Source organism: Sceloporus occidentalis, unplaced genomic scaffold, assembly GCF_023333645.1.
Source record: "Sceloporus occidentalis isolate IW3139 unplaced genomic scaffold, rSceOcc1.0.p SCAF_3, whole genome shotgun sequence".
Lineage (NCBI taxonomy): Eukaryota > Metazoa > Chordata > Lepidosauria > Squamata > Phrynosomatidae > Sceloporus > Sceloporus occidentalis.
The window spans coordinates 4,397,412-4,684,563 of record NW_028316983.1 but is presented as its reverse complement, the minus strand read 5'-3'; the positions used below and the strand labels follow the sequence as shown (position 1 = coordinate 4,684,563).

General features: G+C 44.4%; 9 protein-coding genes and 2 pseudogenes across 18 annotated transcripts; 7 read left to right on the top strand and 4 right to left on the bottom strand.

Moving 5' to 3' along the window:
* Positions 1-4,322: 4,322 nt before the first annotated feature.
* Positions 4,323-5,540, bottom strand: LOC149315473 (uncharacterized protein F54H12.2-like). Its single transcript, XM_089513316.1, has one exon. It carries the CDS (start codon positions 5,538-5,540, stop codon positions 4,323-4,325), a length of 1,218 nt encoding a protein of 405 aa, XP_089369442.1.
* A 22,237-nt stretch (positions 5,541-27,777) lies between these two features.
* Positions 27,778-43,653, top strand: PSMF1 (proteasome inhibitor subunit 1). Its single transcript, XM_089513512.1, has 7 exons — positions 27,778-28,092; positions 29,279-29,431; positions 31,381-31,463; positions 34,602-34,796; positions 35,885-35,938; positions 38,459-38,617; positions 40,686-43,653. Exons 1-7 carry the CDS (start codon positions 27,964-27,966, stop codon positions 40,735-40,737), a joined length of 825 nt encoding a protein of 274 aa, XP_089369638.1. The 5' UTR covers positions 27,778-27,963; the 3' UTR covers positions 40,738-43,653.
* Positions 43,654-56,339: 12,686 nt separating this feature from the next.
* Positions 56,340-64,390, bottom strand: TMEM74B (transmembrane protein 74B). The gene is made up of 2 exons (XM_089518443.1): positions 64,263-64,390; positions 56,340-59,190 (listed from the first exon to the last, which is right to left on the bottom strand). The coding sequence occupies exon 2, from the start codon at positions 59,148-59,150 to the stop codon at positions 58,461-58,463; it is 690 nt and encodes a 229-aa protein (XP_089374569.1). The 5' UTR covers positions 59,151-59,190; positions 64,263-64,390; the 3' UTR covers positions 56,340-58,460.
* Positions 64,391-71,933: 7,543 nt separating this feature from the next.
* CUNH20orf202 (chromosome unknown C20orf202 homolog) lies at positions 71,934-79,427 on the top strand. Its single transcript, XM_089513511.1, has 2 exons — positions 71,934-72,218; positions 79,111-79,427. Exons 1-2 carry the CDS (start codon positions 72,153-72,155, stop codon positions 79,330-79,332), a joined length of 288 nt encoding a protein of 95 aa, XP_089369637.1. The 5' UTR covers positions 71,934-72,152; the 3' UTR covers positions 79,333-79,427.
* A 6,918-nt stretch (positions 79,428-86,345) lies between these two features.
* Positions 86,346-125,833, top strand: RAD21L1 (RAD21 cohesin complex component like 1). 5 transcript variants are annotated; one of them, XM_089513506.1, is made up of 16 exons: positions 86,346-86,500; positions 87,033-87,117; positions 94,289-94,360; positions 96,183-96,358; positions 99,040-99,169; positions 100,675-100,774; positions 103,237-103,342; positions 105,899-106,079; positions 108,886-108,978; positions 111,207-111,311; positions 112,760-112,989; positions 115,723-115,810; positions 117,509-117,624; positions 118,077-118,172; positions 123,337-123,414; positions 123,993-125,833. In XM_089513506.1, exons 4-16 carry the CDS (start codon positions 96,215-96,217, stop codon positions 124,179-124,181), a joined length of 1,656 nt encoding a protein of 551 aa, XP_089369632.1. In that variant the 5' UTR covers positions 86,346-86,500; positions 87,033-87,117; positions 94,289-94,360; positions 96,183-96,214; the 3' UTR covers positions 124,182-125,833. The 5 variants fall into 5 exon arrangements, with proteins under 5 accessions (XP_089369632.1, XP_089369633.1, XP_089369634.1 ...); XM_089513507.1 differs by lacking the exon at positions 86,346-86,500 and adding an exon at positions 86,568-86,723; XM_089513508.1 differs by lacking the exon at positions 86,346-86,500 and adding an exon at positions 93,892-94,008 and having other exon boundaries at positions 86,568-87,117.
* LOC149315469 (U2 spliceosomal RNA) lies at positions 103,599-103,747 on the top strand (annotated as a pseudogene).
* A 3,379-nt stretch (positions 125,834-129,212) lies between the features above and the next one.
* On the top strand, positions 129,213-192,811 carry SNPH (syntaphilin). 4 transcript variants are annotated; one of them, XM_089513504.1, is made up of 6 exons: positions 129,213-129,301; positions 136,272-136,418; positions 177,268-177,358; positions 181,228-181,335; positions 187,706-187,855; positions 188,984-192,811. In XM_089513504.1, exons 3-6 carry the CDS (start codon positions 177,315-177,317, stop codon positions 190,224-190,226), a joined length of 1,545 nt encoding a protein of 514 aa, XP_089369630.1. In that variant the 5' UTR covers positions 129,213-129,301; positions 136,272-136,418; positions 177,268-177,314; the 3' UTR covers positions 190,227-192,811. The 4 variants fall into 4 exon arrangements, with proteins under 4 accessions (XP_089369630.1, XP_089369628.1, XP_089369631.1 ...); XM_089513502.1 differs by having other exon boundaries at positions 181,129-181,335; XM_089513503.1 differs by lacking the exon at positions 129,213-129,301 and adding an exon at positions 135,986-136,032 and having other exon boundaries at positions 136,278-136,418; positions 181,129-181,335.
* Positions 192,812-199,081: 6,270 nt separating this feature from the next.
* On the bottom strand, positions 199,082-229,813 carry SDCBP2 (syndecan binding protein 2). Of its 2 annotated transcripts, XM_089518442.1 has the most exons (10): positions 229,750-229,813; positions 228,051-228,175; positions 215,194-215,272; positions 213,348-213,447; positions 210,469-210,578; positions 209,145-209,306; positions 206,931-207,106; positions 205,391-205,562; positions 202,193-202,284; positions 199,082-200,567 (listed from the first exon to the last, which is right to left on the bottom strand). In XM_089518442.1, the coding sequence occupies exons 3-10, from the start codon at positions 215,245-215,247 to the stop codon at positions 200,513-200,515; spliced, it is 921 nt and encodes a 306-aa protein (XP_089374568.1). In that variant the 5' UTR covers positions 215,248-215,272; positions 228,051-228,175; positions 229,750-229,813; the 3' UTR covers positions 199,082-200,512. The 2 variants fall into 2 exon arrangements, with proteins under 2 accessions (XP_089374568.1, XP_089374567.1); XM_089518441.1 differs by lacking the exons at positions 228,051-228,175; positions 229,750-229,813 and adding an exon at positions 219,164-219,267.
* Positions 229,814-240,659: 10,846 nt separating this feature from the next.
* Positions 240,660-275,157, bottom strand: FKBP1A (FKBP prolyl isomerase 1A). 2 transcript variants are annotated; one of them, XM_089513501.1, is made up of 5 exons: positions 275,120-275,157; positions 274,154-274,201; positions 243,646-243,758; positions 242,213-242,377; positions 240,660-241,751 (listed from the first exon to the last, which is right to left on the bottom strand). In XM_089513501.1, the coding sequence occupies exons 3-4, from the start codon at positions 243,754-243,756 to the stop codon at positions 242,249-242,251; spliced, it is 240 nt and encodes a 79-aa protein (XP_089369627.1). In that variant the 5' UTR covers positions 243,757-243,758; positions 274,154-274,201; positions 275,120-275,157; the 3' UTR covers positions 240,660-241,751; positions 242,213-242,248. The 2 variants fall into 2 exon arrangements, with proteins under 2 accessions (XP_089369627.1, XP_089369626.1); XM_089513500.1 differs by lacking the exon at positions 275,120-275,157 and adding an exon at positions 274,327-274,477.
* Positions 275,158-278,845: 3,688 nt separating this feature from the next.
* On the top strand, positions 278,846-279,202 carry LOC149315464 (ceramide-1-phosphate transfer protein pseudogene; annotated as a pseudogene).
* Positions 279,203-284,054: 4,852 nt separating this feature from the next.
* LOC149315463 (mediator of RNA polymerase II transcription subunit 11-like) lies at positions 284,055-286,966 on the top strand. The gene is made up of 3 exons (XM_089518440.1): positions 284,055-284,199; positions 284,279-284,409; positions 286,785-286,966. Exons 1-3 carry the CDS (start codon positions 284,055-284,057, stop codon positions 286,920-286,922), a joined length of 414 nt encoding a protein of 137 aa, XP_089374566.1. The 3' UTR covers positions 286,923-286,966.
* The last annotated feature ends 186 nt before the right edge of the window (positions 286,967-287,152 follow it).

Below are 287,152 nucleotides of genomic sequence, written 5' to 3'. Positions count from 1 at the left end.
CTGGGGAGATCAGGGTTTGTTTGTTTTTTTGGAACTAGAGTCACCCTAGAAAAATTACCAAATATCTCACCCCAAAGCAGTCAGCAGGAGTGCCCTTATCTCTTGCAATATAGAGACAAGCTGGAGAAAAGACAGCTCCCCATGCACACATTTGTTCAAGGCCCCTATAAGTGGAAATGAACCATTCTAAATGTATGTATCCCAGCCTGCCTGTGGCCTGCTGAAATACATGTTATTTCTTCAAGAGCATAAATTTGTTAAAATGCCCAAGGTCTAAATATTCTCACAAAACGAGCCGTTTTCACAATTGGCAAAAGACTTCCGTGTGCAGAAAAGCAAGACTCTCTGTGTGTCATTAGGCTTCTTTCTTATCTCACCAGCCAGAAGGCAGTTGCAGAAGCAAGCAACAGGCTAATATCTGATCAAGCAGGACGTACCAGGTGGAAATTTACAAGTTCTCTCTCTCTCTGAAACAGCCATCTATCTTAAGTCTTAAAAATGAGACAGGGAAAATTAAGTGTGTGTATATGTATATATATATATACACACACATATACATATATATATACACATACATACACACACACACACACACACACACACACACACACACCCCTTCATATATAGGGTCCAACCTTGCAGAATTCTTTTCCCATAGAAAATCCAACAACCCACAGGTGTTTTAGGAGGGTATTGAAGGAACATAATAATAATAGAAGTGTTTGCCAAACAAACTCTCCAAGGGATGTTTTTACAAAGCTGGGGGTATGAAACATGAGGGAAATAAAAGGTTGACGGGATTTTAAAGCAAGAATTGCATAAAGGGTCTTTGAAAGCTGATCAAGGCATTTAGCCTGCTTTTTTCCTCAACAACTAGAGGGCGTCGAAACAAAGATTGCTTCAGCAAGGGTCCCAAGAATCATCTATCCCAGCTCAGAGCTGCCATTCAGGAACTCTCTTTTTAATGAACACAAAAATATGAAATTTAATTTTCTGGGCATGTAAAAGAGCAGGTGTTGGGTGGGGGTAGAGGGTGTGGAGAGGGAGACACCCCTGAAGATAAAAAATAACGTTATCAGTCCACAGCATATTCGGACTTCATACCCAAAACAGGGGTGTAAAAGAGCAGGTGTTGGGTGGGGATAGAGGATGTGGAGAGGGAGAGGGGGTCCATGCTGTTCCCCTGCAGGCCCCCCCTAAAATAGGAGACAGAGGGTGGGGGGAATACGTGGCAGTGGGTCCAAAAAGCTACGCCTACCGCTTTTCGGATAACTCCGCGTGTATAAAGGTTAAAGGGATCACTCTGAATTCTGCCAACAGCGAGAAGATCACCTTTAACAGTCTGAAAGATTTGATTTTTTCCTACATCTCAGACAGGGACGGACAGACCCCCCGAGAGTTTTCTGATAGAAACCAGGCCCCTCAGGAAAACGCAAAGAGTCGTTTATGATAAAAGGGTCATTGTGGACGATTTCAAATCTGTACCCTACAGCTATTGAAAATATGGATACCTGCTTGCAGCATCCTTTCTCGATGATTTTGGCAGGCCCTAGCAATTGTGGGAAAAGTTACTTTATAAAAAATGTATTGCAATATGCTGATCATGTGCTTTCTGTCAAACCCGATAACGTGGTATGGTTTTATCGTGTTGGCAACCTCTGTATAAGGAACTGATGTCTAAATATTCTTTTATTCGGTTTGTGGAGGGTTTGCCTTCCACTCTGGATGATGATGTTTTACTTCCACCCAGTAAAGTTAATCTGGTGATATTGGATGACTTAATGGAAAAAGCTTGTGAAAATGAATCTGTTCAGGTGGCTTTTACAAAGCTGTGTCATCATAAAAATCTGAGCATCATATACGTCATTCAGAATTTGTTTTGCTCCGGGAAGCAGGGGCGAACAATCAGCCTTAATGCTAAATATATAGTTCTCTTTAAGAATCCTCGAGACAAACTGCAGATATTGGTTCTAGCCCGACAAATGTATGCTAAAAACACAGCCTTCTTTTTAGACGCTTTCAACGATGCCACCCTAAAGCCGTATCGCTACTTACTGATAGACCTCCAAGCAGCAACTCCCGAAACATACAGATTACGCTCAGGGCTTTTTCCGCCCGATCTTCCGGCGGTCTATGTTCCAAAAAAGCCTTCAGGGCCTTATAAAAGACACTGATTCCTACGTACTGAACTTTTAAGTCCCCACTGGCAGCCGCATCAGCATGTCCGCCAATATAAAGAAAAACATGGCCCTCTTGAAAATCCTTATTAAAGCGGTGCCCAAGCAAAGAAGAGCTATTTTTGCGGTGCCTCTGAGAGTCTTATAGCGGCTATTGCTGAGATAGCCCTTGATACTTTGAGAGGTAACGTCCCCTTAAAACCTGAGCAGTTTAAGGCCCTAAAAAAGAAGAAGACTTTCATCAGGCAGCTGAGCAATAAAAAGCTGTCGTTAAAAAAGAAGAAGCACCTCATTGAACAGAGCGGAGGATTCATCGGCCCCTTGCTCAGTTTTGCTATCCCTCTCCTGACCAGCCTCCTCACAAAGTAAAGATGGAATATGCCGAGAAAATGTATCTGGTTCCCAGTAAAAATTTGGAAGATCTGCGAGGAGAGCCGGAAAATATCAGAAATGCTACGATGAGACGCCTGGACTCGGACATGAGAGGAATTCTCTTAAGGACAGACTTGTCTGAATATGAAAAGGCTAAGCTCTACACCAGTGTTCTGCAGTGCTTTCTAACCCTAAACAGGATGGGTGAAATGGAGAAAACTCCTACTCTCCCCGACCTTCTACCACCACCGCCTCCATCACCATCAGGGTCCCAGGGGCTAGACTAACCTCCACAACGAGGAGGTCATATTCCATCGTCGCCCCGGCCCTCTGGAATACGCTGCCCATGGAGCTCCGCTCGGCCACCTCCCTGGCCCAGTTTAAGAAGGAACTAAAAACCTTCTTATTTCAATCTGCCTTCCCCGAATGAAGTTCCAGCTGGTCTTCCCCCCCCGATGACAATGGTGATCGGCTGATGGTGTTTTAATTTTGTTTTTAATATGACTGTATTGTATTTTTATGTTGTTTCTGTATTGTTATTGTGTTGTTCACCGCCCTGATCGATGGAAGGGCGGTATACAAATAAAATTTTTATTTTATTTATTTTATTAATACCCCCGCCTCCTCCTGAAAAGGATGCTTCCATTCGAGAGATTTTGGAAGGTGTCCACGCTCGCTACAGGAAAAATGCCGAGCTTCTGCTAAACAAATTAAGTCAGCATAAAGATGTCTCTTCGTGGGATGATCGAGGATCCTTTCTGTATAGAGGGAAAGCCCTGCCTGGCTCCAACATCCTCGATTTGATCAGAGGCATCACCCATTCTAACGCCATCCCTGATAAGAGAAAACCTCAAGGATGGGATATTTTTCTGAAAGCTCTGGCGGAGGTAAATATGCCCACTTCTCTCGTAGGAAATATGGACGTTAGACAGACGGTGGAGAACCTGAAAATCCCCTCCTTACCACCAAAGACTCCTCGTTCCCGACCCAAAAGACCATTCAAGAGACCTCCCTGGTTAAAGCTGGAACCCATCCCTGAGACCCCTTCGAGAGACCTCGATAAGAAACCCGAATGGCTAACTTTCTAACCTGTGTAAATAAATAAACGCAACAAGTTTGAATCGTAAATCGGTTTCTCTTTCTTTTATTGTATTAGGCTTACAATTGGTTTTTACAGAGTGGGCAGCATGTCTGAACATGTTGAAATAAGTCGTAAGGCTTCCGGCACAATTGAGCTTTTCTGTTTCTGACAAACCTTATGACCATCCGATCGTTTTTCAAAACATCATCGGAATACAGTTTTAAAATCCGGTCGAAAGATAATCCCCCGGCTCTGCTTTGTAAAAAGAATACACAATGGTGCCCGCAGGTCACAGCCCGGGGGTGCTGCAGCTGCTTCTATCTCTTCAGCCTGGTGTTCTAAAAACTTGGTGATGGTCTTAGGAAGACGGGGATCATCAGGGGCCATGCCGTAGGAATCAAAAAACTCCCCCGGCCCCTCTGGTGGCAGGTAGATAGCGATCCAGTGTTCTCCCGGTAAATGGTGAGGATGGGTGTTCACTACTAATCCCGCGGGTCTTTTGGCGAGGTATCTCTTTGGAAGCAAATCGCAGGGGTATACGTCTAGAAAGGACTTGTTCCGATATAATAACCGCAATATCTGACTCGTGTTCATCTTCACATGTAATCAAAGAGGATGTTTCTGGTGTGGTTGATTTCGATCACATTGTCGAACACTCCGTACAGGATCACATTAATAGTATTTGGCAGGGGTTAAGCAAACCGGATCTCGGCTCTGAGGTTTCCCGTTTTTATGAGAGAATAGCGGTCGGCGCAAGTCTGTCCCTGAGACAGGTCGAAGCCGTACAAGGTATACCCTTTCAAAAACTCATTACGATTAATTAGAAGGGCCTGGTCTTTCATTTCTTTCCCCGTCACTTGTACCAGCTGCATGAACTCCCTCACGCACTGACCCAGGGGATAATTGGGTTGGAGGGGCTTTGATGGTACTTGAACCCCATCGACGTATAGGGCCACGAAATTAACGTTGAAGTGTTTGAAATTGAAGGGATTTCGGGCATAGTCTCCGCTAAAAGTGGCGCTGTCGACAAAACCTACGACGATCTGCTTAGGCAGCTGTCCCAAGAAGAGGTTTTCCTGGTTGCATACGAGGCTTCCTCCGGGTATACTGAACACCTTCATCCCCACACGCTCGATGGGGTACTTGGCGTTAGCAGTAAGCAGAGCTTCTGCATGGCCCAAGCGGACAGCTGGTGAAATTTTCACCCGCTTCACAAACAGGGCGGCGTTCAAAATATGCACTTTGTAACGATCAGCTAAAAGGCCGCTCATCAGACAAAATGTGTCCTTGCTGCGTGTGAGTTTAATTTTCACATCCACGCCATTCAGCAACATTTTATCCTGAAAGAACAAATCGCCGTGCAGAGGGCCCATCAGATCCCATTTGCAGCTGCCGGCTGTTTGAGCCGCCCTAGCTCTAAACCCTCTGTTTCCGGCATCTGTGAGGAGAGTTTGCTCCATCAGTCTGGCGGTATCTTTATGGAAGCCCGCGGCCGTGAACTGGGTTCTCAGGGTGTCGCCGCTGTAATTCAGAATCAGTTCCATCATTGCGCGGTATGGATAACAATTATTGCTCTGAGTGATCAACTGGTCTCCCAGGACGACATCGAGTTGAGAAAAAAGAGAGGCTATGGGGTAATTGATTAAGGCCACTTGGGTGTCGTCGTTGATATCGGAGTCGTCCTCTTTTGTTATTTTACAACAGATGTATAAAAGAGTGTTGTTTAGATTGATGTAGTCTTCGCTGTTTCCTGTGATACAAAAATCCAGAGGCGCGTTGGGGGAAAGGGCAGCCAAAGGCGGAACCTCGATATACGTACTGCTCTCGATGCTGGTTTGGGTTGGGGATAATTGAAAGAGATCCAATTCGGACTTGGCGCATTCTTCAGAGGTTCCGTGAATGAATGCCATCTTAAAATATCTCTCTTCTATTCTTTTTCACCTCACCCTTTTTCTTCAGCGCAGCCTTCTTCTTCTCCGCCGTCCGCCGCTTCTGAACCTTTGTTTGCCACACCACCATCCTTTTTAAAGGCACCGGTGGTCCCCACCGCTGTTGAGACGTCTTTCGCTTCACCCCGCTCCTTCTTTTCAAGTAAGCCACACCCGAGCCCTCTTGGGGTTGCATTTTGTCTATAACTCTTCCCACAACGTCCCCCGCAATGTTGTTCACCGCCGTCTTAACATGAGGTTTGATCAATTCCAGACCCTGCCTCAGAAAAGGAACAGCTTTTCGAAAAAGCCCGCGAAATATTCCTCCCAACCCCGCTCCGTACATCATAGGCGCCCCTACGGAGCCAGGCAATCCTTGTCCGGCCTGAGCCCTGTAGTAGGACCTGTAAGCATCGATGTCCCCGTAGTCTTTTAACACAACCATTTTTTAAATTTAAAGATAATCTTTTCGGGGTCGAAAGTGCAACCTCACTATCACCTTCCCAACACGAAATGGCATGTGTCTGTTTAAATCTGTCTTTATTTCAACGGTAATCGTGTGAATGTGGCTCTTACTGACGGGGATATAATACGGCCTATCATAGACCATGGTGATACACTCGTGACTTTTTCCTCTGACCGGTACGCAGCACAGCAGCGGCACCGAGAAATCTCCAACAATCTGGTGCTCTATAATATCCGTGTATAGGTACAAAGAGGTGAATCCTCCGGTAATGTCTGCTGTGCGGTGTGGTTTCACTGGGCTTCTATGGGTATTGTATATACCCATTAAGCGGGATAGTTCCTCAGATGCTGAAAACTCATAAACTTCAGGCCCTCTAAAGTGCACTTTGCCCGTCACCGAATCGTAATAGAGAAACACGTCGGGAGGGTTTGTTTTGCGCGTCTATATATTATAATTCATGGCTTTCACAATATCGGGGATGTCCTTGTAATACCCTTTCTTCAGCTGGAACTCCCAGTCCTTTGAGTCTTTGGACAGCCGAAACGTCATATGCTCTGTAACCGTGAACCAGCTGTTGGGATACTGTATCTCTGCTAGCCCCACTTCCCATTCTCCTTGCAAATCTAAAAGTTGAGCCAGCTGTATCGTGAAATTGGAATTCGTATTATGGGGATAGGCGTCTAGACTGGCGTTACTGGGAAGAGTAATATAAAACCCGCCACTCATTTCTCTCGCTCCTTTGATTTCTGTTCAGGATCCATGAGCTCCAAATCGGCTACCCAGCTGTTAAATTTATCAGGCCACCCTAACCACTTCACCAAGTGGTATTTTTTCTTTTTTCTGATCCTTGTGGATATAAATTTTTCAACTTGGTAGCTCCTATTCTGCGGATCATTCACTTTTTGTAATTCCTCAGGGTAGAAACCTCCCAACACCGCTTCACTGTCATAATCTTTTAGCCGGTAAACGGGCCTCTTTCCTCTTCTGTGAACCTCGTCAACTATGAAAATTTCCTGAGAATACGTCCCTTCATAACTTTTTTCAAACCGGCCCCTACATTTGGATACCCTCACGCAATCTCCTTTTCTGAAAGCCGCTTTTTGATCCTTCATTTGAAAATAGGGCCCGTAAACTCTTTTCCAGACCCTTAGAGAGTTAGAAGAATTCACATCCCGAGGCCTCTCTTGTATGGTTCTATGAAAGCTGCTGTTATAACTCTTTATGAGTTCCGGCAGTATGTCGATATACTTGTAGGTGTTATTGGCTTTAAAGTATCTCCACATTCGTGACTTTAAAGTTCTGTTGAACCTTTCCACTACTTTGACTTCACTGTGTGTTGAAAAATGGTGCACCCCGTGCTCCTTTAGCAGCTGTTTCACCTTTTTATTTAGAAATTCACTGCCGCCATCTGTTTGCAAATGGCGGGGGGTCTTCCTTTCCGCAAATATAATTTTGAAACCTCTGTACACCTCCGATCCCGTCTTATCTTTCAAGGGTACCGCCCAAGCATATTTTGAAAAAATGTCCACCACCGTTAAAATATACTTATAACCCCGATTGTATTTTTGGAGGTTTTGCATGTCCACCAGATCCGCCTGCCATTGGGCGTCCACATCGGAAACAACCTATTTCTCGGGAAATGTTTTCTGACCTGTTTATGAAGGATATATGCATCCTGATCCCTTAACCACCCTTTCACACGATTTCTAGTTACACCGCTGTGCTGGGAAGCTTCTCGAAAGAGAGCTTCCACTCCTCCAAAGCTACCAGCTCCCCCTGGGTTATAATATATCTTTTTTAATAAATCATTCTGAGACACCATATTTTCCGGCGCCTGTACTCCAATAAAAGGCACAGAGTCAAAACATACTATTTTATTTATTTATTTAATCAAACAATTCTTGGACTTTTTTACAACACAGTCGTCGCAGAATTTCAGGAAATAATCGTAGTATACACCAGATACAAGCTTTTCAGCGTAGCCTAGATAGATCTTATCGCTCGGCTTAATTAAGAGAGAGACCGTGCTTGAAGGAAAATTCGAACTTAAAATGCGCTGTTGTATTTGAGAACCCAGGACCAAATGTCGGGTATTCAAAGAGAGGCAGTCAAGGGCAATAGCCAAAGTGATTACATGATGTAAATATTTCTTCATATCCAACTTCCTACACATCTTTTTTAAAACAGAATCTCTAAATCCTCCCTCCCAGCTCACGCAGCTGTGCGCTTCTTGACTTTCTAAGTCGCATAAACACCCGAAACAACATTCTTTTAATCTTTCACACTCTCTATGTCAGAATCCTCACTCTCCACACAGTTAGAATTTTGGGGTGCCTCTTCTGTTTCACAGGGCGTCGAAAACAGCTGTTTGACCACCTCACAGGATTCCATGTTGTCGCGCTTCCTCGTAACACCACTTTTTTGTCCGGGGGAGCCTCTGTAAGCTCCGATGTCACGGGCGTCATCTCTGTGAAATTCTCCATTTTGCAGGCAGGTTGTTCCCAAAAGCGATCGCGCGCTCGACAGCGGGCGGCAGCGGGCGTAGCCGATGTCGCGGAGGGTCCCCTTCATATACCCTGTGCCGCAAGGGCGTTGTTCCCTTCGCCTCAACCCCATTGGCTTCTGTGGAGGCGCGGGGGATTTAGGCCAATCCGGGATGGGGGCGCGGTCCTTTGGGCCAATCGGCGATGCTCAAAAGCGTGCCGTTTTTTGAAAACACCCTGGGGCGGAGCGTGAGGACGCCATCCACGCGTCGCGCTTTTGCAAAGCTCAGAGCGGACTAGGTCTCCGAACCATTCGTTTCGGGAGGCCGAGACGAGTTAGGAGACACCTCACACCCACCCCGAAAACTTTCGGTGACGCCGATAAAATGGCCGCCACTTGTCATTTTCGAACGCCGCTACGCCGTTGGTCTGACGGGGATGGGACCAGGTCCTCGTGGTCAGCGGTCCTGAGATGAGTTTATAGAGCACCCCGAAAACCTCTTTGGTAAAAAAAACCCAAAATGGCCGACCTTTGGGGGTTCTTGGAACCCCAAAATCTAGAACCCCAGGTTCCCTGTTGACACCTAGAACCCCATATCCGTGACCTAGAACCCTGATATCCAGGACCTAGAGCCCCGATATCCAGGATCAGAACCCCCATATCCAAGACCTAGAACCCACATATCCAGGAGGCGGGGCTAAGACTCAAAAGGGGCGGAGCACCTGTCACTTTTGAGTTTGACAAGAGCTGAGGGTTTTATACTACTGTCATGGCAGCCCCTACGGGAATATGGATGTTGTGAAACTCCTCAGTTAAATTTTGAGCATACATAACACCATTTCTGGAGATGTAAGTCCCAAGCAGAATGCCAGCCATAGCATTTTATTATAGCTTGAAACTCTTTTAAATCTGTTTCTGACTTATGGTGAACATATCACAAGGTTTTCTTGGCATTATTTGTTCAGAGGCACTTTGCCATGCCGTCCTCTTATGCTGAGAGTGTATGACTGCCCAAGGTCATCTAACAGATTTCCATGGCTGAGCAGGGATTCAAACCCTGGTCTCAAGAGTTGTAGTACCATGCCCAAGCTACTACACCCTGATGTCTCAGTTTTCTAAGTATTCTGCCCTAAACTGCAAATCCAAGGATTCCATAGCATTTGGGTATGGCAATTCAAGCGGAATCATACTGCTGTAATTGTGTAGTGAGAAACAATGTCAGATCCTTGTCCTGAGTTTGCTTAGCCACGCTGAGTCCCAGTCTGGAAGAAAGGCATGATATCAGTAAAGTAATGGATGACTGACAGATGTCTATGCAAGACAGAAATCAATAGCTAATCAAGGGTAGACAAACATATCTAGGCAGACTGTGCATGGATGAGAGTATAAAAAATGCATGCAGTGATATATGTGGCCAATGACTCTGCCCACTTTGGAATTACATGGATTTGTAATTGGTTGACCGGCCGAACCCAAAGGGTTCTCAACAATGTCTCCTTTTCATCCTGGAGAGGAGTGACCAGTGGGGTCCCACAGGGCTCTGTCCTGGGCCCAGTGTTATTCAACATCTTTATCAATGACTTGAATGACAGAATTGGGGGCATACTTATCAAATTTGCAGATGACACCAAATTAGGAGGAATAGCTAATACTCCAGATGACAGGCTCACAATTCAAGATGACCTGAATAGACTAGAAAGATGGGCAAAAGCTAACAAAATGAAATTCAACACGGAGAAATGTAAGCTACTGCACTTAGAGATGAAAAATGAAATGCACAGATATAGGATGGGGGACACCTGGCTGAATGGAACTACATGTGAAAGGGATCCAGGAGTCCAAGTAGTCCATAAGTTGAACATGAATCAACAGTGCGATGCGGCAGCTAACAAGGCCAATGCAATTTTAGGCTGCATCAATAGAAGTATAGTGTCTAGATCAAGGGAAGTCATAGTGCCACTATATTCTGCTCTGGTCAGGCCCCACCTGGAATATTGTGTCCAGTTCTGGGCACCACAATTCAGAAAGGACATTGAGAAACTGGAGCGTGTCCAAAGGAGGGCGACAAAAATGGTGAAGGGTCTGGAAACCATGGCCTATGAGGAATGATTTAGGGAGCTGGGGATGTTTAGCCTGGAGAAGAGAAGGTTAAGAGGTGATATGATAGCCCTGTTTAAATATTTGAAGGGATGTCATATTGAGAAGGGAGCAAGCTTGTTTTCTGCTGCTCCAGAGAACAGGATCCAGAACAATGGATGCGAGCTACAGGAAAAGAGATTCCACCTCAATGTTAGGAGGAAAACCCTTCTGTTTGACAGTGAAACACATTCCTTCCTCAGTGTGTAGTGGAGCCTCCTTCCCTGGAGGTCTTTAAACAGAGGCTGGATGGCTATCTGTCTGGGATGCTTTGATTGTGATTTCCTGCAGGGACATAGCCAAGGGGGGGTTCTTGGGGTACGGACCCCCACTTCCGTTAGAAAAATGAATGGTGCGTGCTGCTGCACCACCGCACCCAAGCCCCAATATAATGGTGGCACTTAGTCTGGACCCCCCCTTCCTAAAATCCTGGCTACGTCCCTGCTTCCTGCATGGCAGAATGGAGTTGGACTGGATGGCCCTTGGGGTCTCTTCCAACTCTATGAGTTGCCAAGGCAACACAGTTGACAAGAGGGCTGGGCAAGGTTAATTCTGTCCCTTCACCAACAGCTCCTCAGAGCCAACAGCAGCGTGGAAGCAGCAAGCTGGGGCGAGGTTCCTCCCCCCCCCCCCCTTCTTCCATCTGTTTGGTTGCCAAGGCTTCAGATTATTCAGAGGAATATAAATTGCTGAATGGAAGAACTTGAGACAAATGAGGACATATGTCCATCAATTGATCTCTAAGGGGAGGGGTTCGAGATTTTTAAAGGAGCGGCAATTCAAGCAGTGTGTGGCAATGGAATATATGGCGTTAGCAGGGCGAGAGTCGTTACAGAGAAAGGCGTGATAGATGTTTGATATCTATTCCACCTTCCACTCACCCTGCTATCCCACAAGATCTGGAGAGCATGCCTAACCAGCCGCTGAACTTTTCTATGCTCTTATGTAATGCCAGGTCAGTGAAGAATAAGTCTCAAATTATCTATGACTTACTGACACCATAATGCTGACCTGACATGTATCACAGAGACCTAGCTTGGAGCAGGTAGCTCTGTAACCTGGGCTCAGGTCTTTCCAGCTGTGTACTCCGTCAATGAGCAGGTTAGGGGAAGCGGGCGGGGAGGGGGCGTGCCATGGTCCACAAAAACAACCTCACCTTAACCAGGATATCTATCCGCGCATTAGACCACACTGAGTGCATCTCCCCTAGCTTGAAGACCAGGGTGAGTCTGGGGATTCTGTTGGTCTACCGTCCACCCCATAACTTAATAGACTCCCTAACTGAGGTGACACAACTGTTCCCGGAGCTGGTGTTGGAGTCGCCTAGGTTGTTAGTCCTGGGTGACCTCAACATCCCCCTCGAGGCTGGTTTGACTAATCTTACTGGTGCGGCTCGGGAGTTCATGGGTTTCATGACAAACATGGGCCTCTCCCAGATAGTCTCCGAGCCCACGCATTGCGCAGGTCATGCCCTCTATGTGGTCTTCTGCATGGAACAGGCATATCCATGGGCAAAAATAACTAGTATCTCTGCATTGTCATGGACGAATCATTTCCTGGTTAAGGTTGGACTGAAGGCCACTATTTCTCTATGGAACTTACCACACAGGGGCTTTTTGAGCGTCAGTTCACATTGGCCAATGCGTATTCGCTTTATATAGCATTGGAGTTCCACACCTGTGAGCTCTGAATACGCATTGACCAATGCGATATAACGTGAATACGCTTTGGCCAATGCATATTCACGGCTGGGTTCCGAACTGAAGGCAGCCGGCTCCTCCGTTTTCCGAGTACGCTAAATTAGGGGATCGGCTGGATCCGCACTGATGGCCAGTGCGGAACCCCTGCTGCTTTGGCTGGTGTGTACATCCAATCCGCTGGTTCTCTTGAAGACCACCGGTTACAAATCTCCCATGATGCTGAGCTGGAATTTCCCCCTTCTCCTTCCGGTGGCCCTTTTCCCTTTTAGCACAACTGCTGGGGCTGGGAGCGTTATTTCCACTGAACGGGATAAAGCAGAAACCTTTTGTGTCCAGGGAGGGGGGAATGTATATGTATATGTGTGTGTGTGTGCAAGCATATACATGCAGCATTACACTTTCAGCTGCTCCACAGTTTGTGTGTGTGTGTGTGTGTATATATATATATATATATATATATGCGTGTGTGTATATGTATATGTATGTGTATAGATATATATACATACATACACACACACAAAGATGTGTGTGTAAGCATATACATGCAGCATTACACTTTCAGCTGCTCCACAGTATATATATATATACACACACACACACACATATATATATAAAAACACTCAAGCAGACAGATGTGTGTGTACACATATAAATAAGGCATCACACTTTTGGCTGTGGCACAGTGTGTTTTTGTATATATATGTGTGTGTTTGTGTGTGTATATATTATTATTATTATTATTATTATTATTATTATTATTATTATTAACCTTTATTTATAAAGCGCTGTAAATTTACACAGCACTGTACATACAATCTTTTTAATTGGACGGTTCCCTGCCCTCAGGCTTACAATCTAAAAAGACACATACATACATATATATATATATATATATATATACTCTCATCCCAATCCCAAGGGAAAGGTAGGTACATTGCCATGGGTGGGTGATCCAGTATTCCTGAATGGCAATGTGCCGACCGCATGATTTCATTGAGTGGATCCTTGGCAATTGCAATCCAGGGAAATTTCCTTGTAAAAGGGAATTCCTGCATGGCAAAGTAACATCAAGAAGCACACCCTAGGGAACGGTAGGTACATTGCCATGGGTGGGTGATCCAGTATTCCTGAATGGCAATGTGCCGACCGCATGATTTCATTGAGTGGATCCTTGGCAATTGCAATCCAGGGAAATTTCCTTGTAAAAGGGAATTCCTGCATATATATATATGCGTGTGTGTATATGTATATGTATGTGTATATATATATATACACACAAACACAAAGATGTGTGTGCAAGCATATACATGCAGCATTACACTTTCAGCTGCTCCAGTTTGTGTGTGTGTATATATATATGTGTGTGTGTGTGTGTGTGTGTGTGTGTGTATATGTATATGTATGTGTGTGTATATACACACACACACACACAAAGATGTGTGTGCAAGCATATACATGCAGCATTACACTTTTGGCTGCTCCACAGTGTGTGTGTGTGTGTGTGTGTGTGTGTGTGTATAAACTCTCATACAGACAAATGTGTGTTTACACATAGAAAAGGCATCACACTTTTGGCTATACCACTATGTGTATATATATATATATATATATGTATATATTTATGTGTGTGCATATATATATATATATGTGTGTGTGTGTGTGTGTGTGTGTATATGTATATGTATGTGTGTGTATATATATATATATATATATATATATATATATATATGCATACACACACACACACACACACAGATGAGCATACCCCTTTCGTAAGTGGCTAAAGGCAGCAATTCTCGCGATATTCCGCGCTAAACAGTGACCTCATTCTTCACCTCCGGAAGTTAAAAATGTTGCGCCCCGTTCAGAGCCCCACAGAGCATGCGCAAAGCTGCCGATGCGCATCGGCGAACACACATTATTCGGCTGGTGTGGTTCTCCAATCCGCACTGGCCTCGCTTTGCGTCAGTACACATTGGCCGATGCACATTGGCCGATCCAGAAGGCCGCCCAGGTGTGGATGCCCAATGCGATATGACGTGAAATCGCATTGGCCAATGCGAATTGACGTTCAAGAAGCCCCCGTGTGGTAAGGTCCTATGTCTCTGACTGATTCAGTGACTAAGGATGGCACCTCTCCTCTGAATGCCTGTCTTGGGGTGGTAATGGACTGGATGAGGGAAAACCAACTTAAGCTGAATACAGATTAGACGGAGGTACTTGTTATTGGGAACCCGAAACCGGGAATGGAGTTATGTCAGCCAGTTCTGAATGGGGTCACACTTACCCTGAAGGACTCTGTCTGCAGCTTGGGGGTGCTCCTCGACTGGTTACTCCAGCTGTCAGCTCAGGTGGATGCGACAGTCAGAAGCACTTAGCTTTGGCTGATATGCCAGTTGTGCCCCTTCCTAGAGCCAGGGGACCTTGAAACAGTAGTACATGCACTAGTAACCTCTCCCTTGGACTTCTGTAATGCACTCTACTTGGAGCTACCTCTGTGCCAAGTTCGGATACTCCAGATGGTCCAAAACATGGCAGCAAGACTAATCACAGGTACTTCCCGGAACAATCATATAAAACCTGTTCTGAAGTCCCTTCATTGGCTACCAATCAGTTTCCGGGCAAAGTACAAAGTGTTGGTGATTATCTTTAAAGCTCTACATGGCTTGGGTCCAGAATACTTAAGGGAATGCCTTCCTCCATACTGTCCATCCTGCACGTTGAGTTCCTCAAAGAAGAAACTACTTCAGCCAAAAAAAAAAACCAAGGCTAACCACAGTCACCCAAAGAGCCTTCTCTACTGCTGTTCTGAAGTTGATGAATGACCTGCCAGAAGAGATCCACCACATTTCTACTCTTGCAGCCTTCAAAAAGGCTCTGAAGACAGATCTCTTCCGGAAGGCTTTCCCAACCTAGTTAACAAACCCTAGCTTCCTCTCCCCATTTATGAGTATGATTTCAACTGTGATTTATGTCTCTCCGCCTGCCAAATTTTTCCTCTAACTTTAAGCTAATTATATATTATATTTTATTGTTTTTAACTCTGATTATTTAACTGTAGTTTTACCACCGGGATGGGAGGTTGGGTAGGGATTAATTTTGTATTTTATTGTATTTTTAAATGTATTTTTACTGTTGTAACCCACCCAGATTCTTCATGATTGGGTGGGCTATAAATAATTATAATTATAATTATATTTATAATTATAATTATAATTATTTGATTCTGTCAATGGTATAGGAAAATAGCTGGATCAATCCTCACTTATCACCCTGCTCTCTAACAACACAGAAATGAAGATGCCAGACACAGATGCTGGCGAAACGTCGGGAACAAGCTCTTCTAGAACATGGCCAAATAACCCCAAAAAACCACAAAAACCAACACAGAAATGGCTGTGCTAGGGGTATTGAGCTGCTTACAAGGGCCCCATTCCCACTGGTGAGTTTGGGAGATAGTATCAGAAGCTATGGAGATACAGCAACGTGATACAAGATCTGGTACAGGATCTTGACCAGCATTTCTAAGATGGCATATAGATCAGAAAAGCAAGGATTCATATTTTTTTTAGCTTCCTAGCCACAAGGACCACAAACTACAATGTGTCAGGAAGTGAAGTAGACTTGAGTTGATTGACTTGGACTTAAGTCAGACTCAGATTTACACTCGGCTCAGCAATAAATGACTTATATATTTTTAGTAACTGACTTGCTAACATAATTCACTTAAAGCATCAGGCATGGCCAGAGCATGGGACGCATTTCTTGGAACAGAACATCAAATGTGTTAAGCAATGGGCTTGAGTTGGAAGGATCCTCCTTAAGCTTTTGAGAAGCTTTCAAAGGCTCTTCCGATGTGCAGCAAGGACAGGCTGCTGAGTAGACCTCAACCCCCACCTAGAGCCCATTGCCCAATGTGTTTGCTGTTCTCCTCTGAGAAACACACCCCACCTCCTTTTTTTCTGTTAAAATTGGCTCCCGGACTTGAAACTTGACTTGAAAGTATCTTGCAAGGACTTTAGATTCAACTTGTGACTTGAAAGCAGAGACGTGAGACTTGACTTGAGACTTGGAGCAAAAGACTTGAATACATTATTGGTATCGGGTTTTCCATGTCAGGTTTTTGGCAAGAACAGGAGGCCCAAAGGAATCCTAGGCAGAAGGTTTGTCTTCCTTTCTCAGCCACTCCCAGCTGTCTCTCCAGAAGTCATCTTGCTGCGCTCTTTTCTCAGAAAAAGGTAAAGGAGGAAGAAAGCAACAACAATCTTGCTCAGGAAAAGTCCAACCCAGAGACTGATAGGGGAGGAGGACAGCTGTTGACCTGTTAGGAAAAACAGTGGATCAGCTAGTGAGCTTCATATATTTGAATTATTTACCAAGTTAACTTGCTCCATGCTCAGCATTGACGGTCAACAACAACATGTTTAAACCCCAAGCTGGTATTGTATCAAGGTGCCGCTAGTTCTACCTTGTCTCTGATAGATGTGAAGCATAGCTATATCTTTGCACTATGTTTGATGCATATCTTTGTCTTTGCACAAGCAAGGAAAGAGGTTCCAACCCACACGCAAGCACACCCTTTACAGAGCATGCATATCCAGACACTGAAGCAAACCTCTTCTAGCATGGTATTCTATATTTTCCAGAGACAAGGTGTAGGAAACATGCAGTTTCCAGATGTCATTGAACTAGAATTCCCATCAGCCACAAACCACCATAGCCAATGGTGAGGGATGATGGGTACCGTAGTCCAAGAACATATTCAGGGACACACATCTCATAATCTTACCTGCAAGCTTTGGTTATTTGAACAGGACATCCCCATTGGGCCTCCTCTAGTGTGGCATCCCACTTACAGAATACTCTCCCCTCAGTTTTCATTCTGTTTTGTATATTCACTGTGTACAGCACTTTACAAATTTACAGCATTTTATAAATAATTATTATTATTTGACCAACTGGTACCAGTGCTGAGGTCATTTCAGTGCCAAGTAAAATTAGGCCCTAGTTGATTTTATTCAATTTTGTAGATTAAAGTTGCACTGAAATACAAATCAGCTTCAGAAGAGTCAGAATATTAGCAGAGAATGTGCAAGTGGGGTCTCCTGGAGCCTTGTGATCCTCATCCTGGGTTGCTCCCCCTGAGGAGGCCTTGTTCCTTGTTGCTGTCATATTTGTTGGAAGAGGGAACACATAAAAGGGCATCTCCTGATCAGAACTGGTGGACAGGCTCCTTTGTCCATTTAGCTCCACAACATAAAACCAACCTACTGTAACTCTCTGAGGGAGCATTTTCCACTGTAGTTTGAATCCATTGTTCCACATTCTAGTCTCTGGAGCAGCAGAAAACCCCATGATAGGGTTGCCTTCAGGTCACCATAAGTTGGAAACAACAAGTTTTTAACCACTTTGGTTCATGTCATTTCCGACTTATGATGACCCTAAGGTGAACCTATCATAGGGATTCCTTGGCAAAGTCTGTTCAAAGAGGCCTTGCCATGGTCTTCCTCTGAGGCTGAGAAAATCATTTGCCCAAGGTCACCCAGTGGTTTCTATAGCTGAGAAGCGATTCAAACCTGGTCTCCATAGTCCAATGCTCAAACCACTAGGCCACACTGGCTCACATGTGCTCTGGTGGTGCTGTATAACTAAATGACAACAACAGCACATATGTAAGTTTCCTTACACACGTGATTCTTCAGTTTTTTGCCAACGCATTAACATCTGTATTCAGTTGAAGGTTACAAAAGTGAAGTCACACATGTGGTGTCACTGTGCATTGTTTTACATTGTGCCTTGATCACATGCTTGCACATGGCTGTATAATGTGACAATTCTATAATGACGTGGAGTAGCACAACTGAGGCATAACCCCATTAATATATAGAGAGAATATATATATATATGTCTTGTAGGACCTTTGAGACTAACTGAAAGAAAGAAGTTGGGAGCATGAGCTTTCGTAGACTTAAGTCTACTTCCTCAGATGATCTGGTGGAGTAGAAAGCCAGGGACAGACATCTATATGCCATTAGTTTGTGAGAATGTCAATTCAAATTCAAAATCCTTTGTTTATGGAAACTAAGTGGCATTTCTGTACACATTTAAATTCTACTATTAATGTATAGTTGAGCTACACTTAAGCAATGCAAGACCTCTGGGTCTATTGCCTTTCATGTGTGTATTTGCCTGTTTTAATCTATATTTGTCTTACTTGTTCCTTTTAACCTATGGTGTGTGTTTTTCACTGATGTTGTACGTTGTGTATTAATCTGTTGTTGTTCCTCACCTCGATCCATGAGGGGGGAGGCAAATAAGGAATAAAAAGAATAAGAACAACACACACACACACCTTTTTCTTCCCCAGTGTTGAAACTGCAGATTCGCTATGACCAAGTCTGTTGCATGTATTCTCCTATGTGCAAACACAAGTTCAAGAGTGGGGGGTTTCCACTACAGAATCAGCCAGAAGGGAAAGGTTTACATTTTATACAATTACAGAATCATACAGTTGGAAGAGACCACAAGAGCCATCCATTCCAACCCACTGCTTTGCAGGAATACACATTCAAAGCAATGACCCACAATGCTGCTGTTCTGAAACAAATCCACCCCCCTGGAACAAAAATGAGCTATGCTGGCTCTGTGAGAATTGGACAAAGCATGCCGTTCATTTGGAAACTTCCTTAGGAAGCCACACTTAGGACATGAAGCTTCAAATCTTCATCCTTTGCAGAAGCACAGCTGCTTTTAAGTTATAGCCATGTTGGAAAAATAAAGATTCACCTCCTGTCATTCAATGGTCAGAAGATCTTACTGCCTTAGCTAAACATGAATGTGTATTTTCTAAATGTCAGATTCAAGAAAATCTATTATATGGAAATATGTTAACATATAGGCCCAGCCCATGCCCATGCCTTACGTATTTCCCCTTCTGCTTTTTCTCTCCCCCCGCCCTTCCTTTTTTTTCTTTCTCTATCCATACTTAATATCCCTGCAGGAGAAGAAAGGGCTGGTTTTCTGGATGAGAGAGAGACAGTGGGGTGTAGTGGTATGCGCTGGATTACAACTCTGGAAACCAGGATTTGAATCCTCATTGGTCCTTGCAAAGGCACTGATGCCTTTGGGCAAATCACTCTCTCAATCTCAGAGGAAAGCATAGACAAACCCCCTCTGAACAAATCTTGCCAAGAAAACCCCATGATAGGGTTGCCTTAGGGTCACTGTGCATTGCTGGCATTGGTACACCAGCTTTAAAGGTTGTGTAGTACTTAGAAATTGTACTGTCTTAGAGCTTAAGACAGAGACAGAGGCTGTCAATGCTGGTTTTGATTCATAGTTGAGTGGGGAGGGTCCTCAGGCTAAGGGGCTTGTGATTTTGGGGGCTCATAAATTTCCAGTCCCTCTGGCTCTCCAATAGTGCTTGAGCTTGGTGTCTCCTCCACTGCCCTCATTCTTTCATCATCCTCTGTGCTTGTATTGGGTCAAATGGATCATGTTAGATCATTTCTTCTGTTTTCACGTGAGATTTTTTTCCTCCATGTACTTACCAATCACAGAAACCACGGTGCCTTTTCCAGCAGTTTCTTCTGTCTCTGGGCTCCCTGATCTTTGTCTGTATTTCACACAGTAATAGGTTCCTGCATCCTCAGGTTGAACATTTTTGATGGTGATGGAGAAGTCATCGAGGGATCCAGGAACAACCCTTGCCACTCGGGGGGAAGACTCTCCTTTTAGACTATAAACGGCTGGCTGGTTTCTGTCTAGGCCTCTGTGCCACTTGACTCCTCCTGGTAGACCGATCCCACTCAGTGTACAACTCAGTGTGAGCTCCTCTCCTGCTGACACCGACAAGGATTCTGGGCTCTGTATTATCTCCAGCTGTTGACCTCTGACACCTGCAACAAAGTGAATGCTATTTTTTTTCTTTTCTCTAGAACATTGTTTCTCAACCTGATGTCCCCAGACATTTCATGGATCCACTTTGTGGAGTCCCTTTATCACCATTAGTCATGCTGTCTGGGGATCCTGCAAACTGCTATATCTTTAGAACCAAGTCGGAGAGGATGACAGCTTCAGACATTGTGAGTTTCTGGGATCTGGGGCAGGAAAGTGGGAAAGCTGTAGCAGATTCGATGGCTGAAGCAAACATGGCCCTGATCTCCCTCCTCACAGGTATTTACTGTATATACTCATGTATAAGTCTAGAAATTTTAGTCAAAAAAATGGCGAAGAAAACCTGAGTCGCTTATTCACAGATCAAGGTAAATACTGTACTTTAACTCTTATTAAAAAAAAACAGGAACCACAGAATCATAGAATCATAGATTTGGAAGAGACCCCAAGAAGGGCCATCCAGTCCAACCCCATTCTGCCATGCAGGAACTCTCAATCAAATCATCCCCAATGACAGATGGCCATCCAGCCTCTGTTTAAAGGCCTCCAGGGAAGGAGACTCCACCAAAATCTCCAAGGGATTGTGTTTCACTGTCAAAGAGTTCTAACGGTCAAGTAGTACCTCCTAATGTTGTGGTGGAATCTCTTTTCCTGGAGCTTGCATCCATTGTTCCAGGTCCTGTTCTCTGGAGCAGCAGAAAACAAGCTTGCCCCGTCTTCAGCATGACACCCCTTCAAATACTTAAACAGGGCTATCATATCACCTCTTAACTGTCTCTTCTCCATGCTAAACATCCCCAGTTCCCTACGTCTTTCTTCATAAGGCATGGTTTCCAGACCCTTCACCATTTTGGTTTTCCTCCTCTGGACACACTCCAATTTGTCAACATCCCTTTTGAATTGTAGTGCCGAGAACTGGACACAATATTCCAGGTGAGGTCTGACGAAAGCAAAATAGAGCGACCTGGTGAAATGTAGGTGCAATCTGTCCTGGAAGCACTGACTCCCCTTTACTTTCTCATCCATCCAGCCTTTAGCGTGAGCACAAACAGTTGTGCCGTTTGGAATGTTATAAGTTCTTTGGCATTGTTTTCCTTCCTTTCATCTTTTAGATCTTTTGCTACATGCCCCTAAGTTTTACCCTTGACTTATCCATGGGCTATATCAAAATCCATAATTTTAGCATCAAAATCTGCCCTCGACTTATGCATGAATGCGACTTATATAGTTGAGTATATACAGTAAGTGAGGAGATGGGGGAGCATTTGCTAATGTAAGAACCCTGACTCCAGTACTTGGGACTAACATCATCATCTTCTTCACTGCTATTATTGGTTCCTTGTAAATTATGTATTTGTTCTTTTCAATTGCCTGTCATGTACTGGCTGACTTCAGCTCAGAAATCCAAACTTCAGCAAGTTGGAAGAGACCCCAAGGGCCATCCAGTCCAGCACAAACAAAAGCCAGTGCAGCTGTTGTAAGCAAAGAAGCTGTATATATAACTTTAAGCTTGTGCTAGATTTTTTCACAGGTGGAGATAGATACCAAACACAATAGAAAATTATACAATAGAAAACATACAGAGCAAGTTGCACTTTTAAAATCTTAAAACATAATAAACTATAAAAGATGACACAAAACATCAGATACTGTTAATGGGCCTAAATGAGTTTTTTACAAATCTTGGCAGCAGAGAGAAGAAACTTTGCAACCATTTCTGTTAAACATTTATTAGCATCTGCTAATAAATAAATCCAAGTACCAGTCAAAAGATCCTTCACAGAACTGATTTAAGACAGACGTAATATGTCTTATACATTTATCTCTATGAGAGAAAAGCACATGAGATAAGGACTCGACTAATCCATCTCCACCTGTACAAATACAATTTTTGCAAGGAATTCCCTAAAAGCACAGCCAGCAGAATAGCATTAAATCAAGCATTGGTAAAATTATGCACTATTTGGGGATTGTCAGGTTTGCAAAATAGTTTGCAACCCTATTAATATTAAATGACAAGCCTTGATATTTTGAGATGCAGGTGGCAAATCTGATTTTTACATTATAACACTTACCAAGAAGTTGAGAGAAGGATCAGCAGCTGAAATGGACACAGTAGTCCAGACAAGAGCCTCAAGACAGCCATTGAAATGACAGGCAGGAATACAGCTTTGCACTCTCTTTTGCTTTATCGCATTTTCTCCCTCCGATAATTTCCTCTTGCAGAAGAAAGAGGAAACTGTTGCTTCCTCCTTCTCAACTACAGCATTCTTCTGATTGTCTGAGAGTGTGGTGCTACAGCACCTAAAGTGGTATAAGTTTCTAGTCCTCAAGGAGCATTGTAATGGAGCAATCTGGTATCTCCTCTGGGGCCTCCATGGGTTGAGTTGGCCCTTCAGTGTGGAGTTTGAGTACTTCTAGTTCTGCATTTGTAGACTGACTTGCTAGATGCAGACACAAGTCCTGCACTGAACTTCAGCCACCAAAGGTGCATCTACACTAGCTTTTCAGGCTATGTGGTCGTGTTCTAGAAGAGTTTATTCCTGACGTTTCACCAGCATCTGTGGCTGGCATCTTCAGAGATGCCATCCACAGCTGCCAGCCTTCTGAAGATGCCAGCCACAGATGCAGGCGAAACATCAGGAATAAACTCTTCTAGAACATGGCCACAAAGCTCAAAAAACCCACAAAAAACTTGTCCCTCCACATTTGCGGCTTTGACTTTTGTGGATTTGATTATTCACAGATTTTGTTAATATAATAATAATAAATAAAAATTTTATTTGTATTTTCCCGCCAGTATCAAAGAAATGATACATCATAATTACAATAATTTAAAAAGAGCTTCATAAAATAACATATCTAAAAAACACACTATTTACAAATACAATTTAAAAAACGTCCTGAGGTAGGTATGTGTTTGGGGTGATTTCCCTTATAAAGGGTCAGAAGGGTATGCTTTCTGGAAGAGATGGGTTTTCAGCGCCTTTTTGAAGGCGTCTAGTGTGGGAATGAGTCGTATCTCTTCTGGGAGATTGTTCCAAAGCATTGGGGCCATAGCTGTAAATGCTCTTTGGTGAGTAGCTATTAATCTCACTTTAGGATGTTCGAGTAGGAGCTTCCCAGTTGTTCTGAGAGTGCGGGGCGGATTGTGTAGGGAGAGGCATTCCCTCAAGTAACTCGGGCCCAAGCGATGTAGGACTTTAAAGGTAATAACCAACACTTTGTATTGGGCTCGGAAGCTAATTGGCAACCAGTGTAAAGATTTTAATACTGGTGTAATATGGTCGGATCTAGGTGTCCCCGTGATCAATCTGGCTGCCGCATTTTGAACTTACTGCAGCTTCCGAACTTGGTACAAAGGTAGCCCCATGTAGAGCGCATTACAGAAATCTAAACGAGAGGTTACCAATGCATGTACTACAGTTTCAAGGTCCTTTCGGTCCAGACAGGGGCGCAATTGGCGTATCAGCCGAAGCTGGTACCAAGCACTTCTGGTCATCGTATCCACCTGGGATGATAACTGTAAGGATGAGTCCAGGAGTACTCCCAAACTGCGAACTTTGTCCTTTAGGGGAAGTGTGACCCCGTCCAGGACTGGATGGCAAGTCTCCCTGCCTGGACCTGGGGTACCTATCGCAAGTACCTCTGTTTTCTCTGGATTCAGCTTGAGTTTGTTTTCCCTCATCCAGCCCGTTATTGACCGCAGAAAGGCATCTAGGGGAGAGATGCCCTCCTTAGTCACTGTCTCAGTCGGAGACACGGAGAGATAGATCTGGGTGTCATCAACATACTGATAACACCGAGCTCCATGCTTCCGGATGGTCTATCCCAGCGGCTTCATGTAAATGTTAAATAGCGTGGGGGACAGAATGGCGCCCTGAGGGACGCCAGATGTCAGCTCTTTTTTACGAGAGCAACTGTTCCCCAGCTTCACCATCTGGAACCTTCCCGAGAGGTAGGACCGGAGCCACTGGAGCGCAGTGCCCCCAATACCTAATTCCCTCAAGCGTTCCAGAAGGATACCATGGTCGATGGTATCGAAGGCCGCTGAGATGTCCAAGAGCAACAACAGGGTCACGCTTCCCCTGTCGATGCCCAGACAGAGATCATCGATTAAGGCAACCATGGCAGTCTCAACGCCGAACCCTGATCTGAAGCCAGTTTGAAATGGGTCCAGGTAATCGGTTTCATCCAAGACATCTTGGAGTTGGAGGGCCACTGCCCTCTCAATCACCTTGCCCAAGAATGGTAATAAGGAGACCGGCCTATAGTTATTTCTCAGCAGGGGATCTAGGGAGGGTTTCTTTAGAATTGGTTTCACAATTGCCTGCTTCAAGGTGGATGGAAATGAGCCCTCCTGTAGAGATGCATTAATTATAAGTTGTAATGATGTCTTTATTGCATCTCCTCCCTGAACGGTCAGCCAAGAAGGACAAGGGTCAAGAGGGCAAGTTGTCCTCCTAACAGTTCCAAGGAGCTTGTCCACGTCCTCGGTATTTACAAACTCAAAGCGATCCAGAATAACCTTGCTTCCAGAGTCATTGGATACCTCTCGTATTGATTCTGACGAAAAGCCAGCGTCCAGATCAGCTCTTATCTCAGGGATTTTATCGGCGAAAAAGTCATTGAAAGCGTCACAGCAGGCTACAGTTGGTTCTAGTAAAGGGTTCACGGTGGTCGGCAATTGAGTTAATTCCCTAACCACCTTGAACAGCTCTGCTGGGCGAGACTATATCTAGGAATATCTAGGTCCTCCGGCACAACTTGATGGTCAACTTTAACCAAAAGTCTCACTGAAAGCCCTAGAAATTCCTACAGAGAACAGTCCACTAGGCATTTGTAGCTCCTCCAGCGCTATTTTATGGCCAATCTCTGGTAGATGTTGACCACACAGATTCCTAGAGAGGTGTTCTCTCAGGTAAAAACATGGTGTTTTTGTTATTGGCGGGTTTTCCACATTCACGGGGGTCCTCTGCTCCCAACAAATGTAGAGGGACAAGTATACATCTCCAAAAGAGAAAAAAGGGACTCGTTTAGGCTTTGGGTGTCTCTCTCTTAGCAGAAGCCACCAAGATGGAATGCAGAACCTAGTAGGCTCCATTGCCTGGCAACCAGGAAGGCTGCCCAGCCAGGCAGCCGCACGGAACGGAGGCCAATGTTATCCTCCCAACATCTGCCCCTTCATCCTCATCCTCCTCTTTGCATCATGTGGGGCAAGTCTCAATAGCCATGGCAGAGCGTCCCCGGAAAGTACATGGTCAGTGGCTCTTGGAAGTGGGGAAGAACCAAAGGCCTTCAGAAGAAAGTAACCCTTAGTCTCCATCTGTCCCAATTTTGCAGGGACAGCCCTAAATTCTCGAATCCTCTCTCGTCCCAATTTTCCGGCTGCTTTTAAAACAGTTTGTCTCTTCCCTCCTAGTGTCCACCTTCGTCCTCAGCTGACTTCACTTGTGGCAAGCTGTGTTCAAAGTCAGTTCACTTAGCTGGATGGAGAGGAGGTGACGGCATGAAATCTTGCTCTTCCCTGTAGACTTGGGCAAAAGCAAACCGCTGCACCCTTTTCTAGCTTGTGTATTTTTCCTCATTAATAACTATTCCCACCTTGACCGCACATTGCTGTTGCCTGGCCCCATGCATCTTGATGTTATAAAGTGCGGGAGTTAATATTATACATGGTAACCTCTGCCAGATTACTGTTAGCGAAATATTGGAAAACAACAAAAGTCCCTCTGATAGACTGAATGGTTATTCAAACTAGTAGATATGTGTGAACAGCCAGACTATATAACAAAAATGTGAATATTACAGAAGAAAGAGTGGGCTTCAGCTATAAAATTTTGTAAGAAGAGGTGGGAAGTCTTAAAAGTAAATAGATTTAACCATTGTGCTTCTTAAGAATACTACTGCTTGAGACTCTCAACAAAGGTATGATAAATCAGAAGTCTGGAATAATGAGCTATACGAGCTTTTTGGGAAATCAGATTAATTATGGAAGTGCATATTGATTTTTGTTTCTTATTTGTGTTTGTTATTGTTGATAAAATTTTAATTAAACAAAAAGAAGAAAGTCCAGGAGCCAAAGAGTCAATAGGTGGCCTTTGGCCCGCATGAAGCCCCCAGAGCTGTTTCTGCAGCCCAGGACCCACTAGGTTTCTAAATTACCCTTTTTTGGCCAAAAATAAGGGTGAATTTCTATTCCTGGAAGCCTCCAGCAACCGCAATTCAACTTTTAAGTGACTTATAAGGCCACTTTTCAAACCCAGACAAGTCCTTCTAACCACTTCCCATTTTTGTGGGCATTTTTGGCAATTCACTCAGCACCCAGAGGGTCCCAAAGACAGAAATCTGGCTTCCAAAGACTGTCTACGGTTCCCATCTCTGCACTTTCTCTGATCGTACAGTTATTGAGACATAAAAAGGATCACCTTCCCCCATGGGAACCAGCTAGCCTAGATTTCAGGCTAGAACTGCTAGGGCAAAATTGCTTCTTTTTGGACTGGAAGAATGTTTAGAATCCTCTTGGCAACGTGTGCAAAGGATTTTAAGGACTACAGTCCAACAAAAAGTAACTTTCCCCCAAGATTTGAGATAGAGTCATAAAAGTTGGATGGAATCTTGAAAGTCATTGAGTTCAACCTCTGCTTTTTATGGGCTCCGCAATGTAAACTGCAGCATCCCTGACTAACTGCATGCCCTCCAAGATTTCACACATGAAAACTGGGACAAGTGTGGCCAAGCAACATCAGAGTTGGGTCAGGATGGCAAATGTTATTAATGAGGGAGACCAGACAAGGTAGGAAAGGCTGCAGCAGTTTGCTGTTGCCTCAGCCCAGTGGCATCACTAAGGGGGCGCAGAGGGTGCGGATGGCACCAGGTGACACCTTAAGCAAGGGGAAGAGACCCTACTGGCCTAGGGGCGAAGTTGGGGAGCGGCATCCATACGACACATGCCCAGGCCAGCATAATGCCGCACGCCGCACCACATGGAGGGCGCCATCACGGTGCTCCTCTGGCGCTGCATCTACCCGGCATTTCCAAGGATTCTGTATGGTGTGAAATGACAGGAGATCAAAGGGTGGGTGACACCATGAGTGACCCCATTGGGTGACCCTGGCCCTAAGGATGCCACTGCCTGAGCCTCCTGGGAAAGGCAAGACACTTCCTCCTCCTGTCCTCTCCCCTCTGCAGAATAAACTGAGTGCAAACTACATTTGTACTTTGAACTGCATCCACAATGGGTTCCAAGCCTGCATCCACACTGGAGAAATAACCCGGTTTGGCACCGTTTTAACTCTTTATCTGGCTGCTTGCTATGGAATTCTGGGCGTTGGAGTTTGTTGTGGGGCCCAGAGCGGAGCTCTGCTCCGCTCTGGGCCCACAACAAACTCCAACTCCCAGAATTCCATAGCAAGGAGCCAGACAACAAGTAAAAGCGGTGCCAAACCGGGTTTATTTCTGCAGTGTGGATGCAGGCTTGGAAGAAAAGCCCCGGAACCAAAGTGCTGGGCTCCTTGTTTCCAGCCGGACCTATTTATGGGGACGGACAGCCCTTTTTCCTATTGGCACGCAGCTGTTTTGTCCCTCTCCTGGTTCCCTTTCACTTTGGGGCCTCAGTTCCATCCCTCTTTGTTGCTCTTGCTGCTGCTGGTGGTGGTGTTTTTTTCTGCTCCTGACACGTGTCTGCCCCTTCCCACGTTCTTCAGGGGGCAAAGGAGGCGCCATGGCTGGCTTGGAGCTGCTCTTCCACTCGGTGGCTCCTGGGATCTCCTGCCCTCAAGATGCCCTCCTCTGCTACCTCCACTGGAAGCTCATCACCCACGACTACCGTTGCCTGGGGCCTGGGGACCAGGTGAGGATCCAGGAAGAGGGGTTGCCAATTTCACTCCCCTGGCAGGGCTCCTCTGCCCCTTGGAAGCAGGATCCAGGAAGAGAGGTTGCCAACTTCATTCCCCTGCCAGGGCTCCTCTGCCCCCTTATAAGGCAGAGTCCAGGAAGAGAGGTTGCCAGTTTTACCCCCCTACCAAGGATCCTCTGCCCCCTTGGAAGGCAGGGTCCAAGAACACAGTGGCCCCCTTCACTCTCCTGGCAGAGCTCCTTTGCCCCTTGGAAAATAGGGTCCAGGAAGAGGGTGGCCATCTTCACTCCCCTGGCAAGGCTCCTCTGCCCCATGGCAAGAAGGATCCAAGAAGAGGGTGGCCAATTTCATTCCCCTGGAAGGCAGGGTCCAGGAAGAGAGGTTGCCAACTCCACTCCACTGGCAAAGCTCCTCTGCCCCCCTTGGGAGGCAGGGTCCAGGAAGAGAGTGGACAGTTTCACTCCCCTGGCAAGGCTCCTCTGCTCCCTCAGCAGACAGGGTCCAGGAATGGGTTGCCAATTTCACTCCCTTGGCAGGGCTCCTCCTCACCTTAGCAGACAGAGACAAGGTGACCAGAGGCTCTCCTTTTCCTAGACATGTCCTCCATTTCAGCCTTCTGTCCAGGAAGAATTCCAAAAGGTCCTCCATTTTGAACATGACTAAGGCTGCATTCGCATGGCCAAAACAATCTGGTTTGACATCACTTTAACTTGCGATGGAGAATGAGTGAGTGAGAGAAGGGCTCAAAACAATAATGATCCATAAATTGTGACAAGAATCAGACTCTTCTATCCTACACTTCATCCTCACAACAACCTTGTGAGGTAGGCCGGACCAGAATTTGTGTGACTGGCTCCAAAGGGGTTTATTGTTCCAATGGAGACTTGAAGCTAGATCTCCCATGCCCCATCCTGATGCTCCAACCACTGCACTGCCCTAGCTCTTAGATAAAATTAATATCTAGTGTAGCTACGTCCAATGTTATGAGAAAGTGACTTTTTTGGACCATAGCTCCCAGACTTCACCCAGCAAGCATGGCCACTGGCTGGGGGATTCTGGGAACTGTAGTCCAAAAAAGTCCCTGGGTATGTCCTGAGCCCTTCCTCAACTGCTTGAAATGGTGGAACTGAGCCAAAACATCACCTCTCTCTCTTCTTTGGGGGGAATGACTGTTGCCCAGCCAGGTGCCAACGAGAGGAAGTCGGAGATGCTCCCCACCGGGTGGAATGCAGACAAGGAGCTCTACACCCTGCGCTACCGGCTGAAGGACGACTCCCGCGACCTCCTCCTGAAGGCGATCATGATGGATGGCAGTATCATCCTCAACGTCATGGTGAGGTGGCTTCCTTCCCGAAGAGTGCAGTGTGCCTCTGGCAATGGAGGAGGATGTGGCGATGGCCATGCAATTCCCCTCCTTCATTTCCAGAATTTCTGCCTTGAAGAATGGCGAGGAAAGGGAGTTATGATCTGTGGTCTATGGAGTATAAAGCTAACCACACCATGGGTCTAGCCACCTTCCATAACTCCTGCAACCTCTGGCTTTCCACATCCCTGGCATTGTTCCCTCTAACCTTCTGGTGTTGTTCCCTCTGAACTTCCACCATCCCGGCATTGTTCCATCTGACCCTGGCTTTGTTCTTTCTGATGTTCTCTAACCCTGATATTCTGCAATCCTGGTGTTGTTCGCTCTGAACGTATGTGATCCTGGTGTTATTCCTTCTAGCCTTACCCTTCCCTGACATTGTTCCCTCTGGCCTTCTGCACCTCTGGCGTTGTTCCTTCTGGCCTTGCACACCCCTGGCATTGTTTCCTCTGACTTTCTGCCACCTTGTGCCCTCCAAAGATGTTGAGCTACAATTCCCCAGCCTGCATGCCCAATGCATGCTTCCTTCTGGCCTTCCACGACCCAGTGATGTTCCATCTAGCATTCCACAACCCTAACATCAGGCTATTTGAAGGTGCTGGACAACAACTCCCCAGTTCACTTGTTCCCTCCAGGCCTTCCACAACAGAGATGTGGGGCATGTCTTGCAGAAAGCCAGAAGAAACACTACCAGGTTGCAGAGGGATGTAGAGAACAATACTGTAGTTGGAAAAGGTCACAGGGAAAAACAACCCTATACACACAGGCGCCGCCATTATTACGTGTCGGACACATAGCGTCTGCACGTCGCACGGCGCTTATGATGTCACGAGTGCACCATTGGCGCCTCGCAGCATCATAACCACGCCACGGGAAGAAGTGCCATTTTGGGGCCTGTTACAGACCGCCCAAAAGGGGCAGTCTCGGGCCGCTGCCGGTTGCAGCGCGGAGGAGTCGCAGCAGCCAAGCCGTGTGACTCCTCTGCGCTGCAAAGAAGGAGCACAAAAATCGCACTCCTTCCAGCAACCCGGAAGAGACGCCGCAAGTGCCAAAGTGCGCACTCACAGCGTCACTTCTGGGCTGCGACGTGCGGACGCAGAGCGTCCACTACGTCAAAATGGCGGCGGCCATGTGGAACAGCCGCCGCCATTGGTTACGGACTCTGTCCGTAATAGGGTAAGGGGAGTCTGGAAGAGACGCCCCTTTTTCAAAATGGGACATCCTAAGGATGTCCCTTATGGCGGTGTGTAACGCGCCACGGGCTTCTTTTTTGCTCTGCGCGGGAGCCGCGCAGTTTGGCTGCTACAGCTCCCTCGCGGAGCAACCAGCAGCGCCGTCAGACTGCCGCTTTTAGGCGGTCTGTAACGCACCTCAGTTAGTCTAAAAGGTGCTACAAGATCCTTTTGCATACTAATCTCAGCCAGTTCTAATGGGAGCTGCCAGCGATTGAACCTGCTCTCTTCTGCAGCTGTGTCACAGACTCTGTAGGCTTGGCCCACAGCAAGAAATTAACAGCTCTGGGTAGCAACACTCTATGGTTGTGGTTGTTTTTGATGTTAGTAGAAAGCAGGCCAAATGAAGGAGAGGCTAAATCAATGAAAAGGAGTAGGAATTTGCACAGAGAAGAGGATAGAAAGAACCATCTCCCACCAACCTGCCTCTAGCTGTGTATCTAGGGGACAGTAAGGCTTCACACATCTATTTGTCATGGCTGCAAGGGTGCCCTTTCCCTGGGATGTACATGGAAGGAGCAGTGTGGTGGAGGGCAGTGCCAAGCATTCTTGCACCTGTCTCCCCTTAAATAAGGCATTCCTCATTCTCTACTAGTGTCCCACCTCACTCTCCTGCAAATGTGGACTGCCCCCTATATTTTATGGCAGTCCCAAACTCAGTGCTGTCTTCTTTCCTTCCCCCTCCAGGAGCCCAAATCCCAGAAAGTGGCAGATTTGACCTTGAAGGTGACTGACTACGTCAACCCGGAACACCTGGCTGATTTTGACAAGTAACTGTTGCTCTTTTTCAACTTTGTAGGTCCAGGGTGAAAATCACATGGCCTTTGGGATGTTGTTGGGCTGCTAGTCTCATCAGCCCTGGCCAGCATACCCAGTGATGGGGCCAGAAAAGGCAATGAGGGTTAGACTCCAGCAGCCCCTTAGGGCCACATGATTCCATCAGTTTGGGAAGGAGGTCTTGGAGTGCCATCTCACGTACCAGTAGCAAATTAAACCAAGAAGAATCCTGTTTGGTTAGATTGTAGAACCCGCACAGTACAACACAGAGAGAGGCTGGAATCCTACCAGGTAGTCCCATATAGAAGACACCCACTGAATCAATTGTTGAATAGTGAGTTAACACCTAGGTAAAAACCAGTTCATTCAATATATACTCTACACAGTGCTACAAAACTACTTTGTAGCTTTGGGCCACAATGATCTACCATATATACTCAACTATAAGTCGATCTCATATAGAAGTCAAGGACATGTTTTAGGACCAAAATTATGGATTTTGATATGACTCATGGATAAGTCGAGGGTAAAACTTAGGGGCATGTTACATAGGATATAAAGGATGACGTTTAATGTCTTCATACAGAAATGTCTTATTCAGATCCTTCTAAGCCCAGTTCCTCTTGGCACTCCTTTGAGGGGAAGCACCAAAGGGGTGCCACCACTGCCATTTTCCCATCCAAGTATTCAAAAAGGCCAGAAGCAGCATCGTGGTGGAAAGAGTAGATGGGGTTGGTGCTTCTTTTGGGTGAGCCCCAGAATGAACTAAGCTCTTACCTTTTGCCACTCTACTCAGAGAAGGGAAAGAGTTCAATGTAAAATACAGTACTTACATTGACCTGTGGCTAAGTCAACCCAGCTTTTGGGGATCAGTTTTTGCACAAACATTTCTAGACTTGTACATTATATACAGTATTTTGTTTTCTCTTATGGCTGGTGAAATATTTCCAGGAAGTGATGGAGGTCAACATAAATGGGATCCTGGCAATTGAACTGAAAAAAACTATTTTTCTACCATTAAGCTTCTGCTGAACTTGCAAGCCACTGGCCAGGCCCAGGTATGCTTAGTCAAGTGTCAGACCGAGGGTGCATCTGCACTATGGAAATGATGCAGTTTGACACCACTTTAACTGGCATGGCTCAGTGCTATGGAATTCTGAGGTTTGTAGTTTTGTGAGATATTTAGCCTTCTCTGTCAGAGAGCTCTTGATGCACGACAAACTACAAATCCCAGAATTTTATAGTACTGAGCCATGACAGTTAAAGTGGTATCAAACTTCATTATTTCTGAAGTGCAGATGCAGCCTGAGATATATATAGTGCCTTCAGACTGCAATGGAGCTGTTTTCTATAAGCAGAAAAATCCATAAAGAATTTTATTTGTAGAGAGGCACACATAGAAATGTCTCTCTGTGTGTATACATGTACACACAGTGGGCTCTTCAGCTGTGCAGATGCATGCAAATCAGGGTTGCATATGGTCATCCCACCTCAGTGCAACGAGATGTAGCCAAAGGTCTTTGCCAACTGTCAGATTAATAATCTGCAAATCACTCTGCGAGTCTTTGTGGGTGAAGAGTGGGGTATAAATACTCAGAATACAATTAATAAAATAAAACATTTTTGCTCCCTACATGAGGTAGGCAATTTGCACAGCGTCTGTTGCATGATTTTGAATTTTGCTAATTGTGAGGCGGAGCAAGGTGTTATATTAAAGCCCTATGCCCTGACTATCTTCTTCACATTTTCACTGGGTGTGGAGATTTGGCCAAGCGTGAACTGCACCCTGGTAAGCTTATTTTTGGTTTCACCATGAGGACTAGAAACTTGCCTTTCGTTTTAAATGTAAACTGTAATGGGAATAGAGGAGCATTTTTGTGGTTGAGTCAAGCTTCTGTAAACAATATCATAGTTGTGTTAACATTCAAAAAAATGTATGTGGCATGAGGTAGACTAAAAATAAATCTACTAGAACAACCTCTCTTGTCTGAGCATGAGTCGAATTTAAAAGTGGTCAGACTTGTTCATGGACTCAGTATTGGAGAAATGACTCTTTTTCCTACTAATAAAGCAGGTGTTGACCATGCCTTCTGCCACACCTTACCACACCTCAGCTTGAGACTATGATTGTCACTATTATTATATTTATTTATAGCATTCTTTTTCTCCAAGTCCTAATTTTGGACATGCCCAAAGGGGGTGTCGGGGGGCGAGGTAAGAGAACACACACACACCTAACAATATTAATATTTGGGCACATTTGTACAGTGAAATATAATCCAGTTCAAGTGAAGTAATAGTAGCACTCCATTCTGCTTTGGTCAGGCCTCGCCTGGAATATTGTGCACAGTTCTGGGCACCACAACTCAAAAAGGATGTTGAGAAACTGGAACATGACTAAAGGCAGGTGACCAAAATGGTGAAAGGTCTGGAAACCGCCAACCTTTATGAGGTCTTGCTTAGGGAGCTGAGGATGTTCAGCCATGGGGAAGAAAATGTGACATGATAGTCTTGTTTAAGTACCGTATTTTCCGGCATACAAGACGACTTTTTGACCCTCTAAAATGGGGTCAAAAGTCGGGGGCCGTCTTATACACCAGGTGCATGTGCTCGGCCGCCGGCTTCTCAGGCCTCCGAAGACCTGGGGAGCCGGCAGCCCCACGCCAGCTTCTAAGGGGCCTCCGGAGGCCCCTTAGAAGCCGGATCGCGCGCTCTCTGGGCCGCCAGCTTCTCTACCGCTTATCAGTGAACTCAGCACTCCCTAAGCTGTTTACTGTCTGTAAGCCAATTACCCCCAAGCTGGGTACTCATTTTACTGACCTGGAAGGCTGAGTCAACCTTGGAGCCTTTGGAGCTTTGATGGTGTCTTCTTGCACGGCAGAATGAGGTTGGACTGGATGCCGCTTGTGGTCTCTTCCAGCTGTATAATTCTATGAAATACTCTTGATCCAAGCCATCAGTCATGCTGGGAATTGCATTTTAGCACATCTGGAAGGCACTGGCTTAGAAGAGCCTGGTTTGCCCCATGAAGCTAGGCTAGACATGATTTCTTGGGCCTCTACACTTTGCCTTTGACGAAAATTAGACTGGCCCAGACTTTAACCGCCTCTCTGACTTTCCTGCCCCAACAGGGTCTACCAGAACACAGAGGAACTGCAGACACGAATCGTCCACCACATTGTCTCTCCCTTTGAGGACACCAAAGAACACATCCGCACCAGGGAGGAGCCCAAGCATGAGAGGAACCCCTCTCCTCCCAACCCGCCTGACCACGACCCACTGTGGATCCCACCTCGACATCCTCATGGCAGCCGGCAACCCAACTGGTGAGTTCCTTTGCAAAGCAGGAGAGGACAAAGAGTGGGCACCTCTTGGACCTCACAAGGCAGCATATTGGAAGTTAGTCATGATGGCGAGAATAATATCTATTGCCTGCTTAGGGATGCTCCTACTGTATTTTGGTGTCACTTCATACCTGGAGGCTGGCATTAAATGAGGAGTAGGGAAAGTCTTGGCCATGTGTGGGTTACAAACTCGTATGTAGCCCAACAAAATCCCCAGAATTCTAAGTTTTTGAAAATAAAACCTGACATTAGAGTTTGCTGTTGAAATTCACAGATGTCCCACTTTAGCGTAATCCCATAACAGTCAATGGAAATGGAAGGGGAAAAGAAACTAAATGTGTTATAGTCAGCATCATAGTTGATAAAATTCCATTTAGCTGCTGTTATTGTTGTGTGCCTCATGCTGACTGGGGAATTTGGGAAGTTGTAGTCTAATAAAGTGATGTCTCCAAGATAGAGGGTGGTGGTTGTTGTCGTTGTGTACCTTCAAGTCATTTATGACTTATGGCAACTCTAGGGCAATCCTACCATGGGGTTTTCTCGGCAAGATTTGTTTAGGGGGGTGCCTTTGCCTTCTTCTGAGGTTGAGAAAGCGTGACTTGCTCAGGGTCACTTAGTGAGTTTCAAAGCAGATATTTGAACCCTGGTTTCCAAGTCTCCCAGTGCAGCACTCAAACACTACACTATGCCGGCTTTAAATATACATGTACATAGTTTTAAATTGTTACAGCCTTTAAAACTGTTTTAACTTCTTTAACTAATATTCTTTTATCCTGTTTAAATTATTGTACCATTTTAGTTGGGAATTGTTTCAAACTGTTTATATAGTCCTGTTTCTAAATTTCCCCAAGGTCTCACAATAAAAGCATAGAATTTAAGTCTTTTAAGAAATAAGTACATAATGTAGCTATGTATTTTTAATTTTTAAAAACCCTTTAAAGAAATCAAGGAGCAAGCAGTTGGCCAACCTGGTTGTAAAGGCTGCTACAGGTGTTTGCCTCTCTATTAAATGAAGGACTAGGACTGTTCAAACTTGTCCAAAATCTGAGTGAATCTGCCCTCCTTTTTAGGCAAGACCCCATGGGACCCTTTGCTGTTGGTGGAGAAGATTTGGACCCCTTTGGGTAAGTTTCTCTCTTTATCTAAAGGGCCTTTTTTAAAAGTCCCTTTCCCAGAGCGACGGGAACAGCATACAGAATCACTGCCAATATGCTGCTTGTCTGGGGCTATGGAGTTGGTACAACAAACCTTCAACTCCTCTACTTTTATGCCACCCAACTCTGATTCCTTCATAAATGGTAAATGTATCTTAATCAGTAATAACAGATTTACTATAGTACAGACTCATTGGGAATTCTAAGATCCAAAACGTTCCAAAAAAACCCAAAACTTGTTTCATGGGTGACTAGGATAGTGACACCTTTGTTTTCTGGTGGTTCGGTGTACACCATCTTTGTTTCATGCACAAATTTATTTTCAAAATAATGAATTAAATTACCTTCAGCCTATATGTATAAGATGTATATGAAACATGCATGAATTTTGTGTTTAAACTTAGGTCCCATCTCTAAGGCTGCATCAGCACTACAGAAATAATCCAGTTTAACACCACTCTAACTGTCATGGCTGGATGCTATGGAATTCTGGGAACTGAAGTTTGTTGTAGTTCCAGAGCTCTCTGACTCAGAAAGGAAAGCTGATTATCTCACAAAACTTCAATTCCCAGAATTCCATAGCCATCCAGCCGTGGCAGTTAAAGTGGTGTCAAACTGGACTAATTCCTCAATGTGGATGTAGCCTAAGATATCTCATGTACATATATGCAAATTCAAAAAGCAGCACTCTCATCTTGTCTACCCCCCAATAGCTACAACCTGATACCACCACAGCTGTCTTCCCAAATGTTTATTTGTGAACCTGGAATGCATTTAATCATTGGCTGAAATTAGCTTTGAGAAGACCTGCTCACAGTAGTGCATAATTTCAAATACAGATGCCACATCCTGCATAAAGTGCACTGTCCAAAACTGGACATACAATATGATTCCTGTATCTCCAGGACTGGTACCCATGGTTTCACTAACCCACATCTGAAAAAAATATGTTCGCTCTAGGCATTTTCTAGGTCCTCCGACACAATTCTGTGGTATGCTTGTGGCAAAAGTTGTTCATAGAATTGGGCTGGAGGACCTAGAAATGCCTAGAGAGGTGTTCTCTCTAGGAAACTCTCTAGGTCCTGCAGCACAGCTCTATGGTCAACTTCTGCCAGAAGTCATTCATTTCAATAGGTTCATTATTATCTGCAGTTTTGCAGTGTCACAGTACATCTATGACCAAAGGGGTGCTACAGGGGATCTGCCCTTGGCCTAGTGCTATTCAGTGTCTTTACGGATGAAACAATGGAGGGCATGCTTATCAAATTTGCAGATGACATCAAATTAGGAGGAGTAGCCAATAGCCCAGAGGACAAGATCAGAATTCAAAATGACCTGAATAGATTAGAAAGCTGGGCCAACTAACAAAACTAACACAATGAATTTCAGCACAGAGAAATGTAAGGTTCTGGACTTAGGCAGAAAAAATGAAATGCATAGATATAGTATAGGGGACACTTGGCTTAACAAGACTACATGTACTAGGAGTCCTAGTAGACCACAGGGTCAACAGGGTGATGCAGTAACTAAAAAGATGAGTGTGATTCTAGGCTGCATCAATAGAAGTATAGTGTCTAGATCAAGGGAGGTAATAGTGCCACTCTATTCTGCTTTGGTCAGGCCTCACCTGGAAGACTGTGTCCAGTTCTGGGCACCACAATTCAAAAAGGATGTTGAGAAACTGGAGCATGTCCAGAGAAGGGCAACCAAAATGGTGAAGGGTCTGGAAGCCATGCCTTATGAGGAGAGACTTAGGGTGATGGGTATGTTTAGCCTGGAAAAGAGAAGGTTGAGAGGTGATATGATAGCCCGATTTAAGTAAGTATTTGAAGGGATGTCATATTGAGGAGGAAGCAAGCTTGTTGTCTGCTGCTCCAGAGAGTAGGGCCTGGAATAGTGGATGCAAGCTATAGGAAAAGAGATTCCACCTAAACATTAGGAGAAACTTTCTGGCAGTAAGAGCTGTTTGACAGTGCAACACAATCCCTTGGATAATGGTGGAGTCTCCTTCTTTGGAGGTCTTTAAACAGAGGCTGGATGGTCATCTGTCAGGGGTGCTTTGGTTGTGCCTTCCTGCATGGCAGGGGTTGGAATAGATAGCCCTTGTGGTCTCTTCCAACTCTATCATTCTATCTGGAAACATATCCCCCACAAATATTTTAATGCTCCAAGTAAGAGCAGACTAGAACTAAATAAATTGGAACTACTCAGAAGAGGCTTTACTGGGCTAGAGTGCATCAGGGATCTGGTTTGATATATGATGAGTTCATGGATTCTGAGATCAGACATGACATGCCCACCATAAAATCTTACTACATTGTCCGGAAGCCCATTGTGCTAAAATATGAATTGGCTGTAAGTCCGGTCTTAAAGCTGAGGAAGCACTAATCCCAAAAGTAAACTGGAGCTGGGGATCGAATGGAAGTGTGTGCCTAGGAACCAGCCTCAGTCTGTCTAGCATTAACCTCTATTTTTATTGCTCTTGCTCAGGGGCCGAAGAGGGGGAATGATCTCAGACCCGCTTCGATCAGGATATCGGAATCCTATGATTGATCCATCTTCAGGACTTCCGAGTAGACTTCCTCCTGGATCAGTTCCTCCTGGTGCAAGATTTGACCCCTTTGGTCCCCCAGGGGCAAACCGGAGTGGGTGAGTGTCGGGAACTGGCAAAGAGAAATCAATTAGTTTAGTACCTGAGGCAGAAAATCAAAATGTCCTCCTCAGTTTTATTAATTTACTAAAGAGTACAGGCATCCAGCAGGTCTGCCAACATCAATAATTTACTTCCTTTTCTTTTTAAAAATTTCCCACTTGATTTTTTAAATCTTATCCAAGTAGCCCTAAAAGGCTTGTCACAAATTTTTGTTCTACAAGTTGCTATTGAAACTTAATTGACAGTGTCGAGTAGTAAAGTGACTAAAATGATAAGCCAAAACAATATGACAAAATTATAGGCCTAGGCACAATTTTATAAAATACTTGGGAGGGGGTGACATGCTGCGGCTCAAATCTAGGTGCAGCAGTAACAAAATTATTGCACGCATGTGTTTGTTTCTTGATCTCTTTGGCCTGAGTGTCCATGAAAAATGTTTATTTTTGAACCTAAAAACAAACAAATGAAATTTACCATGTTATTGTGAAATGTGCTTATTTTTTGCTGCACAAATACTCAATTCTTGGTTGAATTTGAGAAAAACACACAGAGATTTCATTTTCAACTGAAATGAGATTATTTCTGTTCTTTCTCTTCATGCTTGTTAAACTAACCCAGGGAGTACACCCCATAACCTAGAGGCCACAAGTAGGAATCCGCCATCCCCATAGCCTCACACCGCACTTCTGTGAGGTCAAGCGGACTGGGGCTTCCATAATCTTAACACAATCAGGGTGAGGATGGAGCAAACTTGTTTTCTGCTGCTCCAGAGACTAGGACACAGAGCAATGGATTCAAACAGAAAAAGAGATTCCACCTAAACATTAGGAAGAACTTGCTGATGGTAAGAGCTATTTGACAGTGAAAGATGCTCCCTTGGAGTCTGGTGCAGTCTCCTTCTTTGGAAATTTTTAAACAAAGACTGGATGGTCATCTGACAGGAGTGCTTTGATTGTTTGTTGCTGCTTGGCAGAAGGGGATTAGACTGGGTGTCCCTTGGGGGTCTCTTCCAACTCTATGATTTATAAAGGAGCAAGGAGTCCTAAAATATTATGGGGTTCAGTTGGTTGTAGACTCAAAAGGCAAGAACCAGCCTTTTAAATGGTACAGCAAAATGAACTGGTAGCCAGTGACTTTCTTAGAGGTCTTTAAACAGAGTCTGGATGGCCATCTGTCAAGGTGCTTTGATTGAGATTTCCTGCATGGTAGAATGGGGTTGGACTGGATGGCCCTTGCGATATCTTCCAACTCTATGATTCTATGATTTAACAGCTGGCAAGATCTGATCTCTTGTAGCGAGACTTCAGTTAGCAGCACACCTACTGTTTTCAACCAATTCTAGGCTCTGGAAGACTGAACAGTAAAAAGCAGCAGAGATGAGAAGGAGTGCAGAGACTTGTCCCTTAGTGCTGGGTGAGAAATGACTGCAGTAAAGACATGAAGAAGGATTGTGTCTTGGATGTTAGCAATTTCTTGTTGCTGGCACACACCAGAGTCCTCATCCTCCTTCCCTCTCTCCCTTACTTCTCCTCTCCTTCGGGGATGTGAGGCAAGAAGGGAACAGCCTGAAATCTATTGGTCATGATGGTGTTACTCCCCATCTCAGTACAAGTTTCATGGTTGCTGTTCCCCTTCCTCAGCATGGAAGTAGAGCTGAACCGAAAGAAATAACGAAACCAGCACACCACTACTAGCTGCAAATCTCCAGCTGTTCCCATTTTGCCTCCCACTCTACCCCAACAAGATATTTGTAGAATCATATTGTTGGAAGAGATACAAGGTCCATCCACATTCTGCCATGCAAGAAGAGACAAAGCACTCCCGTTGAGGGGTGGCCATCCATCCTGTTTAAAAGTCTCCAAAGATGGATACTACAGCACACTTGGAAGCAGTGTATTCCTTTCCCCCAATATGGGACCCATGGCAGCTCATTTCTACTATTTTCAGGAATTCTGGGTGGGGGAGTCATTGGGATCAATGAATGCTCTGTGTGTGTGTGTGTGTTTAATTTTAGGCTTACTTAATATAGAAAGTGATGCTTCATGTTCTCTATTGCACTTTCAGGCCTGATCCTGACCATCTTCCACCTCCAAACTACGACGACATGTTCATGTGACAGATGCCAAACATCACCCTGGCACCACCTCCTGTTGGGGGATATATAGTCATCTCATCCCCCCAAATAATTTGGGGTACCAGTTCTGATGGACTTCAGCCTTCTGAGCAGCAATTCCTTTTCCTAGCTGTGGCTGACTATCTAGCTTTGATTTCTCAGCACATAAACCAGAAGAGGAGGCAGGGTGCAGATAAATTTTGATTTTGATTCATTCTTTTTCTTCCCCTTGCGCTGCCTACCACTAACTTGCTCCACAACACCTCATTTCTGTGTGTTTTGAGACTACTAACACTTGCTAAAGATTACAGCTGTGCTGTGAGCATAACTGGTGTGGTCTGAGGGTGTGTTATTTTTCAAGGGATGTGACTGTGTGAAAACAGAATCATTCCTTTTCTTGAAATGTGGTGTGTACAGCCATGTCTGGGAAACCAAGTAGTCTATTTGGCCCAGCTTGGAAGCCAGATTTGGCGATGTGGGGGGTGGGACTCTTGCAAGCACTGCCCACAAACAGTCCCACCTCCCTGACTTGTCACTCAAACCAGACACATCTACTGTTAACGCCAAGGGTCATCTCAGTTTCTAATTTTGCTGGCTTGCTATAGAAGCTGTACTAAGAATACATGTGGCCACCTGGCAACAATACTTACAGTTTCTTCTTTTGCCAGCCTCCCTGAGTTTAGAAGAATTCTTTGCGGCAACTACAGCTCCCAGAATCCCTCAACAGGAAGTGACCCAGAAGTCAATTTTGATTCAGTTTGTGTTTTTTAAAGGGGGGCAGAAGGGGCAGGTCTTAGTGCCCACATAAAATGGCTCATTGATGATGGACCTGCTGGCAGTTTGTCCAGTACTGTCTTAGAGCATCCTAAGCCCAACAGTACACTAGCTGTCTAGTGAATTATGTGCATTGTAGTTACCATTGTGAGCTGTGCAGATGCCACATTCATGATAGCATGGAGCTGGCTGTGCAGAAACTGGAACTATGACACCAGGAGCAAAGGCAGATAGAATTGGGAGAAGTGCAAGAGCTGCCTTAGTCTACAGCCCAACTAGTGACCATTTAGGGACGGCATTTGTGACCCTCTGGCTTGCCACCTGCTGTTGTTTTATACCTGTTGGGTGTTGTGGCCTTTGCTTTTGAGGGCTGGCTGACATCGCAACAGTGCTGTGGAAAAGACAAAACTCCAAGTGTTTCCTGGTGCCATGCATCATTTCCGTATCCACAGCAGACATGCCCCCAATGGACTGATGATTTTGCCACTGTTGCAAGCAAGTTTGCAGCCTGTCCTGCTGAAATCCAACTGGTAGGGTTCCCCTGCATTATCCCCCCGCCCACTAAATATCCTCTAAACATTAACAGATGCCTAGGGAAAGAGGCTATATGTAAGACCACTTTGCACATACCTGCTGTGCTTTCCATCTCCCTTGAAGCCACATTGCTCCCACTCCCAACCACCAATTTCCCTTAATCGCAAACGATCTTTTATTCCTCCTTCCTCGCAACCATTTTGGCTTCTCTAGAGGGGAAAAAGTCAATTTTCCCCTATTGTTGCTAAGCAACAGGAAGAAAGGTTGCCAACCACTTCCTAGTTAATTGAGAAGTTAATTGGTCTCCCCAGAGGATGCTCCAAGCCAGCTCTGAGAGGTGTTTCATTCTCTGCAGTAAAGGGGAGGGAATGCTTAGCAACTGAAATGGTGGCATGGCTTGCAGGCTTGCCCAGGTGTCTGGACTGAGTGGCCCTCTGTTGAGCCAAAGGTGTGGCTTTTTCAGAACCAGTTTCCCATAATCCCTTACCCAAGTGTTGATGGCCTCCAAGATTGCTAAAGTCCTCATCCTAGGGGAATCTGCTACTGCACTGCAGAATTAATGCAGTTGGACACTGCCATGGCTCCATCCTATGGGGTCCTGGGATTTGTAGCTCGTTGCAGTCCTAGAGCTCTTTTGATAGAGAAGGCTACATATCTCTAAATTATAAATCCCAGGCTTCCCTAGCACTGAGCCACAGCAGTTAAAGCAGTGTCAAACCACATTAATTCTGCATTGTAGATGCAGCTGGGATGTGTCTGTTGTTCAGGAGTGGTTGGTAGATGCCTCTCAGTGGGGTGTGGAGTTCCAACGGGGAGATGTAACATTGCATTTGGAAGATCTTTCTACTGCCCCATATTAGACCTCCATGAGCGGCAGGGCAAGGATCAATGGTACATGCAGCGTCAGAGTAGGGAAGGGTTTTTTATTTTGTAGGGTCACAAAGTAATCACACACATCCCCACAATCCCAGAAGTTGGTTTTGCCATTTTAGCTGTTCCTTGGTTCTGAGGAAGTTACTCCTGTGCGAGCTACCTATGCTGTTTTGTAGGGGCTGGCAGCTTTATTTTGATTTTGTTGGCTGTTTTTGCTGCCATGGGAAGACAATTTTACACACACGTGTGTGTGTATTATGTGTGTTGCAGGGTTCCTTTATTTCTTTCAAGTGTGACATGTTCTTAGCTACATATCTCTGGTTCATACATCAGCTGGAGTCAAAAACAGGGCAAAAGAGCTTTGAAAGATCAACCGTTAAGCAGAGAAGGAAAGTTGTATGAATCAGCTGGACAGGTTTCTAGAATTCATGTCAGCCCATAAGTGCAGGAAGCAAACTGGACGTTGTCTTTGCATTCAGTCCAGTTCATTTTAATTTAGATATTTCAGTAGCTTTCTTTCCAACTGCTTGAAAACAAAATAACAGACCTTGAACATACAGGGGACAGAGGACATCCCTTGGATTAATCAAGTGTTGAAAGGACTGGAATTTATAATAGGGGTGACTTCAAATTTATCCTTTGTTTTTTGTAAACCTGCCAATCTTTCAGGTGGCTGCTGTTGGTTGTTTAGCCAAGTGACACAAAAGGCAAAGTCATTAAAAAGTCTCTTTCTCTCTCGTTTTTGTTGCATTTTTCTCCTTGAATTGTTTTCCCAGGTTTTTAAACAGTAAGCATCTCATTGTTCTGGTGCATATACTATTTCTCCAGGTGATAAAAGAAAACCGGTAGTCAGGATTGCTCAGAAACTCACCATGGAGTCACATCCAGGCCTTACAGTAATGTGAAAAATGGCTTTCTCTGACTCAGCACCCTCCAGATGTCAGTGGCTGTCATGATGGGAGTTGTAGTCCAACACACTTGGAACATGCCAGGTTGGGAAATGTTGGAGGTATTATGTTTTGAGAGGGACCATGCTTCCAGAACCGAATGAAGCTCATGTGCCTTCACCTGAACTGTAGGGGAGGCATTCAGTTAATCAAAAATCTTCTAGCAGCTGTTTCAAAAACAGACTTTTTTTTCAGAGACATAGCTGTGTTAGTCTAGAATATCAGTATGAAAAGGGGTCTTGTAGCACTTTTGATCTGAGTTAGTAGACTGACGTCTACGAAAGCTCATTCTTTTGCACAGTCCCAAGGGTGCTGTAAGACACTGTATGACAGACTGGACTACCTGGTAACTATGGGATGTGTAAAACAAAGGCAGACTCTCAAAAGCAATTTGGTAGATCTGTTTTACCAGTCCGTTTTGCTTACAAATCATTGTCACAAGGGTGTCTTCGAACTGAATCTAGCTGCCTCCTATAATACTTAAAATTCATTATTGCTAATTAGGGCTGGCAGGTGATGATCTGTTAAACTTTTCCCTGGCTACTGGTGGGCTTAATTGGTTAATCAATTAAAGTAAATGAGCATATTACTGAAGTCATGATGGAGATGCCCTTTACTGAACAAAATGTGACCATTAGTAAGGTGGTTGTGGTTGCTGGCAGGAGTGGCCATCTTTAACAATCGTTTTTCTCACCAATACCCCAGACCCAAAGCAGTTTCAAACAGTGGCTGCTAGTCATGATGGCAGCATGCTGCCTCCAGGTGGATGGGCTATTTATCTTGCAGTATCAGTTCTAAAGGAACAGACGAGGGATAGTGGTTGCAATCCTGTTCTGTTCGTGGGTTTTCCAGAGGTGTCTTCTTGGCCACTGCAGGAACAAAATGGCAAACTAAGGCCCCATTCCCACTAGCCCATTTGCTCTGGGTAGACCTGGGTAGATCCAGTTGCCCCCATACCGAATCAGTCCAGTTACAAGTTCCCACTACCCTTTACCTTGATCAATGCAGTTTGCCCCTCTGAAGTTCACATTTGCAGTACCGCTTTAAAATGGAGCCTCCTTTGTTGTCAGTCAAATTCACTTCTGCTTTCGTCAACCGAATGGGTTCTTTCCCCCCTCCTTTTTTTTAAAAAAAACCTGGCGGCTGTGTGCGCATATTCTGTCAACTTTTCAAATTTAAAAACCTCCAGGTGTGTGTGTGTTGTGTGTATTTGAGTCATTGCAGATTATGGCAACCCTAAAACAACCCCATCCTGGGGTTTTCTTGCCAAGATTGGTTCCGAGGAAATTTGCCATTGCCTTTCCCCTGAGGCTGAGAGAGTGTGACTCCCCCAAAGTCATGGATTTCCAGAGCCTTCCCTCTGAATGCCAGCCTCTAGCTTCTCCTTCGCTTCCAGCCCAGCATTTCCTCCTCTTTGGGACCTCTTCCCTTCCAGGCCAAAGCATGCACATAATCCGTCATAATAATAATAATATAATAATAATACCTCACTTCAGAATGCCATCTCTGCATCCTCTTTCTTTGCTTTCCCTCCAATTGCCACCCCAGAATGCCTTACATACACATATGTAGCAAAAGCATTCACACATTGTATCCATTTGCCAAATTTGAAAGGAAACACAAGCATTCACATATTCTGTCACACACACACAAAATAATTTTTAAAAATGCCACTTGCAAAGTGAGTTGCCGTGCCGGCAGCAAGCAAACGAAAGGGAAATGTAGCACAAGCAGACACGTCCTATCAATATGTATCAACCTGTAGAACAAGCATTCGCATAATGTGTCAAAAATATAATTACAAAAAAGAGAGAGAGAGAGAAAGCTGCCTGCGAGAAGGAGGCATGTTCCTTCCTCTGCCCTCCTCTGACCTCAATCCCTCCCCTGAACTCGACCCGATCATGACCGGGGCCAAGTTCACATTTGCCGGCAGCAGGGAAGAAATGGGTTTTCCTAAAAGACACAGGAAATAATCCACTTTCAGAAAACCGCTCTAAAGGGGATTTGCCCCAGATTGGGTGTGCAAAACCCTAATTCTGATGTGTTTAAACTGGTGCCAGTGGGAACTTCCGATTTTTAATCCGGGTTACAATTTGGTACAAAAGGTAGTCTGAATGGCCCCTCTGAAAGACATTTGGTCTGATCTGGCACATCTCTTCCTATGTTGTTAATGACCAAAGCTGGTGTCCTGTTGGTGTCATATACACTGGTGTAAGCCGGGAACTTATTGATGTAGAGTCATAAGTCTATTATCCCCTCTGTTGTAAACCACTCGGATTCCCAGTGATTGGGCGGTATATAAATAAATCCTATTATTATTATTATTATTATTATTATTATTATTATTATTATTATTATTGGAGGGGGACCCATCAAGTGCAACCCCCCTGGCTACTCAATGCAAGATTTCCAGCCATAGACACAGTGGTTCCCAACCCCTAGTCCTCCAAATGTTTTGGACTTCAGCTCCCAGAATTCCTAACTGCTGGCCAAACTGCCTGAGGCTTCTGGGAACTGAAGTTCAAAACACCTGGGGGACCCATATTTGGGAACCACTGAGCTATAGGATCCCCCAGCAGATAGATGTTCAGCTTCTTTTTGAAGACATCCACAGTATGTCCATTTGAAGACATCCAGCTAGGCAACTGGAATGGCAAAAGAATTATCAGGACTGTTCCTGCCAAATTGGAACAGTTGGAGGATGTGTTCTATGTCTGTGGCGGTGGTGGAAATCATGTGGCCTTCCAGATAATGGTTGGACTAAATGGTTGGATAAATCCCAACATCACTCATGGTGATGGATGTTGGAAGCTGTAGCATGGGTTATGTGGTTCTGCACCCCTGATCTCCATCTTCAGCAGTAAGACTTTCAAGTGGAGCAATGCAGTGGACATTTGGTTTGGATGAGCTACTTGTTTCACACATCCCCCCCTCCATACCTACATTTTGTTTTGATCTGTTCAGAAATATGGCATGAACTATGAACAAAGGCAACTGAACCAAACGTGTTATCACAGGATCAACTTTTAATTCAGTGGAGGAACACAGTGTGTCAGGGGAGCAGGGGACAAATTACTGACAAATACACCAGGTCAGAAATGATTTGCTAACACATCCCCCTTCCCTGAACCGGGCGACTGTACATTGGAAAGATCTGCACATGATCATGACATGGAAAGCTACTCTGTGGTTTTGTTTGCTTGCTTGCTTGGAGTTTGCTTGATTTTTTTTTTTTTTGAATCTGGGTATGTTGGTAGTATTGGTGGTTATTGTACAAATCAGAAATGGACAAGTATTGAAAACCTCTGTCCCTTAAAATAGGGCTATAGCAGTTGATTCTCCCCTTCTTGAGGAGCAGATATGCATTTGTAAGGCAGAGGGGGGTGACAATCCCTTTGGTTAACCTCTCATCCCAAGTACAAGGAATCAGCATCTCCTCAGACAATGCTTGCCTCCAAACCCCATCATCCCAAATTACAAGTGATGGAGGCTGTAGCCCAGAGTCATCTGTAGGGCCACTGGTTGACCACTCAGAATGTCTAAGAAGAGTCATCTGGATTTCAGTGGAGACCCGGAACTCAGTCAAGTTGATAGAACATTTTTTCTGGCACGCACAAAGATTCAATTCCTGGCCTCCCAATGATCTCTTGAAGGAACTCTAGAGAGTCTCTGGAGGATACAGTCCTGGAAGGGGGGAAAGGAGGTGTCTTTCAGGGGTACAGCAGCACCTGGCTGGCACAGAGAAGGTCCCAGGATCAACCCCTGGCAGTGTCTCCAGGTTGGTCTAGAACAGAGACCCAAACTGGTTCTCCAGATGGTTTGGACTTCAGCTCACAGAATTCTAGACTGTTGGTCAAGCTATTTGGGGCTTCTGGGAGTTGAAGCTAAAGCACCTGGATGATCAAAGTTTGGGAAGCACTGGTCTAGAAGAAGCCCTTGCCTGAAGTCTTGGAGAACCACTCTTGGTTAGTCAACTAGATGGACCAAGGAGGTTGCTTTGAAGTAAGTAAATCTGATATAAGTCAGCTTGGAAAAGTTCCCTTTTATTGGACTATACTTCCCGAATCTTCCAGCCTGGCATTCTGAAAGATGTAGTCCAAAAAAACTTTCGCAAGCTGTGTCTGATTCTAACACAGACTCCAGTTTCCTCTCGGAGGAAGCAACTCTTACCCCAAGTATGCAAAGGGCATCTTCAAGATGTTGTTGGACTGCTTTAAGGTCTGTGGTAGAGAGCTTTCTCTTGGCCCACTACCATCCCAGGCACTTTTGGTGAGGACATAGAGAGCCTTCTTGGTGGTTGCTCCTAGACTGTGGAATCCCTTCCACAGGAGGTCCAATTAGCCCCTTCTCCCTGCTCCCTTTCCACTGGCAAGCAAAGCACTTCTTATTTCGTTTTTGGTTTTTAATTTGTTGCAGCAAATGGAGCTCTTAATGGGTTGTGTTCCTATTTTAAATGGGCACTTTGTATCTGCTGGGGTTTGGTTCCAAGACCTTCCATTGATACCAAAATCTGGATAGTCAAGTCCCATTAAATACAGTGGCATTGGAAAATGGTGTCCCTTATATAAAATGGCATGCAAGGTTTGCTATTTTGAATGTATACTCTTAAAAAACATTTCTAAGCCTTGAATGTTTGAATCCGTGGATAAAGAATCCATGGATACAGAGGGCTGATTGTATTACAATTTAAAAGTGTTTTGTTTAAAATTAATTTAAACTTGTGGTTTGAATTTGAGGGTGTGTTTTTCTAAAAAAAAAAAACCATCAACAGTGATTTAATTCGGTTTTAACTTTCTATTAATAGTTTTTTGGTTCTGTGTGTATAAGAGCCTGAGACTTCAAATCTCCTGTCTTTTTAAACGGTTGTGAGCCACCTTGAATCCTGTGTTGGGAGAAAGGCAGGATGCTAACTAATTAATTCTTAATAAATTAATATTAATTGATATTCCTAGCAGGTGTAGCCAATGTTAAGAGCGCTGGGAGTTGCAATCCAACAACTTCTTGAGGGCAGTCTCTACTTCTGTCATTGCCTTTACTCTCGTGAGAGTAGTCTCTTCTTACAGTGGATACTCCGTGCCAATTGGCTTGCTTGCCAGTCTAAAACAGTGCTCCGTTCGGGTCTCTCTGCTTTGCTGCTGCCCATGTTCTACCCAGGTAGACTTCATAGCCTATGCCAGACTTTGCCCCAGGCAGTCAAGCTGTTTTCTGATCCACCACGCTTCACACCCTTAGCCCCACTCCTCCTATCATCTCCTGAGCTTCAGGAGACCCCATGCCCTAGGTAAATGACCCCCCAGAGAGATAGAGAGCAAGAAAAGGAGAATCACCAGTCCACTCCTTGAGATACAGTTCCACAATCTAGCTAGATTCATGCTCGTGTGTGTTTGCTGTGTGTCTTGCAGTTGTTTCCAACTTCTGGTGACTGCAAGGCAACCCTAGCATGGCAAGTATCTTCAGAGGGGGTTTGCCTTTGCCTTCTCTGAGGCTGAGAGAGTGTGACTTGCCCAAGGTCACCCAGTGGGGTTTTGTGGACCAGCGGAGATTTGAACTCTGGTCTCCAGAGTCCTAGGCTGTGCAGACCACACCTAAGGGACAGCCTGCAGCCGCCTTCAGGTGCGCCAGAGCGGAGTGGCCTCCACTCACACCTTCTGGCTCCACTTCACTGTTTTGGTTCATCTTCATACTCTCTTCCTCTTCCATCTCCACATGTTTCAGAACAGGGGTGGCAATTGAATGGCCACTAGATGTTCTTAGATTGCAGCTCCCAGCACCCCTCATTCTTGTCCTACTGCAGTGGTTTCCAAACTTTAGTCCTCTAGATGTTCTGGACTTCAGCTCCCAGAATTCCTGAATGCTGGCCAAGCTTGCTAGCACTTCTGGAAGTCCCAAACACCTGAAGGGCCGAAGTTTGGCTAGGAGGCTGCTGGGACTTGCCATCCCACAACATCTGTGGGCCCCCATGATTTCCACCTTGCCTTAAAGCCACTGGATCCTGTAGCCACATCATGAGATTGCCAGTGCCACCAGTGAATTGCTTGACTCTTCTTTTTCCTGACTCTCTTACCAATCAGTTGCACTTGGTGGGCCTGAGTGTGTTACATGTATAGACATATACACACAAAGACACACACACACCCTTAACACCTACTTTCTTCTCTCTTCCCTGATTTGCACATGGATGCGCTCATATTCTGTCATCTTTTCATGAGGGTTTTCAACTTTCAGCGGTTGCGGAGCAGAAGAAAAAACACTGTCAAGTCTACCTTATCAGAAAACAAACACAGAAATGCCCCACAAAAAGGGGGGCGGGCGGAAAAAGAGTGATTTCATGCAAATACTAGAAAGAAATTAATATTAATTAGCATTTTGGGGATGTAAGCTTGCTAGTATTTCTGATTCATTGTTTGTAGAAGCCTTGCATCCACAGTTATTTCTATGTGCTTATCAAGATGGAGTTCATTATCTGTATATTTACTACCAGTATTTATATTTATCCCATGTGCAATCCTTCTTCTTTCTGGGTTTTTAGCACTTCTGAAGTTTGTGTTTTTCTATAATGCTTTTTAAAAAAAATATTTTTGTTTCATTTTGCTTAAGTGCAGCTTATCACCTTAGAATGCCACCAAAAAGAGGAAAGGAAGGAGGAAGGGGAAAGAGAAGGAAGGAAGGAAGGAAGGAAGGAAGGAAGGAAGGAAGGAATCCCCATTTCCCCACTGCACTTGTTCTCCCTGTCCTGGGTTTCCACCTTCCCCATGCAATGACTTCTTGTAACCTTCCCTGACTACTCTACTCTATAATGTCACATTCTCATGCTGTCTTATATTGCCCCTTCCCACATTTTCTCATGCTCTACTTCTCACCTATCTAATGTTTTCTAATTCTACAATCATCTAAGCTGCAGCATCCTTAGGGATCATCAGACCCACTTTGACATATTTGGGGAAATGTAAGTCGGACTCCTGTTGGAGTCTTAGCAGTGCCCACATTCCCCCATAGAAGCACAAGACCCGCATCCAAAAGTCCAAGGCACCATGCAGCACCCACATTCTGCCCAAGGAGGGCCATTTCTCAGGGGTACTTTAATGGCAGATTCTTGCTCTGGCAGGAGGTTGGACCTGCTGGCCCTCAGGGTCCCTTCACATTCTGTGGAGTTTATCACACAAAGGAGATCAGGAATTTATCCAGTGACTATCCCAGAAAAATCGTGTAATTACTTGAAACGATTTCACACGCCATCGCACAAAACCCACCATTAAAGTGGTTGCAAAGAAGCATTAACGTGCATGTTTTACTTTTGGGATTTCAGCAACAATACATTTCCGATATCACTTTATTTGCTCAATTGCATGTGATAATCATTCGCGCAATTACTGGCTATTTTTGCTTTATTTGTGAGATGCTTTAAATGTGCTTTAATCTCTCTTTATTGCTGAAATTAGCCCCAGTATGATAAACTCCTGTGTGTCTGTAAATGGAAGAATGGAAACCTGAGGCAAATTCTGTAGGTACAGGCTTGCTAGAAAACCTAGTACAAAAACCATTTTCTAAAAAAAAAGATAGTGAAGGTAGTGATCCTATTGGAAGTTGGCAGAGTATAAAATCCTGCATGCCTTCAAATCATTTCCCACTTATGGCAACTCTAAGGTGAACCTGTCTTTGCCTTTCTCCCAGGTTCAGAGAGAATGCCTTGCTCAAGCTCATCCAGTGGCTTTCTACAGCTGAGCAGGGATTTGAACTCTGATCTCTCAGTGCCCTTGGGGCTAAAGGCATGGGCCAAAAGGCTTGTGTTCCCCATGGCCTGGCATCATCCTGTTTGGATGATGCAAGCCAACAACCTAGGGCCAAGATCGATCAAACCGGACACTAATACAAGGCTTCAGACTGACCTCAGCCCAAAGTACCATTACTTTTATAACTTGCTGTTTGTGGCAACGTTTCTTAGAAACTCTGCTGTGACTGTGAGGCTACACAGCCCCTTACTTGCCACAACCATCACGTTCCCTTGGAAGGCACCAGTCATGGCCTGTGATGGGGGGGGGGGGGGCTGGCCATTTGTGCGAAACCAGGCACCCTACTCCTACCCTTACAGTCCACAGCAATGGCCACCACTGCTGCACCTCCACTGCTGCTCTGGGGTAGCAGTAGTGGCTCCATGGCAAGGCAGCAGGCAGGGATGTGAGCACCCACCTGTTGCAGTGCTGTCTTGGGGCAGAAACAGGTTGGAACCATGGATGGGATATCATGATATCCAGTCTGTGTGGATGGACCTCTAGTCCAACTCTCAACCACTACACCAGTGTTTGCCAAACTTTGTTTCTCCAGATGTTTTGGACTTCAGTTCTCAGAATTCCTGACTGCTAACCAAGCTGGCAGGGGCTTCTGGGAGTTGAAGTTCAAAACACCTGGAAGACCAAAGTATGGGAACCACTGCACTACACCATAATGGCTCTCCAGTAGTAGACTTGCCATTGGTCCTGGAAAACTATGATTCTATCATTCTAAAACTGGGAAAATCCCAGATCAAAGGATCTGAAACATGTCTGTGCAAATAGCTAAAATCAGGGCATGTTAGTTCTGATCCAGTTGTTGTTGCTTTTCCCTAATAGAACAGCTTCTGTCTCATGGATGAAGTATGTGCCTTACTTGTTGCTAGATGTTACACCTAAACATACCAAATTCCAGGGCTTGGAAGGGGGGGGGTGGAGGTTTAAAAAACAAAATCTTTTAATCCAGGTAAATTGCTGTCCCCAACGCAGTCATTTACTATTCTGTAAGCCTACCCCCAAGCCCCCATTTTCAATACAAAAATGTAATTTAAAAAAACCCAAGGGGTGCATTTTCAGGGAGCAGGAAAATGCTCCACTTGGTGTGGTTTTTTTTTACATTTTTTACATTTTTGCATTGTAAATGGGAGTTTGGGGGGTAGCCTTACAGAAGCCTTGTGGGTGCAGAAATAAAGTCTCTGGCAGCTACATCAGTGGCAGTTAGCAACAAGCCTATCCTAGGAGAAAGGTCGGATATAAATAAAATAAATAAATGAACAAATAAATAATGAACCAACTGAATTTTCACTGAAGCAGACACAGTCCCCAGTAGAGAGACATACCAGAAGCCAGTGTAGCCATGAGGCCACTGCCTCACAGGATAATATAGAAAGACGCCATCAATGTAATACCAGCTGATTCCATTAAATCCTCATGCCAAAGAGCCTTCCCATTACAATGCAAAGCTCATCTTGTCTCCCTTGCCAATACACCGCAGCCTTCTGCAGATCTAATCTCTTTAACAGGTTGATCTCTTTTTCAAGGGCATTTAATCTTATTGAGAGTGAAAGCAATTGATGTTCACTCAGCAGGTTCCCCTTTCTGCCGTGACCTGATGGATGGGTGCCTGGCAGACATGCCAAGGGCTGTGCGTGTGTAGAAGGAGGGGGAAATATCTTCTGATTCATCTTGGATTATGATCACAAAGCAACGCCTTCGAAAATTTACAGCCTCTATCAGAGCCGGCTCATGCCGCCATGGCAGTTATATCCGTATCTTTAGCGTGTGGCATCCATTAGCACAGTTTCACCTCTACTCCAGGGTCTCATTCCCACTACCTTTCAAACCGGATCGCAGTTTGGTTTCAACTGGTTCAAATGACCCTAGTTCCCACTTAAATCAAATTGCTGAAGTGAAGTGAGGGGGGCCATGCTGATTTTTTCCGCGTCTTTTTTGATAAACCAATTCCATGCAAGTGTGAACTGGATGTAGATCAGAATCGATTCCCCCCCACACACATACACACACTTAAGAGATCTGCCCTCTCCATAAAATGTTATTCAATCCTCAAATTGTCTAGCATCACAGGAACTTAAAACTGCAGTTGCACATTTTAAAATATTGTTTAGGCATCCAAAGAAAAGGGCCAGGCAACACTGTCTTTCGCTGTCTTACTCTGCAGTGCTGGAAATTTAGAGGCTGAAGGAAAAGGGGGGGGGGGGAGTTCCTATTTGGAGGGGTAATTCCTTCATTTTGGAGGAGCAATGCCCACACCTTTATGAGAGTACCTTCCATCAAGTGCCTCCCTAACTACTTGCTTCCTGACTTATAATCTGCTCATGGAGTTACACTCACACTCCTCCAGTGGAAAGACTCAAGTATGATAGCAAGCCAAGTGAACTGGCATCAGAACCTATGTTGGCATTTAGGAAGATGTGAAATGTTCATAGCTTGCCCCCTTGAGTCTGTGAAATGGAGGAGGGAAGGAGACAGAACCAGAATTCGGTGATTCCTCACCTATGTTGGCTTCACCTTCTTTTTGCTGCTCTGCCCCACCTGACAAGGGGAGCGCTTGGTTGCAGGAAACAATCCTGTGCTCCTCTTAGGCACAGTTACACCAATGGGACTCCAAGGAGTGCAAGAGAACCATGATCCACTGTTGCCACTGGGTGTCCTTTCTTACTACCCCAAAGTAGGAGATCCCAAGCTCCACACTCTGGTCAATGGGGCTTGCTCTCAAGTCAGCACATTTGGGATCATAGCCTTCATTAAAAGTATTTGCAGGCAGCTGTAACATACCCTCCAACATTTCATAGATAACAGGGACATAGAGGAATAAGAGACAAGCTAGGAGAGGCTGCAGCAGTTTGCTCTTACCTGAATCTACAGGGAAGGGCAAGATTATGCCCCTTCTGTCCTCTTCTCTCCGCTGTGTTAACTGAATACAAAATATTTTAGCAGTTTGAACTCAGTTTGTAGCAACTGAAGTAAGCTGTATCTACCAGTTTACCACCACTTCCTACCAGCCACCACCAGTATCTACCCTCCACAAGCATCTGTCCACCTGACCTCCACCAGTCCAGATCCCACTTGAAAAAGAATTGGTTCACCTGGTCCCAGACCTGCAGAAGCTCCTTAGACAGCCATACAAACCTGCCCATGCTTTGAGGTCTGGAGGGAAGGCCTTCTCTTTGTCCCACCAAACTACCAGGTATTTCTGGTGGGAGCATGAGAGACAGGGCCTTTTCAGTGGCTGCCCCCAAGCTCTGGAACTCCCTTCCCAAAGACACTAGACTGGCTCCCTCCTTGCTATCTTTCCACAAAGACAGAAAAACCTTATAATTCCAATAGCCCTTTGAGAGGCCTTGAATAATGTGCTGGATTTCTTGTTGTTGTTGTTGTTTAATGGTTTATGTTTTTAACTGATTTCAATTTTGGGATGGTTAAGTGCTTTTTAAGTTTCCTATGCTGTAAACATTTTACTGTGTTAACTGTTAGAAGTCACCTTGAGACTTAGGAACTCATTGGAGTGCACCACAGTAGTGGTCTTCCAGCTTTGCTCCTCCAAAGGTTTCTGACTTCAGCTTCCAGCATCCCTGACCATTGGCCATCCTGGCTGGGGCTACTGGGAGCTGAAATCCCATTATGTGAGAGCTTTCACACTTAGGCCTCTCTCATAGACTGTATCTGCCCTACAAAGATAGTCCAGCTTCAAATCACTTTAACTGGCATGGCTCAATGCTATAAAATTCTGGGATATTATAGTTTGTTCTGGCACCAGGCTAAGTGTCTCACAAAACTATAGTTCCCAGAATTCCATACCTGAGCCCCAGCAGTTAAAGTGGTGCAAAACTGTATTACTTCTGCAGTACAGATGCAGCCACAGAAAATTCTAAGAACCTCATCAAACTACAAATCCCAGGACTCCATAAGATGGCAGCATGACAGTCAAAGAGGCATCAAACTATGATAATTGGGCAATACCCAACCCTCCTTTTCCAATGGAACTAGCATTCATTTGGACAGCAACCAGGAGGGTAGGAAAATGACATTTAGACCTTCCTTTTTGGTGTGCAAGTTACTGTCCTTATCTTCCAAGCATTCAGACATGGCCAGTGATGGAGACATTACTACAGGGCTAGAAGCAGATCCGAAGCGTGACTCTGTACGCATTTTAAATGGTCACTTCTATATACAATGTTCAATTTAAAACATTCCCATTTTAATTTTAAAATTCAGTGGACACTGAAGCTACTAAATCAAAGTTGGCATGAAGAAATCCACACAGGAGACTGGGATTCAGAACAAATGGCAGGAGAGCCTTGTAAATCTTCCTTTTTGCAAGTGAATGGGTTAGAAGAATTTTTCTGGAGATCCTTTCTCCTCTCTCCTGCCCACCCCTATCCCTTGGAGGGAAAAATGTGTTTTTTATGTGTATTTTATTTATTGGATTCATATCCTGCCTTTCTCCCAAAGTGGGATTCATTTTACATCCCTAGGAACTGGTCGGATCCTGAGAGAGTAGACTGCACCATTTTAAACCGCAGGTGAGGGGCCACATTTCCAAACCCACTTCACTTATGAAACGTGCATCTTTCCTTTCAGCCAAGAGTAAAATGGCAGTCAAGGGAGTACACAGAAGTACAAAAAGTGGAAGACTGGGCTAGAATCCTTCTGCTATGAAAAACCCACACCAATAGTCTGGAATGGCACAGTCCAGTCTACCTCCAGTTTTGGTTCATGTGAAGATCCATTTATCACATAGGCTGCATCCACATTGCAGAAATAATCCAGGTTGATAGCACTTTAACTGTCATGGCTCAATGCTATGGAATCCTGGGGGTTGTAGTTTTGTGAGACATTGATCCTTCTCTATCAGAGAGCTCTGGTACAACAATAAACTAAAACAGCACTGAGCCATGATAGTTAAAATAGTCTCAACCTGGAATATTTCTGCAGTGTGGATGCAGCCTTAGATTGGCTATTGCTCAGATGTTTTTCTCATGCTCGCAATTCCCCATCTCATCCCCAATGATGGCTGGTGGTTTCCTTATCCATGGGATGCAGAATCCACTCTGGGTTTTTAGTATGAACTTTTAAAAAGCCATCATTCAAGGAGGGGGACAGGCTTCAGCACTTTGGATGGCAACATTAAATCTACCATTAAAATCCAGAGCAAATGCACCACCCCATTGACATGAAGGCACCAGCAACCTTTGCAAAAAATATTCATTCCTCCCACTCCTAATTATAGGCAATTAAAAAAATTACAGGAATCCTTGGGAAGCGGGATGGCAGAGGAATTGGGGTTCAAAGCTGAAAGACAAGCCGACCTTTTTACGATCAAATAGTAGAGCTGGTTTCCCATGTGCCTCTCCCCTCGTCCCCTTTGACAAGACGGATATCAGGTGATTAAAAATTACCTGGTCTATAGCTGCACCTTGGTTTAACAGAAATGTGTGGCTCATGGCAGCATCCTGATTTGTTTCAAATATTATTTTTACATTTTTACTGGCAGCCATACCTTTTAGAGGTCACCCTCGTGTCTGAGTCATTTCCATTTTTAAATTTCCTGCTGACACATTTTCCCTTTTTCCTCAGCCGCACGCTGGCCTTCATTAATGTTTCATACTTCCGCATGCAAGATGTAATTCTGTCCCTGCAAGGCGGCCGAGGCTTTCAACTTCAAAAGGCAGGCGATTTGGCTGGTTGAACAAGCTGCTCATTGATAAAGGAACTAAATAACAGGATGGCTCTCCAAAATGTCTTTTCACTCAGATATGTTCAAGTCAACCACGTGAGACCAGGGAATGAGGTTTGCTGGTGCAGGTTGGATGCTTGTTGTGATTCCTTTCCACAGAGTGTGCTACAAATACAAATGGTGTGAAAGATGTGACAAGAAGACCTTGAAGGCCCAGGGAGCAGGTACAAAACTGGGTGACCTCCAAATGTCTTCCTATTTTTTCCAAGGAAGACTCAGAGCTGATGTTCCAGTCTGTGCATCTTCCGGATGGAACTATTGCTAAGAGGTTGTTGGCTGCAGAAAAAGAAAAATCAGAGTCACCTCACTCAAAAGTCCAGGCCTCCAGCCAGGCTCAGTTGTACAGAACTATAGTCCACAAAGACCTCGGAGAAGGGACTTTGGCTCTGCTTCATCAGCATAGGCAAATTGGTTGTGCAACAGTCAAAAAGCTACCAGGGGGTCTGTGGGCATCATCCTGGTACTGTACATAGCACAGAAAACATTTTTGCAAGGAGGGGAACTCACATCTTTTTGAGTCTCAGTGTATGTCCAAAAGAAGTTTCTACTTCCCCCATCAAATATAAAGTAATATTTGGTTTTCCCAAGTTTCTTTTTTTTTATGTTGTTCATAAGAGAGGCATTGTCAGTGTAGTTTTGCCTGAGATGTGATTTAAACAGCTTCCCAGCATGTTGTTGTGTGCCTTCAAGTCATTTCTGACTTATGGCAACCCTAAGGCAAACCTATCATGGAGTTTTCTTGGCAAGATTTGTTCAGAGGAGATTTGGCATGGCCTTCCCCTGAGGGTTTCATCCAGTAGGTTTCATGGCTGAGCGGTGAATCGAACCCTGGTCTCCAGAGTCATAGGCCCACAAACTACCCCCATAGAGGTGATGAAATTCTAATAATTGCTTTCTCTCTCTCTCCCTCCCTCTCTCTTTCATTTCTTCATGGTACAAAGTTATCCTTAAATATGAATGCTGAACCTTTTTTTTCCAACCTCAAGAGAGAGAAAACCCCACAGTTGTTTCAGTTAACCTTTTAAGCAGAAAGGGCTCTTTGAGACCCACCATTTCCAAAAAACCCCAAAAAGATTAGCAGCTTTGACTGACGTTGGTAGCATCTGTCATCTGGATGACCTCATTCTCAACCAAGTTTTGTCCCCCTTCTCCATTAAGTTGCCTCATCCTCAAGTTTATAGATCCGTAAGTCTTTCGAGGAGCTCTGGAGGCTGGGAACGTTCTTCTCCGATAAAGCTCCCCTTTGTAGATGGACACCATCAGGAGAACAGAAAGAAGCATCCCACCCAAAGTCAACAGACCCAGGCCTGCTATGATGCACTTGTCCAAACGGGAGCCTAGGCGGGCGTAATACATCTCCAGCTTCTCCATCTCCCTGGCGGAGACAGTGTCTGGGTTGACCCGTACCTCCCGGGGGATGCTGTAGGCCACAATCACCAGCAAAATCCCACCAACCAAGAACACGAGAGCTAAAATGAAGCCATAGTCTGCCGAGTTCCCAGCTGAGTCTGACAAAGCGGCATCCTCTGACCTTGGAGACAAGTCCCCCCTCGAAGGCGCTGTGTTCCTGCTTGCTGTGCCTTGGCTGCTCCGGAAGGACGTTTCTGCCTCTTCCTCTTCCTCCTCTTCCCCTTGGTAAGAGGCATTCTCAATTCCCAACCTGGGAACTGTCCTTGATGAGGAAGCTTCCCCTTCTGGGGCTCCCTGGCTGGGCCCTGGGCCATTCCCCAAGACTGTCAGTTCCAGGGGCTGTGAGGACGCCATTGGGATACAGTCCCCTGGCTCATCCCTGTCAGTGCCTCATCTGCTGGGACAGAACAACAAACAACAAGAACAGACTGAAGAGAATAGCATGAACCCAGGAATCATCCACTTGGCTCATCTACTACAACTTTCAGGTGATTTGGGAAGGGATGGGATCCCTGACATGCACCCAAAATGCAAGGGATCTTGTAGCATCTTTGAGACTAACTGAAAGAATGAAGTTGGGAGCATGAGCTTTTGCAGACTTCAGGCCAGTTCCTCAAAGGCATGCATGCATGCATACGCAGAAGTAGGTTCAAGTCTAGGAAAGCTCATGCTGCCAACTTCTTTCTTACAGTTAGTCTCAAAGGCGCTACAAGATTGTTTAACATACTGATTTTCCAGACTAATGCGGCTATACCTTTGAATTGACCTTTAAAACATTTCAAAACATTTCAAGAACAAATTCTTCAAAATGTGCTGCTACTGTGCAAGAAATATATTTATTTCCTGTAGCTATGACTCTGTTAAAACAAGCATAGTTTTAACTATGCCATCCATAGTTTTTTGGGTGTTTTGGGCTATGTGGCCATGTTCTAGAAGAGTTTATTCCTGACGTTTCGCCTGCATCTGTGGCTGGCATAGAAGAGAGCTGGATATATATATACTGTGTGACCCTGGGTACAGAGGAAATTCCATGTTAATCTATGTATTGTTCAGGGTGGGAGGATATGGATCGGTAGCCAGCTGATATGGATTGTTCACTTTAAGAGTTTCTTCTTTCCGGTTGAAATTATCCAGATGTTTGTGGATGTCAATGGCTTCCCTGTGCATTCTGACCTGATAGTTGTTGGCATGGTCCAGGATTCCAGTGATATCAAACCATATTTTATGCCCAGGGTGGTTTATAACATGTTCTTAAAGTGAAAAAAGTTTGGCTACCAGTCCAGAAGAACAGCAAAATGAGGACTAAGCAAATGGAAATGAGAAACCAGCCAGGGTTAGGGGCTTTCCCAGCAGATAATGATCACCTGTTAGCAGACACTAATCCTCCTTTGCAACTCTTCTAGAACATGGCCATATAGCCCAAAAAACCAGCAAAAAAACTAAAGAAGTATTTACCTATGAAGCAGGTTATCTACAGGATTGCCTCCTCCCATATAATGGGTCCTGTACACTCAGGTCATTTACTTCAACTAGCCAGGAACAGACTGGCAACTGTCAGCCAGAGGACCTTTTCATCAGCCATCCCTAGACTGTGGAATGACCTGCCAGGAGAGATTGGACAGCTAAACATGCTGTCTGGATTTAAAAGAGTATTAAAGACTTATCTCTTCCTGCAGATGCACCCATTCCATTTTAAACTATGAATTTTAAACTGGGATATTTTAATTTTATGCTGGATGATTTTAATGTGTCCTATGATTAATTGTGTTTTCACATTTTGTATTAACAGTTTTTAACTGTGTATTGTGCTTTTAAAATGCCATATGCTACCTAGGTTTCTGTGCTGGGAGAAAGATGGGATATAAATTGAATGAATAAATAAATGTTCCATATTATTATCCACATGAAGGTAGAGTCTCTCTCATCCAAAATGCTTGGGATCAGAAATGTTTTGGATCTCAGAGTTTGTTTGTTTTTTCAGATGTTGGAATATTTACATATACATAACAGGATATCTTGGAGACGAGACCCAATTCTAAATACAAAATTCATTTATGTTTCATAAACGCTTTAAAAACATAGCCTGGATGTGATTTGTATTTGTGCATGAAACAAAAAGTTGTTCTAATAATTTTGTGCATGAAACAAAATAAATTGAACCATCAGAAAGCAAAGTTGTCACTATCTCAGCCACCCATGTGGACAATTTTGGATTTCAGAATTGGGGATAAGGGAGACTCAACCTGTAGTTCTTGTTGCCTTCACACTGACTCCAACATATGGAGAGAGATCTTGTAGCACCTTTGAGACTAACTGAAGGAAAGAAATTGGAAGCAATAGCCTTCATAAACTTCAGTCCACTTCAGATGCATCTGAGGAAGTAAACTGAAGTCAACAAAAGCGCATGCTGCCCATTTCTTTCTTTCTTTCATTTAGTCTCAAAGGTGCTACAAGATCTCTCTACATACTGATTCTACAGACTAACATGGCTATATCTTTGAATACTACCAATATGGCAACCAAATCATAGAGTTATCTCCATATAAAGTGCCTTGAGTCCCTATTTCGGGAGAAAGGCGGGAGACAGACAGACAGACAGGCAGGCAGGCAGGCAGATTTCTTGGCAAGATTTACTCAGAGGTTTGCCACTGACTCCCTCTGAGTCTGAGCGAATTTAACATGCCGAAGACCATTCCTAACCAAAGTTTTGAACATGGATTGGACTGAGCCAAGTCCAAAAAGGTATGCTCTAGGCTAGATTGGCTTTCCTGAGGTAGATCTGGGAACTCTGAGATAACAGAGGGAAGGCCCAACAGATGGTCCCCAATTGTGCCCTTGGACATCTCATGCTTTTCTTACCCTTGCATTACCCTTGCTGCTACTCTACCATTGCCCAGGTCTCTTGGTAGAGCAAGACAGCAGCTTGGAGATACCACCTCCTGGAAGAGGTTAAACAAAATTGTTGTGCAGAAAAGCAGCTGGGTAAACACCTCTTGCAAATGGAGCTGTAATGTAAAGGTCATGAGAAAGCAAGGTGCAAAGAAACACTGCATAAGGAGAAGAGAACAATCAATTTAGCCACAGAGGCTGCAAACCAGCAAATATCAGGGCTGGAGTGTGGCATTAACAATCTATATATGCACACAGGTTGCATGCACACACAGAGAAGATGGAGAGGGAGTGTGGAAAGTAACCCATGGGTTAGACTGAGTCAAAGCCCGGCCTCTTGTGCACAGACATGGACTCACAAGGCATGGTGCTCCAAAAATGGATCGCTACCAAGGCTGCGATGCTGGGGAAGGTGGTAGGAAAAGAGGGAAGACTGAATGATGGAAGGATCAACTCTGTCAAGGAAGCCATGACTCTCCCTTGAGTTTGCAAGGCTGTTGGTGAGCATTTGGCAGTCTCTCATTCAGAGGTTTGCCATATGTCGAAGCGGACTGGAAGCATGGAAAAAGAACAAAGGCTGAAATCTTATGCACACTTCTGTTGTTACTGCGTGCCTTCAAGTCATTTCCAGGTTTTCTTGTTAAGATTTGTTCAGAGGAGGTTTGCCGTTGCCTTCCCCTGAGGCTGAGAGTGTGTGACTTGCCAAAGGTGGCTTTCTACAGCTGAGCTGGGAATTGATCCCTGGTCTCTAGAGTTGTAGTCTAATAGCCAAACCACAATGCCAATGGGTATACTCCATGGGACGCATGTTCTGAATAAAGATGGCTAGGCTTGGGCTCTCAGTACCTATTGAAAGCAACAGAATGGGACACAGGAATTGCCTGACCATATTTTGATGGATCAGGTGCACTGTTTCACTCTACTAACCACCTCCTCCTCTCCTCTCCTTGTTCATACACAAGGCCTACACAATTACTACTACTACTACAACCTAGGGGTTGCTCCTCAGCCTGAGACACACCATTGCTATGTCTCATAAAATTAGACTCCTTGTCTCTGTGGACTAGGGAGCCCTTCAGGAGAATAGCTGGGCTGATTCAAACCCCTCTGGGAGGTTGCAGGGACCCAGGGCAGCTCCCCCAAAAAGAAGCAGATGGGGAAATAGATTTCATAGAGGATTTCATAGCATCTTAGAGTTGGAAGAGACCCCAATGGCCACCCAGTCCAACCCCATTCTGCCATGCATGAAGACACAGTCAAAGCACCCCCGACAGCTGGATGGCCCTTGGGGTCTCTTCCAAGTCTAGGATTCTGCCCCAGGTCAGAGGCAACTGGAAGGGGCTAATGCTTGCAAGGGTTACCTGAAGGATTTGTGTAGCAGCCGTGGGGGAAAGGGCATACCCTGCTCCATTGTACTGGCAAGGTTGGGTAGATGGATGAGTGACAGATGGCCATCCAGCCTCTGTTTAAAAACCTCCAAAGCAGGAGACTCCACCACACTCCAAGGAATGCTGTACTAGCTCTCTCTCTCTCTCTCTCTTGCCCACACCCAGCCACTGTTTTTTGTTGTTGCATGCCTCCAAGTCATTTTGACATAGTGGCCTGAAGGTCATAGGGTTTTCTTGGGAAATTTCTTCAGGGGTGGGGGGAGGTTTGCCATTGCCATCCTCTGAGGCTGAGAGAGTGTGACTCGCCCAAGGTCACCTAGTGGCCTTTTACGCTCAACAGGGGGATTGAACCACAATCATAGTCCAACACCTTAGACTGCAAGCCTGAGGGCAGGGAACTAATTACCAGTTTGTATGCCACTCTGACTGCATTTCCAAAGAGCAGGGTATAAATCACATTCTCTCAGCCTATGAAGAAACTTGCCAAGAAAACCCTACAATAGGGTCGCCTTAAAGTCACCAAAGGTCAGATATGACTTGAAGGCACACACTACACACGCAGAGTAAAAATACAATAAATAAATACAAATAAAACAGGAGACCTATAGCCAAGGATTTGCTTGGTTCTTGTGTGTGTGTTGTGTGCCTTCAAGTCATTTCCAATGTATGATGACCCAAGGCTTCCTTATCAGGGGGTTTTCTTGGCATGTGTCTTCAGAGGGGATTTGCCATGGCCGTCCTCTGAGGCTGAGAGAGCATGACTTGCCCAATATCACCTAGTGGCCAAGCTGGGAATTGAATCCTGGTCTCTATAGTCATAGTCCAACACTGAAACCACTAAGCCACCCTGGCTCTCTGTTGAAAAACCTCTCAAGGAAGAGAGGCCACCACAAGCCGCTGGGAAGGCAACGTGTTTCACTCCCCATCACCCCCAGCTGGTGGACTGGGGGCAATGAGGGTTGTAGTCTTATCAATCGGGGTTTACACACCCCCTAACGCCCCACAGGGAGTGGAGTAGTGGCTCGAAAGGGAAGGGAGCCCCTCTGTTCTGGCACAGCAATCCTGCCTGGAGGGATGACTTCATCGCCATGGCTGCCCCTCCTCCCTTCTGCCCACCCAGCACCCCCACCATGGCAGCCCAGAGATGTGGATGATGGGCTTTCTCCTCCCTTCCCAGCCTCCTACCTACCTCGCCTGGCCTGGCCCACCTGCAGCAGGGCTGCCTCGGGGCGCATGCTGCCTGCCCAGGGGCATCCAGAGAGGGATCTCCCTCCTCCTTGGCACCACCAACATTCACCAAGGAAGCTCTTCTTGGGATCCAGGAAGGTGGCAGAGTGTGGGCCAAGCTGGAGATGGATGGAGGGATGCAGGAAAGGATGGAAGGATGGAGGAGGAGGAGGAGGAGAGCATCCGCCGCGCCCTCTGGCGGCGGGTCGCGGCATAGCGCCTGCAAGGCGTGGCTGCGGAGCTGTCCTTTCAGCACCAGCTTTGCAGCCGCTGCGCCTTTAAGGGCCCTTGGACTACAACTCCCATGCTCCCCAGCTCAGAGGCTAAGGATGATGGGGCTTCAGCGATGGGGAGTGGCCTCGCCTTTCCCCTCCCTCCCTCTCTCTTTCTCTGCCTCCCTTTTTTAAAATATTCCTGATGGCAAGCAAAAGTATGCAAGAAATAACCTTCTTGGATTCAAAGATATATTCCTCTGTAGAATCAGTACCTAGAGAGCTCTTGTAGCACCTATCTTAGATTGTAAGCCTGAGGGCAGGGAACCGTCTAATTAAAAGATTGTATGTACAGTGCTGTGTAAATTTACAGCGCTATATAAATAAAGCTTAATAATAATATTAATAATTGAAGGAAAGAAATGGGCAGCATGAGCTTTCCTAGGCTACTTCCTCAGATGCATTATATATGCCATAGGTATGTGAGGATGTCAATTCAAATTCAAAATCCTTTGGGGATGAAAGGTTGCTACTTCATTTCTGTACCCAAAGGATTTTGAATTTGAACTGACATCCTCACATCCCAATGGCATACATATGTCTGTCACTGGTTTCCACTCCACCAAATGCATCTGAGGAAGTAGGCTGAAGTCTGCAAAAGCTCGTGCTGCCAACTTCTTTCTTTCAGTTAGTCTCAAAGGTGCTGTAATATCTCTGTACATACTTTTTGGACTGCTGATGGAATTCAGATTTTTAGCTCTGAAGGATTCTATCACAGAATCTTAGAATCATAGTTGGAAGAGGCCACAAGGGTCATCCACTCTAACCCCTTTCTGCCATGCAGGAAATCACAATCAAAGCATCCCTGACAGATGGCCATCCAGCCCCTGCTTAAAGACTTCTTATTAACATAGAATTGTGTTGGGAGGACCTACAAATGCATAGAGAAGTTTTTCTCTAGGAACCTCTGAGTTCTCCAGCTCAACTCCATGGTCAACTTCTGATAGAGGTACACTGGAGGACCTAGTGATTCCTAGACAGAACATATTAATCAAAACCACAAATCAAATCTGCAAAAGGCAAAGCCACATATGTGGAGATCTCTCTCTGGTCTGCTTTTGCAAAACAAATTCCCTGAAAAGTGGGTGGAGGGAGGGAGTCCTTTATGCAAAACCATCCCCCCTCTCCTCTGCCAATTCTGTTCCCATTTTGGGGTTTAAGTGCAATTAAATAAATGAATACAACAACATCCATCCCATGTACCCATAGAAGAGGAATGGAGGGAAGAGGGGAGGAAAAGACCCACACACACACACATTGCAGCCCCAGTACAGCTAAAGCACCAGCTGTTTGACATTAAGCACACACACTCCATCCACCCAATGGAGGGAAGGAATAAAAGGAGGGACAGAAGGAATGGAGCAAGGGAGAGGGATTGTTTCTTGCTGAGCAGGAAATCTTGCTGGATTTCCTGCTCAAAGCTCCCTAGGAGGGTGGGGATGATTTCTTGCCTCTGCCAGGGAGGGATGGCTACAGCAAAGGGAAGGAATGGTTCATTGGTGGGCACTTCCCCCATGAAACTTGTGTTGTCCTCCCCCTCTGCCACCCCCACAATAGAAGGAAGGCCCTGACTGATCATTCCCCTGCCATCCCTCCACATTTGCATGCCCAGTGCCAAGAAAAAAGGAAGACGTGGGCAGCGCCAACTGGGCACTTGTTATTGTTATTAACTGCCCTTCGGTTGACTCTGACTCAAGTGGATGAGCATCTCCAAGATCCCCTATATTTCACTGCTCTGCTCAGGTCCTGCAGGTTCAGACCTATCTCCTTCATTGAGTCTATTCATCTGGCAGGCCGTCTTCTTCTTTTTCTCCTGCTCAGTGGCATCACTGGGAGGGTGAGAGGGGTGCAGACCACACTGTGTGACACCCAGAATATAGGTGACACCTGGTTGGGCCTCCTAGTAGACCACAGGTTGAACATGAGACAACAGTTTGATATGCCAGCTAAAAAGACCAATGTGATTCTAGGCTGCATCAATAGAAGTATAGTGTTTAGATCAAGGGAAGTAATGGTGCCACTCTATTCACAGAATCATACAACCATAGAGTTGGAATAGATGCCAAGGACCATCCAGTCCCACCCTATTCTGTCATGCAGGAACTCCCAATCAAAGCATCCCCAGCAGATGGCCATCCAGACTTTAAAGACCTCCAAGGAGGGAGACTCCACCACTTACTGTCAGCGCTTACTGTCAGGAAGTTCTTCCTAATCTCTTTTCCTGTAGTTTGCATTCATTGCTTCATGTTTTAGTCTCTGGAACAGCATAAAACAAGCTTGTTGCATCCTCATTATGACATCTCTTCAAATATTTAAACAAGGCATGATTTCCAGGCCCTTCACCATTTTAGTCACCCTCCTTTGGACATGCTCCAATTTGTCAACATCCTTTTTGAATTGTGGTGCCCAGCACTGGACAAAGTACAACAGCCTCAGTTTAACCTTCTTGGCTCCCATAGGGAAGGATCAAGGTGGACAGCAACAATTAACTAACAAAATCAGTTAAACACACATCAGTTAAAAACCTTTAAAACAATTTAAAGAGACAAACAAGATATACACATATTAAAATGATCCACATTGTTTTAATCTGTCCTAGGACCCATTTGTTTGTCTTTTTGGCTGTCCATTATATCCTCATTCCTCTTCTCCAGTGCCACATTTAGTACTAGAAAAACCCAAGGGTGAAAGTCCTTGAAGCTTTAGAGTGTGGGACCCAAGGAAGGGGAGGAGTGGGGCAATGGAAGAGTAATTCAAGCAAGCCTGGAGGGAATGGGCAGAATCATACCATCCAACAGCATTGTGAGCACACTTGAGCTGATACTGGACTCTAAGCAGGCAGGCAGTGCGGTGATGCAGTCTCTTTCTTTGGGGGTTCTAAACAGAGGCTGGATGGCCATCTGTCAAAAGTATTTTCATTGAGTTTTCCCGCATGGCAGAATGGGGTTGGACTGGATAACCCCTGGGGTCTCTTCCATGTCTAGGATTCTGATTCTAGGGCAAGATGGTCAATAGTTCAGGGGTGCTGTTGCTCCAGGCCCTTCCCAGGTGAGGGGCCCAGAGTTGAGGGGGGAAAGGTGCCTATCCCTTGTTTCCTCTTTTCTCCTAGGAATCTATCACACGAAGGAGACTGGAGGTTTATCCAGTGAATATCTGGGGAAAATTACGTGAAATAATTTCACATGACATCACACACAACTGACCATTAAAGAAGTCACCAAGAAGCATTAGCATGTATCTTTTTATTTTGGGGATTTCAGCGACAGTGCATTTCTAATGTCACTTTATTTGGGCAATTGAGTGTCATAATCATTTGCGCAGTTACTCATAATTTTGCTTTATTTGCAGGATGCTTTAAATGTGCTTTAATCTTTCTTTAATGCCAAAATTAGCTGCAGTGTGGATAAACTCCCTAGTCTTGCATCCCAGCATCCCCTGATGTAACACATTTTGAGCCTTAGATGGTAATTGAACTAACTGAATACATGAGGCCAGGCTACTAGTCTCACTGAAGTTGCAAGACTAGAAAGAGGTTCACTTATGAAGATCTAGTAAAGAAGATTTCAGGGGGTGGGGGGATCAGGCCAGGACACATTACTTAGTTGTTCTCATGTGCCTTAACGTTGTTTCTGACCTATGGGACCCCTAAGGGGTTTTCTTGGCAGGATTTGTTCAGTGGAGGTTTGCCATTGCCTTCTTCTGAGGCTGAGAGAGTGTGATTTGCCCAAAGTCACCTGGTGAGTTTTCATGGCCAAGTGGGAATTCAAACCCTGATCTCCAGAGTCATAGTCCAATGCTCAAACCACTACATCACACTGGCTCCCTCCTTAGAGGTCTTTAAACAGAGGCTGGATGGCCATCTGTCGGGGATGCTTTGACTGAGAGTTCCTGCATGGCAGAATGGGGTTGGACTGGATGGCCCTTGGAGTCTCTTCCAACTCTATGATTCTATGACTACTTTGCTGTTGTTGTGTGCCTTCAAGTCATTTCCAACTTATGGCAACCCTAAGGCAGTGAACCTATCCTGGTGTTTTCTTTCCAAGTTTCTTCAGAGATGGTTTACCAGTGCCATCCTCTGAGGCTGAGAAGGTGTGACTTGCCCAAGGTCACATGATGGGCTTCCATGTCTGAGCCAGGGTTCAAACCCTGGTCCCCAGAGTCATAGTCCAATGCTCAAACCAAAGCATCATGTATACTTCTGCGGGCAATGAAGAATTCTGGTGATAAAGAACAACAATTCTTCTTCAAGGGAATAAACTAGAGAGTTCTAGATACTTCACCAAACCATACATCCCAGGATACTGTATTATCAAGCCATGATCATTCAATTAGTATCAAAGCCTTGTAACTTTGGAGTGTGAATATACTGTAAATCAGATCTAAATAAGATGGGAGGTCTCCCATCATGGCAAAATTTCACCAAGACTTGATGTCAATTTTCTCATTGTCTGCAGAAGATGGTGACAAAATGCTGGAGGCTGGCCTCTCCTTCTGTTCCATCCCAGGACATGTTTTCCCAAGGACATCTATTATTCCTCAGCATTTGTTTCCTCCAAATGCATTCATTCAAAGACATTTTGTGCTAGCTAATGAAAAGGGGAAAAATAAATTAAGAGCAGGGGTTTGAAAAGGCGCTGTTGCGTGCAAGCGAGTGAGAAGGCATCGTGGCATCATGACAACCGTGTGTGGCAAGGTTTCCTTAGCAACGCACAACAAGGCATTGGAGCCGGTTGGAAACTGCACAGGATTGTTTCTCCCCAATACTGTGATAATGAGAGTTGTAGGTGGGAATATAAAGACTCTAGCTTATACTACTAAGTCAAGCTCTTTCTCCATCCAGCCAAGGACAGGCAAAGGGCAACACTGGGGCTGCTTCTGGCCCCTATGTTGGCAGCCCTCAACTTTGTTTTTGTTCCTAAATTTATGGAGAATTCATCATTGGAATATATAGCCATGTTAGTCTGTAGAACCGATATGTAGAGCTATCGTGTAGCACCTTTGAGACTAACTGAAAGAAAGACGTTAGCAGCATGAGCTTTCCTAGGCTTAATGACGTTAGCTCATGCTGCTGACATCTTTCTTTCAGTTAGTCTCAAAGGTGCTACAAGATTTCTCATCATCTGATTTTCATGACAAGATTTGTTCAGAGGGGGTTATTACCTAAAGGAAGATTGGGGCACTGGGGGTCCTCACCAACTCTCAGTGTTATTTTAAATGTTGGGGAAAACAGCTTTGCAAGAGGCTGGGTAACGTTTAGGACTGTTTGCACTTGTATATACCGGTAATAACTCCAAGTTTGAACAGACAGGCTGGAATAGCACAGGCTGAGCCTCTGCTATTCTGGCCCTGGTGCGCACCCAGGTCAGTCACTGAGCTGGCGCAGGGACAGACAGGTGTTTACACATCTGTCCCTGTGCTGAACTGGGACCCACTACTGGCAGATGCTCTTTACCTTGCTGTGCCATCACTGGTACTGAGAAGCCCCCTGTCGCTGTGTCTGATACCAAAACAGGGTGCCTGGCTGCACTCATGTGGCCACACACCTCTTTTCTGCATCATACGTGTAACAGGGGACTCTTCAGTACCAATGATAGCACAACAAGGTAAGACGCATGAGGGGGGCATGTAAACATTTTTCAGGAAACTCCATGGTAAACCAGGGGTCAAACTGACCCAGGGTAAAGGCTGTTTACCCTGGGATCAAGCTGTATCCACCAGATCTGTGTCCACTCTACAAGGATCAGGACCAAGCCTGGCCCCAGGGTCATCTGAACTGCACAATGCAAATCTGGGGGACAGACCTTTAGGAGGGTTTTATTTAGAAAAATGCAGAGTCCAATCACACACACACAATAACAATTCACACAGACAGTATTCAGGGCTAATTGAAAATAAGGGCTGAAAAGGGGATAGCAGAGTTTTTAAAGGTATAAGGAGGGCTATACTGACTTATCCAAAGAGCAGGCCATGGAAAACAGCAATAGAGCATATGAAGCACAGAACAGGAACCAACTGTGTGCAAAGAGGCTAGATTTGGGTATCAATATTTATAGTTGAAAACTAGCCTTTGGGTAAGGGCTATATTGCCAGGTAACAAAAGTTTTGATGCTTCTCTCAAAAATTTACAATGAGATTCTGGACTAACTGATGGCTTCAACTTTAGTGTGACAAAATCAGTAATTCGATCAGGATAACTGATCAATGGATGGATGGACGGGGAAGTCTGGCAGAGAACATGACAGGGGCATGCAAAAGAGTTGGCTGATTTCTTTGGTATGTTGAGACCTCCTTTGTCTCTTGGTGCAAGCAGAAATGCAAAGGAGCAAGTAGTACACCATTGAAATTTGACTGTCTTATTACCTGGATTGTCCACATGACTCAAGTCTTTCCTTTTCTCATCGAAACCTGACCTAGTGGTCCTAAATCATCATGCTTTGATTGTGATTTCCTGCATGGCAGAAAGGGGTTAGAGTGGATGACCCTTGTGGCCTCTTCCAACTATGATTCTAAGATTCTGTGATAGAATCCTTCAGAGCTAAAAATCTGAATTCCATCAGCAATCCAAAAAGTGCGTAGAGAGATATTACAGCACTTTTGAGACTAACTGAAAGAAAGAAGTTGGCAGCATGAGCTTTGCCAGACTTAAGTCTACTTCCTCGGATGCATTTAGTGGAGTGGAGTAGAGGAAGTAGACTTAAGTCTAGGAAAGTTCACACTGCCAACTTCTTTCTTTCAGATAGAGCTGTACAGACCAATAAAATTCACTGGTGTGAGGACAGACTGGGGGCATGGTGACCACATACCCTGTGCCCCCATGCCAAGCGTCATGCCGGCGTCACGCCACCCAACCAACCACACATCAGGCGGAGTCACACCACATGTTTGGTGTAGAGTGTAGACATGCTGCACCAAAGAGCTGCAGAAAAGCTGCAGCGGCAGCAGCTAGTGCACCCTTTCCGCAATTGTGGGGCATGCAGTTGCCATGTCCTCAACCCGGGGCTTCCAGGGGCAGCTTGCAGCCACCTCTTAGTGGTGGTCTGCCAAGCCCCTTAGTCTCAAAGGTGCTACAAGATCTCCCTACATGTTTATTCTACAGACAAACACTGCTATATCTTTGAATTCTACAAAAACAAACAACTATTCTAATTAATTAATTGATTGACTGATCAATTGTCACTGTGCTTATTGGGGGGACTAGCAGTTGGACTAGCTCCTTTAAAATCAAAAGTAAACCCTGGAGTTCATTCACTTGTTTCAATGACATGGGAGCCACCAACTGACACTGGCTGTAAACCTGCAGGAGAAAAATCACATGTTCCCACACAAGCAGCTCTCCCATTCAAAGTCAAGGCGTCATCACCAGTTGCTTCTGTTCTGCCGGCTGCACAGTGCGACTGCATGGCAGAGAGATTGCGTAGCTTTTTGCAAAAGCTTCAGAGCTGCTGAAGGAGGAGGTAGCAGGAATGAAAGAGAGGGGCTGGCCTGTAAATCTCAAAGGCTCATGCCCTCCTCTCCATTCCTCATTCCCTGCCCAGCAAGCACGACTTGGTGGCATCGCTTGAAAGCACTCTGTTTTCAGCATGCCATTGGAAAGTGAGCAGAAAGTGCAGATGGAACAAGCCCTGGCTTGGCTGAGAAGAGAACTGGTAAGTCAAGGCATGGGAGAGGATTTTATTTCCATTGCTTTTCGACCCAGAATTGTCCAAAGTTCACAAATGTCTCCAAATTCATGGGTGAAAAAGACTGGAGGGTGGTTGTTGGTTTTTTTAAAGTCAAATGAGAGATTAAGCAAACATGACAGATTCCTCCATCAGATCCAAACCCTGTGTGCTTGACTCTTAAAAGCCTGGGTTTGAATCCCTGTATGGGTTGGAGAAAATCAAAGTAGTCAAAGAGTTCCCATACCTTAGATCAGTGGTTTTCAACCTGTAGGCCATAACCCCTTTGGGGGTCGAACAATGCTTTCATGGGGGTTGCCTAAAACCCAGGGTGGGCACCATAATCTATAACACACTAGTGTAGCAGTTCTCAACCTGTGGGTCATGACCCCTTTGCGGTTCTCAACCTGTGGGTTGCAGCATTAGGAAAGTTGAGAATCAGGGAGGTCAATGGCCTGAACCTGGTAGGACCTGAGCAGGGTAGTCAAGGACAGGGACTCTTGGAGATGTCTCATCTACAGGGTCGCCATGAGTCAAAATCTACTCAAATGCAGCTAACAACAACATGGGTTAGATAAGGGTTGCCACCATTTTTTCCTGAGAGACTCCTCATCTTTAACACCTGTAGGGAGAGCCAGGTAAACTTGGTCCACCTATGTATCAGTTGACCAACAATTCAGTTTGGGCAGTGAAAATGGGAACCTCTCTTCCTTTTTGAAGAATTAATGAAAATTTCGTGCTTTCTCTTTGGTCATTAACTGAAATAAAGATTCATCAACAACAATTTCTCCATAACCAGGAAGAAAAAAAATCTTGAGGTTTAAGCAACTGGGATGTGAGTAAATGTGAAACGAACAGATTTTCCCTATGTCTAAACCAAAACAGTGGCATCATTTGGGTTGGCATGTGGTTTCATGTGGTGTGGTAACTCATGGTGTCATCCCACTTTTGCTGTTATGCCTCCATCCTACAGGATAGGGACATGTAGATCGGTGAAGTACTTAGGATTCTCTGTTGCAGAACTCTAGTCTACTCCCCTGAACTACAGTTTCCAAGGTACTCTGAGACGAGAGGGACTGAGGAGTAGACCAGTTTAATTCTGTAGTGCAGACAGCCATTTAGGGTACCTGAACTGTAGCACCAGAGAGGAGACTAAGGCCTGTTACAGACTGCCAAAATAAAGCTGCTTTAAGTCTCTTTGGAGGTATGCTATTTAAATGATGCATGGGTCCTAAGAGTCCAGAGGTCGCGCCAAAGCCACACTCCATTCCTAAGCACCGGAGTGCAGCTTTGGTGCAGCTTCCGGATTCTTCGGATGCATGCATCATTTAAATAGCATACCTCCAAAGAGACCTGAAGCAGCTTTATTTTGGCAGTCTGTAACAGGCCTAAAGCTCCTTAGCAGAGTATTTGACCAAATAACAAGTCCTAGGATTTTGTACAACAAACACAGCCATGGCAGTTAAAGTGGTATCAAGCTGCAGTAACTGAGTTGTGCAGGTATGCTCCTGGATTCAATCCATTCTTTAACAGTGAATGTCAACCTTGATGCATTCAAACTTTCTCAGCCTAGTCTAATTGATTTTAATAAGGATAAAGATAAACTCAGAAAGTTCACTCCAATAACATCACTAGCATTTTAAATTCTTGGAGGAAGGCTGGGATACAACTTTAAATAAGGTTCTTTTGGATGAATGTTTGGAATGCATTCCATCCAGGACTTTAATTACAGTTCTTTCCATAAAGCAGCCACTCTTTCTTCCAGCTTGACAATAAAATAAAATAAAATAAAATAAAATAAAATAAAATAAAATAAAATAAAATAAAATAAAATAGCAGCTTTATGCAGTAGCACAATGCAACACCTCATTTAAAACAAATTGGGTTCCAGTAATGGAAGATGAGAAGCCAGAAGGACCAGTTGTGTGATGAAGACTCTAGCTGTTTCAACCTGTAGACTCTGAAGATGTTTTATGGGCTAGGAAGTGGACATCCAACTTCTTGGAGAGACTGTCTCCTTTTCCTCCCTCTAATTGCGAATAATTGGATAAGATGGAGTGGGCAAAAAGGAAACCTCATGTTGTTTTCCAAGGCTGTTTTTGTGACTCCTAACCCTCTCCCTGGATCTCCTATTTTCTGGCAGAGAGAGACAGAGAGGCATAGGCAAAGAGAGAAGGTGAATTGCTTCTCCCAGAAAGCTCAGAAACCAGCAACTCATCTTTGGAATAGGTTGCAGCTCTCATTGCAATGTTTGGCATTTCAGAATACCACTTTTTCAAAATCAGAAGTGGAGTTCAAGCCACAAAGTGTTCTTAGCATTTTTGTCTAAAGGGTTCCAGGGGTGTAAAATTGCTCCCCTGGATCTGCTGCAGTTGTCTGCCTGTGAGATAAAGCTAAAGGTAGATGGTCCCAGGACTTGCATGACCTTCAGTGACAGATGTGTAGACATACCAGTCTGTCCCAAATGGCACCTGTGAGGAAGGAAGGAAGGAAGGAAGGAAGGAAGGAAGGAAGGAAGATTGGTTAATATGTATACGTATTTGGAGGACTTCTTTTTGAATCTATATTTTTGTGGAGTGTGATTTATACTTTCCCCCCATTTGCATTTGAATTAGCCCATTCTTTCCCCATAGTCTTTTTTCTCTATATGTAAAAAGTAATTGTGTATCTTGTCAGGATTGTTTTATTATTTTATTTTTGTGTTTTGCTATGTACATAAATGGCCCTATATATAACCCATGAGCCAACATGGCGTAGTGGTTTCAGTGTTTAACTATGACTCTGGAGACAAGGATTTTATTCCTGCTTGGCCATGAAACCCATTGGGTGACCTTGGGCCAGTCACACTCTCTCAACTTCAGGGAAAGGCAATGGCAACCCTCCTCTGAACAAGAAAACACCATGATAGGGTTGCCTTAAGTTTGCTGTATGTCGGAAACGACTTGAAGGCACACAACACACACATAACCCATATGAACCTGCCAGAACCCTAAGATCTTCAGGGACAGGCTTCGTCTCCGTCCCACCACCATCCCAGGCTCACTTGGTCTTCTCAGTGGCTACTCCTGACCTCCGGAACGCTCTTCCTCAAGAGGCTAGGCTTGCCCCCTCCTTATTCTCCTTTCTCTGGCAGGCAAAAACTTTTAATACATAATTAGCAATAGCAGCTTCATTTATATACCACTTCATACCGCACAAGCAGTCTCTAAGCAATTTGCAACTGTAAGCAAATTGCCCCCATTACAAGCCTGAGCCCCAGGCTGGGACTGAACTCACAACCTTGTGGTTTCTGAGTGAGTGGCTGCAGTACTGGCATTTAACCACTGCACCACCAGGGTACATAATTGCGCCAGGGAGGCTTCTTATTGGGGTGTTTGGGGTGTTTTCAATACATTTTTTACTTTTTAGATTAACAGGATGTTTTCATTGTATTTTAAAACTGAACTGATTTGTTGTTGTTTTTAAGCCTCTTTTGTGAGCTGCCCTGGGTCCAATTTGAGAGAAAAGTGGCATATAAAATAAATAAAAACATAAATAATCAACATAATGACAATATTAACAGCAATAACAGGAAGGAAGGAAAGGGAAGAACAGGATGAATGCCAATGAAAGGAGAAATGGAAGGAGAACACGTTTGAATACAGCTATCTTTGGGCACTGTACCATCCAGGGGTCTTGTTTTCCAAGCTGCAGACAGAGCAAAGTCTCTGTCTGAGCCAGGGACAGGGTAATGTTTTACACTCCTCCCTCTTTAGTATTCATTGCTTTTCAGGATGGATTTGAAATGATGCTCAAGGTGACTCAAAGGTTGAGGCTGGTTAATAAGATGGCGACACAGAAAGGCATGGATCGGGGAGAATGGTCCAACCGAGTGTTGCTACTGGCAGCTGGGAAGAACTCACCGATAAAACACTGTTTCATTTCTGAAAGGGGCAGTGCCCAGTTTGGGCCGGGCACCACATCTCTGATCATTCAGCTGCTGGTCACTCAGCAACAGAGAAGAAAAGCCACTCTGTGCATCCTCCATGGTCCAAAACACACGGCAGCAATAATCCATTTTGAGGCTGCTTTAACTGCCCTGGTCCAGTGCTAGGGAATCCTGGGTATTGCAGTTTATTGTGGCACCAGAACTCTCTGTCAGAGAAGGCTAAATGTCTCACAAAACTACAGTTTCCAGGATTCACCAGTATTGAGCCAGGGCAGTTCAAGCGGTATCAAACTAGATATTTCTATAGTGTGTTTTGGACCCAAGATACCTAAAATTCCAGTTACTGAACAAGTCCCAGAACATAGCAAATATGCAAAGATGGGAACAAACAGGTTGAAATAGTTAAAGTTAAAATTTGTAAAAAAAAAAAAATCTAACACATTGGGCTACTTTTTATTGTTATTTATTATCCTAAATTTTAAAAAAACAATAAAATAAAATAAAAAATAACAGAACTCCATTCTGTTAAAGCTTTTATTGCAGGCAGTTCCTTTAAATACCATTTAACATTATGTTAATAGTTGATTCCCCCTCCCCCTTGTAACATAAATGTAATTGAATGGGATTTTTTTTAAGCCGATTAACTATTAATTGGATGCATCTTTTCAAACAGCTTACTTATCTCTGCAAATATGTAATGTAAGTATGAAAAGGGGACGACTGTCCAGGGGAGTACAGGGGGTGCGGGCTACACTGAGTGACATCTTGGGAGGCTGTCACCCAATGCACTAGCGAGAAGGGGCTGCCTCCTGAATCTGGTGAGTCTGCTGGCTGGGTGGGAAAGTGCCCTGCCTCCCTTTCCTACCTGGCCAGCAAACCCACTAGACCTGGGAAAGTCTGCTGAAAAGGGAAGGGGGGTATTTTAAAAATAATCTGCACCTGGTATCAAATGTACTAGGTATGCCACTGTGACTTTGCAAATAGGGCATGGGGGTAACAGGAGGGAGGAGAGAACTGGCACTTTCAGGAGAGTGATTTGTTCAGCCCAAACACAGCAATGAAGAAAGATCTTTCTTTCACGCAAACCACATTAATCCACAGAAGAAAACCTTTGTGGGTTAGAACTTTTCAGACTGAAGGTAGGCTTGTGTGGGAAAAGATGTTAATTGAGATAAACAGAGACATACTTATTATTATTATTATTATTATTATTAACCTTTATTTATGAAGCACTGTAAATTTACACAGCGCTGTACATACAATCTTTTTAATTAGACGGTTTCCTGCCCTCAGGCTTACAATCTAAAAAGACATGACATAAAAGGAGAAGGGAAAGGTGGTGGGGCTAGTAGGCTAATACATATAAAGTATTCTTCTCCTCTAGCATCTTTTTGTTCTCAGCCAGCTTTGGAAACTTACCTTTTTTTTTACTGGAACTCCCAGAATCCCCTTACCTCTTTTCAGGGATCCAGATAAATCATTTCTACATCCCTGTAATGTAGACCACCATTATAATCTCCACATTTGAGAGGAGAGATAGAGGCCAGGAAACTGTGGCTTCCTTTGGACTGAGGTGATCAGGGTCAATTTTCACTCCTATAGTGGGCCACACTAGTGTATTTTCCCCAGAATTAGCCAAAATGCAACCCAGAAGTGACCAGATGTCTCCTTCCAGTTTGTACAGCCATATTTTCTACCAATTTTCAGTATGTTGGAGGGTTGGTGATATTTTTTTGGGGGGGAGTGTGTTACAGTGATAGGAGCCAGCCGATATACCCTCCAACTGTCCCAATTTGCCAGAGACAGCCCTGATTATCATTCTGTCATCCCACTTTTTCATTTAAAAATGGCTCAGTTTCTCTTTCCTCCTGCCATTTCCACCCTTTGGGCTCAGCTTACCTCCCTAGCTGCATAATAGGTTCATCATTAACTAAGCAAGGGAGACTGGAGAGGCAGAATTTTGCCCTCCCTAGCCAGCTCAGACAAAAGCAAACTGCTGCAGCTTCTCCTAGCTTGTGTGTTCTTTCTCAATAAAACTTTTGCCGTGTTGACCACACTCTGATCTGGTTTGGCCACATGTGCCCCTGGTTTTCACCTGTGAAATTTGCAGAGTATATAGGGACAACTTCCACGGTTGATATTTTTACCTTTTTTTTACTGCAGTGCTCAGAGTCCTTTAGCCAGAGAGACTGTGGGCATTGCAGTCCAAAAAAGTTAAATTTGGGAGCAACTTGAACAGCCTTGGGTCATCCACCCTACCTCACAATTTAATAAAGGAACCCATCCATTGTTTTGGTGGAGGTGTACCTTCAAATCATTTCCAGCCAATGACCTTAATGCAACCAAAGGATGTGGTGGCTTAGTGGTTAAGATGCCAATTCTGACAACTGGAAAATCAGAAGGTTGGCAGTTCAAGGACCAAGTACAGTATTGCATGATGGGGTGAGCTCATGTCACTAGTTACAGCTTCTGTCAACCTAGCAGTTCGAAAGCATGCAAATCCAAGTAGATAAATGCAAGGTATCACTTTGCTGACCACATGACCACCAGAGCAGTCCTCAGACAACGCTTGCCCTTCAGTTTAGTAATGGAGATGAGCTCCACCTGCAACTGTCAGTTACAACTAGACATTCATGTCAAGGGACTACCTTTACCTTTACATTTAAGGCAACCCTATAATGAGGTTTTCCTGTCAAGATTTATCCAGAGGAGATTTGTCATTGTTTTCCACTGAGGCTGAGAGAATGGGATTTGCCCAGTCACCCAGTGTATTCCCATGGTCAAGCAAGGATCCAGACCCTGTCACATGGAGTTCTAGTCCATCTCTCAGAGCACTACATCACACTGGCTCCAAGTGACTCAGTCTAACCCCACCACACATTCAGCATAATCTGGCCGATTTCTGACTAGCAGGTACTGAAATCCTTCTCTCATCTTTGTTTCCTTGTCCAGGCTGAAATGCAACTGCAGGACCAGCAGTTGCTGGAGAAGCTGTTGCAACTACACACTGCTTTGCGAGAGCTGAAAGTGGAGAGCGCAGACTGGGAGAGCTCTGACCCAAGCAGAGATGGGTTTGGATCCAGGGCCCGCTCCAGTTCAGAAGATATGGGCACCCCTGTCCCACCAAGAAGGTCCTACAAAGTCAGAAGGGACAGGAGAAATTCTCTACCATGACAGAGCTACCAAGTTGCTGAGAATCAGATGTCCATTTAAAAAGCATGTGTCTTTTGTCCAAGGAAATTTAACAAGTCCACCCCGTGTCCTTTGTGTTTTGTCCATTTGAAAAGGAATCCAAATCTGTAGTTAGGAAGTAGAATACATTACGCAAAGCATAGTTAATATATGTATGCATAATATAGTCTGCATTCATGATTCATATTCTTTTCAAATATTTGGGATTTTCTTTTTCACACAAACTAGGATGGGAGTTTGGAGATGTCAGCATAAAGTCCCAGAGGGTTGTATTATCATCTTCAATAACAGCAGTGGCATATTTTATTTTTTTAAATATTTAACATTTCTAGGCAAAAGACACCTTTCCTAAAAAGAACAATCCTCAGCTTTCAGACTCACAAATCTAAAATTGACTGATAATACAGTTGGTCCTCCTTATCTATGATTTTTTCCCCCCACAGATCCAAGCATCCACGGCTTGAAAATATTTTAAAAAAAGTTTAAATTCCAAATAGCAAACTTTGTATTCCATTTTATATAAGGGACACCATTTTACTCTGCCATTGTCTATAATGGGACTTGTGCATCTACAGATTTTGTTATCCACGGGGGTTCCTGGAACCAAACCTCAGCAGATAACAATTTCTGCGCTTGGAGAAGGATATGCAGTGCATAAAGCTGGGACAATGTTTTAAGAAAGAGGCAAATGAGTATCTGATAACAAACCCATACCCTCCAACCTCACAGAAGAAATTTGGGACATGTGCGGCCAAGCAACATCAGAGTGTTGTTAAGACACAAGACAAAGGGGGAAAGTGAGAGCAGGAGAGAGAAACTGGGATGCTTTAAAAGCATCTGAATAGTGGGACTATTGTCATGCCCTTCTGGAGCATGTCCAAAGGAGGGCGACTAAAATGGTAAAGGGTCTTGAAACCATGCCTTATGAGGAACGACTTAGGGAGTTGGGGATGTTTAGCCTGGAGAAGAGATGGTGAAGAGGTGATATGATAGCCCTGTTTAAATATTTGAAGGGATGTCATATTGAGGAGGGAGCAAGCTTGTTTTCTGCTGCTCCAGAGACTAGGACCCAGAGCTCCAGGAAGCTCCAGGAAAAGAGATTCCACCTCAACATTAGGAGGAACGTCTTGACAGTAAGAGCTGTTTGACAAGGGAACACACTCCCTTGGAGAGTGGTGGAGTCTCCCTTCTTAGGGGTCTTTAAACAGAGGCTGGATAGCCATCTGTCGGATATGCTTTGATTGAGAGCTCCTGCATCTCAGGGGGTTGGGCTGGATGGCCCTTGTGGTCTCTTCCAACTCTATGATTCTTCCAGAACATGGACCCGAACTCTGTCTCACAGACTGAAGCAGTGGACCTGCTGATGAACCAGAGCAGGAATAGGTTCCAGAGCCACACATCTTAGACCAGAATGCAGTATTAGCTCTGGCAGAGTCTTGCCCATTCAGGTACAGAAGACAACTTATCTACCTTTGTCAGAGACAACAAAGGAAGGGCTTGAGGAGGTCTCCAAGGATTCATATAAAGCAGCAATTAATTAAGCAGCAGCTGCATTGAGCTCCTGATCTATAAATTCCCAGCCCTGCTCTCCAGGTGTTGTTAGTTATCTAACCTATCTGGCTCCCCAGCATGTTCTTGGACTCTGTGCTTCACCTGGACTGTGTTGACTGACTCTGGACACTGCTTACCTGACTTGGATATTGCTAACTTTCTTGCCAAACCTGATGCTTGCGAATGAACTGTTTGGGACTTAAGGCTTGTGTTTACTAAAGTAAAGTAAGTGCTGAACTATGTAGTGCCCTGTGGCTTTGCTTGTTCATTAGCTGCTGGTGTCTGTCTCAGCTGTGTAGCAATCAACCTTTGGCTGATTACCCAGACTGTGTTGGGGACAACCACAAAGGATTATTTGGGTATGTCCCTGCCCAGTTGGGGCAGTTTGGGATATGGAAATTATGCATTTTTTTAGGTTTGGCCCAAAGAGAGTTCCAGGAACTGGGAAGCTCTGGAGCTTCATCCCAAACAGATCCGTCACCATTGTTTCTATTTTTACAGTTCCATTTACTCTGATTTTGAACTTGTCCATTGCCAAAGGGCTCTAAGCTGCTACAAGCACATTAAACGGTCAGATTTGGGTCATATCTGCTAAACGGCTCCCAATAAAATATAGATCACACAGGTCACCTTTCCCTAATCTGGTACCCTCTAGATGGGCTGGACTATCATCCCTATATAGTTCCTCTTTGGAAACATAAGGACGCTTTCCTTTGAGAAAAAATTTGTTTGAAACCCTTCAAGTCTGCTTAACAACAAGCGGTTCTTCTGGTATCTTTTAGTATATTTTGACATGTCAATTGGATTGAACTTGGGTCTCCCAGTAGTTGCTGTTGCGTACCTTCAAGTTGCTCCCGATTTATGGTGCCCCTATCACCGGATTTTCTTGGCAAGATTTGTTCAGAGTAGGTTTTCCTTTGCCTTCCTCTGAGGCTGACAGAGGACCTTTTCACATGGGGAAAATTGGAAGGTTAAACTGGTCACAGTGCAGCGTCATCCAGGGCATTAGGGACAATTTTGCAGTTGCTTTTCAGATGACGCTGTGCACAAACTGATCAGAATCCAGACAGAAAGTGAGGTGAATCAGGAAATAGGCATTTTTGCAAAACTACTGTATTTGCATTTCCATTTCATTTGTGAATTCGTTCTCTTCACGTAATTGCAGGAGTCTGAAAACCAAGTCCCCAATCCTCCCTGTTCCCAGGGTTCCTTGCTGTGCCAAGGAGAGGGAGAAAGCCTTGTTCTTAAAAGGATATACACACAACACACACCCCTCTTCTCTTCACGCAGCTGCTCTCCTCCTCCTCCTCCTCCTGCAGCAGGGAACAACAGGTGAGAGAAGGCAGAGGGAGAAGACATTTTGGAATTCTTCTGTAGAGGAGGGAGAGATGGAGAATATGTCCTGGAAAGGGAGGGCATCTGAGAGGTTCAGCCCTTGCTGGAATCAGACAGATTTCTGGAGCAGCCATCTCCTCATTCTCTCTACTCTGTGTGTGTGTGGGGGGGGGGGGGGTATGGGAGTTTGCAAAGGGAAACCTCAGCCTTCCTTCCTCCGAAACAGCATCTGGGGCAAAGAGGATTTTCCTCCCCATTTCCCTTCCCCCTCTGGAGCATGTGTGTGTATGGTATGCATTTGTGGAATTGACAGTTTGGAGCATGTGCAAAAAAGTTACTTTCAAGCTAGCAACGGAGATTTGTTCTCATCCGTCTGAAACCCAAATTCACTGTAAACCCACTTTCTTCCCTAAGTACAGTGGAGCCTCTCCTTACGTGGGAGATCCGTTATGCCCCCCCCCCCCCCGCGTAAGGCAAATTCCACGTAAGCAGTGCAGGGCGCGTGCACCATTCATTTAATTGCAGTGCGGCTTCCACATGAAGTGGAAGCCACATATGGTGTGCCCGCATATGGAGCGGGTGCACTGTAATGTGCTTTTAACACTTTGTTGTGCTCTGGGTGTGATAAGCATTAGCGAATTGGCTTGCTTTTCCAAGATGCCAACACTTTAACCATTTGGGGGATGAACGCACATAGGTCCCCATGTGATAAAATCTAGAGTGTGATTTGCTCACTGTCACCCAGTGGGTATTCATGGCTGAGCGAGGATTCGAATCCTTGTCTCCAGTTATAGTCCAATGCTCAAAGCACTACGCCAGTGGTCCCCAAACTGTGCTCTTTAAGGGATTTTGGACTTCAGCTACCAGAATCCCAGACTATTGGCCAACATGGCTGAGTCTTCTGGGAGCTGAAGTCCAAATTCTCTTCCAGGCACAGTTTGAGGACTACTGCACTACACTATGCTGGCTCCTAAATTTATATAATTGTCATTTTCTGTATCTAATCCAGCGTTGACTTCATGAGCAACATTCTTGTTCCAACCATATTGTTGTGTTACTGTGCATCTTGAAGCTGATTTCTTGGGCAAATCACACACTCTCAGCCTCAGAGGAAAGCAGCGAGGTATTCGGGTCTCAAGCCAAGTCTCAACCTTCAAGTCTCGAGTCAAGTCTCAAGTCTTTGCAAGATACTTTCAGGTCAAGTCTCAACTCAAGTCTGAAGTCTGGGAACCAACTTTTAATGGAAAACAAGGAAGCAGGGTGCGTTTCTCAGAGGGAGCAGCAAGTGCATTAGGCAATGGGCTTGATAGGGCTTGAGGTCTGCTTGGCAGCCTGCCCCTGCTGCATATCAGAGGAGACTTCTAAAGCTTTTCAAAGGCTTTATGCTGAAAGAGTAAGACCTGCCCAAAAACATTCAAGAGTAGCTGTGTTGGCCATTTAACAAATCCAGACAAGAATCCATCAGTGATCCCTTTACTGACCAACCGAAATGCACAATATACTTGTTGCAAGCTTTCGAAGCTCCATGGGCTTCTTCATCAGGCAAGATGCTACAAACCAAACAGAAGTTAAAAAACAATTGGAGATGTTAGTCAGATGCCTGCATGTTGTTGTTTCAGACCTTAATAAAGATGTTGTGCTGGGGAGGCTATCTTTTTCAGGCAGGCTCCTCCTCTTTCTGGCCATGCGGCAATAGGGAGATTTTCAAAGCAGGTTCTTTTTGGCACGCGCAGGAGCCGCAATCAGTGCGCCATTAGCGCACTGTGGCATGTCAATGATGCAAGAGTGGCACCTCGCCATGCAGACGCAGCGCTGCACTTGCGTCATCATGGCGGCATCTGTACGGACTAGGATTTGGGAGTTGCTGCGCACTCCTGAACCCTAGAATCGGCACTGGCACGCCACTTCCCACCTGTCTGTCTCAGGCCTGAGTATATTTAAAAGTGAAAAGTATATGATGTCTCCCCATTTCCACTGCTCTTTCTCTGGGCAGGGTTTCTTTGAACACAGATACAGTGGTTATGAAATACTATTGTGGTACATCCAATGATGTGGGGTAGTACAGATGTTTTCTAAACTGAGTAAGCCGCACGATCGCATTGGTGTGCAATCAAGTCTCTTGAGTTCAATGTGCAGTAGTGTATGTGCCTTATGGCAACCCCAAGAACTTCATCAGGTTTTTCTTAGGTGAGGACTACTCAGAAATGATTTTGCCAGTTCCTTCCTCTGAAATATAGCCTACAGCACCAAGTATTAGTTGATGGTCTCCCATCCATGTATTAACCAGGGCTGACTCTTCTTAATAGCCAAGATCAGACAGGGAACTGGTGCCTTACGGTATTTAACGCTCCCCAAATTTCCACAATTGTGCTTTAGTTTCTCTGCAAGAGGACACTGTCTGGTGTTCGCGTGTAATCAGTTCCTTTTTAAAATAAATCAATGAATTTCTGGTGCCAGCAACAGAATTGTGTGACACTTTCTTAAGGACTAGTACCTTTCTGATAAAGCAACAGTCTTCCACAACACCTGAAACATTACCAAGTTTATAATTTGGGGCCAAAACACACTGCAGGAATAGTCGGTTTTTTTAGACCACTTTTAACAGCCTTGCCTCAAAGGTAGGGAATTCTGGGAACTGTAGTTTTGTGAGACATTTAGCCTTCTCTAACTCTATATAATCATTGAATGTTATTTATTTTCTTACTTTGGAGTGTAAACAACTCCAGTTAGCTATTGAAAGTCCAAAACACACTGCAGAAACGATCCGGCTTGAGACCACTTGAACTGCCCTGGCTCAGTGCTAGGGAAGCCTGGGAACTGTAGTTTGGTGAGACATTTTGCCTTCTCTGTCAAGAGAGCTCTGGTGCCATGGTAAACTACAATTCCCAGGATTCCCTAGCACTGAGCCAGGGCAGCTAGAGCAGAGTCAACCTGGATTATTTCTACAGTGTGGATGCACCCTAATTATGGTCTAAAACACAGTGCAGAAATAATCCAGCCTGAGACCGCTTTAACTGCCCTGGCTCAGTCTTAGGGAATCTTGGGAACTGTAGTTTGTTGTGGCACCAGAGCTCTCTAACACAGACGGCTAAATGTCTCACAAAACTACAGTTCCCAGAATTTCCAAGCACCAAGCCAGAGCAGTTAAAGTCGTCTCAAACTGGGTTAGTTCTACAGTGTGTTTTGGACCTAAGAGTTTTAAAACACTTAATTTGCTGATATAAAACACACACAAACACAAAATCTGTTTCAAAAGCTGCCTTGATCCTAATTGGAGTAGGCGGGATATAAATAAAAGTTTTTTATTATTATTATTATTAAAAGATGATGATGATGATGATGATGATGATAAAAGAAATCGCACTGGATAATCAGCGTCCAGAGTTAAAGCTGAGTTAACACCTGAATTGGTTTTAAAAAACTGAATTTTTGAAAGAAGCGTGTGTGGTACATTTTTAAACCGCTTTGATCTTTTAGGAAAAGCGGTATTTATTATTATTATTATTATTTGTGTGTTGTTGTTTTAAATTTAGCATTCAAAAACAAATTCAAAAACAGCTACAATGTTAACGCCTTGAGTCCCTATATTGGGAGAAAGACAGAATATAAGATGATGATAATAATAATAATAATAATAATAATAGGGGTTTTTCATCACAGGCCTATTATTCGAATTTGTGAAAGAAACGTGTGTGGTACTTTTTTTATTGTCTCTTTTTTAATTCAGCACTCAAAATACATTCAAAAACAGCTACAATGTTAAAAGCTAATATTTTAATGGTTTGTATTTTTAACATGTTATATTTTAATTTATAACTCTTTTAACTTTTTTAAAATTTTATATTTATGGTTTAATATTGTTCTACTGTTTTTAAAATGTTTTGTACTTGTTCATTGCCTTGAGTCCCTATATTGGGAGAAAGGCGGGATAGAAGAAAATAATAACAATAATAATAATAGTTTTTTCCATCACAGGCCTGTGTTATTTGAATTTGTGAAGGAAGAATGTGGTACATCATGTTGTGTGTGCATGTTTTTTTTTTAATTCAAAAATACATTTAAAAAAATTCATCGCAGGTCTGTGTTATAAACTTTTAATAGACTTAAAAACAATTGATTGTGTCCCTCCCTATCCCAGGTTTAACCCTCTTCTAACGCCTCTCCTTCTCTCACTGAGGTAAATTGCGCCTTCCTCAGGAGGAGGAGGAAAAAACGCCCACGAACTGCGCATGCGCGCGCCTGCCTAACGGTCGAAACGGTTTAGGTGAGTAAACGTACGGTTGGACGCATGCGCAATCTGCTACTCTAGCGTTCATCCCGCAAGTAGCGTAGTTTTTGCAGTCTGAGAGCCCCGGAGAGGGCAGAAAAGGAAAAAGGGCGGGCTTTTTCCTGAGGGAGATTTGAATCCCCTCAGAAAGAAAACGCCATAAAAGTGTTGTTGTTTATAAGCCCCAGTGAAATCCATGTGTATTTTCCCTTTTCAACAAGTACAAATTGCCTCAGCCCATTAATTTTATACCCCATCTTCACTCGCCTATTTAAAAACCACGTAAATTGTTTTTTAAAAAACGAGATTTCTGTTTTATAGTCCCAAGATTTTTCTCTCTTTTCGACCTTTTGTGCGTTTTAGTGAACAAACCCGTCCTTCCCTGTTTTTAACTCCAAATTGCTCCTTCAACAGAGCAACTAAAAAATACATAGCAAGATTACCACAGTATCACTATTATCACTACTGTTTTTATCTGGGTGAAATTATACTAGTCATTTTATGCGCAGTCCTTTTGCTTTTTCCTCAGATTCTGAGATAATTCTACTTCCAGACTGAAAAATCTTAAATATTTGCTAAGATAGGGAGCAGCAAATCCTGTTAAACCCAGCAGGGTAAGAAGGCAATGAATGGAGCACAAAGCTGTGATTTAGTATTTATTATTATTATTATTATTATTATTATTATTATTATTATTATCATCATTCCTTTTACTACTACTCCATGAAATTTCCATCCTTTGCCATTCCTGACAATAAAAGCCTTCCATTCAGTGGGTTTTTATATACATATGCATATATATGTGTGTGGGTATTTATTATTATTATTGAGCTTTATTTATATAACGCTGTAAATTTACACAGCACTGTACATACAGTCAATTAAAACAGATAAAAATAAACCTGCCTGTGATGTACATTTTACAAAATTATTAAATATATTACATATTAGTACAAGGCAACATTCAATAAAATAAGGCAGACAACAAATTAAAATATTATATATATATATATATATATATATATATATATATATATTATAAATATATACACACATATATATATATATACACACATGCATATCTATAGGTGTATATATACATTCATACACATTGTTTTGATTATGCAGTCATACAAAGTATACATAATAGTAGCAACAAGAACAAAAACCTTCAATACATCTAGATTTTTTCTTTTTAAAAAAATACTTTTGATATTGATCCATTACAGACACCATGAACATTACAGACATCATATATAGATAGATAGATTGTTTTGTTTTGATTTTACAGTCATACAACGTATATATAATACTAACAATACACACACACACACACACACACTTTGTTTTGATTATACAGTCATACAATATATATAATACTTTTGAGATGGGTACAAAACACAGACACCATGAAAATCTTGCATTCAGTGCTATAATCTAAGCCAGGGGTAGGCAATCTTTTTGAGCCGGGGGCCGGGTTGCTGTCCCTCAGACAACTGGGGGGCCGAAGCCAAAAAATAAATAATTAAATAAAAAATTTTTAAAAAAATTAAATATATAAATAAACCAGGATAAATGTAGGACAAAATTTTCAAGTGGAAGACACTTTTTTTAAAAAAAATGGAGGACACGTGAAAAAATTTGCTGATTTTTAAAAAAATGTTAATATAAATGCATGTTTCTGAGGCTTCTATAGACAATTGCCCCCCAAAGGCCCCGGCGGCAATCAGCAGCAGGACCGGGCTGGGGCCGGTCCCAAGGCCTCACCAGGCCGCATCCGGCCTGCGGGCCGCAGGTTGCCTACCCCTGATCTAAGCTTTCATATACATGTACATATACATCTGTATCAATAAATATAGATATGTTCTTTCTTTAATTTTTTGAAAAATCTTGTCATCTTGGGTTTCATGCTTTACCATTGCCTCCAAGAACTTCTCATCTAAGGATTCAATAAATGCAGATATAAATACACACTCACACAATTTTGTTTTGATGATACAGTGATACAAAGTATACATAACATCATCAACAAAGATAAACAACTAATGCAGTTTATGCTGTACCCCACCTTTACAAAAGCAAATGCATTATCAAACAGTATCAAGTAGTTTTGTAGTTTTGCTCCCCAACAGCAAATCAGTTTGGAAGATGGGATTGCAAGAACAGCCTTCATAGTCTTATCTGGGGTAAAATGGCTTTGGAGATGTTCCAGGTTTCAGGGTTACCAAAGTGAAAGCTGGAGAGGACGTTAAGGATTGTGTAGAAGAGGGAATTTCAGCAGGTGCTGCTTGTAATCTGGTTGCATAACAAGCAACTCCTACTGAAATTTCCTCTTCTTCGCAACCATTAAAGATACATGAGCCATCTCCAGCTAATAATCTGGCAAGCCTTTGACTAGTCCAGTCAACCTTCCATATCCATGGATCTTTTATCCACGGATTCAGGCATCCACAGCTTGAAAATATTCGAAAATATTCCAAAGACCAAACCTTGATTTTACCATTTTATATAAATGACACCTTTTTACTGTCCATTGTATATAATGGGACTTGAGCATCCATGGATTTTGGTATCCACAAGGGGTCCTGGAACCAAACCCCAACAGAGACCAAGAGCCAACTGTATACATACTGTGGAAATGATGCTTTTTTAAAAATGGCCAATCTCTAGTGCTATTCACACTGGTGGCCCATGGACCAGTATGGTCTGTTAGCTATAGGCTACCAGTCTGCAGTGAATTTCCAGGAATAAAACAACAATTGTAGTTCATCAGCCCTAAATATGCTGCCAGTTCCTTGACACAATGGGAGGGGGACAGATCCTGTTAGTTTAATAGTTTAAGAACTATTCCAACTACAGGAAAAGAGATCCCACCTGGACATTAGGAGGATCCTCTGGACAGTAAGAGCTCTTTAACAGTGTGATTTGTTGCCTTGGAGGGTGGTGGGGTCCCTTTCTTTGGAGGTCTTCTTTAAACAAAGGCTGGATGGCCATCTGTCACAAGGAGTGCTTTGATTGTGAGTTCCTGCATGGCAGAAGGCGGTTGGACTGGATGGCCCTTGGGGTCTCTTCCACTCTATGATTCTAAATCTATACCATCCTGGCATTCATTGCCACAAGGTATTTTCATGGCCATTGGTCAAGATGGCTTTTAAAAATGATTAAACATAGTCATGGAGTTTGTCTCCATCACAGACAGATGTATCATTGGCTAATACATAGTTATGATTTTTCTGGGCTAGATTACAAGGCTGTGCTACTTCCAGGATCAGAAGACTATTCCTCTGAACACTGGGCCAGGGTCAAGAGGGGTAATGGTTGGAAAGAAACTTGTTCCTGTTTGTGGCGTAATGGGGTCAGGTCTTATACAACTAAAGTTCCAGGAATTTTTTATTTCTGAGACCATGTTCCAAGTACATCAGAATTTTTTATTAGCAATGACTGTGATATCGCCTACTTCTTGGACTCAGTGGGTCCTTCCATGTTGAAGCTGTCACCATCCCCACAGTAGCTGCCGGGAAAACCAGTTTTCCAAGTTACAATGTATTGTATAAACCCCCTGCTTCTCATGTAGGTGAACAATAGAAATCAATTTTTGTTATAGATCAACACATTATTTATTTGCTTGTTTGGTTGGTATAGGCAGGGGTATCACTATGGGGGTGCGGACTGCACCAGGTGAAACCACTGCTCCCCAAACATATGCCTTATGGCAGAAAAGGGTGGTTTTCAGAAAAGAGAGAGGCCCCAGGGTTTGTGTGTGTGTGTGTGTGTTTTAAAACATTGTTTTTAAAATTATTTAATTTTTTTCTTTAAAAACATCACATCTTACCAATTTTCACTTTAACCACATGAAATTATATGCAGTGGTCCCTCCACATTTGACGGGGTTAGAGGTGAAAGACCCCCGTGAATGGGGTAAAACTGCAAGTAAACAAACACTATTCTTTTTACCTGAGAAAACGCCTCTCTTGGGATCTCCAGGTCCCCCAGTGCAACTCTGTGGTCAACCTCTGCCAGAAGTTGATTATAGAATCATGCTGGAGGTCCTACAAATGCCTAGAGAAGTATTTTCTCTAGGAACATCTGGTTCTCCAGCACAACTCTATGCTCAACGTCCAGCAGAGATGCGCTGCAGGACCTAGAGATTCCTAGAGAGCACATATTAACCAAAACCACAAATAATCAAATCTGCCAAAGTCATAGCCGCAGGAGGGCCAATTATACATGTAAATATATTTAGGCTATACATATGATATTGTAATTTAAAGGTATAATTTTAATTTTGCTAGTTGTTTATGTCACAACAATTACCTTTACAACCCGTGATATATGGGAATTACGATTTAGGAGCAACATTAGTACAAAACATTTTTGTACTAAGGATTCTATATGGCGTTGTATGGAAAGAGGTCAGGAGAGTGACACCTACCCTAGTGACACCGCTTGGTGTAGGAACTGTGATGGTGAAGACCTGTGCTTTAAAATATAGTAGTAGACCACTGGTTACAATGATAGTTCCATGTTCTGAAATGTAGTGACTGTTGTAGGTTCAAAAAAACTTTGGAAGTAGTATTTCCTTTTCCAGTTTTTCAAATGCAACTATTAAACTATCTGAATGCTTCAAACCACTGGCCTGTGGTACAAAACACATCTATCTATCTTGGCATCACTTTAGCACCAACGACACAGCGTGAGGCCCAGCACTTGCACCGTGTGATCATTAGGATGGTCCACCCTCGAAGGCTGATGGAACCCAAAAGGTTCCAAGAAGCCCTAGAGGGGTATATGGCTGGAACTGACGGCGACTCTGTTGATGCCCTGACTAACATCTGGGATACTGATCTCTCCAGGGCTATACACAGTATCGCTCCCAAACGTCCTCTCAGGCCTGCTTCCAAAAAACAGCCCTGGTACACGGAAGACCTCAGGGAAAGGAAGCGGGTTCTGCGACGACTAGAGCGCGACTGGCGAGGACACCAGCACTTAGCCGACAAGGCACTCCTAGACTCTCATTTGAAGGCCTACGGAGTGGTAATAAGTGCAGCAAAGAATTCGTTCTATGCTGCACGTATTGCGTCTGCGGAGTCGCGTCCGGCAGAGCTGTTCAGGGTAGTGAGGGAGCTGACACAACTGCCCCCCTCCCTGAACCCTATTTTAGAACCATCTAAAGCCTGCTGTGACAAATTTAATAACTTCTTTGCGGACAAAATCTCTTGGATAAGGGCTGATCTCGACGCCAGTATTTCTTCAGAATCTATTAGAGAGGTGTCCAGAGCTTCCGTGGCCCCTGTTATACTGGATCACTTTGAGTTTGTTAGTACCGAGGAAGTGGACAAGTTCCTTCGAAGTGTTAGGAAGATGACATGCTCTCTCGATCCCTGTCCCTCATGGCTGGCGGCCCGGGGGGGGATGCGGTGCTAACTATGCTGCACCGCATAATCCATACATCTTTAAGAGAGGGACAATTTCCATCTAAATTAAAACTAGCAGTGGTTAAACCCCTGCTGAAAAAACCCTCTCTAGACCCTCTGGCTTATAATAACTACCGGCCTATATCGCTGCTGCCATTTTTGGGGAAGGTGATCGAGAGAGCGGTCGCCTCCCAGCTTCAATCGATCTTGGATGAGACGGATTTTCTGGACCCATTTCAAACCGGCTTCCGGGCGGGCTATGGAGTTGAGACTGCCATGGTCGCCTTAGTTGATGATCTCCGTCTGGGCATGGACAGGGGAAGCGTGTCCCTGTTAGTGCTTTTGGACATTTCAGCGGCTTTTGATACCATTGACCATGGTATCCTTCTGGAACGCCTGAGGGAGTTAGGTATCGAGGGCACTGCGCTCCAGTGGTTCCGTTCCTACCTCTCGGGTAGATTCCAGATGGTGCAGATGGGGGACGTTTGCTCCGATAAGAGGGCGCTTACATCTGGCATCCCTCAAGGAGCTATTCTGTCCCCCCATGCTATTCAACATTTACATGAAACTGCTGGGAAAGATCATTTGGAGACACGGGGCGCGGTGTTATCAGTACGCTGATGACACCCAAATATGTTTCTCTGTGTCTCTGACTGATGCAGTAACTAGGGATGGCATCTCTCCTCTAAATGCCTGCTTGGAGTCGGTAATGGGCTGGATGAGGGAAAACAAACTCAGTCTGAATCCAGAGAAAACGGAAGTACTGGCGATAGGTTCCCCGGGTCTGGGTGATGAGATTTGCCATCCGGTCCTGAATGGGGTCACGCTCCTCTTGAAGGACTCGGTCCACAGCTTGGGAGTGCTCTTGGACTCATCGCTCCAGCTGACATCTCAGGTGGACGCGACGGTCAGGAGCGCTTGTTATCAGCTTCGGCTGATACGCCAGCTGCGTCCCTACCTGGACTGGAGAGACCTTGAAACTGTAGTACATGCTCTGGTAACCTCTCGATTGGATTTCTGTAATGCGCTCTACATGGGGCAACCCTTGTACCAAACCCGGAAGCTACAGTTAGTGCAGAATATGGCAGCAAGACTGGTCACTGGTTGTTCCAGGTCTGACCATATAACACCCATCTTGAAAGATCTTCATTGGCTGCCTATTCGCTTCCGGGCTCAATACAAGGTGTTGGTAATGACCTATAAAGCCCTAAATGGCTTGGGCCCAGAGTACTTGGAGGACCGCCTCTCCCCATATAATCCGCCCCGCACACTCAGATCAACAGGGATGAAATTGTTGGAGGTCCCAGCAACACGCTATGTGAGGACCTCACAGAGGACATTCTCTATCGTGGCCCCAAGATCTTGGAATAGTCTCCCAGATGAGCTTCGCTCCACCACATCCTTAGCTCTTTTCAAAAAAAATCTGAAGACGTATTTCTTTTCCCAAGCCTTCCCACCGTGAAAAATCTTCTCTTACCCCTTTTCATTGATGACCCCGGACTGTATATATCGATTTCCCCTTCCATCTGGCCCTTTTGTCGTTAGTATTACTATGTTGCTTTTAATGCTGTTTTTAATTGATTTTATTAGAATGTTTTTATAAATAATTGTTCACCGCTTTGATCAAAATTTTGGAAAAGTGGGTTACAAATAAACTATATTATTATTAAACTATATTATTCTTCTCCACCATTTGGTGAGACCAAACCTTGTAACTATAAAAGCATCTGAACTATAAAAGCAGCTAAAACTAATTTAATAGGTCCAGGTTCAATAAGGGTTGAGGGATGGAATTTTAGTTTGTATACCTTATGTACTGTTTAGGTATTTTATTTATTTGTTTATGTAAGTCGTTTATGTATTATGTATTTTTATGTAATTTTGTAAACCACTTTGATCTTTTTGGAAAGGCGTATATAAATAATTTATTATTATTATTATTATTATTATTATTATTATGGCACATCCAAGAAGAGCTGGGAAGGATAGTCCAGGATGGAGTCCCATGAGCAGTGAAGGGGTGTGAATCATTTGGCCCCTCCAGATGTTGGACTTCAGCTCCCAGCATTCCTAGCTATTGGGTAATGATAGGTAGGTCTGATGGTACTTGTAATTAAAGAGTATACGAGGTGGCATGATTCCTGTCCCTGAACTAGAGGAACTAATGGTCCAACTCAGGGTAAGCCTATTTCTGATGTTACTTATGTCTCATCCCCACATCTATCAAAAGAGAGGGAAATGAAGGTTGGGTTCTTCTCCCTTCATAATCTTTAGCTTTGCTTGTTTATCCATCTTTTCTCTGTTGAAGGGAAAAATCTGTCATTTTATTCAGTATAAATCTTCCCTTTAACACTTTTTCATATTCTGACAGGAAGAAGGAACTTACTTTCAGGCAAGCAGAAGTCCTGACACTTGGGTTGCTGGTTGTGACAAATAAAAGGAAGTACGTATGAAATATGCTTTATTTAATTTCATCCTAGATAGAATTTTGAAACTTTCATTTTTGAAATTGCTGTCCAAATGTTTCCTCAAGCTGGCAGAATTTCCTGAGAGTCTCGGAATTTTTCACCCAAATCTTATACCTGCAATATTCTTTAAAGTGAGGATGTTATAAAGTAAGCCAGTGACTGCATATGTCTTTCCTGGGATGAGCCAAACATTGTCACTGAAGGTTGATATTTCTTTGTCGTATTTTAAATATTGAAATCTAGAGTTACAGTAAGACACCCCACACCAAACAGAAGTATTGCTGAACGCAAGTCCCCTTTCTACATTTTATACACTTGGAATTTTGCCTCCACACTACAGAATTGGGAAATACCATTATGAAGGAGCATAAAAAGATATTAAGGAATACTGTTTTAATCCTGTAGCACCATGATATTACAATTCTTTTATATATTGAAAAAGACTACCATGGCTATGTCTTTCAATAATACCACTACAGAGGAACATGTTAGAGGTTTCCAAAATTATGTCTATTCCTTTAAAAAATAAATAGAGTGATTTTTGTTTTGTTTTGTTTTTCTTTTATAACATGTAGTAGGAGTCAATGAAACTGTCTGGCAGTATATTCAGTACAAACCAAAATATATATATATATATTTCTTCACCCAATGTGCCACACAATGTGATGTTGTGATGATGTCCACTTGCTTTCACTGGTAACACAATGTGGTTTATGGAGGCTGTGTCTCTCCATAGTATTAGCCATGACAAGCACACAATGCCACCATGTTCCAAGGGCAGCATACCATAGAATGCAATGGCATCAATGGACTGAGGGACAGAGCTATTGCCTTCTGTTTTTGCAATACCCATGAAACACATAATCACAACATTTTAAATATATACAGTATAATAAAAATATGCCTAACATTATAAAAGGAAAGTCTGTAAAGGATTCTATTTCCCCCCTGAAATCCATGTATTCCTTTATCTTTGCCATCTCTGCATTTGTGCCTTGCTTGTGAGCGAGCATCTTGGATGAATCCAGTGACTATAAAGCAAAATGAAGAAATGATTGAGCAAGATTGATCTTCCTAGGTGCTGTCTGGTTTTTTAAAATGTTTGCCAAACCTATGTAGCTTCCTCCCTTATACTGAATCTCCTCCATTTTTGCCATAATTTTTCTTTCTATAAAAGGACAACAAAAGCTAGGAATTTTGAAAAATAGTGCTTTTTCCTGTTTTGTTTCTTGCACTTTTTCGAAAGATCTCCCTTTATGGCTCCTAAAACTGATTGTACATATACAACGCCTAATTATGTTTACCTACACATTGGATCCACTAATATTAATGAGGTTTACTTCCAAATGAGTGTGATTAAAATTGCAGTGTTGGAGAATAGCAGTTTTTAAAACTTAAATTATGCAGGCAGATGTGGGTTTTTTGTACAAGAGAAATCTAGAAAACAATTAATATTCTTGTTGTCTCGGTTATTCACAAAATGAATTATTGTTAAAAATGAAGTTATTTGGAGAGCCTATAATACCCAATACATAAATCTTGAATGGAAATGAATCTCTAATATACAGATGATTTTATATACACAAGTGCCTAATTAATCCTGTTCTTATGCAAAACTACCTAGCTTTTGTACACCATCAATAGAATGGTTTACTATGTCTTGGAAATCAGACTTGGATTAGATACACACAGAACTTGGAAATCTATCTAAAAACAGACCCCTTCTGTTCAAAATTGTAAAAAAATATACAAAAATGACACATTCAACATTTAAAATATTTTGTTTTTCTCCTCTAGCTCACCAAGTTAGAGAACACAATACTGGCAAAATGTTCTACATGCAGCTGCTTATGAATAAGCGTGGGCCTTTAGCCAAGATATGGCTGGCTGCTCACTGGGACAAGAAAGTAACAAAAGCTCATATATTTGAATGCAATTTAGAGACTACTATTGAAAAGATACTCTCCCCAAAGGTATGACAACATATTTAATTGAATGCAACAGTAGAAAGGTCTTCAAGGTCGTCAACATCATTTATATCTAACTGTACAGTTGGTTCAGTTGAATTGGAGGTAGACGTTGAGCTTCCAACACCTTTTTCCTTCAAGGTGGTATAGATTTAAGTTTCTACTGTTACCCCCTCTCCAAAATGTAGGCTAGAACTAGAAAATGATAGTTCAGATTTCCTTAAATATTGCAAGTTTTTTCTACATGCATTTAAACCTCAGCCTTTATTGTATGAAGCCACAAAGGAAATAGCCCTTAAAATACCTACATTTAAAAAATATATTTTTAAAAAATGTAAAGAGTGGGATGTGTGCTACTTATTTGGACCTATGCAGAGCTCTCTGCAGGATTTGGAGGCACTGAGGCTCCTGAAACGAAGGGTCTTGCTGCCTCAGTTATTCTGCATAGAGTAGCCTCTCTCCTCATATTACTCCATTGCTCACAAACTGCAGGGCATAGATAGAAGTAGGAAGGCCTCTTAACATCACACCTTCCCCAAACCAAAAAACACCCTATGGCATAGTGGTTTGAGCATTGAACTGTGAGTCTGGAGAGCAGGGTTCGAATCCTGGCTTGGCCATGAAAATCCACTGGGTGACCTTGGGCAAGTCACATGCTCTCAGCCTCAGAGGAAGACAATGGCCAATGTCCTCTGAACAAATCTTGCCAAGAAAACTCCACGATTGGGTCGTCTTAGGATCACCAGAAGTCAGAAACAATTTGAAGCCACAACAACAAAAGCCCTGGACGGCCAAACAAAACATAAATATTTCTAGTTCTCTAAGAGTGTCTGCAATATTCTCAAGCACAGACTGCTGCCACACTGCAGAAATAATGCAGTTTGACACTGCGTTAACAGTCACGGCTCCATTTTATGGAATATTGGAATTTGTAGTTTGTTGTGGCACCAGAGCTCTCTAACAAAAGGCTAAATATCTCACAAAACTTCAAATCCCAGAATTCCATAGCATTGAGCCATGGTATGTGCTGCCAAACTGCATAAATTCTACAGTGTAGATGCAGTCACAGTCTGGCAGATATACATTTGGCTTTCTGTAACAGCCAAAGAGAAACTCCCCTTCCCCTTTGTCGAAATGTGGAAGTTGTTACTGACAGGGAGAGCCATTATGAGTAAAAGCCCCTTTTCCACCTTCCATGAAATTCTTGGACTGGAGAGGTGTGGATAGATGCAGTGTAGGTGGACATGGTCCTCAGGGACGTAGCCAGGATTTTAGGAAGGGGGGGGGGGTCCAGACTAAGTGCCACCATTATATTAGGGCTTGAGTGCGGTGGCGCAGCAGCACGCACCATTCATTTTTCTAACAGAGAGGGGGTCCGGACCCCAAGAACCCCCCCCCCTTGGCTACGTCCCTGTGGTCCTGCCTCCTTCCTTCAATAAGCATGTAAAGGGAGGATATATAAGATATTTTAGCCTAACTCTAAGGTGTCTTATCAAACTGTTGTGCACATACACCCATTCCATGTTTTCTGCATGTGCTGAATTGCCTTTGCTTGGAAATCATTGAGAAAAGTAAATAACTATTGATGCTGAGATATAAAGAAAGGTTAGTGTGTGCAGAAAATAGACAGTTAAGGGTGGACATGATAAAGGTTTTAAAAAATATGCCTGGCATGGAGAAAGTTGATAGAGAACTTTCTCTGTACTGGAACTAGTTTCGGGACTAACCAAAGAGAGCACAGTATTTCATGACATTATGCCATAGTCAACTTAAGGAATTCAAAGCCATAGAATGTGGTCATTATTACATTAGATGTCTTTAGACTAAAATTCAGGGAGGAAAGATCTGTCAGTGGCTATTAGATATAATGGCAATGTGGCACCTCAGATGTATAAATAATATATTGTTGAGTTGCTGAGAGGCAAATCTGGAAGAGCTGTTATTGTTATTAATACTGTGCATATATATTCATGTATAAGTCTAGAAATATTAGTCAAAAATTGACTCCAAAAAACTGGGTCAACTTATCCACTGGTCAATGTAGGTACTGTGCTTTAACTCTTATTTAAAAAACCAAACCATTCCCTGGTCAAAGATGAGAACTTAATCCATCCTGGGAGCACCTGACAGAAGCCCTCACCCACTCTCTCGTCTCATCCATCCAGTATTTAGGGTGAGCACAGTTGTGCTTGCTGGAATGTTGTAACTTTATAAGTTCTTTGGCATTGTTTTCCTTTGCTTCATCCTTTATATCCTTTGTTACGTGCCCCTAGGTTTTACCCTTGACCTATCCATGAGTCATATCAAAAGCCATAATTTTGGCCCCAAAACTGGCCCTCTACATGAGACTGTCTTATAGTCAAGTATATAAGGTAATAACAACTATAATATAATCATTTATTTATTGCCTCTCACCTGACCAGGACTTCAGGGGTGATGCCCAACAGCTCCACTTTCCATGAGCAATTGCCTTCATTTCCTGCTTAAGGTTTTTGCAAAAGCATTTGGTAGACCTAGGGATGGGAAGTGGGGAGATGCTGAAGTAGGCAAAGTTTTGGTCAGATCCTGCAGGCTTTTGCTTATAGAATCATAGAGTTGGAAGAGACCACAAGGACCATCCAGTCCAACCCTCTGCTTATGGCCTTTCTCACAAATATTACTACTAAATGTAGACATTTTACCCCTAGTGTGCAATTGCTTTGCGAACCTCAGGACATCTATTATTAGGAGTGGTGCGTATCTATCATAGAAAAACCAAGTACCTTTTGGCAGATTGCAATGAAGCACTACTTAAAATGCAGACAGCTTTTCGTCCAGGTATGTTTGCATCCGCTGTTTACCTGCCATTTCCAGTTCATGACAGCTCAAGGGGGAAGTGCAATTTGGGTCTTCTAGCAAATTAAATCAGTTTGTGAGCTCTCCATAGATTTATTGACATAGCAGCTGTTCTCTTTGCTACATAATTCCAGGAATCTGTGGTTTTCAGATTATTTCAAAACACTTTTTAGACTACAAACTATACCCACTTACTTAGCTGGAAGTAAGTCTTATTGTAAAGAGACAATGTTGTGTAGTGTTTGAAGAGTTGTATTAGGACTCTGGAACACCAGAGTTTGAATCACCACTCAGCCATGGAAACGCAATGGGTAACTTTGGACAAGTGACACTCTCTCAGCCAAAGAAGAAGCCAAGGCAAGCCCATCTCTGAAGAAAGCTTGCCAAGGAAGCCCTATTTTTTGGAGCCAGTGTGGCCTGAGTGTTGGACTAGAACTCTAGAAGACCAGAGTTCAAATTTCTGCTTAGATATGAAAACCCATAGAGTTGGAAGGGGACTCCTGAGCCATTGAGTCTAACCCCCTACTTAATGCAGAATCTCGAGTTAAAGCATCCCCATCAGCTGTACTGAGAAGAAAGTCTTATTGGTAGTCTTCATGAAAAATGACAATTCCAGATGGCTGCTAGGCCTTTGCTTCTAGAGCAGCAGGAAAGAAAAGATGCCTTTATTCTCCTTCTTCATGGCTCTCAAGCATTGTTTCCACTCGCCTACCCACCCTGAACATATTACAGCAAAGGGTGCTGGGCAAGATTAGGGGACTGGAAGAAAGTGTTCAAGCTGAAGTGCCTCATGACTACTTTCTCATGTCAGATTGGCTCAGAACATATGTTGAGTTATTTATTATTATTATTATTATTATTATTATTATTATTATTTAACCTTTATTTATGAAGCTCTGTAGATTTACACAGCTCTGTACATACAATCTTTTTAATCAGACGGTTCCCTGCCCTCAGGCTTACAATCTAAAAAGACATGACACAGAAGGAGAAGGGAGTGGTGGAGGGAAAGGGTAAGAGGTCCAGCAGTTCCTCTCTACCTCCGAGGCCTGGACCAAGGCAGATGGACTGGAGGGAGGGCTTGGCTTCATAATGGATGGTTAATCTTCTTCCAGGGAAAATACATACTCTCAAGTAGGATAATGCATATACAACTTTTGGGAAACAGCTTGGCTTGGGTGTTTTTTGGTTTGTTTTTTGAGTCAGACTTAAATGACTCAGGGGGAATTGCCCATCATCAGTTGTTGGTTGTTTTAAAAAAAAAAACCCACACACACACACAATAATTTGTGCTGCTATAATATATGCAGACTTGGCTTGAACCCTGCTAATATTTATTCATTTATTTCACTTACAGTTCAGACATAGCTGCCACTTTTTAAAAATCCTTTGTGGTGCCCTCAGCTTGTTGTTGCATTTCTGTCCTGCAGGAGATACACACACTGTAGCATGGCACAATTAATCCAATGCTATCTATTCCCTTTCAGGACTTGTTGATCTCCCAAGGGAGAATTGTGAGGCAAATTATGATGCTATTACATTGCCTGAAGAATTCCATGATTTTGACACACAACTCCCTGAGGTGAAGTAAGTGCCTTTCAGGATATAGTTTCTCAGGATGCTTTTCGCATGAACCACAAATATCCATTTGAGAAAGAAATTGATTTACTACTGCTGCCATAGTATCTGTCATTGTGCTTTGCTAAGTAGGGAGATTTTTGAGTACTTTCTGGGGATGGAAGCTGACAAAATGTAGTTCTCAATGGCATGAAAGGTTTTGCATGATTCTGGGGTCATTCACACATTGCTTTTAGCATGCCTATGTGAATAATCTCACTCATGCATTCTGGGTTTGTTATTCACACTATGGCGCTGGATAGACGGGCATTTGAGGTGCCCTCATCACATGGGCAGAGCGCCCACACGCCCAGCAGCCGTTGCACATGACAAGGGCGCCACAGCTGCAGCGCACTTGCCAGATGCGGCGCATTACAGTTATGTCACATCTGTGCAGCCTCCAAACGGGGCTGCGCAGCTGCAACGCAACAGGCCTGTCTCTGATGCTTTTGCACGCCGCAAAAAGGAGCCGTCTTTTTGGGCTCCTTTTTTGCTGTGCAGCAGCGCCACACAATTTGTATGCTGCAGCGCTCCTGCGCAGAAAAGAGAGACACCGAGGAGGCGCCTCTTTTTGGCGGTATGTATCCACCTATGGAACCACATCTCTGTGAATTCAGTTGTTCACATAGCATTCAAATAAAGATGGAATCGATGTTGCAAATGTATTTGAAGTATATTCAAGGCATACACAGTTTCATCCCGGTTTATCCTGGGTCTATGCGCATCAGTTATTCACGTATCTGAGAATCGAATCTTTTAGAAAAACTTGGGGGGTAAAATCCAACATCAGTTATCCTGAGTTAAGTACGGTTTTTGGCAGCCTCCCCAAAACATAATCAGATACATTTGAAATGCAAGTGAAGAACAAAATTTCAACCCAGATTCTTCCTGGATTATTTCCACCATTTGAATAACCGCCAAGTTCTTGCTCCTGTCCTACACTGAACTTGAAAAAGTAACCTGCTTATATTGTATCTCCCAGAATCCCCCAGTCATCATAGCCACTGTTGTTGGCATTTCCAGACTCTGGCTCTACAACACTTCATTTTTTGATAACGATTTTACAGTCAACTCATCTTCCAACCAAATCATTCACCCTTGTCACTTAGAGCCACATGACTTGCAGAGATGGAATGAGTTTGGAAAATAGGATTTCAAGGGAGGAATTCCACATGTTTAAGCTATTTAGACAGGATTCATGCATTTTAATGCTGGAGGAAGCATGACGAAAGAATCACAGAATGATGGGCAGTTTTGCTGCAGTGTGGAGGAAGTGCAGCTTTGGTGGTTTTCAATTTCATTTTTTAAAAATTAAAAAGTAAAGATAAGCATTCCTGCTGGAATAATGCAGTGGAACCAGTGTGGTGTAGTGGTTTGAGCATTGAATCTAGCATTGGATCTAGAGATCAGGATTCAAATCCCCACTCAGCCATGGAAATCCCCTGATGTATTCTGGATTTGGGGGTAAAGAATTGGATTTTTGAATATTTGCATATACATAATAGGATATCTTGGAGATAGGACCCAAATCAAAACATGAAATTCATTTAGGTTTTTATATACCCCTTATACACATAGCCTGAAGGTAATTTTATACATAGTTTTTTGCATAGAACAGTGTTTTCGTGCACTGAACCATCAGAAAGCAAAAGTGTCACTATCTCAATTTTGGACTTGGCAGTATTTTGGAATTCTGGATAAGGGATAATCAACCTGTATATCAAAATATAATCTCTAAAATAATAAATTATTCAAATTAAAACTATACATTACAAGCTATAAGTAACAAAATGGGGAAAAGTTTGTAAGTCATAAATCATTTGTGAAAGGAAAATAGATGGCCTGAGGTCTTATCAGATTCTTCTTGCAAATAGAAGCCAGACTACTCACAGTCTTCATCAGTGGCCAGCATAAGAATTTAATTGGCCACTAATAAAGACTATGAATTGAAACTATTTACTGTTTATTATTTGGACTGTGTAGCTTTAATTTGAATACTTGATAATTTTAGACATTTAATACATTTGTTATATACCTTTACACACACATACATATATAGTTTGCATTCATATCCTAAGCCTTTCCATTTGTTTGTCATTATTTCAGTGAGTTAGGTCTTACTGTTTTCTTTTTGTCCTGTAAATAACAATAAATCATCCACATGTTATTCAGTGCTCCCCCCCCCCCAAGTTTCATCTTGAATGCTTTGAAAGAAGGATAGAGTACGTATACAGTATGTGGTGAGGAAATAGTCATAATAAAATGTATGTATTTATTTTATATCTCAACTGTTTCTGATTACCAGTGGTATTTTCTGAATCTTGAAGTTACAAACAAAACATGACCGTATTATGTAACAATTCGGAAAACACTTTCCTCCCCAGTTCAGTCACTTTATTCCAAGTAAAGTACTGTAACATTATTTCTTTCAGTGCCATTGACGTTGCCCAACATTTTACACTGAACCAGAGCAAAGCTGAGGACATCACACTTATTGAAGAGGATTTTAGACTTCCCCATGGTGACAGTTTTGGTGAGGTGGCAAGTTTTTTCCTTCATAAGTCAAAATATAACTAAGTTCTAATTTTATATTCGAATTAAAACTTTGAACTATCTGAAACTAGATAGCTGAAGGGAATAAAGTAGATGTGCAGGACCACCCATCTGGGCTTAGTGTATAATCTTAGTAAAATGCAAGGTGGCATTTTCTGGCTTCCAAAATCTGTAATTGTTGGGTAACCCTGTAATTATTTGCTAGCCCTGTAGCAATCCCACAATAATAAACAAGAGGCATATCGCTTCTCGGCCTTTTGGCTAAGATCAAGTGTAGTAAACAAGAGGCATGATTTGTTATGTCATTAACAAGTTTAACATCAGAGATTCAAAGCAATGTTTAATCTTAGGTTATATATTCATCACATTTGTGTTTTAGTGTTGGTGTTTTCTGAAATAGCTGATAGGAGACTTGGGATCATACTGTATGAGAAGAGAAGTTTAACTCTCAATCCCTGTGAAAAATTTTCCCTACTCCCAGCTGCTTGTCACCTCAGGAGAGAAGATTTATTTATAAATAAAGATTTATAGATGACTATTATCCCTACTATCCGCTCCTCTCCTTTAGAAGCAGCTGTAGGGGGTAATTTCATTTCAATCTGGACAGAGAAGTCAGTGGCGGGATACAGACGGGCAAAAAGGGGTGTATTCATGACGTCATGAAGGTAGAGCCTTCAGACGGGCCTTACCTGAATGCCGCCATGAACACGCCCCCCGCATGCCCCAAGCGGGAAGAAGCGGCATTAAAAAGGTGCTGCTTTTCTCCGCTTCTTTTCCGTTTGATGTGCAGCTGCGCAGCTCCGTCTGTAAGCTGCTGCACCGGTACGTCAGAATTGCTACGCCGCTAATTTAAGTTGCCCATTTAAAAGCTCCGTGTCTGCTGTGTCACATAATGAGTCGGGGTCCTGGAACATGCGCAGTTTGCAGTCAGGCTTTAATTGCAGCGTCAGCTGCCATGCAGGTGTGGAAGCTGTAGCACAGCTGCAGCGCATTTTAAGACTCCTAACCCTAACCCTAACCCTAACCCTAGAGCAACATGTACGCATGCGCTGCTTGGAAAGTTTGGACTTTAAAGTGAGCCCCTACACACATTCCTGTGCCATTTTCACCTAACAATAAAAACCCCTAAAACTGTAAATATTTACATATATACAAGGGAGGTGATGGGGGATGGCAGGGGGACAGTGGTGGCAGCGGAGACAGCTGTAGCTGTGCATTGCAGATTCAGCAGGAGCGCGGGGACCAAAGGAGAGGAGGCATCCATGATGCTGGTGACACTGGCAAAGTGCAAGTGGACAAGGATGCCAACACCAGCTGGCAGGAGACCACCATTGTTCTTGGGCAGAGCGGGGGAAAAAGTTTTAAAGGGGCTTGGGCACTTTAAATGTGCCCATAGGCTTTCTGCTGCCGCTGCTTAGCGCTGCAGCTGCGCAGCTGCGCATCCGCCAGCCAGCAAAGGGGAAAAAAAAGCCCCGTTTTTGGCCGCCCGTGAGGAAGCTGCCTCTCTCTTTGCAGCGTCCTCCGAGGTGGCGGTTTGGAAACTGCGGGTCAGAAACGGCCCCAGGTGAGGCGTCTTCACTGCCCTCCATGTGGAAGCCCCATCTCCTGAGCCACGCCCCCGGGGCGGGCGGTCTGGAGGCTCCGTATTCAGCAGAATACACCTCCAAGACGTCTTCCCCTGCCCGTTTGTATCCCGCCAGTGTCTCTCCATCTTGATTTCTTTGTGTTTCTCCAAAACCCACCTGCATTTTATTCCTCTCCTTGTTTCATATTGGATTTGTGAGACTATTTTGTGTTCACCCATTGCAGTTCATATGGGGTTTTACACATTTTCTCATAATGCACATTTATTTGCACATTTTATATAATATACATATTTCCCCCATTGACTAAAATATTTGTGCATTTTTCTGCATTGTACAATTTTAGCCTCTTGTTTTTTTCAAAACTGAATTGTTTTGTGTCATTTTATTTCTCTGAAGCACTCCATAAGTTTTATAGATGGAGATTGTCTAAAGTTGAGATGCATTTCTTATTGCATCAAGTCTCAAGAGATGTAAAAAAGCTACTTTTATCAAGACTGCTGAATCTAACAAAATTATATTCTATCCCTAGTCTGTAGAATGGAAAGGGGGGAGGCATAAGACCCCCCTCCTTCATACTTCAGTCTTGATCACATTTTTTTAAGAAGAAGAAGAAAAAACAGAAGACCCATGAAACACAGACATGTATTTCTCATATCATATAGATTTGCTCAGTGTGTTCAGTAGATGGTCATGATTCATGATTTAACTATAAGTTACTATATTTAGGTTTAGCAGCTTAGCTGGATTTTAAATTCTGACTTCCTTTCAAACTTCCTTAAAGAGAGATATTTGCAATAATAAAATTTAAACAGTTAGGGATCTGAGTATGCTTAGCCTGGAGGAGAGAGAGTTAAGACGTGATATGATAGCCCTGTTTAAGTATTTGAAGGGATGTCCTACTGAGGAGGAAGCAAGCTTGTTTCAGTAATCCTTCATATGTGTCTTCAAAGGTGAGGAAATTGAAATACCAAGGTCAGGTAGTTTCTTCAATGACAGCTTATTGCCTAGTTCCATTGGTGTCTTGGCTGACCACAGTTCTTTGAGCATCACTGAAAACAAAATTGCATTGAGTGAAGATGCATATGTCTTAAAGCATGATGGATTTGGAGATGAAGGAACTGCTGAAGATATGATTGGTATGTATAGAAGAAAAAGAGCTTTTTATGAACAAGCAGCACTGAAACAAATATCACTTATACATGAGCCACTACTCCTAACTGTTGCTCAGACCTGCACTTATTATTGTCTCCCATCTTTATCTTGCTCTTCTGAGGTTTCAGGGCAATTAAAATTATTTTAAATAATAATAATAATAAAGAGTCTGAGAAGTGAGGGGCTCACCAGGACTTTTTATCATGTACTATATATGGTAGAAGCAGGAATGTAGAAGTGGAAGCCGAGACAGACCATTCACACTGGTTATTCCAATTGGCACTTGTTATTTTTTAAAAAACAGCTTAGTATTGTACATGCACATCCCATATCAAATTGGCAAGATGATTCAGTGGTTCCAGTACAGTACTTAACAAAGATTCTGTTTCCTTTAAAGGAGGTCACTACAGACTGTTAGTTTTTCTGTGATAAAAGAGTTCATTGTGATAAAAAGCTAAGCATCAGATGAGCATACACAGAGTTTTCTCCAACAGATCCTTATCAGATATCTGGGCAGACCATAATCTCATTAGATTTCTTGCACAGAGCAAGATTAGTTGTCTGCTCCCTTTCTCATAGCTGCGTTTTCCAGACAAACTGCTAGCTAGTACATCTTCTTGTATTTTGTTTGAATCTGGGTTGTAAGATGCTTTAGGTCTCATTTTGAGATGAAAACAGAATAAATAAATATATAGGCCCACTTAATTCACATTTTTCGTAGGGCAGGAGTGGGGAAAGTTTGCTTCCTCAAAAATCCTGGCTTCTTGTTCAGTTTCTGTTTATAACTAATAATAATAATAATAATAAATCTGTTTATAATTTCTCGCCTCTCCCAGATGGATCGAGGTGGGATTACAAACTAGTATAAATATACAAATACAGTACTCCTCAATAAAATATGTAAACAATTTGGTACTAAAGTGACCAGAATGCTGTGGGGAGCGCATTTGAGAGCAAAAGTCCGGACAAAGATGCACAATTCAGCAATGGCAGCACTGCAGGGTCCTGTAGGCAGGGTCAGTGTGGCCCCAACATCCCAGACAGTTGCTCATCCCTGGTTAGGGAAGAGGGAGACCCTCCCATCCAAAAATCTCGAGGTGACCAGTTTTTAAGCTCAATAGAGCAGTTTGTCCATTTTGAGTTCTTGTTTTTAAATCTGATTTACAGTGCTTGCTTGGTTTTTGAGAGAGGATTCAGACTAACCCCTTTGCCTCTGCCCTGACCTCTCATTGCACTAAGTTGTCATCTAAAGGGCTAGGAAAATCTTCCATTCCTTAATAAATATTTAACATTAACACAAGGAGATCATTTTTATTTCTCAGTCCAATGGAAAGTTCTTGTTAATTTGAAGAAGAAAAAGGTGTGTAGCTGATAGATAGGCAAAATGAAGTCCATTTTTAAATGGCCCCAAATCCTCTCAGAACACTCTTTCTTTGGCAAAAGAGACAAATTGCTTCAACTTGAATTCAGGCCTTGTCTGCACTGGCCATAAATCCAGGAACAGTATGCTCCAAAACTGCCTTCGTATTGACCACAATGGCAGCAGTATGCACTATGCCGCACCTGGCGTGGTGGCACAACATTGTTCGCACAGGCCAGCTGGACCAACCATGCATCAGCACAGCTGGCATGTCCCCTGTCCCTGGAGCTGCCACCACCACACCCTTACCTGCAGGAGCTCTGTGGACAGGCCACCAGGCATGCTGCTGCTTCTCCTGAGGGTGTGCTCACCTGTGCAGCCAATGAGAAGGGAGGGTAAAGTGATCCCGAATCACATGATGGGGGCCTCCGGAGGCTCCAGACATACAGAAGCAGCAGAGGTGGCTCCAGGGACAGACCATCTCCTTTCGTTGTACTGCACAACATATGGAAGGGGCATGATGCAGCACCTGGTGTGCGAAGAGCAGGCCAGCCCCATTTGGCCTGATCCAGTTGTTGGCATGCCACAAAAGTCCATGCTAACCCAGGGGTTGTGGGGAAACACAGGTTTTCCGCGACTTTGCCAACTACAGGACAAGGTTGGGTTAATGGGGGAAAGCTGCTGTATTTCACCAAAGGTTGCTGTGCATTATGCAAACAGACAGTACAGACTTTTGGGTGAGGACAGGGTTTTCCATTCGTGCAGACAAGACCCCAGGAGGCTTTGGGACTGGAGTATCACTTCTTTAAGTAGGTCACGGAGTTACCTGAAGTCTTTTGCATCAAAATATGTGAGTTTATTTTCCAAAAACAAGTGGGCTTCTGGTCTGTCCCTGTCTGATTTTATTGCATTGCATTGCATTTTAGTAGTCTGTGCAGTCCCCAAAGCATCCTACAAACAGAAAATTGAGGCCTGGACCAGCCAAAGTTTTTCGCTCTGGTGCAGAAGAGATATGCTGTATACTGCTGAAATACACAATTTTCTAGATATTCTTGTTTAATTTTTTTGTTTATTTTTAACATCAGAACTGTTACTTTGAAATCACTCACGTTGTGCTAAAAATGTGCAGTGCAAAATTTCAAACCAGGTGTGTAATTTGGATAGCAGAGTTCACATCTGGATATGTAACTCTAACTAGTACTTTTCTGTCTCCTCTCCACTTTACCCAACCCAAAAAACCTACCCTCAAACATCTGAAAAGAATGAAATACTCCTCCATTTAGAAGTGTAGCCTCCCAGAACTACTGTGCTATATTAAAAATCAGGTTTAGAGGCACAGAATTTAACTCTGTCCCAGCTGTTTTGCAATTGTGCTTGTTTCCTTCTGGAAAAGCTATCTATATTTAATATAAATTATATATTATCTTAAGACAGCGTGCTTGGAGACGAGCACAATAGCCTCCTTGAGCTCTTTGGCATACAAGATGAATTAATCCAAACACCTCCAGCTGATAATATAGTAGGTGAGTTTCTTGTCTGTTACATCTTCTGTTACAGTTCTTTCCTTCCCCCATCCTTTCTCTTTTTTATGCTGCAAGAAACTTAACACAGCTACTTCTTTGAAATCTGTTGCACCTTCTGAATTTCTTCAGTCAGCCTTTGCACTGGTATGCCTAATGAATGCAGAAATTAGATATCTAGTAATGTAGCTGTGACACAGTCAAACCAGAATTAAGTATATACCTTTTTTTCTTATTTTAAAATAAGCAGAGGAGACTTGACCCACATCAAGATGTGACTGTCCTGGGTATTTTTAAAACCTCCTGTCCCCACTGTAGTTCTGATCCAAATCAAGTCATTATGCCAGAACTTTTTTTATCACCATTTGGCTACAAATTGATTACTTTTTGGAAATAAAAACTGCAGATGAGAGGCCCTCAATCCAGATTGGGATCAAATAGGATGCAAAGATTTCAAGCTTCCTACATCTCCACCCCCAATAGCTAGGATCTCCTATGGCCTATGTGTATTCTAGCTGCTAGATTTATCTTTGAAATACGACTTGATTTGGCCCACAGCTATATAGCAAAACAACAAAAGTGATTGTGACTTCTTACTAATAAATAAGTTTACTGTGTCATAAAATTTCTTGAGGTTTATAAAATACATGATATGTTATTTTCAGTTGCCATATATAACAGTACATGAATGAGTACAGAGAGCTAAGTAAGAGAGCCAACATGGTGTAGTAGTTTGAGCATTGGACTACAACTCTGAAGACTAGTGTTAAAAAAAATCCCTATTCAGCCAGGAAACCCGCTCAGTGATTTAGACAAATCACACTCTCTCAGCCTAAGAAGAAGGCAAAGGCAAACCTCTTCTGAACAAATCTTGCCAAGAAAACCTAGCTAAGATCAAGTGTAGTGTAGTTTGCTTTAGGGTTGCCATAAATTGGAAATTACTTGAAGGCACACAAGAAAAACAAGGAATAGGAAATTAGGCTCAAATGAAAATTAAGTGTATGTTCAGTCTGAAAATTCTGTTTGCAACTTAAGGATAAGGAAGGTGATCATTCACAGCACAACTAATTGATGGTCGATCTGGCATTATTAAGTTTTAATAAAAAGCTATAGTGGAAGTCTCAGAAGGTGAGCAGGCCTTTTTCACTTGGAAGAATTTAAGCAGGGGCAAGATAATAATCTTTTAGTGATACTGTAGCCCCAGCCTGCACTGGCGATCCTACAGTGAACAAGGGGTTGGACTAGAATGATCTCCAAGGTCCTTTTCAGTACTGTGATTCAGTATTGTGAATCTGATTATTTTCAGATTTGATTAATATGTTCTCTCTAGGGATCCCTAGATCCCCAGAGAAATTGTGCTGGAAATTGACCATAGAGTTGTACTGGAGGATCTAGAGATTACTAGGGAAATCACTACTCCAGGGATTCATAGGTCCTCCAACAGTCAACTTTTGGCAAATGTTGACCATGAAGTTGTGCTGGAGGACCTAGAGATTCCTAGAGAGGTGATCTCTCAGGTGAAATAAACTAGTATTTCTTTATTTGCATTTTTTCCACTTTCACAGAGGTGTTGGACCCCTAATCCCAGCAAATGTGGAGGGTTTACTTTAACATATAGTCACTTCTCTCTCGTATAATTCATGTGGCGGGCTTAGATATGTCCCAAGTTGTATAAATTCCTCCTCTCACCAACCCAGAGGATGCCTCATTGGGTACTTACCATGAAGGTTCATGCTGGATTGTTGAGAGGAGGAATCCACCGCCTCCCATCATGACTGCTCAATGGTAAAAGGTACAATGGATTATCTCTTGCCTTTCATTTTCTCTTCGAAATTCTCTGTACGTAATCTTGGCTAGAAAGTGAACTGGTCGCTCAGACGGCCAAGTGGGAAGAGTAATGAAAGTCTGTTTTCAGCTGTCATGAGACTGTTGTTCTTCCTTACTGTCTCTGGGTGGTGATAGAAGAACCCCTAGTTGTGTGGATTCATTCTCTCAATAACTCAGAATGTACCTGCATGATAATGTTGCATTCCTGGTAGTCTCCTATCCAAGTACTAGCTACGCCCAATTTTGCTTAGTTGCCAAAATTGGATAACATTAGTGTGTTCATGGCACTAAGATAATAGACAAGTGAAGTTATTCCAGATAACACTCATTTAGCACATTAGCTGTGATTTAGACTTTTAGTATTTGCATACATTTTCACTGTACTGTGGATTGGTGTTTTGTAGACCATCCCACATCTAAGGAGGAAGCAAAAAGTCACCAACTAAATGAAACAAGATTACTGTCCAATAAAGAAGAAGGCTTTGTGCTTGAACCAATTGATAATTCAGGTTAGATTTACCAAATTTTTCTTTTGAACAAAAACAGAATAGCACTTTAATGACAAATACAAAAATGATTTTACTTTGTTTGTACTTTCCATCAGAAATTGTCTCTTTTTTTACCTCTTAGTCATTCTCATATTCTCAGAAGGGGCTTTACATCTGCCCCAAAGTCTTGTCACATACTGTGGCAGAAAACTAGAACAAAAATAAATACATTTTACAACATTGTGTCAACTGAAGTGTTGTAAACAATGTCCCTAAGTGTCATGCTCAGGAAAAGTTTTGTTCAGAAGTCCAGGATTTCAGAAGTAAAACCAGAAAAGCTTTATTCAGAAAATATAGATGTTCATCACAGATGTATATTGTCAGGACTGAGAGTCCACTGTTAGTACAGTTTAATAAAAGTATACAATAATTGGAATTTTGAATGACCTGACACCCCAATTCCCTTCTGTTTTCAAGAGGGATCGGTTCTGCCCCCCTCAACTGTGAAAATGAAAAATCATGATATTCAAGCCCCATTGGCTTGAATGGTGGCACGCACCCCATTTTGTCTGTCGCCGTTTGCAGATTCCAAGTCTGCAAAAATGGAGGGGCGACTGTAAAACCAAACAGACTGTTTTCTGCTTTCCCCCCATGTTTGTCCCTCATTCCTCTTCATACTATCCATTCTCATGGGACTGACCATGAATCTCCAAGCACACACTCCCCTCCCTTTTTTTCCATCGGCTTGTTAACCACCAAAGGGACGTGAGCAACAGCCCTGCTAATTAACTCGTGACTACATGTCCCATTAACCATATTGGTAGCACATAATATGTTACAAGCAAGCAGGCTAAAAGCAGGCAATGCTACCCCATTTCCTATTAATCATGGCAGGCAAGCTGAAAGACTCAGCTCCTGACACCAAGTTTCAATCTCCTGCCATGTACAGGTTTATTTTAAACAAATGGAAATATACAAAAAAGACTGGATCAAGAATTGTCCCAGAAAATCTATTGTATTGTTTTTGTTACTTTTTTCCTACACAAGGAGGGCTGGTGGTTATGCAAAACTAACAGTCCATCTCACGTGGGCATGTGTTTTCTCATTCTGGTGTTTTTTAGTTCAGAGTGTTTGGATATTGTGCAATCCACAAGCATGCCTCCGAACATGCACTTTTATACTCATCAATACATAGGCATTTTCATTAGGCTCAAAAGATATCTCAGTGGAGTTTTTTTATTATTATTTGTATAAATTAGGGCTAAAATAGCTACATTTTTTTAAAAAAAATTTACATATTGTTTGAATTTTCTAAATGGCCAACACAGCTATCCCTGCATATATACTAAAGTTTTGTTAGCATTGCAAAAATAATTGCAGCTATGTGAGATACAAAGCTGTGCTTATCATATGCTTAGCATTCATTGGGTTGGTCAGTAACTTGTGGCTTGACTGTTCCTTGTATTTAGCTCTCATAAGGAAGCAAAGAGGTAAAAAGAAAAGGAAATTGCTTGTTGATGCAGTGAAGGAGATAAGTAAAAGTACTATGGAAAATCAGCTTATGTACTACAAGGACACTATAACTACATTGGATATTGCACCTCCAACAAGGAAACTGATGATTTTGCAGGAAATGGGTGGTGTGGATAAACTTCTGGATAGACCTGCCCAGCTTTTAATTAATGAAGATTTGCAAATGGTAAATGTTTGTGATTGTTTATAGGTTATTTTGTATTTTCTGAATATCCAATAGAAACTTTATATGTTGATGGTATTTTTTCTTCCTGGAAGGTGGTGGTAGTGAAGATGATGGTAACCTATTTTTATACTCCACATATCTCCCAAAATTGAGACTCAAGGTGGCTTACAAATTAAAGTAATTACACTATAGTTTAAAAGATACAAAAGATAGCACAAAAATAGAATTTAACTATAAACAGCATTGAGAAAATTTAAAACATACACTTAAAAAGGATAAAAAGCCATCAAAATGATATAATTTAAAACAATATAGCACCCTTTAAAAAGCCCTTTGCGTAAAAAATTTCAGTTCTAAAAATCTTTCAGAATAAAAAATCTTCATCTGTTGATGGAAGGACAGCGAAGAAAAAGGCATTGTAATCTCTCCCAGAGCCGGGGCAGCCACTAAGGCTGCATCTGCACTGCAGAAATAATCCAGTTTGACACTGCTTTAAGTGCCTTGACTCAATGAGATGGAATTCTGGGAACTATGCAATCATAGAATCATAGAGTTGGAAGAGACCACAATGGCCATCCAGTCCAATTCCATTCTGCCATGCAGGAACTCACAATCAAAGCACCTCCAACAGACGGCCATCCAGACTCTGTTTAAAGTCCTCCAAAGAAGGAGACTCCACCACACTCCAAGGGAGTGTCTTGCATTGTTAAACAGCTCTCACTATCAGGTTCATCCTAATGTTGAGGTGGGATCTCTTTCCCTGTAGCTTGCATCCATTGTTTCGTGTCCCATTCTTTGGAGCAGCAGAAAACAAGCTTGCTCCCTCCTCAGCATGTCATCCCTTCAAATACTTAAACAGGGCTCTCATATCACCTTTTAACCTTTTCTTCTCCAGGCTAAACATCCCCAGCTCCATAAGTCACTCCTCATTGGACCTGTAGGTTTCCAGACCCTTCGCCATTTTGGTCGCCCTCCTCTGGATACTCTCTAGCTTCTCAATATCTTTTTGAATTTTGGTGCCCAAAACTAGACACAGTATTATTCCAGGTGAGGCCTCACCAAAGCAGAGTAGAGTGGTATGATTAGTTCCCTTGATCTAGACACTATACTCCTGTTGATGCAGCCTAGAGTTGCATTGGCCTTTTTAGCTGCTGCATCTGTGGACTTTATCACACTGGGGAAAAGCCGGTATTAAAAAGACATTGTCCCGGGACATTGGTGCAGTCGCAGCAAAGATTTTCCCATGACGCTGCAATTAGAGACAACTTTTCCCAGGAAAAACCAGGAATGTTCCAGCAACAAATCATTCACGGGGAAATCCAATGAATGATTAGTTGCTGGAACATTCGTGGTTCTTCCTGGGATAAGTCCTCTTCAAGCACGATGTGTGGAAAATCTTTGCCACAATCGCACGAATGTCCCAGGAAAATGCCTTTTTAAACCACTGATTTTTCCCTGTGCGATAATGTCCATATTGTTGACTCATGTTCAACTTGTGATCTGCTATAGGAACTATAGTTTGTTGTGGCACCAGAGCTTTGCACCAGTGTCAAACTGGATTATTTCTTCAGTTCAGATGCAGCCTGAGAAGGCCCTATATTCTGTCTCCATAAACAGTACCTGTGAAGGTGGTGGAACTGAAAGAAGGGCCTCTCATGAGGATCTCAAGGCCCAGGCAGATTCATACAGCCTTCTGTCTGTCTCAGCTTGGCAGAGACAGTTCTGATTAATCCTTTGCTGTCCCACTTTTTCAGCTGCTTTTTACAATTCCCCGTTTCTCTCTCCTACTACTACTACTTTCCCCCTTTATTACTAGCTTACTTCAGTTCAAAGTGCAAAAATAAATCAGCACTCAAATAACCCAGCACAGGGGAGAAGAGAGGAGGGGAAAGAATTTTTCACTTCCCAGAAGGTTCAGGCAAAAGCAGACTGCTGTAGCTTCGCCTAACTTGTCTGTTCTTCCTCATCAATAATATTTATCATCTTAACCACATTCTGAGGGTGCTTGGCACATTTTTATTCCTGCAATGTTGGAGAGTATGTTAATATGGGGATAAGCAGCCTGCCAGATAGCCTGGGCCCTAGCTGTATAGGGTTTTATAGATCATTGTAAACCAAGACTTTGAACTGTGGCTGGAAACAGACTTATGGTCAGTGGAGCTGGTGCAGTAGGGGAGTCGTATGATCCCTGTTAGTGTAGCTACTTAACACTCTCTGATAATGCTGACATTAATATCATTTTCCCCAAAGTTGTCATTGTTTATACTCTAGTGGCACCAGTAGCAAATTCATGAATACATCATTTTTCAGTTGATAAATTTCTGACATTAAATGTGTTCTCTGATAAAGACTGGGGTGTCTGGATTGCCTAGCCTTGCAAAAAAAAAATTGTAGTCTTGTAATAGGTCTGTTATATGTATTACAGTTTACATAGATTTGTCCAAAAAATAAATAGTTTGGGGCTCTAAGTTGAAATGGTCTGAGAACAAGACAATATATTTAGTTATAAACCGGACATTTCTCAGTATCTACAGTATCATTCTACAGCAACATAGGAACAAAAAAATTAAGCAAGATTATTGTCATACTGTATAAATACACACACATTATCTATCTATCATCTAATATGTGACCTGTGTTCTGTTTTTTCTCTTCTGAAGCTTTTGCTTAATAAGTAGCATGAAACTTGTATTCCAGAATTGTATAGAAAGAGATATGTCTGTATTCTTACAGCTGTTTAAAAGAACTATCAGGAATAGAAGAAAAAAGTTGCAGCAAGAGGTTGAAGTAGATGAAAGAAGCAAAGAACAATATGCCAAAGGTGAGAATCTAGAATTTTGCACATTAAAATTGTCAAGAAAACAAGTCCCTTTTTTCTCTTTCAAGGAGTGAGGGGAATGTGATGCTACTTTTACGTCAGTTTTTCCAGTGCTACACATTCAGCAAGGCAAGGGTATCCCTGCAGAAGAAGATTCTTAAATTTGCAGGGCACATCATTATATTATTACACAGTCCAGCATTACTAGATGTAGTGGTTTGAACATTGGACTACAACTCTGGAGACCAGGGTTCAAATACCTGCTTGGCCATGGAAATCCATTGAGTACCCTTTGGCAAGTCACATTCCCTCAGCTTCAGAGGAAGGCAAAGGCAACTCCCCTGTGAATAAATCTTGCCAAGAAGACCCCAGGATAGGTTTGCCTTAGGGTCACCATAAGTTGGAATCAACTTGAAGGAAAATAATAACTGTGGGATAAAACTGCTATAATTAAGAAAATAGAGTTGGGCCAACGATCAAAATCTGGGTGGATACAAAATACACTTATCTTCTTACACCAACAGTGCCATCCTTTGAAACAGGGCTTTTGGCTCTACTAAAGTTAATGGCTATTATTCACCCACTTTCATCATGAGGTAAACCCTTTCCCCCACCTCAATAATAGCAGTGACTTCCTGGTCTGCTCATACTTCAAAATGTTCTTGAGCACAGCAATATATTTTGTTTTCAAAGTGAATTTGTACCATTAATTTGTGCAACTAAAATTATAGGTAGCCTTATTGCTCCCTGCTTCAAAAATGGTAGGGCTGCTGCTTGGTCAAGTGAGATGTTAACGTCTTCCTTTCCTTTTCAACAGTATGATAACAGTCTTCACTGGAGCTTTTTCTGTTGTGCAAGGGGGTTGATTGGCAAAAGTAGACAACTCACAGTCCTTAGTCATTGATACAGTTTCACACTCACTTCTTGCTCAAGGAGTTCAAAAATACGACTCATGTTCAGCGAAATGCTATGATAGAATACATCCAAAAATGTCTCATAGGAATGGAGTCTTTTTGCCTAAACAAATTATTTTAAAGTAACTGGAAATCATTGGAAAGAAATATTTCAAGGAATTCCAGAAAGGATGTAAAGATGAGTGAGCTGCTGGATTACATTCTAACAGTCTTTTGTTGTGAAATCGATGGCTTTCATGGCCGGCATCTATAGTTTTTTGCAGGTTTTTTGGGCTATGTAGCCATGTTCTAGAAGAAACTCTAGAACATGGCCACATAGCCCGAAAAACCCACAAAAAACTATAGTCTTTTGTTGAATTGTCACCTTGTTCTTTCTCATGCTTTCCCCTTTTTTACCAAAATAATCACATGCTTGATAATGTTTTCTTTTTCTTTCTCTTTTTAGCAAAACAATTTTCTCCAAAATGGTGTCATTTTTGCAGCAAAGCAATAATAAATGCTCCCAACATACATGTATTTATTAGTTATTGAAAATACAAATTAGGCTTGACCATGGTATGTGGCCCTCAGTCTAGATACATCTTGGTTCAAAGGGTATGTGTGTGTTTAATAATAAACAGTAAAACCCTCGGGAAAAGTCAGTTGTGGAAAAGCTGTGTGAATGGTCCCTGTATCTCATTGATATGGCAATTGATTGACTGGTACACTTTAATAAAGACCATTTCCCAGACTGGATAAGAGGTCAATAGTAATTTTATTTTGTGATTTCATTTAATTGTCAATACAGAGCCAATAGCAGAAGATTCAAGTAATTCGCAGGACATAGTTCATCCAAAAGGTCTAACGATTTTGCAAAATGACAGAGATGAAAGAAATAATAATGATATAAAATTTGAAACTACAGTAAGTATTTTTAGTACAAGTTAGTATTGCTGTGCTAAGGAGTGTTTCCATCAAGACTATACTAGAACATCAGAATTGATCCTTGTGATATTTAATTCTGTTTCCAGATAAAAGATAAAATGGCATTATAAGAAAAAGTTACTTTGAAAGAGTATTTTTTAATAATGATGGTTTTGCTGAAATTATTTTTATAATGGGTTACTAAACTATACCTACTATCCTCTTCTTACAATCAAATCTAATAGATCCCATTTTTAAGCTTCTCCATCTCCCATTTAACCAATGAGCTAGTCGAAAAAGCTTTGAGGTCATACAATTAAACAGAGAAGTGCTGTCTAACCTTAATTATGCATCTGCTGCTGAGTAAGGAACATATGGGCAGCACTAACAGAACTGAGAATTAAATTTTCTTTGCTAATACACCTATTCCTTTTCTCTGTTTCATATACTAGGAAGCTGTTGAAATTGTTTCTGGTTTGTCTGACGGTTTTTGCGCTGACTCCTCTGTAAAACGAGAATCTGAGACTGAGCAAGCTGCGGTGGAAAGTGTATGTCTGATTATTTATTCCAAACATCATTCATTAGACATTGTTTCCAAAGTGGTCCTATGGTTCAAAGAGAGCCAGTGTGACATAGTGGTTTGTGTATTGGGCTTCTTGTCCTAGGGGACCTCAACATCCCCTTCGAGGCTAGTCATGCTCTAACTGGTGCGGCTCGGGAGTTCATGACTACCATGACTGCCATGGGCCTGTCCCAACTGGTCTCAGGGCCCACGCATTCTGCTGGTAATACACTAGATGTTGTTTTCTGTACGGACATGGAGTCTCCGTGGGCAGAGGTAACGAATATCTCTGCCCTGTCATGGACGGATCATTTTCTGGTCGAGGCTAGTATCAAGGTGACAACCCAGATCCCCCCCGGGGGTGGCGGACCTATTAGAATAGTCCACCCTCGAAGGCTGATGGAACCCAAAAGGTTCCAGGAAGCCCTAGAGGGCTACCTGGTTGGAACTGACGGCGATTCTGTTGATGCCCTGACCAACACCTGGGATATTGATCTCTCCAGGGCTATATACAGTATCGCTCCCAAGTGTCCTTTTCGGCCCGCTTCCAACAAAAAGCCCTGGTATACGGAAGATCTCAGGGCAAGGAAGCGGACTGCGCAACAACTAGAGCGTAAATGGCGAAAACACCAGCACTTATCCGACAAGACACTCCTAGAGTCTCTTTTGAAGGCCTACGGAGTGGCAATTGGTGCAGCTAAGTATTCGTTCTATGCTGCACGAATTGCGTCCGCTGTCATGGCCAGCCAAGATCAGCTCTCGGAGGATGAGGAGGAGGATGAGCCTCCTCCAGAGCAAGGGCTGATTGAGGCAACGCCAGGTGCTGTTCCTGCCCTGCCAGGTCCCAGCTGTGATCCTCCAGCCCCAGAGGAGGAGGTTCAACCAGGTCCTAGTGCCAAAGAGAGGCTTCCTTCGGTACCACAGCCTAGTGGTGAGTCTGGAGACGAAGCTTGCCTGCAGGTGCCTTCTTTCAAAGAGAGAAGAGCCGAGAGTTCTTGCAGACACAGATCACAGAGGATTGCCGAGAGGCAATTAGCCAACCAGCCTCAGGTGGCACGAGGGAGAGTTTCCCTTACTTAAGTGGGAGAGAGACTAATGCTGGTTGCTAGAGTTTATTGCATGATCTCTCGGCGTGATTGCTGCTAGCACTAGCTCCTAGTATCTGGATTCTTTGTTACCTTGACCTTGGACCGGACTTCGTTATCTCTTGGCTGTTTGACCTTGGACTGTTTGACCAACGTTGTTTCTCGGTATCCTGACTTCGGCTTGACTCTCGGAACCTTTGGACTTCTGGAATTCTGAACTCGGCTTGTTTTCTCGGACTGCTCTCAGACTGATTCCTTGCAAGGTCTGCTTTACTTTCACTTCCACTGTGCTAAGGCTCTGTTATCGGCTACTGTCAAGTGTCTGCTGGCAGCATTCCCGGACATCCGCGGAGTCGCGTCCAGCAGAGCTGTTCAGGGTGGTGAGAGAGCTTACCCAACTGGCTCCCCCCCTGAACCCACTATTGGAGCCATCTAAAGCCTGCTGCGACGAGTTTAACAACTTCTTCGCGGATAAAATCTCTCGGCTAAGGGCTGATCTTGACGCTGTTATTGGTTCAGAATCGAGAGTAGAGGCGTCCAGAGCTTCCGTGGACTCAGTTATACTGGATCAGTTTGAGTCTGTTAGTACCGAGGATGTGGACAGGATCCTCGGCAGCGTTAGGAAGACGACCTGCTCTCTCGATCCCTGTCCTTCATGGCTGGCAGTCCAAGGGGGAACGGCGTCAACAGAAATGTTGCGTCGTATTGTCAATTCATCATTCAGGGAGGGCCGTTTTCCATCTAATTTAAAGACGGCCATTGTAAAACCTTTATTAAAGAAGCCCTCCCTTGACCCCCTAATTCGAAATAATTATCGGCCTGTGTCACTGCTGCCATTCTTAGGGAAGGTGATCGAGAGGGCGGTTGCCTCCCAGCTGCAGAGGGTCTTGGAGGATACGGATTATCTGGACCCATTTCAAACCGGCTTCCGGGCGGGCTATGGGGTTGAAACTGCCATGGTCGCCTTAGTCGATGATCTCCGTCTGGGCATGGACAGGGGTAGCGTGTCCCTGTTAGTGCTCTTGGACATCTCTGCGGCCTTCGATACCATCGACCATGGTATCCTTCTGGAGCGCCTGGGGGAGTTGGGTATCGGGGGCACTGCTCTGCAGTGGTTCCGTTCCTACCTCTCGGGTAGATTCCAGATGGTGGAGCTGGGGGACTGTCGCTCCGATAAGAGGGCCCTTACATCTGGGGTCCCTCAGGGAGCGATTCTGTCCCCTATGCTATTTAACATTTACATGAAGCCGCTGGGAGAGATCATCCGGAGACACGGGGCACGGTGTTATCAGTACGCTGATGACACCCAAATAGTCTTCTCTGTGTCTCCGACTGATGCAGTGACTAGGGATGGCATCTCTCCGCTCAACGCCTGCTTGGAGTCAGTAATGGGCTGGATGAGGGAAAACAGACTCAGCCTGAATCCAGAGAAAACGGAAGTACTGGTGATAGGCTCCCCTGGTCCAGGGATGGAAATTTTTTCACCTGTCCTGAACGGGGTCACGCTCCCTGTAAAGGACACTGTTCGTAGTCTGGGGGTGCTTCTGGACTCGTCGCTCCACCTAACTTCTCAGGTGGATGCGACAGTCAGAGGCACCTGTTATCAGCTTCGGCTGATACACCAGCTGTGACCCTACCTGGGCCGGGGGGAACTTGAAACAGTGGTACATGCACTGGTAACCTCTCGACTCGATTTCTGTAATGCGCTCTACATGGGGCAACCCTTGTACCAAACTCGGAAGCTTCAATTGGTTCAGAACATGGCGGCTAGACTGGTTACGGGTACCTCCAGAGCCAGTCATATAACACCGGTACTGGAGAGGACCTACACTGGCTGCCAATTGGCTTCCGGGCGCAATACAAGGTGTTGGTTATAACCTATAAAGCCCTAAATGGCTTGGGCCCAGGGTACTTGGAGGACCGCCTCTCCCCATACAATCCGCCCCGCACTCTCCGGTCGGGTGGGAAACAGCTTTTGAGAGTTCCTGACACGAGATATGTGATGTCTGCACATAGGGCTTTTTCTGCTTCGGCCCCGCAGGCTTGGAACTCTCTCCCTGTTGAGCTCCGCTCAGCCCCCTCCCTAGAGTCTTTTAGAAAAAACCTAAAGACTCATTTTTTCCGCCTTGCTTTCCCCCATGTCCCTTAATTCCACTCTTCTCCTTTATGCTGTTGTAATTGTAATGTAATGGATGTCTTTGGGGTTATTGCTGTTATTAGTTTTAATGGTTTTAAAAGGTGATTGAATGATGGATATTTTTATTGTTGTATATTATTGCTTAATGTGGGGGGATTTCTTTTATTGGATTTGTTGTATCATATTTTAACTGATTGTAAACCGCTGTGATCATTGGAATAGCGGTATACAAATAAAGATTCATTCATTCATTCATTCATTACTCAGCTGCAGAAACCTACAGGGTGACCTTGGGTAAAATAAGTTACACTCTGAAAGGAAGTCAGTGACAAACCCCCTTTGAACAAATGTTGCCAAGGAAGTCCCTTGATAGGCTTGCCATAGGGTCGCTGTAAATTGGATATGACTTCAAGGCACACAACAACAAAAACAACTACCTATGGTTTGAAGGAGAGATTTTCTCCTCTATGGATTTTTTTTTTTTATCATAGAGTTATAGTGCTATAGCTCAAAAGTACCATATCACAGATGTGTATTATAACTCTTTTTTAAAAAAATTAAAAAGCAAGAAAAGATCGGTCTTGGAGTTAAAAGAGACACACTCAAGAATGGCAATAGCATGTTGTAGTTGGTACCAAGAATTGGCAAAAATTGTCCAGAACAACAGAAATGTCATTTGGATTTTTTTAAAAGAACAAGATGTACAACAAATCCCATAACATTTTGAGGAGCAAAATCTGGACTGTGGCACTGGAGCAGGGGCTGCTGCCCTTCCTCCCCATACTAAAAAGTCTGCTCATCCGACAAAAAAAGTACTGTATGTAAATACAAGACAAGTTGCCTGATGGGGTGGAAGAGCAGTGTTGCCAATTTCCAGGGAATTCCCAGGAATCCAGGGAATTTAATTAATTTATTTCCCGAGATTTTGACTGAAGAATAATAATAATAAATTTTGGGGGATTTTGGGGATTTGGGATTTTGGTAAAACATTCCGGGGAATATCTTCGAGGCTTGTTGGCAACACTGTGGAAGAGGCTCTCAGGAAGAGGCTATTGTTTTTTATTATTAGCCACCTCTCCCCATGGATCGAGGCAGGGAACAACAGACCAACAAATATACATCAGCTAAAACATACATCGGTTTAAAAGAACAAGAAAGGCACATATGCATCAAAAGAATCTACGTTTAAATTCATCATTTAAAATTTACAATTTAAAAAATAATCTGGATAGGCCTGTTGGAAGAGATTAGTCTTCAAAGGATAGCATCATCCAACCAGCAATATCTCTTGTTTTCATCAGATCCAGATCTAATGGCTTGAAGGCATTAGATGAGTGGAAATGGACCAAAACATATTTACTATTATTGTGTTTATTTATATATAGTAGTCTATAAATATAGCACTTTATAAATTACAGTTATAATAGGTCCTCACCCCAACAGTCCTACAATCTGAAACAGGCATAGGAAAAATACAAATTATAATTTGATGTTTACTATTGATCATTGATTAATGTTTTGATTTTATTTAGGTCTTTTTGTCACTAATTGAGTTTAAACATTGAAAATGATTTTTTAAAAAGATACTGAATTAAAAAAATAAAGGAAAATAAGATATAGGGTTTCTTTTAATAACAGTGACTATGATATAACTGTAACTTTATGTGCTGAGTTCTGCTGACACTCTTAAGCAACCATATTAAGGTGCTGTTAATTTAGTCACTAATTTTGTATATGCAGTTAATGAATTATATGAAGGACTGGCCCATAATGAAATCTTGAAACCCTGATGAATAGGAACAAATGGGCAGGAACTTTCTGGACTGCCTCTGAGTCATGTCATACTTCTAGAGGCTAAGATTATTCTCCATTTAACCTCTAGTTGGGCACATATAAAGAATAATTTGACATGTTAATCTTTTATCTAGGAATTTCAAGGGAGTAATATAGAAAGTGAAGAAAAAAGAAGACATAAGAGAACTCTATTGCTTTTAAATACTTTCCGGGTAAGATCTCCTTACACTCTTCAAAGGCAGACCCTGGTAGAGCATATTACAGTAGTCCAAATGGGATGCAACCAAGGCATGTACCACCAAGGCCAGATCCAGCATCTCAAGGAATGGGTGCAATTGGCACACAAGTTTTAAATGTGCAAAAGCATTCCTGGTCACTGCAGAGGCCTGGGCCTCCAGGTTCAAATCTGAGTCCAGGAGTACCCCTAAACTGCGAACCTGCGTCTTCAGGGGGAGTGTAACCCCATCTAACACAAACTGGATCCCTATTCCCTGATCTGCCTTCCAACTGACAAGGAGGACCTCTGTTTTGTCTGCATTAAGCTATTGTATTGGCCTCAAGCCCTACTTGTGGGCTCTCCAGAGCCGACTGCAGTTAGAACAGAATGCAGGACTAGATCCAACAGATCTTTCTTACAGTCTTGTGGTCCTTTTACCCTATCCCTATCCCACCCTGTAAGTATTGGTCCAAAAACACTGCCAAATAGTCCAGCCTCTGTCGAGTAACTGCTTACTATCATCTTCCCATATAAAGCTAATTTCACTTCATGTTCTCTTGTTCTTATGTGCAGCATATCAACCAGACAGGAGCAAAGTCTTTCAGTCTTCTAGATCTCTGCAAGAACCAGAACAATAAGGAAGTTGCAATCACATTCTGCAGTTTGCTTGTACTAAAGAAACAACGAGCCGTTGATGTGGCTCAGGCTGCTCCCTATGCTGACATTATAGTAACAAAGGGCCCAAAGTTCCATATTTTCTAAAGGCTAGAATAATCTTCCTTTAATTGTTGGCTGCTCCAAATGATAGCTGAACTCTGTGTTTTGAAAATACTCTAGAGTGACGTCATTTGTCTGCTTCTTTTAATCACACTGCTAATAGTTCTGCAGATGTAATTCCTTAAGAAAAGGACCAAATAGTTCGCAAATATTTTGATAGCATAAACATTGGCCGGTTACAGACCGGCACTTTAGTGCGTGACAAGCACGCACTAGGGTTACAAAAGGGCGGTGCTTCCGCACCGCCCTAACCCTAGTGCGTGCTCGTCACGCACTAAACGGCGGCGGCCCTTCCATACGGCCGCCGCCGTGAGGACGTCACGGCCGCGCCGCCTCTAGACGGGGTGGCGCGGACGTGACGTCCTTGCTCCGCGCCAGGGCGCTTAGTGCGCCCTGAACACGGAGCAGGAAGGAGCTCCGTTTCGGAGCTCCTTCCTGGTTTAGTCCACTGGGCGCAGCCTTCAGACGGCTGTGCCCAGCGGACTAAAAGAGAAAGGGGCCAAGCGGCCCCTTTCTCCTTCTCCCTGCCGCCGCGGGGTGTCCTTGGGGCTTGATGCCCCAGGGACACCCCTTTTCAGGCTGCGGGGAAGCGGCGTTTTGCTGCTTCCCCGCAGCCTGAAAAGCAGCGGATCGGGGCCTCAGCGGCTGCCACTCTGCACTCTGAGGCCCCGATACTCCGCGGAAAGGGGCAGGTCCAGACCGCCCCAAATGGGCGGTCTATAATCTGCCATTGTTTTAGAAATAAAAATTCAAATTGCCAGTTAGGAGAAATGCTGATTTTTAAGAAATGTGAAGCTATAATCTTTGGAATCGGTCCCCTGTTTTATGCTGCTTTTCAGAGAAGATAGAAAGAAACCAGTTTGGCTATTTTTCTGGTCTTTGCATTGTTTATATGGTTAGCTAACATGGTTTCCTTTGAAAAGGCAGATATCAGTACCTGCTAGCAAACACCTGTGGATCTTGTAAAGTTATAGTCTTCTGGAGCCATATATTCCTTAAGAGTTTTAAGTCTGGATGGTGCTTATTGCAGAGATTAGATGCTTTTTTCTGCAGTGTACCCTGTTCTCTTCAGCTCCACTCCAAACCCTGGTTGATATTGGCTCCATGTGTACACAGTCTCTGTAACAGCTTTGTACTGATGGCATAAGTTTCTGTCAAGGGGGAGCGTTATTGTTTCCTTGCCCCACCATTTATTGTGTATTGGAGAACTTGAAAAATTGGAAGACAAACTACTATCCAGCACACGCCAAGGCTGTGGAGACAGATTATGTTTTTCAGCAAGCTGAATGGTGTATGACAGAGCCATTATTGATTATGGTTGAACACTCATTTCATTTTCTCTCTTCTGTCGTCTTTGCTCTGGCAGGGTGTGTATATTTTAGAAGCACTGGAAAAAATAGGAAAACATATTTGTGGCCAGAGATGAGAATGGGCTGGGGAAATACAAATGGCATACAAGTAAAGCTAAAAGGAGTCTCTGTTTTTTGTTTTCTGGAGAAATGGGGGAATACAGTATCCAGTTTAAAATTCTTTTTAACATATAGTTTTATAACTTGTTAAATTATGTGTTCTATTTAAAATGCAAAGTTAAATGTAATGTTCTATTTGTTTTTACTTCATTCTTTTTTCTAAGATATTCTGACATATTTATTTCATTAAATAAATGCATTTTTTTACATCTGAAAAGTCTTTAGAATTGTGTTTTATTCTTAACTCTGCTTTTCGCACATAACTTGGACAGATGAATATTTAAATCATGGGTGGACTGTGTTTGGGGGACTGGGGCCACATTGGTCCCTATGGAATCCTTGGGGTTGTATAAGTGTGGGGGGCTTTTGAGTGGCGAGAACAGTAGATGGAGGAAGGATATCCATACACACTTACACCTGTTTGCATATCCATTCATTCTCTCTTATATGTGCACATTCACACTAATACCCAGGGGTCCTGCATAAACCATAAGGGGGGAAGTTAATGCCTCCCTCCTTTGAGGTCTGACTGTTGGGGAGAAAAGTATTAACTGCCCCCACTCTACCAGTTCTCTCTCCATTACTGTTTGCAGCAGAAAAACAGCAGTCTTGGTGAAGATGCAGAGGAATTCAACCTTGTTGTTGTTGTTGTTGTGCCTTCAGGACATTCCTGACTCTAAGGTGAATCTAGCACGGGGTTTGCTAGGCAGAACTTGTTCATAGGGAGTTTGCCATTGCCTTTCTCTGAAATTGAAGTGTCATTTGTTTTTATTTAAGCATGACGATGTGACAATCATCTCACTCACACCTCCATGCACATTTCTGTGAGCTCAATTGCTCACATGTACAAGCATTCAAATTAAGATGGAGTTGATGATGTGAACCCCTTTTTTGGTATGCAGCTTTTTATCCCGGGTCTATTCACATTGGTTATTCACACTACCAATGATGTGGATCTTTTAAAAAAACTTTGAGGGGGGAAACCTGATATCAATTATCCCAGATTAAGTGGTTTTTTGGCAGCCCCCTCCCCCCAAAAAAACTTAATTGGCTGCATTTGGGATGCATGTAAACAACAGAGATTTAACCCAGATTCACCCTGGATTATTTTCACAGTGTGTGAGAGTGTGTGTGTCTTGCCCAAAGTCATCCAGTAGGTTTTCATGGCTGACTGGGGATGCGAACCCTGGTCTCCCAGTGTCAAAAGTCCAACACTCAAACCACTACACACCAACCTCACATCTCCCAAAATCCTGATGATTATTATGATGATGATGATTATAATTATTGTTGTTTTCCTGTTTATAATAGCAGGAGGAAAACATCAGTTGATTCCCTCCTGCCCAAGCGATGGCTGGGGAGTAAGGAATAGGTGTTTGGTTGCCCACATGTGGTTTGAGTCATTGAGGTGAGGAGCAAATAGCCATAATATGCAGTAGAGGAATTCAGACACATTTGCTCTCCTTGTAACAGATTTCATTGTTTTCCTGTCATCTTTCATTAGAACATACCAAAATAAAGAGTAATTGATCTGCCCATTACATTTCACATAATCTGGAACCCTACAGAGGGTTTTCTTTCTGTCGCTCCAGAGGAAAGGACCCTGCTCAAGTAATTGAAATTATAGGAAAATTATTGTAGTGTATTTATTTTTAAAAAATCAAGCTATCCATGTCTTTATGTCTGTCTAATGTTCATAATACTTGGATTGCATATGGCATTCTGTTTGGAGATTAGTGCTACAGAAATGTATGGCTGATTGTGGAAAGTTACATGCGCAGTGGACAAGAGATATGTGTACATATGTGTGACACATGGGAATCCACCAGTCAACTACCCCAAAAGCTAGGAAAGTCCAAGCTTTCAGTACGAAATTATTTCAGTAACCAACAGGGTTGGGATACAGCCTGGAATCTGAATCTGACATTTTGCATTGTAATGCTTACTTTCTTCATTAATGATTGTATATTTGAATGCACACAAACACCCATCACCAGGTTAGTAATGAAGATGAAAGAATACTCAAGAAGATCTGGAACATGCAAAGGAAGGCAGCACAGTGTGAGATACAGACAGAGAAATCTCACCCTGTGACACATTGGGACACGGGGAGAAAAATGAGCATCAGTGAGAAACAGGAGATGGGAAACCAGCAGGAGGCAAGCTGGCAATGAGAAGGAGAGTGCCCTTGAACTCAGCGACAGCTAGAATAATAGAGAAGCTGTAACACTGTTAGATGGACTGGAAGAAAGCACTGAAAATAAATTGTAGGGGATGGCCCATGCTTACAACACTATTATGTTGCCCTCTTTTGCAGGGTTCCCTATTGAATGATCCTTTCCTACAGATTCTGCTGAGTTCTCACAATAAACGCCATGCTACAAAGAGCTGTGGGAGATGGATGAATGAAGTGATCATTCTCTAGATTCTGGAGGGTGAGATGAGTCTCAATGTGTGTTGCCCCAACTTGTAACATTTCAGGTTTACAAAGGAGCTTATCTCACGCACATTTAACCCAACTGCACCCTAACAGGATGCAGCCAGGATGCGGGAATTATTGCACATAATTCTCCCAGCTCTACCAGCCGAGTGAAACCCGGCTGCATCCAGGTCCCAGGTGTGCTTCAAAGGCCACTTTTCAAAATCGGAAAGCTCCCCTGGCTTTGAAAAGTGGCGCCCAAAGTGCTCCTGGGACCCAGGATGCAGCCGGGCTGCATTCAGCCGGTAGAATTGAGAGAGAATTATGTTCAATAATTCCCGGCTGCATCCCATGTCCTGGCTGCATTGCATTAGAATGCAGTTAGGTTAAATGTGCGTGTGATAAGCTCCAAAGATTCTCCAGAAGTGAGTGAATGAATGAATGTCTTGCCCACATTGTGTAGGAGGAGAAAGTAACTGCTGTCTTGGTCTTGCTGGAAGAAAAGGGTTTCCTTTGCTTGCTTAAGAAGGGGAAGCATGTGGGGGTGAAGAAGAAACTGGAATCTTCCTGTCATTGGAGGGATGGGTTTTCCTTGCCTGCTTTGAAGGAGGAGAAAGAAAGTGGAATCCTAGAGTTTTGGTGTGGTTGGTGTTGGAATAAAAACAAGATCTACAACTGGAGTCATTATAGGGTGCATGACCATTATGGGGTTAATCGTGTGCTACTGAGAATACAGATGATCTTCAGCTGTGTATGTATAGCTCTAAGCAACTTTTGAGCCTTCATAAGGCTAGCTTTAATAATAATAATAATAATAATAATAATTTGTTTTATTTATATACCGCTATTCCAAAGATCATAGCGGTGAACAGCAAGTAAACTAATTAGCAAGTAAGTTGTGAGTTGCGCTGTTCCTCTCTTCTTAGCCTTCTTTTCTATTGTATTATTTGCTGTTTTGGTATTGTGTTTGCCATTATTAATATGGTTTATTTTGTATCCTTTGTATATATTTGTTTTATATGCTTTTGTTATATACATTGTTTGTTACCCTTTTAAACAAATGTAGATAAAGCTTATTTATAGTACTCTTTGTTTTTGGTCTTTTCAAATCCATTGTTTCAACAGTTGGAAGTGTTTTCTTTTGCATGTTTAGGTGAGGGGTGAACAACTGGAGTCTTATCATCTAGAATGGAGGGGTTTCTCTAAGCTTGGAAAAGGTAAGATTTCTGTTTTTTATGCTTGAAAACTCTTTCAAATTGGTAGTGGGTTGAGTAAATTTGGTAACTTTGCTAGCATTTTAGCTTCATTGAAATGTATTCTCCTGGGATTTCCCGTGGAACGGCCTTCAGGATTTTCCTGACAAGATTTGTTCAGAAGGGGATTGCTTTTGCCTTCCTCTGCGGCTGAATCTGTATCCACACTGAAGAAATAATCCAATTTGACGCCACTTTAACTGCCATAGTTCAATGCTATGGAATTCTGGGAAATGTAGTTTTGTGAGACATTTAGCCTTCTTGTCAGAGAGCTCTGATGCCACAACAAACTACAGTTCCCAGAATTCCATAGCATCAAAGCAGTGTCAAATTGGATTATTTCTGTAGTGTAGTTGCAGCCTGAGAGTGTTACTTTAGCCCTGGCCTCCAGTGTCATAGTCCAGCACTCAAACCGCTACTCCACACTGGCTCTCCTCCGTCTTGTTTTACATTAGTACAAAGTACAAAAGAAATTCTGTTTCAGGCTGCACCCACAGTGTAGAAGTAATCCAGTTTGACACCACTTTAACTCCCGTGGCTCAATGCTGTCGAATTCTGGGAATTGCAGTTTGTTGTGGCACCAAAGTTCCCTAAGAAGGAAGGCTAATTGTTTCACAAAATTACAGTTCCCAGAATTTCATAGTATTGAGCCATGCAGTTAAAGTGGTGTCAAACTAGATTATTTCTGCAGTGCAGATGCTGCCTCAATCAGAGGAATTTGTGGATGATATCTGTTATCAACTATAATTGCCTGGCCAATACTTTTTGTAGATAGTGAGCTTTGCTTTATATTTTGGATTCCCCATCTTTTCATTCCTGGGGCAGCAGCTGCATGCCTAAATGGCCCTTGCTTTTCTGCTATCTAGTAAATTAAAGTGTGTTGAGTCACTGGGGGAACAAGAAGATAGCCATAATACTCTGATGTCCTTATAATAGACTTCATTGTTTTCCTGTCACCTTTCATTAGAACATACCAAAATAAAGAGTAGTTAACCTGCCCATACATTTTGCATTACAATCTGTTTTATTTACATACTATTTTCAATAGCTAATAACAGATCCCAGCAGACTGGCGGAGGGCAAACGTCGTCCCCATCTTCAAAAAGGGGGAAAAAGAGGATCCCAACAATTATCATCCAGTTAGTCTGACATCAATCACAGGAAAGATTCTGGAGCAGATCATTAAACAAAGAGTCTGTGAACATCTAGAAAGCAATGCCATAATCACAAAAAGTCAACACGGGTTTCAGAGAAAGAAGTCATGCCAGACAAACCTTATCTCTTTTTTTGATAAAATTACCAACTTGTTAGATGAAGGGAATGCTGTGGATGTAGTATATCTTGATTTCAGTAAGGCCTTTGACAAAGTTCCCCATGATATTCTTGCAAACAAGCTTGTAAAATGTGGGCTAGACAAGGCAACTGTTACATGGATTTGTAACTGGTTGACCGACCGAACGCAAAGGGTGCTCAACAATGGCTCCTTTTCATCCTGGAGAGAAGTGACCAGTGGGGTCCCACAGGGCTCTGTCCTTGGCCCAGTACTGTTCAACATCTTTATCAATGACTTGGAGGAAAAAATTGGGGGCATACTTATCAAATTTGCAGATGACACCAAATTAGGGGGAATAGCTAATACCCCAGAGGACAGGATCAAGATTCAAAATGACCTGAACAGACTAGAAAACTGGGCCATAGCTAACAAAATGAAATTCAACACGGAGAAATGTAAGGTATTGCACTTAGGGCGGAAAAATGAAAAGCACAGATATAGGATGGAGGACACCTGGCTGAATGAAACTACGTGTGAAAGGGATCTAGGAGTCCAAGTAGATCACAAGTTGAACATGAGTCAACAGTGTGATGTGGCAGCTAACAAGGCCAATGCGATTTTAGGCTGCATCAATAGAAGTATAGTGTCTAGATCCAGGGAAGTAATAGTGCCACTCTATTCTGCTTTGGTCAGGCCCCACCTAGAATATTGTGTCCAGTTCTGGGCACCACAATTAAAAAAGGACATTGAGAAACTGGAGCGTGTCCAAAGGAGGGTGACTAAAATGGTGAAAGGTCTGGAAACCTTGCCCTATGAGGAACGACTTAGGGAGCTGGGGATGTTTAGCCTGGAGAAGAGAAGGTTAAGAGGTAATATGATAGCCCTATTTAAATATTTGAAAGCATGTCATATTGAGGAGGGAGCAAGCTTGTTTTCTGCTGCTCCAGAGACTAGGACCTGGAGCAATGGATGCAAGCTACAGGAAAAGAGATTCCACCTCAACATTAGGAAGAACTTCCTGACAGTAAGGGCTGTTTGACACTGGAACACACTCCTTCCTTGGAGTGCAGTGGAGTCTCCTTCCTTACAGGCCTTTAAACAGAGGCTGGATGGCCATCTGTCATTGGGGATGCTTTGATTGAGATTTCCTGCATGGCAGAATGGGGTTGGACTGGATGGCCCTTGTGGTCTCTTCCAACTCTATGATTCTATGATATTAAAATCTATATTAAAGCCATTTAACAGAGAAAATTAAGAGGGGAAGATAAGGAAAAATACCATTAGATTAGAAATAATGGAACCCTGTTCACACAAAAAAAGAAGAAGAAAAGAAATAATGGAACCCTGCAGAGGACTGAGAGAATAAGAGAGAAAGTTAATCTGAAGCTCAGCTAATTAACTAATATATTATTAATATTGATCATTTATATGGCAATTTCACATGCGACACATTGGACAATCCAGAACTTTGCTTCTTTGTTGCTGTTGTAAAACAGTCCATTCTTAGCACTAAATAAAATTTTGTTAATATTATGGTTCTTTTCAGATCAGAACAAAAGCTGGACCTGAGTATGAAAATGAAAAAGGATACTAAATGGATTTTAACAATAGCTGTGCTTTGGGGGAAGGCACTGCAGTCTCTAAGTGTGCTTCATCTCTGACCTCAGGGTTACTATAATTAAATGTCCCACTCTATGATTCTATGAAAAGGAAAAGCAGGCCCAATCTGTATGTTAATAGATCCCTCAATCTTCACCTCTTAGAGGAAGAAGTTGGCAGAAAGTAGACCTAAGACTACTTTCTCAGATGCGTTTGGAGGAAGTAGAATTAAGTCTACAAAAGCTCATGCTGCCAACTTCTTTCTTTCAGTTAGTCTCTAAATACTGATTCCACAGACTAACATGGCTATATCTTGGAATCATAACATTGGAAGAGACCCCAAGGGCCACCCAATACAAACCCCTGCGCTGCAGAAAGACACTATCAAAGGACCCACAACAGATGGCCATTCACTCTCTGTTTAAAAAACTCCAAAGAAGGAGACACCACCACACTCTGGGGCAGTGTACTCCACTGTCTAACAGAAAACAAGCTTCCTCTATTCTCAACATGACATCCTTTCAAATATTTATACAGGACTATCATGTCCCCTCTTAACCTTCTCTTCCCCAGGCTAAACATTCCTGACAGTCAGGGCTGTTCAACAGTGGAACACACTCCTTCCTTGGAGTGGAGTGGAGTCTCCTTCTTTGGAGGTTTTTAAGCAGAGGCTGGATGGCCATCTATCAGGGATACTTTGATTGAGAGTTCCTGCATGGACTGGATGGCCCTTGTGGTCTCTTCCAATTCTATAATTCTATGATAACATACTTAGCTCCCTAAGTCGTTCCTCATTTGGCATGATTTCCAGACTTTCACCATTTTGGTCGCCCTCCTCTGCACATGATCCAGCTTGTCAATATCCTTCTTGAATTGTGGTACCGACAGTATTCAAGGTTAGGTCTGAGCAAAGCAGAATAGAGTGGTGCTATTACTTCCCTCTGTCTATACACTATACTCCTATTGATGAAGCCTTGTGTCCCTGTACTGGGAGGAAGGTGGAATAGAAGTAAACATAATAAATATGGCTAGAATCACATTGGCTTTTCTAGCTTTTCCAAGAGCTGAAATTTCAGAATGCTGATTGGAATTAATAGGTAGCTAAAAATCCTCCTTCTGTCCCCAGTTCTAATAACTCCTGTATCTTTATAGCAGGATCCACTCCATGTCCTGTATTCTGCATATATCCCTGTGCAGAAGCAGTTCTGCGTGCAAGACAGAGACAGGAGACAAGAGTGCAGCAAGGGACTATGAGTCATCCTCTTAGTCTAATCATTTCTTTAAAAAAAAACCCACCGAAATGCAACAACCCAAGCTTATGCCTTTGGATGAAACCCAAGGCACACTTCTCTTGGAATCAGTACCATTGAGCTCAACAGAAGCGGTTATGTGCCTCATAGCAAATCTCTCCTAGGGTTTTCTTGGCAAGAGTTGTTCAGAGGTTTGCCTTTGCCTTCCTCTGAGGCTCAGATACTATGACTTGTCCAAGGTGACTCAGTGGATTCCTCTGGCTGAACACAGATGCAAACCCTGGTCTCCAGGAGTCCTAGTCCAACACTCAAACCACTACACCACACAGAAATTATGTCTAAATAAATGTGCATAGGATTGGGCTGTTCCATAGTCTCAAACTGTGACAGCTGTTGCTCACAGATTCAGAGAAAACAAGAAGTGTAGGAACAAATATTCTAGCCTGGATGAAATTAGACAGATATGTACAAGTGTCACAGGCTGCATGTTGAACAAGGTAAAGTAATACCAGAGTCACTTCCTGGTAGCTGTATCCAACCACAGTTGCTTCATTGTGATACATATCCAGGGCCTTTTCACAGTCCACAACTATAACACTATGATTCCAGTGTAACTACTATGGCTGTATCCTCTCAAATCCTGAGATTTGTAGTTGGGTGAGGTATGAGTAGGAATTCTAAACACCTCTCCCCAAACTATATATCCCAGAATTGCATAGGATGGAGCTGTGCCAGATAAAGTGGAATCCTAGCACTATAATTGTGTAATGGGAATGGGCCCACTAGAGCACCAGAAGAAGACTGGGAATGGGAAGGGAAGCCATGAAAAAAACCCCTAAAGAAATACAGCAGAGCACTAAAGTCAGAATCGTCCAAGCCATTATATTCCCCATTACCATGTACAGGTGCAAGAGCTGGACAGTGGAGATAGATGAGAGAAAGAAAATCAACTCAGTTGAAATGTAGCACTGGAGAAGAATGCTGAGGATAACATGAACAGCTAAAAGGACAAACAAATGGAACAGACCAAGCCTGAAATCTCCTGAGAAGTCAAGATGATAAAGTTGAGGTTGTTGTACTTTGGACACATCATGAGAAGGCACAGCTCACTGGAAAAGACAATAATGCTAGGAAAGGTAGAAGATAACAGAAAGAAAGGCAGATCACATTCTAGATGGATAGACTGTGTTAAGGAGGTCACGGCTATGAATTTGCAGGGCCTGAGCAGAGCAGTGAAGGACGGGGGTCTTGGAGATGTCTCATCCACATTTGATCCACCACGAGTCAGACTGACTCCAGAGCAGTTACGAACAACAAATGGGTCCCAGAACAGGGTTGCCAAGATTTTTTAGCAGCTCTGCTCTTGTGCCTTTCAGGGAAACGTCTTGACCTGCAGAAATGACACCAGTGGATGGTGACCAGAGGTCTTCCTTTTCCAGAACATGTCCTACATTTCAGCCTTCTGTCCCAGATGAATTGCAAGATTCCTCCTGAGCATGACTAAGTAGCATGCATTTATCTTTATATTAGTGCTTTTAGCTTTTTTATTTGGTAAGGTCCTGGTGCCTTGTTCTCCTTTGCAGTTATGACATCTGGTCACCCTGCACCTGTGAAGCTGCCTAGTAAGAAGATGAAGAGATGCAGAAATCACTCCCACTTTGATCCCCAAATGCTGAACCCAAAGGGTGCTCAGCAATGGCTTCTCTTCATATTGGAGAGACGTAACCAGTGAGGCGCCACGGGGTTCTGTCCTGGGCCCAGGGCTATTCAACATCTTTATCAATAACTTGGATGAAGGAATTGAGGGCATGCATCAAATTTGCAAATGACACCAAATTAGGAGGAGTAGCTAATACTCCAAAGGACAGGATCAAAATTCTAAATGACCTGAATAGATTAGAAAGCTGGGCCAAAGCTGACAAAGGTCCAAAACACACTGAAGACACCAGCATTATTGTCTTTTCCAAAGATTTGTGTCTTCTCATGATGTGTCCAAAGTATGACAGTCTTAGTTTGGTCATCTTGACCTCTGGGGAGGTTTCCAGCTTGATCTGCCCTAGGGCCCATTTCTTTGTCCTTTTGGCTGTCCACAGGATCCTCAGCACTCTTCTCCAGCCCCACATCTCACATCTTCTTTCTTAACTGTCCAGCTCTCGCATCCATACATGACAATAGGGAATGAAATGGCTTGTATGAGGGTAACTTTTGTGCTCAGTTGTATATCTTTGCATATACATCCTTGAAAGAAAGAAATAAAATGCATAAAAGATGCCCTGATTTCCCAGCCCTGAGCAAAGCAGGACCCGTCTGCAAAGGTGACTCCCAGCCAGCAGGGTACCAGTTTCCCAGGGCTTTGCCTGAGCAGCATCCTTCGCTCTGTCTCTTTAAGAAGGCAGCGCAGAGAGGACCGCAAAGTACGCAGCTGCCTGGGCAGCTTGGTCCTCCTCTCCATCCTTCCTTCCTTCGGCCCCAGCCGGAGAGAAGAGCTCAGCCCAGCCTCCTCTCCAGCAAGCCTTGCAGGCTGCAGGGGAGCATCATTGGCCTGAGCAAGATGGAAGAAGCAAGCAGAGCAGGTGAGGCTGTGCAGCCAGATGCAGGCAGGGATGCTGTGCATTTGGCTCTCCTCCTCTCTTCCCTTCCCCCATCAAAGGGTGTAGGTCTGTCTGTCCAAGGGCTCAGGCAGGCTCTGAAGGGTTAGGAGCCCAGATCCAAAGCAAGCATCCTTCTCATCCTACTCCCAGCTGGAATATTTGGGGCTCTTCTCTGTTCCCTTATTTTTGTATTTTTCTTCCTCTCTGTCTTCCTTGGCCAGTGACAGGTCGCTGATCAGAGAAGCTGGCTGGAAGTACCGCAGTGGGGCTGCACCTTCGCCTTTCCCCCCAAGGAATCTCCAAGAGGACAAGCCCAGCTTCCAGGAGGCATCCCTGGAACCCCCGCCTCACTTGCTGAGCTGTCTCAGGTGAGTACAGAAGAGGGCGGGGGGGGGGGGATTCTGCCTCCATCCCTGGAGGGATGCAGAGCTGTCATCTTCTGCAAATGTTGGAAAGGGTGGTCAGCTACATCTGTGAATTGAGAGCATGCATAAAAAGGATTAAGTGTGACTCATGTGCCCTCCACCTCCCTTCCCACCCCCCTTTGGGCTGAAAACTTAAAGGTGAGCCATGAAAGACAAACAAATCTGCCAAGGAGATTTTGTGCAAGGGTTGGGAGGATGCTGCTTCTCGGTACCTCTGTGCATCCATTGCTTCATTCTTCCTCTTCCTTTGAGTCCCCCTTTGGGATCAGACACACCCGGCTGCCCAAATGCATCTTCTCAGAGAGGCCAACCGGCTTCTCTCCCTGCACCGGGGAAATCCTTTTTCTGCCGATCACATGGTGGAGTTCATTGCCATCTTCCGAAAGGGAGGATGAAACACAGGAATTAGGCAGGCCATGGAGGGTGTGGACTGCCTTTTTTGGCTCCTGCCTCCCTGTCCCTCTCTATCAAGGTCATTGGAAGATTTCCCCCATAAAGAAATCACACTCCTTCTTCTTTTTTTTCTTTTTTTTTTTCTGGTGAAACAAGGATGGCATAATATTGTCTGGTAGAACATTTTTCTCTGATCCTCAGAATGCTCTATCTTGCTCAAAAGAGATTCGCCATTCCAGCATGGGCCTCAACTGAGGCAAGGGCATTTCACTAGGTTAAAAATCCCTCTGTTCCCCTATCATCATCAGATCTATTTTGCTGGAATGGAGTATGAGAATTATTTCTGATGGTTGATCATCTAGGGCTTTGTTTTTGTTTTTAGTTTGCTGTTTGGGAATGTAGTTCCATCTCCCCAGCCCCCTAGTTCCTTGTCTGAATGGAGTATAGCATCCTTTCTCCCATGCAAGGTGGCAATTTGCCTTCTGTAAACAGCAGAGTTCTGTTGCCTGAGTCACCAGCTCCAGCTGGACCTCCCTGAAGAAACAAGAGCCCCAAGTCATTAATATCACAGATGTGCTTATCTATAGCACAGTATTCATAGAATCATAAGAGCTGGAAGGATTCCCTTCCCACATTCCTGCTGAGGAATTAATCCTAAAACAAACTGGTGTTTCAGGACTGCAGTTGCAAAGGCACCAAGGGAAAGTGGCATGATGTAAAACGCTTGGCCTTGCATAAGCTAGGATCTGTCAAGCGAGATGCAACCCAGGAGCCACTAGCCACCCTACAGCCAGTCCAAAGGGGGCCCAGGTTTTGGACTGCAGGGAGCCCTAGCAGGCCACAAGACAAGGCTGGTGGTTCTGATAGATCTCAGGATGACCTAATGCAACCATTGGGAGTTTGTTTTTTCCATTTCAGAACAAAATTGGCGTACGGTGCCAAGGTATGCAGCAGTTGGTCAAGATAAAGTTCCCTCATCACTTTTTCCATCTGTACCAATCCATCTTTTCAGTTTTCACTGAAAGTAAGAGCAAGTGCAAGTCTTATTTCTTTACTGTGGAACTTAAGGGCCCTGTCACATTTCATATTATAGTGCCATTATTCCACTCTAACTCCTGTAGCAACATCGTATGGAATCCTGAGGTTTGCAATTTGCTGTTGTGTGCCTTCAAGTTATTTCCGACTTACTACAGCAACAGTAAGGTGAACCTGTCACGTGGGTTTCTTGGCAAGATTTGTTCAGAGGAGGTTTGTCTTTGTCTCTTTCTGAGGTTGAGAGAGTGTGACTTGTCCAAGGTCACCAAATGGATTTCCATGAGCATGCAGGGATTCAAACCCTGGTCTCAAACCACTACACCTTGCTGGGTCTCGAATTGCAGTTTTTGGAGGACATTTTGACTTCTCAACCAGAGAGCTCTATTAAACTACAAACCCCAGAATTCAATAGGATGTTGCCATGACAGTTAAGGTGGAGTAATAGCGCTATAACAGTATAATTTGATAGAATGTCTCACTTCCCCCAACTCCCCCCCCTCCACTTCCTTATCTTTATTGCATTCATTTTCTTTTCATTTAAATTTTCTTTAAAGACATATCCAAAATAAATAGATCTTACCATACAGAGCAGATCAGATGTTCAGCTATTAAAATTTTGAATGGAAGAAAGTGAAAGACTGCCATTCACCTCTTGCATCTTTCCACTGTTTGTAAAAGCAAAGGTTTTTGCTACAGCAAACAAGATAAGAGTGGATTCTGTTGAAGTGCATTGTAAACACAGCAAATCTGAGAATGTTGGCTTAGAAAGTTACCTACTTCCAGGCTGAGCCTTCCTCAGTCTAGTACTGTCTGGATATATTGGACTATAATTATCAGAATTCCTTTGTAAGCAAGGAGGATTTGGGGACTACAGTCGTCTCTCCACATTTGTGGCTTCGACTTTTGCAGATTTGATTAATATGTTATCTCTAAGAATCTATAGATCCTCCAGCACAACTTTGCTGGAAATTAACCATAGAGTTGTGGTGGAGGACTTAAAGATTACTAGAGAAAACATTTCTCTAGGCATTTGTGAAACCTCCAGTATGATGTTGATGTTGACCACAGAGTTGCACTGGAGGACCTAGAGATTCCTAGAGAGGTGTTCTTAAAAACATTGGATTTTTTTTATTTATGGTTTTTCCACTTGCATGGGGGTCCTGGGCCCCTAACTTCAGAGAATGCGGAGGGCCAACTGTACATCTGATGGGCACCAGAGTGAGGAAGGCTGCTTTATAATTATAGTAGTGGAAGGATTGGAAGCTTTTTGTTATTCACCTGTTGTGATTCTCTTGCATAACATATGCATTTGTGCCAAACTAATTTTACTGCTCTCCTTCAGGTACGAATGCACCAGTGCCCAATCTATCCATTATCTAATTGATTTATAAAATTAATGAATTGCCAGTGTTATACAATTTGCCAATGGCAACATACGGTTCCTAAGTTCAAACCAGCATAAACAAAGCCCAGCAAACAAATGCAGTAGCAGGGTTCATTTCAGTAATTCAGAGTCAAACACTTGGCAGAAGATGAAATGGCCTCCATTCCCTGCTGAAATTTTGATGCTGGGGAAGCTGGTTCCAAAGTTGTGTGCCACTGACCTGAGCAGGCCCCCAAGTTTAGCAATATGCAATGATGTATCCAACACCAGAAACGGGGATGCTCAGATGGGGAGAGAGCCTTATGTAGATATGCTGGACAAAGGCCATTTCGGGATTTAAAGGTCACTTGAACTGGGCTTTATGCCATGTAGGCGAGCTGACAGAAGCAAAATGGACATTGCATAAAGGTTAGTACGGTGCTTGTGAAATGAGTCACTACCTTTCACATCTGCAGAAGCTGGGTGCTAATCAGAATAAAGCACGAGGTGAGATGCTGTTGCACACAAGGCTTGTCTTCTGTTAACGCAAAACCTTTGCAGAAATAGCTGCTGTTGCCTGCAAGTCCTTGCAGAGCTAAGAAGTATAGTAATTTGCACTGATACGAAGAATCAGATGAGCTGCTGAAACATGTGTTTTGCTTTTTCAAAGAGCACTGTCCAGTCCGGAATCTAAGCCATGTACAAATTCAAGAAGGAAAATATTAAAAGCTGCAGTTTTGTTCCTTGTTCCTTGGAAAGAAACACCATTGAACAAAGCCAGTCTTGCTTTCATGTAATTCTCTATCGGGACCTTGCAAAGTTACTCATACCTCCTTAGAGTTCTGATTTTGAGAAGTCAGTCTCATTCCATTCATATCCAACTTCTCATATTCATGTCTCAAAATGTAAACTGTGCTGCATTCATGGATTGGACCCTGGTGAAGTCTCTGAGGGCTTTTCTAGATTGATGTACAGAAGTGTGAGTTCTTGAAATACAACTCCTTGGGTTTTGTTGGTTGTTGTTCCCTCTGCATCTACTTGTTCCATTCTTTTGGAGGATGTTTGTACTGGTTTCTGGAATCAGCACTGGAGTTTTTTCTATTACAGTGAAAAAGTGTCATTTTGCTGATACACTGGAGCACTGTAACACTCTTTTTAAAAATTAAAAAGAGGGAAAGGAATGGCAGGAAACTTTTTTTAGTCCAGATACGTCTCAAAATGAAAAAGCGATCCCTTCAAGAGTGGGACTAAAATCTTGCTGGTGTTATCCAAATTACGATAAAATAGTCTGGGAACAAAAGAAATGAGGTTCAGTGACAGGCAGAAATCTCCCATTGCTGCCATTGACTGAGTTACTCAACTTTCAAGAGGAAGGAAGCATGCAAAGAAACCAAAAACAAAACCAACCTTAGGAAAGGGGGCTAGTGTGGTCTTGAGCAAAAACATGAAGGGAAGAATCTGAGAGGAGAAAAAAAGAATGAGAGAGAGAAACAGTAGAGTGCAGAGGTGTGCAGAAACCTTCTCTAGCTCCTAGCTGGCATGAATGTCTTATTCTGAAATCACTTGCTATGCTTTTGGCTTCAGGTCCCTATGTTGATCATGATTAGGGATGCTCAGAAATCCCTGTATCTCCAAATCTTGATGCAAAATTTTGTCCAGACAGTTGTGTAAGAGCAGAATGGTCAGGTTACATCTGTCAGGGATGCCAGCTTGCCCATTAAAAGAGAACCCCGTTGAAAAGTTGGCCCAGAATGGCTTTGGGTGAGTTCTCCATTAGCTTCCGCAAAGTTGGCTTCAGTAAGCAATTGCGTGCCATCAAATAGTCCAGGGAACTGCTGCTGCTGAGCACTGCAAATATGTCTGGTGTAAACCAGCTAAAGAAGCCAACAGAACATAGTGATGTTCAGCTTTTATAGAGGAGAAGCCCAGAAAGTAGAAATCCAAGATGGAAAAGCCCAGTAATGCTTAGAATCATTGAATTGGGGGATCTCTTTTATTTATGGAAATGTTATAAATGTTAAAAAATGAAAACAGGACGAAGTGCTGCCTAGGTTTGCACAAAACCACTAAAGCAAAATTCTTAAGAATTCTGGCTTTTCTTTTACAAGTCACCATACTATCCTGGGCACACTTTTGCCATCTGTTTTGGAGGCTGAGCAGGGTCAAGCCTAGTTAATACTGGGAGGGGAGGCCATCAGTAATACCATGGATCTCCAGGTAGGGCTGGGAGGGAATCCTGACTGAAACTCTGCAAGTCATTGCTGCCAGTCAGAGGAAGTTACCACACACGGCTTTTGAACTGCAATTAAAGTTGGCAAATAGTGTCTTTGAAAATACTTATTGCATGAGGAAAATATATGTCTTTGAATATACTTATTGCATGATGTTGTCTCTTCTCATTGCTGCTGTGCCCAAGTTGTTAGAGTGTCCCTTTTCATTGATGGGGAAACCTCATCAATACATTCCCAGTCACACTGCTGTTCCATTACTCCACAGATCTGATACATCACTTCCACAGCAACTTGCCATTTTCTCCCACCCACCCCCAATAAAATGTTTTCTTTTCTTTTATTTTTTAAAAAATAATTAAATTGCAGTAGCACAACTCCAGAAATTGCATTAAAAATGAAAGCAAAAATAAACAAACCAAAAGGTATGTTGGGTTGGACATAGGAAAGGAAGGTAGGGGAGTGCAAAAGAGAGCATCGGGGCCGTCGTTGGCAAAACAGCACCTTCACGTTATTGTAAAGACATGTAATAACTGAGTGCTCCCAAACTGGTACGTTTCTGTTTTCTTTTACTATGCATTTGAGGTGAAACTAAGGTTCATGTGATAATGCCAGAGGTGAAAATACTAAGTGAGATGGAGCAATGTTGTGGCTCAATAGAATGCACTTTGCTTATGTTCCTCTGCATAAGCATATTGGTGCATGCAACCCAATCAATCCCACTGCATTCCTCCAAGCTAAATGAAGCAGGTGCTTGCAGAAGGAGAAAAGCTTATTGTTGCATCTAAACTAGGATTCCTGGTTTATCACTCCTCTAACAAGTCAGAATTTAAAGATGGATGCTGGATCTGGGCTTCTTAGAGGAATGACAAGCAAAGATGTAGATCTGTACACAATGCTAAGGTTTTTGCTCTGGGTAAGTTCCTGGCTTGTGACCTAAGTACTCTAAAGGTACTAGGTCCCCTCTGACAGCCCTGGCTAGTACTTGGATGGAAGACTACCAACAAATACCAGGTACTGTAGGCTGTATTTCAGAGAAGAGAACTGGCAAAACCACCTGTCAGGATTCCTTGCCTAAGAAACCCCTATGAAATTCATGGGGTCACCATAAGTCAACAGGTGACTTGAAGGCACATACACATAGATTTATTGTAAAGTTGAAGGTTTTCATGGCCGGCATCCATAGTTTTTGTGGGCCACTTAGCCCGAAAAACCCACAAAAAACCATAGATTTATTAATTATAATGCTAAGACATGACTTAATATGTTAATGTTTTAGTACCTATCATTTACAGAATATCTGTTTTTAAAAAGGACACATAAAGCTTGAAATGCACCTTTGTCCAAAATTGAAGAACTCAAAGACATAGGTATGCATATTCAAGTCTACGTAAGCTGATGCTACTAACTTCTCCCTTTCAGTTGGTGCCAAAGGTGCCACAAGATCTCTTTGCAAAATTGAAGAAGTCTGTGATTGACATTTGAATAGTATTGGTTTATATTGAAAGTTGGGATTAGAATCATGTGCCCCTCCAGATGTTGTTGGACCACAACTCCTAATAACCAGCATAGCCAATAGGGGAGAAAGATGGGAGTTGTGGTACAACAATATCTGGAAGGCCACATGCTTCCCACTTCTGTTGTAAGTGGATATATTACCTTAAATGGTGGAACCCTAAAATTAGTTTACCTGATGAAAGACTGGTTATCCTCCACCTAGCATGGCCATCTTCCCCTTTTTTCAAAATGTGGGTAGCTTCTGAAGAAATCTTTTTAGTAGGAGTAGATCTGACACTCTGCATAAGCAGCTTATTCTGTCACTGGCCTCTCCTTATAATTAGGCAGTTTTTCTTAATCCTGAATCATCGGCTTGAAGTTCAGACCCTGTTACCTCTGCTCTGAGCAGACTAAAAGCCATTGGTAGCACTACAGTGGTTTCAGTTTTTGTGATGCCATAGCTGCATTCTGAGTGTCATCCTCTGGGGAAGAAGGGCAGCATCTTAGCATCCTTAAACGCAGGGCTCATACACTTTTCCTCCAGACTGTTTGCCACATAGCTGACATCACATGCGCTTGCATGGCTGAGGAGAGTGGTGAGAGAGAAGATTGTTGAAAGGGAGAAGAGATCATCCGTAGAAGCTGAATGATAGGAAATTGAGACCAGACAAAAGCAAGGATTTGTTCATGCAGAATGAAACTATCCAATTTGCTAGTTTGAGCTAGTTTGCTAGATTGAACTGTAGTGATGGCCACTGCTAGCTAAAAGAGGGTTGGACAAGTTTATGCAGGATGGGATTATGAATGGCTGCAGGTCATGAGACCTGTATATTACACCCTTTAACAGAGATGGTGAAGCACAGTACATCACTTTCATGGGAACATGACCAGGAGAATGAGATTGCCCTCCTATCTTGGTTGTAGGCATTCAAGTGGCATCTGTTTGACATCCTTGTTGGGGAAAACAAAAGGAGGGATGCTGGTCTAGTGTAGGCAAATTCTTATATTTTAAGGTATCAGTGCTGAAAATATTCCACCTTCAGCACTTCTTATTTTATCACATGCAGGTTATAAACTACAATTGTAGCAAGAGAATAGTACTTTTGGCAGTACCTGTCGCACAGTGTCACCTCTGACTTCCATTGCTGATGTGCCTCTGAAGTATTGTAGGAGGGCTTTTGTTCATTGATGAGAAAACCTATAATAAGTGGCCAAATGCAGTGCCACCTCAATACTCCACATGCACAATAGTGACAGTCTGCGGCAGTCCTGATATTGGACAGTCAGGAAGTATCATCTCTTCCTTTCCCTCACTGTTTATTTTTAAAAACTTTTATAAACATTATTTTCTTTACTAAATCACATTCCCATAACTCCAAAATTGTGTTACACATTTTAAAAAAAATAAAACAATAAAATAAAGGCATTGAGTTGGGCATAGGGCAAGAAAGCAGAGTTAAGGGAGAGAGTGTGGGACTATTGATGGACTCTGTCATGCTATTGAAGAGAGGTATAATAAGAAACCCCCCAAACATGGTATGTTTTGTTCATTTAAATAATGCAATTACAGCGAGACCGAGGCCCATGGATAAAGTCCTTGGTCTTCAAGAGTCCACAGTTCAAGAAGTCCTCATGGCCATCCAACCTCTGCTTAAAGATCTCCAAATAAAGGGTCTACCATCCCTGAAACAGTCTATTCCACTGTCAGTCAGATCCTACAGTCAAGACATCCTTCCTCGTGTTTAGGAGGAATGTCTTTTCTTGTCATTTTGTTTAAGTTTGTTCAAGTTCTAGTCTCCAAAGCAGGAGAAATACCCCATCTTCTGCATAGCATCCCTTCAGATGACTCTTATATCACCACCAGGGTTTGATTCCCAGCTCAGCCATGGAAACCCACTGGCTGTTCTTGGGTAAGTCACTTTCTCTCAACCTCAGGGAAAGGCAAATGGCAAACCACCTCTGGAAAAGTCTTGCTAAATCCCATGATAGGTTTGCCTTAGAGTTGACATATGTCAGAAATGACTTGAAGGCACACAGCAACAACAAAACAGAGATGTATCTGAAGGCACATTTTTACAACATCTTCCCATTTTTTTTCCTATCTGGGAAGGATGGTTTGGGTGCACAGTGGGGAGGGGATGAAGAAGGCGATGTCGTAGAATAGAAAAGAATGAAGGTGATATGAGGAATGCTAGCACCAACTGACATTGCAGTCAAGGACAGCACCTGGCAGGATTGCTGAGGCCAGAGAGATCAGGTGGTGGCCACTAGAATCACATGGATGCGGAGGATTTGCCGTTGTCATGTGCATTAACCTGGGAGCAGATGTTCCCACTGTCAGCCTGGATGATACGTGAGCTGGGAAGCAACAAAGGGGGAGCCTGCAGGGAGTTCAGGAGTGACTGGCAGTTTCCAGCCTCCTGGCCCAGAGGTGGAGAGTTTATCTGAGCAGAACCGTTGTCCTGAGAAGACTGCAAAGGCTAAGAAGAAGGCTTGGTATACAGAGGGAAAGCCCTTCTCGTGTGAACTCTTGTTAGAAGCAAGGCAGTCAGATAAATGGAGAAGAGGTTGCTTAATGAAGGTCCCAGATTAGATATAAAAGTCTTTGTTGTTGTTGTTGTTGTTGTGTGCCTTCAAGTTGTTTCCAATTTATGTCAACATTAGAATCATAGAATTGTAGAGTTGGAAAATACCACAAGGGCCATCCAGTCCAATCCCATTCTGCCATGCAGGAACTCTCAATGATAGCATCCCCAACAGAAGGCCATCCAGCTTCTATTTAAAGACCTACAAGGAAGGAGACTCCATTACTCTCCACTGAAGGAGTGTGTTCCACTGTCGAACAGCCCTTACTGTCAGGAAATTCCTCCTAATGTTGAAGTGGAATCTCTTTTCCTGCAGTTTGCATCCATTGTTCCGCATTCTGTTCTCTGGAGTAGCAAAAAGCAAGGTTCCTCCCTCCTCAATATGACATCCCTTCAAATATTTAAACAGGGCTGTCATATCACCTTTTAACCTTCTCATCCCCACGCTAAACATCCACAGCTCCCCAAGGTGTTCCTCATAGGACTTGCTTTCCAGACCCTTCACCATTTTAGTCGCCCTCCTTTGCACACGCTCCAGTTTCTCCACATCTTTTTTGAATTGTGGTGCCCAGAACTAGACATAGTATTCCAATAAGGCGAGCCTATCACAGGTTTTTTTTGGCAAATTTCTTCAGAGGGGGTTTGCCATTGATATCCTCTGAGGCTCAGAGAGTGTGACTTTCCCAAGGTCACCTAATGGGTTTCCATGGCTGAATGAGGATTCAAACCCTGATCTCCATAGTCCAGCGCTCAAATTGCAATTTTAGAAATGGATTTTATCTGCTATGGCACCATACCTTACCTCCCAATGTGACAGTGCAAAGGCTTCTTGACAGATTCACTGTACTTTACCTACAAAGGGACAGAGATGGCCTAGATATAGAAGAGAGTTGACTTTGTTGCTGTCAACGGAGACCGTAATATTATGACTTGGCTTTTGCCACCTTTATCCTCACTCTGTGGCCAAGGAGAGGTGGAGGTCTCTGCCATCTTCAACCCTCCATCTAGATCAGCTTAACATCATCAAGGTGCATCATCAAGGTGCAACCCTGTGACTTGGAGAGCATTACAGTCAGCCCTCCTTATGCATGGATTTTTTATCCACAGATTCAAGCATCCATGGCTTGAAAATGTTTTTTAAAAGGTATAAATTCCAAATAGCAAACCTTGATTTTCCATTTTATATAAGAGACACCATTTTGTTATGCCACTGTATTTAACGGGACTTGAGCATCCACAGATTTTTTTATCCATAGAGGGTCCTGGAACCAAATCCCAGTGGATAACAAGGACCCACTATACTTTTACTCTCCTATATGACTTTTAACATCTTTGCCTGCTGAAGAAGATGGTGGATGCTGAAAGCTGGCATAATGTAGTTTATATTTTTTTTGGTTGGCCTAACAAAGGAATCACTGCAACATGGATTTTGCAAACAACAACAGCGGAGTCTTACAATTCTTCCCAATGAGTCATGTCATGATATTCCAAAGTACAACAGCCTCTGTTTACAGAGGGATCTTGTAGCACCTTTGAGATTGGGACAAAGAGGTTTGTAGCATAAGCTTTCATAAACTGTGTATACTTCTTCAGAGTAGGTAGCTTTTGCTACAAACTTCCTTCTCTCAGTTAGAGCCTCATTGTGTTATTAAACAAACCTGGCAGGCAAACGAAAAGATGAGGGTGTGTTGTTTTTTTCCCTCCGCATGACTCTCTTCTCTTTAGGTTGTAAAAGCTTGGGAGAGCATTGTAAAAGCATCATTTTTACCAAACAGATTATTTCAGCTTGGCAAATGGGACACTTTTACAACCCTCTCTCATGGTTTTGCATCTGGAAGAGAACAAGGAGAGCAATGTTATTTGAAGGGAAAGGGGGGGAAATGTGCATCTTTTCATTTGCCTGCCGGTTTTGTTTAATAATGGACCACGACTCTTATCAAAGGTGCTGCAACTTAAGTTCCCTTTGCATGCTGATACAGACAAACACAGCAGTATCTTTCCACCTCCATTTAGTGATTTTGGCTTCTAGGGAGAGTTCAGGCTTGATTTGTCTATTTGGCGGTGCATGAAAACCATAGACCTCTCCTCCTACCCCACATTTCAAATTCTCTTCCTGTAGGATTTCTGGGGTTTTGTCCTCACTCTCTACATGACCAAGAAGTCATAAGACTTCTACCAGCGTCAGTATTTTACTAGGTAGTTATGAATCATTTTTACAAGGCAGTTATAGAGAGCCAGAAAATGTCTCACTGCTGTACAGATGATAAAATGTCAATATAAGATTAAGGCAGGCCAAAGAGACAAAAATAAAAAAGAATGGAGTATTTATTAATCAAATAGGTTATGAATAGCTAAACAGAGTAATGTATCTGGCAGAAGCCACTCGGTTTTGTTTGGATGCTGCTACAATGAAGTAACTACCAAGAGAAAGAAGCCACAAATGGTCTTTTCTTAACCTAGTCAGCATTCCAAAGAAACCCATATTCCAAGCCAAGATTAACCCAGATTTGTAGAGTTTTACAATGGCCTGGTTTGGACACAATAATAAAGCCTATGTCCATTTCTGGAGGCTTGGTTTTAATAAAGTGGAATGGGTTCCAAGGAAGAAAAGGAAGAAAGTCATGGGTATGGAAAAGGAGAGTTGAAAGAACTGGATATGTTTAACCTTCAAATGCTACCATGAACAGCTTTTGTACAGAAGAGGCTGATGCTTTCAACTTTTCCATATCTCTTCATCAGAAAAGATATTGCAACAATATATTGGGAAAAGAGGGGATCATTTAAAAAAAGGAGTTTGACTTGATGTCACTAGTTGCTGATGTTAGTGTTGGGGATTTGACTCTACTGGGATTATAGTCCAGACCTCAAAAGAGGTGTCCAAAGTGCTGAACCATTCCCCTAAAACAGTTCCAGTACCTTGGATAGTAAAGTTCACACCTAAAATTTGGATTCATTGCCCTACTGTTATTTGAATCAGTTGTGCCACACCTCAATGTTGAAGTCATGGCGCCTGTACGATAAGAATCCTGAGGTGGTCGTAGTCTTAAAAAGGATTATATGCTTGGTGAATTTCAATGGCCTCTTGAGGTGCTGGAAACAACAAAGGAGCAAACAATGGTTCACCTCCATTTTTGAAAATGGAAAATCTATCTCCACTCATGAGGAAGGCACACAGACACCTTGCAAAAGGCCAGTAGAAAGAATCTGGGCAGTTTTCACATTAACAAAACCATATATATTTAAAGTCAACAAAAGCCAAATTGAATGGTTCACCTAGAATATAAATAGGATGAATACCCAGAGAATAAAATCCCAGCCAAATCTGGGTAGATCTCATAGCTGAGCATCCTACTACCGATGGCTAAATCAGATCTCCAAATTGGGCAACTGTCACACTGCAGAATTAATGCAGTTTTACACTGCTTTAACTACCATGGCTCCATCCTACAGAATCCTGGGATTTGTAGTTTTTTGGGGCACCAGAGTTCTCTGACAGAGAAGGTGAGATATCTTACAAAACTAAAGATCACAGAATTCCATAGCATTGAGCCATGGGAGTTAAAGCGGTGTCAAAATGCATTAATTCTGCAGTGTAGATGCAGACAAAAAGTATAAGTAGTCTTGTTGCCCATAAGAAGAAAATATCCAAAGTCCATTTTAGGGAAATGGCATTGTTGGACTGACTTAAGGCTTCCCAATTGGTCTTTAAAAAGCATGCGTTCTTGTGATACAGCTCCTTCGGTTGCAGCTTGATTTCACCTCCATGTTGACTTGTTCCATTCTTTTTAAGGGCCGTTTGTAGCAGCTTCTTGAATCTGTCTGAGGACCCTGCCAAAGATTTTTTTAAAAACTAGGGCCTTTGTTTTACTGAATTGATCCTCTGATTTATAAAATCCCCACCGCCTCTTTCTCAGTTTTATCTTCCCCCTCTTTAAGACACCATGCTAAAAAGGGCCATTTTACTGATGCACTATAGCATCAAAAAAGAGAGAGGAAGAAAGAAATGAAGGCAAAGGAAGATGCACCTTTTCTCCCTGATATGTCTCAGAATTAAAAAGAAACCCACTCAAGGATGGAAGTAAAATGTTGCAGCTGCAAAATGTTGGGAATTGCATGAAAATAATCCCAAAAGAACTGAATTGTCATCTGAATGTGTTAAAAAAAATAACCACAGAAATAAAATAAGAGCTGCAGCAACAAATATGTCAACCTTCTCTCCCTTTTGGAGGCGCCTTTAAAGATCACAATAATGTATAGAATCAAGCATCACAGGCCCTCTGCTTTGTTACACCGATAGGAAATTCTGCTAGATGCAGCTTTGGATTATTCTTGCTGGGGTACCTCAGCTGTGTGCTACATAATTATCTCTTACCTTCAAAAAAAGTCTTCAGCAGCTGCCCTTCGGTCAGAATTTCCTAATAGCTTCCATCTATAATGTTCTTTCTCTCATGCATGTGTAATCTCCTGAGAAGGTGCGCCATTTATTGTGCGGTCCTCAAGGACCTGTGTGTGATCTGCCTTCTATTGTATGGCATATATCAGTGTTGAGTTCTGAATTATAGACGTTTAAAGAATGCAGTTCTGACTATACATCTTTTCTTAATGCACTAAGCATGGCTGTTTTAGTGAGAGGCCTAACTTTACTTCATTCTGCTTTCTGGACAATTGGATTTAGCTTTAAGTTTTACAATAACTAAGAATCTATTTTTGTTTTAAACTTATGGAGGAATATGACTGCATCTGCACTGCAAAAATATTTCAGTTTGACACTGCTTTAACTGCCGTGCTCCATGCTATTGAATTCTGGGATTTGTAGTTTTATAATTTAGCCTTCTCTGTCAGAGATCGCTGGTGCCACAACATACTACTAATCCCAGGATTCCATAGCATGGAGCCATGGCAGTTAAAAGGGTGTCAAACTGCATTATTTCTGTAGTAGAGATATAGCCTATAAAGATTGAGTATCACTTAATGCAAAGTCATAGTTCTATGGAAAAAGTGCTGCTGAATATATATGATATGATTTTTATATAATAGCTGTGGTTAAATATCTGAAGGGATGTCACGTAAAAGGTGTCGTAGTGGTTTGAGTGTTGGACTATGAATATTTGCATCCTGGCCATGAAACCCACTGGGTGACCTTGGGCATGAAGTCACACTCTCTCAGCCTCAGGGCAAGGCAATGGCAAACCTCCTCTAAACAAATCTTGCCAAGAAAAACCCTTGATAAGTTTGCCTTAGGATCACCATAAATCGAAAATGATTTGAAGACACATAACACACACACACACACACACAGACGAAGAAAGTGGAGCGAACTTGTTTTCTGATGCTCCTGAGAGTAGAACACAAACCTGTGGGCTCAAATTATAATTAACAGGTTTTACTCTAAGTATTAAGAAGAACATCATGATGGTAAGAGCTGCCTCAGAGTGTGGTGGAGTCTCATTCTTTGGAGACAGAGATTGGGTGTCCATCTCTCAGGAGTTGGCAAGGGATTGGACCAATGGCCCTTGCAGTCTCTTCCGACACTGTGATTTTATTATTTTAATAACACTGGGGCTACTGGTCCTGCATCAGAATCCATGAGTCTAGACTGGGGTGAGAGTGATGCAACCATCAGATGTAATTCCCAAATTCTTTACCATTGACTGTACTAGTGAAAGATTCTGGGACTTGCAGTTCAACAACATCTAAAGGACCATGTGTTTCCCACCTCAGTCAAGAACCTTGGTTTTCTTGAGACAACATTTGGCTGTAAAAGTATCAAGTCAGAAAATCTAAGTTTGAGGATTTGTGGAAAGAGAAGGAGCCAATAGACATGAATCTGACAACTGTTTGGTAAGCCAAAGATCATTCAGCAAATGTTGATTCTGCAGTAGTTATCAGATCTACCATTTATTCATCTCCATCTGTGTTTAATGGGACCTAGAGCAAAGTAAGTTGGAAGAGAGCTGCAGCATTAAGCATTTAACTATACATTCCATTTCCATTAACATAAATTCCAGTTTGAGCACAATTTTCTGTGGACTTCAGTATAAGGTTCACTCTCCAGTCATTCAGTGCAGATTGCAACATCTGTTTGCCTTTATTGAAAGACTGAAAGCATCATGATATACCAGACAGAAAACACAAAAGTAATGCATATCTCTGTATCTTTGTACTGATGAAATGCCTATCAAGTGGTAGACATGTGTATGATAGAGTTATCCTGTCTGCATGCTTCATAATTCTGGACTCCTGGCTTGAAAGGTTGGATAAGCCCAATATTGTCTGACCGTTCCTATGTCTGAAGTGGGTTTGTTGCTGGGTATAAAAATAGGTTTGAAATATAGGCATTAGTGCAAAGAACAGCAATATCACAAAGGCACTGTTAGCTCCCTAAACCAGCAGACATCTTAAGCGAGGGGGGTATAAAGGAAGTGAGAAGATAACAAGCTGTCCAGAGGTGTTACTTGCAATTCAATCCTTTTATCACTCTGAGCCATGAAATAATATTCGTACAGGCAAAAGTTACTCAGGAGAAAGGAGAGAGCCTCACAAGCCATGAGACTTTGGATTTTATCATACAAGGATAGAAATGTAGGAAAAGTGGGATTTTAACAGGGGGGAAAAGTGTATTTGGCCAGTCCTTATCACACAAGGTTGTGTCCATCCTGCTGCTGCCTTGCATTCCATTCATTACTGTAGTACACCTTTTTCCTGATGGGCAAAACCCATCAATAGGCTCTCAGTCTCCTTGCTATTCAATGACTGCCTTTGTACGATAGGTCCCTTCCACTGCAGGTCCACTTCTTTTTTTTTTTTTTTTTTTTTTTTTATAATTTTATTTATTACAAATAAAGTACACATACATAACATGTAACATATAACATATAACATAAACCAATAACATTCGTCTCTATCGTCCCCTTCCCTCCCCCCTCCCCCTCCCCTAAACTTAAAATACCTTCCATACTCCTCTTCATACATTCCCTAGACTAGACAACACAAAACTGACTTCCTTGGTCTGAACCCTTACCGTTTATTTTATTGACTCTAATTGTCTATCTTTTTGTTAGTAGTAACTGATTTTGTTTTGACTTCACCTATAATGCTTTTGACTTTCCTGATCTTAATTCATTCTCCTTGTTTATATTACTTTCTTAAACGTTTAATTTTCTTTTAAACTGACTTACCTACGTAAGTACCTTGTTAGATTTTGTCTTGTATGTTAGGCCATTTTCCCCTTATATAACTATACAATTTTTCCCAGACCTTTCTATCCTGCTTCCTTTTTTCTTTAGCTTCGGCATTTATGGCTAAGTTATCTCTTAATCCTTCTGAGATTATATCTATTTCCATCATTTCTAACAATTTGAGAATCCATTCTTCCAACATAATGTCTTTCTTTTTTTTCCAGTATTTTGCATACGTTAATCTGGCAGCTGTTAACATGTAGAAAATTATTTTGCCGAATCTTCTTTCTATCTCATCCTCCAACATATTTAATAACAAAATTTCAGGTTTGTGCTTTAACTCTATATCCAATATTTCTTTAATTCCTTTAACTATCATTTTCCAAAAATTTTCTGCATATATACAATTCCACCATAAATGATAAAACGTACCTTTCTCCCTTTGACATTTCCAACAATAGATTTGACCATTACCATAGATTCTACACAGTTTTTCCGGAGATAAATGCCATCTATACATAATTTTAACAAAATTTTCCTTTATATCCTGACTTACAGTATATTTCATTCTTTGTCCCCACGAAATTTCCCATTGTCTTAATTCCAATGATTTTTTACAGTCTTTCGCCCATTTGATCATGTTTTCTTTAACTAGATCTCCTTCCATCTGGTAATCCAATAATGTCTTATAGAATCTTGATAGGGCAGCTGGTTTCTCTTTCAACATTATTTCTTCTAGTTTCGAGAGATTTTCTGTAATTTTCATTGTAGTTTTATCCACTCTAAATCTAGCTTCCATTTGATAATATAAAAACCAATTACACTTAAAACCTTCATCTTTAATCTGTTCTAAAGGTTTCATTGCAAATCCATTACCCGTTTTTGTTAATACATCTTTATACCTCAACCAATTTTCTTTTTTTTGTACATCAGTATTAAACAATGCTTCATGGGGGGATAACCAGAGGGGGATATCTGAACTGATCCATCTTTTATATTTCTCCCATATTTTGTATAGGGAAGCTCTTATAAAATTATTTTTGAAGGCAGCATGTACTTTAGCTTTATCATAAAACATATAGGCGTGGTATCCAAATCTAAGATCATGACCCTCTAGTTTTAGTAATTTCTTATCTTCTAATCTAGCCCAAGCACTTAACCATTCTAGAGTGCATGCTTCATAGTAAATTTTCACATTAGGAACTGCTAGCCCACCTCTATTTGTTGAATCTTGCATATAATTTTGTTTTATCCTTGGTTTCTTGCCATCCCAAATGTATTCTGAAATCTGTTTTTGCCACTCTACAAAAAGTTTGTCATTTTTAATCACAGGTATGGTACGAAATAGAAATAATATCTTTGGAATTAAATTCATTTTAACTGCTGCGATCCTTCCCAAGAGAGACAACTTCAGGTTTTTCCATTCTTTCATCTCCCTCTTCACTTCCTCCCATTTTTTAACGTAATTGTTCCAAATTAAGTCTGCATTTTTATTTGTTATTATAATGCCTAGATATCTTGCTTTTTTGGTCATGTTAAATCCTGTCATGTCCTTTAATTGTATCTCTTCTTCTCTCCTCATATTCTTGGTGATAACATTTGTTTTATCTAAATTTATCTTTAATCCTGAGATTTTTTCAAAGTCCTTAATATGATCTAACAAAACTGATATACAAGTGGTGGGATTTTCTATTGATACTGCAATGTCATCTGCGAAAGCTCGGACTTTATAGAAATCACCCTTTATATTCACCCCCTTTATTTCTGAATCTTGATTTATATGCCTGATGAAAATATCTAAAGTGATCACAAATAAAAGTGGGGAAAGGGGACAGCCTTGCCGTGTTCCCTTTTTTATTTCTATTGTTTTAGTTCTGCTTCCGTTGATTATTACCTTCGCTGTTTGTTTTCTATATATTGCATTTATCCATTGAAGGAACTCCACCCCTAATCCTATCTGTTTTAGTATCATTTTCATTAAATTCCAGTCCAAATTATCAAAGGCCTTTTCAAGATCCAATAGAACTAAGGCCATTTGTTTTTGATTATGAACTTCATAGTACTCTATTATGTTGATAATTTGTCTAATGTTATCTTTTAAATGCCTGTTGGGAATGAAGCCACATTGTTCTTTAGAAATTATCTTCTCTAATATTTTCTTAAGTCTGTTTGAAAGAATACTAGCAAATAGTTTATAATCTTCATTCAGAAGAGAAATAGGTCTATAACTATTCATGTCTTCCTTATTTTTCCCTTCCTTTAATATTAAACAGACATTGGCCTCTTCCCATGTTCTAGGCATATTTCTTTCTTTGATGTTATTCATAGTTTGAGTTAAAGGATCTTTTATTTCATCTTGAAAGGTTTTGTAGAATTTAGAAGTAAAACCGTCAGGACCTGGGCTCTTATTATTTTTAAGGTTCCTTATAGCTTTCTCTACTTCTTCTTTAGTAATTGGTTGATTTAATTGTTGACTAAGATCCTCTTCTATTCTGGGTAATTTGCATCTCTTTAAATATTCCTCCATATCTTCTTTTTTCAGTTCTTTGTCTTTGTATAATTTGTTAAAGTATTGAAAAAAGATTTCTTTAATTTTTTTCTGTTCAGTAAAGGTCTTTCCATCTTTCCTAATTTTTGTTATCACCTTCTTATCTCTCTCCTTTTTTAGCCTCCAAGCTAACCATTTCCCTACCTTATTTGCTCCCTGGAATTGCTTAGCTTTTAGTTTTTTCATACTTTTAATTATCTCTTCGGTGTTTTCTATAGAATATTGTCTTTGTAGGATTTTTATTTCTTGTATTATTTTCTCCTTATCCTGATTAGAGCATATAATTAAGTCTGATTCCTTTCGCTTGATTTCCATTGTTATTTTACTTATTTTTTCCCTTCTTTTCTTTTGAATTTGTTTATGTTTTTGTATAAAGAACCCTCTAATAACTGCCTTTGCGGCATCCCACACTGTCTCCATTCCCACTTCTTTATGCATATTTTCACTGAAGTATTGTTTCAAAGCTTTCTTTGCTTCTTCAACTACTTTCTCATTATCCAGTAAATAATCCTGTAATCTCCAATTGTACTCACTTTCTATTATCTTTAATCTTAAACTTATTGGGTTATGGTCCGAGTGTGTTCTTGCCTGAATATCAACTTTTTTCACCTTTGTACAGAGTGTTGTCGAAACTAGGAAAAAATCTATCCTGGCAAATGATTTATGTCTCTCAGAAAAGAAAGAAAAATCTTTGACATTTCCTTTTTTATACCTCCATATATCAATCAAATTCATTGAATTCATCAGATTGAAGAAAGTATTCGGTAATTTTCCTTGCCTTATCTTTACTCTTTTGCTTGTCAATCTGTCCATCTGTGGGTCTAATACCCCATTGAAATCACCACATAATACAATATCTTTACCATTGTATTCCTGCATTAAATCTCCCAATCTCTTATAGAATTTTGCCTTCCTCTCTTGAGGGGCATAAACTACCACAAAAATTATTATTCTTCCTTGCACATTCACTTCTAACCCTAAAAAAAAACCATTAGAGTCGTTAAAAATTTCCTTTGCTTCCAATTTTTTTGATACATATATCACAATTCCTCTCTTTTTTTCCTTATATGCTGAAATAAACTCCTTCCCTAGTTTAGGGTTCCTTAATATCCTTTTATCTTTCTCTCTTACATGCGTTTCCTGCAGTGTCACAATATCATACTTCAAACTGTTTAATTTATGAAAAATTTCCCTCCTTTTCTTCTTATCATTTAATCCCTTTACATTCCATGAGAGAAAACATAAATCCTTAAATTCTGTCATTGCAATTAGCCTTCTATTGGCTAAATCTATTAAAATTCAAAAAAATCTAATGAGTCTTATATCCCTCCTTCCTCTGAGTTTTGTCCCTGTTCTCCTTCGCTGCCGATTTCTTCTTCTTCTTCTCCTCCACTTCCAGTTGCTTCGTCTGATGTTTTCTCCAAATCTTCATTTGGGTTCATTCCTTCTTTTGTTTTGTTTGCGGATCTTAATTTTTCTTTGTAGTTTTTGGAGTCGTTTTTTCCGGTATTCTTCTTAATGTCCTTTTTACACCTTTTCCAGAAATCTTTTGCTTTCTGAACAGAATTTAGTTTATGCCATTTCTGTTTATACAATACTGACAGTCCATCAAGCTTCTCCCACCTGTAGATTATTCCATTCTCAATTAACCAGATGGTTAAAAATTTGTACTCTTCTCTCCGCCTCAAAATCCTCTTGGGGATGTCCTTAAAGATTTTAAGTTCCTCTTCTTCCACCAAAAGTGGTTTTTTATAGCTTGTTTCCAATATCTGATCTTTTATCCTTTTTCTCAGAAAATAAATAACAATGTCTCGTGGCCACTCCTTTTCTTTGGCTATTACAGAATTCACTCTGAAGATTTTGCTTACATCCCAGTGTAGTTCCTGTCTTGGAATTTCTGCATATTCTGCTAAAATAGGGATCAAACGATCATAAAGATTTTCTCCTTTTTCTTCTTTAAATCCTCTTACTTTCAGACAATTCTCCCTAGCCTTCCAATCTTCCAAGGCTTTTTCATCAAGTCTTTTTTCCAATTCCTCTTTGTCTTTTTCCTTCATTTTTGCTACTTCTTCTGCAATAGACTCTGTTTTGTCTTCCAAGATTGTTATTCTTTGTTTGGCACTGTTCATATCTTTGGATATATCTTCTAAAGATTCCCGTAGTTCTGACATTTGGGATCTAAAGTCCTGTTTTAAGTCTGCTCTCAGCGCCTTAATCTCCCTCTTCATGTTCTGATCCATTTCTGTCTGCATTTGTGTTTGCATTTTCCTTAATTCTTCCAGTAACGACATCTGGTCGAAGGACTGTCTCCTTTGAGGTTGTTTCTGCTGTTGTGTTGTTGCTGTAAAAGTTCTGGATGTCGCCATTCTTTACTTTCTCCTCAGTCCTTTTTATTTTCCCTTCAAAGTATTCTCTAAGTTTTCCAGTTGCCTCTATATGATCTTTTTCCTTGACCGAAGCAATAATGTTTCACAGTCAGGGGCAATTCAAAACAACAATGTGTCAAGAGATTAGGGAAAGTTTATCTCTGCCTATGCGGATTGCAGCTAATTACCTCCAGCTGATTTAGCTTTCTCCTGCTGCAACCCGATCCGTTCCTTGTTTAACTTAGAGTCCTGGTCAGGAAAAAACAGAAGGCAATAATATCAACAAAGTCTCCCAGATCTCTCACCTCTTCTTTTATATTTTAAGTACAAAGCTTATCTGGTGACTTTTTCCAATGGCCCTTATTTTTTGGAGGATTCAAGCCCTTTGCGCTCTTTGGGATTTCTTTCTTTTATTCTCTTAATCAGTTTCTCTTTTCCAACTCCTCGCTCCTCTTTCTCCTCCTCTCATCTTTGTTTATTTATTCTTATAGACCTCTTGTTCTTATTGCTTGTGAAGCCTATTACTTCAGATAGGTCTTCTCCGGTTGGGGAACAGCCCCAAGCTTCCACTTATTCTTGTTCTTAATAGTCAGGGCGTTTTGCGTTGCGGTTTCCCCGCCGTTGCAGCTCTGCCTTGCTGGGGCTTTTCCCTGTGGCTCCAGTGCTATCTCTGGGTGGTCTCCCTTCCAACACCTCTCTTCCTCTCGGAGAACACCCCCAGCCTTGGAGCCTCTGCGGGTCCCACGGACACCTCTTTCCAAGAGGATTTCTGTCACTCACCCCTTGTTGTTTTCGGGGGGGTCTGCTGTTCCCTTCACAAGGCAGAGCAGCGTTTCTCAGGAGCTCCTTTGAAACGCTGCTAACGCTTAGCCACGCCCACAGGAAGGCAGGTCCACTTCTCAGGCAGTCACATGTGTGTGAGTGTGATTTTGCTAGTCTACTCCTCTCCCTCTTCCCTCGCATAGCAACTTCAGCTGCCAAAACCTTCCTGAAGCTGGCTGCTGAGTGTACATTCACACAGCAGTTGTCTTTGGGAGGTGCTTAGCAGCCATGATCATCTATTCCCCTCCCTTCCCTCCCAGAAGGTGGCTAAACAATGGAATTTTAACAGGACAAAAGCATCTTTGGTCAATAGTTTGGATTCAACTTGATTTGGCCAAGTTGTCCAGGAATGCTGCCAGCAAACACTGACAAGTGCTGCTAACAGTACCTTCAGCCCGGTGAAAGTAAAGCAGACTTTGCAAGGAAGAAAACTGAGAGCAGTCCGAGACTACAAGCCGAGGTCAGGATTCCAGAAGTCCGAACGTTCCGAGAGTCAAGCCGAAGTCAGGATACCGGGAAACAGCGTGGTCAAACAGTCCGAGGTCAAAACAGCCAGGAGATAACGAAGGTCCGGTCCGAGGTCAAGGTAACAAGGAATCAAGATGCGAGGAGCTAGTGCCAGCAGCAATCACGCCAAGGGATCATGCAATAAACTCTAGCAACCAGCAACAGTCTCTCTCCCACTTAAGTAAGGGAAACTCTCCCTTGTGCCACCTGAGGCTGGTTGGCTAATTGCCTCTCGGCAGTCCTCTTTGATCTGCGCCTGCAAGCACTCTCGGCCCTTCTCTCTTGGTAGGAAGGCACCTGCAGGCAAGCTTCGTCTCCAGAGTCACCACTAGGCTGTGGTACCATAGGAGGCCTCTCTTCAGCACTAGGACCTGGTGGAACCTCCTCCTCTGGGGCTGGAAGAGCACAGCTGGGACCTGGCAGAGCAGGATCAGCACCTGGCGTTGCCTCAATCAGCCCTTGCTCTGGAGGAGGCTCATCCTCCTCCTCATCCTCCGAGAGCTGATCTTGACTGGCCATGACAAAACAGAAGTACTTACGGTAGGGGCCCCCAAACCAGGTATTGGGCTGCAACCTCCAGTCCTAGAGGGGCTCACGCACTCCTTGAAGGACTGTGTTTGCAGTCTGGGGGTGCTTCTTGACCCGTCGCTTCAGACGAGGAATCAGGTGAATGCGACGGTCAAGAGCACCTGTTATCAGCTCCGGCTGATACATCAGCTGCGCCCTTTCCTGGAACGAGGTGACCTCGAAACTGTAGTACATGCACTGGTAACCTCAAGACTTGATTTTTGCAATGCACTCTACATGGGGCTACCCTTGTGCCTAGTCTGGAAACTCCAGTTGGTACAGAATATGGCAGCCAGGTTAGTCACAGGAACAGCAAGGAGTGACCATATAACACCAATAATGAAGTCACTCCACTGGCTGCCTATCAGTTTCCGGGCACAGTACAAGGTGTTGGTTATCACCTTTAAAGCCCTCCATGGCTTGGGCCCAACCTATCTAAGGGATCACCTGCTTCTATATAATCCGCCCCGTACACTCAGGTCCTCTGGGAGGAATTTACTGCAGCTCTTAAAGACCAGGCTGACGGCAACCTCCCAGAGGACATTCTCTGCAGCCTATGGAATGGCCTGCCGGATGAGATCCGTCAAATCACCAATCTAGAGAGCTTTAAAAAGGCCATTAAGACGGATCTCTTCCGGCAGGCCTTCCCGGAATAAAATACTTGGCCACGAATAAGACTTCCCATCTAGTGAACTCTGCCCATGATTATTATTATTTGGATTAGTTGGTTTTTAATATGTAGTTTTTAATCTTATATTGTTTAATCTTGTTTTAAGGGGGGCATTTTTGTTGTATGCTGCTTTGATTGCCTAGCAAATAGCAGGATAGAAATAAAAATTGTATATATTATCACAAGACGTCATGTCCATCCTGCTGCTGTCTTGCATTCCATTGTTACTGTAGTGCTCCTTTTCATTGATGGCCAAAACCTGTCGATAGGCTCTCAATCTTGCTGATTTCCATTACTGTCTTTGTGCGATAAGTCCCTTCCACTGCAGTTCCACTTCTCCAACATTCACATGGTCTGAGTGGGTGTGATCCTGCCCTTCTCCCCCCCTTTCCCTCGGAGCAGTCATTACTGTTGTGCACCTTTTCTTTGATGGGCAAAACCCATCCACAGACTTGCAATTTCACTGCTGTCCCATTACTGCCTTTGTGCGATAAGTCCCTCCTGCTGTAGTTCCACTTCTCAGATATTCACAAGTGTGAGTCTGCCCTTCTCCTCTCTTCCCTCTTGCAGCTGGTATGACCAGTGTGAGCTGGTATGATTCTGCCCCCTTCCCCTCACAGCCATCATGGCAGCCAATACCTTCTCAAAGCTGGCTCCCATGTGCACATTCACACAGCAGCCAGCTTCAGGAGGTGGTTGGCAGCCAGGATTGCTTCCCCCTAAAGCATAGGACTGCCGGATAAATGTGCAAACAGCTGCCCTGCATTTCAGAGAGATGGGAGCAACACATTCACACAGCAGCCAAGCTTCAGGAGATGGTTGGCAGCTGGTAGCTTTTATTTGCCCCCTTCCACCTGGAAAGTAATGTTTGGCAGTGTGGAGAGCAGCTCACATGACCATGGATCGCAATTCTGTGGGCAAATGTAATAAGACATGATGCCAAAATGGTATGCTTCTATTCTTAAACTAGCACAATTGTGCTCTGATAAAGTTCTTTGTACAGTTGACATAGACAATGCTGCTCTGTTCAGATCATCTACAAAACCGCTTCACCTTTGTCACTTTGAATGAGTGATACCTGTCCTTCAGTCCTTACACTGCCCTCCTGTCTCCTAGAATACAAGTTCCTAATCAAAGTTATTCATGGCCTGGTCCTGCTAATCTTTATGCTTTTTATAACCTAATACATGGCCCCTGGGCTGCATGTGGCCCTTTGGATCTTGACACACACACACCCCAAAAACCATCATAACTCCCCCAGTCCCCAAAAATGAGGCCCCCTTTTTTGCTCTGGAAAGACTACAAAACAGCTTGAAATGCCTGTTGTGAATTGCAATAAACAAAATTAATAAGGCTGCCCCTACATGAACACTCTTGATGCCATGTAGTAGCACTTCCAACCTAATACAGGGAGAGCAAACTCCTTTGAATCAATCTTGCAAAGAAAACCGTAGGATAGAGTTGCCACATATTGAAATTGATTTGGAGGCACATAACAAAACAATACTGTCTAATGCATTTTGATTTGAAGATTTCTTCACTCTGTTCACCTTCATGTTCAAATGTGTGTTTGCTTTTCAGGATTTATTTTCCTTTTCAGAAATTGCACAGTGGCTTATTTATTTATTTATTTATTTATTTATTTATTTATTTATTTGGGTTGCAGAAATGATTTCAGGCAGGATAAGAATATGTGAGAAAATAGGCTGAAAATCTATTATTGCTTCAGAGCTAATTCTCAAAGTCGCACAACTCCCTGCTGTTTTTCACTGCTCTGGATACAGCCAGCTGCCCTCTTGAGTTTGAACATCAGTTGTTCCTTCTGAATAAAATATAATTAACTTAAAGGGAACCCATATGCCTACCCCAGTGACAACTGGTCTGTTCTTGTCAGATGCCATGGTTACAAATTGAAATATCACCTTCAGAGTGTCTGCAGAAAGATCAGACCAGACAACAATATAAACCTGATTAATTAAAATATCAGATTACTATCCAATTGGCAATTGAATCAGCTTCTTTACTCTATTATATAATTGGACCAGAAAAGAGCATCCAGGGCTGTGTCACTTTGCTTGTAAACGTAACCGCTGAGGAAGCATTTAGCGCTATGAAGTTGGTTCTGGAGGTGGCAGAGAAAAAGCACCTTAGGTAATGAAGCTTGAAAGAGGAAAGAATTAGGCTGCATCCGCACTGCGGAATTAATCAGTTTGATACCACTTTGACTGCCATGGCTCCATCCTATAGAATCCTGGAATTTGGAGCTTCTTGTGGCAGCCAAGTTCTCTGACAGAGAAGGTTAGATATCTCTCACAACTGCAAATCCCAGAATTCCATAGCATTGAGCCATGTCAATTAAAGTCAGACTGAATTAATTCTGCATTATAGGTGCAGACTAAATTAACCATGTCCAACATTTCCATGCACAATGGCCTGTTGGCCCCTTCTGACTTTGCTTCCAAAGCAGACAGCAGCCTATATTTCAACAAGCCTCAAGCAAAATGGATATTCATCTCTATCGCTTCACCACTTATGGGCCACTTTACACTTTTTTTGACAGATGCAAGTGTCAGGAGAAGCATGTAGCCTATAACCTGCCCTTGGCGATGTGTGTATCTCTTTGACCAACTTTATACTAAAGATCATATCTCTGATATCAAACCTGTGAAGCAGGGCCTCCACTTGGTGCAAAATATCACCTGACTCTTTCTTTAATAATGTAATTTGCCTTCCCACAGTCCCAATGCCTCTTTGGAGCTGTTGTCTGCATTCAAGACATTTCCAACTTATGGCAACCCTAAGGTGAATCTATCATGGGTTTTTCTGGGGCTGAGAGTGTGTGACCCAGTGGGTTTCCATGGTTGAGCAAGGAATCAAACCCTGATCTCCAGAGATGTAGTCTGACCCTCAAACCACTGCAGCACACTGGCTCTCACTGCCTCCTCATCCAAATATAAATAGATATTTCACTATCTGTATGGTGTCTAGATCTACTTCTGTTGATGCAGCCTAGAATTGCATTGGCTTTTTTATCTGCTGCATCACATTGTGACTTGTGTGCTCCTTGTAGCCAACTCCCATTAGTAATTTGGCTGCAAGTCCTTGGACCAGTTGAAGTTTCTGAACACTCTTCACATAGAGCACATAACAGTAATCCAAGTGGGATGTAACTAAGACGTGTGTCACTGTAGATATGTGCCACTTCCCAATGAAGGGGCACAGCTGGCACACAAGCTTTAAGCTTCCAGATTTATCAGGTGGATAGTATGCATTCAAACAAATTAGAGCATCATTCTCTGCTCCCCAAATTATCTCTTAACAATACAGACAAAATGAAATTGCTTTCAGACTGATAAATTACTTCAGACACAACATCCAGTTTTGCTGAAACTGAAAAGGCTACACTGCCCGGGCTCTTCCCTTCTTGGAAAATGTTGTCGCACAGAGGACAAAGGAACTAAATCCTTATTAAATTTATCTAGATTGTTTAGCTGCTTCCTTGTCTTTCTGTTCAGCTTCTGGGTCTTTTTGGAAAGCCAAACTTTCCCTAAACCACATAACGAACAGAACTAAAAGGAACCAGATCTGAATCGGGTGTGACTTGTGTGTTTCCCCTGAAGTTGTACTTTCACACTCATGATAAAGGTAGGGATAGGATTGCCAGATCTCAGGGAAAGGGAAAGAAACTCAGGGTGAGAGGGCGGCCTTCAAAAATGTGTATTCATGTATGCTTAATGTATCAATCTTATTGACATCACCAGAGGCTGCTTCTTGTAACATCAACCTTCTAACATTACATACTCTGCTGTGCCATCACAAGTCTTTAAACCTCAGATTTTAATCCTAAAATTCCAGGGCCTGGGATAGTTGGATCAAGGGAAGTAGTAGTCCCACTTTGTTCTCCTTTGGTCAGACCTCACTGGAAATACTATGTCCAGTTCTGAGCACCTCAGTTCAAGAAAGATATTGACAAACTGGAATGTGTCCAATGAAGAGTCCACCAGTTTGATCAAAGATCTGGAAACCATTACATATCAGGAGCAGTTTAAGATCTGGATACACTTAGCTGGGAGAAGGTAAGACAGAGCCTTCCTTAAATATCTGAGGGAATGTCATGTAGAAGATGGATCCAGCTTGTTCTGCTGCTCCAGTGACCACAAACCAATGCATTCAAATGACAAGTGAAGAGGTTCCACCTAAAAATTAGAAAGAACCTTTGTACTGTGAGAACTGTGCAGTGGTGCAGTAGACTGCTTCTATTTGACACTCCTCCTTTGGAGGTCTTTAAACAGTGGGTGGGTGGGCATCTTTTGGGAATGCTTTAATTGTGGATTCCTGCATGGCAGGGGGTTGGACTAGGTGGCCTTTGTGGTACTCTCCAATTCTAAGGTTCTGTGATTCTATGATATGTTCTACTCTGAATCCTCACAGAACTGCCATCTTGGCGTGGGGTTCAGTATCATTGCTAGGGTATTTTGGTGAAGCGCTAGGGCTGAGAGCTTAGGATGGAACCATCTTGTGGAGCCATAGCTGTTGGAATAATGTGGAATCACAGGGCTTTACCACACGAAGGTAAACAATGGAATTTTAACAGGACAAAAGCATCTTTGGCCGGTACTTATCACACGGAGTTGTGTCCATCCTGCTGCTGTCTTGCATTCCATTGTTACTGTAGTGCACCTTTTCATTGATGGGCAAAACCTGCCAATAGGCTCTCAATCTTGCTGATTACCATTACTGTCTTTGTGTGATAAGTCCCTTCCACTGCAGTTCCATTTTTCAGACATTCACATAAGTCTGATGGCCTCTGATGGTGTGAACTGGTGTGATTCTGCTCTTCTCCCAGAAGGCACTTCTATTGCTATGCAGCAATTATGGCAGCCAATACCTTCTCAAAACTGGCTCCTATGTGCACATTCACACAGCAGCCAGTTTCAGAAGGTGGTTGGCAGCCAGGATTTCTCCCCCCCCCCTTCCTCCCAAAGCATAGGGCTGCTGGATAAATCTGCAAACAGTACCCTGCACTTCGGGGAGATGGCAGCAGCACATTCACACAGCAGCTGGCGTTGGGAGGTAGTTGGCAGCCGATAGTGCTTGTTTGCCCCCTTTCTCCTAGAAGGCAGTGTTTGGCAGTACGGAAACCAGATCACATAACCATAGATCGCCAAACCGCTATCGTAGGGGAAAGTGTAATAAGAAAGGATGCCAAACTGGTATGCTCCCATTCTTGAACTAGTGCAATTGTGGAGGGACAGCATGCTGATGTGATAAAACCCATAGTGCTATAATTCTGTTATGCAAAATTGCCCCAGATGAAATCCCAGAAGCTGAACTGGAGGAAGGGGGCAGAGAAGGTTCTGAGCAGTGTCCAGCAGATGGGTCTTCAGTACCATTTCCATGGAAAGGAGAAGGAATTGTGGCCAGTAAGAAACGTCTGCTGATTTGTAAAGCTGAATTTAGGTTACAGAATTTTGCTTTTCTTGGTAAAGCATGTTGATATATATTGGCTGTTATAGATTTGTGGCTGTGGTCATAAATAACATCCAGCCAGTGTACCGCCATCTCCTATGGATTCTGCAAATCCATCCTGACATTACTTTCCCCTCCCTCACCACCGCCAGCCGCCTCACTTGCAGCTGCAGGGATGACAGAGCTTTGCAGTGCTGAGTCACGCTCAGTCAGAGATCTCTCCTTGCCTTCTGGTGATTCCTTCCTCATTCATCTGTCTGGTTCTTCTTTTCGAAGGCAGAACTGGCGAAGTAACCAACATTTATTAGTAGGAAAAGTGGTAAAGGCCATGAGCAGGTCCTCACATCCATAGCTACCTACAGCGGAGAGAATCCTGTTGTGTCGTTGTTGCTGTTTGTTGTTAGCTGTTTGTTGCTGCCTACAGCAACGAGAATCCTGTGGTGTCGTTGAATTGACTCAGACTCATGGTGACCCTGGACCTTATCAGACCCATTTTTCCCCCGTTTTGGGTATGGGAAAGGGACGCTCGGGGCCATGCGAACCTGAGAAAAAACACACTTTACCACACCTCAAAGTGTCCTCAAAATGGCCCCATTCCATCACCTGGCACCAAGCCATTCCCATTCAGGGCTGCAGCATGTCCTTTGCTTCGGTCAGAAGTCTAGCACCACATCTCAAATGAGTTGAGTTTCTACTTAGCCGCTTTCTTCACTGTCCAGCTCTTGCATCCGTACATGATGACGCAGTATACAATGGTTTGGACGATTCTAATTTTAGTGCTTAGTTGTATACCTTTACATCTTAGGATCTTTTCTAATTCTTTCATGGCTCCCTTCCCATTCCTAGTCTTCCAGTTTCTTAACTTCAGCTTCCATTCTGATCCATTGCCTTAGGGTCACCATAAGTTGGAAATGACTTGAAAGCACACAGCAGAAATAGAATGGTTGCTTCTAGACAATTAAGGAGACAAGAGCCCCGTCCTTTGTTTTGAGGCTTCATCCACAACTAGATCAAATACCATGGAAATGTATATTCTTACATTCCTTCCCTTTCTATTTTCCTATTATTATTATTATTATTATTATTATTATTATTAACCTTTATTTATGAAGCGCTGTAAATTTACACAGCGCTGTACATCTTTTCTTGTCCCTCTTCCTGTTACCTACATTCCATCTTACATTGCTACAGACAAAATGTAGCTCTAAATCCAATTGTTGGTTCCAGCTTCAGTAATTCCACTGAATCCATGAAATTTACATGAGTGTTGACTTACCATTCAGCAATTGGTTTAATTTGTCTTTTCTGGTTGTGACTAATAAGCAGGTTTAGGCCACAGGGAGAAATCAGTCATCTTATATACATTACTCTGTTATCACTCCTTTGGGACATATATGTAACTTTTACTTTTTAATAGCAGGATAACAACTAATGGTAACCAAGGGCAACCATTTTGTCCTTGGCATAAAACTCAAAGCACAACAGATGCAGAGCACTCGGGGAAATGAGCCAAATCGCAGATGGCGGTGCAAACCACAGGCATACATTTAAGTGGTCAAGAAATGAAATGTCTAGAATACACAATGTTGACATAAGAGGAGGTATAACAATGAGGATCAAACTAGACAATAAGCTGAGCCCTCCCCCTGTAAGTGCTCTCTTGTTTACTAAAAGACATGAGTTTCTCATACCACATGATTATTATCACCTGCGTATCTTGCATTTAGTGTGCTTTTGTTTTGTGATTGTTCAATGGAAGGTTAACCTGGGCTTTAATCTAATTGGGAGAGGAGAAATTAGTTAATTGTAAGTAATATGCTTAATGTCTGAGGGACTCCTTACCCAAGAAAGCAGGGGAATCGGTGATACAGCAGTGAAGTATAACAAATCTAAAAAAAAAAGCAAGGGAGCATGCGGAGAAAAAGCAAGAATGGAGGGGGCACAGAGAGACAGCATGGCATAGTGGGTTGGGCATTGGACTATGACTCTGGAGACCAGGGTTCGAATCCCTGCTTGGCCATGAAATTCCACAGACAACCTTCCAGTTATTAATCCCAATTAAAACTCTCCATGCATAATCTCACATGTCATGCCCTGCTCTCCCAGAAGCATCACTAGGGTTGCTGTCATCCACTTATGGTGTCCCAACCATCAACCTCCTCCTGTACCAGACCAAGGATTGCCTTTAAGGTATTTCTAGGCCAGATTTCCCAGGTCTTAGCTTAGGGTGAAGGTATGCGTGTTGCTTTGCCTCCGTGGTTTTCTGCACAAAGACACTTTATAGCAATATCAATGGCATGTACATTTCTATACTACTTATCAGTGAACTCAGGATTCTCTAAGTGGTTTACAATCTGAGCCAATTGCCCCCAACAAAATGGGTACTCATTTTACCGACCTACGAAAGGATGAAAGGCTGAATGGACCTTGGAGCCCTGCCTGGGATCAAACTCACAGGACCAGCATTTAACCACTGCGCCACCAAGGCTCCTTTTTAGTCTTTGGTGTGTCTTTATCCTTGGTCTTTCCCCCACAATGAATACCAATAAACAGATCACAGACTCATAAGCCCCCTGTCATATTGGAAATGCACAGCTAAAGCACTCCTGAGAGGTGGAAATCCAGCCTCTGTGTTGTTGTTGTTGCTGCTGCTGCTGTGTGCCTTCATGTTGTTTTTTCAGCTTATGGTGACCCTAAAGGGAACCTTGTTGTTTTTGTTCTGTGCCTCCAAGTCATTTTTGACTTACGGCAACCATATCATAGAGTTTTCTTGGCAAGTTGCTTCAGAGGGGGTTTGCCATTGCCATCCTCTGAGGCTGAGAGAGAGTGTCTTGCCCAAGGTCACCCCAGTGGGTTTCATGGTTGAGCAGGATTTGAACTCTGGTCTCCAGAGCCATAGTCCAGCACTCAAAGCATTGTTTCACACTGGCTCCCAACACCCTAAAACATAAAACCTTTACATGTAAATGGCTAGTACTCTAGTCACAGAGAGAACCATGGAACAGTGAGTTACTAGCAAGACAGCACCTTTCCTGCCTGCTTCTGCCAGCTCACGCAATATATTTTGCTTAAAAAAAACCTTTAAAATTGATGAGAACAAAAAGAAATGGTGAGCAGCTTTTCCTATCTGAGTTCTCCTGCGTCGGCACGAAAGGTTGAAACCAGCTGTTCCAGCCAAAATTGGGTCAGATATCTGCCATTCAAGGCTCTTTGTTGATCTTGCTGCAATAGACTATGATGGCTATCCCCATCTGAAAGATTTTGAAATAAGTCTTCAAAATTCATCTGCCTCCAGTTTGATACATTCTCCTTGCAGCATCCATTGTGCGATCTACTGATACTACTTCATAATGGGACACTGGTCAAGCAATTTTATTTTATTTTTTCCAGCTGCCAACCTGCTGTTGTTTGCTAGCAAGCTGGCTTTGGTTTACAGCGATCCTATGAATGAGAGGCCCCCAAGAGACCCTCTTCTTAACAATCCTGCTCAGGTCTTACAAACTCAAGCTCATAGCTTCCTTGGGAAAGTCTTGTTGTTGTGTGCCTTCAAGTCGTTTCTGACTTGTGGCAACACTAAGGTAACCCTGTTGTCGGGTCTTCCTGGCAAGATTTCAATAGAAGTTGGAAATAACTTGAAGACATACAGCAGCAACAACATGAATGAATTTGGTGTTTAGACATGGGTCCCATCTCCAAGATATCTCATTATAGATCATAGAATCATAGAATTGTAGAGTTGGAAGAGACCACAAGGGCCATCCAATCCAACCCCCTGCCATGCAGGAACCCTCAATGAAAGCATCCCCGACAGATGGCCATCCAGCCTCTGCTTAAAGACATCTAAGGAAGGAGACTCCACTACACTCCAAGGGGGTTTGTCCCACTGTCGAACAGCCCTTACTATCAGGAGGTTCCTCCGAATGTTGAGGTGGAATCTTTTTTCCTGAAGCTTGTATCCATTGTTCTGGGTCCTAGTCTCTGGAGCAGCAGAAAATAAGCTTGCTCCATCCTCAATGTGACACCCCTTCAAAGACCTAAAAGGGATATCATATCACCTCTTAACCATCTCTTTTCCAGGCTATACATACCCAGCTCCTTAAGTCGCTCCTCATAAAGCATGGTTTCCAGACCCTTCACTATTTTAGTTGTCCTTCTATGGACACACTCCATCTTCTTAATATCTTTTTTGAATTGTGGTGCCCAGAACTGGACACAGTATTACAAATGGGGCCTGACCAGAGCAGAAGAGAGGGGCACTATTACTTCCCTTGATCTATACTTCTATTGATGCAGCCTAAAATAGCATTGGCCTTTTTAGCGGCCACAATGCATTGTTGACTCATTCCTACTTGGACTCCTAGATCCCTTTCACACGTAGTTTCATTCAGCTAGGTGTCCCCTATCCTATATCTATGCATTTCATTTTTGCAGTACCTTACATTTCTCTGTGTTGAATTGTATTTTGTTACTTTGGCCCAGCTTTCTAATCTATTCAAGTCATTTTGAATTTTGATCCTGTCCCCTGGGGTATTAGCTATTCCTCCTAATTTGGTGTCATCTGCAAATTTGATAAGCAGGCCCTCTGTTCCTTCATCCAAATCATTGATAAAGATGTTGAATAGCACTGGGCCCAGGACACAACCCTGTGGCTGTGCAGAGGAGGTTTGCCATGTCCTTCACCCAAGGCTGAGAGCATGTGACTTGCCCAAGGTTACCCAGTGGGTTTCATGGTCAAGCTGTGAACTGATCCTTGATCTCCAGAGTCATAGTCCAATGCTCAAACCACTACGTCACACTAATTCTAGCCACTTATAATGGGATATTCTTTTCCTAACACCTTCCAGAGCAATGGATGTAAGCTACAGAAAAAGAGATTCCACCTAAACATTAGGGAGAACCTCCTGATGGTAAAGCTGTTCAACAGTGAAAGATGCTGCCTTGGAATGTAGCAGACTCTCCTTCTTTGGAGATTTTTAAACAGAGGCTGGATACCCATATGATGGGAGTGCTTTGATCATGTCTTCCTGCATGGCACAATGAGGTTGGGCTGGGGAGCCCTTGAGGTCTCTTCCAATGCTATGGTTCTATGACTTCTTCAGATACACTGATGGAGTACAATATTGTGTGTGTGCACCTTCAAGTTGTCTGTTGGCTTATGGTGGTCTTATGAATTTCATAGGTATTCTTAGGTAAGGAATCCTCAGAAGTGATTTTGCCAGTTTCTTCCTCTAAAATACAACCCTGTTGTTCCCTGGTGGTCTCCTGTCTAAGTACCAACCAGGCCTGACCCTGCTTAACTTCCAAGATCAGATGGGACAGATGGAATCTGCTGCTTTTAGGGTATTTAAGGTATATGAGCCTTCAAGTCACCCGTTGTGTTATGGTGATCTCATGAAATTCGTGGGGTTTCCTTAGGCAAGGAATGTCCAGAGGTGGTATTACCAGCTCCTTCCTCTGAAATATGGTCTACAGCGCCTGGTCTTCATTGGTGGTCTCCCATCCAAGTATTAAGCAGGGGCTGCAGGGCTGACCCTGCTTACCTTACAAGATCAGACAAGATCTTGTGCCCTTAGAGTATTTAGGCAAGGCAATCTTTTAGTGGGATCAGAATGTAATAAGATAAAGAAAGATACAAATTGTGACTGACTTCAAAGGGTTTTGTAAGATGATACCGATGTTTTAAGTAGTTGGTCTGCAGTACAGAAATGTGAAAGCAGTCAATCTGCTTACCAAAAGAGTCAGACCCCCTCAGAGGAGAATTATCTCATTAAATTGCAGTCATGAGAACCTGTATATCAATATATGTAGTGTGCCAAGACACCATTGTCTCTGCCCATACCTCTACTAATAGATTGGAATTTGTAAATATGTCCCAGTTCACCTGTTTCTCTTTCCAGTCTTCCTTTGATTTTCTTTTCTTCTTCTTTTTAGTTCTGCTATTTGTATGTGAGAGGCTGTATGTCCTTCAAAGCTGAACCCTTCCTGTATCCTATTTCTGCATCGTATTACACTTTGATCCCATTGCCACAACTATGAAACTGTACAGGCTGAGTCTCCCTTATCCAGACTTCCGAAAGCCAAAATACTTCAGAATCTAAAACATTGTTCAAAGGTGGCTGAGGCAGTGACACCTTTGTTTTCTGATGGTTCATCATATACAAGAGCCAGGGTGGTTAAATTGGTCTCAAACTGGATTATTTCTGCAGTGTGTTTTGATCCTAGGTCTTATACATGTTCATCCAGACGTAAGCCCCATTCAGTTTAGTAGAGCTTGTTAATGTGTGCCTTCAGGTTATTTCTTGACCCTAAGTCAACCCTATCCTGGGCTAAGCCACCCAGTAGGTTTCCACGAATAAAGGAGGGGGGATCAAACCCTGGTCTCTGAGAGTCCTACCCTCAAACCACTGCACCACACTGGCTGTCTTGTGCAGAACTTGCATGTAAGCTATTGCACATTACATTGCAGCCTCAGAGGATGTTATGTGCACATTGGGGCACTGAGGTTTCCATAGAATCAAAGAGTTGGAAGAGACCACAAGAGCCATCCAGTCCAACCCCATTCTGCCATGCAGGAACTCTCAATGATAGCATCCCCAACAGATGGCCATTCAGCCTCTGCTTAAAGACCTCCAAGGAAGGAGACTCCACTACACTCGGAGGAAGGAGTGTGTTCCACTGTCAAACAGCCCTTACTCTCAGGACGTTCCTCCTAATGTTGAGGTGGAATCTCTTTTCCTGTAACTTGCATCCATTGCTCCATTGGGTCCTAATCTCTGGAGCAGCGGAAAACAAGCTTGCTCCATCCTCAACATGACATCCTTTCAAATATTTAAACAGGGCTATTATCATATCACCTCTTAACCTTCTCTTCTCCAGGCTAAACATCCCCAGCTCCCTAAGTCTCTCCTCATAGGGCTTTATGATTTCCAGGACCTTTACCATTTTAGTCACCCTCCTTTGGACACGATCCAGTTTCTCAATATCCTTTTTTAATTGTGGTGTCCATACATAGTTTTCCAGGTGGGGCTTGACCATAGCAGAATAGAGGGGCATTATTAGTACTTCCTTTGATCTAAAGACTATACTTCTATTGATGCAGCCTAAAATTGCATTGGCCTTGTTAGCAGCCGCATCACACTGTTGACTCATGTTCAACTTGTGGTCTACTTGGACTCCCAGATCCCTTTCACACATATAAGTCTCTCATTCAGCCAGGTGTCCCCCATCCTATATCTGTGCATTTCATTTTTCCGCCTTCAGTACCTTACATTTCTCCATGTTGAATTTCATTTTGTTAGCTTTGGCTCAGCTTTCTAATCTATTCAGATCATTTTGAATTTGGGTCCTATCCTCTGGTGTATTAGCTACTCCTCCTAATTTGGTGTCATCTGCAAATATGAATCACAGGCTTGTTGCAACCCTATCTTTCCTGTGAGCTTTTGTGTGGACAAAATGCAACAACATACACACACTTTGTTTCTCACCTCCTGGTGCCGCCAGTGCTATGGTTTCTTCCTTGCTCCATGCTGCAGTTGGCAGAGGGTTTGCTTTGGCTACGTCTCTCTTTGCTTGCAGTGTGCGTGAGCAAGCTGGGTGATGTGATGACTAATCGTGGTGCATTAGCAGAACCCCCTGCAGATTTGCATGTTGGGGAGGCAGACACCATCCATCAGGGAGCTTTTTATCCGGAAAGCATACAGCTTTCTGCACAGCCAGAGACTGAGTTCTTCAAACATCTCCCACATCCCTTCTTCCAGTGAAGAAGTGGAACTGAAATTGCCAGTGCAAAAGGATAGACTCGGTTCCTGCCCCTTCCCTATGCACTCCCTATGGGGAGAGATCAACACAAAAGAGTGAAGCTGATAGCTGCTTAAAATAAAAGCAGATTGTTTGCAGATTCAGCATGCTAAACTGTTTTGAAATACAGAAACCTGGATGGATGAAACTGGAGGGCTTAACCTCTCCAAATGTCTCTTGAGCTTTATCTCAGTCCCACCACCATTATAGCAAAGTTAGGGAAGGATTTCTTGGTGGCTGCTCCCAGGCTCTGGAATTCCTGATGAGGCTTGAGCTTCCATCGCTGAGCAGGAATTCGGACCCTGTCCTCCAGAGTGATAGTCCAGTGCTCAAACCACTACACCACACTGGCTCTAAACCACTATATTTCTATATTGCCAAGAAATAATGGAACTAGAAAAGATTCTAAAATGCAAAGATATACAACTGAGCACAAAAGTTAGAATCATACAAGCCATTGTATTCCCTATTACTATGTATGGATGTGCAAGCTAGACAGTTAAGAAAGGAGATGGGAAGAAAATCCATTCATTTGAGATTATGTGGGGCTGCAGAAGAGGGCTGAGGATCCCATTGACAGCCAAAAGGACAAACCAATGGGTCCTAGAGCAGATCAAGCCAGAAACATCCCTGGAAGAAGCCAAGATGACCAAACTGAGGCTGTCATACTTTGGACACATCATGAGAAGGAAGGACTCACTGGAAAACACAATAATGCTGGGAAAGGTGGAGAGAAGTAGGAAGAGAGGAAGGCCACATGCCACATGGAGGACTCTATGAAGGAGGTCACGGTGGGTTTTATGAGTTTACAGAACCTAAGCAGAGCAGTGAAGGACAGAGGGTCTTGGAGATGTCTTATCCATAGGGTCGCCATGAGTTAAGATTGACTCGAGGGCAGTTAGCAACAACAATGGAGCAAAGAACATTTGGCCCAAAGTGTAACTCAGCCATTCTGGAGCCATCTTGCAGCCATTCCCTGCCAACCCAGTTTGATTTTCTGGGCTTGTTGCTCCTCTCATCACTTGCCCCTCTCTGTTCCCGGGAGCATGAATTAGTGTTAACCGATTGCCCATTGATGATTTAATGGCCATGTCAATTGTCCCAACTCTCTTTCGACTGAGCAGAGGGGGATGGGATATAGAGGCATCTTTATTGCAAGGGGAAGCTTTGGGAGATGCTCATCTGCCATTCCTGCTTAATACAAAATGCTTTGTCTGTCCAATTTCCCAAGGATTGTGTATACATATGCCTTCAAGTCAACTGTCGACTTACGATGACCCCATGAATTTCTTAGGGGGTTCTTAGGCATTATCTGGGACCAAAACAGCTTTACAGATTCAGCAATATCTTCCTTTGGGGTGGTTACATTCCTGATCACAACATACATTCAAAACCACTGGTTTCAATCAGAGCCAATGTCCCTGTTTGCTATAAACCTTGGTTTTAAATCCTGAGTAGAATATGGGTCGAAGTAGATATTAAGCAAATTCTGTATTCCCATATTTCATCAGAGATGTATGTCTCAGGGATCAGACTTGCAAAGTCAGACTGTGGGGTCGTTCCCACTCGCTTATACACCGGTTTACAAATCGAATCCAAGGTGTATTGTTCCTACTCAATCCCAAATTAACTCTAGAACAGTTCTAGATTAACCCGCAATCGTTCCCACTGCAATTCGAATCTGATTCGAATAGTAACATTTAACCCGGATTAGAAGCCTATAAACCGGTGTAAAAAAATACTAGGGTCTACCCTAGTATTATCCCTTGATCCTAGATAGGAATCGCGGTATTTAAATGGGAACGTTTCAGCATCTGATTCGGGTTCCACAGGATGGGAGGAGCAGCGCTCAAGGGGCTGGCCTGGGGATGTCACCCTCTTTGGTTTCTTTCTGCATTGCCGGCACCATTTTCACCTCTGCTTGAGCACCAGATGGGCTTTGGAGGACAGCCCAGAGATCAATGGGTCAGGCAAAGTGAATTTGGGGAACCAAGGCTCTTTCCAGATGAACTATGGGATGGGTTTTGCAGGACATATCCCCACTTCATGGCTCCCAAGACAGCCCTGGGAGCAATTTCCCCCAAAGATTCTCTCTCCATGGGGCAGCCAAAGCAAATTTGGGGAACCAAGGCTCTTTCCAGAGGAACTATGGGATGGTTGTGTTTGTTGTGTTTGTGAGACATTTATCCTCCTCTGCCAGAGAGTGCTGGTGCCATAATAAACTACCATTCCCAGGATTCCCTAGCACTGAGTTATGGCAGTTAATATGGGGAGACTCAGAAGAGGACGAATAAGTGCCTCCTGATTGGCTCTTTTAAAAAAAAAACGCGAAATTTATAACCAATTAAAAGCGGCCAGGTAGTGGGAACGCAGGTACAGGCTACATCGGTGTATGTTACTCCGAATTAATGTGACGTCATGATGATGTCGCTTTGATTGACAGCCAAAACAAGTGAATGTGAATGAAAAAGTAACCAAACCGGTTTAAATATACACCTATTCATCCTTGAATGGGAACGAAACAGGGTCAATTACAGCGAATTAAAATAAAACGTTACGTAAATGGGAACGAAAAGTGGGATAACACTCGCTTTATTTTGAATCGTTCTAAAACAAACCGCTGTATTTAAATTCGTTTTAAATCGCAAGTGGGAACGCCCCACTGTGTTTACGTCCCAAGGAACACCTGCAAAATAAATCATGCTAAACGCAAGATATATTTGTGAGAACAATAATGTTGTATGACAGACAGATTTTTTTCACTAAGTGGGGGACCAGCTTGGAAATGAAAATGCAGTTCTTCTAGTCTAGTTTGCCAACAGCAATGTCCAAATGGTTAGCCAAAAGAAGACTCTAGCAACCCACAGATGGAGTCATGACTCACAATGATGGAGGCATACAAAAACAGTCAGGCTTGCAGAAAGCGGAGGCACAGAAGAAGAAGAAGCGGAATTGTGGGATGGAGTAGGCAGGAAACAGGAGTGCAGATTAACCAGATGGGACAAGGAATGTAACAGGAAAGCGAATGCAGTGGACTTTATTTTCATTGGTATTGAAAGCTCTGGTGTTTGTTGCCATATTTCAATAGCCAAGTAGGAAAATGCAGTGTCTGAAGTGGTGTGTGTAACGTTTTAGCATTTTTAATCATGTTTTTAATAATGCTGATGTTTAGTTCCTTTTTAACTTTTGTAAAATAATGCTTTATTTGGATCTTGATAAAATTGTTTTGGGAGAAAGGCAAGATATGCCACATATACTCGCCAATAAGGTTACCTCATGTATAAATCGGGGTCAGGTTTAGGGGCCAAAATTATGGATTTTAATATGACCCAAGGAAACAGTAAACTGTTTAGGGGCATGTAACTAAGGATCTCTAAAAGATGAAGCAAAAGAAAACAATGCCAAAGAACTTATAAAATTCTGGATGAGAGAGTCGAGGGGGATCAGGGCTTCTTTTAGATGCTCTTGGGATGGACTAAGCTCTTGCTTTTTGCCACTCTACTCAGAGAAGGGGGTAGTTCCTTCTTTGACCTGTGGATAAGTCAACTGAGTCAAAGTCAATTTTTACTAAAATTTCTAGACTTATACATGAGTATAAGTGTAATATACAGTAAGTGCAATAAATACATAAATATTTTTTTAAAATTAAAAATGTTGCATTCAAGAAGAAAAAATGTGAGTTCAAATCTTGCCCTCACAAGCTGGAAGTTGGAACTGGCCGGAGTGATTCTCACCATGCAATTCTTTTCTCTCTTTTTCCCTCCAAGCTGGAGTCGCCATTGGCTCCACCACCCAGACCTGCGGTTCCATTGCTATGTCCCTGCCAGGAAGCCGAAGACCCTCGACGGGATCCCGAAGGTAAATACGGTTAAACTCCCCAATCTCATTTTGACAGTGTGGGGCTTCCCCGCGGCCTATCTGTCCGCTCATAGCAAAGGCCCTTGCGCACCCGCAGCCTTGCCGCCTTGCACTCCACAAAGGCCTTGCTTGTATTGCATTCTGCAAAAAAAGCAATGGAATTGGCCACCAGACACAGGGCGATATGAGGCCATGTCTCTTTCCACATGCTTCAGGACAAGCGCAAAGCCAATCCGCTGCAGTGCCTTTTGGGGAACCATAGACACCTGCTCCCCCTTCAAGACAAGGAGGGAAGGGTGATTTCTCATGGCTTCCGCAAAGTTGCATGTCTGTTGCTAACACTCTAACACAGCATTTGCACTCCTGTCTACTTCTTGTGCATGTACAAGTGACTCACACAAGCCTCCATTGCAGTGACTGCTACAGCTGAAATTCACACTTCCGTTCTGCACCATCAAAGGCAGATGTTTGGGGTGGGAGCTGAACCCCAGGGGTTTCCATTAAGACTTGAAGTTTTCAGGGAGCTTGCTATTTCCCTATTCTTTTCCAGGGCTGTGTTTCACCATATCCAAGCCATATAGAGATTAGTTATACGGATCATAAAACTGAGAAACTGGAGTGTCTCCAAAGGAGGACGACCAAAATGGTGAACATGTCCTATGAGGAATGACTTAGGAAGCTGGGCATGTCTAGCCTGGAGAAGAGATAGCCCTGTTTAAATACTTGAAGGGATGTCATATTGAGGAGGGAGCAAGCTTCTTTTCTGCTGCTCCAGAGACTAGGACCCGGAGCAATGGATGCAAGCTTCAGGAAAAGAGATTCCAGCTCAACATTAGGAAGAACATCCTGACAGTAAGGGCTGTTCAACAGTGGACAGCACTCCTTCCTCGGAGTGTAGTGGAGTCTCCTTCTTTGGAGGTCTTTAAGCAGAGGCTGGATGGCCATCTGTCGGGGATGCTTTGATGGAGAGTTCCTGCATGGCAGGATGGGGTTGGACTGGATGGCTTTGGGGTCTCTTCCAACTCTGTGATTCTATCGTTCTATGAACTCCCCTGTTGAAACAGTTTCTACTGCTCCATTTCCAGACACAATTCAAAGTTCTGGTTATGACTTCTAAAGCCCTACATGGCTTAGGTTCACATGGCTTATGATACACAAATAGGATACAGGAGGAATTCAACCTTGCTAGACATACAGTCTCTGATATATAAATAGGAGTTATAAATAATAGTCAAAGGAAAATTGGAAAGAGGAAGAGGTGAACTGGGAGATACAAGTTGAGTCTCCCTTATCCAGAATTCCCAAATATTCCAAAATCCAAAAATGTTTTCTTTGGTGACTGAGATAGTGCCACCTTTGCTTTCTGATGGTTCAGTGCACTCAAACTTTGTTTCATGCACTAAAATATTGTATAAAATTATGTTCAGGCTATGTGTTTAAAATGCTTGTGAAACATAGATGAACTTTGTATTTAGACTTGGGTCCCATCCTATTTGCATTATGTCCATATATGCAAATACAGATATTCTAAAATCCAAAACACTTCTGATCCCGGGCATTTTGGTTAAGGGAGATGCAACCTGTACCTGATATCCTGTGCCATGTGAACATGCCCTGATCTCCAGAGTTATAGTCTAGCGCTCAAACCATTACACCCCACTGGCTCTTTTAGTTTGAACTTTAAAGGAACTATCCAAGTTGGTAAATGCTATCCCCAAAATAGATTCATAACCATGGATGGCACCTTTAAGGCTGAAATAAAACCCAACAGATAGACCACATCACTGACACAGAAGCCCTCAGGCACTTCTGAAGGAGGTAAATTTAGGTGTAACATACTAGTTTGGCAACAGAGCAAAGCTAATCTGCTGAGCTTATGCCATTCCTTTCCCAGGGGGCTTGCAAGAAATAGCAAGCAGAAGAGCCCTCATTGAGATGACCTATTTCTGAGACTCCATCAAACCCTTTCCATTTCCATCTCTGCGTCCTGCCTGCATTGTGTTACAGCCCCAGAAAGCTAAGGAAAGGGGAAGAAGATACAATAGGAAATGGTGTCCCCAGTATGTTCATTCTGTGTTGGAATGCAATTGCTGTTTTAGAGCAACGCTGCAAGTTTCAGCCTGTATGAAATCAAGCAATTGTCATATATTAAATCCTGCCAGCATGGTTTACCTTTGCTGAAAATGTCCTGGCTCCCAACCAAGGAATCCTGCAGTTTAGTGACTGTGGAAAAGAAGGAGATGGCTTTAGTTCACATGTGATCTTAAACTCCCTTTGTGGCTTTACTGAGTATAGTTCTGAATTGAAAATATTATTGTTCTGTAGATCCTGAAAAGTTGCCAGGTGAATCTCAGCAACTTAAAATCAAGCTGTATAGCAAAGACAATAAGGCATAGCAAAGATAAAATACAGTCGGCCCTTGGTATCCACTAGGGTTTGGTTCCAAGAGACCAAAATCCATTGATGCTCCAGTCCCATTATATGCTGTGATGTAGTAAAATGGTATCCATTATAGAAAATGGCAAAATAAGGATTTGTTTTTTGGATCTTATTAAAGCAGTGGGTGGTGGAATCCATGGATTTGGAATCTGTGGGTACGGAAGTCCAACTGTACCATTACTGAACTCAGCCAGTGAAACAGCACCTAAGTGCTTAAGTAACAGCAATAAAATGGACCAAAATAATTCTTCAGTCAAAGGTCAAGAGAATAAAGGCAGTTCAACCTGGCATTAAAAACTGAAGAGGGTAGAAGCTTGGTAAGCATAGTTTTTTGTGGCTTTTCGGGTTAAGTGGCCATGTTCTAGAAGAATTTATTCCTGGTGTTTACTTGCATCTGTGGCTGGCATCTTCAGAAGATGCCAGCCACAAATGCAGGTGAAATGTCAGGAATAAACTCTTCTAGAACTTGGCCACAATAGCCTGAAAAACCCACAAAAAACTATGGATGCTGGCCACTAAAGCCTTTGACTTCACCATGGTAAGCATGCTTAGGGAGGACATTCTTTAACCAAGGTGACTCCACAAACAAGACCCTTTTGGTGAAAGGGCTGCTGCTCTCATCTGTGGAGGCCTTTCCCCCAGATGTTTTTGGGAGCAGTAGTGTGTCACCTGCCATTAGGGCATCACCTGGTGTGGTCTGCACACCCTGCAACCCCTTTCCCAGGAAGATCTGGAGCCCTCCATTCTTGTGCTTGTCTGCACAAGTATCCCACTGAGGCACTTGGCATGTCCGTCACTGTTATCTGAGGTCAGAATAAGGTTCCCACCCATGTGATTGTCATTGGTCATCTTGTTCTGATTTAAGAAGCACGCTAGCCGTAGTGGCAGCAGATATATTGGGCAGCCGGATGCCCATGCAGACCACTGCCCTGGCACAGGAATGGAGGGCAGGTAAACCAGGGAAGATTTGCACAGCTGTGAGGTCTCAGTTGCCACCCCAAAGTGAACCTGGGCATGAGCGGGTGCATTTCAACAGCAAATCTGTCAGGGACAATGATGTGGGAGGGTGGGTGAAGGGGGTGAGAGGATGCCCAGAGAGCCTGCTGGGGAGGGTAGGATTGGCCTTAGGATCTCACAGCGCCCTCCTCAGGCCTGCCTTTGCTACTGCTTCACTAACCTATTTGCAGCAAGAGCTTTTGCCATGTTCCATTTTGAACCCCTGCCTGTTTGTTCTTGTCCTTTTATTTTATTTCTTTTTCTTTCTTTTTCTTCTTCTTCTTCCTGTCTTGTGTATCTCTGTGTTTCTTTCCTTGGTGGTTTGTATTCTAAAGTCGTGAGTTTTATGGAAGGAGTGGCTTTGCCTCGTTCTTTAAGTCTGCCACAGCCCCTGCCACTCCGACCGAGAAACAGCCTCTTCTTCCTGCCTCCAGGCGTCCCTCCCCACCAGTGAGCATGCGGGACACCTACGGCACCTCCTCGCTCAGCAGCAGCAGCAACTCCGGCTCCTGCAAGGGCAGCGACAGCAGCCCCACCCCAAGGTAACCCTGGGCTCCTGGCATGGCCCTCCTCCGCTTCCACCACTGCCTCCACCAGAGGGCACCCTGGAGCTCCCGATAGGCCCTCTGCTTCCTCCACTGTCGCCACCAGAGGGCACCCTTGAGCTTCCGATAGGCCCTCTGCTTCTTCCACTGTTGCCACCAGAGGGCACCCTTGAGCTCCCGATAGGCCCTCTGCTTCCTCCGCTGTCGCCACCAGAGGGCACCCTGGAGCTCCTGATAGGCCCTCTGCTTCCTCCGCTGTCGCCACCAGAGGGCACCCTGGAGCTCCCGATAGGCCCTCTGCTTCCTCCGCTGTCGCCACCAGAGGGCACCCTTGAGCTCCCGATAGGCCCTCTGCTTCCTCCGCTGTCACCACCAGAGGGCACCCTTGAGCTCCCGATAGGCCCTCTGCTTCCTCCGCTGTCGCCACCAGAGGGCACCCTTGAGCTCCTGGAAAGGGTGTTCTCTGCTTCCTCCACTGTCACCAGCAGAGGGCACCCTTGAGCTCCCGATAGGCCCTCTGCTTCCTCCGCTGTCGCCACCAGAGGGCACCCTTGAGCTCCCGATAGGCCCTCTGCTTCCTCCGCTGTCGCCACCAGAGGGCACCCTTGAGCTCCCGATAGGCCCTCTGCTTCCTCCGCTGTCGCCACCAGAGGGCACCCTTGAGCTCCCGATAGGCCCTCTGCTTCCTCCGCTGTCGCCACCAGAGGGCACCCTGGAGCTCCCGATAGGCCCTCTGCTTCCTCCGCTGTCGCCACCAGAGGGCACCCTGGAGCTCCCGATAGGCCCTCTGCTTCCTCCGCTGTCGCCACCAGAGGGCACCCTTGAGCTCCCAATAGGCCCTCTGCTTCCTCCGCTGTCGCCACCAGAGGGCACCCTGGAGCTCCCGATAGGCCCTCTGCTTCCTCCGCTGTCGCCACCAGAGGGCACCCTGGAGCTCCCGATAGGCCCTCTGCTTCCTCCGCTGTCGCCACCAGAGGGCACCCTTGAGCTCCCGATAGGCCCTCTGCTTCCTCCGCTGTCGCCACCAGAGGGCACCCTTGAGCTCCCGATAGGCCCTCTGCTTCCTCCGCTGTCGCCACCAGAGGGCACCCTGGAGCTCCCGATAGGCCCTCTGCTTCCTCCGCTGTCGCCACCAGAGGGCACCCTGGAGCTCCCGATAGGCCCTCTGCTTCCTCCGCTGTCGCCACCAGAGGGCACCCTTGAGCTCCCGATAGGCCCTCTGCTTCCTCCGCTGTCGCCACCAGAGGGCACCCTTGAGCTCCCGATAGGCCCTCTGCTTCCTCCGCTGTCGCCACCAGAGGGCACCCTTGAGCTTCCAAAGAAAAGCCAGCAGAGAATGGCCTCTGGCTGCCATTTTGTTTCCTACCAGGATTCTAACAGAGACTGGCATCCTGTAGCGACTTACATGGCATAAGCACATCTTACACATGTATAAGTCCCTTTCTAGATGAGGTGCAGAGGGATAATAGTAGTAGTAGTAGTAGTAATAATAATAATAATAATAATAATATTGTCTTGCCTTTTTCCCAGCCCTGGAAATAGGGCAGCTTGTACAGGTTAAAACAGGTACAGGTTACATCTCCCTTATCCAAAAATGATTGGGACCAGAAGTGCTTTGGATTTCGGAGTTTTTCAAATTTGGAATATTTGCATATTTGTTGCTGTCGATGTGTGCCTTCAAGGCGTTTCCGATTTATGGGGACCCTAAGGCAAACCTATCATGGGTTTTTCTTGGACGAATTTGTTCAGAGGATGTTTGCCATTGCTTTCCTCTGAGGCTGAGAGCATGCAACTTGCCCAAGGTCAACCAATGAGTATTTATGGCTAAGTGGGGATTTGAACCCTGGTCTCAAGAGTCATAGTCCAACACTCAAACCCCTATGCCATGCTGGCTCTCATATATTTGCGCATACATCATGAGATATCTTGAGATGGGACCCAAGTCTAAATACATTCACATACATTCATTTTCATTTCATATACAGCCGCCCTTCCTTTCTTGCAGACTTGAGGTCCCTGATCTCTAATATTCACGGAAGGGCGACCTCTGTTATTTCCAATGGGGCACACCCCTGCAGTTAATTTTATACACAATCTTTTCAATAATTTTGTGTATGAAATAGTGTGTGTGTGTGTGTGTGTGTGTGTGTGTGTGTATAGATATATATATACATACATATATATATATATATATATATATACACACACACACACACACACACACATATATATACACTGAACCGTCAGAAAACAAAGGTGTCACTAACTCAGCCCTCCGTGTGAACAATTTTGTATTTTGGAATTCCGGAAAAAGGGGACTCAACCTGAGCAGCTATAAAATTCGTATCATAGACAAATTTAAAATACAACTAAACTAACAATAGCATTAAAGGCAGCTAAAAGCAAGACCATTAAAAAGAAGACAACAGACAAATAGTACAGCATATTCTGAAAGGCCTCCTACTACACACTCTTACCACATAAAGACATAACACATAACAACCTAAAAACATACATTAAACATACCATCAAAGACAAATTACAACCAATCTTCCCATTCACAACATCCATAACCTAGTATCTGTTATACTGAATTAACATTATCTATTTCCAGAATTATCGCTTAGTGATCCTATAAGTTACTATAACATAATTTCCTGTATAATCCAGTTCACTTTAATAGAGAAAAAAGAGACTCCCAGTTCTTTTGAAAGGCAATGCTAGAGAGACATTTGCTCCTTCAAAGACATCGCCGTGTTAGTCTGGAAAATCAGTATTCAGAGGGATCTTGCAGGACATTTGAGACTGACTGAAAGATAGAAGTTGGTAACATGAGCTTTGCTAGACTTGAGCCTACTTCCACATGCATCTGAGGAAGTAGGTGCAAGTCTATGAAAGCTCATGCTACCAACTTCTAGCTCCTGATCTTTGTTTACAAACATATCAGAGGAACTGATGGGAACCAGACAGACTAGTGGTCTAGTAAGGCTTCTTTTATGGCACCATCAGTACCTACATTCCAGTATTTTCAAAAGCCACAAAAGTTCAGCCATAAAACTCCCAACAGCTTTTTCAGGCCAGCCTTCAGAAACATGAGAGTTCCTGTTCAGAAAGGGCATTTTGCTGTCCAGCCATACAAAAGCCGAGCCATTTGTCTTTATTCTAGACACATCTACTCATGTTGTCAAAGAAAATCTTCCAGAAAAGCTTACAGTAAAGTGAAACCTGCAAAATCAACACATATCTTTAAATAACCGTAAGAGGTTTTTAGATGAAATCAACAGCAGAAAAACTGAATATGCTCCTAATCATCAAAGGTGGAAGTCTGATGCCTAAAATGGCTGGGAAAGCTTTTAAATCTTCACCTGGTGCCGAAAGAACAGACAGCATGTCAGGTTTCATTGAGAAAGCACCCCGTAAACAGAATCCTATCACCAAAAAGGCCCTACTTCCCAGCCAGCTGTTTTCATAATTGCACCTGCTTCTTAAAATGCAAGTCTGGGGAAGCTTCTGTGGGGATGGGCCATCCGACATGCACTCTGGTTGGGGTAACAAAGACGGAGTTGCCTAGTAGGGACCACCAGTCCAGAAAGAAGCCTGGCTAGGTTGCTTATGTATGTGTTTTTAGGGCAGAGCAGCCCCAGATCCTGTGGGGTTTTTGGTCCATTCAGAGCAGGAAGAGTGAGGAGGGGGGACACAGTCACAAATGACTGACCCCTGCTATGCAGCAAAATGCTCTCAAATGAAATACAGTGGACCTCGGTATCCACGGGGGGATCCGTTCCAGACTCCCTCACGGATACCAAAATCTGTGGATGCTCAAGCCCATGTTGTCCCCAGTGGTGAAGTCCCATTGTCCTTAATGGTGGTGCAGCTGCGTGTGTGCATCGCCACTGGAGACAATGGGGACTGTCCCTAATGGTGGCACGGCCACATGCACATGCCACCATTGGGGACAACACAGGTTTGCTGTGTACAGATGCTCAAATCCATGGATGGCAAATCCTTGGCTACTGAGGTCCCACTGTAGTAAATGTTGTGAGGGCCTGTCTATTGTGAGCACAGCTGGCACCTACCCTTCCAAATCTCAGTTCTACAGGCTGAGGAGAGTAGCACAAGAAACAGTCTCTCTCTCTCTCTCTCTCTCACACACACACACACACACACACAGAGTTGGCCTTCACATTCCTGGCTTTGACTTTTGCGGATTTGATTATTTGTGGTTTTGATTAATATGTTCTCTCTAGGAATCTCTAGATCTTCCAGGACAATTCTACTGGAAGTTGACCATACAATTGTGCCAGAGAACCTATATGTTCCTAGGGAGAAAACACTTCTCTAGGCATTTGTAGGTCCTCCAACATGATTCTATGATCAACTTTGGGCAAATGTCGACTATAGAGTTGCACTGGAGGACCTGGAGATTCCTACATAGGTTTAGGTAAAAGGAATAATGTTTATTTGCAGTTATTCCACATTCACAGGGGCCATTCATCCCTAACCCTAGCGAATGTAGAGGGACTGTGTATATGTATATACACACACCCTCAAAGTCTCACAAGAGGAGGACCCCTTGCAAGAGTTCCAGTCTTCCATGCCATCTCCTATAGGTCTGCTTCACATGTACTGATCAGAGTCATAGTATCATATAGTTGGAAGGGACACCAAGGGCTATCTTGCCATGCAGGATTACACAACTAAAATGCTTTTGAAAGACAACTGTCCAGTTTAGACCTCCAAGAAAGAGAGCCCCACCACCCACCCTGGCAAACCCATTATATGATTCTACTGTCCAACCACTCTTGGCAGTCAAAAAGGTCTCCGTCATGTTTAGGTGGAGCCTCATTTCTTGCCATTTCAGTCCATTGGTTCATGTTCTGGTCTCTGGAGTAGCAGAAAACAAGCTTGCTCCATCTTCAGTATGGCATCCCTTCAGGTATTTATATATGGTCCCATATTGCCATTTGAAAGACCCGAGAAACCCAACTTCTTTCTTTCAGTTAGTCTCAAAGGTGCCACAAGATCCCTTTGTATTCCAGACTTTGCATATCCCAAACTAATATGGCTGTGTCTTTGAATTTTAGCTGTGTGTTTAAGATCCTTGTTTCGCCCTCTTCCCTTGAAGATAGTCCTAGCACCCTTTATATAAGTGTGTAAGTTAGCACATCAGCTCTGCCAATTGACACATATCTTGCAAGAATATGGAGGCGTCTGTTGTAAATGTCTGTCTAACTCCTGCCACCTGCCAACCTTCTGTATCCCTCCATTTGCTATGCAATTTGTCTGCTATATATCGCTATGTTATAATCCACCAACCCACCCACCCTGGGCAAAAGGCACCATGAAAGCATCCAGTGCAACCAGGTGTTCTTATCTCTTCTCTCTGGGCTTGGGGATAGAAATCTAGGTGACACAGGCAAGGGGTTTTGAACAAAGCACAGTTTAAGCTCAAAGTTAACCTAACCTAACAGCTAACCTAACAACCAAGGTACCTGGTACCAGCAAGAAGTGCTGGTTCTGAAGTCTATGGAGCAGTGAATTCATTATGGGTTTTTTAAGGAGATTTCCAAGGTGCTCAGCCTTCTCTCCCAAACAGATTCAGCTTCTTGGGTAGCTCTTTGGAATTGGGACAATCCAAATAATGGGTTACATTTCCAAAAACAGCAATGAGTCATGGGAATGCATTCGTTTTTAAAAGCGACTTCCCAACCTCTATGCAAAAAATGCACGTTCCTGCCCCAAAGATCTGGTAATATTATTTTCAACAGTTGCAGAAGAAGCCACACAGGAGGGGAGTGAAAGGAGAGATGTGAGGGTCATGCCATAGACCCTTGGTCTGCATTGCAGAAATAATGCAATTTGACACCACTTTAACTGTCATGGCTGAATGCTAGGGGATTGTGGGATTTGTAGTTTGGTGAGCGATTTAGCATTCTCTGTCAGAGGGCTCTGTTGCCACAACAAAGTACAGTTCCCAGAATTCCATAGGATGGAACCATGGTAGTTAGAGCAGTGTCAAGCTGCATTAATTTTGCAGTGCTGATGTAGCTGTAGAGTTGTCAGGGACCCCAAGAGGCATCCAGACCAACCTCCTGTGCCAGCCCAGGAATCCACAGCTAAACCATCCTTGGCAAGAATTCAGCCTCTTCTTTCAAAACCTCCGATACAGTGATGAAGGTGAACCAGTTAATGCAGTCAAAAAGGGGCTGTGTATGCCTAAGCTTTCACTAACCCTGCAGGAGCAATGTGGACCGTAAATCGTAGGGATTTTCAACCCACAAACGTTTCCTAGATCTTTTACTGAAGTGGTCACTTAGTGTCAGCAAGGTCAGAATGTGGGGACTGAGGTCTTCACTTCTCTTTCCAGACGTCCCGTCAAGTATATGCTGTGCAGTGACAACCATGGGATCAAGCCCCCAACTCCTGAACAGTACCTGACCCCTCTCCAGCAGAAGGAGGTCTGCATTCGGCACCTGAGAGCCCGGCTGAGAGACACCCACGAGCGGCTGCAGGACAGGTCAGTACCTGGCTTCCTTTGCATTCAGGGCGGGAGGGGGTTGAGATTCGGCTAGTCGCTCCTGGGCAAGATATCATCATCATCATCATCATCATCATCATCTTGCCTTTTCTGGAGATTGAGACTCAAAGCAGCTTACCACAATTTAAAATTTTGTTTTAAAAACTTTTTTTAATTTATTTTTTATTTCAAACTACAAATAGAGATATACTACAACTAGAGCATTACAAATACAAAAAGTTAAAATAACAAAACACGCGCCAAAAATAAACAAGAAAGAAAATGAAATAGGAATACAGAATTAAGATAAAAAGGAAAGCACAAATAGAAAGCACAACCCTGCTCCAAAAGAGACAAAAAAGAAAAACACCAATCCATCTCCTCCCATCCAATCTTCAAACATCTCTACATCAAATGTAGACTTAAAAAGCACTGACTTCCTTTGCCTCCAGATGTGTTCTCCAAATATTCCATTGTAAGTCTTCATCATATTCTTACCAATTATTAATTCTGTCCATCCTACACTCCTATGAAATCTGTAAACTCTTGTTTTTCTTTGATAACTATAAAATCCTGTAACTTATACGCAAATATTTTGATGATTTTCTAAGTAATGTTCATGTGTTATATACATGCTATTTTGTATACGTACACATCAACAATTCTGTTCGTAAGTATCTATATGTAATAAAAATCCACAAAATACAAAAGTTAACAAACAGTTGTCGTTGCCATTGTGCCTTCAAATCGTTTCTGACTTCAAGCAACCTAAGGCAAATCTATCATGGGGGTTTTCTGGCAAGTTTCTTCAGAGGGGGATTGCCATGGCTTTGAGAGCTGGACAATGACTCTTAAGACCAGGGTTTGAATCCCAGCTTGGCCATGTAAACCCACTCTGTGATCTTGGGCAAGTCACATGCTCTCATCCTCAGGTGATGGCCATGGCAAACCCCCTCTGAAGAAACTTGCCAAGAAACCCCCATGATTGGTTTATCTTGGGTTGCCATAAATTGGAAATGACTTAACACAGTAACAACAACAAAACAAACATTTGGATTTGTTTTTAGTATGGAATAGATACAGAACAGGGGAAAGAGCAGTGACTGTCTGCCTGTGTGTCTTCCGCAGGGATGCCGAGATTGAAGACCTCAAGACCCAGTTGTCCAGGATGCAGGAGGACTGGATTGAGGAGGAGTGCCATCGGGTAGAAGCCCAGCTGGCCCTGAAGGAAGCCAGGAAGGAGATCAAGCAGCTCAAGCAGGTCATCGACACGGTCAAGAACAACCTGATCGAGAAAGACAAAGGCCTCCAGAAATACTTTGTGGACATCAACATCCAGAACAAGAAACTGGAGACGCTGTTGCACAGCATGGAGGTTGCCCAGGATGGAACGGTCAAAGAAGAGGGGGCGGCCGAATCAGCAGGTGGCTCTCCGGCCCGATCCCTTACCCGCAGCTCCACTTACACCAAGCTGAGTGACCAAGGTGCCACCGACAGAAATATTGGTGGCTCCCAGACCATCTCGGTGGGGGACGCGGGAGACAGTGGTTTCGCTGCAGCAGACGACTCCTTGAGCCGGACGGACTTGTTGGACCAGAGCAGCCTCCTATCCTCAGGTGTGGACTGTGGCACAGATGAAGCCTCCCTGCAGACCAACTCCACCCTGGGGTCCCGGGTCCCGACCAGCTCCACCTACGAGAAACTGATGGGGTCCCAGCAGAGCGTAGAAGCCGCCGTGCAAGCCAGCTGCATGCAGGAGCAAGCCATACAGACGGACGCTGTGCCTTATGAGCCGGATCTTGACACCATCTTGGAAAAGGTCATGCAATCCCAATCCCAGTCGGCCTGGAGCTGTGAAATTGAGGATGCAACAGAGGCAAATTACTCTGAGGCTCAGGCTCAAGAGCTCCCAGGGACCACAAACGTAGCAGCCAACAACCCCAGTTCAGCTGTTTTCATCAACGCTGGGGAAGAGGGTGAAAATCCCAATGGAGAGCTGGATTCTCCAACAGTCCCCAGATCAACCAACAACCCTGCTGTTCACCAGCCTTCAAGCACAAGCCAGTCGGTGAGCATTGTCTGTGCCCCAGAAGAGGAGGAGACTGAAACTGATCCAGAGGGGCCTTCAGCATCATCCGCGCTGGAACCCAAAACATACTGGAGCCGCCATTTCATTGTGGATCTTTTGGCCGTGGTCGTTCCGGCAGTGCCGACGGTGGCCTGGCTGTGCCGATCCCAGAGGCGGCAGGGGCAACCCATCTACAACATCAGCTCCCTCCTCCGAGGCTGTTGCACGGTGGCTCTGCACTCCATCCGCAAAATCAGCTGCCGTTCCGTAGCCGGCCCCGGGGGCACCTGCTCCCAGCCATGATCTCCATTCCCATCTAGGCCGCCAGTTGTGTCGCACGCACATGAGACGAGTTTATGGGGAGGGGGAGGAAGAGAGCCCAGATTTTGCTGACCATTGATTGTAAATTCCATTCACGCACTTGAAACGTTTGGGTTGTTGATCTTTTTATAAAAAAGATACAGTTGGGTTTTATTTATTCATGGGCAACTTGAGATTTCTGACCGGCTGCATCTTGATTTATGCAAATAACTGGGGAGAGGGAATGACAGTTTCTGAAGCTGCAACAGGGTGATGGCGGATTTTTTTCTAGGCAGCCATAATGGACAAGGGCAACCTTCCGCGCCCTGCTAAAGGATGTCTACTTGGTGGTACAGCTCCTGGGAACTGTCCTGACCTTTCACTTGAGGAGAGGTACAATAATTTTTCCTAAACTGCTGGATGAGCCAATCTCCCTCTCTCATCTTTCCATTGCAGGTGTGCTGTAGACATTTTGAAATAAGCCCCCTGCAAGCTTGGCTCCTTTCTTTCCCTTCATCTACTCTTCTCATCTGCCAACCCTGACTGTGTATCCACATTGCACAATGATACCACTTTAACTACCGTGCTCCATCCTAGAGAAGTCTGGCATTTCTAGTCAGATGAAGTGAGGTATGTAAGATTATCCACTAGATGAATGCAAAGTTGCTTACCAGAATACATAGGATAGCATGAAGCCGTGGAAGTTAAAAAGTAGCATCCAACTCCTAGAACTGTGCCATGTGTGGTTGCATCCTGAGTCTACCTCATCCTCACTCAGCCATCACTCTCTCTGCTCTTGCTCTGTTTTATCACACTTCTTTTCCTTACAGGATGGTCCTCCATATGGTGCTGGACTGTAACTGCCATCAGCCCCAGAGCCACTGTAGTTTATGGGAGTAATGATGATGGAAGCTGCAGTATAGCAACATCTGCAGAGCCAGAAATTTCCCCCTTCCCTACCTTGCAAGGTCAGCTGTTCCGGAACAGCAAGGAGGAAGCCAGGAGCATTGCCTGTTAATGGCAGGATATATCTTCATCCACTGACAGCTTATAATCTATCCATCTGTCCAAGTTTAGTAAGTTATTTGGGTTTTTAAAAAAGTAATTAGTTATAGTTCCAAAAAAATCCCTCAAAAGTACAGAGGCCATTTCTCTTTAACTATAAAAGTTACAAAAAGGAAATTATTCCATGTTGAATTACAGTGGACCCTTGTTAACCCTGGGGTTTGGTTCCAGGATCCACTGTGGATAACAAAATCTGTGGATGCTCAAGTCCCATTAAATGCAATGGCATAACAAAATGATGCCCTGTATACAAAATGACAAAATTAAGGTTTGTGAATTGGAAATTATACTTTCTTTGAATATTTTTAAGCCGTGGATGCTTGAATCTGTGGATAAAATATCCATTGAAAAGGAGGGCTGACTGTACAATAATAATGTAACCAACGATCCTACCTGATCTTGGAACCTAAGCAAGGTTAATTTTGGTTACTCCTTGGATGGGAGACTGTCAAAGAATACCAGGTGCTGTAGGCTAGATTTTAGAGGAAGGAACTGGCAAAACCACCTCTGAGTATTCCTTGCCTAAGAAAAACCTGTGAAATTCATTGGGTCACCATAAGTTAACAGGTGACTTGAAGGCACATATGCATGTGTGCATTCATAGAGAGAGAGAGAGAGTTGTGTTTAACTAGTTAACTTCTAAGCTCTACTATCTATCTATCAATCCATCCATCCATATATCTAGTTATCATTAATGAGACGGTGGTGAACAACTGCTGTTTGGGTTAGCTGATGCCAGGATAGGTGACCCAGTGCTCTGAGGATTGTGTCAATTTCCACAATCCACCAAGCAGTCCTAAAGTGGCAAGGACCACTCCAGCTCCTTAGCCCATATATGCCTACAGTTTCATGCCACATCTTTGTTCCGCAAAGCCTTACACCCATGCATCTCTGACTGTGTCAAGGAGCGGTCTGTTAATGCCGTAGTCATACATGGTACCTCTTTTTTCAAGTTAATATCCCTCCTTTACATCTCACCTGCTGGGTACGTGTCTAAAAATCACCCACGAGCGGCAGATGGATTGTTTTATTTGGCATAGTTACTGAGATATCCAAGGCACTCTTTCTCTCCCACCTTTGGCAACCTGCTTAGTTGACCTTGGGCTTTTCTGGTCTAAGCAGTCTAGCAGCTAAGCTGCCCTTTTTGGAGAACGTCAAATGAACAAGTCACACCACTTTGATTTTGTCCCCTGGGAACAATCCATGCCAGCTTCAGCGTCATTTTGTGGGCAATTGGAAGAGAGTTCATATGCTATAAAATTATTACTAGGCAGATAATTGCTAGGAGAAGCAACATATATAGCCTCTCAGTTGTATAGGAGTCCTGGTGGTGATCTGCCATTATTTTCATTTTATTTTATTAGAATTTAAGACTCAGGCCCACTGCCAAAATCATAGCCTCAGCTGTGAATTTACTTTTCAGAAGGCTTTTCAAAGCTGCATGTTGTAAGCCTCCATGGGTCCCATGCTGGAAGAAAAGTGGTGTGGATATCTATCTATCTATCTATCTATCTATCTATCTATCTATCATCTACCTACCTACCTACCTACCTACCCACCCATCCGTCCATCCAAGTATTTACACTAATGAGCCAGAGCTTGTTAGGGAAGGCTGTGCTGTCTCAGCAACACTCCCTTCCAAATTCCACATCTTCCAGGCCTAAATGTTCAGGTATCCTTGCCTCAAGTGAAACCCTGACTCTTTTAAGTTCCTATAACACAATAACTTCCCTAACTTCTGAGTGTGGCTCTCTGCAGAAAGCAAAATGTAAGCAGGAGAATGCCAAGGATATGCAACCTTTGACTTGGAAAAAAAAATGCCCAGTTTGAGTGTGGACTCACTTTGACTTATATTCTTTACCCGATCTCCAAAGAAGAGGGAGTTGAAGAAAACAAAGAGAGGATTCGGCAGCTCGGCCTCCTTCCCTATTGAAGAGTGTTGTGGAATGTAGTGGATCACGATTGTGGTATGCAAAACAAAATCACCTTTTGACGACCACGGAAATGTCACTTGTCCCTATCCCCCCACCACCACTATCCCCAAACATGTTCATGAGACTTTTTGAACTCTGTGCTCTGCCCCTGGCTCTGCCAACTGGGAAAGAAAAACGGTGTGGTTTTAATGCCACACTCCTTGGACGCTGATCCAGCGAAGAGGCCTTGGCAGAGAATGAGAGAAGCCAGATATATACCTCGGATAGCGCAACCTGCTGTGCCCCCACCCATCCACCCCTGTCCCGGGGGCTGCAGTGAAGAAGTCCTTAAGTTCGTTCTGTCTCGCTTTGCACTATGTTCACTTTTGGCAAACTTGAACCCTACTGGACGAATGTTCTGGCTGAAGCCCTCCTCAGGTGGTTGCACGTTCTATTGGCTAGCGCCCTTTAGTCTTGCTGGCCAGAGAAATTCCCTTTTGGAACTGAAGAGGCAAAGCAGGGCACCTGGACGATGCCATCTCTCCCTGTTCTGCCAGCTGCTTCTTTCACTGGTCCTACAAGCTTTGGAGAAAAACCCAAAGGCTAACAGCTTGAGGCATCCTTTGGTGACTTGAGTTGAAACATGGCAAGGTTTGGTCATTGGGGAGAAAGTGCATGTGAGGAGCAGCAATGAGGAGTAAAATGAGGGCATTGCCCCCCAAATAAAAATTCTGCCCTCCCCATGAAATGTTCCTTCAGCCCCCACATTTCCCGCTTTGCAGTAACTTAAAACTACAGTTGAGCTTTGAGAAATAGATTTTAAGGTATCTGGGGGAAAAAGAGCAAATGGCAAAAAGTGTCCATGGAAAAGTGAACACAGCAAATATGAAAGTCCTGAGTATTGGCGCAGGCTCACTCTTTGCAATGCTAGAAATTTGGGGACTGAAGGAAAATATCATTGCAGGGCAGAATTTTATTTGGGAGGGGACACACACTCATTTTGCTCCCCTCTCCATCTACAATCACATGCCTAGAGATGGCTCCGTCTGATGGATTTCCAACAGTATCATTTCTGCACTGCTAAGAAGGCAGATATATAGTGGGGTTGGTTTCTTTTGTGTGTTTTCACAGGGATTTGAGTTGCAGGAAGTTACTGGCACGAGAGAATGAATCAGGGGAAGACAAAGTGTGCCTTTAGGCCTGCTATGACCCCGAAGGCAGTTTTTGTGCACAAATGCCCTCCAAAATCTTGAGACCATGCTTTTCCTGACCTTAAAAATGGGGGTACATTGCAATTTTTGGAAGCATTCAGGAGCAGTGGCTTCATTAGAGTTTGTGTCCCCAGTGTGGTGCCTCATGCTGTCGACCCCAGGTTGTCTGGCACACATCCCAGAGGCTCCTCTATGCCAGGCAGACCAATGGGGTGAAATGCTACTGCCGCCTGGCAGCCTTTTCCATACTCCAGACCCATAAAGAGCTGTCAGGCAACAGCAGCATCCCACCCCTACCAGTGGCTACTTCCGATGGATGGCAGAGGTGGCCCGGCTGGTGGATGGGATGACCAGGGGGGTCTTGGAACAGATGGCAGTGATTACCCCACCGGCTGTTCATGCCTCTCTGAGGTGTCACCTAGTGTGGTCTACACCCCCCGTACCCCCCTGGTGACATCCCTGTTCAGAAGCACTAATCCACCTTTTGAATGGGTTACTGCCCCTTCTCACCCTATAATGTAAAAAAACACAAACCAGAATTCAGAAAGGGACTTAGTTCTTTCTTAATTGGAAACTGCATTGAGCAGTTTTGCAAAGTCTATCTTCAGCAAGGGGCTGCTGTTAACGTTACTAGGAAAGGGGATTTGGCACAATGAGTGATGTGCATGGGGAGCCGATGCGTATTGGGACTTTTGTCGGTGACTCAATATGAATCCTTGCAATTCACTAAAAGGATTTTTTATTATCATGATTTTGCATTTCTGTTATGCATCTAAGTATGCATAAAGTAACAGAATGTAGTCCGCAGTTGAGAATTCCAGCCATCTCTGTTTTCAAAATTTGAAGTAAAGTGCCAGCCACTTCTGGGATTTTTTGACAGACAGAAAATGGGTCCTGGGATCTGCCCTGGTTATCGACCCCCTCCCCAAACTCAGCTCACTTTTGCCAGTAACTCTCTGTCTTCCTTTCAGGAAGAACACTTTTACTTTGAATGCTGGAGGGGTCAATGTCCAACAAATGTAACACAAATGTAAACTTCCGCAATTGCTTCCAAAGACTGTCCCAGTGGAAGGGGCCATAATCACAGCAGGCTTCATGGTGGGCTTGGATATTGCAAATATCCCTGGAAAATGCAAACCTGTGCAGGATCTGTCTCAAGGAGAGTTGAGTCATTTGCTCTCAGGACTTTGCTCCCCTACATTTCTCCAGTGGGCCAAATGACAAGCATTTGTTTATCCATGAAGAAATGATAGAGACACGTATTGGAGATGGAGGCTAACTATGCCCTGCTGATGGGCAGACAATGAATGAAGCCCACGTTGGCATGGCCTCATGCTGGGTCCTATTTCAGAGCTGAAATGAAATTTTTCAGAGCAACATATTAATAAATTAATGTTTGAGACCTTTCTCATTTCTCCCTAGAAAAAAGGAGCACACTGTGCCGCATCTCCAAATATTTTTTCTCTCCATTTGTTTCATGGTGATTAGTATTTCACCCTCAGAATGCACTAGCATGATGCTAAGTGTCAGCCCTTGGGTCAAAGTAGATGTTTGGCGGAAAGCATAATCCCTCAGATTGACTTGTTTTCCCTCTCACCGTTTTAGCTGATAACCTGCCTCAGCAGTCAGACTTGCAAATTAAGCCTGCATTTAGCTTCTAACAACCACACACAAAATAGAGCATGCTAAATGCAAGGTGCATAGATGATGGAAATCAAGTACTGCGATCGACATTTTTCACTGCTTATATAAATATGTATCATCTAGTATGACCTGTTGTGGAGAATGCAAAATGGTGAGCAGGTTGCCAGCACAAGTTGCTGCAACCACCTCTTGCGGCAACAGGAAAAACAAGACAAAGACCTTTATGAAAAGAAAGGTGCCATCGTGCTGTGACTTCTAATAGTGATTGCCACCCCCAAGAAACTGCGTGAGCCCTTCTCCTGGAGAAGTTATGTGAAATGTCCCCTCCAATATCTCTCCCAAGAAATAGTGTGGAAAAGTGTAAGGCAAAGGACACAAAGTTATCACAAGTAGAGATTTAGGAACTGATTTTGAAATGTATTGAGATTCCACACCAAATGTTTATTAAGTGTCCATAGGACACTGCACCACAACTGATGTGGGCCAGAAACCTGTAGGAGCACCACACTGGTGTCGGTAGTGCAACACAAGGGCACCACAAGCATAAAGGAAGGAAGGCATTGGCAAAATGGGCTGCTCAGAGCTGGCAGGTTTCGTCTGCTTTCCCCATCACTGTTGTGTGATCCTGGAAAATCACTAATGCAGTGCATCAGCAGGATTTACAGGCTGCTGCCACACTTCAGAATTAATCCAGTTTGACACCACTTTAATTGCCATGGCTCCATCCTATGGAATCCTGGGGTTTGTAGTTTGTTGTGGCACCAGATCACTCTGACAGAGGAGGCTAAATATCTCACAAAACTACAAATCCCAGAATCCCATACCATGGAACCATGACAGCTGAAGCAGTGTCAAACTGCATTAATTTTGTAGTGTGGAGGCAGCCATAGACTGACATCCTGTTCAGTCAATGGTTGGATGGGGAATTAACATATAAATTGGATCCAGCAGGTCTACACTAGTCAGTACTAAAAGTGAATTTAAGCCTTGTTTTGTTACGGGCATTTTTGGTAGTCCATACATCCCTTTGACAGGGCAAAGCTGCCCATCCCTAATGTAAGAGAAATGCACTGGCAAGACATCCACAGGGGGATCCTTTCCTCTTTCCCACAATCACCGCAGCCCATCCACTGGCACCCAGTCTCTCTCTCTGGGCCCAATGCACCCAAATGCCACCAAAAGACAGCAAGGGAATGAAGGCTGCATCTGCACTACACAAATAATGCAGCTGGACACAGCTATAACTGCCGTGGCGCAATGCTGTGGCATTTACCCATCTCTGTCAGAGAGCTCCGACGCCACAATGAACTACAAATCCTAGGATTCCATAGCATTGAGCCATAGCAGTTAAAGTGGTGTCAAACTCAATTAATTCTGCAGTGCAGATGCAGCTAAAAGTGCTGTATCATTGCCGTCCCACAATCCTTCCTCCTTGCATGACTGGGAGAGCAGGTGAAAAGTTAAGTAACTTGGGAGAAAGAGCCCTAGCAGCCAGCCCAGGTTGGCTCCTGTGGTCACCAGTGGTAGTCACTACATGGGTGGGGTGAGGCCATGGGAAAGGATTGACCAGTCATACCCTTAAACATTTCAAAGCCACTTTGAGAGTTGGATCTTAACTTGCCTTAAGACCCAACTGCATGCAGCACAATGCCAGGTAACACACAGCACACACACCCCTTGTCATACAGCTTTGTGCCAGTTTCACAATTTGCACTCATCCACACACACACAGCCTTCAGCTTGCATGACAGAGAGGCCAGTTTGTGCAAGGAGGAACCTCATGCATTCACAGCACATTTGGAAAACCTCTGCTTGTTTCACTTTGGACACAAAATTATAGCAGTGGTGAACCGGCTACACAAATCATTCTCACAAGCACAGAAAGGAGAGTGGTTTTGTGGGACACTGAGTCGCAAACCCTCCTAAAGAGCAAAATCCATGGTCACACCAGAAGTAAAGAATCCACATTGCTGGTTAGGTCACTACAATATTGTGTTGCGCTCCAAATTGGAAGCATCCAGAGGCAAAAGTACTCAAGGGGATGTGCAAATATCAGTTTGTCTGTCCAAGGGCAAAATAGCTCATGCAGATGGAGAAGGGGAGAAAAAGACGGTCTGAAGAAGAATAGGTTCTCAAGAGAGAATTTCCTCCATTCTTTTTGGGGGGCTATTTGTAACAGTTTCTTGGATCAGCCCCTCCAAAAGGTTTTTAAAAACTAGGGTGCCAGAAACCCCAAGGGAATAGTCTGGGCAACAGAAGTGTCATTTGGATAGTTCTCAAAACCCTGAGGACTCCAGCAACTAAAAGGCCACCACCTCCTGACACACTTGTCCCACGTGGAGGAGCTCAGCCAAGGAGAGGAAAAGGGGTCGGCTTTTTTCCTGATTGTTTTAGCCAGAAAGATGGTGGTGGTTGTGCCTATCTGTTTGAACTTGTGAAGTGCAGTGTTTGGGTAGTGAAAGAGTGAGGATTTTGGTGGAGAAAGTGGCAAGTCATGTAGGAACACAAGGAAGATCAGCCTCTTGTGCAATGTAATTGTGGATCTGTGTACACGTCCGTTAGACTATCCAAAGCTCTGCCGAGAAATAAATGTATGACTATATTTGAAAGGAAGAAGAAGAAAAAAGAATCTATATATTTTTAAATACGGAACTTAGAAGCTGTATAATCTTCTTGAGATTTAATTTCCACTGTCCTGTAAACTTTGTCTGTTCGGTGGCTGTAATAAAAATGTCTGTTTGGGTCTCTGAAGGTGTCTGCTTTCTGTGGTCTAGCACCAGGAGGTGGTCAGGGCTTGTTGTTGTGTTATTTGCTGATGACAACAACAACAACAACAGACTGTTGTTGTTGCTGTTGTTGTTTAGCAAGTAAAAAGAACTGCTTTACAATGGTCTCCCAAGCTATGATGATGGAAAAGCAACAACGTATTATCTGGACACTTTACTAGCCTTGGGCAATAAGCTCCTAACTAATTAAAATCAATTCAGTTAGAAACTAAGTTAGACATTTTCTAATAAAAGGGGGAGCGTAATTATTGTTTTGTTTATTTTTAATTACAAATGTTTTCAACCTGATTGCCTTCCATTGGAATTTCATCATTAACTTACATCCAGAATTCAATTATCTGTAAAGTTATTGATTAAAGAAGTTTTCCATTTCCCAGCTGATCCTTTCTCCAAAGCACTGGATTTTTTAAAAAGTGGCCACTTCCTTTTTGATGGTCTCCCAGGGTTGGTGAATTATACTGTTTAGGTCACAAAAGTAAAACCACTTACTTACTTATTATTTATTTACTTCATTTCCTTACTCAAAACTAATAGCAGTGGGATGTATTGCATGATGGGTTTTTAAGCCAACAGTCACAATAATTCAGAGACATAGGCACGTTAATCTGGAATATCAGTCTATACCTTTGAGACTAACTGTGGAAAAGAAGTTATAGAAGTTATATATTAGCTATATATGGGTTAATAAACTAGTTTGGTCTATTTCCTCAGATGCATGGAGTCACAATAAGTGATCCCCTTCAATCACTCTGTTTATATATAACAACTGGAACTAGACTCTTCTTTAATATCTAAAAAATCTGGAGGTGCTCAGAAAATTGTAGAAACACTTGAGATCCATGTGAACAAAAATATTTTTAAAAAAACAAAATTAGGGAATAAAATTACAGCTTTGTTCTGGTAAGTATTTTAGTAAAAGCATTTAATTTAGATTTAAAAGGAGACCCTGAACACAGAGCCGTGTTGTATCTATCGGCTTGAAACCCAGCACTGGACCCCAAGGATTCTAGTCCCTGTGTCCCACGAAAAAGGAGAAAGGAGTAAACAACGCAAGATTTAGGAAGGATTGTTTGTCTATGTGAAAAGGCAACAGAAGGTAAGCTGAGTTGCAACAGATAAACTGCAGTTCTTTTCTTATTGATTCATTACCTTCAAATCCCACCTTTTCTTCCAATAGGTTCGTGGTGGCCCACTTGGTTCTCCTCCTCCCCACTTTTTACTCACAACAACCCTGTGAGGTAGGTGCAGCTGAGAGACAGAGAACGTGGGCCTGGGCCCAAGGTGGCCCAGTGAGTTCCATGGCTTGGTGGAGACTTGAAATGAATCCTCCAAGTCCTAGTGCCACACTGTAACCACTACACCACACTGTCAATGTTTGTCACTTTCTCAAGCAGGAGGGATAGCCCCATTTGTGAGATTAATTGAACTTCCCCTAGAAGCCATAACATAGTAGTTCCACAGAACCACAAGATTCAAACATGGGTCAATTGCCAGTCTCTAGAAACCCCATTGCCCTCAAGGAATTGGCCGGTTTTTAAGGAGTGGCTTTGCCTTTCTTCACCCCCCAATAGTCCCAAATGGGGAGAGAGAACAGTTTCAAGAGTCCTTCTGGTGGAGTCCATCATGCCAGAAAAGAGAGGAGATGGAAGGAGGAAAGGTCTTCTGCCATTTTAAGCATCAGGGACTGAATGATCCATGGAAGATTTTATTAACCCACTCGAAAGCCTTAGGAGACAAGAGAAATGAAATTAGCCAGGTTTTTACAAGTGTCCAACAAACTGAGTTATAACATTGCTCCAAAATCACTCAAAAAAGCACATAACAGCAGCACTTTGAATCATTCAAACTAGCAATAAACTTGAGAGCTAAAAGGAAGTACAGCCAGCCCTCCATATCTACATCCACGGCTTGAAAGTGTTTTTAAAACTATATAAATTCATAAAAGCAAGTCTTGATTTTGCCATTTTATATAAGGGACATCATTTGAATATGTCATTGTACTTAATGAGACTTGAACATCCACAAATGTTGGTATCCATGGATGGTCCTGGAACCAAACCCCAGCAGATACAAAGGGCCCACTGTATATTTTTGCACAATGGATTCTGGCTGTTACCTAATACCATCCATTCTGACCAAAAGGATCCTCCAGTTTCAGATGCAGTATATCACTAAAAAACTAGCTTCTCAGGGGCATACAGGAAAGATGAGTGAAGTTTTTGTTCGTTGCCTGTGGATTCTCTAGATGTTATCTGGCTTACCTCTGTTGGAAAATGGAATCAGAGCCCTTGGTCTGATTTGCTAGGGCTCTTCTGAAGTTGTCATTATTATATTTCAAAGGAGACTAACCTGAGGGATAGTGACATGGCTACTTTGGACCCCTGTCCTCAACCACTCTGCAGTTGATGCCCTTGTGAATGAGACCCCTCCAAGACTTCCTATCCTCAACAGGAGCCCTGGTGGATCCGTGGCTAAAGGCCTGTCCTGCGGCCACTCACTCAAAACCATAAGGTTGCAAGTTCAAGACCAGCAAAAGAGCTCAAGCTCAACTTAGGCTTGTATCCTTCTGAGGAGGTCGCTAAAATGAGTACCCAGATTGTTGGGGGCAATTGGCCTACACTTTGTAAACTGCTTAGACACTGTTAGTTCAGTATGAAGCGGTATATAAATGAAGCTGTTTTTTATAGCCCTTCTCAGATCTTGCAGACTCAGGGCCTTGGCTTCCTTGATTGAATCTATCCACCTAGTATGTGTTCTCTTCCTGTCTTTCTACCTTCTTCTCTTTCTACCCTCTACCTTTCCTAACATTATTGTCTTTTCTAGTTATGCCTTGTCTTGCTGTGGCCAAAGTAGGACAGCCTTAGTTTAGTCATCTTTTGGCTTAGTTCTAAACAGCTTGGAGCCAGGCTATCTGAAAGACCACTGCTTCTCATACAAGTCTGCCTGGGACTTTAGATGTCCAAGAGAGGTCCATTTGTGTGTCCCACTATCCTGGGAGACATAGCTGGTGAGTACATGAGGTACCTTCTTGGTAGCGCCCCTTGACTGTGAAACTCCCTCCTAAGAGAAGTCAGGCTGGCTCCATTCCTGGTAAACCTCTTGTGAGAAGCTCATACTATATACTTTCATGTGGTCTTTAGTTGGTTTTAAAATAGGTTTTAACCTGTATACTCTTCTCTTTTGTAAGTGAGTGAGCATGTGTGCATATGCACATCACCTGGAAAGCCCCAGACAGATGAATCAATAAATACATACATTATGAGCTCCTAGCCAAAATGAGATAAGAATTAGGTCCTTCCTGATATGCTCACGCATCCATTCTGCTAGCCCAGCTTCTCCTGGACACTTACTTTTTGATCATATGCTCATAGATCACCGCAGGGACTATGGTAAGCGTGATGATGTTCCCCGCATTCAGCAAGACATCGCTGATCTCCTTGTCCTTGAAGAAGAAGAAGAGGTTCATAAATACTGTATAAATAGTTGTTTTTCTTTTCTTTTTTCTTTTTGTGGGGGTTTCAAGCTAAGTGGCCATGTTCTGGAAGAGTTTATTAGCAACTTTTTGCCAGCATCAGTGGCTGGCATCTTCAAAGAAAGATGGCAGCTGCAAATGCTGGCAAAAACATCAGGAATAAACTCTTCCAGAACATGGTTACTTAGCCCAAAAACCCCACAATGAACTATGGATTCTGGCGGTGAAAGACTTCAACTTCATATTATATGTATATATTTGACCTCCTGTATAAGCGAGGGGCATATTTGGGGGCCAAAATTATGAATTTTGATATGGATAAAGTGTGAATAAAATTTAGGAGTATGTAATAAAAGATTTACAAGATCAAGCAAAGGAAAACAGAGTCACAAAAGTTACAAAACTCTGGCAGGCATCATAACTGTGTTCACTTAAAGGCTGGAGAGTAGAGACAGGGCATCAATGCTTCCAGGACAGATTACACTCTTGCCCTTCACCAGGGGATGGTTCCTATTTATAAGAATTAAAGTACCGTGCTTACATTGACCCATGGATAAATCGATGCAGTTTTTTACTACAATTTCTAGCATATATACAATAAATTATATATGGTCATAAATAGGTTATTTGCCTAGCTGAGACATCTTGCAGAAATGTGCCCACCACCCATTCCAAAAAGAGAGAGAGCTTTCTCAAGCACATAGCTCTGCGCCATTATAATGAATTTGCTGCCAAGTCCTCTTCTTGTGTGGCAGAACCATGAGCAAAGTCAGAAGGATGCTTATTTGAAGACAGATACTGCAAATAGAATTGCCAGTCCATGGCCGTCCCAGCCCCTGCTTTCTGAGGCTGAAATCTCAGCCCTAGGGAAAACCCCTTGTTATGTCAGAGGGGGCAAGCCCCGGTGATGCCATAGGGGTGATGTCACAAGGGGCTCTCCCTGAGGAGCTCATAAAGCAGAATGGATTAAGCATCAACCACAGGGGCACAGAGTATACATCCAAATAAAAACACAAAGACCTTGTCAGGGCTTGGCTATATGGGCCATATAAATGATCTCCCCAAGTTTTCACAGTGAGCTGTCCAAATAACATATGGGATGACTGGGGCCAAATCTGGACCTTTTCATGATCTCAGGGCTTTCATCCAGGAAGGGGGGGGGGGTGATGGGCATTTATCCCAGTTTTTATTGGGAAATTTGGATATTCACACATGTGTGTGGCAGTGGCGTCACTGGGGAGGGGGTTCTGGGGGTGTGGACCGCACCAGGTGACATCCTAAAAGGGGTGACAGCACTGCTCCTCAAACACCTACATTTTGGCAAAAACAGGCTGTGGCATTCATCTGCTTCCCTTTAAAATGTTTTAAGAGATGGTGGAAGTGGGGGGGGGGAGCTCAGTGGGAGGAGAAAGGAGTGGCCCCAAAATGTTTTAAATTTCAAATTTCAAAATTTTAATTTTTTTAAAAAAGAATTTTTTGAAATTTTTATTCTTTTAAAAAAAATTGACATCACATTTTAACCAAATCTTCACCGCGTATGTGTAAATACATTTAGGTTGTGCACATGATATTGTAATTTGAAGGTATAATTTTAATTTTGCTAGTTGATTATGTCAGAACTATTAGCATTACATTCAGTGGTATACTGAAATTATGATTTATGAGTAACATTAGTAAAGCATTACTAAGGATTCTATATGCTGCAAAATGGGAGGAGTTCAATGGAGGGGGGCCAACACCATGAGTTACTGCACTGGGTGACACCAAGCATAGTGACACCACTGGAGTGTGGACTGTGCTTCATAGCATGCTTTGCTCTCCCCACCCATGCCCAAACATAGGCCTTTAAAAATGTTTAAAGTGGTGGCATCCCAGAAAAGCAATCCCATTTGCTATTGGTTATCACACACAGTAGAACAAGGGGTTAAAAGCACATTAAAGTGGGTCCAAGGTGGATTTGGCTATCAAAAGGAGACAAACACAACTTCATTGCCTGCTTAGAAATACCTTCTCTGAGCATGTTCCAAAGTGTCATTTCCACAAGTGCACACACACACACATGCTCTGGGGAGGGGAGGGGATACCAGGGGCATCGTCTTTGCCACAGAAGCCCCAAAGGTGTTTCAGAGAAAGGCAGAATGAGGATGCCCTTTGCAAACTCCTAAAACCACACACACACACACACACACACACACACACACACACACACACGAGAGAGAGAGAGAGAGAGAGAGAGGAGGGGGCTGGGTCTATAAACCTGCCTGATTCCATGTCCTCCTTTTCCAAGGCATGTCCTCTATTTCTCTCTCCTGACTCCAGGAGGCCTTCCAAAATGCCCTCTCTCTCCCTTTGCAAACTCTAAAACCAGACACACACACACACACACAAGAGAGAGTAAAGAGAGGACTGGGTCCATAAGCCTGATTCCATGCCCTCCTTTTCCAAGACGTGTCCCCCATTTCTCCCTCCTGCCCAGGAGGACTTCCAAGGCATCCTCCCTCTGCCTTCTCCCAGCAGATGTGCCCTTCATTAGAGGAGGAAAAGCAGCTAGGTAGCCTAAAGCAGGGAATGTGTGTGTGCATCCCTTCAAGGGACCAGAGCATTCTCCCTCTTTGGCACAGCAAGGCACCCTAGGAAACAAAGTCATCTGGAGCCTTGGTTTTTCACATGGCAGCCATTACATGAGAAGAGTCAATTCACAAGCAAAATGGAAACGTAAATCCGGTAGTTTTGCAAATTTACTTATTTCCTGATTGACCTCACATTCTCCCTGCAATCTCCTCTGACTGCATGCAGCGTCATGTGAAAAGCAGCTGTGAATTTATCCCTAAGCCCTGGATGACCCTGCATTGGCCACACTTTAAACTTCCAATTTTGCCCCATGTGATAACGTCCATGGATTTGTCCATGCAACTGAGTACTTCCCAGATATTTTGGACTTCAGCTCCCATCAGCCACCTCAGCTATAATGCAAATGATTAGGAACGCTGGGGCTTGTAGTGCAAAACAACTAGAAGGCATTAGGTTTGGTGGAAAGAAGAAGGCTGCTTTCCTGTGTCACTCTATGTATGCTCACCTTCATGCCAATGACATTCTGCCCATTCACTTCACAGATGTAGTGGTTGATGAGGAGTCCATTGCGAGCGGCAGAGCTGCCCTTGACCAGGGAGTTAATCTGCCCTTTCTTGACAACAAAGCCCACATGGCCGGTGCTGTCTTTGTGCATGGTCACCGTCCGCTGGAAGGGTCTGCCAAGAAAAGAAAGGAAATAAGGAAATAGGTCCAGTTCAGGTTCAGTCATTTCTTTCTTTGCAAAGCATAATGCCATAGCCTTTGCAACAAAGCCTGGGACAGCTGCTGTTATCTTTATTTATATTGTTCATAGATTATTTCAATTGTTTTGAATTGTCTGAATTTTTTAAATGTTTTTATCTGAGAGCCACCTTCAGTCCCTCCTGGGAGAAATGCAGCATACCAATGAAATAAATAAATACATAAATAAATTATAGTCCATCTCTCTCCCAAAACCCAGTTTTAAAAGCAGTTTGTACACTGAAATAAATACAATACAATGGAGCCAGCGTGGCCCGGTGATTTGAGTGCAACACTGGAGAGCAGGGTTCATTTCCCAGCTTGACCATGAAACCCACTGGGTGACCTTGGGCAAGTCACACTCTCTCAGCCTTAAAGGAAGGCAATGGCAATCCTCCTATGGACAAAGCTTGCCAAGAAAACCCCACGATAGTGTCACCATAAGTTGGAAATGATTTGAAGGCATACAACAATTTTAAATATAGAAGATCAACATTAAAATAGAATTAAAGTACTGACAGCACTAAAACCAATTTGAATACCGTGAGAACAGGAATCCTGTGTCCAGTTCTGGGCATCACAATTTAAGAAGGATGTGGACAAGATGGAAGGTATCTAAAGAAGGGGTGATCAAAATGGTGACAGGTCTGGAAACCATGCCTTATGAGGAAAGACTTAGGGAACTGAGGATGTTTAGCCTGGAGAAGAGACAATTAAGAGGTGATATGATAGCCCTGTATAAGTTGAAGGGGTGTCATACTGAGGATGGAGCAAGCTTGTTTTCTGCTGCTCCAGAGAGTAGGACAAGGAGCAATGGATGCAAGCTGCAGGAAAAGAGATTCCACCTCAACATTAGGAATAACTTCCTGACAGTAAGGGCTGTTTGGCAGTGGAACAAACTCCCTCAGAGAGCGGTGGAGTCTCCTCCTTTGCAGGTTTTTAAGCAGAGGCTGGATGATCATCTGTGAAGGGTGCTTTGATTTTGTCTTTCTGCATGGCATGGGGGTTGGACTGGGTGGCTCTAGTGGTCTCTTTCAACTCTATGATTCTAATCTATAATTGTTGATAGATTCACTGCAGTCTGACTTTGTTTGGCCACATGTGTCTTGGTTTTGGTCTCTGAAATGTGGGAGAGTATTCTAATATAGTCAATGTGCAAGAATGCTAGGAGTTGCAGTCTACAACTAATCTGGAGGGCTGCCAAGTTCCCACTGCAGGATATAACAGGGACAGGATTCTTCATATTAGGTTCTGGGGCCATTTAGGTGAGCAATGCAGAATAGTTCCCATTCCTGTGTCCTCACCTGTCACGAACCACCATGACAATCTTCTCTGGGGAGGCCTTCTTCAGTGCGCGCTTGGCCTTGTCTGTGTTCCATCCGGCGCAATCCTTCCCATCAATCTGTAGGATCTGATCCCCAAAACGCAGCCCCACCAGGGACGCTGGAGAGTTGGCCTTGACCAGCTGCACAAACAAGCCCTGCAAGAAAAGGACACCAGCTTGTCAAAAAACAATCTCTCAATGGCATCACATTAAAGCATTGAGACACGCTGCAAAGAAATTTTCTTGACATATTGAGACACCCCATTGAATGAATGATCTCAGAGGTAGGCTGCATCTACAGTGCAGCATTAATGCAGTTTAGTGCAGGAGAGAACTACTATAATAATGCAGAGAAAGAAGATGACAACAAAAAGGGAGAACTCTCCCACAAGAGCCAAGAAATCAAAGGGAAATTTAAAACAAGAGTGGGGATGCGATCGACTAGAAGGGAACCCATTATATGATCAAGTAGAAATGAAAAGACTATGGAAACAATACATAGAAGAAGTAAATAAAAGAGGGGAAAAGGTTGATAGATTCATTCAAGGAAGAACCATATGAAGATAAACTACGATTTTAGAAAGTGAAGCGGAAACTACAGTGAGAGCACGAAGGAGAAATAAGAGGGTGCCCCAGAAGGCAGGACCGTCAGGTCTAATAGTTTTAAGTTATAGAAGAGTAGGTTGTGACTGAATATGAGAAAGAACGTCTTGATGGTAAGAACAGTTTGACAATGGAACCAATTCCTTAGAGAGCTAATGGTGTCTCCTTCTCGATATTTTCAGAAAGAGGTTGGACAGCTACTTTCTCTAGAGATGTTTTAGCTGGAGATCCTGCACTTAGTGGGGGGGGGGGGGGGCTGGACTCAATGGCCCATGAGGCCCCTTCCAACTTTGTATGATTCCTCTATCATCTGTTGTTCAATGATCATCAGAGTTCGCTGCTTTAGGTACATCTATTTTACAGAATTCAACTTCAGAAAAACATATTTTGTAAGCCCCTTTGAGTCCCCATTTTGGGAGAAGGCAGGGTATAAATGAGATAAACATATAACCTTTTTGGAGACATGGTTAGCTCAAGTTCATATCTTATGTTCTCCCCCCGCTTTTCTTTCTTTTGCCTCTCCTCCAGTCTCTTCCAAAAGGCAAAGCAAGACCCACTGAAATCTACTAGGCTAGAGGTACAACAACACTGACTTCCTAGCGTGCAAATCCACAAGGATGGAGTGAGAATTTCTCCCAGGCTGTAGAGTCATCTGACTTTTACTGGATCCTCAAAACACAATGCATCTGTTTCCGCCAGCGTGTCATGCTAACTTTTGGGAACAAACAAAAAATCTGAAACCTTTCAGCTTTGATGGAACATTTCTTTTGAGACAGACATTTTTGAGTCATGAAATCAGCCTCACCACAGACTCAGAGAACAGAAGGAATGTCCTCCTCTTCACCCAATGCAGATTGATCAAATCCAGGCAAGCATTTTTGCTGTGTGTTTAGTTGGATTTAAAAGAAGATCAAACAAATTCCCAGATGGGAGTAGAATTGAGAGACATATCCTTGTTAGTCTGCAATTTCAGTATGCAAAGGGAGTTTGTAGCACTTTTGAGATTAACTGTGCAAAAGAAGTTGTAACATAAGCTTTTCCATTTGAGGAAGCAGATGCAGCCTGAAGAAATAATCCACTTATGAATGACCCCACTTTAACTGCCATGGCTCAGTGCTATGGAGTTCTGGGAACTGTATTTGTTGTGGCACTGAATTCACTGACAGTCTAAATGTCTCACACAACTACATTTTTCCATAGCACTGAGCCATGCAGATGCAGTCTTAGACAAAGAAAGCTGATGCTACAACTTCTTTCACATAGTTAAGTCTCAAAGGTGCTACAAATTTCCAAGTGGTAAGTCTACTGGTGGCTCTTAGCCTTACCAGCACCATAAAAAGTCAGTGGTCAAAGACAGCATTCCTCTAAATACCTGTTAAAGAGTTGAAACATTAATGTAAAACAGCCTTTCCCTACCTAATTACTTCCAGAGGTGTGCTGTCTTGGTGCTCCTGTGTGCCAAGAAACTACAGAGCCCAGGATTATGACAGATGGAGCCACAGCCTTTAAAGCATCAATGTGCTATAATAGTTTAGTCTGAAAGAGACCTTACTGTGGGTTTCTGCCAAACAAGCCAAACCTCAAAGCTCACCTTGTCAATGTTCCTCAGCTTTAGCCCGGTCTTCCCGCGCTCATCTTTGCAGAGATGGATTTCCCGCAGCCCCGGTTTGATCTCTGCCCGGCGTACCCCCAAGTTACTTCCTGTCACTGGAGCAACCATCATGCCTTGTCCAGAGGATGCTGGAACCACAGCCTACAAAAGAACATTGCACAATGAAAGAGTGAAAGAACCAAATTAATTTTGTTCCCAGCTCAAGACAGATACTTATGAGACCGTCCAGAACAAAAGTTTTTTCATTCTTTCCTTTATTCTTCAACTATTTCAATTTCCCTGTTGTCTAGATTGAATTTGTGTATTCTTTCTGTGGTTATTATTTTTGTTTTCTTCATGTTCAGCATCAGACCTGTCTTTGCACTTTCATCTTTGACCTTCCTTATTAACTGATCCAATTTCTGGATGTCTTCTGCTAATATTATGGTGTCATCCAGATATCTTAAGTTGTTGATGTTGCTTCCTCCTAGCATTAATCCTCCTTTTTTCTGATTCTAATTCTGTTTTTCTTATGATGTTTTCAGCATATAAATTAATCAAGTAGGGTGATAGGATGCAGCCTTGCCGGACCCCTTTGCCTACTGAGAACCACTCTGTTTCCCCATATTTTGTTCTGATGGTGGCCCCTTTTCCTTGATACAGATTCCTCATCAGGACTATCAGATGCAGTGGCATCCCCATGTCTGTGAGTGCGTTCCATAGCTTTTCATGATCTATATAATCAAATGCTTTGCTGTAGCCTATGAAACACATGCTGATTCTTTTTTGGCATTCTTTGGTGCGCTCCATTAGCCATCACATGTTTGCAATGTGGTCCCTAGTGTACCTTCCTTTTCTGAACCCTGGCTGGATCTCTGGGATTTCTCTCTCCATGTATGGTTGGAGTCTATGCTGCAGAATTTTGAGCATGATTTTGCTTGCATGTGAGGTTAGTGCTATTATCCTATAGCTGCAGCAGTCTTTTGTATCTCCTTTCTTATGGGTTGGTATGTATATCAAGCATTTCCAGTCTGTTGGCCATTTCTTTGTTTTCCATATTTGTTGGCATATTTCAGTTAGCACTAAAGTTGCATCTATCTGTGGGCATTGTAGCAATTTAACTGGGATATCATCGGTTCCCAGTGATTTATTTTTTCCTATTTCCTTTACTGTATTATTTTTGGTGGAAATAAAAGTCTCGGGTACAGCTGTATTACAAGGCTGAACTTGAGGTGGGATTTCCCTGTATGCAATACACCTGAGCAAACACACCCTTGTGAGTCCATGAAAAGAGGCATTCCAGGTTGCACTCAGAAACACTTACATTGCTGCCCACTGGGACAAGTCCCAAATTCTTCTGGACCTCCTCACTGGAAAGTGAGAGGCCCATGTAGTCATTCAGCTCAGCAAGATTTGGATACAAAACAGGTGGGTCTGAAAAGAAAAGGAAGAAGCTAGTGTTAATTCAGAGAAGAGGTTGTATACTGGATTCTGGAAGGTCAGTTTTGGCTTTTACCAGAAAGGAAGGGTGTAGCCATCACTTTAACCATCTTGATGTTATTCTACAGAATCCTGGGATTTGTAGTTTGGTGATGCACCAGAGCTCTCCAGGCTAAATAGCTCACCAAACTACAAATCCCAGGATGCTGTAGGGTAGAGCCATGGCAGTTAAAGTGGTGTCAAACTGCTTTAATTCTGAAGTGTGGATACATCCAAAGTCTGGAAATCATGCAGCCTTCAGGCTGAATGTGACCCTCAAGGGAGTCCTGTGTGGTCTCCCTTAGAAGAGGGAGAAGATAATTAGAAGATAGATATTTAATTTAATGTCCCCCAGACCATGAAAAAATTGAATTCTTTTTCCAGACAAAAATGGTACAGTTTTGGCTGTAAAGACTGGTTCATGGGGACCAATCCAAAACAGCCAAGGAACAGTCCCAGAAAAAGGTAAAATGTGACTTGCCATCACTTCCAGTCAACCAGAACTTTATGACTGTCTGCAATAGTGTTCACCACTTTCTGTGGGTTCAAGGGACAGCATCCATGAGGGAATGAGTTATTCCAAATTCACCATGGCTGAAACCTGAGAATAAGCCAAGTTCAACTCAAGTAGCAATTTTGCAATGGAGGCAGTTCACGCGGCAAGGAGTCACCTGTTCAACACACAGCCAAATTCGAAGATAATTATTTAATGATGGGGTGGCAACTACAGCTCCTGTAATATATTGGTTTCATGGTCTACCAGATGTTACCACAGAGATCTTTGGAGCATCAGTGATTCAGATTGCATCCAACTGGTAGTGAGGAATTGTCAAATAATGTAGCCTGGTGCATAGTGGCATCACTAAGGTTGATTCCATCTCAGTGCAGTAATTCATGTTGTAATCTGCAGGCTTGGGGCCACCAGATCAATGGTATTTCAGGAGTAGGTCGAGCCACCATGGAAAAGAAACACACTGGTCTACTTGCCACTGATGGTTGGTGAACAGGGGCATCCAAAGGGACTGTCTGTGTCCCGGGTTGTTCCAGTCTACCTGTCTTGTTTGCAAGTCCCAAAGGAGGCCATGCACCATTTGGCAATGGGAGTTCCTCCAGGAGTTCGTCATGGCATGCAACAATGTCCCGGCCAGCCTCCTTGTTGCCTCTGGGCGGTTGGACTGGGACATTTCCAGGAACTTCAGTCTCCGGATGGATCATTTTTTAATACCCCGTTTCCTCTCTTCAATAACCTTTTCTAGGTCTGATGGAGCTGATGGCAAGGCAGGAAAGGAGGTGGGAGCTGTTGTCCAAAAAACTCTCTTTACCACCAAGTGAGCAGAGCAGCCAAACCTGGAAGGCAGTCCAGTCTTACCAGTGGCTGCTGGTGGAGGTGGGCTTCTCCTGCTGCCCCACAACCTTTTCCAGGTCTGGCAGAGCTGCTGGTGAACAAAGAAGGAAGAGACTTGTTTTCCCACTCAGCCAGCAGACTTGCCAGACCCAGAAGGCAGCCCCTTCCCACCAGCACACAGGTGATATCCCTCTCTGAGGTGTCACCCAGTGCAGTCTGCACTCCTTGCACCTCCCTAATGATGTCCTGGCTGTTGCAAGCAATGTCAATTTTTGTGACTGTGCTCCTGGGACCCTGTCTATAGCAGTTTCATTCAGATGTTTAGCCCATCTGCTTGCAATCCCTTCCACAGTACTTGTCTATCTCCACTGGAACCACAGCTATTGTGTTTCCCCAGAAGCACAGTCTCTTTTTCACCACCCCACTCACAAACTGCCTCATAGGAGATTATCACACGGGGGACGGGACATCCCTGTTCTGTCCTTCCCATGTGATCACGGGAAGGACTTTCATATGAAGTCGAGCTTATCCAGACATTGTCCCATCTGGAAAGTATAAGTGACAGCGATCGCACAAAAGCTTTTAAAATGACATCATGCTAATCCTGTCATTGTCCCATCATTGAAGTGGGATTGCCCCAGCATTTTGCATTAATGGGAATTCACATTAATGCAATGTCACTTCTATGACAGGATAATGAAAGGATCAGCGCGTACGATATGAAAGGCTTTTGTGCCATTTCCCCCCCCCCCCATAGATGGGATAAGGACGGAAGATCAATCCCAACCTTGCCCAGTCTGAATGTGATAATCTCCATAATCATTTGACAGGCCCACAAAATGGCTGCTTCTGAGTTATGGCCTGTTCCACCCATCCTAGTCAATATGTGTCCAATGATCATAGAGTTGGAAGAGACTCCAAGGGGCATACAGTCCAGCCTCCTTCTGCCATGCAGGAAGACACCATCAAAGCACTCCCTGTGACAGATGAACACACAGCCTCTACTTAAAAACCTCCACAGAAGGAGACTGTGCCACACTCAGAGAGAGTGTGTTCCACTGTCAAACTGCTCTTGCCATCAGGAAGTTTTTCTTGATGTTGAGGTGGAATCTCTTTTCCTGTCATTTGAATCCACTGCTTCAGGTTCTATATTCCCTGGAGAAGCAGTAAACAAGCTTGCTCCATCCTCAATATGACAACCCTTCATGATGTTTGGGTTATATTTGAATGACAACTCCCATAATTCACAACTGTCTATGCTAGCTGGGGAGGGAGATTTGTCATCCAAAAAAAAGTTACTGTCTGACCACTAGAATAACCCAAATGCTGCAACTTTTCAATTTGGCACAGGACTACTTTTCTTCTCTGAACAGCCTTACCAGCTGCCTTGGGTGGTTCCTTCTTCTCAGGGGCTGATGGCATGACCACAGCAGGAACCGGAGCTGGAGGAGTCACCTTCGGGGCTGCAACACTTTGGGCCTGCAGTTACCAAAAGAAATAAAAAGACTAGAAAATTAGGGGCGATTCTTCCCAGGGATGGAATGGGAACAGCTCTGGGTTCTCTTCCTGGGGCTTCATTTGATGGTTTGTGGATTCTACATCACTTGAAATGATGGATCAACCCTGGGTTCTAGTCTGAACTTTAAAAGAAAAGGATCATAGCTAAGTGGGAGGACCACCTACTTGGCATGGAGACATTCCCAGGTTCAATTCCCAGCATTCCCAATCATTTATTAACTGCTTTGTTGCAATATGTCAAGTTGTTTAATATCCTTTTTAGTCTGTTTAAAACTGTTAAAATGTTTTCAAACTGGTTCTAAACTGGTTAAACTGACTTTATTCTATGCTGCCAACATCCTATGATATACGGTGGATGTAACTACTCAGATAAATTGAAAAACTGAAAAGAGCTATCCAACAGGCTGTACCAGTTTGGGAGATTAGTGTTCAGAGACTTAGGGGCTGTGCACACGGGTGGGAAAGACCGAGTTGGGGGCGGAGTTGGGGCATAGGGTCCATATGACGCATGCCTTGGCTCTGACCCCAGTTTGGCATGACGCCGCGTGCCGTACCACATGGTGCGTGGCATCACGGTGCTACTCTGGTGCTGAATTCACACAACGCAGCATCGAAGGAGTGTTGTAAAGGCATGGCGCTATGGCTATTGTGCCCTTTGCAGAGCACAAAAGGAGCCGCTTTTTGCGGCTCATTTTTGCACCCTGCAAAGGCCAGATCAGGGCCACAGCTTGCGGTTGCCTTGACCCCGATCTGGCTATAAAAGGGGTGGCTGGAGGCCGCCCCTTAGGGGTGGTCTGCACAGCCCCTGAGATGTTTTTTTAATTACTTATTATTTCATTTATATCCCATCTTTCTCTCAATATGAGTCCCAAGGTGCCTTGAGACATAAAGTTCTGACTAACCCAAATGCACTGCCCCATTGACAGCCATCGGTGAGCAGCAGCACCCATGGCTCCAGGGCTCAAACTTTTAAGCAGACCACTTTCCACATAGAGCCTTGCCTCTTTTTTTTTTTTTTAAAGAATTTTTTCAATGTTTTTTTAATCAATTTTCTTTTTTAAAATGTGGAATTAAATAAAGAACTAATGTCCTTTTATTCCAGCTCTTTGCAGCTCCTTACAACGTCCTGCTAGCAACCTCTGTGTCTAGCTGCTGCCAGTCGTATGGCACAGCTGGGGGGACACACAACCCTATGAACCATTACACCCCTAAGTGCCTTCACCTGCTGTTCCCTGGCTCTGCAGTCTAACACTGCTTCTTCTTATGAACTCTAGAGATGAGAAACCCCCCTCCAGTGTTTGGGAATATTACCCTTTTTTGACTACATCTCTGAGATTTCCCCAACCAGCATGGCCTGCTGCTGCCACTCCACCACCAAACCATTACAGACAAGATGGTGAGGATTCTCAGAGAAACCATTGAAATCTCTTATGCCTTTAACCCAGTACTTCATGATGCACAGTTGAGTCCTCCAAGAAAGGGGTACAGCCAGGAGACTCCAGAGAGAGGGCTGGTGCCATCCCCCAGAATCTGCCACCTGAGATGGTTTCTATGTTCTATCTATGAGGATAGCTGGTCCTGCGGTCCAGGCAGTGTCTGCCTCCCTCCCTTCTCATCCTTAGGTCCCACACATCAGCCATGGTGGCTTGCAGAGGTCCCCATGCCATACACATAAGGGACAAAGGGTAAAGAGAAGAGGACTCTCACCTTGAGGACCTGGTCCACCTTCATGTCCTCCAGTGATGGATACAGGGTAGCCATGGTTGCTGCTTCCACCAAGATCTACCTGTTCAAACAAAGAGGATATAATCAGATGACAAGGAATGAGGTTCCACCTAAACATTGCGAAGAACTTCTGGATGGTAAGACCTCTTTCAAGAGTGGAACAGACTGTTTCTGAAGGTTCAAGAAGGATGCTGGCAACCTGGAATGTTTTCAAAGGAGGCCAGCTAAGATGGTAAAACATCCGGAAACCAAACTCTGTGAGAAATGGCTTAGAGAGCTGGGCATTTTTTAACTTGTAAAAGAAAAAAATGGAGCGGTGAGAAGAGAAAATTCTTTAAAGATCTGAAGAGATGGCGTGTAGAAGATGGAGCCAGTTTATTTCCTGCTGCTCCAGAGACTAGGGATGCATCTGCACTGCAGAAACAATGCAGTTTGACACCGCTTTAACTACCATGGCTCAATGCTGTGGAATTCTGGAATTTGTAGTTTTGTGTGTCAGAGAGCTCTGATGCCACAGGAAACTATAAATCCCTGGAATCCATAGCATTGAGCTAACTGAGTTAATTTAGTGCAATTGGTTTAATTCTGCACTTTGTGCAGGTGAAGAAAGTCAAGGACAAAAGGGGGAAATGGGAGGAGGAGAGAGAGAAACCAGGACATTTTAAAGGCAGTTGAGAAAGTGGATTCAGTGGGGTCATCTCAGCCAAACTGGGAGAGTTGGTGAACATGAGCCTTCAGTCAATCAGTCATATGGGTTATACAGTCCCTCATATATGTCTTTACTAGCATGTGAAAAGACATTCCAAAGCTAACCTTGTTTTTAGATGTTGTACCCTTGTTTTCCTCAGAGGTCATCCTAGGCTGGATCTGCACTGCAGAAATAATCCAGTTTGACACTACTATAACTGCCACGGCTCCTTGCGCTATGGAATTCTGGGAATTCCATGATGCGGAGCCATGTGGCAGTTAAAAGTGATGTCAAACTGAGTTATTTCTGCAATGCAAATGTAGTCCTTGGCCCTTCCTATGCATTAAAGCTAACAGTAAATAATGTTAGCCTTCTATGGACTTTGAAGTGCCTTGTGTGTTCACACTGCTGCACAAAATATTTGCCTTGCTTCCTTGTTGCTCTCTCATTTAAAGCTCCGATGTGACTGTCCTCTTGTGGTTTTTGAGTAGCTAAAAATACTCAACAAATAAACAAATGGACAAAGAGGGGAGAAACCAAGGACAGATCCTAAAGCGGTTGCTAAGTCAACTAAGCACTTGGCAAATAAAAGCCACACATGTTTATTTGGATTTGGACCCCCGTTTGTCAGGAGTTCGAATCCCAGCTAGGCCATGTAAACCCACGGAGTGACCTTGGGCAAGTGACACTCTCTCAGCCTCAGAGGACGGCAATGGCAAATCCCCTCCAATGAAACTTCTCAAGAAAACTCCATGATAGGGTCACCTTAGGGTTGCCATAGTATTGTAATAATGTTGTTGTTTTAAATATGACACACTTAAACCAGTTTGCCACCTTGATTTTCCTCTCTGGAAACAATAGCAACAACTACTCTTTTAGACTGAGGAGAAGTTCAGTATATTACTCTAAAAGACTGATTGATTCAAAGTTGCTACCTTTTAAAAAAAACCTTAGAAATTATAGTATGAAATCTCCCAAGGTTTTTCCCATGATCTCACAGCCAGGAATTAATGCCGCCTGGCTCCTTATTGCAATGGGATCATGGGTTATTAGCATCATCACCATCCACAGCCGCAACAGATACCAGGCATTGCTTAACCTAAAAGTATGAGTCACAAGGAAATACAGGCCTTTCTTCCATGACAATACAGTTGTGCTTTCCAGTTTCCATGTGTGCCCCAGGAAAAATGGCCTTTGGCAGTCGAGCTTTGGGAGTACAAAATGATTTTATGGTGTATTGAGTGTTTAATGATTTTCTTGGTAAAATGCACTATTTTCTAGTCACTAAAATAGTCTTGGGGGGGATCCCTTGATTAGATAACATTCATGAAAATATTAAAAGCATGGAGCAAAGTTGTAACTATTGGTTGTGTAGTTATTTTGGTTGTGTAGCCATTTAATAGCCAGCAACATCAAGAATGTCAAATAAAACACAGAACGTATCTGTGTTACACAGTTATGGCAGTTTGGTACCACATTACCTGCCATGTCTCCTTCCTGGGGAATCCTGGGATTTATAGTTTGGTGACGTATGCGACTCTGAAGTAAGAGACTATGACTCTCAAGATCAGGATCTGATTCCCCATTTGGCCATGGAAATGCACTGGCTGACCTCAGGTGAGTCACACACTCTCAGCCCCCGAAAACCCTGTGATCTTAGAGTTGTCATAAATTGGAAACGAACTGAAGGCGCACAACAACAACAAAACAGAGGTACTTTTAACTCTACTAGGGAAACTGCAGGAGCCTCCCCTAAACTACAGATCTCAAGATCCCCTCTTTTAATCCTCAATCCCTCTTATCGGAGTATCTTGGGAACTGTAGTTTGGTGGACTAGAATGATGGATCTCAGCCTTTGATCACAGTGTTTTTGACTTCAACTCCAAGACGGCAGAGGCAGCACACACAATGGTTTGTAATCCTGGGAGTTGAAGAAGAGGACCAAAGGTTGGGAGACACAGTTCTAGGGAGCTCTTGTTCCTTCCCCTAAATTACAGCACTTGGGTGCTCTTAACGGAGAATTCAAAATTCGTAAACAAACTACAGATCCCAGGATTCCATAGCATGGTACTATAGCAGCAAAAGTAGTAATAAACTGATATAACTCTGCAGTATAGAAACATTTCTGTGGATAAACTTTGGTCTGTTACAGACTGTCAAAATAAAGCTGCTTCGGGTCTCTTTGGAGGTATGCTATTTAAATGATGCATGGGTCCTAAGAGTCCGGAGGTCGCGCCAAAGCCACACTCCATTCCTAAGCACTGGAGTGCAACTTTGGTGCAGCTTCCGGATTCTTAGGGTGCATGCATCATTTAAACAGCATACCTCCAAAGAGACCCGAAGCAGCTTTATTTTGGCAGTCTGTAACAGGCCATAGTTTGGCCTCTAAAGCCATACCCTCCAACATTTCACAGATGGAAACCAGGACACATGTGGCCGAGCAACATCAGAGCGCAATGAAACGACTGTAAAAATCCTTAATGAGGAAGGGCAGGATTCTGCCCCCTTCTCTCTTTTCCCTTCTACCGAATTAACGGAGTGTATACTACTTTTGCACTTTGAATTAAGAGCCTTATTGCATGACAAAAGAAAGGCAAGACGCAGCAAGAAAGAAGCACCTCTCTCCTTGCTCTTCACTTGCTGTTGTTTCACTTCTGTTCTCCTTCCAGAGAGAGACAGTTATAAAAGCATGCCTTTTCCCAAACAGATTTTTCCAGCACAACATAAGGCCCGCTTTTGCAACCGTCTCCTGCCTCGGGAAAAGAATGGCACATGGAGAGAGACAAGGAGAAAGCCGCTTCCCTCTCGCTGCATCTCGGTTTTGAGGATCTGAGTTTGTAGCAAAGGACCAAAGAGGAAAGTGGGAGTAGGAAAGAGAAACTGGGATACTTCAAAAGCAGCTGAAAAAAGTGGGATGGCAGAGGATTAATCCAGGCTGTCACTCCCAGATATGTCAAAACACCACATCTATCGTTCCCTAAAAAGACACACGTGTGCAGTTTGTGGTTTTGCTAAATCCCTTCTTTTCCCAAAAGGAACAAAATTCTATAAAATTCTATTTATATCTCCACCCAGACTTCAATGAAATATGGGAAGACATTCAATTTAAAAAATAAAACAGATTTCCAAAGTGTTTTCAAACATTTCCTGGACTTGACAGTACAGGTTAGGAGAGGAAGAAAGCTTAGATTTCATCCAAATAGAGGCCAGGACCCTGTGCCCAAACCCACCTCCCAGTGAATCGACAGAGAGGCCCTTCCTTACCTGTCCGACAGTTTCGGAGAAAGGATTCTGCTCTTGACTTTTGTCCTCTTTCGACTTTATAACAGGAAGGAGAGGAAGGCGGGGACAGATACCATCAGAACCGAGGAAAACTCCAGGTGAACCAGCCAGAAGAGAGAGAGAGAGAGAGAGAATACCTGGCTGACGTCAGCAGGTGGAGGCGGCTCAGGTGAGGTGACACCTGTTTGTGCATGACTCGCTTCAGCAAATGAGAGGAAACAAAGCTTGCTAGTGTGCATTTTTGAACTACACCTCCCAGAATCCCCAGGTTGCCTAGGAAATTCTGGAAGATATAGTCCAAAATAGCTACATCCCCAAAGAAACTGAACTCTATTCTGCTTTGGTCAGGCCCCACCTGGAATACTGTCTCCAGGTCTGGGCCCCACAATTTAAAAAGGATGTTGAGAAACTGGAGCCCTGTGTCCAAAGGAGGGCGACTAAAATTGTGAAGGGCCTGGAAACCATGAAGCCCTTTGAGGAAGGACTCAGGGAGCTGGGGATCTTTAGCCTGGAGAAGAGAAGGTTAAGAGGTGATTTGATAGCCCTGTTTAAATACTTGGAGGGATGTCATACTGAGGAGAGAACAAGCTTGTTTTCTACTGCTCCAGAGACTAGAACCCGGAACAATGGATGCAAGCTCCAGGAAAAGAGATTCCAGCTCAACATTAGGAGGAACTTCCTGACAGTAAGGGCTGTTTGACAGTGGAACACACTCCTTCCTTGGAGATTATGGTGGAGTCTCCTTCTTTGGGGGTCTTCAAACAGAGGCTGGATGGCCATCTGTCAGGGATGCTTTGATTGAGAGTTCCTGCATGGCAGTTTGGGGTTGGACTGGATGGCCCTCGCAGTGTCTTCCAACTCTAGGATTCTGTGTCTACATTTTACACATGTAAATGCATCTGTGGAAGTAGACTGAAGTCTACAAAAGCTCATGTTGCCAAGTTCTTTCTTTGTTAGTCTCAATGGTGCTACAAGATCTCTCTAGATACTGAATTTACACATGTGTTGAGTTAGAAAAGGAGTTTGTTTAAATGAAATTGTTCTACTTTGCTTTGGGTTTTGTTTTGTTTTTTTCATTTTTCCTTCAAACAGTAATCTTTACAGTAATTTAACCCATGTTTTCCATATCCTTTTAACAATAAAAACAATTCTTTCATTTTCTTCATATCTTGAATCAGTAACTTTTATAGCACCTTGCCTCCTACAATAATGTGTTAATTTGTCAGCCTATATCATTCCTGTAACTACCTTTTCAAGATTACACAAAAGCAAGAAAAGTGACTCTACTTCCTTCTTGTTTGTCATTCAGTTCTTTAAACCACATTCGTTGTTTTTACATCACTCCATTATTTTCTTATCTATTTAGGCAAATATCCATGTACCGGTATGCTCTGCGTCTCATTCTTAGACTCCAATCCAATAGCTGTAAAAACAGCAAAAGATCAAAGCAATTATATATAAACAAAATACTCTGAGTCTTTATAAATTATTAAACTTGCACAGATAGTCTTATAACTCTGTGTTTATTAACAATAGTAGTCTACAATATGAGATCTTTCCACTTCTCTTTCCAATATTGGAAGCCAATCTTCTCCTGCTGTTTTGAGAGACTTACATTATTTATCAAACAGTTAAGTCTCCCAAGTTCTAGCTTCTCCATAAGTTTAATCAGCCTTTCCTCTAATAGCAGTGTTCTCTTGTCCTTCCATTTCTTAGCAAAGAGAATGTGAGCAGCTGGGATCATATAGAGCACTATTCTCCAATAAAAACGGCCCTATTTGGAACAATGTTATTGCCTTAGAAAATGTTAAAATGTGAATGTGCAAAGGAAAATGCGCACACGAAACAAACAAAATATTTGTATACATTGGGTGGGGAACAACGCCAGCATATAGATCTAAAGGGGGCCATAAGGGAAAAAACTGAGAACCACTGGCTTAAAGCAATGGCAACATAAGACAGCTTCTCATGCCCTCTTTTTATTTAATATTTTAAAATCTGTCTTCAAAAGGGAAGCCCCATTAGATCCCTTATTTTTATTTTATTTTTTTAAAAACCACAACAGTTTGCATTTACGCTCCAAGATTTGTCCTCTGGGCAATCCGAGGACTGTCCAGATAATGAAATGAAGGAAGACCTGTGGAAGTGGCCCAGGGAAACAGGAAAGGACTGGCAATTGAAGGAAAGGCTTCTTCTGGGCTGCTTCTTCCTTCCTTCCCATATAGAAAGCATGCCTTCCAACATTTCTCATATGGAAAACCAGGACACATGTGGCCAAGCATCATCAAGGGTCCTGTGAATTTGTAGTTTTATGAGGCCCCAGCACTCTTTGGCAGAGAAGGCTAATCCCAGGATTATATGGGATGGCACTACAGTACTTAAAGTGGTGTCAAACTGCACAATTTCTACAGTCTAGATGCACCTTATGACATGTAATAGGTGCACAGGGGAGTTGATTTAAAACAAGAATAAAAAAACACCTCCCTCATGCCTCCTAGGGTGCATCTACACTGTAGAAATAGTGCAGTTTGACACCACTTTAAGTGCTGTAGCTCCATCCTATGGAGCCCTGGGGTTTGTAATTTTGCAAGGCCTTTAGCCTTCTCTGCCAAAGAGTGCTGGGGCCTCATAAAACTACTAATGCCAGGATTCAGTAGGATAGAGCCATGGCAGTTAACGTGCATTATTCAAACTGCATTATTTCTGCAGCGCAGATTTGCCCTAAAACAGAAACAGAGCAGAGAAGTAGCAGCTAACACAAACCTGCTTCCCTTTTTCGTGGGTGTGTTAGCATTCAAAAGGATTCAATTAGAGGGAGAGTGCTGTGCAGTGGTTAGCGTGGTTTGACCTAGGCAAGGGAATTACCAATGAGCCAGGGAGCTTTCTCAGGTGCCAGTCACCTTCATTCACCAGAGAAGCAAGCTTTCTAACCCAACCTTTCCACACTTCTGCAAAACCCCAGATTATTCTGCAAAAAAATCCCATAATATGCTCCCTTTTTTGCAGACAGCTGTGCTAAAACTGCTTATTCTACAGTGTGTTAAACAAACAGCGATTGCTCTGATGTCGGTCATGTGGCAAATTCATATCCTCCAATAAATCAGGAAAAGATGCAGTTTGCTTTTGCCTGAGCCTACTGGGAAGGGCAGGATACCACCTCCTCTTCCTGCTGCTCAGTTAATGTAGATAATAATAATTGATGATGATGATGATGATGATGATGATGATGATGATGCCAACTACTTTGCACTTTGAATGCAGTTTACAGCAAGTGAAATAAGACTTTGATAAAGGGAGAAGAGCAGAGAGAAACTGGGACATTTTAATCAAACTACCCCACACAGACATATTTAGGAATGGCTGTGTTGGCCATATAGCAAAGTACAATAACATCTGAAATCCATAAAACAGTGACACTTTTATCAGACCAATCAAAATGCACAAAATCCATGTTGCAAGTTTTCGAAGCTCCACTGGCTTCTTCATCAGGCAAAGGTGTTAAAAATCATACAAGAGGGGTGAAAATAAAATAGAATTGCTAAACAGAATTGCTAAATCCCAAACAGAATTGCTTGCCAGGCTCCCTGGGAGGCGAGCCGTTCCTGGAGATAAGAGGTCACCGTAAATGCCACAGCCCTTGTGTAACTTATTGGCATCACAACCACTTCCGGCGACGTCTCCTTTTATCTGCAGTGCTCTCCTACGCTTTACGTTGTGGCTCAGGATGACATCTCCCTGGGTAGTCATTACATCCCATTAATAATTATTTCCCTGGTTGCTTCTTGCAACAATATTATTATGCCCAATTTAAAGAGGGGGATCTAGTAAAACTGAGTCACCTGAGGCTGTCAGAAGCAGAGAGAGGGCAAATCCTAAACGCCGACATGCCCTGTCCTCGGTTTTCCTCTCTTAAAAAATGAGACAAGGCCTGGTCCTCTGGAAATTTATAATTATTGTTGTTATTGATATTGTTATATTTACTTATGCAGACAGTGTGGTATAGTGGTTTGAATGCTGGACTAGGACCCTGGAGACCAGGGTTTGAATCCCCACTCAGCCATGGAAACCCCCTGAGTGACCCTGGGCAAGTCACACTCTCCCAGCCTCAGAGAATGGCAATGCCATACCCCTCTCTGAAGAAACATGTCAAGAAAAACCCATGGATATGGGTTGCCATAAATCAGAAATGACTTGAAGGCACACAACAACAACAACAACAACAACAACAACAACAACAACAAGGCTGTCATGGGGTTTTCTGAGCTGAGAGAGTGTAACTCGCCCAAAGTCACTCAGTGGGTTTAAACTCCATACATAGCCCAGTCACATTATTTGACTCCAAATGCAGATTCTAACAAAATACAACTAAACCACCATTATTATAATAAAAAGATTTTTTAAAATAATTGAATCAGCTATACAATGAGAAAGCGCACTAATTTAAAACAAATCAAAAGCATATAAAACATAACTAGGAGAGTCTATGAGAACTACAAATATCCAGCTGTTCTGGACCACAACTTCCACAACCCACAATAATGGACTGAGGATGATGGGAGTTGTAGAACAACTCAAAAGCATCTGCTCCAGAAAACTCTCAGGGACAGTCCTGCAAACCTCTTTTTGAAAAATCAAAAGAAATTGGGTCAGTATGAAACAGGAGAACCCTTTGAATAGGAATTACATTTCGCCATATCCATTTGCATCACCTGAGATGCCATGAGATAGGAAAGATAGGGATTCTCTTCCAGGGAGTTTTATGTGCATTGCAAAACGACCGATCCCAGGGTTCCCTAGAGGACAGCCATGGCAGCTAAAGTGGGATCAAAGCACTATCATTCTGTCTTAAAACAGTGCCAACCCTTTTCTGATTTCTCAGTCCTGCAAGGGCTCCACCAGAGGGCTCTCTTGCTCTGGATTATCATCATCCTTAATCCTTCCTCACCATCTCCAGCTGTTAGCATTGTAAAAAAGAATATCTTCCTATTGGATGCAAATCATGGGTGGATTCAGCTCCTGGCAATGTATAGTTTTTTATTCATTTATAAATCTATTTTTTTCCTTTTTTATTTTTTCTCCTTTGAGATAACTTTTGCCAATCCTAAACCCAGGTTAGGAAAACACACACACACACACACACACACCCCTCTCACACACAGCATTTTCTCATATCTATATATCTATCTAGCGTGTGTGAGTGTGCGTGTGGAGCCTGAATAGAAAAGTGGGACATCTCTTTATATCAGTTTCATGCCACTTAAACGGCCATGGCTCCATCCTACAGCATCCTGGGATTTGCAGTGCAGTTCAGGCTCTTGGAACTCTTCTACTGGGGAGATTTAGTGCATGTCTACCAAGAATTTTGAGTAATTGATACACAACCTTCAATCCTTCAGAGGTCTGGGGCATCAGTTCCCAGAATCCCTCAGGGAGTATGGCTAATGGCAAGGGATTCTGGAAGAGAGAATCCAAAACACCCAACAGATCAAAGGTAAGGCACCTTTAGTGCCTTGAACTACAGATCCCAGGATTCCATAGGATGGAGCAGTACCAAAGCTATACAGGGCATATTGAAGACATTTTGCAGGCCCTGAGACAAGCAAGGCTGCCACTGAACTTGCTCAGCTCATTTCTAGCTTCCACCCAATTAATTAGATTAGCCGACGATTACCTGATGAAGCCAGACTAATCTCCTAACACTGTTTAGCATGTCTTGCCAGGCAATAATGAACCAAGAGCGGAAATGCCCAAGTCGCTCCATGCAATGCACACCCTTCAAGCTTTTCGCTCCCACTCAAGAATGTAAGTTTTTCTACCAGACTAGAACCATTAAAAATTCAGATTGCTGCTTGTAATGGGGCTCTTAGGCTTAGTTTAAGCCCTTGGCTGGGACAAGAGACTGAAATCCTCAAATGAACTCTTGTTATCCATAGTGCCATAAGAAGCCCCAGAAGTTCAAAGCCAGCAAAGGGGAAGATGTTTGTACATGTTTTCAGACATGTGTCTCAACACACCAAACATACATGTTTTTCTATCTACCGGTGCATCATATCAGCACTTGGAAGGGCAGCTATGAAGGGATTAGATAAGGAGTGTGTGTGTGTGTGTGTGTGTGTGTGTGTGTGGCGTGTGCCTTCAAGTCATTGCCAACTTATGGCAACCCTATCACAGGGTTTTCTTGGCATGTTTCTGCAGAGGGGGTTTGCCATTGCCATCCTCTAAGGCTGAGAGACTATGACTTGCCTGAGGTCATCATCCAGTGGGTTTTCATGGCCAAGCAGGGACTCGAACCCTGCTCTCCTGAGTCAATTAGATAAGATCCTCAAGTGTAAAGGCATGTCATTAGATATCAAAGTTAGAAACATCCACATAGTTCTGATTTCTATGTATGCTTGTGAAAACTGGATAGTGACAAAAGCTGGCGGGAAGACAACCATCTCATATGAAAAGTGATGCTGGCGCAGAGTTCTGCAGATGCCATGCTAAAAAGACAAATGGATGTGAATGAGAGCAGATCAAGACTGAATTCTCTCAAGAAGCCTCTTTTTGGAGAGGGCCAAAAAAGAAGACCCCACCACCTCTCCAGGCAATTGGCTCTATGGCTGAACTGCTCTTACGGTCAAGAAGTTCCTCCTAATGTCCAACTGAAATCAACTGAAATGTGGAATAGATGGGAACACAGTTGGATGGATCCATAAATGGTTGGAAAACCATGCTCAGAGTTGTCATCAATCGCTGATGGAAGTTGGTCTTGAGAGGAGTGCCTCAGGGTTCTGTCCTAGCACCGTTGTTGTTGTTGTTGTTGTTGTGTGCCTTCAAGTCATTTCCAGTTTATGATGACTTGAAGGCAAACCTATCATGGGGGGTTTTCTTGGTAAGTTTCTTCAGAGCAGGTTTGCTATTAACATCTTTTTGAAGGTTAGAGAATGTGACACCTATCACTCTTCAATATTTTTATCAATGACGTAAATCACAGGGAAGAGGGTTTGCAAATTACAAAACTGGGAGGGTTGGCTGACATGTTAGAAGAGAATAATTCAAAAGGACCTAGCTAAACTAGAACATTGGGAATGAATTAATAAAAGGTCATTCAATTGAATAGAGACAAAAACAAAATTCTATATTTAGGCCACAAAACCAAATGCACATGTATAGGATGAGGATACCTAGCTAAATGTGAAAAGGAGCTTGGGATTGTTGTTGGACATAAATTGAACATGAGCCAGCAGTGTGATGGAATAGCAAAGAAGGTGAATGCTATTTTGGCCTGCATTAATAGAAGCATGGTTTCCAAGTCAAAGGAAGTAATAGTCCCACTATTTTCTGCTGTAGTCGGGCCTCATGTGGAGTGCTGCATTCAGTTTTAGGCAGCTCATATTAAGGAAGATAAAGACAAACTGGAGCAGCTTCAGAGAAAGGCAACAAGTAAAGGTATGGAGAACAAAACAACTCATATGAGGAACGACTGAAGGAGCTTGTTCAGCCTGATGAAGCAAAGATGGGGGGGGGGGGGTGACATGACTGCACTCTTTAAATATCTAAAGGGCTGCAATGAGGGGGGGATAGGCTTGCTCTCTGCTCTCGCAGAGGGTAGGAGCAGGTCAGTTTGGTCACCCAAGAAACTAGAGGGTAGAATTTGATGGAGCATGAGAAAGATCTTCTTGACAGTGAGATCAGTCTGGCAATGGAACCAATGGCCTAGAGAGGTCTTCTCTGAGATCTCCTTCTGTGGACACCATCAGGACAGCTATTGATCACGGGGACTTCTAGGAATGACCATATAACACCGGTCTTGAAGTCCCTGCACTGGCTGCCTATTAGTTTCCGGGCAAAGTACAAGGTGTTGGTGATCACCTTTAAAGCCCTACATGGCTTGGGCCCAGAGTACTTGAGGGAACGCCTTCTTCTCTATTGTCCGTCCCGCACACTAAGGTCCTCTGGAAGAAATCTATTACAGCCAAAAAAATCTAGGTTAACATCAGTTTCGCAGAGGGCCTTCTCTACTGCTGCTCCTAAACTATGGAATGACCGGCCGGAGGAGATCCATCACATTCCCACTCTGACAGCTTTTAAGAAAGCACTCAGGACGGATCTCTTCCAGCAGGCCTTTCCAACTTAGTTACCCTCCCCAGATATAGAGATATTGTCCCCTCATTTGTCTATTCTTCCCTGCCTATGTTTCTGCCTTTTTTAAAAATGCTTTTAATGTTTTTAATGTTTTTAATACTATTATTGTTTAATTCTGTTTTAGTACTGGGTATGGGGGGGCGGTAGGTCTAGGGTTTGATTTTTAACTGTATTGTAATTGATGTATTTTATTGTTGTAACCCGCCTGGATTCTTCGTGATTGGGCGGGCTATAAATAAATCATCATCATCATCATCATCATTATTATTATTATTACCTGCTGGGGATGTTCTAGCTGGAGATCCTGCACTGAACAAGGGGTTGGACTCTATGGCCCATGAGGCCTCTTCCAACTCTAGGGCTCTATGACTTTATGGGAAAGGATCCAGTAAAAGAGATGTCTCATTGGCCAAATGCTATCACAACCTCATGTGTAGTATACTTTTTTGTACAGAACCATTCCTCCACAATAAATTGGATCCTGGGAGAAAATTGTGAGATTTTTGTTGTTGGTCTATTCTGGACCCAGAAGATGCCAACCACAAATGCCGGCAAAATGTCAGGAATAAGCTCTTCTAGAACATGGCCCCATAGCCCAAAAAACCCACAAAAAACCATGGATGCCGGCCATGAAAGCCTTTGACTTCACTTGGAAACACGTTTTTAAATATTCACAGAATGTCCCTGAACATATCCCAAAAAACATGTTTTAGTGAATATGACATCTATGATATACACATACTTGCATAGCCAAAGCAGTAACATCTTCTGGTGACCATTGAGTGTTTCATCTTCCCAGAGGAGATGTGTGTCGTCGTTGTTTTGCAAGAGGGAGGAGGCACAGAATCCACCCACATTGACCATCTGCTGAATTCCACATTGCAGGAATATAATTTAAGAGAACAGGTGCATCTACAAAGGCTAAAGAATTTGACAAAACTCCATGAGAGAAAATGAATCAATCTGCAAAGGAGCCAGCTCTGAGAGTCAGGTGGAGGAGAGGGTAAGGCATTCCAAGGGTGTGTCCAGACTACATAATTATAGCTGTCTGATGCCACATTACTTCTCATGGCTGAATTCTGGGGTTTGTAGCTTGGTGAGGCCCTTAGAACTCTGTGCTGGAAAGCTCTAGTGCGTGCTGCTGAACTGCAGTTCCCAAGATACCCTGAGAAGACCTGGTTATATCAGGATACTTTGGGAACTGTAGCTCACAAGAGTGCGTTATTAGAGCTCTCTAGCAGAAACCTACCAGGTCTTACCAAACCACCAATCCAATTATTCCCTAAAATAGAAATGTTTGCTAAAGCAGTTTCAAACTGCTGTAATTGTGTCATCTGGATATCCCCTAGGGCAGTTGCATCACTACCTGACCTACATACCACACCATGAAAGACTGCTGCTGATGCACTCTCTAAGGGCAGCCATCGGAGGTTTCTAGCTCACGATGAACACAAAGTCAAAGCAGCCACCTGGGATGTTTCAAGTCGCCTCTTCCACACCAACTGCTGTTCTGCATGATTTAAGGTACAAACAGCAAAGGAAGTGATTAAACAGAGGAAAATAATGTCACACTCCTTGGTGACCCAATCCCTGCCCCCTATAATCCTCCTCATAGTGCAACACAGAACATGGAAACAGGAAATTTCCAAACAGTCTTAGCTACATGTCTTGTATGCTGTAGTTTGCCAAACAAGACTGTGCATTGCTGGCATGGGGAGAGGAGGGTGGAAATCTCATTATGAAACCCATTTGCAATTTTTCAAGATTTATCTTGTTCCTGCAAGGTAAGGTGCCAAAGGGAAGTGTAAAGCACACAAAAACACACGCACACCCTCCACGGCTGCTTGCTGCTGGGATTTTGTCAGGTGCCAAAGTTATTTGCAACCTTCAAAAGAAAACAAAAAAGGCTGAGATCACCATAATGTACTTCCAGAGACAAACACAGAAGCGTGGAGTTCTGAAAGCCTCACCAAAAGAAGCCGGACAGGAAAAACACTCCTCCACAGCTAGACATAGATGGAAATCTTGCAGCCTTCCCAAGACCGTTGGAGTGTAGGTCAGAACATTCCCCTCTCACTAATTGTGGTGACTATGGGTGCTGGGAATTGCAGTCCAACAACATCTACACCAGTCTGTTTCAGGATATGTGCTGTTGGCAGAATGGAAATTGGCTTGATGTTCTCCGTTATGCTAGGACCAGTGCCTTATTTGTGCCCACTGGCTACAGCTGCTTTCCCCCCTCCATCTGGGAAACTCACCAAGGATGTATGTGTCAGGCCATTACCATGCCTTAAATAGCAGTGATATCGATGACAGTATCATCCTCACACCTGGAACAGACCTTTATAGGTACCCATTCTAACTCCCACCAAAGCCATTTCAAATGGAAGATATACTCTGTACTTAGCAGGTGCCGGGCGCTGCAGAGACACAACACTGACCCTTAATGTGACAAGGCAGGCTGGAAGGTGACAAGTGTAATGGATTTAATGTAATGCAATTACATGACCCCAAGGGAAAGCCAATCTGTCACCAACACTCCCAAGAAGGGAGCAGAACTGACTGCAAGGGCAGATCCACTTGTTCCGTGCATTTTGCTGCGAAGGAGACTGGATTTTGTACTTCAAAACCACAAATATAAGTTACGTTCACATAGGCTTGCCATATCCCGCCTGGGGACGGGACTTTCCCGGTTTGGGGCAGGGCCACACAGTCCCACCCCAGCTTAGCCCCTCCCCTGGGACCTCCCCCCCAGCAAGGCCCTGGAGGCAGCTCCACCCCTCCCTCCCCATGGCTGTGTGCCACCCTCCCTGCTTCCCTGCCTGGCTCAGCCTAGAGAGCAGGTCTTCAAGACATCTGCCACTCAGAGCTATTGCCAGCCCACTTGGTATATATACCCTGCAAGAGGCATTACTTTCCAGGTTACAGTGAGCAAAGAAAAAAAGGCCATAAATGGTTCCTGTTTCCCTGGGAGTCTAAATGCCTCCTCATCTTTTAAATGTCTACCACTCAGTATTCTTGTAATTCTTTATCACAGGGTCGTTTTTGAGGCCCTAAACACCTTTCCTTGTAATATGCAAATTTCTCCCAAAGCTGACCAATGGGAAAGAAGCAATCAGCCCTCTATTTGGGTTGGTTTTCAATGGCTTGGAAGAAGAGATTTTGCCTTGCTTGTAAATAGGAAGGGCTTTGGGGTAGCAAAAGGCTGCAGAAATAGTTTGACCCCCCTTAAACATCCATGTCTCAGTGCTATGGGATTCTGGGAATTGTAGTTTCTTGTGGCACCAGAGCTCTTTTGACAAAAGGATGCTGAATGGTCCACAGAGGAGGCGTTGCCTGGGGGCCGAGCCTCTTGCCAGCAGTGAGGAGGCTGCGATGATGAGGAAAAGCAGGGGCTCCTCCGGATGGTCCTGCTGGCCACTTTCCTTGGCTCCCTCCCTCCTCCTCCTCCTCCTCCTCCTCTCAGAGCTCATTCACACTCCCTGGCTTTTCTCTCCCCCCCCCCCTGCACTTTGAGACCCCTTTAACTGCCAAAGCTCAATGCTCTGGAATTCTGGGGTCTGTGAGGCATTTGGCCTTCTCTGTCAGAGAGCTCTGGTGCCACAATAAACTACAATTCCCAGGATTCCATAGCACTGAGCCCTGGCAGTCCAAGCAGTGTGTTTTGGACACAGAGATCCTCCAAATGAATCCAGTCCCTAGCTTTTATATCTCTCACACACACTGCAGGAATAATAATAACCCACTTTGAGACTGCTTTAACTCAGTGCTAGGGAATCCTGGGAATGCTAGTGTTTGGGAGACATTGAGACTTCTCTGTCAGTGATGGCTCTGAGGCCACAATCGACTACAATTCCCAGGATTCCCCAGCACTGAGCAGTCTCAAACTGGACCATTTCCTCAGTGTGGATGCACCTGGGGAGGAATTCTGGGCACTGCAGTTCAACTACGTTTGGAGGGTTATGGGACTCCCTGTCAGAGATAGCTCTGGGACCACAATGTACTACAGTTCCCAGCATTCCCCAGCACTAACCCAGGACAGTTAAGTCACTCTTGAACTGGATTATTCCCTCAGTGTGGATGCAGCTTTGGTGAGGAACTCTGGGCATTTCAGTCCAGCATTGTTTTATTTCTGCAGTGTGTTTTGGACCAGAGACAAGGTGACCAGGCATCCTCCTCCTTTTCCAGGACATGTTCTCCATTTGGATCATGGCTAAGAAGCATGGATTTATAATTACATGGGTGTTTTTAGCTTTTATTTTTGGCCATGTCCTACATATTTTTGCTTGGGTGCCCTACATTTTGGGGTGAGGGCATTGGTCACCTTGGTCAGAGAGCTTTCCAGGGGTTAACTGCCATTCTGCTGTGGTGCTGGAACAAACCACCATTCCCAGAATTCCATAGCATTCAGCCAAGACAGTTAAAGTGGTCTCAAACCAGATTATTTCTCCAGTGTAGATGCAGCCCAAGCCTTTTGCCTCTCTTATGCCTGAGATTTCAAAGCCCAGCCTTGGCACCACAACAAACTACAAATCCCAGGATTCCATAGGATGGAGTGATGAGTGTGAAAGCAGCGTGGCAGCAGCCTAAGTGTGCTTAATGCAGTTCTTAACATGGTGCACCTCTTGCCTACAGAGTCTCACAAGACTTTTTTGTTGAACAACTTGTACCCATTAACTCCATTTCATGTCTCCTTTATTTAGTGGGGAGGAATACAGACAAAACAAGCCAAAATGAAGAAAAACCAAAGTCCCTTGACCAAAGGGTTTGGTTGTGGAATACGCCTCTGAAATATGCAAGAGGCAATGTTAAAATGAAGCCATGTTCAATGCTCAAATGTGCTGTTTGGAATGGGGAGAGGGGGGTGGCCAGAAAGGGAAGTCCATTTCCGTGATCTGTCTACGAATAATGTCAAAATGTCCTCCATTTTGATCATGCCTAAGAAATATGGATTTATATTAACATTTCTAAAAAAGCCTCAATTTTTTTGCATGTCCTCCATTTTTATAAAATGTGTCCTACATTTGAAAATGTTGTCCTGCATTTGTCCTACATTTGTCCAGGTTTGGAGGTCCTCACTTATGGCAACCCTACTTTCACAGCCACTTGCAGACCTAATCAGCCTGTTTTCCTTTCAAAAGCCCCAAACTTTCAGACATCAGGAACATGAGGAAGAAGTAGGCACCAAAAAGCCAGACAGCTGATGAGACAGTAACTGAATTCTCTTGCTGTCAAAAACATGCCAAGTTCTCATATTTACATGTGGTCGCGTTCTTTTGGAGGGTTGTGCAACAGACGCATTCAGTTCATAGTTGTGTATGTGGACTTCTCGAGCATAACTACTGCACATGGGCCTTTGTTAGTCTCAGAGTAGCACCAGTGAATCAACTGAATATACTGCCATCACGGTGGGCAATTGTTGGGAGGCTGAGAAACACAGGGGAAATTGAGGGGCCATACACACTCTTCTCTACAAAATGCCACATGTTTTGCCCCAAAATGTGCCCTACAGGACATGGGGGCCTTTGATGTGTTTGGCCCAGGAGAGCCCATTTTTTAACAGGACCTGCCCACAAAGTCAATTCCTGTTTGTTTGTTTTTAAAAAGAATTCTATTGGATCTAAAATGGTTCTGTGGAGCCAAAGAGTGGAGAAATTTCATGTTGCAAGAAGCTAGGCTGTTGGTTTTTTAATATTTTTCATGATTCTTCACTGATTAGAAGCTTAAGAAACCAGCAGTAATTAAGCAAAAATTATTATTAGCTACAGTGAGTATCATGAAATGGAACGTTAGTACTTACCTGAGATACGTCCCTTTCCAGCAGAGAAGGTCTGAGCATCCTGTGATTGGGTAGCTCCGACTGCAAAGGCTCCTATAGGCAGGAAAGGCAAAAACAAAGGCCAGGGGCCTGACCCTGCCTCTGTGAGCAGAGCAACCCCCAGTAACCTCAGTCAATGATCAGCCCTGTGAACTGTCTAGGCTCCTCTTGTCTTGATGGATGACCAGACTTGGCTGAACCGTGGAGCTCCAGATTTGGCGCCTGCAGGTAAAAGAATGGGGAGGATGCTCGGACCTTCTCTGCTGGAAAGGGATGTATCTCAGGTAAGTACTAATGTTCCATTTCCCAGCAGAGAAGGGGGCTGAGCATCCTGTGAATGGGATTTACAAAAGCGCTGACCCAATTTAGGGTGGGCCTGCTGGTGCCTGGGACGAGTCGGGAACTATCTACTGGAGGACCCTATGGCCAAAGGCTGCCTCTGCTGACTGAAAAATGTCCAGCTTGTAGTGCCTGACAAACGTGGAAGGCGACTTCCATGTGGCCGCCCTGCAGATTTCAGTGAGGGAGGCATTAGTAGAAAACGCTGCCGAGGTGGCCGCGCTTATGGTGGAGTGGGCCGTGATGCCCTTTGGAGGGGTTAGGTCTAGAGTTTTGTAACAGGTGATGATACAGTCCATGATCCACCTAGAGAGTGTCGATAGCGAGACCTTCTTGCCCTTGGATCTTGGCTGGAAAGAAACGAAGAGGGCTTCCGACTTCCTGAAAGCTGCTGTTCTCTTGAGGTAGATTTTTACGGCTCTGCGCACGTCCAGGGTGTGCCAGATCTTCTCTAATTCTCTAGTTGCTCGCGGGCAGAAGGAAGGCAGTATGATGTCCTGGGATGAGTGGAACACCGAGTTCACTTTGGGAATAAAGGTCAGATCCGGTCGCAGTAGGATGGAGTCCGGTCTGATGATGCAGAGCTCTTTCCTCACTGACAGAGCCCCGATCTCAGACACTCGGCAGGCTGACGTAACGGCTGTAAGTATGAGAGTTTTGAAGGTGAGGCATTTTAGGGATGCCTCCCTCAGTGGTTCGAAGGGATGTGTAATCAGAGCTTTCAGGACCTTGTGTAGGTTCCATGAGAGGAAGCGATGCCTTGTCGGAGGCGCCCTGTTGGAGACCCCCTTTAGTAATCTTCTGACATTAGGGTGTTGAGATGTCCGAGCGGCTTGGTCATGCGGCAGTATTGAGGTAATCGCCGCCACCTGTCTCTTAACTGTGTTAGGTTGGAGGCCTTGATCGAAACTGTCCTGGAGGAACTGTAGGAGTGTGGAGACTGTGACCTTAATGAAGTTTTTCTTTTTTCGTTTACACCATCTCTTGAACGCTTTGAAGGTATATTCGTAAATTCTGATGGTGGACAGGCGCCTTGATGCCAAAATGGACTCGATCACCTCGGGGGAATAGCCGTAGCCAGTCAGCACGTCCCTCTCAATTTCCAGGCGTGAAGCTGAAGCCAGGTCGGGTCTGGATGATGAACTTGCCCCTGGGACAGCAGGTCTGCCCTGGCTGGGAGAGGGAGCTTCTGGGTGGATAGGTTGAGGAGCTTCGAGAACCAGGGTCGCCTGGGCCAAGCCAGGGCTATCAGAATGACTTCCGCTCTGGTCCTCCAAACCTTGAACAACAGTTTTGTCAACAGTGGAACTGGGGGGAAGGTGTACAGAAGGCTCTCTGGCCAGTGGCAGTTTAGGGCGTCGAAGTTTTCTGCCCCTTGAGTCTTGAATCTCGAGAAGAATCTGGGAGTTTTGGCGTTGATGGGAGAGGCGAACAGATCTATGACCAGGGGGCTGAAGACCTTTACTATTGTCTGGAACACCTCCGAGTGAAGATTCCATTCTCCGTGGTCGATGTCGATCCGACTTAGCCAATCGGCCTTGGAATTCAGTTGTCCCTGCAGATGTTCGGCCTCCAAGGACAGCAGGTTGTGCTCTGCCCACGTCAGAAGTGACTGGGCCTCCTTCATCAGGGATTGTGATCTTGTCCCGCCCTGGCGGTTGACATGTGCCTTGGCGGTAATGTTGTCTGTTCGTACGAGGACCGCCTTGAGAAGAATCAGGTGGCCGAAGGACTGGAGAGCTAGGTGGATCGCTCGAAGTTCAACCAGTTGATGCTGTGTGACTGTTTCTCCGGATTCCATCATCCTTGAGCCAGGTGAGGGCCGCAGAATGCCCCCCAACCTTGAAGGCTGGCATCCGTGGTGATCTGGATCTTCTCTGTCCCCCAGATGGGGCGGCCCTTCAAGACTGCCTGGGAGGTCCACCATCTCAAGGACTGCCGCATCTTGTCAGGCATCTGTATCTTGAGATGTCCCTTCAGAGCAATGGGCCACTGGTGCGGAAGGAGAAACCACTAGAGGGGTCTGGCGTGGAATCTCGCCCAGGGCAAGCATTCGATAGCTGCAATCATAAGGCCCTGCAGGTGGGCGAGTAGTTGCAGGCTGGCTCGAGGCGACTTTAGGACTTTTAGTACTGCCCTCCGGATGGTCATGATCCGCTCTGGAGGGAGGCAGACCATCCCTGATCGTGTATCTATCTGGGATCCCAGGTGGAGGATCTGTTGTCTGGGTTGAATGGAGCTTTTCTCCCGGTTGATCAGGAAGCCGTGGTCCTCCAATGATCTGAGGACCCTGTTGGTGTCGTGCATGGCTTGTTGTTTTGAGGGGGACCTGATCAGGAGGTCGTTCAGATAGGGATGAACGTGGAGTCATTGAGTCCTCCAATGAGTGACCAGGGCCACCATGACCTTGGTGAACACCCTGGGAGATGAAGAGAGCCCAAAGGGGAGAGCCCTGTACTGAAAATGGCGCTGCCATACTTGAAGTGGAGAAAACGACGTGAAGAAGGATGAATCAAAATATGTAAATAAGCATCCTGAAGGTCTACTGAAGAGAGAAAGTTCTCAGGTTGAAGGCTGTCCAGGATGGACTTGAAGGTCTCCATTCTGAACTTCCTCTTGCGGATGAATTGGTTGACTGGCCTCAGGTTCAGGATGGCCCTCCAGGCCCCGTTTTTCTTTGGTACGAGGAAGAAGGTGGAATAGCATCCTAGTCCCTTTTGGTCGTCTGGGACCGGCTCGATGGCTTGGATAGAGACCAGACGGTCGATGGCTTCCAGTAGGAGGCGGTGTTGATCGGGATCGCTTGATTTGGGAGAAGGAATGAACAGGTCTCGAGGGATGTGGTGAAATTCTAACTCAGGGGTAGGCAACCTGCGGCCCGCGGGCCGGATGCGGCCCGGCAAGGCGTTAGGACCGGCCCCAGCCCGGTCCTGCCGCCGATTGCCGCCGGGGCCTTTGGCGTCTCGTGCGAGGGGCATGGTGGGGCAATTGTCTATAGAAGCCTCAGAAACATGCATTTATCTTAACATTTTTTTAAAAATCAGCAATTTTTTCGCGTGTCCTCCATTTTTTATTTAAAAAGTGCCCTCCATTTGAAAATTTTGTCCTACATTTGTCCCGGTTTATTTAATTGATTTTTTAAAAAATTATTTAATTATTTATTTTTTGGCTTTGGCCCCCCAGTTGTCTGAGGGACAGCAACCCGGCCCCCGGCTCAAAAGGGTTGCCTACCCCTGTTCTAACTTGTATCCCTGTCGAACAGGGTCAAGAACCCATCTGTCTGTCGTCGATCTCTCCCAAGCTGGTGCGAATCCCTGGAGTCGGCCTCCTACTGGAGGGACCCCGTCATGATTGCTGATTTTTCTGGGATGGCTTGGAGCCTCCTCCATTCTTAGGGGAGAAGGAGGATCGGTTTCGTTTACTGAACTTGAAGTCACCCCAGCGAGACTTGTTGGATCTAGACTCCCTGGCTTGAAAGGAGCTGGAGGGAAAGAAGGGGCGGGAAGATTGAAAGGAAGAGCTTTTCCTAAACTGCCTTTTATCTTCTCTCTTTTTTGCCAAGGGCAAGGCTTTTTTCTTATCCTTGCCCTCCACTAACACCGGGTCAAGGGACTCTCCAAAGAGCTTGGTGACCAAAAAGGGGGGTGAAAGCCAGGTTCTGCTTAGATCTAGTCTACCTGCCAGTTTTTGAGCCAGAACTGGCGTCTGTCTGCCACAGCTTCAGCTTGTGCCCTGGCGCACTGTTGGACTGTGTCCAGGGTGCCGTCGGCCCCTATGGCCAAGGCCTTGCTAATTTTGTTTATGGTTTGTCTGACCTTGGTGTCAGCATGGGGCAGTAGCTCAAGAAGCTCCCTGGACCACTGGAGGGAGGCATGCATCACCAAAGAGACAGTGGTCGCCGCCCTGATGGCTATGGAAATAGCTCCGTGGGTTTTTTTGAGCGCTCCCTCCGCCCTCCTGTCCTCTGGGTTTCTGAGGGTGTCCTCGCCATCCCTGGTGAACACGGCGGACGATACCAAGGCTGACACCGGAACGTCCACTAGGGGGACTTTGAGACTACCCATGACCCCTTATTGGAGAATATAGTGTTTACCAGTGACACTGTGGTTGGACCTTGATGCCGCTGGTTTGCTCCATTCGTCCCTAATGATCTGCATGATGTTGTAGGGACATGGGAGCTCTTGGACTGAAGGGGCTGTGACTGGGAAGAGCTCCCCGCCAACCCTGGGAAGAGTCCAGGGTAGGAGTATTACTAGAGGGCAGTGAGATGCCAAGAGTTTTGCTAGTCTTTTTTATCAGGAGGGGGTAATCCTCTGATCCGAGGAGGCGGGAGGACATGGGGGTATCCTTGGATACCTCCCCCTTGTCCTGGGAAAGCTCACCCTCTTCAGACTCCGAAGCTTCGGAATCCAAACTGGATGGGGGACCCTCATCCTCCGAGGACCGGGATGGGGATCGTTTGCGTTTGGCTCACTCCCTGGCATACCTGGTTCTCTTAGTTGGAGGGCGGTATGACTGTTCTGAGTCAGACTCTGAGTCAGGATGGGATGTGGAGTCATCTCCCTCTCTAGATCTAGAGGAGGGTCGGCGCTGTGTCTGGGGACGCGAGTGACCCCAAGGAGTCCTCATGATGGTCCCTCCCCGAGTCCGACTCCAGTGGGGACTCCTGGGGAGGGGTGCTGGCGGAGGAGCAGGAAGCTGATCCCCTATCCTGGGAGCGGGAAGACCGGAGTCTATGGGGTCACCAAGATGGCCGCCGCCATCCCGGTCGGTGGCTCTAAAATGGCAGCCCCCACCGGACGTTGCCTGGTCCCGTGACCCCGCTTCTGGATCAGACTCAAGATGGCCACCACCATCCCGGCCCACGTGGCCAAGATGGCCACCGCCATGACTTGCCGCATGGCCAAGATGGCCGCCGCTATCTCAGCCCATGCGGCCAAGATGGCTGCCCCCATAGCCGGTCATGTGTTCGCGGGACCTGCTGCCGTGACTCGTGGAGGGAAGGGAGGCTCCCCTGGGGGAAGCCATGCCTGGCTGGGGACCACGGCCCAGGGGAATCCCCACTAAGCGGGGTAAAGGCCATCCCAGTCGCGGATGCCAGACAAGGGGGCCTGCAGACATGGAGGGGGCCTGGAAGAAGGGTGCCAACCAACCCAGGAAAGGGGGGAAAAACTGAGGCGTGAAGGGGCTGAACCCCCAACCCGGCGCTCCCCTGGGATCCCTCTCCCTCTGAGAAGCCATAAGGGAACCTAGGGCTTCTGGGCCCCAGGTGGAACGGAGCCAGCGTGCCATCTCCGGAGGAGTGGGGTTGCTTACCTCCTCCCCTTGGATGGTCTCTCGTGCTGGCGGTGCAGGCTCTCCCTGAGCCAACCCTGACCGGGTCGGTTGGGAAGGCCTGGCCCCGGCAGCAGGCTGTGAGGAGGCTCCCTCCACCTGTTGCAGCTACGCTTCCACCCCCTGGCTGGCTTCTGAGTTGGAGGCCTCTGGGCATGCATCCGGCAAAGCCGGGGCTGGCCCGGGCTGGGTGGAAGCTAGCTCGCCCTCTGCTCTGGCCTCTTCCTCACTCGCCATGGTTGGGGGAGGAAGGACAAGGAGGAAGGAAGGAGAAAAAGAGGGGAAAGGTACTTTTTTTTTTTTTGAAAGAGAGGAGTGGAGAGAAGGAAGGATAAAGTCAAGCCAGGCAAGTCTGGGGGAGCTAAGCTGAAGAAGTCTTGGTTTGCAAAAAAAAAAAAAAAAATCCAAGGTACGTCCAACCAGGAGCTAGGCAGGAAGAAGCCTGAGGTTACTGGGGGTTGCTCCGCCCACAGAGGCGGGGTCAGGCCCCTGGCCTTTGTTTTCGTCTTTCCTGCCTATAGGAGCCTTTGCAGGCAGAGCTACCCATTCACAGGATGCTCAGCACCCTTCTCTGCTGGGAAATCGCCAGATTCAGAGGCAACATACCTTTCAAGTGGAGCTGCCAAAAATCAAATGTAAGAGAGGACCACAGCCTCCATGACATTTTGATTTTCCCCACAAGCAAGTGCTGACCGCTGTTGCAAAGCTGGACTTGACAGGACTTTGATCTGATCCAGCAAACTACATAATTTATCTCTTCCTTGAGTGTCACCACCTATTTGAAATGCAGGATTGAAAACGCTGCACTGTGTAGGATGTAGCGACATTCCCTGGACCAAGGGAACAGGACACACCAGAGGGACAAGCAAAGACATCCTGGAGCCCAAGAAAAACCAAATACAGCCCCCCAAAATAAACCGAATAGCCCACCTGGACATTCGCTAAACTTGTGAAAACTTCACTTAGGGCCAAAAATGCACTGCAGAAACAATCCAGTTTGACACTGCTTTAACTAGCCTGGCTCAATGCTAGGGAATTCTGGGAACTGTAGTTTTGAGAGACATTTAGCCTTCTCTGTCAGAGTGTTCTGGTGTCACTACAAACTGCACTTCCCAGGATTCCCTAACATTGAGCCAGGCAGTTAAAACAGTGTCAAATTGGATTATTTCTGCAGTGTGTTTTGACCCTCAGATGGGCAGAGCTGCAAAGAAAAAAGTCAGGGTCAGTGTAAACCAGTGCTAAAAAGCCAGTCCACAATCTACATTTTCAAGAAAGAAACTAATTATAGTAGCCAATGGGCACAAATATGGTGCCAATTCCTGGCAAACAGGGGAAAAACCCTGCCTGTCCTTGACACCAGTTAACAAGCAGCAGTAATATAAACCAAATGTCTACCGTAACAACCACTTGACTTAAAGCGTCTCAAATCTGAGCTGGAGACTAGAATTATGTACTGATGCAACATGGACAAGCAGCAATCTGGGACATCACTTTTTAGGCTGCTAAATGTGATTAGAGGGAAGACTGCTCGGTGACTGCAGGGATACCATCTCTGAGTGGAAGTAGTTAGAAGTACAGGACTCCAACTAAATATTGGGAGAACTACCAGACAATGAGGGCTGCTTGACAATGAAGTGGGCTATCTCAGGTGATGGCATCCCCTCCTTCACTTGAGGCCTCTCAAGTATGCCAGGTAGCTTTCCAGCAATACATCTTTATAGTTCCAAAAGGCAGGACCAACATGAGAAACAAAATACCAGCCCAGTCAGGGCCAGTGGACTCAAAAACCAATTACCCAAATCTCTCACAACATCCCAGAATAGCAGGTGGGATGGAATAATGACGAGAAGCCAACACAGGTTGAGAAAAGCCAGCATAAAGCATTTTTATTGCAATAATAAAACTCTATGTTTACGTGGTGATGGTGGTTGAGGGCGTGGCAGCGGCAATTCTCTTACGAAAACTCACTACGCAGGGAAAGGGGGGGGCAGGTCTGCATGACACCAGGAGAAGCGGGGGGGGGGGGGGTCGGTGCATTGTACAAGAGGCTGTTGCAAGCTGCGATGACCAGCATCAGATCTCTGTAAAGAACTCTCTAGTAATTTCCACACTGATGGCTGGGGAGGTGGCGTGGATCCATCCCTTCACCCCCATGGTAAAACAGCACCTTCAAAAGTTCTTGAATTTAGCTAATTGTGGAATTCAGACTGCTAAAAGTTAAAAATTTCCTGAAAATCCAGTAGAAAACGCCATACACCACAATATTGTTGAGGGGGTGGGGTGGGAAGAGGTTGATGGCTGGGGAGTGGGGGTCAAGAAAAGACCCCAGAATAACCAGACTAGTGCTAAGTCACTGTGAAAACTGCCCATTCCCCAAGGATGGTAGTGAGGAGGGCATGGGGGGGAGTCCCTTGTGGCCCCAAATTTCAAGCAGAGGACCATATCAACTCCTATGACTACGTGGCCTTCCGGATGACTCAGCCTTCCTCGGCTCCTGAAACTGCTTTGTATGGCTTTGCAGCAGCAAACTGGTTTTAATACAATAGATATTTCCAAAACAGAAGGACCAAAAAAGAGTGTTTGCCTTCTTCAAGCAATTATTCCTATATAATGTGAACCAATCAGTATACTTACTAGTAAAGCTCAATCATACACAACTCAATTCTACACCAAAATACTCAACCCAAAAAAAATAATAATAATAAGATTAAAGACCTTGACCAAAAATGAAAAAGCTGATGTTTACAGCATGTAGCTTTTTTAAAAAATGTCAAAAAAATCAGAGGAAAAACAAGGGAAGAGAATCAGAAGCAGAGCCAAGTGACCCAAAAAACATTCAAATTAGGGTGGATGGTTACACCAAGTGTGTAGTGGATAGCTGGGAAAGCTCCATACAAATTCATGTGCATTCGTCTTGAAGCAAAGATTTCTGGATTTCTCCATGTGCCAAACCTGTTAAGAGAAAAAGAGAAGTTTCTTCAGCATCTGTCCTGGAGAAGAGAAAGCAAAGCACAATGGCAGGGCTAGGAAAGTGACTGTGCCAAGATTCAGAGAGGTGGAGAAGATCTAACACTTCAGAGCCTGTTTGATCAAGGCAAAGTGCCCATTCGTTACCAAGACAATCTTGCTGGGCTGCCAACTTTGCCTGGGCAAGACTTTGCCCAGCAGTCTCCTACTACTACTCTTCTTATGGCAAGATACCACCTCCTGATACCAGTTTGATAAATGGACCTGGACTCTCAACATACACCCTGCTGTATTTTGACGGAACTGAGACCTCGTTACACTTGAATCCATTTTCTCAGCCACTGGAAAGCATCACTTTCTCTCCCACCCCACTCCTCATGGACTCAAAAAAGGAAGGCTTTTGTGAACAGGAGGACAGATATTCCCTCAATATTGTCATTACCTACCCCAGAGCAGGGAAATGGGAGGGCAGATGCCTCTTGTCATTCCAATTTTAGAAGCTCCACATCAAAAATTAGAGTGGCGTTGGGCGGGATGATTCCTGGGTGGCCAGTAAGACCATAGGCATAGTCTGGCGAGATTATCATTTTGGCTCGCTGGCCAACGCTCATCTACAAATGAAACAGCAGACAATTAGAAGAGATATGAGTCCTTGTCTGAGTCTACATCCCTGAAGATGAAGATGCAAGATCATACAGAGCAAAAGGAGATCATACAGAGCAAAAGGAGCCCTGGTGGCGCAGTGGTTAAATGCCTGTACTGCAGCCACACTCAAAACCACAAGGTTGCGAGTTCAAGACCAGCAAAAGGGCCCAAGCTCGACTCAGGCTTGCATCCTTCCGAGGTCACTAAAATGAGTACCCAGACTGTTGGGGGCAAATTAGCTTACTTGCTAATTAGCTTACTTGCTGTTCACCGCTATGATCTTTGGAATAGCGGTATATAAATAAAACAAATTATTATTATTATTAATTACTTGTCAAGGTTTCCCTTCTGTGGCTAAGTGCCAGTATCGAGGCCAAAACAGAAGACACTTGTTCGTGTACACTTATGTGGGCATTTCTTTAGGGTTGCATCCCACTGACCCCTGCCCTGTATTTTAGATGGCAACACACCCTGCTGAATTCCTGAAAATTTTCATCCCCAATGCACCCCAACAACTCTTGGCTTTCTCTGAGCTGTCTCAAACCCAACTGAGACCTTTCTTTTCCAAAAGGAAGTAACCCAGAAGTCAAATTCCAGGCCACGTCTTGGCAGAAATAAAGAGCTCTCCTGGACCTTCAATGGGCCAGGGGAGGAGCATGGCAAAATTTCCACCCACACTCCTAAGGGGTGTTTAGGGACACTGTTGGGCCAAATATATTGGGTGGGATTTACAAAAGCTGGCAGTCCTGGGGACAAAGCCTGTGAACTCTTCCTGAACCAGCCACTGCAGGAATGGAGACCTAGAAATGACACTCTGCTGCACTTCTGATCCAAATCCCACATTCTTTCCTGTCATTAATAATGTATGTAAGATGCATATCCACAGCACTACACAAAGTACTATGAACAAAAATAAACCAGTATTTACTGTGAACTGTCTTCAAAAGAGCAAGGAAGGTGAGTGACTCACATCCTCTGAATTGTTTTAGATACACAAAGATTGCACTTTTAGGTTAAAACCCAGTGAAGTACCTGAGTCACCAACTAGCCAATAACATCCCTATTAACCCCCAGTGTTCACCTGCCATCCTTCCTGCTTGACACAAGTCTCAAAAGGTAGGAAGAGCCCTTGATGCCCAAAGCAGGAAAGAGCCTCACATCAATTGAGCACCAATTGCCACTTGACTCTGCTGAAATCAGCCCACCTCCACTGTTTAATCAGGTCCCCACTCACCTGGGCAACACCTTCTTCCCAGCCACGAATGACCTCCTGCTTGCCCATCACAAACTTGAATGGCTTGTTCCTGTCCCGGGAGGAATCAAACTTTTTCCCGTCTTCTAGCATCCCTAAAGGAAAAAAAGATGCTGACGTTAACTCGAAGCCAAATTAAATAACCAGCACATCAAAACACATGAACACTCTAAAGGTGGGGGGAGGGGGGAGGGGAGGAGATGTTCCAATGACAGATAAACCTTAGGGTGCCTACTGGTGACATTCAACTGCCATGTAATCAGTAACCACAACTTAAAGGCAGATATCAAGGAGAGTTCTCACTCACAAACAGCTAGCCAGATGAAGGCCCATGTTCCACTCCTCCCTTTCTTCAGGTCCCTCCTTAAAAGCTAGCTCTTATACGGACCAAGAGAACTTGAAAGCCCACACAGTTCAACTGTGGTTTGAGGGTTCGACTAGCATTCCAGAAGACCAAGATTTGAATTCCAACTCAGCAACCAAGACTCCACTGGGTGTCCATGGGCAGGCTGCGCTCTTGGCCTTAGAGGAAAGCAAAGGCAAAGCTCCTCTAAACAAATGGGGCCAAGAATTTCCTGACTCTAGGACTGGGTCACCATACGTCAGACCTGACGGCCCATAACAATAGTGTCAACAGATAACTTGGTCTAGTCCAGGTCCTGTAGCCCACCAAAATGCTCAGCTCCAGCACCACCCCTGAAAAGTAGGATTAAGCGTCTAAACCAAGAAATGGCCAAGTAGCCACATGTGAAGTATATGGAGCCATAGTGCCAGGAAAAGCCATCCCTAAACCTGAGATGAAAGGCATCTTCTATGGTAGCAATTTGAGAAGGAGGGGTCTGTCATTGGGGGCAAGGAAAGAGGTGAGGTGAAAACTAGGGATGGAAATAATATTCATCCTTGTTTTCAGAGTGAAAATGCATTTCCTGAGATTCAGGAAACCTGGTTGGGATGGATAACACAGTTTTGTGGAGTTTTTTCTGGTATTTATGAAACCTGAAGTGTTTAGGAAAATTATTTCACACAGAAATGATTTTGCACAAGGACATTTTTTCATGCAAAAAGCCCCGTTTCCAGATGGCCATGAGAATGCCCTCTTGCTCAGGATGCTGGGATGTGAGGAAGGGGACAGCTTTTGGGTGACAGACGTCTAGTCCTGTGGGTACAAACACAATGTTTTTGTGCACAAGTACATAAAAATTTCCAGATAACCTCATCGTTTTTGTACAAAATTTCACCTTTGGGCCCAAGGCTGGGATGTAGCAGAGCCTGGCAAAGTCCATCCTGGCTACTTTGGCTCATGCGCCTAAGGCTGGGGAAGACAGTGTGTGATTGTATGTAGCTCCCAAGGCCATTTTAAAGGACCCTCAACTATTTGTAAGCATTAACATCTCCATGTTCTCAAGGAATCACAGGAACTATTTCACCATGTTTCATCCAGACTTCTCCTCTAACCAAGTTCACCAGAAATTGACTTAAAAGCCCTCTCCTAGATCTTACACAAGCCAAGGAAGCCAAAAGTCAAGGCAAAATTGCTTCCCCCATGACTCTTAGGGGGTCTTTTTAGTGATTTAAAAAAAAAAAACCTTCTACAAGGGAACACACAGCAAGAGAGGGTGTTGCCCCCCCAGCCCCAAAATTTTGGCAGATGTCCACCTCTGGCTTAAGGGCTACTGCCTTCTGCTTCCTCTCTGTCAGTTGTAAGCGCCAGAAGCTTCCTCCTTGTGCTGGCTGAGCCAACAGGTCATCATCATCATATTTATATACCACCTTGTCTCCAATTTAGGACTCAAGACAGCTTACAGCAGATTTAAATAACCTAAATTTAATATTCACAAAATGCAAATGTTAAGTGATTATCAAAAAAAAAAGTAACGCCAGTTAAAAGCACGAACCACCAACACCAAGCAGGAACAGGCCTGGCTGGTGGAGACTACCAAAGATCTCCAGGTAGGAGCTGGAAAAAGCCCTGCCTGAAATACCGTAGAGGCAATAATGCCAGCCAGAGTTGGGAGTTTCCAGGCTCAATGAAGTAGTGACCTGACTCTAAGGTTGCTTCATGTGTCCTCCTAAGTTCACCCTTTAACAACAAAGGACTGAGCTTCCCATTTGCCATCAGGGTGATAGAACAGTCTCATAAGATGGCACTTCACTCTGGACAGCTGCCTATGGAAGAGACAGTGTGGGATAGTGGCTTGCGTGTTGGACCAGGATTCTAGGAGATCAGGGTTTGAATCCCCACTCTGCCACAAAAATGCCCTTGGGAAAGGCACATCACCACCACACATCTCAGTTTATGTGCCCATAACTGCTTCCTTAATGCCCAAGGTCCTCCTAGTCAGAATACTGGTTTGCCAGGATAGCACACTACACCTTCTACAATTGTTTTCCTCTACCACTGTCTTATGGTTGTAATGGTTTTCTACGACTGTAAACCGCTTTGATCTGTGGAAAAGCGGTATACAAATAATTTATTGTTGTTGTTGTTGTTATTGTTGTTATATTATTATTATTATTATTATTATTATTATTATTTTATTATTATTATTATTATTATTATTTGGAGGAAATGCCAAGCCCCTATACAATCTTGAGAGGATTGAAGTGTATGTTCAAAGCACAGGGACCAGGCTGTATCTTTCAAACTCCCCAAATTTTCACAGCAAGGAGCTCCATGCCCTAGCATTACACTGAAGAACTTGCCCTCCAGGAAGGGACTGAACCACTGCAAAGCCAAGCCATACTCCCAATTCTGAAAGAATTGTACCTGGGTATCAAAAGCCACACATGGGAATTGACAAGATTACAGTCCCAAAACCACCACTGGTCATCCAACCAGGGCAGTTTACCTGAAACCAGTCCAGTCCAACATAACTCCCTCCATCCCCAGATTGAGAACCAGCCTCTTCCAAATCAGATTTTGAGGAAAAACAGGTCTGAGAGTTAAAATTGGGGGGGGGGGGGGAGGGGGAGGATGCAGACATATGGCAAAACAATGAATCTCCTAGGGCTTTCCATTGCCATCCTCTGCAATACAGCTTTCCAGAGGCAAAGAAAAATGCAGCCAAGCCAGTATGGGTCTGGAAAAGAGAATCTAAAATCTGCACCACCTGTCCCCATTCATTTCTTCTCAACTTCACTGAAGGCTTGCAACACACTGTATGTGTGCATATACCAGGGCTGGGGAGTCGGAGTAACAAGTAAAGGAGTAAGAGGTTTTTACAGAAGTAGAAATAAGGAGTAACAAAATATATTTGTTACTCCTTATTCTTGTTATTATATTGTACATGCAAAAATCAAAAAACAATTGTATTACGTATATTGCACTGGGGAAGGGACTGGAACCCAAAGAGAGGCACTAATACACACACATGCCAGGCTTGCAAAGCAACTAAGGCTTTTCTCCACGGCTGGGGAGTAGGAGTAGGGAGTAAAGGCGTAAGAGATTTTTCAGGAGTAGGAGTATGAATAACATTAAGAAAAAATATCTCACTCCGGAGCAGGACAAGGAGTAATCCCAAAAATCACTAGTTCTCAGCCCTGGTGTATATGTCTTCAAGTTACCTGTCAATTTATGGCAACCCCATGAATTTCACTAGGTTTTCTTTGATCAGGAATACAGATTATGGCTGGCCAAATATATTCAGACTCCCTCACTCTCTGAATACTATTTTCATCCAATAAACATTACAAATTGTAGGCCCCAGACTTCCTTCAAGTCAGTCACCAAAGATTTTCCTTGTGCCTGCAGGATGTCTGCTTGTGGCAAGATTGCAAACTGCAGCATTTCTAACTCAGGATGAAAGGTTTTTTTTGGCTCAGACTTGCTAGCCTTACATGACGTCTGAATGATTTCTCGATTGAACCCTGAAGTGCTAAGGGTCAATGTTGGCTCATACATTTGGGGCTCATTCTTCATTTCAGTATTTGGACATATCCACATTCGAAGGGGAATGAAATTCAAAGTACAGTGGACCCTTGTTATACGCTGGGGTTTGGTTCCAAGATCCCCCATGGATAACAAAATCCGTGGATGCTCAAGTCCCATTAAATATAGCTACATAGCAAAATGGTGTCCCTTATAAAAAATGGAAAATCAAGGTTTGATATTTGAAATTTATACTTTTTTGGAACGTTTTCAAACCATGGATGCTTGAATACATGTATAAAAAATCTGTGTATAAGAAGGGCTGACTGTACGTCACAATGTAAAAATTAGTCTGAAAATCAGCTATAAGAGCTAGTATTCAGGTCCTAATTTTGTGTCTGAAGATTTAACACCACCTCTGCATCTTGGAAGTGGCAATTCAAAATGCACTGTATTTTGGTATCCAAAGCACCTGAAAGACCAAGCAATTCTGATATGCCATTGATAAAACTAGCAATGCTAGTCTCTATGTCGAGAACTAGAACATCCAACTGTCTTATAAAGCCCTTAATGGCTTGGGCCCAGGGTACTTGGGGGACTGCCTCTCTCCATATAATCCGCCCCACACTCTCAGGTCAGGTGGGAAACAACTTTTGAGAGTCCCTGATACAAGATATGTGGTGTATGCACATAGGGCTTTTTCTGCTTCGGCCCCGCAGACCTGGAACTCTCTGCCTGAGGAGCTCTGCTCACCCCCTCCCTGGAGTCTTTCAGGAAAAATCTAAAGACTCACCTCTTTCGTCAAGCTTTCCCCCATGTTCCCTAATTCCATTCTTCTTCCCTTGTGTTGCTGTATTGTATTGGATGTAATTGGTGCTTTGGTTTTTAACTGTTTTTAACTGTGATTGAATGATGGATATTTTTACTGCTGTACTGTATTGTTTAATGTGGGGGGGGGGATTTCTTTTTATTGGATTTTGTAATTTCGGTCTGTTTTTATTACTGTTGTAAACTGCTGTGATCATGGGAATAGCGGTATACAAATAAAGATTCATTCATTCATTCTGTTATTATTGTTGTGTACATTTGTGATGATCCCTGAGGGCAAAGCCCTGTGCGTGACTATTACTCTCAGGGGATCCCTTTACAAAAAGAACTTTTCGCTGCCACCACCCAGTGAATGAATTACCACGAACTTGCTGCGGTCATTTGGAGAAGTGGTGTGTGACTCACCCCTCGCCAGGGACCACGCTGCCTGCAAAGTTGAATCCGATTGTTGTTCCTTCTGGAACTGGTCCCTTGAGACCGGAACTGGCTGATCCTCCACAGAGGGCAGAGTAGGAAGTTCTCCAGTTGTAGGGGGAGTGTTGTCCCCATTTGGGACAGGAGTTGGTGCCACAGCGTCTGCTGATGGCGACATATCCCGTTTGTGGTTCAGGGACATCCCGTGGCTTTGGTTGCTGCGTAGTGGCCACGGCTGCTGGGACCACATCCCTCTCCCCTCCCTCAGGTAGGGTTGTTGGGGGATGAGAGACTGGCATGGACATACCATGTTCGCCCTGGCGGACCACCTCTGCCCGAGGAGCCATCTGTGGTGCACTGGCATGACTGGGCTTCCTGGGTTCGCCGCGGCTTCGCCTTGGTCTGGGACGGCGTGGGGAACTTCACTGCGCCTCCTGAACATGGCGGTGCAAGTCCTCCCCCACAAAGGCAGGGCATTCGTAGTCACTGTATATTGCAAAAGTCCAGTGTCCCGTCCATCCTCTGTATTTAATGGGGACACGTGCCGTGGGAAGCAGACTCGGTGGTGCCCTGAAGCCTTTTACCAGAACCTTGGTGTCGTTGTCGATGAGGTTAGAGTCCACAAAGGATCGATGCAGGGCTGAGATCTGTGCGCCTGAATCCCTGTATGCTACCACCTCCTTGTCACCCACCCACAGGGTGTGTCTGAGGTGAACAGGAATCATGGAGGGATCAGGATCTACTGTTGCACCAGACTCAGCCACTTGAACTTCGGCCTGAGCCATAACATTTATTGTTGTAGGGTTTTGTGGGCATTGGGCCCTAATATGGCCTAAGTGTTCACAAGAATAGCATTTAGGTGCCTCTTTGGCCTTAGGTTTACCTTGTGAAGACGATGAAGGTCGTTGAGCTGCTTGTGGTTGAGAAGCCTGAGACTGACGAGGCGGTTGAGGCGGATTCGGCGTAGCAGCCTTGGGATGTTGAGACTGAGAGTTGTCCTTGCGTGGAGGGTGATGAGCTGGCTGTGATTTCTTGTAGTATCCCACACTGGGCAAGGCAGGTTTTTCCTTCCTGAGATCCAGGTAGCTATCCGCTAGTTCCGCAGCTTCTTGTAACGTGTTGGGATTCTTCTCCAACACATAGTGGACTAGATCAGGAGGAAAATGGGCTAAGAATTGCTCTAAATCGAAGCGGAAGCAGATCTCTTTTACTGACGTCGCATTGGCTACTTGGAGCCAAATCTCCCTGTTGCGCTGCACGTAGTACGCCAGTTCCACGCAGGAAGAGTTTGGTTTCTTGCATGTCTCCCTATATCGCCTTCTAGCTGCCTCAGGAGTGACGCCCAGGCGTTGGCGTGCCCTCCGCACGAAGAGCTGAAAGTCATGCATCTCTTCCTGTGACATACTGGTTTCAACCTCTCGGAGAACTCCCGAGATCTGTGAGCGAAGTATATTCACGTATTGATCTTTGGGGACGTTGTGGGTGTTACACGCCCGCTGAAAACTTTCCAGGAAACATTCAAAATCACCAGTCTTGTAAATGGGAAACTTTCGAGGCTCCTGAAGTTGAACCGTCACTGGAGCAGGTGCAGGTCGGTCCTGGCTGCGGATTAGCGAGGAGGTCGACCATTTGGCGCTGCAGAGCCTCATTACGTTCAGCCAACTGCCTATTTTGTTCAGCCATTTGACGCTGCTGCTCAGCCATTTGGCGCTGTTGCTCGCCCGCCTCCTGGCGGCGCTGTTCAGCGTCCTGGCGGCGCTGTTCAGCCATGTCGCGTTGCATCTCCGAGAACATTTTCTGCTGCATGTCTGTGACCATTTTCATCATGTGAGTCCACATATCTACGTGGGTTGGGGACGGTGGGCCCGGAGACGGAGATACAGTCACCTCTTCCTCCCTTGAGGTATGTTGGGTTTCATCAGCCATGGTAGTGACCTTGCCAGAGCGCAGGTGCATAGACTAAACAACTAACTATAAAGCATAACGCGAAAGGGCTAATAAAAAACAACAACAAACACAATGGCTTGCATGGATTGAGCATGCAGAACAGCTGGTCTGCTGTGAGTCAGAGAGAGAAGAGGGATAAGGACACAAGCAGCTCAGGCTAGCTTCCCCCCTGCAGTTCTCCGACTCTACCACTAGATGCTGCTCCCAGGCGTCAGTGCCACAGGAAAAAACTGGTCTGTTTAAACTGACCCCTCCTTTTCATTAGCTAGAGAAAAGAAGCAGCCCCTCCTTGAGTGGGCTAAAAGTCCCCCTCCCCTTTCTTAGTCAGACAGAAAGAGAAAGACCACAGAAACAGGAAATTCCCCTTTTGGTCCTGCGAAGAGGCCAAGCACTTAATGGCACCTGTTATTGCCCTTTGCCAGCCAGGCAAGAGGATCAAAGGGGTCTCTGTGTTGCCCCTAGCAACTCCTCCTTGATTCCCTCCTCCCCTTCACTTGGAGAGAGAGAAAAGAGAGAGAAAAGGAAGAGAGAGAAAAAAATCACTGGGGACTTTGCAAAATCTTTGTCTCCAGCACGCCTTCCGCAAAGTGATCAATCACAGCTTTTTAGCAAGCTTGATCTCTGCCTGTTAGGTTTAAAGGGATGCTGTGGGCAAAGCCACCCCGCTTTTCTGCAAACAGCTCAAACACCCACACAGGCAACAGGAGCCTATCACCAAGGAGAGAGAGCAGGAAAGAAAAGCAAAACCCAAGCCTCTTTCAGTTTGAAAAGGCCTCCTCACCCCAGAGCAAAGAATCGAGGAACATCGAGAGTAAGAAAGCCAACACTATTTCTCCTTTTCCCTTCGTCAGTTGAGCACAAGGGAGAGAGTGTGGGAGAGATAGAGAGTAAGAGAGAAGAGAACTTATTCAAAGCATCTCACTGAAAGCAAACTCCAAAAGCGGAAGACACTCTTGCCCCCGCAAGCAATGTTTCCAACAGTCCGAAAACCACCGCTGCCAACCATGTGATGATCCCTGAGGGCAAAGCCCTGTGCCTGACCATTACTCTCAAGGGATCCCTTTACAAAAAGAACTTTTCGCTGCCACCACCCAGTGAATGAATTATAATTACCCCTTCCTCACACACACTGGGACTTGTGAGGAATAGAGAGAGAGATCTAGTTTCCTTTCTTGCTCACCCAGAGCAATCAGTAGCCGAGTTAAGGCAAGGCGCGTGTACAGGAGCAGAGAGACAGCAGATGCTTTTTAAGAAAGACGTTTATTTTAAAAAGGGATAGAATAGGATAGAAAGAATTTATATTGCTCTTGCAAAGCCTCCTTGCCTTGCAGGTCAAAGAACATAGTTACAGAGTTCATTCCAGACAAGCCATTGTTGAAAATAACAAAAGGCCTAAACGCACTAGCTAACACATTCCTAACTACTCACGGAAGATGGGATTTGTAGTCCTTTTGAGTTCCTGGATGCAGGGAGGGCTCCTTGCCGCTGGACCTGCATTCCCCTGAGTCTGTGTCTCCCAGACTCAAAGAGACATCATCTGGTTCCCCCTCTGGAGAGGATCAAGGGAGAGACAAAGGAGCCCATGGCCTCAAAGGGCCTTTTAAAGATTTCCCATAGAAAGTTCTTGAATCTCGCGGTCCTACTCTCTGATTGGTCAGTTAGACCTTACATCAGCTATGATGCCACAGCTCATTAGCATGTGATGTCATCTCTCATTAGCATGTTCCTCCTCCCAGATTAACCCCTTATGGTTCAGAAGAAGTTCCCAGATGACTGAAGGACCAGTCATCACAACATTCAAGCAGTTTCTGACTAAGGGCAACCCTATCACAGGGAATTGTTCAGAGGGAATTTGTCTTTCCTTCCTCTTGAGCCAGAAAAAGTGTGACTGGCCACAGTGAGTTTCTATGGCCAAGCAAGAATTTGAACCCTGGTCTCCAGAGTCTTAATCCCATGCTCAAACCACTACACCACACTGGTTCTCTTACTGTTTCTGCCTCACGGAAGCTTTAAACTAATTAATCTGTATTTTCAGCAACAGTTGTTTCACTATGGTTGATCTGATTCAGACTTATGTGGCAACCTTCTCCTATGGCTTTCTTGGCCAGATGTATTCAGAGGTGGTTTCTCCTTCCTCACAGGCTGAGAGAGTGTGACTTGGCCAAAGTCACCCAGTGGGCTTCTCTGGTTGAGGAGGGTTTCAAACCCCTGTTTCCTGGAGCCATAGTCCAACACCTGAACCACTATACCACACTGGCTCCTTTTCTCTACAATATGCTCTTAAAAATAGTTTTCCAGATTGAAATTATTCAGTGTTTGGCTTTATTTAGCTACCTCCCTTATCAGGCTACCACAATTCTTCGTATCTTCTTCTTCACCTCTTCAAGTTTTGTCTTACATCTTCTGACAAGTGGTCGATTTTGGGTTTTTTTGTTTCTTTGTTTTTGGTTTTGCCTTTTAAATTTTTGAGCTTCATACAGTAGACAGAGTTTTCACTCTCTTATTTACCACCTAAATATTTCTTTTTACTGCCCCAAGCCAGCTTTCTGGTTCTTCATTTTAACATTCCTTTTCAAGCATAGATGCTCTTGCCGTCGTAATGTGAAGCTTGTTCCTCCATCAGAGTTCTCTGCACTTGGTGGGAACCTGCATACAAGTTATCTTTTAATTTTGAAACCTTCTGCCTATGGCACTCTTCCAATTCAGCACTCAAATGCAACAGTCTTGGAATATTTGAATATTATTCTCTTTGCATCTCCCAATCTGTCAGCATTAATTCTACTCTTCCATTGGCGCTGAAATTGTAGTTCTTAGCTATGTAACTTTTGGTCGCTGCCAACCCCCTTATTCCCATCTTTTCCTAGAGATAGAAGCCCACCCACCACCTTCAGTCAATTTCCTCAAAAAACACAGCCATGACTGCACAAAGCGATCCTGAGCCTTTTGTTCAAAGCTCTCAGCACCCGAGCAATAACATGGAAGGAAAAGGAACCACCACTCCAAAATGTTGCTTCCTACCGTTTTAATATACAGGTTTACATTTTGCCAACATACACTGAGTGTAGCATAATTGTTTGAGCTCTGAACTATGGTCTCTAAAGTTCAAATCCCAGCTCAGCCATGTGAGTCCACTGGGTGAGCAAATCACACTATCTCAGTCTCACAGGATGGAAGTGGCAAACCCTCTCTGAAGAAACTTGCCAAGAAACCCCCATGATAGGTTTGCCTTAAATCAGAAACAACTTGAAAGCACAAAACAACAACAACAATAACAACAACATACACATAGAGCAGCACAGCCTTCCTGCAAGATTCAACAAGCAGGCAATCTCTCTGAACAGAAAGTTCTGAACTTACTCTACAAGCACACCCCAAAATGCAACCAGAAGGGAATACTTGTTTTGTCCATGCCAGAAGTATCTGTCTGCTATGCTAGTGTTTCTTGGGCTGCCTCATGTGGGGGACTAGCAATTCCGCCCCCCCCCCCCAATGCATCAGGGACTGGCACCATATTTTGGCCCATTGCTTTTTTCTTTTCTGGTAACTCTCCACTTTCAAGAGCACTGCACTATACAAAGCAGACAAACCTGGGCCCCCCGCACATCTTCTTTTTTCTATTACATTTACTGCTTCCCTCTTAAGATAGCCATATTTAACATGAAATCCCCATTTTCACTACACTGCAGTTCTTGGGAATTATGGATGGCCACAAGAAGCCCTCGGGGGTCACAGATTTTGAAACCGGAGCTACACATCCCCAAGAAAATATCAACTGTGAAGTTCAGGCCAAGATAGCAAGCCACTATATTTGCTTCTTAAAACCACACAATGCCACTTCTTAGATGAACAGGAAGTTGTTGTGTTCACCAAACCAAAACAGACCATCACACCCCTCTGGAGGGGGATGATTGAGAAAGAGTAAGGCTCACAATGAAAGTTTATTATCAAGAGAACTGCAAACCACTGAAAAATAAAAAGAAAAGGACTCAAAATAATGCTGTATGTAATCTGAACATAAAATGAACCAAGAATGTAGGAATGATGAATTATTAAGCATTTCTGGGGGGTGCCTGTGTAGAAAAACCAACAGCTTGTAGTAACTTAAAAGACTAACACATTTTTCACGGCATACCCCTTGGATTCCAGACCATGAAATCTTATGCATAATAAGCTTTCATGATTCTTGGCTACTTTGGGTAATTAAACCACATGCTATTTGAGAAATTAGTCCTCTGTGAAGATCAGTGGAAAAATAGGCCATGCACTATACAGGAATCTATTCTTTCTGGGACTCCCAGAAGCAAAGCCACATAATTCTCAGTAAACACAGAGGTTAATTTCAATAATTATATTACTTTACTTTATAGTCTTTGCATCGATGCCATCTCTCAATCCTGCTATTGATTTCCTTTCAGTTTAGACCTAGTAGTGATGCTCTCTTTTTCCCCATCAAAAGATTGTAACCAAAAAACTATCTACAGAAATTATCAGGAAAGGATCTACAAAGGCAGATAGCTTCTCCCACATGATTTTGCTGAAAATCTAAGATGAATGATTTTTGGACAGGGACTTCTCTGTAGCAGCACCTTGACTGCTGAAATCCCTCCCATATCAAGCCAGACAGAGTCCTTCCCTAACAAGATTTTGGAGGGCAGCCAAAGATGAACTCCCTTTTAAGGCCTGTGGTGCTCTTTTAAGTTTTTGTTTACAGTGTGACTTCCACGCCCGCTGGGATTAGTGGTACAGGACCCCGTGAAACTGGTAAAACGGCAAAGAAAAAAAAACCACTTTTTTAAACCTCAGAGTAACTCTCTAGGAATCTCTAGGTCCGCCAGTGCAACATCTGCCATTAAGTTGACCATAGAATTGCGCTGGAGGATGTACAAACGCCTAAGAAGAGTTCTCTCTAGGTGGACATTGACCATAGAGACATGCTGGAGGACCTAGAGATTCCTAGAGAGAGCATATTAATCAAATTCGTGAAAAATCAAATCAGCAAAAGTCAAAGCTGCAAATGTGGAGGGCCAAATGTAATCCTATTTTTTTAAACTGGTTGATGCGCATTGTTTCCTCGGGAGCTCTGGTGGCTTGAGGTACAACAAACAATTTTCTTCAACAAATACATCAGGATTTTTTTCCAGCATAACATAACTTAACATAAAATAAGCATGAACCAAATGACCCGAGATCAGTGGTTCCCTCCTCCATTTATTTTGGACTTCAGATCCCAGAAGTCAAAGTCAACTTGGCCAGGACTTTTTGTCAGGAATTATGGGAACTGAAGTCCAAAGCATCTGGCACATCAAGGCCTGGGAACCAGTGACCTAAATAAGGTGGGGTGGGGGAGATCAAATGAATGGTAGACCTCTAAGTCACCCTGTCATCAACAGCCCTGCTCAGGTCTTGCAAACTCAGGGTAGTCATGGCTTCCTACAATGCAGTCTTCCTCTTGTCCTACCGCCTTCTAGCTTGGCCAAGCATTATTGTATTTTCTAATGAGTTGCGTCTTCTCATGATGCCTCCAAAGTATAACAGCTTCAGTGTAGTCATCAACTCAAGTTGATTTGCTCTGAGATCTGTTCATTTGTCTTTAGGGAAGTCCACAGTTTCTACAAAATACCCACAGAGGAGATCCCAGATGCCATGGCATACATGACAAGACAGTTTTTGCTGTAATCAGAAGACATAGGTAAATCAGCTTCTACACAAAAGGTGGGAGGGATGCTTTGATTGTGATTTCTTCCATGGCAGAATGGGGCTGGACTCGATGGCCCTTGGGGGTCTCTTCCAACTCTATGATTCTGTGATTGTAGATACAAACCTAAATACAAGGACATGAATACCAGCCAGTCCAGAGCCATTTTATCACAGCATCCTGAGTGCCTGAGCTGGAACCAAACAGCAAACGGGAGGAAAGACTGCGCACAGCGGTGGCTCTGCAGCAATTCCACTAATGGAAAGATGGAAAAAGCGGAGGATGGCAAATAAAAGTACACTGCTGGGGTGTGGGATGAAACGGTTCTCACTCCATGCCATGCATCTGAGCAAGTAGACTGAAGTCTACAACAGCTCATGTTGCCAACTTCTTTTTTTTTTCAGTTAGTCTCACAGGTGATACAAGATCTCTCTACATACTGATTCTACAGACTAACACAGCTATATATTTGAATTAGTCCATGGCAAACATGGTGGAAGCCATTCTAAGGCTTCAATGGTCGGTGTGCTGCTGTTTTTAAAGGAACAGCTATGCAGTTACCTAAGCCTAGAAATCAAAAATATTTAAAAGACATTTAAAAGGCTTCATATGCTTTAGAGTGGACCTTCCACATTCGCTGGGGTTAGGGGCACAGGATCTCACCCCCAATGAAAGTGGGGGGGAAACATAAATAAAAAACATTGGTTCTTTTAAACCTGAGAGAACAACTCTCTAGGAATCTGCAAGTCCTTCAGGGCAATTCTGTGGTCAAGATCTGCCAGGACCTGACCATGAAATTGTCTAGGTCCAGTGTGACGTTTGGCAGAAGTTGACAACAGAGTCATACCTGGAGGACCTAGAGAGATTCCTAGAGAGAACATATTAATCAAGTCTGTGAATAATCGCATCTGCAAAAGCTAAAATGGAGGGTCAATTGTACTGTCACTGTATCTTCCTATCCCTTACAGCTATCATCCCCTTCCTTCCACCAACCACCTCTGTCATTTTACCTGGAATTCTCACTCAGCGCAAGTTCACAAAGGTGTAGCAAGTATATTTCTATACCGGGTGTAGCATGGTTCTTGCGTTCCCACACTGCTCAGACCCAGTGAACTGAATCTGAGTCTGGAGATAACAAGCCATTTGACAATTATACCTCCAGAGTGATGAAATGGAGATCAAGAACAGGACTGAACATGAAGTCGGCAATCAACAGCCATTTTAATAACAGCACTTTTAGGAATTTATAAGAGTTGCAAGGGACAAGGATTTCTACTCATTCTGAAACCTACACATGAACTGCATTCAGATTCTGAAATGCTTACAAATCTGTGAGCCAGACATGGCCTTGTCACTGCAATGTGACAGCTGTCAGATACAGTGAACTTCTGCCACACTCAGCAATGCACAGAAAAGGAATAGAGGTGTTAAATGCTGGAAGACAGCATAAGCTGGCAAAGGCATTTCCAGAAAAATCTACTCCGTGATGACCAACAAGGCTTCTGCAGAAACAGCATTCACTGCGTCAGCTGGCGCATAAGACCATAATAAGCAGTCCTGCTGGTACAGACAAAGTGGTGATCTAATCCAGTATCTTGCTTCCAAGAGTGACCAGGCAGATTCTTCTAGGAAGTCCACTGATACCCCATGAAAGTCCACACTTGTTCCCAAACAACTGGAAAACAAGATAAAGGCAGCAGAGGGCTAAATCACTTGGAGAGTAGAAGGAGATTGAGAATTTCAGCCTCCCACCCACTTCCGGCACCAAAAACTAGCTCCAGAGAGTTTTCCAGCACATTTTTCAGAAGGCTGGGGTCCTGGTGTGGGGAAGCAAGGCTGCACAGACCTATATACCACTTATATAGGATTCCAGTCTTGTATTCAAGCCCAGCATTGGATATACCCAACACTGTTCTCTTTTAAATCCTGTGACCCAAAATAGTACCTGAATTCACAAACAACCAAGTTGATTACTGGCACTAAAAGCATTTTCCCCTCCCCCATAACAACCTTACCATAGCCTCATTTTATCCTCCATTCCAACTGCCTCTTCTCTCCTCTAGGCCATTTATTTTCAATTATCATGGCCTCTGTCATCACACAGAACCTACAGCGCAAGCCAGGGAAGCTGAAAGACAGTATGCATCACTGACTACACTTCAGGAACCAAAATGTTTATACAGTGTGCTAGTGAAGAAATAAGAATATGGTAGAAAAGCTGTATGAAATGAAATGAAATTCTCTAGTTTGTTCCCACCTGTCATGAATACCTTAGGTAGACTTAGCCACTGCTCAGCCCCCACACCATGCCTCATCTGAGATACGCTGATAATACAAGCCTCCCTCATGTAGATATTCTAAGCATTAGTGAGACTGCCCTTCCCAGGGATAACGAAGGGGTAAACAGTATGTGACCCCACATAAAAGTTTTGCACCCCTACATTCCCCATCAGTCCCTCAAGCTCCTCAATCTGAAGGGCACCATTTTCACTTGTAAACAATACACAAAGTTCCCAAAACATATGAAGACACCCTCACACCCTGTAAGAAGCAACCACGCCCCAAAAATACCTGTTTGGGGCTGTACATCGGCCAAAATGGTAGAAGGAAATGGTGTTCTTACCATTTTGAGCAGAACATGGCCAAAATCGGAGATATTTGAACACTGTAAGGCAGATGTGGCCCAAAGGGAGGAATGAGGACTGTCCCCTGGCCCCATGCAATTATTCCTCTGATGGGTGTAGTCCAATTAGGAGTACTCTGGGGCATTATATAAATATTTAAATATTATGGCAAGATTTACAGCAGACAGAAATCCATCACACTGTTTCTTTCCTTTGATTCTGGAAAAGGCTATCAGAGAACCATAATGGACTGTCACTAACCCCTCAGGAAAGCCTGCCCTCTAAGTGTGTGTGCATGCTTGCAAGTCACCTGTCAACTTATGGCAACCCCATAAATAGAGTTTTCTTTGGCAAGGAATACTCAGAAGTGGTTTTGCCATTTCCTTCCTCTGAAATATAGCCTACAGCAACTGGTATTTCTTAGCAGTCTCACATTCAAGTCCTAACCAGGGCTGAACCCGCTTAGCTTCCTGAATCAGACGGGATCTGGTGCCTTTAGGTCTTAAGCTTGCCCTACAGCACCAGAATCATCCTTAGGCACCTGGCCCAAAAGGCAGGTATAGGCAATAGGTCTTGAGCATCCATTAAAGCAGATTACTTGTGATTAACTGGGATATGTTGCTAAGCACAAAGCTAGCCAAGAACTTAAAGACATTACGGGACAATTCCAACAATCGACTGCAGGCCCTAGAGAGGAGAGTGCAAAATGCTACAGAAGAATATACTGTGGAAGAGGACTGGGTGGGTCTACCTTTGAACTGTCAGTTCAAGTAAGCCCTGTTCCACTGGAGTCTTCCTAATTTTCTCTAGGCTGCCTCCCATTCCCAAGTCATGTTTTTTTGATGCTGAACAACTGAAAAATATTTCAAGAGTCCAGCAAAACACAAGAATCTCAAAATCAGTCCAGCATAAAATCGCATTAAGAAGCCACCCCTCTATATTATATTATTATATGGCTTTGTAAAAAATGTAAGAGGGAAAAAAGCCACAGCACTGCTAATTTGCCTGTCTTGGAGTATTTTTATTGAAATGAGGCAGCATGGCAGAGTGGTATGAGTGTTGGACTAAGACTGTGGATGCCCTAGGTCCAAATTCCTACTCAACTATGGAAGCCCATTGGGTAACCTTAGGCAGGTCACACTCTCTCAGCCTCAGAGGACAGCAATAACAAACATACTCTAACAAACTTTGCCACAAAATCCATAGGGTAAGGTCAATTTCATGGAGACAGCTCAATGATTTCACTTTGAGGCTCTGGTTCAGCCTTGGGCCCAGTACATACCACCAATAAGCGACGTACCAGGGCAAATACTAAGGTTAGGGACGACGCAGCAACCACACGGTCCCTAATCCTAGTACATACTGATGCCATTACAATGCCGCCGTCCCATGTATATGGGCGCCGCCATTTTGATGTAAGCGCCGCAAAGCATCTGCATGGTGCCACACATTGCTTACGTCACAAGTGCGCCAATGGCACACTCATGACGTTATTGCAGTGCCGCAGAAGGAACCCAGAAATACTGGGTTCTTTCTGCTCCACAGTGATAGCGCGCAGTTTGGGGGTCGCGCCATCCCTGCGTTAGAAAAACGGGGGCCGGCAGGCTGCCGTTTCTCAGCGGTCTGTCCCAGGTCTTTGTCTTTTACCCAGTTGCTTTGCCAAGTCACTTGTCTCTGAGCAGCATAAGCTTGTGTGCTGTGAAATGGGTCTTCTCAAGAACAAAAAACAAAAGAAAAAAAATCTGTCTGCAAAAGACCATTTGTGGTCTTTGAATTAATTAATTAACTATTTTTCTTATAACATGGGATTCAAGCCAGTATGACTTTACCTCTCCTTCATATTATACAGGTTCTTGAACAAATTGCAGTTCACATTTTAAAATGAAAACCATCACCCTGTATGGTAGCCATTTCATGAGATCTTCCATGACACCCTCAAAATTCCAGATGCATCCAACTTGATGTATAATGGTTGAGGGGACCCCTACATCTCAGGCATGAGGGACAAAGGGGTTCTACCAAATACTACATTTAAAAAAGGGGTTCAAAGGAGAAGAAAGTGATGTTCCACAGGAGCTCTGGAAGAATGAGCAAAAGAGAAAACGTGGTAGCGTCTGAAGAAGTAGGAGATTTCTGGATGGCTGAGGATGATCCAGATGGTAAATGCAACACCTAGGGCTATTGCAAATATTCTTCTATGATTAATGTGGGTCAAATGATTTGGCAACTACTAGGTAAATAATCAGGCATCACCAATGTAAGCATAACAGACCACCAGCAAAGAACTACTGCACTGAATACCTGACTCTCAAGATACCACAGGAACAGATGGAGCCATGTACAGCTTAATCCAATATATAGTTAAGCACACACTACATAACCTATACGATGGGCCATCCGTTTTTTTAAAAAAGCTTCAACGACATTGCTCTTAGGTGAGCACACAAAGGACTGCAGCTAGCCACAAATGTCAAAACCCTGCATAACTCTGTGGTTGTTGCACGTGGCTGCTCTCCTTACTCAAGTAACCAAAAGCAACGAATGGCTGCATCTGTCGCAGGAAGTGAGAAACTGCACCCCCATCAGCACTTGTAACCTGGGCAACAGCCCTATCCACGCAAGTCTGAACTGAATGAAGAATGGCTCCATTTCAGGAAGGGCAGACATCTCACATTCGCTGGTTCATTGCCACGCTTGGCAGGCTGCCTGCCTGCGCCTCTCAGAAGGCAATGTGCAAATTGGCAAGAACCAACGCCAGAGCACCCACCCACTCTGAATTACACTGCAGAGAGAAAGGAGTGATCCGCCACACACACAAAGGCTGCCTTTCCTGCAGCTTTAAAACCCTGGTGGCACAAGCAGCTTTTCAGCTATAAAGACCCCTCACCTTACACAGTACAGTGTGTCCCAAGCAGGCCAAGTCCTCATGAAAAGCAGCAGCTGGAAAAATAAAGGGCATTCCTGCACTCAGACTGTTTGTTTTGAGAAGGCATGAACAGAATGTGCAATATTTCATCGAGTGCCATCTTACTAAACTAGGAAGGATGCCATTCTTTGGCAGCCAGAGCAGTTTGGCAATTGTGAGCAGGACGCATGACTTGCTGGTGGTAGGCAGAGGGCCAGAGTAAAGCCAAGAGACAAAAGGCTTGGGTGCTTGATGACAGGCTGTTTGCAAACAAGGGGAAGCCTCATCAAGTTATGCATGTGGACAAAATGAAGATCATTTGGCAACTTCCAACCTAAAGCCGCTGCGGAGAACTTGTGGCCCTCCAGATGTTGCTGAACAGCAAATTCTTATCATGCCTCACCCTTGATCAAACTGACTGGGAATTGGAGACCAAGATTATCCAGTGTAGAGGTTCTCAACCATCCTCCCAGTGCTTTTAAACGTCAACTTCCAGAAGCCCCAGCCAGGTTAGTCAATGATCAAAGATTCTGAGAGTGGATGTCCAAAACACCTGGAGGAGCAACAGCTGAGAATCTCTGATCTAGAGGGTCACAACAGACTTCCCAAGTCCTGACTTACAGGATGCAGGTGAACCAAGGACAGCACACATGGCAGGGAGATGGACTAGGTGGCCCTTGCAGTACAACAATGATTCCATGTTTCACACATTTGTGAGAAGGAAACATAATAAATAATAATAAATGTTTATTTATATACCGCCCTGTGGCGAACCAATCCGGGCTGTTTACAGCATTAAAATAACATACAGCATAAAAACAATTTATTTCCCTCCCCCCTTAAAAAGTTATTAAACAACATATCTAATTTAAAACCACAATAACTAGTTAAAATAACAATAAATTAAACAAAATAATACCAACCAATAAACCACTGCAACTTCAGTTCTAAAGAAAAGGGGGCTTTGGAGACATTACTGAGGAGGGGGGAAATCCTGAGATCCTGAGGCCGGGATATTTCAGTCTGGGAAGGCCTGCCTGAAGAGATCCGTCTTGACAGCCTTTTTGAAGCTGTCCAAAGATGTTAATTGACGGATCTCATCCGGCAGGCCGTTCCAGAGCCTAGGGGCGACAACAGAGAAAGCCCTCCGGGAGGTCGCCGCAAGCCTCGATTTTTGAGGCTGCAACAAGTTCCTCCCAGAGGACCGGAGAGCGCGGGGAGGATTGTATGGGAAGAGGCGGTCTCTGAGAAACCCCTGCTAAGGGAGCAGATCAGAAGAAAAAACCCTACTGCAAAGGATGTTGTGCCTCTCCTAATATACCCTTTCCTGCATCCATCATGACATGCCCCACTTTGCTTTCAGCTCCCCCAACTTCACTATCTAGTTGAATCTCTGGGAGAGAGTACAAAGGCAAATCATTTTCCTTGCTTGGACCCTGGATGCTCATTTCCTTTGCAGCAGTCTTCACTTTGTCATTGTGTCCCTCCACTATTATCACCCAAAACTCAGCAGGTCTCTTTGTTTTTAGACCCTGCCTTCCCAGAACCAGCTTCTCCCTCTCCATGACAACAGCCCCATCTTTCTGAACAAATGAGGAACAAGGAATAGGTAGCTTGGAAACTGCCCAAGGCCTAGAAAGAAAGGAAATGACATCTTCAATTTCATTGCTAGTACTGTAACATGAAAGGGGGCCAAAGAAGCTATTTTCATATTACAGCTACAATTGGCTGGATAGCCCAGATCACCCAAGATGGCTGAACTAGAGTATTGCCTTTCTGTGCTCACTTTTCTTTGAAGCCAGGATAGTTGTTTGGGACACTGCACATATATACACCCCACAAATGAACTAGCACTCCCCCACGGTGCCTTCATTCATGGCTGTGGGACTCCCACAGAAGACATTTCCAATGGAGTCCACAAAAAATGTTAACTATTTACTCTTTATTTTTATGAAATACTGAAGTTCACAATCTGGCTTCCTTCCACCCTTCTACTATGAAACCTGCTTGGCCAGTCATGCCAGGGAGATAATTCAGAGGGGACATGCTTAAAACCATGGTACTTTATTATCAGCTGCCTCCAGAACAGTTGGCAAGCTGCGATTTTATTAACTGCCATATGGACAGGAAACTGGGAGATCTGTGATGATCCACAAGACGGTTCTAGAATGGTCAAGGATATCTGTACTCGGCCCTGTGTTTCTCTGGTGTGAACCAGACCATTTAGTCCAGCCTAGATTCAGGCCGGGTTGTCAAACAGGTTAATAAGGTCTGGCCTGGAGTGTGTCATTTCCACAGTATGACACTGGTTCAAACAACAGTGGTGCTGGAAATAACTATAAGAGCCTCCCATCATCTCATCCTCACCAAAGGGGTGAGTGATTAATGAAGGGAAGAGTTCGTTCCAGCCTATCCTTCTTGGTCGATCTGTAAGAAATGTGGTTTTTGTGCAGTGCTGTATAAGAAAACAGTGCTCAGAGCTGTGCTCAGTTAGACCAAAGGTCTATCTTGTCCAGTTTTCCACTCCAACAGTGGCCAACTGGTTGCTGGTGAGAAGTCTACCAGCAGGATATAATCCCAAAAGCAACACATTCTCCCTATGTATTGATCCTCAGATGCCTTCCTTTGATACTAGAGTTAATGTATAGCCATCATGACTTGTTGGCACTGATAACCTTATCCTCCATGAAAGTTTCTTATCCCTTTTCAAGGATATTCACGGTTATTCAAGTTGGTGGCTCTATCTGCACCTTTTGATAGTGAATTCCATAGTTTAATTATGGACTCTGAAGTAGTACTTGCTTTTGTTTGTCTTAGATCACCTACCATTCAGCTCCATAGTTCTTTACAGCTCTACACAGTTCTTCCTTTGAACCACCTTGAATAATTTGGTGTTATTAAACACCCTTCTTGAAAATAACAGTTCAAGCACAGTTCTCTTACAACTTCTGCAGGGCAAAGAAATGGACTGTAGAACTGCACCATCTCCATTTTCCTTCAAATGGTTCAACTGCCTGCCTGCTTCAAAATCCTTTTTTAATGGGGCTCTTAATGTTCATTTGACAATTGCACTTCTTAGAACAGGCACTCAAAGCAGCCCCCAAGCTCTTTTAAAAGGTAAAGAGAGAAAAGGCAATGCTATAATATTAAGCCCAAACAAATTATATTCCCTTGAGTATAATATGACTGATTTCAAAAAAGTTTAAGAAGTATATGAGGGGAAAAAATATAGAAGATTTATTAAAAAGCTCCTTCCTCAGCAACCCATTAGTTGTTAAAAGCTCACTAATAATAATAATAATAATAATAATTATTATTATTATTATTATTAACCTTTATTTATGAAGCGCTGTAAATTTACACAGCGCTGTACATACAATCTTTTTAGTTAGACGGTTCTTGAATAAGAAAGTCTCTTCCTGCATCCCGGAGGATACAGATGCCCATCATCTCTGGGAAGAGAGTTCCAGCATGGGAGCAGCCCTTGAGTTTTCTTCCAACTCTAGGATTCTATAAAGTAAGCTCATATAAGAAAATGCAGTATGCAAAGGGATGCTGTAGCACCTTTGAGCCTGTGTGAAAGAAGTTGCAGCATAAGCTTCTGTAGACTCAGATGCCGACCTTAAGTCATCTAAAGCTAACACTACAACTTCTTTCTCAAAACGAGTCTCAAATGTGCTACAGGACCCATTTGCACACTGATATTTTAGACTAACACTGATTTTTATGTCTCTGAATTCTGATGAGAAAATGCAGCCCTTCAGATAACCTGATGCCAAACTATACAGGATTTCTTAAGGCATCAAAAAGCCTTTGAACTGTACCCAAAAAGAAACTGATAGCAAGTGTAGCTGCTGCAACAAGGAACTTGTGTGCTCCCTTGTCGCAAGGCCCCAGTCAACTATCTGGCCTCAGCAGTTTGGATTAGCTGACATTTCTCCACTCTTTTCAAAAGCAATCAATCCCATAAAGAACACATCAGTCATCCAAATGGGGTATAATTAAAGCAAGCATCACTATGGTAAGCGATAGACGCCTCCAGAACAGGTGAAGATGACTCACTAGCTTTAACTGTGCAGTCATACATTGTTAGTGGATGGCTCCTAAAATTTTTTTTCCCCCTTCCATTTCTTATGGCCTGTATGCACTTCTTTTGTGCAAGCTCATGATTCCTTTTTGTTCTGCTCAGAATATAAACAAAATTTCCATTTTCTGAGAGAAGTCCACTTGGTGGTACCCAGAAATGTGAATGTCCTTAGGAAAAATGAAATGAGAAAAACAGGAATCCCCACTGTTGAGAACACTCCTTCCCCTAATAGTTCCTTTTCTGCCCTTTCCCCCAAGGATTTCATATCGCCAATTTTTTTCTGACCTGCAGCATGCATTCTGCTGAGCTTCTAGTACTGTAGTTCTCAGAAACCCAAAGGGGCTGAGACTTGAGCCTCTTTGACTAGCCTTTCAACTTCCTTTTTACCACTCCCTTGTTTTTCCAGTCTCCCCCTTGAGAAGTCACACCTGACTGCAACAGACTGCCTTAGCAATTTCCAACTAGCCTGTTAATTAAGCTTCATAACAGTGCACTCTAATAGGTTTGCCACCAGATCTCAAGTAACAGCTCGAAAAAGTGTATACTTTTTCGACTACAGCGCCCAAATACCCCTGGCTATGGGATTCTGGGAGATGCAGTCCAAAAAGCAACATTAAGCTTTATCGTCAACTCACGAGGGAGTAGTAATTGTTATAGTTGTGTGCCTTCTGACTTATGGCAACCATAACACAAACCTATCATGGAGTTTTCTTGGCTAGATTTTTCAGAGGAGGTTTGCCAATGCCTTTCCTCTGAGGTTGAGAACATGTGATTTGCCCAAGGTCACTCAATGGGCTTCCCTCCCTATATTCACCTGGCTATTCATTACATGGAGGGGTTTATGTCCTATTAGTGGAAGACATTAACCTTGCAAAGTCCCAAGCATAGGCCTTCTCAGCTGTCACACACTGTACCGCCAGGCTAATTTCATCAACAACTGAAAAACATGGCTGTTCTTTCAAACCTCTGAGGCCTAGCGTTCAGCCTTGGCTCTCTAAGATGCCCCATTGCTGCCCACTTGAAAGCAAAAACTGTACAGTTGGCAGAGTAATAGGAGGTGCAGCCCACCAAAACCCCACAAGTCCTGGCAGTTGCCCACTCCAGGATGATTGGATTTCAGGCTCTATTTTTATATGAATTCTTTGTTTTCAAATTTATTATTGATATGTAGCCCAATGCACCACTGATCTTGTTCTCAGCCCCAAGATCTCCAGATACAGAGGTGTGATGCAAGTATTTTAATAAATAAGTATAGATATGCAGAAGTGACAAGGAAGGTACCACTAATCAAAGCATAGCAGTAAGGAAAATATTGCTTAATGGCACTCGGTAAAAACTGACTATGCTCCAAGCCGAAACAAAGTTTTCCTCTGTTGGTTTAATGCCAAGTCTGTTTTCATGTACTGTGGAAGGTCTCTCTTCCAAACAGAAATCTCAATTGTATGTATAGCCCAAAGACAATCCAATAAGGCTGCATCACAAGAAAAGACGAAGAGGGAGAAAATGTTGTGATGTGCCAGCATGTTTTATCATATGCTACATAAAGTATCAGCACACATGCCTCTGCCAAATCATAGCACCTCCATTTAACTTGAGAAACACATCTCTTCCCTACTTTGTCACCATACTCTTGAAAATATGCAGGGACATATTTATTCATTTATCACCAATGGCATCACCTGTCCACAATCAGTGTGTGGCTGACATCACAACATTCACGATCCCTGACTGGATGAGCTCACCAACATGACTTAGCCGAAGAAAGAGTGCAACTGTATCAGAGGAAGAATGAAAGGAAAATGTCTTCACAATTTATTATTTATTGCTGCTTGGGTGCCTTCAAGTCATTTCCAACTTATGGAGACCATAAGACAAACCTATGATGGGACTTCCTTGGCAAGATTTGTTCAGAGGAGGTTTGCTAATGCCTTCCAACAGCTGAGAGAGTGTGACTTGCCCAAGGTCATCCAATGGGTTTCACAGCTGACCTGAGAATCAAACCCTAGTCTCCAGAGTCGTAGTCCAACACTCAAACCACTATGCCACACTGGCTCTCAATATATACCTCATTTCTATTACTAGTTTCTGACTGAAGACTGAGAACTGGGGAACATTTGGTGCAGTCATAATTTTAAGAACCAAAAATCCTGCCTCCAGTTGTATTAGTAAAGGAGAGTGGCAAGAGAAGAAGTTTCCTTACCCCACTATGCCAGTCAGAAAAGACACCTTCAGAATGGCAATTACAGCAAAATTGGGCTTGCGCTCAGTCCCATAAAGTTGAATATCTTCAAGCCTGGGAGACAAGCAGTGTCTGGTGTAGCTAGAAACATCTCCTGAAACAATCTGGACTGTGGCTGTTAATCTTACTATTCTGCTAATGAATATATCTGAAAATGCTGTATGACTGCAGAAGCGCACAAAATGTTCCAGGAAACAGATATTGGTAAGTCTGTCTCCAGTCGATAGGTACATCTCTTGCCCCCTATTGCTTGGCTACTGTCATCACAAAGAACATGCATGTATACCATGAGATGGGGGAAGCCTTGCAATGCCTAAGCAATTTTACCTCCATGATGCCAAGCAGGAATATACAAGAACCCTAATATCAGAAGTTGCCAAGCCTTCTTACAACAGCTCCAAAGTACATGTAGTATGAATCATACAAAAAAAGTTGCTTCCTTGAAGTGGTTTTGCTTCCAGGATAGTCCATGAAGAATACTCTGCTTGCTGCTCCAATAGAGGGGCAAGACAGGCTTTAGGCCTGACCTCATAGCTGCAAACACCTGCATCAAAGCACAATGGTTAATGCTGGCAGCTCATGCATTAAATTATCGTTAGCTGTGTAGGGTAGGAATGGGAAATGTGTGGCACTATGGACTACAAACTGCATCAATCAAGGCCAGCACAGCCACCTACAAAGGATAATGGAAACTGCAGTCACACAACTGGGCGGGTATATAGTAGGCCCAATATAACATCAATAGTACTTTTCACCACCATAGTACTTCATGTGGGGTAAGACAGGTCCCCGCCGCAGTGAGCTTACAATCTCAAATCTGATGTAGAGTGGCAGTAGGAAAATGGAATTTCAAATGGGAAGGTTATGCATTCAGTTTCTCTCTAGAAAGTTAATGTCAAGAGTATATTATCTTCCAACAGATGGCTTCTAATAATGCAGATGTGAATGTAAGAAAGAGAACCTGCATAGCTTCTCCCAGAAACAGTCTCATCGCTCTCTTTTATTTTTAATATTTTGTTTCCAAAAACTGGATGTTATCATCTAGCATTTTTGCATGTCCTTTAGCAAACAATCCTTATCCTGTTTACATGCCATACCACTTGCTTATTTCAAAACAATCCAGCCTTTTGAGGAAATAACCCTGCCAAGACCACAATGAGTGCAGATGATACCTGGGGGGAAACAACAGGAATAATGAAAGAAGAAACTGAAATTTATCCCAAGAGTGCTTTTTAACAGCTAAGGGGTATTGCAGAATCCTAGGGGAGATGACATAAAGCTGTAATTTGCACCCCTCAAACCCAGTGCCTCTCCAATGTGGAAAAAGAAGGGTGCCCCACTGACTCCGAGGGCTGACATGTCTACCGCCCCATCTCAGACTCCTGATCCCATGCCAGCCATCCCTTTGTTCTTCCTGTCTGCATAAGAGGCGGCCAGGGAGAGAGCATCCTCATTTCCTTTCCCCACCCAGTGATAGCGGAGGAAGCAAAGCAGATGGACTAGTTGGTAGGTGGGGTGGAAGGGGGGAGAGGGAGGAGCTTGTCTTTATGCACCAAGGACCCTTCTGCTTCCTTCCCATGTTTGCACCCGTCAGAATGGGACCATCCAAGAAAGGTCACTCCACATCTATGGTGGGAAGGAAGGCAAGGATAACAGCCTGAAAGAAAACAACACCTCGCTATGTGATTCACACAGGACAGGCAAAGTGGTTCCTGTTTCTGTTTAGGACTCTGATAGCATTTAATTTAGAATTCAGAGTAAAAACACTCCAACTCTCATCCAAAGAGTCTCATCAGACAAAGCTATAGATGTGAAGGCCCAGAGGGGAAAATGGAAAAATTCAGGGGGAAAGCCCAGAGGTATCCCTCCCCCCCTCAAATTAAGTAGCTGTCCATCCCCAACATTGTGTAAATATGCTTTACAACCTCAGCTCTTGGTGATCAACCTGTACTGCATCTTTCCCTCCACCCTCTCCTCCTTTTTATGTCTTTTTCTCCTAAAGCTCTTTTCCAGAAAAAAATGACAAAAATGGATTGGGGTTGCTTTCTTTCAGAATGAGGGATAAAGTGTCCAATGTATCGATACTTCCAGCCTTCCAGATGCATTGGGCAAGAACCTCCCATCCTCTGCCCTGTTGCCTGGAGAGACTGAAATTGTAGTTTAACACATCTGACAGGCATCAGGTTGTAATGATCTACACCATTCCAAAAACTGATCCTGCAGCTTTCTCTTTTAGGTTTAAGACAATCCAACCACAACATTTCAAGGGATTGCCCTCCCTAGTACCTGAAGTGTAAACTTACTCTTTCTGTCCAGGGTCATGTGGGGGGAGAAGAAGGAGCTATCTTTTTCCCCTGGTGTCTTGCAGATACTCCCAATCCCCACTGAGCTGGTGGCCTTGATCATATTTCTCAGCTACCTTTTCTGTCACAGCACGAACCCTTGTAAAAAGGAGTGTATAAAAACAAAGAACACCAAGGAAAAAAGAATCTGCAGCTGTGTTTTTACTATCCACGGAACAGCCTACAGACTCTCCACAGATTGAAGCCCTACAAAGGAAAAAAAAAGCAGGTGCCTTCATTTTCTGGGAAAGTGCAGCATTCATTGCATGGGCTTCAGCTGTGCAGCTGCGCAACTTACACTGAGAGCTCTGTGGACTGGCACACAAAGACATTCTGCCCAGGAGCATAAAACCACCCACCCCAATCTTCAGCATCAGAGCCATTATCAGATTCTTGTCTTCGGTCTTCCGTTCACAGTATCTGAGGTCAACCAATGGCACAGAATTCCCCTCCACACCAAGGGAAGGAGAAGCTGACAGACACTCTAAGCAGACAAGAATTTAATTCCAACTAGTTAAAAGTCAAGCCTGCCTCTATTCTGTATGTGATTCAGGAATTATTTAGAGCCTAAATTTTAGACTGCTTTTCCTTGGCTGCAGAAATCAGCAGGAATTTTAATATTCAGCATGCATATTTCATTATTTGTAATTGTTAACAGCCCCAGGAGACAGAGGGAGGCAGGCCTCTGCACGTGCTTTTTCAGTTTTGCGAAACTGTCTTCCTAAGAGTCGGCTGTCACCTCTCTCTCTTCCTAGCGATGAAGCCCAGCCTGGAAAGGAGAACACCTCAATGGACCTAGAGGCTGTCAATTCCAGACAGTGGCCAATCAGGTTACAATGGAGGAAAGCAAGAATACCTACCAAAGAAGGTAACGTGGAGAGTTCACATTCCAGCAGATTCAGAGCCACCATCCAAATCAAGAGAGGTTATTACAGCAGAAAAGAAGGAAAGGGCACACCGAAAGGACAAGACTGCAGAATATTTTCCCGTTTCCCCCCCCCCCCCCCAATTGATACAACAGAAGCCCAGGAAGTAATATATAACATTTGAAGGGGTTTTTTCCCATTCCAAACAGCATGAATCCGGCCTCCCAACTGCATCCATTTCAGAGCTTGTGTCAAAAGATGTGGGTGTTTTAATCCCGAAGTACAGTGAAGGTCAAATCTTTGCTAAAAGGGTATAATATGTGTCAAAACCCAAGTACTTCTAACATAATTAATGAATGTCAAACCTAAATACTTCTCACATAATTAATGAATCACCTTTTCAAAGCTCCACGCGTCTATTTCAATGCAGTATTCTGCTACAATCACTCTCTTGCCTGAGCATTCCCCAGCATTTATAATGTTCCCTTTTATATAGCATTAAAGGATCAGCCTGGTGCAGACAGCAACATACCACAGTAATCAATGCATACAAACAGAGACACAAAAGCTGCAGACCCCAGACATTAAGGGCTCATTCAACAAGATCACTAATTAATCTAGAATAGTCCGGAGCATGCACCACTCTCCTAATTGGAACTGTTACTATTTCGCATCAGGTACTGCAAATTTCTTCTACCTGAGAATTCAGAAAACCAAGCCATCGTATGGGCACAAATAGGTGAGATGGTTTAATTACATAGCAGCTTCATATAAATATTAAAATATAATAAAGAAAGAGAGAAAGAATTAGAAAAGGCCTCCTACACTAAAATTAGATTCTGATCTCAAAATATCAGGATTTTCCCCCCTTCTGAGCCTAAGAAGCAAAAGAAAGAAAGAAAGAAATAAAGAAAGAGCTTCCATAAGAGGTAATTTGGAGCATGAGATATACAACAACACAGCCCTGGGGTCTAAAATGACACACAATCACTTTGGAGCCAGAGTAAGGCAAGGCGCACACACAAAAGTTGCAAAAATAGTAATAATGATACTTATTTATTTATGCCCCGCTCTTCAGCCAAGGCTATCAGAGCAGCTTACAGTTTGTTAATTAAACATTTCCCTGCCCTCGGGCTTACAATCTAAAAAAAAGCAGTTGAGACAGAGCCATACCATTGCAGATCCTCCCCAAGCCAAACTGCCTGCCAGAAACTCCAAGACTGATGTCAAAATTAAAACTATGAAGGGCAACAACTGTTTATCTAAGTAATATCTTCCTCTCCCTGAGATGATTTCTGCCAAAGCCTTGAGCACAGCTGTTCAGGGATCTGTCACTGGCCAGGAGGGAACCCAGTGCAGCAGAGAGAAGGTGGCTCTGGGAATGGAAGAGAGCAGGGTGCCTGTCTCAAGCCTGGGCCACCCGGATCACAAAGCTCACAGGGAAGGGTCACCCAGACACACACACAGGCAGGTCACAACAACAATGCACCAGCACTTGCCAAGAGCTTGGCCAAGGAGTAACTCTCTAAAGGCAGGATCAGGCAGAATGACTGCTTTGCCCAGAAAAGCAAGGGGGGGATCCTTGGGGGTGGTAGAGACTCATCCCACCAGACAATTGCCCCCAAGACACCAGACTGGGATGTGGACAGCCCTTTTACGTACTGCACCATCTGGGGAAAGAGTTGGAGGAGGCCAATGGGAAGGCCAGCCACATCCTAGAGGTATGGGATGGGGGAAAGCACACTGGTCCCACAAACCTGTATATTTCGCCTCCCCCACCAGCATGGATCCCCTAATTATGTTCTCCCCCCAAATAATTCCATTTCCCATAGCCCTTCCATACATACCTCCCCACAAATAACTGCATTCCCCATAACTCCCATACCTACCTCCCCCATTATCTTCTCTCTCAAAATAACCCCATTCCCCCTCAGATCAAAGCCTTTTTCTCCCCTAAATAACCCTATTCCCCATAACCCTAAGGCGTCCTCCCCCATATTTGCCCCCTCAAATAATTTCATCCCCCATAACCCCTCCATTATGGTCTCCTCCAAAAGAACCCCATTCCCCATAAACCCTATACCTACCTCCTCCCATTATGTCCCCCCAAAATAATTCCATTCTCCACAACCCCATAACCACCCCCCATTATGTTCTCCTCATAACCCCCATAACCTACCCCATTTATCCCCGAACAAACCCGTTCCTCATAACCCCTACATTCACCCTCCAAATAATCCTGTTCTCCTCTGCCCCCATACCCATCTGCCCCCATGATATCCCCCCAAATAACCCCATTGCCTATAAACCCCCCATACATACCTCCCCCCCCCCCAATTATGGCTCAGGTGAACCCAGACCCTTTCCTTCCCAACAAAAAAATACCCCTTCCTCCTCTCATATGGGGCTGGAGAGATCCCCTTCTTCCCCCCAAAAGAGACCCCACCTCCATTATGTCCTACCCCCCAAAAGCCCTACAGTGCCTTCCCCTTTATGTTTTCTCCCCCAAAAGAGCCACGCTCCCCATGACCCCCATTATATCCTCCCCCAAATAACCCCCCAAACAGACCTTCCCTCATCCCCAATTATGGCAAAACTGAACCCAGGCCCCTTTTCTCTTCCCCAAAAGGAAGACACCCCTTCAGACAGACACCTCACCCCCCAAAAAGACTCACCCGTGTAGTGGACGACGCAGGTCTGGCCTCGCTTGGGAAAGGTCCTCCCTGCAGGGGTGTTGGGAAGACAGAGAGACAAATAACCGTTAGGGGTGATGTAGGGGAGGGTTCGAAGGCCCCCCTTTCCATATTTTGGGGGGTTGGGGTCCTCTCCTCCCGCCCCCCTGGCTCACCGTCCCCGGGGGCGATGGTCTCCACGCGGACGCCCATCCTGGTCCGGCCCGCGGCGATGCCTCTTCCCAAATCCGCACCCGGAGGAGGAGCGAGGCGAGAAAGCGTCCGAAGCAAGGCGCGGCTCAGGCGACACTGGCGCTGCCTTGGCGAGGGAAGCAGCCGCGGGGAAGGGGGAGGAGTCGCACCTGCGCAGTAGCAGCCAGTGCCACGCCCGACACGCCCCGCACTGCTCCCTCGCCTGACAGTCCCGCCCCTGATGAAGAAGGGGGAGGAGCCGCGCAGTAGCCACTAGTGCTACGCCCCGCCCCCAAAGACTCTGGATTCACTGCTCGGCTCTTGAAATAGAGGGGGAAGGGCTGCGCCTGCGCAGTAGCCACTAACGCTACGCCCCGCCCCCAACGGCTCCCTCGCATGGCACTGCACACCCTTTGAAGGAAAGAGGGGAAGGAGTCACGCCTGCGTAATAGCAGCATCTGGCCCCGCCCCCAAACACCTCCCTAGTCTGACAATGGCGCCTGCGCAGTAGCAACAAGCTGTGGCGGTTATTTTCCCCCTCCTCGCCTGACACTGCCTGGCTTTTGAAAGAGGGGGTTAAGAACTGCGCATGCGCAGTAGTCCTCGTTTGACTCTGGCCGCCAGGCCACGCCCATTTTCCCTGTGAATACTGAGCGAGGAAAAGCTGAGGGGGAAGTAAGGCTCCTGCCGCCATTTTGTCTGCCTCTCAGCGCAGCCCTTTTTCCCTCTTAGCTCCTCGGCTGATGCTAATTAAAGCGCGCCTCTCCCTCGCCTCACCTCTGAAGGAGGCTCATTGTGCGCTTCGGCCTCAGGCGCTTCCAAACCGTCCCCGCCTCAGTTTGCGCCAAACTGCGCCTCAGGACTGCGGCTCCCGGCATCCTTTGCGTTGGGTTTCTCTGAGGGAAACGCCTTCTGGGAGTCGCAGTCCTCTTGCAGGAAAACGTGTAGTAGCAGAATCACAAGCGTGAGAGTAAACCCAGCAACGGCAGCAACAAATCCACCCGAAAGTGATACCTTTATGGGGCCAAACAAAAGGCACAATATACACGTTGCAAGCTTTCGAAGCTACACTGGCTTCTGTGGGTTTTAACACCTTGCCTGGTTTTTCTTTAGTTAGTTATTTTTATCCCGCCTTTTCTCCCAAAGTGGGACAAAAGGAGGCTGGCAACATATATAAAACGCATTAAAATGGTAAAAGTATTTTAAAAATTACAACTATAAAATTTTAAACATAAATAGTTAAAAATAATACCCTAAAACCAACACTCCTCTCACGAAGAAGCCAGTGTCGCTTCGAAAGCTTGCAAGATATATATTGTGCATTTTGGTTGTTCTCATTAAGGTATCACTTTTGGGTAGGTTTTGGAGGATATTGGACTTTGGCGTAGGCCACCCCTGGATTTTGTTTGTTTGTTTATTTGTTTGTTTTGGATTTCAAGTACTCAGAGTGGTCTTCCCAGCCCTGAATAAATATAACAATAATAATAATAATAATAATATTTCCGTCTCTCTGTAGATTGAGGCAGGGGACGGCAACAATTAACAGACACACCACACCAGTTAAAACACATCAATTAAAATACACATCTGTTTAAAAGGCCAAGATAGACACATATTACAACAATCCACATTTAAAACTCATTGTTTAAAATTCACAATCTAAAAACCATCTGAGCCACAGAAAGCTGAGGGGGGTTTTTTTGGCTCTACTACTAGATGATGATGATGATGATGATGAAGACTGAATTTGTTTGCATCCCGCTCTTTCCCCAGAACGGACTCAGAGGTGCTTCACAAATCACAACATAAAAAAAAGTACAATTTAAAAAACAGGGGGGAAGTACATCTTAAAAGGAATTAAATTGTTACAATATTAAATTAGGACGTCTGGCAATGGCAGTCAACATCTCGAAGGCCACAGGCTGCCCATCGTCGAAGAAATGCAATTGTGTGGCTTAAAAGGCAACGTGTGGGTCATCCGAGAGCCAAACTGGTGCAGTGGACCATGACTCTAAAGATCAGGGTTCGAATCCCACCTCCAACATTGAAAAACCTTGGGCAAGCCACACTCTCTCAGCCTCAAAGGATGGCAATGGCAAACCCCCTCTGAAGAAACATGCCAAGAAACCTCCATGATAGGTTCGCCTTGTGTGTGTTGTGGGCCTTCATGTCATTTCGGATTCATGGCGACCCTGAGTCCGACCTATCATGTTTTTTTCTTGGCAAGATTTGTTCCGAGGATGTTTGCCATTGCTTTCCACTGAGGCTGAGAGAGTGTGACTTGCCCAGGGTCACCCAGTGGGTTTCATGGTCAAGCTGGGAATCGAACCCTGGTCTCCAGAGTTGCCATCCAACCACTGCACCATGCCTTAGGGCAACGATTCCCAAACTTTGCTCCTCAAGATGGTTTTGGACTTCGGCTCCCAGAATTCCTTACTGTTGACCAAGCTGGCTGGGGCTTCTGGGGGTCGAAGTCGAAACCATTTGGAGGACCAAAGTTTGGGGATCCCTGCCTTAGGGTCACCATGAGTCGAAAATGACTTGGAGGCACACAACAACAAGACTGCATCTGCGCTGCAGAAATAATGCAGTTTCACAGTGCTTTAATGGCCATGGATAAAAGTCTGGGATTTGTAGTTTCCACAATTTCCCACATTTTGACATCATAATAAACTTTGAATATTTATTTGAAGCAAGTCTGTGAATTATGATGTGGAATCTTGAGGAAGCTCTGTAGGTCAGCAAAAATCCAATCAACCAACCGTCTAATTATGCTGACTTCATTCAGAGACAGAACTCAGAAATTCATCTTGTCTCCACCGCACAAATCATAAAAACCTGAGGCCAAGTTATAAATATTCAGGATAAATAAATACGCTTGAAGAGAACTCTGTTCACTTATAAATTAATGCCCCTGAATAGATCTCAGCAGCGCCATAATTCATCAGTTCATGAAAAGCACTGAAGATTCCCAAAAGAAATTTGCAAGGATTGAAAGATATTTTTCTTCTCGTAACAAAAGCTGCTATTCTTTTAAACAGAAAAACATCCAGAGAAACACAAAGAGCTAGGATTTTTTTTTTTTTACATGATAGATATTTCCAGTTTTGAGAGCATTAAAATAAAACTAAAAAGGCCTGATCTGAAGGGGATGGTTTTGATGCCTTGGAAGTGATGGGAGCTGTGCTTGGCACACAGTCTTCTCAGCTACTCCCTTGTGTTTTTACGCAAGCAACGCAGAAGAGACGAGGAGAAATTATTAAACAGAATGCTTAAAATGCATATTTTCATATGTCTGTGTTCAAAATACAAAAGCCTACATCCATTTGCTAGTCACAAGCAGAGAAAGGGGTTAATTTGAATGATAAATCAACACATTTGCCAGCTGAGTGTTGACTTAGAATGATAGCATCCTGAAAGTTAATAGGATCCCAAGGGTCATCTAACCCACTCCCGGCCATGCCATTAAATAATTTATTATTTAGGTAGTTATTTATTAGGTACATTTATATCCCACACTTGAGCTCAAGGCATCCCATGTGTTAGCCTCTGCTTCTTGGCACTGTATCCTCACAACAACCTAGTAAGACTGCAACCACACTGCAGAAAAAATCCACTTTGACACCACTTTAACTGCCATGGAATACCAGGAACCGCACCAGAGCAAAGTGGATTATCCCTGCAATGTGGATGCAGCCTGAATCGAGACTAAAATCTGAATCTTCCAAACTTCTGTCCAAAACTCTCTCACCCGCTCCTCTCCACAGACCAAAGTGGCTTCAAACACAACATAGTTCTTACACTGTCAGTATGAGGCACAAGTTAGGCATGAAAAACACAACTTTGGCATTCATATAAAACAGCCTTTCCCAAACTTTGGTTTTTTAAACGTTTTGAACTTCAGCTTTCAGAATCCCCAATCGTTGGGCAAGTTAGGGCTTCTGAGAGTTGAGGTCCAAAACACTGGAGGAATAAAGTTTGGAAAACACTAATATAAAAGGTTGCAAAGCTCTCATGCCCTCCAACTATCCTGATTTGACTGGGAAAGTCTCAATAAAACCTCTGTCATCCCACTTTCCCATTGATTTTTAAAATGTCCCAGTTTCTTTTTCCTCCTCCTGCTCTGCCCTCAGCTTACTTCCATTGCTGCAAACTGAGTCCAAAGTGCAAAAGTAGTTTGCACTCACTTAACTCAGCAGAAGAGAGGCGAAAAGTAGAGGAAACTTGCCCTTTCTGGTCGACTCAAACAAAAGCAAACTGTTGCAGCTTCTCCACGCTTGTGCATCCTTCCTCATTTGTAGCTTTTGCCCTATTGACCATACTCTGATGTTGCTTGGCCACATGCGTCCTGGTTTCAGCTGTCCTTACACTGTCTCTGGCACTCGAGAGATAGTTAGATCTAGAGAAATATATCTTTAAAAAATCATTCTGGTGGAACATGTTCATACAATTGTTGTGTTGGTGGCGCCTTCAAATAATTTCCAACTTATGGTGACCCTGCTGCCCAGCCGGACTCCCTCTGGCTGCCGGACCCTGCTGCGCCTCCACCGGGCCTTGAAGTGGCTCCAGCTCTTCCTGCACAAACTGGGGGCCAGCGAAGAGGCAAGCGGGGACCCTTCCCAGATGTGCGCGGATGCCTACCGGGAGGCCCTGGCCCCTTACCACAGCTGGTGGGTGCGGCAGGCGGCCGCTCTGGCCTTCCTGGCCCTGCCCTCCCGCCGGGAGCTTTACCACGTTATCTGTGCCGAGGAGGAGCACTTGGCCAAGGCTGTCCTCCTGGCCACTGTCCAGAGCATTGCCCGGGTCTACAATGTCACCCAGGAGGTGTATGCCACCCATGGGATGCTGAATCTGCCCTGAACCTGGCAGAATGGCTCTTTGCGTTGGCCAAACGGCATTCTTTCCAATGGAACAAAGCCAGGCACATCCCTTCCTTTGCAGGTTCAGCTCAGGGGACTCACTCTGGAGGAGCATCCCAGGCCCGAGACTGATGAGGGGACTGTGGAGTGACCAGCACTTGACCGTCAGGAGTGACAGGCCCACTTCTGTCCTGGAAGAGATAGACAATTACTTCATTGCAGGGCAGCAGCTGCAAGGTTTCCTGTTCAGTTCCAACATTTGGGAGAATGGCATCATTTTTACAGAGATAAAAATAAGTAAACTGACTCTGCTTCTCTTTCTGCTGGTCACTTGTTGGGCATTTTCCAATTTCCAGGGCGCTGCTGTTCTTAGCAGATGTTTTCTCCTTTCAAAAGAAAGCTGGGCTTGCAATGTTTATGAGTCCCCCATGAAAAACATGGAGTGGTGGCTTTCTGTGGGGAGACGATTAAAAGCATATATAAGGGAACTGCAATCTCCATCCATTTCATCAGTCTCAGAAATACTGCCATAGGGCCATGTGTGAAGAGATTAGGGCTCATGCACATGTGAATCCTACATGTTTGGAAGAGTCACACACACACACATCACTTCTAAGGACCATGGGCCACAAAGGATGACAATGTTGGTGGCAATCTGGACTCACATTTTTAACAAGCTCCAGAAAGTGCAAGAAAGCCCTCATCTGAGTAGGGCTGCTGGGTCTTGGGGGCCTGGGGATTGTTTCAGAGGCGCTCCAGGCAGGTAGGCAGCTGGCAAGCAGGCAAACTTCAGGATCAGGAAGAGCAGCATCGGAGAGGAAGAGAAAGGCTGGGCCAAGGCTCACAGGAGGCGCAAGGCAAAGATGCTTAGAATCCTAGAAGAGCTGGAAGGCAGCCCCAAGAGCAATGTGGCCCAGCCCCCCGTTCACCAAAAAGCCAAGAGGAAGGGCAGAGAGAGCGGGTGCCAACAGACTTGGGGAAGGAAGTGGTGTGCCCCCTCCCCTTTGCAGGCGGCCTCCGATGCCCCTCCAGACGGTTTCTATCATCCACTGGGCCAGAAGCAGCAGCTCCAGTATCCACACAACACTTTCCTGGCAGTGACGTTAAGGTCAAAAAACAGAGTTCCAGCCCAAATTTGGTTCAACAGATGGCTTTTATTGCATGCAATGGCACAGAGGGGATTTGTCCTCCAAAGTCTGCGCCCTGAGCAGTGGACACAGGCTTCTGTTACGGTGTTACTAACAGCAAGAACTCATACATCCGCGCATGAGCAACACATCCGCGCTTGCAGCGGTTTCAGTTTCTTATCTAAGCCACACATTCGAGTCTTCTTCTTCTTCTATTCCCTGAGGCAGCTCAGTTCCCTGACCTCCTTCTCTCTTTCCCTGAGGCAGCACCTTTCCACTGCCCTGTATTTCTCACGTCCCATTTGCAGGCCTTTCTCTACATGCTGACGCTTTCTACCATGGCTGTTAATGTTGTGCCTTGTCATTGTTATCCAGTAAACAGTGCCTTACTGTTTAGACAGTACATTTCTTTGACCCGGACAGTGGTGCCAGAGCTGAAAGGGGGGAAAGGCCAGGGCAGTGCGTGGCTCCTTCTCAGCGGCCCCTCGGCCGCCAAGAGCAGGCGCAGGGCCTTGCGCAGCCAGTGGGGCTGGCTCCTGAGGAGGCACGATGATGCCCAGAGCTTGCAGAGAGGCTGGCTGCAGCTGAGGTCCGGTGCAGTTTGCCTCTGGGTCAGCACTTGGCTCTGGCAGAGAGGGCCTGGAAGTGGGCAGCCCCCGAGGCTAGCCCTTGCGGAAGGAGCTGCCCACCAACAACCAGACTTCCTCCTCTTTCTAGGTGGCTCCAGCCTTGGCTGCGACTCAGAAGTCCGGGGTTCGAACCCCCGCTCAGCCACGGAGGCCGTTCACACTCTCTCAGCCTCAGAGAGCAAGCCTTGCCCTGAGGGGCGTTGGAGCAGCGCTCTCCCGGCCTCAGGCCAAGCGAAGGCGGCGAACCCCCTCTGGGCAAAGAAGGTCTTAGACTGCAGCTCCCATCATCCCTGTCGCGATCAGCCCCGCCCTACACTGCAGGGCCGTTGTGCCCCGCCCTCCGGCGCGCTTGAAGAATAACAACAACAACAGCCATAATGGCCGCCACTCCACAGAAAAGCCCCAATCATTCCCTCGCTTCCCGCGGGGGGGGCGGGTGGGCGGAAGTAGGAAGTCCCGCCCCAGGCGACAGAGGAGCCGCTCTAGGACTCCGAGGATGAAGCGAGAGGGGAGCCGGTCAGGTGACCACGGAACGTGAACCATAGAGACATGAAAGTGAAGAGACACGCAGCGGCTTCGTTTGCTTAACGGTCCAAAGGAGCCGGCGCCTCTGAGAAGGGCCTCGAGGCTGAGGCTGAGGCCCGTATCGGGCATGCGCAAAGGGAGTGAATCAAAGCGAGAGCGGCGTTCTTCCTCCGCCTACCTCTACCCTTTTCCTAGCTCTAGGGCGCCGTAAAGCGCGCCTCCCTCCCCGGCGTGGCTCGGCGTTTTTGCGACAGCGCGGATCCAAGATGGCGGCGGCGATGACGGCTGGAGCCGGTCCGGCGGCGGCTCTGGGTCTGTCGGGGGGCTGCCCGGACTGTAGTAGAATTCTGCTAGGGGAAAGGCTTACAGAAGAAGTTTGTAATGAAAGGAAAATAGAAGTAAAGCTTATCTTACCTTCTGAACGTCAGACAAAGGACGACTGATGAGAAAATGGCGACTGCCACGACGGACGGGGACTATGCAAGGGGCCGGCCCACTCGCAACTTGACTCCTCCCATAGTGGTAACCCGATTCACGTCCTAACGTTCCCATTTGAAATACTTCGGTAACTATCCCGGATTAAAGGAAAATAGAAGGTTCGACCCTTCTATTTTTTTAAAGCGGGTTAAAGGCATTTAACGCGGTTTAAAAAAAGGACGAAAAAAAGAATCGATTTCTAATGGGAACGCATGCGGGGTGATCCCACTCTTCACCCAAAGATCCAAGAGGTGTCTGGCTGGGAGTCTGTGGCCAGGAGAGTATCCATGAGACAGGATTGCACTTAGCCCAAAGTGTCCTCACTTCCCTTGCCGATACACCGGTCTCAACAACAAAAGGAAAGGGGGGAAGCAATCTAGCCGAACCTCTGATGCCCCCCCCCCCCAGTACTAGCTCAGAAGAGGAGGGTTTGCCTCCATGAGACTTCCTGCGAAAACAAAAACCAGCCAGTTAAAGGTGTTGCTACATTCCTTTCGTGGGGATGGAAAACAGCTTTAAGCCACAGGTGTTTAAGCTCCATGACATACACTTCCAGGGCCACGGGTGCAAATTCTCCAGGTCTAGGAGCCACCCCTGGCCGGGGGGGGGGGGGGAGGGAGATGTGACTAAGACCCCCAGCCCCCTCCCCCTCCCCACAAGCGCCTGGATGTCTGGGGCTCACTTCTGCTGCTGTTCGTTGGCCCGGTTCAGCCTCTGTGCCTCTTGGGCCTTCTCCTCCAGCCAGTGGGCCTCCAGGTCCAGGCGCTCCCTCCGGGCCTCTTGCAGCAGCCCCCGGGCCCCCTCCAGCTCCATCCGCAGCCCCTCGGCCTCCCGGGAGAGCTCCCAGGCCTTGCCCTGCGCCTCCTCATACTGCTGGGCTAGGGAGGCTGCCTCCTGCGCCAGGCGACCCATCCTGGAAGAGGGCCCAGAGGTTAGAGGGGCTCACTGGCGCGGAGATTAGGGAGAGGAGGGCCCCACCAAGGAACGTGGCCCTGGGCAGGTCTCTCTCTCTCTCTCTCTCTCAGGCGCAGGGGAAGGCAACCCCCCCCCCCCCCCGGGAAGACCTCTGGCCAAGGAAGCCAAGGGGGCCACCGGAGGAAATGACTGGAGGGGACACAGAGATGGGGGGGCAGGGCTACCCATAGCCTCAGCGTTACTGAGGACCAAAGCCCCCCCCCCCCCAGCCAGACCGGGAGGGCAATAAGGCAGAGAGGGAGAGGCAAGGAGCCCCTGGCCATGGGCATCCATTCCCCTGATGGCAGGGAAGGAAGGGGAGGCCAGGGGGCCGGAGAGGGAGGGCTACCTGGCGCGCTGCTCCCGGTCCTCAGCCTCCCTCTGCCTCAGGACCTCCGTCAGGAGGGCCACCTCTTGGCGCAGCTGCGGAGGGAAGAGAGTCAGCTTCAGCCCAGAGCCAGGGGGGGCCGCTTCGGGCCGAGGGAGACCAGGCGCCCTCCTCACCTCCTCTCTCTCCCGCCGGAGTTCGGACACTTCTGCCTGGAGCTGGATCCGGGTCCGCAGGGCGTCCAGACCCTCGGGGCCCCTGGAGGGAGGAGGAGAGGAAGCCCCGGGGCTTGAGAGTGGCTCCCGGGGTCGGGTCACACTCTCTCAGCCTCGCTCACTCGCTCGCTCACCGCTCTCCCGCCGGAAGGGCTCCCTCCGCCAGCCGCGCCTCCTGGGCCTCGCTCCGCTCCCGCAGCCTCTCATCTGCGGAGAGACAGAGACCCAGGGAGGCCTTCAGAGACCCGCTCCCGCCCTGCCTCCCCGCCCGCCTTCCTCCCTGGCGCTCTGCGCATGCTCAGGGGCTCACGTCGCTCCAGCAGGGCCCTCAGCCCCGGCGCGCCCGCCTCCCGCCTCCGCAGCGCCGAACGAACGTGCTCCCGCCAGAAGACGGCGCCGGCGCCCGGATGCATGCCCTCCTGCGAAAGGGAGGGGTCACGTGCCGGCCCTCGCCCCGCCCCCTTTACGCGCAGGGGCTGCCGGGGGCTGTAGTCTCGCGCAATGGCCTCCTGAGGCGCCACGCATGCGCAGGAGCCCCTGGTCACGTGCCCTCCTCGAAGGCCAGAAGCAGACGTACGGTGGCCGGCAGGGTCTCGACATGGCGGCGGGCGGAGGGGCGGCGGGGGCTGCGGCGGGGGGCTCCGGGGCCGGGCCGGGCGCGTTCGGCCTGGGCTTGGCCAACGAGCGACTGCGGATCCTGGAGGAGCTCGAGAGGGAGATCGCGGCGGCCCTCCAGAGCGCGGGTAGGTGGGCGGGGCGCAGTCTGGTGGGTGGGACTAGTATGTCATGCTCGTGACGTCACTTCCTGGCCCTTCCCCTCAGGGACAGTGATCCTGGAGCTGTCCAAGGAGAAGCCCAACGAGCGTCTGCTGGAGCGCCACGCCGGTCAGTTCGCGGCCTCCGTCCAGAAGGTGGAGTCCGAGCTCTCCGCCCAGATCCGGTACCTCACTCAGGTAAGGCCTTTGCCCCTCGGCTGCCCAGCTCCCCAGGCTAAGGCCGGCCAGGCCAGGTAAGGCCAGGTGGGGAGGCCGGGGCCCAGCCTTTGCCCCTCGGCTGCCCGGCTCCCCAGGCTAAGGCCGGCCAGGCCAGGTAAGGGCAGGTGGGGAGGCAGGGGCCCAGCCTTTGCCCCTCGGCTGCCCGGCTCCCAAGGCTAAGGCCGGCCAGGCCAGGTAAGGCCAGGTGGGGAGGCCGGGGCCCAGCCTTTGCCCCTCGGCTGCCCGGCTCCCCAGGCTAAGGCCGGCCAGGCCAGGTAAGGCCAGGTGGGGAGGCCGGGGCCCAGCCTTTGCCCCTCGGCTGCCCGGCTCCCCAGGCTAAGGCCGGCCAGGCCAGGTAAGGCCAGGTGGGGAGGCCGGGGCCCAGCCTTTGCCCCTCGGCTGCCCGGCTCCCCAGGCTAAGGCCGGCCAGGCCAGGTAAGGCCAGGTGGGGAGGCCGGGGCCCAGCCTTTGCCCCTCGGCTGCCCGGCTCCCCAGGCTAAGGCCGGCCAGGCAAGGTAAGGCCAGGTGGGGAGGCCGGGGCCCAGCCTTTGCCCCTCGGCTGCCCGGCTCCCCAGGCTAAGGCCGGCCAGGCCAGGTAAGGCCCGGTGGGGAGGCCGGGGCCCAGCCTTTGCCCCTCGGCTGCCCGGCTCCCAAGGCTAAGGCCGGCCAGGCCAGGTAAGGCCAGGTGGGGAGGCCGGGGCCCAGCCTTTGCCCCTTGGCTGCCCGGCTTCCCAGGCTAAGGCCGGCCAGGCCAGGTAAGGCCAGGTGGGGAGGCAGGGGCCCAGCCTTTGCCCCTCGGCTGCCCGGCTCCCAAGGCTAAGGCCGGCCAGGCCAGGTAAGGCCAGGTGGGGAGGCCGGGGCCCAGCCTTTGCCCCTCGGCTGCCCGGCTCCCAAGGCTAAGGCCGGCCAGGCCAGGTAAGGCCAGGTGGGGAGGCCGGGGCCCAGCCTTTGCCCCTCGGCTGCCCGGCTCCCCAGGCTAAGGCCGGCCAGGCCAGGTAAGGCCAGGTGGGGAGGCCGGGGCCCAGCCTTTGCCCCTCGGCTGCCCGGCTCCCAAGGCTAAGGCCGGCCAGGCCAGGTAAGGCCAGGTGGGGAGGCCGGCGCCCAGCCTTTGCCCCTCGGCTGCCCGGCTCCCCATGCTAAGGCCGGCCAGGCCAGGTAAGGCCAGGTGGGGAGGCCGGGGCCTAGCCTTTGCCCCTCGGCTGCCCGGCTCCCCAGGCTAAGGCCGGCCAGGCCAGGTAAGGCCAGGTGGGGAGGCAGGGGCCCAGCCTTTGCCCCTCGGCTGCCCAGCTCCCAAGGCTAAGGCCGGCCAGGCCAGGTAAGGCCAGGTGGGGAGGCCGGGGCCTAGCCTTTGCCCCTCGGCTGCCCAGCTCCCAAGGCTAAGGCCGGCCAGGACAGGTAAGGCCAGGTGGGGAGGCCGGGGCCCAGCCTTTGCCCCTCGGCTGCCCGGCTCCCCAGGCTAAGGCCGGCCAGGCCAGGTAAGGCCAAGTGGGGAGGCCGGGGCCCAGCCTTTGCCCCTCGGCTGCCCGGCTCCCCAGGCTAAGGCCGGCCAGGCCAGGTAAGGCCAGGTGGGGAGGCCGGGGCCCAGCCTTTGCCCCTCGGCTGCCCGGCTCCCCATGCTAAGGCCGGCCAGGCCAGGTAAGGCCAGGTGGGGAGGCCGGGGCCTAGCCTTTGCCCCTCGGCTGCCCAGCTCCCAAGGCTAAGGCCGGCCAGGCCAGGTAAGGCCAGGTGGGGAGGCCGGGGCCTAGCCTTTGCCCCTCGGCTGCCCAGCTCCCAAGGCTAAGGCCGGCCAGGCCAGGTAAGGCCAGGTGGGGATGCTGGGGCCCAGCCTTTGCCCCTCGGCTGCCCGGCTCCCCAGGCTAAGGCCGGCCAGGCCAGGTAAGGCCAGGTGGGGAGGCCGGGGCCCAGCCTTTGCCCCTCGGCTGCCCGGCTCCCCATGCTAAGGCCGGCCAGGCCAGGTAAGGCCAGGTGGGGAGGCCGGGGCCTAGTCTTTGCCCCTCGGCTGCCCAGCTCCCAAGGCTAAGGCCGGCCAGGCCAGGTGGGGAGGCCGGGGCCCAGCCTTTGCCCCCCGGCTGCCCGGCTCCCCAGGCTAAGGCCGGCCAGGCCAGGTAAGGCCAGGTGGGGAGGCCGGGGCCCAGCCTTTGCCCCTCGGCTGCCCGGCTCCCCAGGCTAAGGCCGGCCAGGCCAGGTAAGGCCAGGTGGGGAGGCCGGGGCCTAGCCTTTGCCCCTCGGCTGCCCAGCTCCCAAGGCTAAGGCTGGCCAGGCCAGGTAAGGCCAGGTGGGGAGGCCGGGGCCCAGCCTTTGCCCCTCGGCTGCCCGGCTCCCCAGGCCAAATGTGTGGTGCTCTTGACCGGCAGGTGGCCACAGGACAGCCCCATGAGGGCTCCAGCTACTCTTCCCGGAAGGACTGCCAGATGGCCCTCAAGCGCATGGACTACGCCCGCGTCAAGCTGGGGGACCTCTCCCGGACCTGCGAGCAGATGCTGGATCCTTAGCGGAGGAAGACGCATCCCTCCTTCGCCTCCCGACGCTTGGGACTCTGCCGGAAGACCCACGGCGCGAGCGGTGTCTCCGGAGGCCCTTCGCCTAGGCGTTCTTGCCAGCGCTGTTTACAGCCAGGCGCTTCTTCCACCAACCCTGGCAGGGCCCTCCGTGCGAGAGACGCTGGGGCCCCGTTGCAGCTGGAAGTGGCACTCCGTAAACACTGTGGCTCTTCTCTTTCCTG

What these genes read in the sequence shown, in the direction of transcription:
- LOC149315473 (XM_089513316.1), bottom strand. Translation starts at nt 5,540, where the DNA reads ATGGCATTCATTCACGGAACCTCTGAAGAATGCGCCAAGTCCGAATTG.
- PSMF1 (XM_089513512.1), top strand. Translation starts at nt 27,964, where the DNA reads ATGGCTGGCTTGGAGCTGCTCTTCCACTCGGTGGCTCCTGGGATCTCC. An exon ending in GTATCATCCTCAACGTCATG is followed by an intron (nt 29,432 to 31,380) that starts GTGAGGTGGCTT and finishes TTCCCCCTCCAG; the next exon opens with GAGCCCAAATCCCAGAAAGT. An exon ending in GGCAGCCGGCAACCCAACTG is followed by an intron (nt 34,797 to 35,884) that starts GTGAGTTCCTTT and finishes CCTCCTTTTTAG; the next exon opens with GCAAGACCCCATGGGACCCT.
- TMEM74B (XM_089518443.1), bottom strand. Translation starts at nt 59,150, where the DNA reads ATGGCGTCCTCACAGCCCCTGGAACTGACAGTCTTGGGGAATGGCCCA.
- CUNH20orf202 (XM_089513511.1), top strand. Translation starts at nt 72,153, where the DNA reads ATGCCATTGGAAAGTGAGCAGAAAGTGCAGATGGAACAAGCCCTGGCT. An exon ending in CTTGGCTGAGAAGAGAACTG is followed by an intron (nt 72,219 to 79,110) that starts GTAAGTCAAGGC and finishes TTCCTTGTCCAG; the next exon opens with GCTGAAATGCAACTGCAGGA.
- RAD21L1 (XM_089513506.1), top strand. Translation starts at nt 96,215, where the DNA reads ATGTTCTACATGCAGCTGCTTATGAATAAGCGTGGGCCTTTAGCCAAG. An exon ending in AAAAGATACTCTCCCCAAAG is followed by an intron (nt 96,359 to 99,039) that starts GTATGACAACAT and finishes TTTTACCCCTAG; the next exon opens with TGTGCAATTGCTTTGCGAAC. An exon ending in AGCAAGCTGCGGTGGAAAGT is followed by an intron (nt 118,173 to 123,336) that starts GTATGTCTGATT and finishes TCTTTTATCTAG; the next exon opens with GAATTTCAAGGGAGTAATAT.
- SNPH (XM_089513502.1), top strand. Translation starts at nt 177,315, where the DNA reads ATGTCCCTGCCAGGAAGCCGAAGACCCTCGACGGGATCCCGAAG. An exon ending in CCCTCGACGGGATCCCGAAG is followed by an intron (nt 177,359 to 181,128) that starts GTAAATACGGTT and finishes TGTATTCTAAAG; the next exon opens with TCGTGAGTTTTATGGAAGGA. An exon ending in CACGAGCGGCTGCAGGACAG is followed by an intron (nt 187,856 to 188,983) that starts GTCAGTACCTGG and finishes TGTCTTCCGCAG; the next exon opens with GGATGCCGAGATTGAAGACC.
- SDCBP2 (XM_089518442.1), bottom strand. Translation starts at nt 215,247, where the DNA reads ATGGCTACCCTGTATCCATCACTGGAGGACATGAAGGTGGACCAGGTC. An exon ending in GGAACCACCCAAGGCAGCTG is followed by an intron (nt 210,579 to 213,347) that starts GTAAGGCTGTTC and finishes TTTTCTTTTCAG; the next exon opens with ACCCACCTGTTTTGTATCCA. An exon ending in TTGTCCCAGTGGGCAGCAAT is followed by an intron (nt 209,307 to 210,468) that starts GTAAGTGTTTCT and finishes GTTCTTTTGTAG; the next exon opens with GCTGTGGTTCCAGCATCCTC.
- FKBP1A (XM_089513500.1), bottom strand. Translation starts at nt 274,363, where the DNA reads ATGGGCGTCCGCGTGGAGACCATCGCCCCCGGGGACG. An exon ending in GACCATCGCCCCCGGGGACG is followed by an intron (nt 274,202 to 274,326) that starts GTGAGCCAGGGG and finishes ACACCCCTGCAG; the next exon opens with GGAGGACCTTTCCCAAGCGA. An exon ending in GGGAAGAAGGTGTTGCCCAG is followed by an intron (nt 242,378 to 243,645) that starts GTGAGTGGGGAC and finishes TTTCATTTGTAG; the next exon opens with ATGAGCGTTGGCCAGCGAGC.
- LOC149315463 (XM_089518440.1), top strand. Translation starts at nt 284,055, where the DNA reads ATGGCGGCGGGCGGAGGGGCGGCGGGGGCTGCGGCGGGGGGCTCCGGG. An exon ending in GGCGGCCCTCCAGAGCGCGG is followed by an intron (nt 284,200 to 284,278) that starts GTAGGTGGGCGG and finishes CCTTCCCCTCAG; the next exon opens with GGACAGTGATCCTGGAGCTG. An exon ending in AGATCCGGTACCTCACTCAG is followed by an intron (nt 284,410 to 286,784) that starts GTAAGGCCTTTG and finishes CTTGACCGGCAG; the next exon opens with GTGGCCACAGGACAGCCCCA.